We start from the raw sequence: 221,969 nt of genomic DNA, 5'->3' as shown, positions 1-221,969 counted from the left end.
TATTTTCTCCTTAAAACCTAATCAACCTTGTTAATTTTAACAAAGTTTACCGGTCAATTATCAGTTACCTTCTTTAAATTTACATGAGAGATTTTATTTTTCATAAAGTTTCAAAAAGATTCAAAGTTAGGATCTTTCTTTGAAAAAGATTAACTAAATTTACTGTTAATTCGAGCAAAGTTTACTGGTCAATTAGCATAACAATTATCTTCTCTAAATCCATAAGATATTTTACATGAATTCACTACACTCCATCTCTAATTGTAGCTGTCACACCTTCCTCGATCACAACAGCTTCACTGTGCTCTTTATCTCAGTAGCGAGACCGGAGAGATGAAACAGTGGATGGTCTCCTAATGTTTCACTTTAATGGTTATTTTTTTCTCTCTCTTCAGGAGTTGCAGTGGTGGAATGAGTGCCTTGATGTGAAGTACAGGCACCAGTTAAGACCTCGGCTGCAGCATCAAGAAGAAAGAACAGTAATGTGGTGAGGCAGGCATCCCATGCTGCAAAAGAATGTGGGTAGCAGCCATGATTACATGTGTGTATGAAGGCTCATGGATAAACAATATATGAACAATGTATCGATGATCTGGCTGTTCTTCACACATGATTTTTGTTAGTATACTTGCAAAGCAATGTGGTGGAATTCTTTTTCTTTAAAGCAATGTGTAGGTGCAACACATTGGACATAAAGAGATACCCCAAAAATGTAGCAAACTATCACAGTGGATGGCAGAGCAAATTGTTGCCCACACACAAACACTAAACATACAGCATTCAGTAAATACAGTGCCATTAATTACAGATACTAAAAAAGGATGTGCTTCGGAGCTTCATGGTGACAATGTTCCTGACATGCTGCCCAAATAACAAGGGTTTTTGAAATCTGACAGCTCTAAATACATGCTATAGATGCATATTCTGGAGAACTTGTGCCACAAAATGCTTGAGGTGATCTGATGGACCCATTCTTTAGGTTCTTCCAAAGTGATGCAAGTAGCCGAAGCATGCTGTACCATTCTTCATAAGATTCATTTCGCCCCGTCAAAGGCGATGCAAGTAGCCGAGGCATATTGTACCATTCTTCATTCTTCAGAATGTCTTCTTGTTCCTCCTTGGATTCTTGGTTCTTTTTGTTCACAAGTGACTGATGCAAGTAGCCGAAGCAAGTTGCATCAACGTTCAAAAGATTCTGGTCACCTCGTCAAAGTGATGCAAGTAGCTGATGTTGATTACTATTTCGTCTTCTTTATATAAATCAACCCAACTCTCTTTTGCCATGATTCTCTACCATGTGCCTGGTAAAACAGGAGAAACCACAAGATGAACTTCATGAAAAAGTATAGCTTGAATAGGAAGGATATTAAAACCTGACCTCACAATACGGGAGAAAGATGCTCTACTATCCCAAAGACCATCATCGACACCACCTGTTATACCCTGCAAGGAATTTAAAGGTTATGGGAAGCAGAATAATAATTCCAAGTGTTGTTAGTGAAATAAGAATAATAATAATGATGACAATAGCAATAGAAATCAAGTTACCAGTTAAAAGAAAACACTGAAATAGTACTTGTTGAGTGTTATCTTTAAAATAGTTGTTGAGGATGAACCTCATAAAGTTGTTCCTTTTTAACATGAGAAACTATGATTCAAATCATACCCTATATAATAAAAGTGACAATCAACTAAGAATTCTGATAATTCCTTGCTCTAATTTAAACCCATCTCCCACTATAAAAAAAGCACCCACTGCAGCATAGTTGCTCCAACCATCTCAAGAAACATGCTGCTTCATCCACAGTCTTTCTAATTCTCCTCCCTCTTAGTCTTCCCCTTCAACCTTCATCTCCACCTGTTTCCAAACACTCCATCGGCTACCACTCGCTAGTTCAACCGGATAATACTCCCATTTGACTATGGGCTCGCTTCTGTACGTCTCTTGTATCATCTCACTCCTGCTGCAGGCTGGCTTGGCTTCAAAGACCAGGCATTTCAAGTGGGACGTGGGTTACATGTATGCGTCGCCGGACTGCGAGGAGAAGATTCTACTTGGGATCAACGGCCAGTTCCCCGGACCGACCATCCGCGCCAAGGCCGGCGACACCATCCATGTCGAGCTGAAGAACGCCCTTCACACCGAGGGAGTTGTCATCCACTGGCATGGCATCAGACAGGTTGGTAAAACAGTGAAACCCTAGCTAGCTGCATGAAGGAGAAAGAAACATACCTTCATTTCATGCGTTCATGTCCTTGCTATTATGCTTACAAATGTGCATGTCACTGGCTGCAACCAGTATGGAACACCATGGGCTGATGGAACAGCTTCCATCTCACAGTGCGCCATCAATCCTGAAGAGACTTATGTTTACAGATTTCAGGTCGATAAGGTAACTCATCTCCTTATCATTCCTCAGATTAGTCTCTCACGTATCATGCAGCCGCATCTGTATTTACTCTATTTATTTGCCTTCACCAAAAAAGAAAAAAAAGGTTTTTTTTTTCTTTCAGAAACAAAAGTTACTTCATTTATTACCAAAAGCAACCATTATATTTTTTGACTTGATGACCTTGCAAATAGGCAGGAACATATTTCTATCACGGGCATTACGGGATGCAGAGGGCGGCAGGGCTGTATGGGTCTTTGATAGTGGAAGTGGCCGACGGGGAGGAGGAGCCCTTCCACTACGACGGAGAGTTCAACCTATTGTTGAGCGACTGGTATCACCAGAGCATATATGACCAAATGGTGGGACTCTCTTCCAAACCCTTTCGATGGATTGGAGAACCACAGGTAAGTGATGCATCATTTAGCCTTGAAAATGACTCATCTATTCATCTCCACTATGCTACTGTGATCTCCTATAAGAAACATAAAGCTAAACCTCAATTGTCGTTCTTTAATTGGCTAGATTAATGATACCATCCTGCCTTAGTGTTTCGTGCGTGGTTCTGGTCTGTCGACCTTTCAACAGGCACCTATCCACCCAAAACCCACCATCACAGGCACTGTCAGCTTTTTCGGTACTCGTTAGTCCAAGTTATCCTTTGACTACAACAACATTTAAAACTAGAACAATTGAGAACCACATAGCACGAGGAAAAAGCAGTTGCTCTAAAAAAATTGCATAAATTGACACTTAGCAAATATAATCGTCGATTTCAAGAACTGCCTCACCTTTTTAATTAGCACGCGGAGATGGGCATCTGAAGCTGTCCGGAGAAGTAGGCCACCATCTGTCGCAAACGATCATTCAGATTATAAGATCATCAGTGAAAGAACGAACAGAAATTTTGAGTGCCCACCTAATAATGTTCAGCAGTTTAAACACACCTGCCATTGAGTAGTTGGACTCCACTGGGGAGGACGAATGATTGATGGTTGACTTGGCCTGAGAACCGAGATAGATGGCTTAGCTGCAACGAGGCAATGTACACAGACAGACCAATGGTAAAAGCAATATGGGAGGAAGAGAATGGACCACATGTCATCCAAATTGCACCAACTTTTGAATTATTAAAGCAGCTAAGACAGTGACTCACTGATGGAGACACACTTAACATTCTTACCTTATAAGTGGTGTCCTGCCACGGATCAAAGAGAACTCTTTAGAACAAAACTGTGAAAGCTTCCAGCACGATAAGTTATGGAATCTTCTGTTGTGTTCCCGCTCATTTGGCTTGTTGTTGGATGCAGTCACTGTTGATCAATGGGAGGGGGCAGTACAACTGCTCGCTGGCCGCACATCTGATGGAGGGATCGAGCACATGCAAGTTAACAAGCAAAGATTGTGCACCAGTTGTGCTCCGTGTGCTTCCAGGCAAGACATATAGGCTGAGAGTTACAAGCACCACCTCGCTGTCATCTCTCAATCTGGCCATTGGTGTAAGTAAACCATCAATACTTTACAAGCTTAAATTTCATTTCTCGATTTGTTATGCTTTCCATCTAGGATACTAATCTCTAAGTAAGAACACCAAGGAACTCTGGTGACAACCTCCCTCTACACCAAGATATGAACTAGGTAGGTTCAACTCTAAGAGCCCACAATAGGCATCTAGAAATGCATTGGTAGAATACATAAGAGCCCTTTATTGAATTCTAAACTATGATAAATGCAAGCACCGATGTGAGAGAAAACCAAACATAAAAGACGACATACCAGACATCATGTAGTTCCAACTGGTTTAAGTTTAAGTTGATAGTGATCAGCATGAAAACAGACATATGAACACAATGTTAGAACTTTAATGAAGTGTTCACAAGCCATTTATTCAGTCAATTGTTGCAACTAAACAGCCCAAACATGGAAATTCTTATATTATTTGGATGGTTGACCATCATTTCTTTTAAGCAAGTCATGTCACTCCTGAAACGAACAAAAAAGAATAATGGATGGCTCCTAAAGTTGCAGAAGAGGATACGAAGATTAGATGCTTGGTAATGGTTCTTCATATGACCATGTGATACAGCCTAAAAACAAAAGAATAGTTTGATGGAAGAAAACTGAAATTCCCTATATATGATCAGCAGACTAAGCTATATATTTAGTAATAAGGTTAAAAGGAATAGTTAATGAAATGCTAACTATACCTTTGGGAAAAACTGATGCTGCACAGGATGCCCTGATAGCTTACGGTATATAGGTATAGCAACAGCTTAGCAGGAATAAAATCATTGCATGAAAAATGACAGTTTCCAGAACAAGAGCCTTATCCACAAACACTGTTCAGGTAAAAACCAAAGACTATTGCTGAAATAGTAAGCAAAAAATAGTCCATACTGTGGATCTCACATTATTCAGTACCCATACAGACATCAGGACACTGTATTTGTCTGTACTGCAATATGCTCCAGATAATTTTTTTCCACGTTATCCTAAAATTCTACTTCTTCTAACAGTATTTCTATTTATCTATTATCATAAGGAGATAATATATTGTGCGGCAAATAAAAACAATCATGTCCTATGTCATGGTTGCAATTGTCTTGTATGCAGAATCACAAGATGATGGTGGTGGAAGCAGATGGCAACTATGTTGAACCATTCATTGTCGATGATATGGACATATATTCAGGTGAAAGCTACTCAGTACTCATCAACACAGACCAGAATCCATCATCAAACTATTGGCTTTCTGTTGGTGTCAGGGGAAGGAAACCCAATACCCAACCTGCTTTAGCTATCATAAATTACCAACCTAATTCCCCATCTAAGTTACCTGAATCTAGTCCTCCAGTTACGCCCGAATGGAATGACTATAACCACAGCAAGTCATTCTCTAGAAAAATCCTAGCCCGACAAGGCACACCAAAGCCCCCATTATATGCTGAACAGAAGATTACCCTGCTCAACACACAAAACAAAATCAATGGTTATATCAAATGGTCTATCAACAACGTCTCATTAGCTCTTCCTCCCACTCCTTATTTAGGGTCCATGAGATATCATTTGAAGAATGCATTTGATCCTAGCAAGCCACCTGATAACTTCCCCTCAGATTATGATGTGATGAAACCTCCTAAAAATCCTAATTCGACACAAAGTAGTAATGCATATGTGATCCAGTTTAACAGCACAGTTGATGTAATTCTTCAAAATGCAAATGCCCTCGCTGACAATGTCAGCGAAATACATCCATGGCACTTGCATGGGCATGATTTCTGGGTGCTAGGATATGGGGATGAAAGGTTTGAAGAGAAGGATGCGTCGCAGTTTAATCTAAAGAATCCGCCACTCAGAAACACAGTAGTGATCTTTCCTTATGGTTGGACAGCAATAAGGTTTGTGGCAGACAATCCTGGAGTTTGGGCATTTCATTGCCATATAGAACCACATTTACACATGGGCATGGGTGTAATCTTTGCTGAAGGTGTTGACCATGTAAGAAGGATACCAAAAGATGCTATAACTTGTGGGATGACGGCAAAGAAGTTAATGAACAACGGCCTCCCATAGGAGGTCTCCCTGACGATTCATATGTTCCCATTATTTTGAGGTTGAGCAATCAGACTGTGCAATTTAAGAATGTAACTTTCAAGAACAGCAAACAATGTGGGCATTGTTGGGAATCAGATTAGTTGTTTATCTGATACAACTAAGGTGCATGTGGAATATGAAGTACTTCAGTTAATCCAAAGGAAATGAACAGGTCCATAAGGTAATGCACAATAAAGGAGTAGCTTCAAAGATATTGATTAACTAGAGATGATAAGATACCATGAAATGAGATTCAACAGACATAAGAAACAACACAGCAGTGCATAATATTCAGTCAATCTGGATTTGCAAATTTATGTCCTTAGCTAATGCATTAAAATAATGTGTAGCCGTTGATATCTAAATCTGACCATAAGCAGTAGTGCTAAATGTATTATAGTGCATAACATGGAGAGGGCTGAGTAGACATCTACCTGTAAATGGAACACACGCAAGCAATGCAATTGCTTGTCAAACAGAAGTCAATTAGAAAAATCAGAAGCTCGCATTATCTACAGATCAGAAATTTTGATAGATAAAAATTTTAAGTTCAATTTGGAATTGAAGTGCTTCCAACTCTTCATGTATTTTCTGAGAAATCCACCTCACATATCTGATCATTGCCTCACCAGTATACTGAATATCTGATTATTGACATAAGCAGCCTCTTCAAGAAAGGTTTTAGGAACCTCATCAAACGAACCATCAAATGCCCGGTATGTTTCATTTATACCTCCTTGTTGCTTCCACTTCAGCAGCCTATATTTTAAGATTCAACATCATGTCTCTTCTACTATGTCCATGAAACCCCTCTAGATGATGCAGCACTCCGAATCAAAGACAGACCAGCCTTAACAAACTCAAATCAGATAATCTTAACTGTTGAACAACATTATTGAGATGTTCTCAACAATGTCTAACAAATAGAACACTAAACAGACTCCAACCAGAGCCTCTTTGCTTGGTATGCATTTGGAACAAGACTCCTAGGTCCTCATAACCGTAACTATATTCTTTTGGTTTTTGTCTCTTCTAATGCATTATTTCACGAGTGGCAGCATTGGTGTCTTACACCAACTTCATTTAGGTAACTCGAAGACACAAAGAAAGCATAGCGGAACTCTTGCAAATAATAAATTAGGCTTCCAACTATCATCTTCATTTGGTGTTACTACAGCTTAAAAATTATTGGTTGTGCTTCTAGTGCATATTTTAACATGATCTCATTGGACTTCTCAACCCATGCAATATCCAAAATGTTGACATCTTTGGCAGCCATTTGAAGCTTCACAGCATTATTAACCTTGGTATCTTCGGTAGCTTACTGCAAGTAAGCCCATTGTTGAATTGCATGTCTGAGAGTGATATTTCTTCATTATTACTTTGCTTTATGTATCTTGATAAAAGAATTTAATAATTCTTCTACATTCCAAGACTGCAACTTAAAACTACTTCTCAGTCCCCGATGTAGTACATAGCAGTTTTATGCAGTTTCATAGCATTCACTATCTCGTCTCGATATACTACACACAGCTTTGACAAGTAATTTTAATAACTATTTGTGCTGAAGGTTAATGCATTTGCACTAGAATCAAGTTGAAAAATACATCAAAATCGCTCTGCAATAAAGCAGTTTGATTAAACAGCTTCATATCACACATCTCAAAGATTTGAGAGTGTGTTTCAGAATACAACATCAAGAAACGTTATAAAGAAAGAGTTATCTACAGAATAAACAAGATAATTAGAACTATATACTATCTTTGACAAGGTTATGAAAAACCCATTATGATTAAGATGGCCACTTCGTGAATATCATTATAATGACTTGGAACATTGTCTATAGGCTCACTTCAGACTACAGAAATATCAGTTATTAATTTAATTAAGGCTCTGTTTCGTTTATGTACTACATCTGCTGCTTGGTATGTATGCCTCCTTCATTGGGACCAAAACAAGTTGCAAAAGGGGTGTAACAACAACAAAAACAAGGCCATAATATCTCAATTATTTAGGATCGACTACATGGATTATTTGCCATCATTGAGCTAATCGGTTAAGACCCATATTCATAATATCTGACATAGTTTTATGTTGATTGTCAGTGGCCTAATGCAATCCTTCACCTTTTTCATTTGGGCTTGGGACCGATAACACCAATATCATCAACAATAGTATTTAAGGTTGAACTAGCCAAAAGCTGATACAGGTAACCAGTCTAAATTTTGAAGTTTAATCCCCGAACAAATATGAACTTTAGGTATTATATCCATTCCAGGTTGTTGGATGATTAAGAGAGAGATTGAAGAAATACTCCTCGGCCTACATAAGGAATGGAGCACACTGAAACATGCCTTGACAAGGTGAGGAGGCCCAATTGAGAGTCTATTGTCTCTTCAGCTGACAACAGAAAAGATATACAGTTTCCTTTTCTTTCCATTCTTATTCCAATTTTTGGCCAAGATCATAACATTCTCGAGAAGAAGAGAAGCTTAGCCATAACAAGGCAGAATATGATCAACAATTTATTCCACATTCACGATGTCTGAATACAACAAAAAACATCTAAGATATCTTAAATTTCTTCAGTTAACGTGTATTGGTTGGTTCGAGTGTTCCACACGTTCTATACCAAAGAGGGACCGTTTCACCCTTCAAGGAAATAATTTTTCAAAAAGCAAGCAGATCATGCTTCATGGCATTTCATAAGTTTGCAATCAGGTCTTACGCCACATCAAATCCGAAAGGGCCGATATTAAACTCTAACACAAGAGGAAGCGTAAATCTACAGACAGATGGAAAGGAAGACAAGAAAGGAAAAGGAGATGGGAGAGAATGGGACACCTCCGAGGATCTGAAACATGTGAGGAAAGCAACCGCGTTCCGAGCCCTACTCCTAGGTGCATCGTCGGAACTGAGGAAAGCCGAGGAAGAGGAGATGGCCGCAGCCGCTTCCCGTACTCCGCCGCAACCGTCACCGTCGTTGTCGGAGATCCAGATATGGGAGCCAAATTCCTCTAGTAGGCGGGAGATTTCGACCGGCGATGCAGCCATATCTAGGAATGGGATGGGCGGGAGAAGTGGAGAGAACGACGGACCGTGGTCTTTACGAGCCGTCCGCTGGAAAAGGATAAGGGGTGGATGGTTCCGAGGCTCAACAGACCGCTAGGAAAAGGATCTCGACGTTATTCCGGACGTCAAGCAGAAATCAGGGAAACCAAGTGTTGTTTCACTTGATAACCAACAGTGATGTTATAAGGTCTGACAATACCTCAAAACCATGATGTTTCACCTTTCCATGTTTGAACAAGTTCTTGGATTGTTGATGTTTTGCGATGAACAACATTACCAATAAACAAATAAGGGAAAACAATCAACAGTCTTAAGAGAAGTCCCAAGCAGACTTGGACGGGGAAGTGTTGCAGCTACCGTGACTTCATGGACGATATATTGAGATGCAATCTGAAGCAAATATGCAGAGATTAGTCATTAAAGATGACAAACGAACAAAAAAATGTCCTTATCGATACTGCACCATAGTAAATGACGATTAAATTCTAACCATTTCGATCCTGCTTAAAGGAGTACTCTGCATAATAACGTTTCCCAAAAAAGGAACGCAGAAGGAAATCAACATTACTTATGGCTCACTTCTTCGTGTGATGACTCTACAAGCTTAAGAAATACCAAGCACAATTTCCAAACAAAACCACAGCTAACGTAGCCAATTAAAAAGGTAAACCAACCTGAGCTGAGATCATAATTAGGATGAGGATAAGCATCCTGACTTCTCAAAAGAATATCCTTATTTAAAAGGCAAATTAACTTCAAAAGTGTTTCGACCTCAAAAGTGTTTCGACCTGTTTAATAGAGTTACATTCTGAAGGAGAATAAAGATACAAAGGAGAGTGTTCAGAAACATACAGGAATTGGAATACAAACGCCAAGTCCTACCTAGCTACAATTGCCTTAAAAGACTACTAAGCTCCAAGTATTGTAACCCAAGTGTTGAAAGGAAGCTCTTTATCTTAAACCCAACTTATCCCTCGAACAACATTCAGAACTTATCAATTGCAAAATGCTGTGCCTGATTAAAGCTCTTGTTTGACATGTCCTGATCAGTCTATTTTCACAGAGGAATATATCTTGTGGACAAACCAGAAACAGGCATAAAAGCCAATTGTGCCCGTCAACACGAAGAATGCATAAGATACAATCAACATGTACCCAAAGTAAAGGATTCCTGAGATCACTTTTGTTATCTCCAACTTCGTGAAGAAGTAAAATGCAGAGTATGCAAAGAGGTACAGTGCAGAAGAACCTGCGGTCAAATATGCTCTCCACCACCAGTGATAGTCTTCACTGCATAGCTGGAAGTAGCAAAGCACAATTGTTATTTCAGCACAAGTTATGATGAGAATGATGAAGACTATGAAGAGGAAGCCGAAGATGTAATAGAATTGATTGAGCCATATTGAGGTCAGGATAAAGAAGAGCTCAATGAAAACAGCACCAAATGGTAGTATTCCACCAATAAGTATGGAAAATGCAGGCTGCATGTACCAAGCCTGCTCAGGTATCTGCCTGGGGATCTTGTTTGTCTTTACTGGATCCTCAAGAGCTGGCCTTTTGTAGCCTATGTAACTGCCAACAAAAACCAGGGGCACGGATATGCCAAACCATAGTAACACCAAGGCAAACATGGTCCCAAAGGGCACTGCACCAGATGATTTCTCCCCCCAAATAAGAGCATTCAGAACAAAGAAAATGGCAAAGACAATACCGGGAAACATAAAAGCAGTTTTCAAGGTGATCCTCTTCCATTCAGAACCCTTGAACATTTTGTAGAGGCGAGCCGAAGAATATCCAGCAAATAGACCCATGAAGACCCACAGGAGAACCATAGCAGTCATCAGACCCCCACGGTTGGAAGGGGAGAGGAAACCTAGTAATGCAAATATCATAGTGACCAAGATCATCCCAAAGAACTGGACTCCAGTCCCCACATAAACACAAAGAAGCCCAGAGTTAACTGGCGGTCTAAATGCATCACCATGGACTAACTTCCATCCTGTTTCTTCCTGGGCTTCTTCCTGAGTCTCTAATTGGTTGTAGTTAGCTATATCTCTGTAGAGGGTCCTCAACATAATCATGGCCACCATGCCAGACAGAAATAGAACTATCATTAAGGAGTTGATGATAGAAAACCAATGAATTTGATCATCATTCATGAGAAGGTATGTGTCCCAACGAGATGCCCATTTGATTTCGCTGGGCTGCAATAGACAAATTCAGGTGTAGGAAACACACTTGAAAAGGAAGGTAATTTCAAGAAAGAGGATCCGCACCTGGAACGTGACATCGTATGAGAAGACAACATATGTATCAGCAACTACTTCTTGGGGTGTAGTGCTACCGGGGGCTATTTTAATGTCTGCACTGCATGTAGTAACTTTAGGGTTCTTATCATCCCAGTTACTGTACTCGTGCTTCACACTATTTGCAAAAGTGAGAAAGATGTAAATAGGTTATAATTCAAAATGCAGCATAAAATAAAGTCTGAGAAAACAAAAGTTCAGATAATCAGTTCTCAAAAACCAATGACAGTAAAATTCAATAAATTAAGAATGTTGAGATCATCATTCTATTTCAGGTTAAACATTCTAAAATTATTCACACAAGAGTTCGACAAACAGGTAGCTTTTAGAACACTATTTTCAATTGCTTGGGATTAGTCAGAACACGTATGGGTATGATAAAAGTGTGAGTAACATTTAGGTAGAACAGAAAATGTGCATGTAACACAGAAAGATCCTTCAATGGGCATTCTTGATAGAAGACAACCGATTCTGAAATAGGAATTAGCCAAGTATAAATGAATTATCCTTTCGACACTACAACTAAGCATGTTATTATTCTGTTATTCAAATATCCTTCCTTATCCCAGGCCATACAGAAAAATATCACTAGTAATGTCTAATGAATCATTAACATAGGACTACCATTAACTGGAAACAAGAAAAAACCTAGGACTACAAAGTATGAAAATGTGCATCTGTTGTTTTGTATGTTACTCAATTAAAGGATGCCAAACATGGATATCAGCTGCACTAAACCAATAAAAGATAAACAGCAACTTCAGCATGTGATATGCAACTTTTACAATTGCCTACAAAGTTTAGTCCCAGTCTGAGATATCATATTTTCCTGTTACATTGTGAACAGGGACCATCACCACATACCAAGCTAGTGAAACAGAATAATCTATTTGGCATACTGCAAGGAAAAAACTAAGACGATCTCATGGAGTAAATAATTAAATTTCTACACGCATAACTCTTCAGAAATTCATTAATCAAATCACTGTTTTTTTTATAATGAGATCTTCCCATTGTCCTTTATTGATGACCATATACATAATAAAGAAGCCTCAGCCTGTTATATTGTACTCAAACTCCTAATTTCTATTGCCTAGCATGAAGTTGAAGGAAATGAAGAAAATAAGTCTTTAATTAAAAGAGGCTTTTAGAAAGTAAAGCATAATGAGATAATAAACGTACACGCATAGACAAGCATTTAAATGGTTCACTTATGCAACTCTGGTAAGGGAAAACATTAGAAGTACTATAAATTTATTAATAGTTTGCTCATTGTAATACTCCAGCAAGCTGAAATCCTTGGCATCAATGAATGGAGGACCCCAAACATTTGTTATCATTCTAACTGGACCTTCCAGTATAAATCTCATAGAACACCTGCTTGTTAATTACTAGATTAGCTAAAAGGAAGTGGGAAGCAGTAGAAGCTGAATTAATTTGAGAGGCAGATACCACAAGGACTGCATCAACTATACAGTCCTAATAAGTGGTTAGTAGTCTGGGTTTGGTGGTCAAATTATAAACAATTATCATTCATACCACCATAGATGAAAATCAAGAATCTAAACATTCAAAATAGGGAATCTGTATTCACTTTTTCTAATATGCATTTTAGGTAGCTGCATTTGTAGCATTCGACAGATAAATTCTAGCTTTGAAATAAAATGCCAAAGAGAAGTTATTTTGAAATTATTATTATAATTATGAAAATCCTACTGAGTTAAAGCCAAATAATTATAATAGTCATTAGAAGATAAACAGATTCATATTTAAAGTTATTTAAAATGTCATATCAATATGAATAGAAACCTTTAATAGTCAGATCTAATTGACATGTCATATATAATTCAATTTCTACATGGTTCAACTTCATAACTTGCCTTCTGTGAAAAGCCATTAGTTATCCTCTATAGCATAACATTAAACTGCAGGTCAAACAAGCTCCAGATACCAACACTCTAAACCATGCAAGTGGGGTTGTTGGGATAAGCTCCAACAAAAGAATATGCTAAAACTAAACAAGACAGTAGTGTAAATTCCACTGCTCACAAGCTCAGGGATAACTTTCTAAATTCCTCTTTTTCATACACTGCCAGAATATGGCATGTTTGGGTGGTTCATTGATTTTATTTATATCTAACTTTATCACATCACAATTCTGCACAGCTTCTGCGGTAGTTGATACTCATTAGAAGTTAACAGAAGACAAGTAGTTAAACCATAATAAGCATTAATTGCCAGAGTACACTTAAACTACAAAGTAGGGTCATGTTCCACAAATACCAACTACCAAAGCCAGCTTGAGACTAGATATTCTTAAGAGAATAAAACTGATTCAAATATGAATCTGCATGAAACATCAGTACCTGCTTGGGATCACCTCGAAACCAACAATACGAGCATCCTCAGATTCTGGATCTTTATGATACATGACTTTGAAACTGAGGTGGTTGCTAATGTAATATTTATCATCTTTACTCTGATCACAAAAACTGCATATTAACTATGTAACAAACAAACTATGGATTTTTGTAGCTTAATGTAACAAGGAACTTACTTTGTACCCAACACGGAAACCATGTTCATAGCTTGGAGCTTGACTTCCACCTCTTCTTTGCCTAGGAACTGCAATGGGAAGATTATCCAGGATCCTGTAGTGTTCACAAGCATCAGGATAAATAAGTCATCAGAGCAGCAAATTTATGTATATTAAAAGCTATGAGAAAGAAGCCTATCAATTGCAACAAGACTATAGTTGCTACATGCAAAGTGACTAAAAGCCTGGAAGTAATGAAAACAAGATTGGCACCTCATATCTAGAGAAATCACGAACTAACAACTTACATGTTCACACGATATTCGTCATCAATCTTCTCCTTGAAGTTCTTGGCAGCTTCTGAGGTAAGTTTTGTTCGACAAACCACTTTGCAACTTTCATCCCTTCTCATTTTAAACTGAGGATTGAATAATGCATACCATATTTAAAAAAAAAAAGGAGCTTCACCGGATCAAAATTTTAGTTTCTTTCCAATTATAATTTTGGCATTGTCAGGTATCAATTTCTGAGAATACATGACATTCCAACTATGACTAGTTAAAAAGCATAATTGTTCATCCAAGCAGAAAAGAGCGAGTACTCACTGAATATACAGAATTTTCAATGCGATCACCGCGAAGGACCTCCCCCAAATTTTCAGCACTGTTCATTATATTGGAAGGCTTACAGTAATCCAAGAAATAGTAATCATATGGAAGTTGTGTTTTTGTGGAGGAAAGTTTGTTCACTTTGACTTGAAGTTCATCACCCTGTGCAACAAAAGAAAAGGAGAATCACCAATAGTAACATTTTATCAAGCCTGGTAGCCAGTAAACAGTAAGTTCTTAGCTCACTGTAATACCAAAGTTGAACACAAGAAAGTGACAAGATATTTACTGAATCATATATTTTGTGTACCTGTATTAACTAATATATGATCATTTTGATTAGTAAACCATCACATGTCCAACACTAATTGTTAAGAATCAACATATGACATGGAAACATTCAAATAAATAATTTAGATCAATTAGCATCCAAGTCATCTTCTTACAAAGGGCTTTTCTCATTAAGAGTTTACCACTGTGCAATTTTCCCCTTTCTCTCTTCTCTTAATTAAATAATAAAGGCAGCAAGTCCTTTGTATTTCCAACAATTGTTATGGTTGTCTCCCCCCTACTGAGAAGGTTTTTTATAGATTAGATTGAAACATACCGGAGTACTACATCAAACTGGAGTCTCAATATAGAAACCAGATTGAAAAACTGCACACTTCCACTGATGAGATGAAGAGGAGTAACCAGCCTCTTACTTAAGTCCAGTTAAAATGCAGTAAAAAAAATCACTTGCATATTCTCATCTAGATATCAATCATACGTTTGCCTAAAGTTTCCTCTTTGGTTCTTACTAGGCAATATAAGTCAACAATCCACTAACCCAAATAAGGAGATACTTGATTACTAATGATGCCTAAATTGACACCTAATTTGACTTCAGATGTGACCTAGCCTAATCTGTCTCGTTCTAAACTAAAATCAAGTATAAAAAAAAAGAGACTTACAATGTTGAATGCATGAAGTAGAAAATACAACGTACCTAAACAGTAATAAAAGCCCTTATGAAGGCCCAAGTTGACCCAAACTGCCCTAATTCCTCTAAGTCAGAAATGCTTCAATATGAAAAATTTTAGGGCATTTGATGAGACATGCTTCGATATGAAAAATTTTAGCAAGACCTAGTTATAGTTATGAGGCTAACACCTTTTATTTTAATTAGAAAAAGAAATAAATTATCTTAAACCAATGCAATATAAGATCTCCACATTCTGACAACCTTTTGACATAGTCAAACCATCAAATCACAAGCACTAAAGTTTCATGTTACACTCCAAAAATGCAAACTCACAAGAATATATGTCGAGCCCATCGTGGCTCAGGTACTAACAAGCATGAACAAGTTACCCTTCTAAGGCCACGTTTAGAAGGAGAACAGGAACAGAAGGAATATAACACGTTGTTCCTAATCGTCTTTGTTGGATGAAACCTCGGGGAAGACGGAGAATATCAAACACAAGCATACAACGAGATCCCGTGATAACCATTATCAAACTTTTAAGTTGAGAAATTCTAAGGACCAGATGACTCATCCGCAACGCCAACAGGCGATAAAGTTCCACTCCCTGGGTCAATTTCAAGCAGATCGAAGGAGCGAAGCCCAGATCCGAGAAAAATAATACAAGAAACACAATAAAGACACAGATCTCGTGAACACCCACCTAAGGATCTTAAACCCTAACCAGATCGGCAACTGGATCAAAGGTCAAAAGGGAATCACCTTCTGGAAATCGCGGGGAGCGACGCCGGGGAGGTAGAAGGCGCTGGCGGAGGGCAAGATGAGAAGGCATGAGAGGATAAGAGCCGTGGCGACCTCGCCGCCGTTCGCCTTCGCCATCGCCAGATAACGAAGAAAGGAATGCGAGAGATCGAGCTGCCCTTCACACGCGATGGAAAAAGAAGAAGAAGATGAAGCCGACGCTGCCCGAAATACCGACGAGATCGAAACGGGTAACGTTGTTTTATTTGCTTAAGTTATGAACTTTGACTTCGGACGACGCGAACGCTAGTAAAAGACTCAACGTTGCACCCTAGTACGTGATAGGCGGGATGGGGTAAGGACGCTAGCGGGACCCACTAGTTTCTCTCCGGTATACTGTGCCACTCTCTGCGGTCTATTGGTTACGTGTCAGAGGTGAAGGCGGTGCTCATTGGCTGGGATTACGTTGCATCTCCAGCAAACATTAGGTAGCTGGGCCACAGGTTATTGGCCAATTAGCTGGGCCCCACGAGTCACGCTTTGCAATTGCAAAGCCGCTTCAATATTATGGCTAATTACATATTAGCTCCGTACGTTTAGCATACTTATAATTTAAAAGATTATATTAATATTTTTATAATTATAAAAATAAAATATTTAGATTCATTTATCCTAACTATATCAATTTTATCAATAAAAATATGAAAACAAAAGATAAAAAGATAATTTTAATATTACAATTAGTGATGACGAACATTATTCGTGATGACATATGACGACATCGTCACGAATGATTGTTGTAGATGAGAAGACCCATAGCGAGAGGTAATAACCGCTCTACATTTGTATTAGTGTTGATGTAAATATCGAGTAACCCTTTTATCACTCTGTATTTACATAATTATTGAGTATCAAAAATATTTACATCCAACGCTGCAGATGTAGAGTAGCCCTTACTTTTTATCATTATTCTCATTATCCACAATAGTCATTTGTGGCTCCTAATAACGTCATTGTCCGTCACCATCAACTAAAATATTAAAATTTTTATTTTATTTTATTTTTTTTTATATTTATGTTAGTAAAATTAATAACGTTAAGATAAATAAATCCAGGTATTTAACTTTCGTAACTATATGAATGTTAATATAATTTTAAAAAATATAAAGACGGGATACTGAAGATAACTAAAAATAAAAATTGAATATTTTGTAATTAATTAATAAATCACACAACTCAAGAATATTTTTACCATAAAATGTATTTTAATTTAACAATAATTTTTATTGAGAGAATTCTTTTTGGGATTTTGTCAAGAGGTATTTTTTTAAAAAGGATAAGTAGTAAATAAGAGATTGGATTCCAAAAATTTACAATAAACTATCAAAATTTTTATTGGCTAAGCCAGCCAATACATTTGAAAATATATTATATGATGTTTTGAATTCTTAATCTTGACAAATGAATTTCGTATGTTATTATTTGATAGTGATCAGCATGAAAACAGTCATATGAACACAATGTTAGAACACGAAACTAATCTTTCGTAAGTAAATATATCGGATGAAATTTTAAATTCTTAATCTTTCGTAAGTAAATATAGTACACGAAACTAATGTTTTAGAAGTATATGTTATAAAATCTGAGGTTTGGAACTTTCAATCCTTAAATAATGAGATATATATATTTAAATATTTATTTTTTATATGAGTTTTTTTTACTGGGTGTTCAATCTATTATCTCAGTTATATTTATTTTAATAGACATATATTATTATTTAATAAAAGATACCATAATCGATCATTGATTTATCCTATAAAACGATCCATAGGATGTAAATTATCCGCTCCAATTGTCTGATAAAAGTATAGGGTTTCTTTGAGAAATATAAAAATAGATAATCATTTAAAAAAACTTAAAAATATGAATTTATCCAAATATTTTTTTTATTTTTTATTAATAACAACATGAATACATTTGTCACATTACATTTGTTTCTTAGGATTCCTTTTTTAGCTTTGCATAAAATGACCTTTCAGGAGCCAAAGAGCCAATACATTATTGGAGATCACAACGTGATGGATCTGACGACACGTGAACGGCGGACACTTAGGCACGTATCAATTAACCAGTAAAAGGACAACCTACACTCATACATGTTGGTATATGATTCTTACAATGATTTGGAAGCAACTATACTTCTATCTATATTCAAACAAACATTTCTTCTCTCAAAGACCTCATTGTTCCTAAACATTCTAATCATATATCACTTATCTATATTGTTGCACAATTCATATATAAGTATTATGTATGTTATTAATATAATATTTTTTTTTTAAAAAAAAAGATAATATGTTTTTAAAAGAATAATTCACAGATATAAATTATATATTGACTCTATAGACACCATGTTGACATGTAAAACTTTTATTCACCATGGTCTCCATACATCAATAGATTCCTTAAGATAATCCATTTCTCAGCTCTAAAACATCATTTACTACAGCATTCAAGATTCTCTGAGCCATATGATCTATCATATGATCATAATTGAAATAAAAAATATATGTATTCCTCCATTTGCACATAGCTTCATCCCCTAAATTTTAATGTGCCAAAATGTACATGTTATCAAGGCAAGTTCAGTCTTATCTTATTGAAAATTGAATAATAGGAATAAAATAATTACTTTTATATGTCAAAACTTAATTTTTGGAATGCACATCTATGAAAAAAATAATGATTATAAAATATTCGTGGAATATCATGTAAAAAATAGTAGAGTTGAATTGATCCTTTCCAAAATTGATAAATTAGTAATAATTTTTATCTCCACAAGCATGCTTTCCATAAATTCCTAAATAAACACTAACATATGTTAACATAGATTAGATGCCCGAGTGACAGCGTTCGCCAAATGGACGGTTTTGATCATCTGATCGCTGGTAAGTGCCCGATCTGACGGCTTACGGGCAGCGATCGGACGGGGCCCTAACTCGCATCGTAGAAACTATAAATTGCTCGTTTTCTTATCATCATTCTTCAATTATTTGCCTGCCCGCTGGCTCCCGTCGCTTCCTCGCTTCACCCCTCTCGGCGATCCGATCTGAGGTAGGCTTCTCTCCTGGTCGGTCCTCCTGCCGGGAGTCCCAGCTACCTCCGATTGGGCGGTAATATGCGGTTTTGGTCGATCGGGTTTGTTGATGGGTCTCTATCGATTCTTTGTCTGGGATCTGAGAACGGCTAATCTTATTTACCTGATTTTTGGGGACGTTGTATTTGGATCGAAGTTTCTCGTTTAAGATATCGTGAGAGGTGAGAGGAGCAAAGATTTGGGTTGATAAGTAAGAGATCCGGGTGGTTTTGGCCGGAACATGTAATCTCGATTGGTGGGCCATAGCATTTGAGTTCTGTTGGAAACTTTTTGATTGACTTCGAATTAGATCGCCGCTTTTTTTTGTTTTCTGCTACGGGCTTTTACGCAATACATGCTACTTGATATCCTTGAAATTGGTGAACTTTTACCGACAATTAAGCCCAGACTTTGGTTTGATCTGTTTAAAATGTTGTCTTTTTGTTTTTTTTTGTTGTTGTTTCGTTTCTGTCAACAATATATCAGCGACTGCTTTAGCCAAAGGTTCCTTTGTAATCGTCTCATTTCTTCACATAAAAGTAGAAACATACTGTGTGAAAATTTCATCCATGGTTGGATTCTGAATAGATGGATATGTTTTCTAAAAGAAGAGCTGTTGCTTCTTACAGTCTGTAGGTTTTTAGCATGGGTGAGGCAAAGAAGAACGTCGACATGGAGGAGGGATCACTGGAGATTGGCATGGGTACATAAAATCTATTCATCTGGCTGTTCTTGATCCGATGAAATATATATGTGATTTCTGTGTGCTTGTGGCATGTCTCTTACAATTTGTCTCAATGAACTTGAATCTTTTTGTTTTTGTTGATTGGAATGTGTTTTGAATGTCTGAGTAGAATATCCTGACGTCTTTGTCTAAGCTTGATTTTCCCTAAGAATTTTAAAGAACCTGAAACTGGGAAGAATGTTCATGATCATGCTTGGTCTAGGACATATGATTTAAGTGGTAAAATGCAGTAAGCAGGTTGGGGATCCAAACTTGGTGTGCTTCCAATTTTCATAAATATGTAGAATATGTATTAAAATAAGTACTGAATTGCATTGTGAAAAAAGAAGACAAAGCATTATACAAGTAAAACATCGAAGCACATGCTGCAGGTTTTGGATTAGATGGTTGAAGGTATAGTTGTGCCTTTCTGTAAAGTATGGTTTCCCATAGCCACCAACATGATGTGGCTTTCGATGCTAAGGGGTTAAGCCCAGCATGCTTTTGAAGATATAACAACAACAACAAAACCGTAATCTCAACTATGTTTTTGGAGATAGTGTCAATCATTTTATTCCCTATGTTTAACAATACTCATCATTTAGTAATTAGTACTGGAATTTGCAATGCATGCAGGTCTGGTACATCCGTACATGGAGATTGCCCATGCTATGCTAGTTAAACTTTGAAGTTGTAACCATTGTTTTTTAAAATGATTTTTCAACATCAAGGAATTGGGGGTTTTTCTTTTTAATTTTTAAGTCAGCAAAGTTGGACTTGTTTCTTTCATGTTGATGAACCCTTGAAGAATCTAAAAGTGAGGGTTCTTACACATGGAAACATCATTCTGGAATGAAAACCTTAAGAATGATGAAGTGTGTGTTCAGTTATCTTCTATTTGCCTCACAAATGTTAAAATTAGGAGTCATGTGGCATATCAATATCCTTTTTAGTAGTTCATAACTACTTATATGCAGAAGCAGCAAGATGATTATTGCTTTTTTCTTTAAAGAGATCTTTAATTTTACCAGTCAAGCATGGGGAAGAGAAGCAGAAAGTATGATCACTCTGTGGTTTTATGAGCATAAACATAATTTTGTTCCCGCTGTTCCATTAAAATGCCATGTCACTGCAAGTGGAATCATACGATTGGACAATCATTATGGCTGATATAGATGATATGATGGTCCAACTAAGCAAGTTCAGAAACCCAAACTTTATTTTTTGTTAAACCAGGGAAAAGCAAATAGGCAATTACCATAAACGGTTTTTTTTCATTTCTGTCTGAGAAATTATCTTATGTAAATGATGATGATTCTTCGAGCTTATATGCTTTTTTTTATAATAATCTTTCTATATGGTAGAAGGGCCTATAATGATCTCTTTTTGGTCACAGAGTACCGGACTGTTTCTGGAGTCGCAGGACCGCTTGTTATCTTGGAGAAAGTGAAAGTATCACTCTATCTTTTCTCCTGCTTGAAATTTGAATCTATCCCAATGTCTTATATTGTTGAAAAGCGTGCATCACTTTTTAGTTGTTTGAGTTTCAACTTTTTTTATCATTGTTACCTCCTTTCAGGGTCCCAAGTACCAAGAGATTGTTAATATACGATTAGGTGATGGCACCATCCGACGTGGTCAGGTGCTGGAAGTTGATGGTGAAAAAGCTGTTGTACAGGTGCTGATGCGTTACATTGACTTTTCTGGTTCTAGATGCTTTTTTCTTTAGAGTTTCTGTGCAGGTCACTTTGGATCATGGTGTGGCTTGTAGCCTGTAATCCCTTTTTGTAGCATTCAGCACTTTTGTTGCTTTTAAAATTTAAAGCTCTTGTATGCTAATATCTTCTGATTCTAGAAAATCAGGAATCAGTTTCTTATACGCAAGATATTACAACAACAACAAAACCGTAATTCCTAACTATTTAGGGCTGGCTACATCGATCTTTTGCCACCATTGGTTAAGATCCATATTCATGAGATCTTATATGCAAGACATTCTAGGCTTAATTTGTAGTTTGTTTGGTTTTGGGTTGCAACCATTTGAAGGCATTTCTCTGTCTCTCCAGTTCAGACTACCTGTCTTTTCTTCTATTTTTTTCATGTCTTTAGATACATTAATTAGCTGGATCATGTCATAAGCAGTCAAGAGGATGGACCACTTAGACAACTAGTGATGTAAACAGATAAAGCAAGGCAAAAAAGTGTCAGATCTTCAAAGATCAGCCATGAAGAAATTTGCTAAGAATCAGTCAAGAACAACATAATGTATTTGAATATAGATAAATTAGAAATACAGACTAAAACTATTTTCATTGTAGAACTTAAAGCAAATATGTAGCTGAGTTTACTAAAATCCGAGAAGTTGAACTCTTGACCTAGGGAACTTTGTACACATGCTAAAAGAATAACATTATTTTGGTACAAACCTACGACAGAAAAAGTTGAAGGAAACCTGAACCTTGTACATCATGCCAAAGGCCACGGTGAAGTCAAACAAATGAAGAGCATCAGGTTTCTTGCTGCAATTCATGAAATGATAGTGAAGAAGCTGATATGAAAAGTAATATTTTCTTCCTATTAGCAACTTTAATTTTAGTAAATTATGTAGAGGAAATTGTATGAATGGGTCCATGAGTTTCATTCCTAGCTCTTTTTAGTCAGTTTATACATGTTAGATTTTGCACTTGCATCCATGCAAGTGAAACTTTATTTAGGCAGGACAGGTTTAAGAAAAGAGAAATTATTTGCTACCAAACATCTTATTTGGTGATGAAATAGGACTGGACAACTTCATGACCACAAGAAGGCTCGAATAGATTTTCTGTGGTAACTCTTTTGCACTCATGTTGACCTGGAAACTTGGAAGAATATCGTAAAATATGAGGAAGCATAAAGATTATGCAACAGTTGGAAGCGAAATATATAAATAATTAGTTAGCATTGGAGGCAGTCTTTTGTAAGGTGTTTGCTATGATGTGGGTGGATGGTAAGGAAGCAGAGGATAAAAATGCAATAAACTTTGATTGCAGATGTTAAGAAACTTAATGCATTTGCTTTATCAAATGTAGATCTTTTTAAGGAATTATAGTGGGAAATGGCCCTCCATCTTGTAAGGCTATTTGTCATGGTATTTAATAAGTGATAATTTTCGTGCTTTGTTTTAACTTAAAGCTATTGTTTTACCCATATGACAAGATATTGTCACTTTTAATGTGTCCAAGTGACTCGTTCTATTTCGTTTGGTTCAGGATAATGTTACTCTACCAAAGATACCAGAGGATGTTTTGTTTCTGAAAGCTTTCTTATGCCTATCTCTACTTGACCTCCTTTCATGTTGATTAGGTTTTTGAAGGAACTTCAGGAATTGACAACAAATATACCACTGTGCAATTCACTGGCGAGGTGATATATCTTTTGATTTTTCTGTATAATTTACATATATGTGTATTTGTGTATACACACAAACCTTGATATGCTTTATGTTCGTTATGTCATTTTTGACATGTTGTATAAGACTTAGTTCTGAACTAGGTATAATATGGTAGATCGCAAATGGTATATTTAGTTAATTATTGTTATTTAACAATGTATCTTATTGTATGATCGAATATCTAAGCCAACATACAACTGTTTTCTACAAGCAAGCAAGGTTACTGTTGTGCAACCAGAGCATGATATTTCCATATCCCTTAATGAGGTGTCACATGGATCCCAAATATTCAGGCACTGACATTTTGTTTCTAATGCATCACACCTTATGTAGCTTTGATAATAAAACACAAGGCATTCTATGCAAGCCTTTTAATACAGTGATGAAGACTACATTTGAGCTAGACTAGTAGTTCATTCAGCTATGTGGTCTTTTAGATGTGAAATGCTATGACTGGTTCTGTCTACTTAACGAATGATATTTCCACGAGGATGGGTATGAAATGGTCAACACAATGTAGGATAAATATCATACAATCATTTTTAATATATAGGCATCACGGAGTGGCAACACTGAGCAAACTCCCTGGGGGTTTGTGGGAATACTAAACCTACATGCTTGTGTAGGTGAAACTCTCCTCCACATGATGTGCACTACAAATGACTTGTCCTGCTTGAATTGGTGCTGTCTTTACTTTGGTAGGGCCCACTGTTATGCTTATAACAGGTTACCAAAAAGTGACACATGGCATGTGCATTGAATTTGCCCATTTATGTTCAGCATTATTCAACTTACAATCATGTTTCGTAACTGACAGTTTGAAGAGATGGCATCTTTATTCTACCTGTTAGGAATTATATTCTGTCTTTTCTTGATTCAGGTTCTGAAAACCCCTGTATCTCTTGATATGCTTGGACGCATTTTCAATGGTTCTGGAAAGCCAATAGATAATGGCCCTCCTATATTGCCTGAGGCCTATTTGGATATATCCGGTGAGTTGGTAATGGGAAGTGGATTATCAATATAAATCTTGGTGGTGTCCTGGCTACTTTCCTACAAATAGGAATTAACTCTTTAACTTCTGGCAAATATGTTGCAGGAAGCTCTATCAACCCCAGTGAAAGAACCTATCCAGAAGAAATGATCCAAACTGGAATATCTACCATTGATGTTATGAATTCCATTGCTCGAGGTCAGAAGATTCCCCTCTTTTCTGCTGCTGGTCTCCCTCACAATGAAATAGCGGCTCAGATTTGTCGTCAGGCTGGTCTTGTAAAGCGTCTGGAAAAATCTGACAATCTTCTGGAGGTATTTCCAATCCATTAAACTCATATAGCTAATAATCAAGTAGCAAGTCGTGGTGAGTCAGTTAGCTGTGCAAGTCTTGAGATAACTTTCCTCAGAGCAAGGACAATTGTTTTTGTGGCATGGCCACACCCCAGTGCCTCTTTGACACCTTATGTGCTAATTGGTATGTCCCTTGTACCATCTAGTACCAACAAAAATTGGCCCAGCAATAATTCAATATGGTTCAGCATGTCCTGACGAGCTTGATGGTCCTTGATTCAGAGTATGATTATTACATTTCTGATAAGGTTAACAGAATCCAATATTTTTTTTCGGTATGGGATATTGAGCTCAAGTAACATTTGTCCACTTAAATTAGCAGAACCTGTACATTTAGTTACTTTGCTGCAATTGACAAAACTGCAAATGCAGAATCAAGCTCTGTTCATGGGCTTGAGGTAGTTGGGCAATGGCAATGAAACCACAGTAAGAGGTAATATGTGGATGGGGCTTTGCTTGTATCTTGCATTTAGGGTTCAGGATGCGGAGATTGGTTATTGTGGCACCTGTTTTGCACTTAAGTCCTGCCTATCAGTCTTTAAATGTATCACAAAAATGGATAGATATATCCAATTAGTTGTATTTATTGAATGTTATTGAATGCAAATGTCTTATGCTAGTTGCTTCAACTATATCCTTGGTGCTGGTGTTGGATCAGTAAAACCACGTATATGTTTAATCCTGAACTACCAGTTGTCTATCAATACTACCAGCTGTCTAATTGTATTTCAATTATACTGCTACCCAACTGAAGTGTCACCTTACTCTTATATTGTGGAATTTTCCTTTTAGATGCAAATATAGGTCACCCTCAAGTAATCTGATCAGCTGCAATGACCACGACAACCAACTCAATTGTAGCAATTGTAGAACTCTAATTTTTTTCCATTTCAGAAATTTGACTTGTTTATTTTTAATTATCAGAAGGATGAAGAGGACAACTTTGCTATTGTATTTGCTGCTATGGGAGTAAACATGGAAACTGCACAATTTTTCAAGCGTGATTTTGAAGAAAATGGTTCAATGGAGAGGGTGACTCTTTTCCTAAACTTGGTAAGCTTTTGTCTATTTCTGTAATTGGGAAACTTGTGCTATTCTTATATTTTCCTTTCCTGCAATGTTTAATTGGCGATAAAATGGTCAATAACATTCATTGCATACTAATTGTCTAGGCAAATGACCCTACAATTGAGCGTATTATTACTCCACGAATTGCGCTCACAACAGCAGAATATTTAGCTTATGAATGTGGGAAGCATGTCCTTGTCATCCTAACTGACATGAGCTCCTACGCAGATGCACTTCGTGAGGTACTGATCCTACTTATTTTTGTTAAAATCAACAGCATCCTGTCTTATTAAATGTATTTCTTTATGCCTATATGTCTAATATACACATGAATGACGATGTATATCTGATATTAAAATCAACAGCATCCTTATCCTACTTTTCTTTTTTTGTTAAAATCAACAGCATCTTGTCTTATTAAACCTATTTCTATATGCATATATGTCTAATACACACATGGATGAGGATGTACATGTAATATTAGCAATATTTTAAATTGTCTGGTGATTTCTTCATGTTACCGAAGCAATTCTGTTAAGTTTTGGTTTTACTTAATATTCATTTCTTGAAAATGTGCTATGGCCTTTAAACTATTAAAATACCTTATATTATTAAATTCTTCTTCTCCAACTATACATTAGCCTTTCAATTTTCATTCAACAAATTGCTGTGGATGTGTATTTTTATTTTGTGTCTTCATGGATTTTTTCTGCTTTTGCCACAAGCTATTTTATTCTATCTTCTGCTACTAAATTGATGGACTTAAAGGGTTTCTTTCTATTTCCAATTGTTACCTTTATGCTTTTAGGTTTCAGCAGCTCGGGAGGAGGTGCCAGGTCGACGTGGTTATCCAGGGTATATGTACACTGATTTGGCTACAATATATGAGCGTGCTGGACGTATAGAAGGAAGAAAAGGCTCCATCACACAGATACCAATTTTAACCATGCCAAATGATGGTATTCATTAGATAAACTGCTTTGGTGCTGTACTGATCTTTCTTTTCTTTCAATCACAGACTACAATAAGTTTTTCTAGGAACTTTCATGCAAATATTCTAGTACAATAGTTGAGAAATAGTTATATTATCTCTTGCACTTCCATGACGTTTTTTCATGTCTACCTGATGCATGAACCATATGCAGCATATTTAGTGAGAGAAGTTGTACTCTCCTTTTGGTTAACAGGTTCTGTTTCTGTACAGATATTACCCATCCCACTCCTGATCTTACTGGTTATATCACTGAAGGCCAAATTTATATCGATAGGCAACTCCATAATCGTCAGGTATTGTACATTATACGTATATTGCTAGTGCAGAGGACCCAGTTTATTCTGTCAGTGTATTTCCCTGGGATATTCACTGTTGTTCTGCATTTGCATTTAGGTAATGAAACTAATATTACTTATTTTATGGGTTTACTGACTAACGTCTTTGCAATGTTGTCAGATATATCCTCCTATCAACGTTCTCCCATCTTTGTCTCGGCTGATGAAAGTTAGTTTCTGTACTTGATGCTTCCTATATATATATATATATATATATATATCAATCGCCAAGGTCATCAGATAGCCTCCTCTTATATGTAAATTGATTTCCCTGCAGAGTGCTATTGGTGAAGGCATGACCCGCCGAGATCATGCTGATGTCTCTAACCAGGTATGTGATTAGTGTTGTAGGTATTTCTATTGATCTTTGTGTTTGTACTGGAATGTCCATTCATTTGATTGCTGTCATACTTTAGCTTTATGCCAATTATGCCATTGGAAAGGATGTTCAAGCAATGAAAGCAGTTGTGGGAGAAGAGGCACTCTCGTCTGAGGATTTGGTCTCTCTCTACTTTCTCTCTCTTCCACTCTCTTTGTCTGACATGCATCAACTTGTTGCTTATCATGTTGCAATCTTGCGCAGCTCTACCTCGAGTTCCTAGACAAGTTTGAAAGGAAATTTGTTGCCCAAGGGGCCTATGATACTCGTAACATCTTCCAATCGCTTGACCTTGCATGGACTCTCCTCCGCATCTTCCCTCGCGAGCTTCTCCACCGCATACCTGCAAAGACCTTAGATCAGTATTACAGCAGAGATACAACACACTGATTTTGTCTGTTCAACTTCAGGATTTCATCTTCTGAGGCACAAATAAGTTGCTGGGTGTACTAAAAGCTCAGAAACTCGGGCTGTTTTTGTCCGAGCGTTTAGACTCTTGTTTTTTTTCTTGGCTCCCAATCCTAGAGCATTCTTAATGCCTGCCTGAACAGCTTTTGTAAGTTCTTAAACACCGCCTTAATTATGGTTGTATATCTGTATTTGTCTTAAAACTAAAATTCATACTTTATTGTAACTCTATTCTTGCTGTTTCTCGTCCGGAATAAAGACTGTTATGTAGCGATTTTGTCCTACATCCCTGATATGAGCCAGTAGCATTTTCTGCCATTTTGTGTTGACTGTTTCCTGCTTTCTCCTTGACATGAACACCAAGCTGGAATTTGTGTGTGTGTGTAGCGAAAATTCAAGCTGCCAGTTCACCTTTTTTGTCGTTTGGTTTAGGCATTTAGCAGACTTCTTATTGATCTCTTGTGCTTCGCAAATACATTCCGAGTTCTATAATCTGTAGACAAGTACTTGTAAGATTTTATTGGTGGTCATTTCACTGTCCTCTGATCTTTATTTAAGCCTCTTTGAATATCCTGTTCCTGGAACTGAGTTCTCTTCCAATGCAGGACAAAACATTCCCGGGCGCAACCTTCGTGTCATCGTAAGTATCGACAGTCGGAGATTAGACATGCAGAAGTCTGTCATTGGGAACTCCGTAGCTCGTGACGATGAATACAAGAAAATTTCAGTGAGAAGTGCACTGCATTGCCAAAGAGTTGGGAGACCATAAAACGCCAACGAGCCGAGTTAACACTGAACTCTTTCTTCAGGGAGACGATGGCTTTCGCAGTTTGCTTCGGCACCAGCGGAGCACGCGACACGTTCGTCAAGATCATCTACCCCGGTGGCCATGTCGAATACCACAAGAGGTCGGTCTTGGCGTCGGAGATCATGTCGCATAACCCCGGATGTTGGGTTACCCATCCCGACGTCTTCCACCAGCCCTGGGCCGTCGTCGCACCTGATACCCAGCTCTTGCCAGGCCAGAAGTTCTACGTCGTCCCCATGAGCACTGTTCGCAAGCTTCGGCGGCATTTCTTGAGGAGCTCAACTCTCCCCCCTCCTCCTCCTCCTTCCACCATGGCATCATCGGTAGACCCATCTCTGATGGAAAGATCATGTCTGCACAGGCTCAGAAGTCCGTTTCATTGCCTTACGCATCGAGCCAAGAGTTCGAAGCAAGAACAGGCAGCGACTGAGCTCATGGTTTGCGGCGAAGGCGATTCAGGTAGATCGAGGGAGCTCGCCAAGGAAGCAGCCAAGGAGAGTCCAAGAAGACAGATGTCGCCTAAGAGGAGCCAGGGTAATGCTTCTCCAGGAACACCAACTGGTTACTGGCAACCCAGCCTTGGGAGCATAACCGAAGAGTGATCCTCTTTAGTGCATGGCTTGCAGTAATTGAATGTAGTATTATGCTCAGTGTAGGCTTACGACGACAATGTTTCGATAACACCGAACAATACTTGAAAGTTCCATTTACATGATTGTTCTCACAGAGATGTAATCAACACAATAAGCACAACAGCCAGGGTAATCGTCCACTCTAACCCAGCATAACTTGGTACATCAGTTCCTTCAGAGAGAGAGAGAGAGAGAGAGAGAGAGAGAGGGGTATACATAATAATGTCATGATGTATCTTGCATCTCTAATCATCTGATTCACTTTAAAGCGAGATGACTGAGGCCTTGCAGCATTCGTTTATGCATGTATGCAGATTGGATGGAGTTTGTGGGCAGTAAGCTGCGAGTTTTTATTAACGAACAGATATACCGTGGCTGATGAGTCAGCACGACTAGATTCACAGGTCGATATACAATCAAACTCTTGTGCAAGTTGGACTTTGCATTGCTACGAGCAGTACTTCCACGTAATATTTACAAGGACTACTTTCTGAATCTATACTATCATGAGATTCCATGACATTTTTGTATACACTACATGACAATACTAAATCAGTTTGAACTCAACCAGGTTACAACACTATATAAACTAGGCTTAATTTGGACTTACTAGTGTAAGACATGCTGGATATACCAACCAAATTAACTTACTAAAAATTGAGGGTTTGAAACTTTATTTCATATATTTTTACAATATGGTGTATCAAACTAATTTACAAGTATTTAGAGTTTGAAACCTCATTCGATATATATTTTTGAATATATCAATTAGTTTAGTTGATAATGATCTTAAAAATTTATCTAATATCTTAAGCTAATATCTCATCTTCCATACCTCACCCTCCTTGAACAAGTCATCAGCTGTTCTTCATTTATGCTGCTCAACTTGCAGTGGTCCTTCATTGGACCTTTTCTTTGGAAACAGAGAGTCATTTAAATATGCCATCATCATCATGACAGATATCGTGGATTTTCTCTCAAGCTTAGATGTTGATCGTCCTTGACAAGTCTTGGCAGAGTTGTTCGAGGACCTCAGACAAGTACACGATTGGAAAGATTCAAGCCAATGATCTAATTAAAGTGACCCATGATGCAGAATCAACGAAAGTATGGTCCACATTGTTGTAGGGCAAACATCAGATTGTCTAGAATCGACCTTTCAGAGATTGGCCTCAGCATTAATTGCCTGTGTTTCATTGTTTACTTAGTCCTACGTCAACGATGTAGTTTTGGAGTCTACTCTTTACTTATCGTCGTCACTGGAGACGCCAACAAAGAAGGTTGCTGTCTCTGAGCTCATGGGTTCACACATGCATCGGGAAGAACAATTCAATTCAGAGTATGGGGGGCCACAGAATCCATGTACTAACAAAGACTTCATCACGACTTCGTTTCACAGTCTCATCTCAACTAATGTTTGAGTGAGAGGCATCCCATGGGGACCTTCATATTGTGTGGATCATGTTCTTTAGTGTTCTATCACCAAAAACAAAAAAGCTGCTTCTGAGAGAATAATGGCAAGGCTGCGTGCTGGTATAATTTCTTCCACCGAGTCTCTGAGCTACGATTCCAAGAGGAGAAGATGAACTAGGAAGAAAGAAACATGATCATCTGCAAAAGAATCATGCAGGGTGGCATATCAGGAAGAAGGTCCATAAAATAAAATGTTCTTTTCGACGATTTTATGATGTGTGAAAAGAGGGGATGCTTATTATGTTTATTTCCTTCGGCATCTAAATAATTATTAATATATATAATATTTTTTTTAAAATAATTTTATGATGCATACAAAAAAAGATGCTCATTGAATTCTTTTTTTTTTTACACTCAAATAATTTTTAATATATATAATAATTTTTTGATGTGTAGAAAGGGGGATGCTCATTGTGTTTATTTGTTTCGGCACTCAAATAATTATCAATACATAAAATAATTTTATTTTTATTTTTATGATTTTATGATGTGTAGAAGGAGGGGATGCTCATTGTATTCATTTCTTTTGATACCCAAATAATTATCAATATATAAAATAATTATTATTTTTATATGTTTATTGATGTGTGAAAAGAGGATATGCTCACTGTGTTCATTTCTTCCAATACCTAAATAATTATTAATACATAAAATAATTCTTTTTTTTCATGATTTTATGATGTGTGAAAAGAGGGATGATCATTGTATACTTTTCTTCCGACAACCAAATAATTATCAATATATAAAATAATTATTTTTTACGTTTTTATGATGTGTGGAAAAAGGAGATGCTCGTTATAACACCCAAATAATTCTTTCCTTTTCATGATTTTATGATGTGTAGAAAGAGGGGATGGTCATTGTGCTTATTTCTTCCGACATGCAAGTGGTCACTGTCATCTCAGATCATTTCATTGCATACGTTTCTTCCAACACCCAAATAATTATCAATATATAAAATAATTATATTTTTATATTTTTACGATGTATAGAAAAAGAGGATACATTTATTTCTTTCAACACCTAAATAATTATTAATACATAAAATAATTCTTTCCTTTTTATGATTTTATGATGCGTAGAAAGGAAGGATAATTATTGCGCTAATTTCTTTCCACACATAAGTGGGTTATCTCTAGATGGGAAAGCAAAAAAAAAAAAAAAATGGTCATTGTCATCTCATAGGTCATTTCATTACATCTTTATTATTTCTTGTCATATATTCTTAGCATCATATATTCAATTTATAAGTTTATTTTAAGTTGTTAGTATCATTATTTAAGTTTCAGCAAATGAATTTTTTCTGGACATATATAATTTTTTGGATTTTTCATGATATAAGTAAGATAAATTTAAATTTAAAGGACTAAATATATTTCAGAAGGTTGGAAATATTTAGAGGAGCAAATAACAGTATTAGAAATTCAAATATGAGAAAAAATCTTAATGAATTAGAGTTTTATACTCATAAAAAAATAATTCCTTTTCATTTATTGATCATTGATATCTCCTTTTCATTTTGAGGCCTTAGGGTGTTAGAGGAGTAAATAATAGTATCGAAAAGTCTAATATAAAAGGATTTTTAATAAAATAGAGTTTTATATTCGTAAAAACAAATTCTTCGAAACTTATGTGACAGAATGTAATCAAAACTTTGTGTTTGGATTAGTTCTGAAAAGAACTATTCCTTATATTTGTAATTTTCATATCATAAAGAACTTTGTGTTGCGGAACCAAATAAATTATACATCACTGTTTAATTTATTTATTGGCTATTAATATCTAAGATTTATCTTCTTGATTTTGGATTTTGAGGTATTGGGTGTTAAGATGATGACTCGGGTAAATTTGGAAAAGGGAATTGCATCCACACGTGCAAGAAGATGGACCACATCTGTTCATCGTATCCTTCCAAGTAAATGGAAGATCGAGTCGTGGATGTTTCGAAGCATTAACTTTTGGCTTTTACTTTGACGAGGACAAGAATGGATCTCATGGCCACCAATCCGAATGGAAATTGTTACAATATTATAAAAGCAAAAAATAAAATTTTAAATGTGAACATGATGTATGACTCTAATTATAGTTTTACTTACTGATAAAGTCACACATGATTATTGAAAATGAATTAAGAATAGTTTTATCTCATTAAGGATTTAAATAGACTGTCCAATCTGTCAATTTTGACTAATTTAGCTTTACCTGTCCAATTAGAAAGTTTAACAAAATCAAACTATATATTAAATATAGGATGATTTTTTAGAAAAATATTTTTTTTTAGATCTTTTTGAAAGACCTCCACTTTCTCGCCTGTCGCCTCCAATGTCTTTGGCGCTTGTCCTCTCGTAAGATCTCGTTGTTATCATTGAAGAGAAAAGAGGAAAGAGATAACAGGTAAGAGCAAGAAATGAGAGAAGAGGAGTCGATGATAAGAATGGATGTGTGACAAAGGAGGAGAAGGGAAAAAAAAAAAAAAATGAATATGACAATAGGGAAGATGGGCTATGAGGAAGGAGAGGGAAGAGGTGATAACGAGAACGACTATAGTGACTGAGACGAAGGTTAAAAGCACCGAAAGGTTAGTGATAGTGGCGATGACGATGAAGGCGAGAGACGATGAGGAAGATATATTTAAAATTATACGAAGGAGGGGATGCTATTAGAAAAATATAAAAAAAGGAGGGAATACGAAATCAAAAAGAGAATTTTTTTTTTTGAAAAATCATCCTTAAATGTATTCATAATTTAATAATTAAATCTTAGATTGGATGATAATTTTGATCACTTTAATTTGGATTCATCTTTGAGATTTAGACTTTAGTTCGTGGAGTTGTTAAATTTTCAAAAACAAGTAATTTTTATGGATAAAAATTAAACAAGTAATTTAATTTCATCCAACCACGCAACTCTTATTAAACTCCCAAACATCCCAAACATTGCACGACTGCAGGACGCCATGAGCACATCATCTCTCTCTCTCTCTCTCTCTCTCTGCGCTGTCTCCATCTTCACAACCAAAGACTTTGAACGACAAATGACGAATTTTCTTCTCGAGGGATGGCAAAGCCGCGCGAGTTTTTCGACTATTCCTCTCTCTCTCTCTCTCTCTCTCTCTCTCTCTCTCTCTCAACTTATGTATATATACTCGCTCATATCAATACTATGATATTAGATAACAAGGGGAAAGCATTGGACTTGCGCAGTAGGACATGGAAGATGGCAGCCAAATCCCCTAGCTTGAAGCTGCAGGTATCCACGACTCTGCCCCACTCATGGACTCCATCTTCCTCCTCAGCCCCGACGCCCGCAGTCGCTTCCTCCGAACCGCCGGTCGCGTGCTGGGATGCTCGTACATCTGCCTCTGGTCTCATCTTTACCATCCGCCATCCAAGTATACATTCCTCTTCATCACCCTTAAATCTCTTCGCTCTGCATCCCTGATTCTCGCTCTCTTCCTTGGGATCTAATTTCCCGGCCTTCATCCAGCTACTTGACCGCCATGGTCGGATGGCACCGTGACGACGACAGCACCCACCCGAGCTCCTCCTCGGGCAGCCCCTCCAGGGGTCTCTTCGACGCCTACCGGAGATGTATCTGTGACATCCAGCACAGGTGTGTGTGCCCCCGCCACCACGTCCCTGCTCAGTAATCAACTTCATCTGATCCGGCTTCCTTCTCTGTGCTTCTGAAGTTGTGTTCCTGGGTTAGCCTACAAGAACGGCCTTCCCTACTTCGAGCTGGGAGATGCAGACCTGATGGACTTGGCCTCGATGCGAGTTCAACGGCAATTCTATCAGGTATAACCAAGCAAGATGGATCTCCTCAACTCGCTCGATCATGCCCATAGCGCTTAATCATGTACATGGTTTCTTTGTGCAGGAGGCTGGCATCAAGGTTGACATTGTTGGGTGTCGTTCTTGCTGGTTTCTTTGATCTTTCTGAATCATGTTCTTCACCATAACAACGCACTGCTCTCCCTGTGACAGACTGCGCTTTTCCTGGGATGCCCAAGCGGAGAGATAGAATTGGGGATGACATCGCCCAGCAATGTAATAAGAATCTATATATTATATATACATCATAGTAGCATATACACATTTATCTGTGATCGTAAAATTCGCAATTATATTTTTTGGCGATGACACCTATGATCACGGTTTCTAACCACAAGAAAAGATAACTTGTTGAAGTGTATATCACACCCTCATCTCGACGTCTTTGCTATATATATGACGTGGTTTTCTGCAGACAAACATGCAGATCAATGTCCAAAGAGTGTTCAGCGAGGACTTCATACGGCAGTCACAATTGGGATCAGAAGAGTTCATTCAACAGGCTCAGTTGGGACAGGTGCTCCCGATTCCTGACCAGAGCCGACCCTCCTCCTCCTCCTCCTCCTCCTCCTCGCTTCGGTCTCGATCGGTGGGGAGTGCCGAGCACTCATCAAGTGGTCGTTCGATCATGCCTGATTCGGCTCTGCCGCGCCACGTCACCATGCAAGCCTACGGTCGATACCGAAACGTCCTGCTTCCTTCAGCTGCCCGGGACGACGCTGAGATTACGAGAGCCATGATTGTTGTCATCTCCTCCACCTCTTCTTCTACCACTCTGATGTCGTTTCAGACATCGGAACCGGCGGCGGGCCGCTCAGTAGGGGCGTTCAAGCCTTACTGTCCAGCTTTGGCGCCTAAATCCAACACCAATCCAAGCTTGCACGGCCAGAAGATGATTAAGAAGGTCATCATGCTGCTGACGACAATGAACCTGACGAGGTTCGAGGCTCCGATGCAGGACGCCCGAACTTCGAGCAACCAGATGCATCATATGATATCAGAGCGCAAGCGCCGTGAGAAGCTCAATGAAAGCTTCGACGCTCTCAGGATGCTGCTTCCCCGAGGCTCTAAGGTACGCTTCTGAGAAGGAAACGAAACGATACCGATCGATCGTACATTGCTCATTTGTTTCCATGCTTTGGATTCAACAGAAGGACAAGGCATCAGTGCTGGACAACACAAGGAACTACCTCAACAGCTTGAGAACGCAGATCTCGGAGCTGGATGAGAGGAACAGGCTACTGGAGGTGCAGCTTCGACATCAGCGCGAGAACGAGGAAGATGGAGATCCGAATGAAACAGTGCAAATTCGCATAACCGGGTCATCAGAGCTGGAGGAGAGGAACAGGCTACCGGAAGTGCAGCTTCGGCATCAGGGCGAGGAGGAGGAAGACGGAGATCCGAATGAAATAGTGCAAGTTCGCATAACCTGGTCATCAGAATCGACATCAGAAACCCAACGGATCAACATCGGTGTTACGGTGAGGGTAGAATGTAACGCGATAGATATGATTCTTAATGTGCTCGAACGCCTAAAAAGGATGAGAGGTGCCACTTTGGTGTCGGTGGAGACGAGCACAAGATCGTCACAGACGAATGTTTGCATGAAAGCAAGCCTCACGCTACAGGTTAAGGTACGTACTGTTAGATTATTGTAGGCCAACGTTGACTGCCGGTCAAACATCCTGCAACACATAGATCAATAATAGAGTTAGATTATCAGCATAGGCTGATGGCCACCAGCTTTTTCTTTACTGCAATATATCCGGCATCATAGGAAGTTTCATGTTTGATCCGGAGAAAAGATTTCAGTGGGGTGATGGTGATGTTGATGTCACAGAGTGGTGATTGCGACGAGGAGGCATTCAAGGAAGCTGTGGTCGAAGCGGCGTATTCTGCGTTGGCAGCGTCATCGACCACCGCTCCATGATGCTGTGCTTCGCCGAAGGTTAGCTGGACCATCAAAGTTGACCAATCTTCTTCTGGAGGGGAGTCTGCGAGAGGAGATGGCGTCGCTTTCGTAAAGTTGGCAATGAATTCTATGCTGAGAGGCTTGGAGAACGATTCTTTGTGTCTGTATGCGTGCCACAAAGATGAAGAGAGAGAGAGAGAGAGACGGGGATGTCGACCACATACGTTGTGGTGGTTGTCTTTTTGATTGACTAAAGAGAACTTTTTGATTACTTTGGCTAGTTTTTTCTTACAGGCCAATCTGAGCATGACAAGCTTCTAAATATAATAAATCAGGACTGACCTTTTATACTAGAGAGGGAGGGCCTCTGAGTGATTGATATGAAATTACATATTCGAAGGAAGGAAGCATTTACTTATTTTGACCACTCAATGGTCTTCTTTCCCTCTAATATTTTAAACTCTCTCTCTGGATTAATAAGCTACGACGGATTATAATAAATTTACTCAATCATATAATATAGGAAGTGATTTTGAAGTGAGTATGTCATGAAAGCCTCAATGGATTGCAAAAATATGAAAATCTAAACACATTTATAGAGAGAGAGAGAGAGAGAGATAATCACTTCAATGGATTACTAGTGTTTTCAAATCCAACAAAGACGATAGTTTATTTTGTTAATTGGATCACGGGTGAGGTCAGATGTTCGTCGACGGTGACGTGAACCATGACATCATAAATAAATAAATTGGAAGTATAAATATATAAAAGGAAGTTTTGTGACATATTTCACAATGATTCAAGAATTTTCTATGATCACAAGAAGGATAACGAGCATTACTCAACAAACGAAGCAGTCGCTACTGTAAGATCACTAACGACCAATAATTGACTAATTTAAGACAACAAATTAAACAGTGAATCAATTTATTATAATTATAAAAAAATAGGACTAATTATAAATTATCTTATTCGGTTATGAAAGTGAAAGCGAAACATCTAATTTAATTTACCCTAATATCATTGATCTTACCGACGAAAGTACAAAAACGATAGATAAAAATATAATTTTAACATTATAGTTATATTTTTTGTAACGACGAATGATGATACCGAGAGTCGCAGGTGACTATTTTGGATGATGAAAAAAAAACGACGATGAAAGGTAAGATAATGGGAGAGAAGGAAAAGAATGATGTAGATGCCGATGCACTGCATTTGCGTCGACATGCTCGACAACTGCATTGTCGACAATGATGCGAGGAAAGGCGATGACACTTTACATCTGCATTGACACTAATAACAATGCGAGAACGAATGACGTTGCTTGGTATCTACATCAATGTCAACACATATGTAGAGCTCTGCCCCAATGATATCATCATTCATTATTACCGAAAATATAATTAAAATATTGAAAATATAAAACTGATGACGTTATGATAAATAAAACTATATGTTTAACTTTTATAACTATAAGGATTTTAATATAAATTTTTTAAATCTAGAAAATGAGATGATAAGTAATATGTAATTAACCATATATTCTTACATATAGGGTTGGGATAAAACAAGACTAGATGACTATATGTTCTTACATGTTTCCTTGATTCTCACCAGCCTGGGGATGACTAGATGTTCTTGGGATTGGGATGTTTCCTTGATTCTTTCCAAATGAAAACTTCCACGGTGCTTCACACTAATGGTCACTATCATCCTTCTCTGTGGCTGCCATCTTCACTGTTATTAGTCTCAATTCATTTGATGATTCAAAGGAATTGGAACTAAATGAGAACATTGCCAGTACTTGGTTTCAGACTCAACAGTGCAGATTTTTGAAAAATAGATCATGTCTCCTTTTCTGGGGCACAGCAGATTCTGAATCAAGATGTGTCCACTGCCAACTTTTCAGACACCTGCTAATATGTATGGATTGAAAAGAAGAAAGACTTTTAGATTACGTAGCAAGCCTGCAAATTGAGATAGGAGGACAATGAACCAATGGTGACAAGCAGATTAAGACTTGCAGGAGTTCTGATTTTCTCATATTCACTTTAGATGATGACTCTTTTGGAGTAGAGAGATGGAATGGTGCTCTACTGAGCATGGTCAGTCAATGGCAAGTCAAAAATATTACATACCTGATTGCTGTGGCAGCATCATAAACATGCATCTTCTGTGACAAATAGTCAATGGCAAATCAGTCTCTTTTGTCAGAAACTTCCAATCATATGAAAATCCTCTATGGTTGATGGTGATTCTGGAAAACCTGAAGTTGACAATGGACATAGAAGAAATGATTCAAGGGAACCACTATGTGAAGCCAAAGACAAAGAACTGAGTGCCAACCACCCATACTTTGGCAGCCATCTGTAGAGCTTTCCAAAGCAGATTGTCCATATATAGTCAACAGTTAGCCATGGATAGCATCAGCTAAAATTCAAGGTTCTGCCACTACAACTCTTCCAGGCAAGCCTGACCAGTGTGATCCTTCACCCACTGTGGAGTAAAAGAGTTTCTGAACCCATGCCCAAAGGGAATTTTAGTGACTGCAGCACACTTGCTGTTATTCTTTACCATGGGATCTGGAATTCATCTATGAGTGTCCTCAACTTGGTGGCTACAAGATGATAAGTAGACCAGTCATTGTTTAAATTCTAGTAGCTAAAACCATGCATTTGGACTATCTCCTCATTGTAGCCTGTCCATGGGCCTTCTTATAACACTAAAGATCTATAAGATCTCCAGCTATGTCAATCAGATAGTCTTCTATTACCAGAAACAAGTTTCTTGTACTATTATCATCATCATAGGACAACTGACCCTACTTCAACAAAATGTGATTACTTACAGGCTATCTAGCCAGTATTTTCCCCTACATAGTGTCCTGAGAAGGATTGTAAATGAGCATCTCCACACTTGCCTGATATCAGCCGATATATTACACAATCTGAAGAAGACTAAATATAAACAGCCCTATAACATGCGCTTTCCTGTGTTCTCAACAGTGGCATAAAATGTTCAGTATGTGAATCATCCAACATGGATTATAAGCTTTTTCACATGTAATCTAAAATAGGTTTAAAAAATCAATTCTACATGTAATGAAAATGATCTATTTCGGTCGTAACCGATAATACCATAAACCCCACTTTTCGTCAATTTCTAATGATGCCAGCAATCACAAGCACCAAAACCTAAATCAGTCTGACTGGCATCATTTGTAAGATATCTCTAGTCTTCTTGCAGTGGGAGAAGCAAGGAGGATTCAATTTCGATATCAAGAAGAAAGTCATATGATATCTCTAAACATATATAATTTGGGAAAGAGTGCACATCGATGGTCAATAAACCCTTTTCTTAAACAGAAATAGTGTTCCATTATCATAGGCCAATAGTCTGCCCTCCCACATCAACATTAAGTGTTTATTTAGGTCTCTATGTCATCAATTCAGTGAAACTCATAGTTAGTATTACAGCAATTTTCACATGTTATCTTTTCTATGACAAAAAGATTAAGAATAGAAATGGACTAATTTAAGAGACATAATCTATCAATCTATCCAGATAATGGAAATAACTAGGGGTGCATATAAGTACATTCAAAACAAACAGAATCCATGGACCAACTCGGTCCAGTTTTGCCTGATCCTTTTCACAATCCTACAAATAATATGAGTTTTACAACTCAGATCCCACCTAATCTTTGAACATTCTCATAGCCAATACTAGAAGTTTTAGAGGACCTTTTATTTTTACAATCTAGTGTAAACATGATTAAACAAATAAACTAAAATATTGCCCCATTTATTTTTTTAAGGAAATGACTAAATGGAACTTAATTTCCACACTTGTACTCCTATTTCTGCATATACATGTGGCTGTTGGTCATCAGAGATGAAATGATAAGCTCCATAACCCTCTTCTACAATATGGTTTAAGTTCCAATCATTCTAACTGATCAAAGATCTGTAATACAATATATTCATCCATAAAAATTTCATGTCGATCATTGACTGATGACAATTCACCTTTTCTCATCAAACTTTCACAGAATTAATGGCAGCACAAGATAAACTTTAACATATTATACATGCTTGGGGAACTTGTCACTGCAAAATCTATCACCTGAGATAGCAAAGCAGGTTATTCATGATCTGAAGCTTTCTCCTTTGATGACTTTATTAGGACCACGGTTAGGTACACGTAGTAGTTGTCTGCCACTTTCACATCATGACATAAAAGCATGATGGGCCATCGACCCTTATCTTCAATCTAGCATCATACAGTCCTTAAGATTGCCTTTTCCATTGACAGATTGCCTAAGATAAATCTATCAATCACCTCAAATCATTTCTAGGAACTCCCTGGTTCTAGTTTGGAGGACAGCACGAGCTCAAGCACATAAAACAAGAATATGCAAAAACACTTCTCACTACAACTTGTTTCTGATGTAATTAAGAAGAAATCAGTGGTTCAATTGTAAGTGAGACAGTGAAACAAACAATGAACTATATGCAAAAGTGGCAGGAGAGCATGAACCAATTACTATCGGTAAAGCAGATATTTAATTTTCCAGCCACCTCATTTGATCAAATCAGCAGCGGAGGAATAAAAATGAAAGATTTTGGATTGCGGAATAAGTTTGTCACACACAGGCAAAACAACAAACAAATGGTGTGCAAAACAATTACATAAAACTACTGCGAATCGATGTAGTCACACAACAATAGATAGGTAGAAGTAGGAGGTCAAGATATTAAGCACCCATGCCCAAACTGGTTCTGTCCGGTGTTACTACGAGACGGCCGCGTACCACTTCCCAGGCCCGGCCGCCTCCTCTTCCATCACCAGATCCTCGGTCTTGCGCAGCACGGCATGAATCAGCACCAGCAGCAGGCCGACTAGAAGGGAGATGAGCACGTTGGACGTGACCTTGGTTAACAGGAGCAGCACCAGGGTGACCACGGAGAGCACGATCAGGACCACCCGGTCTCCAATGGTGCGGCCAAAGAAGACGAGCGGCTCGTCGCGGAGGAAGTAGAGGAAGAGCCAGGCGGCGAGGCAGGCGAGAAAGACGATGAGGGAGATGGGGTGCCAGAGGAGACTGCAGAAGACGACGAGCAAGACGATGATGGCGTAGTTCATGGCAAAGTAGGCGGCGTTGGTGCGGATCCGGACGTAGGCCTCGCCGAGGCTGGGCGGGAGGCCCATGGCGTGCACGTTAGCCAGCTGCCGCCAAGGCCGCCGCGTGGCGAGCGCGGACCGGCCCCGCTCCTTGGCGCGGGAGATGTAATCGAGGGGAGTGGCGGAGGAGGAGGAGGAGGGGCCGGTGGAGGTGGGGATCGTCCCGTAGGTCGTCATCTCCGGCGATCTCCGGCGGAGGCAACCGAGATCGAAGTCCAAGGTAATACTAATCAAGAGATGTGGCCAATGGAAGGGTGTAGACCTGGCCCGTCGGTGAAGTAATTGATTAATAGCCCGTGTGGGGAGGGGAACCATAAACAAACAAAAGGGCCGGCAACAGATTTGCTGCCACGAATCAGCCAGGATCCAGACATTCACGGCGAAGGCACGTTCTCCGTTCTTTTGGAAGCCGGATCCTGAAGGGGATCCGACAGCTAATCGATTAGAAAAGAGTGGTAGACCATGAATGGTTTGTTTTATTTATTTAAATTTATTTCGTTTCATTTCTACGCTACTTGTCACCACGACTGATCTATCATCGCCCACGTGTTTCACGTGGACCATTCGTTTGCGTGGCCGCTCCTTATCCACCGTCTAAACCATGCAAAGAGGATTCTTATTGAACTATTTGTGCACGTATTTTAAATCTAGGAAGCAATTGCTCCCTGTAGAGATTGTGTATTACCCTATTTTTCCCATACAGTACCTTATTCTCACGAATTACTTAAATTATTCTCTAAGTATTTTTTACGTGTGTCCTCAAACTATTGATTTAAAATACTATAAAACCCTGATGACATTATTATTTCAAAAAAAAAAAACTGATATTGGAATATTCTCCACATGATATAAAAGACGCTTCCACGTTAAGCTAACACAATTCAAGATGTAGTGACAATGATGTGATGGAGAAACATGGAGGCCATTGCTATCTATCTTCTACCGACTAATTTTCTAAAGGAAAGAGTATGGAGTTCAAGCACAGCACAAGGTTGTACAGAGCTCACTCGAAGGATGACACATCACATGCTAATCCGTTGGTCAAGCCTGCCAGTTGTATATAACCAGAAGGTTATAAATTATGGGACTGAGAGATCAAAGTACTTGCCTGCATATGATAAAGATGTGCTTGCGTGGAGCTAATCATACTGATCCAAAGTCAACCCCATCTGATTGGATTAGAAATATCAAATCGGATAAGCAACATATTCAGAGATACGCACACAAAACCGAATAGATTTTTATTTACTCCAAGTTATCTACCATCAGTAAGAGTCAATCAGAACAGAACCAACATTAAGATGCCACTTTATGGTGCAGCTCAGGTAAAAAATATTAACCTGATGATGATGTTAGCTGAAAATAAACATACTGCATAATCATATTTTATGACTGGTGAAAACTGATGAGCATTGATGTGGAAAGAATCCAGAGACCAAACCTGATCAGTCTGACTTAATTTTGTGAACCAGATGATTGTCTCCTACGGCAGCGCAGGTGCTCATGGAGGCTTATTTGCTGAAAAGAAACAAGAATGGGGCAAAAAGCTTCATTTGTTGCTTTCATGTCATTTAAACATTAAAACTAGACCTGGGAAACGCTACCATTATTATCTGAACAAAGAAGTCGTCTTCAGAATCATATTAATAAAAGCAAGATAACAGTACATATACAATAATGCATCTTTGGTCATTGTAATAGTATACATCTTTTTAAGCATCAATAGTTACTTTCAACAAAGAGGAAGAGGCCTGTCCAAATCTATCAAGTTTCTATTGAAAAGATTTATAATTGAATCTGCTGTTGCTTTAGCGCTTGACTTCATAAAGCCACCTGAAACAACATTGAGTTAGCAATAAGCAAGTCGCTGAACAGCCCAAAGTACAAGAAACCGTATCAGATGCACCTGATGTAAGCATAACAAGTGGTATATTTCTTTCCCTGGCAAATCTGAAGACTTTCATCTCTAGTTGACACTCCATCAGGACAAACCTGCATTAGCACAAAACAAACTCTACTTCAGTAACTTCCTTTAAATGTTTTTGACTCCTTTCCTTCCCCCCCCTTTTCATTGTATATATTAATGCTTTCTGGTCCTCTTTTCTGGTTCCTTGAGTATTTCTATAATTCCTTCTTCTCCTCTATACTCGTGAACTTTAATCTCCCACAGAAATGGTGCAACTCATCAGCAGTTCTAAAGCATATCTTTCTACAATCTGGATCATTTTTTACATGCTTGGAGTAAAAAGGGAAACGAAAGGGAAACTGTAAATTCCTGATCAACAAGCAAAAATACAAACCATAAAGTACCTTCAGTCTGCCCAAAGGATCTCCTAGGACATCGGTGCCAGCATTATACACCACCAACTCAGGATCGAAATCATTTCTTGCAACCTAAGATGAATTTTATGTTTAATAAAACTCAAACAAAACATGAGGCTCCAGAATACGTTTCATTTTACAAAAAAGCTTCAAGGGGAAAAAAGGTATCTTTAACAATAATAACACTTGGATCATATGCAACCAGAGCAGTTTAGATAAGTAATTCTAGCAGTTTGAGATGGATAATATCCATATGGTTGCTTGAAAGGGAAGACTGCTTGAGTAGCATTTGTGGCATGCCACAAAAACAAGAAGTATTCTCCCATCGGTTGGAATCTCAATAAAGTAGCTTGAATGTTCCTTAAATTATGAGATCAATCAGTAAACTTCAATTCATGTCATTACACTGTCATGACCAGACCTCATAGCACTACTAACTCAATAACCTAATGTATGGAACCACGTAGCCAGCAATGTTTAGAATTATGTGGTAGTAGGCTCATCTAACCCTACTTACGATCATGACTATGCTCCCACTTCTAAAACTAATAGACATCACAGTCTCCTCTACTCAAGATTTGACATCCTTTCTCTAGACCAAAATCTCCATACCAACTTAATCATCCTTAGTCGCCAACATGATACGTCCAACCCTAGGTAACTTCACATCATGATGTACCTCCAAGCATGTGCAGTTCTTTCCTACTTGGACATTTCATAGTACCTTGTACTAAATCTACTCTAATAACAATTGTCACAAATCAGCCCAATAGAACTACTAAATAATTTGACAAAGTAGCCAATTTGTGCACCCAAAGATACTTAAAACTCAAATTAATATAATAATGATTTTCCCACTTTCAATATAAGACTATATCAGTGTGACAAACTGACATTTCCAACCTATTCAAATAATTGCACCTAGCCATTCTTCAATTGCAATAGAAAATATTTACATGTAGGATAAGTTAGCTTTGTGTTCATGATTATTTGACCTAAATGTGCATTATGTCAAATATTCTTGACCTAAATGTTCATGATTACTTGACCTAAACGTAGGATAAGTTAGTTGATTGCACTTATATGTCAACATTATGTCAAATATTCTTGATGACAGCTAGTGATAAGCCTAAAATAGGCTGAGTACATCGATGACACAAATTGAAGTTCTGGGATCAAAATGAAACTAGCTCAGTCATTACTCACAAGAATCTCTGTATCTCACAAGATATTATTGCACCCCCTGATAGCCATCTCGATAGCTACGTGCCAAGCATATGCTTGTGGACCAAGCATATATCAATATATAATTCATTTTGATCAGCAAAAGTAGGTAAACAGAGGATAGCTATACATTTTGAACCATGTCAAATCGGATGAAAACAGATAGAAGAGGTAGATGAAATAACAACCAAAATGTATTATTTCCTAGGAATGAAGTTCTCAAGGATCATATCTTATGCTGCTATCTACACCAGGCAAGAAGCACCAATTTGAATTAAAGAGGAGTAACTTGCTCAATGTGTTTCTTTAGTCTGACTTCATATCAACCATCATCAAAGCAGAAGATAATGTTCTTCGACATCACTACTGCTAAAATATTTGACATTGTAGAACCCCTTCAAAATTCAAATCCAGTTAACATAGACCCATCATCAGTCAAATGACAGTATCAACCTCTTCCATATTGTATGACATTGTATTGAACATTTAGAGAAGAAAATATTCATAAACAAGAGTCTGTATCATGAAAGTACAGTAATATTTATAACAAGTGTTTTCACTAAATGATTCTCTAAAATCCTTGCTAGTTGCATACACTCTCACTTTATGTTTGAATATTGTTCCCCTTAATTTCAGTCCACAGAGCACACTATCTTCACTTCTTTGAGTTTACTGAACCAAGAAAAAGGCACTCCAAGAGTGTTATTTTGTGGCAATCAAGTATTCATTTATTATAAAGTTTGTTTGATGATTTCACCATTTTGTTCCTCTAAATCATACTTCCTAAAAATTCAAAGGACGTTTAGTACTTGCTCCAAAATTCAAATCCTCCTCAACTTTATACTATCCAACTAACTTCCTGCTACCCTTTCCAACTTGAATATTCAGCTATATAAAGTATTAGACTTTATGCAAGCCTTTGCATTTGGCTGAAAGTTAGATTCATATTATTCCTCTGTATAATTACTATTTATCTTTATTCTTTGGTCATTTCATTAAACTATGAACCTGTAAGCAGTGTATTTTTATGTCCAAGGCTGAAATCCAAATGGAAGATTATTGGTAAAAGAAGGATGTTAGAGAATAGAAACTATCATGAGAAAAATAGTATGAAAACCAAAATGTTTTTCCTCGTGGAATACAAGTGAAGATATGAGTCTCTCAAGTAGCATGACTAACTAAATAGGTAGGACCAATATGTATTATGCTACAAGATAATAGGGATCAATATTAGATATGAAATATCTGAGGGGTCAATATACAAATACCACAATACTAGCAACAAATATAAAAAAAAAGTTATGAAACAGAAGACAAAAATGGTTTATCTACACTGATTTATAATCTTTACCTGATCCGTTATTGGGAAGATTAATTTCATATCCATAACATATAAAGGATATCAACTCATTCTAATGAGAATCCACAAGGTCTCTACTAGTACACATCCATTTGAAATTACCAATTAAACAGAAGCACCCTGTTTAGAATGAACACATTGAAAATGGGAAGATTACAGTGACATGAATTTATGCAATTGTCATTACATGCACTGCATGGTCGTGATTGACCATTAATCAATCATTAGTTGGTGAAGGACACTATGATCAACAATAGCAGAGAAAAAAATGTGTGAAGGTTTTACCTCAAGCGCTTCATCTAGCTTATCTAGATATTCCTTTGTTTTGGTCCCACTCTATGAACAATCAAAAGCACAAAAGAATTTCATGAATACTGAGAAGCAAGTTAACAGCTTTGTAATGACTAGGAAAAGCAGCCAAGAAATGACTCATGACTTACTACCAACTCAACTTTCAGATCAATGTATCTTTTAGCCTCAGAGTCTTGTCAATCAAATCAGACAGCTATAAAGAGAAGATACTGACAGAAGCATTAACATGCTTCTAGCTAAGCCATCACAATAGTCATAGCCATAACTGCTCGATCTCATGAGCCATACTGCAGGCCGTATTAATCATAAGGCTGTCTCATTACTTATGTTTCTGTGTGGTGAGGTCTGGAGGGGGCTTGTGCCACGATATGGCACTAACTGGTGATATTGAAGCAGAGAAAAGGATTACAGTGGAAGAAACGATAAGGAATTCCAAGGCAATATTCATTTCAGAAACTCCCGAGTCTTAGATTGTTGTGTATAATCCAAGACCAGCTTGGGTTAAGTTTGTGGTTCATGTTGTTCATACCTTGGCAAATGTTCAAACAGAAGAGCTGAAAATCCAAGCATATGAATCCAAACAAATCTATTAAATGATTAATCATAGACCTAAGAAAGTCCTAGGTCTCAATCATGCAACTACAGGATAAATGCTGGTGATCACACCGAGTAATACTTGATCAAGCAATTAAATTATGATAAAGAATGCCACTGTCGCATGTTAAAAACGAATTGAATTTCATGAATAGTAATACTCACAAAAGGATAAACTCCAGCATTGTACATGTCCAGAATACAAGAGGTAATATGTAAACTTTTTGAGAAACAAGCTTTTTACCTTGTAATATTCAAACGAACAAAATCAAACTGAATGCATAGTGAAGTGTCAGCATATGCACAAAATCCACCTCCTTTTTCTGCTGAACAATGATGAAAACCACCACCAACATTGATGGCCCATCCTCGCTCTATTGCAATTTTGGCTGCTAGTATGGAACCTCTCGCCTGAAAATTTGAAATTTAAAACCTCTTTCCTTGTATATGTCAATGCAGTGAGAAAAGACAAGTAAATCCTAACCTGCTTGCGATATGGGTAAAGCACTCTATTCTGAACAAGGTAGTTGGAAAGCAGTGCAACTTGGGGAACCTAGGATAAAGCAAAGTAATTATTTGAAATTTTGAATACAGACATTAACTCAATTCACACCTCTGCTAAACCTTCATTGTAAGCATGAGTTCAAGGAAAATTCTCAGCTGCAAAGGATACTGTTAAAGAAAGGAAGAAGATATCTAATGTAACGAAATATGGATTTTGGATGGTATTTGCTCATGTATCTGATGGGAAGCGTGAACAAGATAGGCGGTTACATGATCGAAAATGAAGGCTGAACAACAAGATGAAGAAGAATTTCTTAAATGAGAGTAACAAAATAATGGTACAAAACCAAGCTACTAAAAACAGCATGCTTGATTATATTTTCATTGGAAATTTGTACAAAATAGAAAGGCCACTGATGTATTCACAACAGTAATGCATAACTGAGAAACATATAAGATCTTATCACTTCTTGACCAAAAACTCGAGCTTAAGATATCCTTTTAATTTACTTTATCAATATCCGATTCCCTCTTATATAAGGCTTGTTATGGGAGTTAATTGTAATTTGTGTGAATCCTGTGTCTGAATGTGATGCGTGTACATAATTGGAACAAGAAATAGAGATCTATAGACTAAATTTAAAATTCATCCTAAATGATGAAACTTCTTAGACTTACTACTCAGAATTATATTATTATAGTTTTATGACTGACATTATCTTACATCACCAGATATCAGACTCCTGTGAGAAAGTAGCATAATTTCTGCTCATACATCATCCATAGTCAATACTATCTTGAAAAAAAATTCAAATTATTTATGCCTCAGAAAAGATATATGTATCCAAGACAGAGGAAAAGCATCACCTCAATAATAATGGAAATATTTAAACTACTTTTAATTCAAGAATGAGTCTGAATGCACCTGATTGAAAAACATGTTAACCCCATGTATTAAAAAGAGGCACTAGTAGATGTAGATCTATATATTAAGTAAGCACAGAAGCACTTCGTACCACTAGTAAGTCATCTTTTGAAGCTTTTAATGGTTCTACTGATTGTATCTTCTCCAAAAAAACCTTCTTTACTTAACCACTGGCAAACACAATCCCATTTAGAACAATCAAATGGATGCCTGGATGAAATAGGTTAAATGTATGACGATCAAAAAATGCTAAATAATATTTTCTTTTCAGTGGGTTGGGGCTGGGGAAGAGGGGAAGGAATAACCTCGTAGCAGAGTAAGTAGTTCTTTATGTATGTGAGATGCTCATTCTTCATGTGAGATGGAATTGACATATATAGTTTGAGACTTTGAGTAAGCCTTTATAATCTTATTTTGTCTCTCTTCTATTTTTGTTATTATCCAAGTCACCTCTCCCTTTAATTTCCTTTTCCTCAATCAAATTCCTTATTTTATTCCAAATTATTATCATAGCACTCCCTTGTCACGACTCACAACTACAACTTGGAAATTTTGAATATTTTTAAATAAACTAAAATCAAATCAAATCAGTATAAGAACTAATTTACAGCCAATTTGCAGAAAAAGAAAAGATTGCAAGCAGGTCCAAAGGGATTACGTTTGACTAAGTTCTAACATCAATTGAGTTGTATCACAATCACTTGTTATTATCTGTTAGTGATGACTTGGGTACAACTAGAGTTCTATTTAGCAGGGTTCCAAACCCATCTCAGAAATTTGTCAATACGGGAAGTATCAGTCTGTATCGATGCGCCAACACATGTTACACCGAGGCATGCTGACAAAGACTTAGGCGAGCTGCATCTTGGTAGCGAGTTAGGCCGGTATGTAACACGCATACCATACTGACTTGGGCGGTACAGAAAACCATGCTATTTAGACTTATTAACAACTTATGTCTTGATTGCTATTATCTGCACCCGTTTAGATATTACAATGGAAATATAGTTGGATAAGTTCAGTGATGTGTTTATCCAGCTGGTTTCTTGTTCTCTATAGAAGCATGATCATAAAGGGGAAAATTAGTGATCAGTTATAACTTTAAGCAACACAGGCTTGTCACTTCACCAATTTTGCTACAAATTTTGCTGTTTTAGCATAGTACCGATCATAGTCATGAACATATATAATATTTGTCATTCTTCATTCCAAACGTACATATTAAATGCACATACAGATTTAAGAAAAATTACAGATATTTACTCTCCTCAACTCACAATAATCAAAGTTGAGTATACATCCCTCATAAACCACCCACTTACAGCACAAATTGCAATCCTAGAAGCTATTTCCCATGAACGACCAGTGTGAATAATCATGAATGACATTACCACCTAAACCTTCGAGTCCACTGACCAAAAAGAGTACTGAAAACAAGCCGTTCAAGGAGTTACCGTATTCTGAACCCGACTGACATAAATTGGAATCTGACTTTGATAGAGTTTTTCAAACTTCCATTCTATCCGGACTAGACAAACACGATCTTCGTGATCTATAGATAAATTTGGTGTTCCACCCAGTCAAAATAGTAATTCAACATCGTTGAACCCATAATTTGGTGACACCCCTTGCTCCCCAAAAAAGTCGGAACCCTAATTACGAGGACGCAAAAGAAGCGATCGAAAGAAAATATGAATCGACAAGAAAGCATAAAATAACTAGTATAAACTAAATGATAATCTGCTTACATCTTCTCGATTCCAAGAAACGCGATGTCGTAGGAAGACGAGTAGATCACCAGCACCTGAGATCCGTTCAAGAATCGAATCACAGGAACCAACAATTGTAGAAAGAATTGCAGCGGAGAGGAGATCGAGCGAAACCTTGGACGGGGGACCGTCGAAGTAGAGCTTGCCGGGTAGGATCCGATCCCTGCGGATGGACTCGGCGGCGGAGGAGGAGGACGCTGCCATCGCTGGTCCGGAGAAGATAGAAGGGACGGATCGACGCGGCGAGAACACGAGGGAGACTTCACGAAGGAAAGGGAACGAAAGGCGAGGGTTTGAAGTGGCGAAGTAGGGAAGAGAGCACCTAACTGCCGAGAAAGATTGGATTTTCTATTGAAGCATGCTTTACATATTTATCCTTTCACAGTTTAGAAATAGCATTTTACTCCTCCAAATTTAAAGTTCCATAACCCTCTAAAAGTTTAGATTTTACATTTGTATATATAGATATTTATATCTTTCATATGCATATACTCATGTTAATATATGTCCAATCCACATATTTAACAGCCACTAATCATTGGTGTGAATTAATAAAATATATATCAAATTTTAAAAGAAAATTGCTATTATCTATTGGCAATCCATTATTTCATACAATCAATTAAAAAATAATAAGATATATTTTTACTAAATATAATCATTTAATTATCAATTATATCCTTATTTCTCATAACCTTTCTGTTAATCTAGAATATGTCATCTTGTAGATTGAATATTAAATCAATCTAACAAACATTAAAAAAATATTTTTTACTTCCTCTTCGATCTTTAGATCATCTCATTTGATTATTATTATTTATTATTTTACATCACCAATAATGAAAGAAAAAATAATTGTATGGAGTGAGAATATGTTATGTTTTATATATTAACCGAGAAGATGTTATGTTTTATATATTTATAAACTATCCAAATGAGGAAAAAAAAATAAAATAAAAAATAAAAAAGAAAGATTATGAATAATAAATTTTATTTTATTTATTTTTTCAAGGATTATGAATAAAAAAGGATCATAAATAATAAGAAGAAAGTTTTAAATACTAAACTCCAAATGAAGTTGTAAATAACAAAAGGGGTTATCAATAAAATATATATATATATATATATATTAACTATTTAAAATATTATTTATTTATTTATTTATATAAATTACATAAAACAGTCATTCATGATACATTTTTGCTAGTGGTGCTTCTCTTTTTAAAATTTACTCGAGGCACCATTAAGATTAAAAAAAATAAAAAAAAATATGTTAATTATCCATTAAAAATTGTTACATAGTTTTTATCTATTCGAATTCAAATTAAAATTATCTAAAATAGAAAAACTTATACAACTATTATTTTTATATTAAAAAACAACGACTCATATAACGAACCATTTTATACTTGATTACATAATCAACTTAAAAATATATCAAATTTGACTTTAAAAATTATAAAGTCATATAGATTTAAATGAAATCACTACGTATATTATATTTGTATGCTATATTGAAAGATCGAGGCGATTGGAAGAAATTTTATGATGTCACGCTTATAATAAACTTTATTTTATTTTTATTTTACATAAAATATGTAATTGTAATATAATTAATATAAACTAAATCTACCTACATCATCTCGATTAGAAGAAACATCATAAATTTATATGAATTTACGAGAAAAAAATCCACCTATGCGCCGATTCATATGGTGAATTAATTATTATCGTGCAAAGGATTGATTTATCCTCTAGGAATAAAATTTATTATATCAATTACAATATTTTATATATCCACTAAAATACATCAAAAAACAATATAATCAAGACAAGAAATTGGCTATAAGCTGAATGGTCAAAATTAAAGCCGTCAACCTTCAAGTGAAGTGGTATTCTCCACCATCCGTTGATTTAGTCGTGATGATGATCGAGGAACAACTCCCCATTTCATCACGATCGTCCAATCCTCACATGCACATCACTCTCCTCTATTCCGACCAGACAACTCCACCGAATCTGACGCTCGTGAACAGGTCAAACTCGAGTTCATGTTTGACTCGGGCTCGGTTGATTTGAGATCACATCGAGCCAACTTCAAACGAGAATTCTTCTCTTAACAATTCAAACGCAAATAAGATATTAATCGACTCGATACAAAGTTTAGCGTTAATTTCGATGAGTTAGTTATCATTTATATAATGACAGAATTCCATGCGTCAGATTTCCCCAGATTTTATATTGGTTGGGAAAGCCTGGGAACACATGATTGATTTGTGTGGGCCCGTTTCTGCCTCCAATCACAGGGCAAGTACGCGTTACAAGTGAGGCGTAATTTGAGAGATGCCCCGAAGTCCAAGTCTTTGTCATTATCCCCTCGAGAGTTGCATCCGATGGATGCATTCTCCCCTGTGTGAACAACTCCTTCCTTTTAGTGGGGGCCGTCAACTCATCTCCAGCGAATCTGCCCTGCCCGCGTCTGCTACTCTTTCACATCAGACAAACTTATACCTTTCTTGCTATTCGGGGATGAAACTGGGTCCTATTTGGTCCAGTCATGACTCCTCCAATAACGGGCTGGAATGCGCTGTGGGTAACAAAAGAGGCGGAAGGAATGATTTCTTTTGTTCCACTAGCGACCATGTGTCGTGCAGCGTAATCGCGTGCTTTCTTTTTTCGTACGTTCTCCCGACCCACTCGTCGTGTGGTTTGAGAAAGCTGTGGCCAGAGGTCAGTCTCGCATGGGCTCCACTTCTTTTTCCATTTAAAATCAGGTATATTCGAGGGGTATTATGACCGAGTTTGACGAGGGTTAATCGTAGATAAATCGCTATGGTGCGATTAGATCCAGATAAGAGTTCGCTATTTAATTAATTAATTATTAATTAATATAATCCAAAGGAATAAATATATAGAGAGAGTGGAAGAGAGTGGAAGAGAAGAGAGAGAGAGAGAGAGAGAGAGAGAGAGAGAGAGAAGAGGGGTTCGAGTCTCATGGTCAATGTCGAGGATGAAGCATCTCCTACGGAAGCTCCACATCGGAGGCGGCGGCGGAGGTGGTGGAGGAGGCAACGACCACCCCCACCATCATCATCAGCGGCTTGGTGGTGACCCGAGGAGGAACCCCTCTCGGCCGCCCGCCTCCTCCGCCCAGTCCTCGTTGGTCGCCTCTTCGTCGTCGAGTTCGAGAGGGAGGGCTCAAGACACGGTGGCGGCGGCGGCGGCGGCGGAGGAGCCCAGGGACGGGGGATCGCGGTGCGATGGGGCGGCTGTGGCGGGATCGGACTTCAGTTTGTTCGAGGAGGAATATCATGTGCAGCTGGCGCTGGCGATCAGTGCTTCGGATCCCGACGGGCTAGAGGATCCTGATTCCGTGCAAATCAAGGCAGCCAAGCGGATGAGCTTGGGGTGCTCGCCAGGGGTTGGAGCTGCCACATCTGCCACTATTGGTGTCAGTGATGCGGATGAGCGTTCAATGGAATTCCTCTCGCTCCGGTATTGGGTGAGTCGAGTCGTCATAGGGTTCTCCTTTTTAGGGTTCTTGGTCTGGCATTGATCTTTTGTTTTTAATGGTTTAAATCGCCCTTTTCCACTAGTTAACTAGTCAGATGTTACAGAGAGAACCACGAATTGATGATTGAAGACATTTTTTAGAAGGTTTAAAATGTAAATTCTTACTCCCGATATTATAAGATGTTCTGAAGCCAGTATAAAGGCAGTACAATCTAGGAATATGACTAATGCATAGTTCAAAAGTTATCTCTGAGATTTTTTTTGAGCAAGTTTGTTGACCGTAGTAAGTATTTTGAAGGAGGCCTCCACACAGCGCTAACCTTCAATTCAGAACATGTGCTTCTAAAGCTTTATCTATATGACTTCGAGGTGCTTAAAATTGATATTGGTTCTCTTAGTATGACATGGATTTATTCCTCAAATTTTTTTGAAAAATTAGGAAGCTGGTAAACCAAGTTTTGGAGCACCTATCTGAAAGCGTATGTTTCGCTATTTTAGGATATGAAGCTTAATATTGTTTTTATCGTTTCATGCATGTCATATTCCCTTTTTTTTTTTATTTGATGCCCTTTGTTGGTGATGCCCTGCTATATGTTCAAGAAGTTTTTTGGCTGTTCATTTTAACTTTAAGAGTTCTGGATCTTTTTCTCCTTTTTCTCATGTTATGTTTCATAATTTATTTAATGGATAATTCTTGATCATGTATGTTCTGTTGCAGAGTTACAATGTTGTGAACTATGATGAGAAATTGATGGATGGTTTTTATGATGTATATGGTATTATCTCAAATGCCGGTGTAGGAGAAAAAATACCGTCTCTGGTGGATCTCCAGGCAATATCGGTGTCTGATGAAATTGATTATGAAGTGATTCTAGTGAATCAGACAGTTGACCATGCACTTCAACAGCTCGAGAGGAGGGCCATCGCTATTGCTTTGGAAAGCAAAGTAGAAGAGCATGGCTTGCTTGCCAGCGGGTTGATCCAGAAGATTGCAGATCTTGTTGTTTGTAATATGGGTGGTCCTGTTGATGATGCTATTGATATGCTAAGAAGGTGGACTCTTAAGAGCTGTGAATTGCGGAATTCTTTGAACACTATTGTTCTTCCTCTTGGCTCACTAGGGATTGGATTATCTCGCCACAGGGCCTTACTTTTTAAGGTTGTTTTACACTTTTACTACACTTTTGGTTTAGACAGATCAACTAAATTTATTTTTAGAACATCAAGCGCATGAAGTACTTTGTGTTGTTTCATACTTCCATCTCACCTATATTAGCACAATATGGTAACTTTTAACTGTATCACTCATATTGCATTGTTCTTCACTTTGAATGACTGATTTACATGGATGTACAACTATTTCTTTTCATTGCAAGGTCTTTTAATGATCCATAAGCAGAGACTCCATTAGTTCATCATCATTCACACAGCCCAGACACCCACTCTGTCAGTTCATCATCCCACCCCACACACCCCCCCGGCCCCCCGATGACACCCCCCAACAACACTCACAAACAGCATGTTCTTGTGTTAGGTTGGTGGACATCTAGAAGCTTTCTTTGTGATGCTAGGCGTTTGATAATTCATATGAGATTTAGGTTATTTTGTCATATTTTTATGATAGTTTTCGTTATTCGTTCTATTATTGTCATGTAAAAGATGGAATAGTATTTTATCTTTTTTTAATAGTATTTTATCTTTGATGGGTATTAAATCAACAATTATCTTTTGAGTTTTGTCCCCAGGAATGCATGTAACTGTCATGGGGTTGACCCAGAATGGAAGGAGACATTTGTTACAATTATGGTGTATTGGTTAAATATCATGAAAACAAATCACAAAATTGACTAATTCTCCAATTTGTGAGATTACTTTTGAATTTGTTCATTGAGCTTTTGTTACTTACATTTTAACTTTTGGAATAGGATCATCGGTATAATCTTCAACAATAGAAATAACTTAGGTAGACTACTTCCTTGTTTCCTTGTTTGATTTCAATTACAGTTAAACAAATGGAGTTGAATATTTTATTTTTTTAATCTTTTTCAGGTTCTAGCTGATCGGATAAACCTGCCATGTAAACTTGTAAAAGGCAGTTACTATACTGGTACAGATGAAGGAGCTGTGAACTTTATTAAAGTTGATTATGATAGGTGGATTTCTTTATCTTGTTTTTCCTCAGTCTGCATTTATGCTTGCTATTTATCTCCGTTAAATGCATTTAATGAATCTTATCTTATGTTGGTGTTTTCGCTTGCTCATCAACTTATATTTGAATACGTATTCCTGAAACAAACTCTGATATTGAGATATGTGAACTCAATGCTAGTATTTAAGCACAAAATTTTTATTAATATAAAAGCTTTTTTTATCATGAAATGTTAATTTTTGATATTATTTCTATGAATATAACAATTGATGCTTATATAATTGTAAATATGGATATTATTGTTGTTTGCTTCCTACCAATAGCTAGACTCACTGAACTTGATATTTTTTGTTTTTGTTTTTGGATATTATTGTTGTTTGCTTCCTGCCATAGTCTAGTTTAGTCAGAAATTATGGCTTATATTGTACTCGTTGTTGCTGCTGCTTAGTGTTGTTTAACTTCACCATTTTGGTGTTCTAATGGAGCTAGGGTAGTCTAGTTTTCAATTAAATATTCTAACTAAATAATCTAGAAATTGCGTGGTTTTTTTACTTGGAATCTGTATTTCCATGTAAGAAAAAGATAACCAAGGTGAAACAACCATTGCTTCCATCTAGTAACAGTATTTAATTATTTTCTTCATCTTGTCTCTGGCACTGAACCTCCAAGCAACCATGACACAATAGCATTTTTTTAGTATTTAACATCTATGGTTTTGTTGAGTTAGATCCCTCATAAAAGTGATTCAGACTGTTAACCAGAAGATAATTATCAACTGACAGCTATGGAGATTGTCACATTATCATTGGAATGTTAACATGAGAAGGACATAGCTATGTTTTGTGAAGGCATTTGTATTTGGTTTTGGCATTGTGTATTGGAGAGAGAAAATTTTACATAAAATTAAAACCTTGTTTGGTGCTTGGTTTGGTAGCTAGAATAGCTATGTGAAAGAATCTTTCGAATGTAATTTGGAGGGAACCTGCTTGTACTGTCCTTAAATGAAGAATATTAGAAAAATAGACTCATTAGACAATTACAAGCTACTTTTTTCAGAGAGCATAGTGAATAGTCATGGATTTTTCATCATGAGTAGCTAGATAGAAAAAGGGATCCACCTTCATGTCAAATCTAGCAAAATTCTCTATTGACTACAAGCTACCTAACAGAATCATTCTTTCTTCTGGTTTTGGAACTTGGTTGTGAGTTGCAATATGCATCGACAAATATGCAAAAAGCAAAAGTTGTTATTATCTTGTATATATTATTGAATAAGGAAGACTGAAGAAGATATTGCTCACGTAAGACAATGCATGATGACTAAAGTGGATTGAAACTGAGAGTACAATACAAGCATCGTGTTCCCCTTTATATAGAAGAATGTTTTATCAGATGGTTGCAGAGCCTATGATGCTTTCTAATCCAGAACACTGGACAGTTTGAAATTAGCACATCTAAAATGTATTTTTGAGATGAGGATGTTGCTATGGATGTTCGGTAGCGTTGAGATGGATACGGGTGGCTACCCGAGAAAGAAAGTATGGAGAAAAGTTTTTGTTGAATAAATACTAGTACTTTAATTCAAGGTTTTATACCTGGTTTATCACTCAGTATGTCTAAGTATTTACCAGTATGACAAGGGATCTACATTTGCAGTGGTTGATTTTGTTCTGATCTGAATTGAAATAGATAATTTTTTAATTTTTAAATATTAGTGGCTGAAAACAACTGTTGATTGTTGAAAGCTTGCAACTTTCAGTAGTTCCCTCATCTCTCTTTCTTTTGCTTTTCAGCTTCTGCACCTGCTGCCACCAAGAGAGAAATAGATAGAAAGAAAGCAAGAAAGGAGTGAGATTAGAGAGGAGAATAAGAGATTAGAAGAGTAGAGAGAATGCAAGTTTTTTTCATTCAGATTTGAAGTGTTTGATCTATTGACAAGCCTCAATATTTATAGGGATTTAGAAGCCTTAGTACAATCAATATATGTAATGATTCCTAAGAGTAACCTTGTAGGGAACTTGTATGCCTTCCAGATTCCCAAAATGTGACTTCTAGGAGATCTTAACAACTTTAAGACAATTTATTACAGCTAAAAAGAAAAAAAGTACACTTAATACAGGAGTAGAGTCCCAAGGTTAGCACCTAGACAGAGCAAATGACTCTTCAATTTTTCACACAACTCCTAAAGTTACTAGGCCAACTAATCCATCACACCGCCTTGGCATTCTTCTATTTTTGGCCTCCTTGTCGCGACTGCTGTTGTTCCTTCTTTTGTTGTGTTGCTGTCTCCTATTTCTCTTTCTTCTTTTGGTTCCTCCTCGTCCTCCTACTTTGGTTCCTCTTTCTCTGCCTCTTTGTTGTCTCTTTCTCCTCCTACCCTTCCTCTTCCACCTCCTTCTATGTCTCCTCTCATTGGACCTGTACACATGTCATGTGTCGACACATAGTATAGCCCATTGTACTTGTACTGAACTGATTGCCCAAGGACAAATTTTATTACCTGGCCAAGATTTAGACTCTTGGTCTAAGTTAAGGGTGGTCAAGGAAAGACCCATTAATGGTGGCTTTGACACGTCTACATAGGACTTTATAAGAATATTGGTTAGGCAAGATAGTAAGTCGGATCTGCAACTTATTGTTGATAATGTAGATAAGAAAATAAGAATGTTTGCGTATTGCAGTTGTATTAAAAAAGAATATTAAGTCTTCACTATATCCAAAATAAAAATCAGCAGGTTCTTTAACAACTTCAAAGTCGACAGATATGCAGGAGGTAAGGAAGAATCTACATCTTCTTGTTGTCAAATAAAGTTGTGCTACATGAAAAAAATTAAACTAAAATTTAATTTGAGTTTTTTTTTTGTTCGATTTTTCAAATAATATATGATGTTATTAAAATAATTTCTGTTCTCCATCAAATCAAGTTATTAAGAGAACTTGTGTTCTCGATGGGGCATGAGATCAGTTTTCTGCTTCCATTTTTTTCTCCTTTACAACATCACTTTCCATAGTTGTATTTCTGTCTAAGATTCAAGTGACTATCACTTTTCATGGTTTTAACATGCAATTACGATGAATTAGTTTAGAAGCCTTCATTGCTCTGATGATTTTTTTGATCACTAATCCTATGACTGTTAGACTAAAACTATGATAATCACTTTTTGAGGAAAGCAAAACTTGGCAAAAATTCTAGTCTAATGACATTGGAGGATGAGTTAAAGAGTTTTTATTGTTGGATTTAAAATCATTATATCTCTGTAGTAGTTTGGATTTGGTTGTCCGACCAAGTGCTTTACCTGTTAATGTGGATCTTGGTTGTTTGAAATAAAATATTGTGGAGTTTAATTCCATAGGCGAATTCCATTGGTTTCGTCTATGTGACAAAATACTGTGGTGGTTAATCATTATGAGACTTTGGTTTCTGGATGTTACGCAAAAATTTAAGCTTGTGGAATGCTTTCTTTCATTAGTGTGGCTTCACTGTATGTACTTCTTATGCATGATTTGGCTTTTCCACTGATACTTGTTAGCACCTTCAATGGCACCTCGGATCTTATCACAGCAGACCCCATTTTGATGGGTGCAGTCTTGGATACTTCGATGATGATGATTTATTTTACCTTCATTAATCATGTTGTAACTCTTCCTGTAATAATTAGTCTGAAGATGTGAATTTCTAACATCTCCCTTTCCGTTTTGAGCTTGTGTTGTTTCTTGTATGACAGAATTGATTTTGTTCTCAGCAAGCTGCAAAGTTTTTGTAGTCGTTATTTTTGTAATCAACAATAATTGTTGAATCCGTACAACCAGATTGTGGACATTTAAAAAAAGAGTTACGAAAGTATATAATTTGAAATAAAATTAATACATCTTTTCATCTGTAACAGTGAATACATAGTGGATCTTATGGGAGCACCGGGCACATTAATTCCTACTGAGAATCCCAGCATTCATCTTGAAAGTTCTGGAAACTTTTTGCTGGGCTCGGAGACGATTGAACAGACTGTCAAGGATTTATGCATAGCTCTTGATAAAGCTAGTTGCCAGATTGAGAGGAAAACTGATTTATTAGAAGGAAGTTCTGATAACAGCTTATTGTCAGGACAACTTGGACTGCAGCTAGAAGAAAGTTCAAGCTTGGTTGCTGAAACAGAAGATATTGATGTAAATAATGCTGAGAACAATGAAATTGTAAGATGTGAAGATGAACATGGTAAGCTCTGCCCTCTGCCTATTAGGCCACAAGCGGACACAATAAAACCTAAAGAAGTTATTTCCTCTTCTCAACAGATGAAAGTTAATGATGTTTCCAAATATGTTGTCACTGCAGCAAAGAACCCTGAGTTTGCTCAGAAATTGCGTGCAGTTTTGTTAGAAAGTGGTGCATCACCTCCGCTAGATTTGTTTTTTGATTTAAGTCCACCAAATTCAATAGAACAGGGCCATAGCCAAAGCGATTGCAAGGAGGCAAAAGAAGGAAGAATTGAGCCAGAGTTACCTGGGATCTGTTTGACTTCAAAATTTGATCCTTCTGTTTCACCCTCAATGGAAGCAGAATGCCCAATGAATGCTGATAATGGAAAAAAGAATCAACATCTTGATGAAGATTCAATACAAAATATTGATGAAAGCATGTGTTCACCTATAGAAAAAACAAATGAGTGGTTAGTCTTACCTGATGCTCAGGTGGATGGAAGTATTGATGATTCTTTTGGTAAATTCATTGGTCCAGTTCTTGATAGTGCAGTCATGTCAAGATCTTCATGCATGAAACAATTGAATGCATATTCTATGCCATGTCAAGCTGAGTCCAGCCGTAAAGGTTGTGCAAGTATTCTTGGATCATCAGTTGCACATATTTCTCAGGAAAATTCAGGAAGAACCTTTAATTTTGATGGACATGGGGATATTCCTTCTGAAGATTTTCAAGAGAGTGCAATAGATTCTACTGGAAAACTCTATCAAACTAATCTGCATGGCTTATGTACTTCTGACAATGAACAAACAAGTAAAATACTAGATGCAGTTGCCGAATGGGAGATACCGTGGGAAGATCTTCGGATTGGAGAGAGAATTGGTCTAGGTAGGTATTTTAAATGAAGCAGGTTATTCAATTTGTTAATCTAATGAACTTTATCTGTTTTTGGATGATAAATCCACTGAAACTTCAAATTTTTAAGTTTCACAAACTTTTTTATGATGCTTTTTCTTTAAATCTTTCTTTTATTGTTCTTTCTGAAAGAAAATTTTGCATATTCAGCCTGCAAGCTTGTAGCTCAGAGTATCCACTTTGCCACTTCTTTAAGATGTCAGTTACAACATTAATCAGTTTGGTTTTCCAACTTGCCAAATGGTTGTCTAGTTCTTGTATGAGCTTAATTGACATTTTCAAAATTAACTTGAGAAGATGAATTTTTATTGCACAGTCACCTTTATGATTGACTTGCATGAACCATTATCAGTGATCATAGGAAGCTTTCCAAGATTTGCACAGTTCTGCTATTGTTTCAAAGAGTTTCGGTCTGCATTTTCCACAATAATGTTTTCAGGGGCTTAACTAGCATTTGGTTCATGCTTTTGGCTCTTATCAGCATTTTCTTTCTCCTCCTTTCTGCTTTTTAATCTATTGTTTTTCATTTGTGACTGTTACCTTTTTTTCCACTTTCTAGTTTTCTGCTGAGTTTTTAAAATATGAAACTCATGCCTTCATTTCTTTGAGGGACTATTACACGGGAAGTCTAATCTGGAAACAATATTTAAGCTCGGTTTCTCAATGCATAGTCCTAGAAGTCAAACATAAACTACATCCATCGGCCAGTAGTTATTTATTGACACTTCTTATTAGAAATTCTTATCATAGTAGAACTTCTTATGTTGCAGGTTCGTATGGGGAAGTCTATCGTGCAGACTGGAACGGCACTGTAAGCTATAATCTTGTAATTTATTTTCGTAATTCTATTGTTTTCTGAAAAAAATCTGCTATATCCTTATCTTGTTAAAGCAGATAGATAAATGCATTGAAGTGATGATGCTTACATTTTATCATAACAAAAAAATAATTTTTTTTCCTTGACTGGTACGAATGTTCATCATGAGTTATTAATTTTTTAGTGTGGTTATAGATGCATATAGTCCTTATATCGCTGTCTAAATATTTATTCTAGGGATTTTCAAGTTTCTAATCAGATTTTGCAATAATTAAGATTTTAACAAGAAATAAAAATGGTTAATGGTGAATTTACTCTGGTAGTGAGGAAGGATTTGCAAGTCCACCTGAGAGGGATTGGAGATGCAATTCCATTTTTGGACACCATAATTTATGGGAGGTCAAATACCCTTGTCTCGTTCCATTTAAACTGTAAACTTATTTTATGTGAAAGCTGTCTTTCATTAAATTAAAAGAACTTAATAGTCAATTCTAGTTAATTTTAAAAAGGAAATCTATTGAATTCTTTTAGGGAATTGACTGCAAATTATTTTGTTTTAGCATTTTGACGAACCTTTTTAAACCATTTTTATGATAATGGTAGTTAAATGTAATACTAGATTGTCAATTTTTTGTTCTTATTTTATCAATGAACCTGTAAACTTCTAGACTTCAATAAAATACAACTTGGAGTTTTTGAAGATCTTGGAGATTTAAGGATGGTGGTGGAATTAATTGATGGTTGCTTGATTTATTTGTCTAGTTGGATGATTGCTTGAGAATTGTCTATTTCAATTCTTGATCTTTTTTATGCAACATGGTCATCTTTCCAGGAAGTTGCCGTGAAGAAATTTTTGGATCAGGATCTCTCTGGTGATGCTCTGGAGCAATTTAGATATGAAGTAAGCTTTAGATGAATTCAACATGTTACATTCTTACATTTTTAATAATGAAACCTGGAGTTTGCTATTGTTTTTTAACTTCAAATTAATTTGTAATGAGTTTATGGGTGTAGGTCAAAATCATGTCAAGGCTACGACATCCCAATGTTGTTCTTTTCATGGGAGCAGTGACCCGTCCTCCAAATTTGTCAATACTAACAGAGTTTCTTCCAAGGTTTGTTCAACATACTTTTTCTACTTGTCCTATGTAATATATATATGTATGTATATATATCTATATATGTATGTATATATATATATATAAATATATATATATATATGTGTATATATGTATGTATATATATATGTATATATGTATGTATATATGTATGTATATATGTATGTATATATATATGTATATATGTATGTATATATATATGTATATATGTATGTATATATATATGTATATATGTATATATATATATATGTTTGTGTGTGTGTGTATACGTATATACATGTATACACACATGTATGTATACATAGTTGGTCATATCATGTGACTGAAAATGTTCAATTCTAACCTTTTTGTAGTAGTTTGATCTAGTACTATGTACCGGTCCAACATTTCTCATGTTAGTTGGGAGCTTAGCCCAGAATCCTCTTCAGAATTTTCACATTGGCCAACTAGAAGTATTCTATCTTGGTGTACCTGAGGTATATCACTTAGGCATGCTTTTGCTTTCTAGAAAGATCCAATATGACCGTTTTGGTATTATTATCAAATATCAACCAATTAATCCGATAGACAAAGAATGAAGTTGGATTGATATGAATTTGTGGTCTACAACAATTAACTCGGGTCAATCTTATTATTATATTTTTTTGACAAATTGTAAAGGCCATTTTTGCAAGGTGCTGGACAAATAGTCATCATGTTATTGGTCCAGTACTCCAGCATGCCATTCAGGTATTTCTGCCAAAACTCCCTGTTTTAGTCAATGGCTGACATGTTATGTCTCACGGCACGACATGAAACTTCAGAATGCTCGGAAACTAAAGGAAACAGAACAGAGAACTTATGTAAAATGGAAACCTGACATCCAACGGTTTTGATTGATGTTAGGATGTCTTCCCTGACCTCTTCTTTAGTGACCCCTGCCGGTATGGTACTACTAGCCCAATATAACCAAGAATGAATTGAGAGAATAAAAGAAATGTGACTTACCAGAATAGACTGCCATTTCGCTCAGACCAGTATAAAACTAGTGGTACCTGTCGGTCCGTGAATCGGAATGTGGACTGCACCCTTTTTGGGCGGTCTATTCTGACATTAAAATAAACCTATTTAACACTGCTGGTTTAGGGCTCATGATCATTCACCATACTTGCAAAGCCTACTGTTGCCATCCACCACCGGTTGTGCACTTCCAATTTAGGGTAAGCTTTCTCTTCTTCCTTCCTCTTCCTCCTTCCTCTTCTCTCTCCTCTTCCACCATCGCCTCCTCTTCTTTCATCCTCTTCATTTTTCCTTCTTCTTCCTCCTCTTCGTCCATTGCCTCCTTTTCTTCCTTTCTCTTCTTCATTTCTTTTCCTCCTTCCTCCTCTTTCTCCATCACCATTTCTTCCTTCTACTCCTTTATATTCTTCATATTCGAGTCTTCAGTACGTATTGCTGCGGATAAGAATCAATATGCCTGGTCAGTTTAAGATGACATACCTTGCTTACCAGCATGGAATTTCTTTTCACTTGGACCGATACATATCAGTCGTAAGTATCAGTCCAGGTGTGAATCAATATGTGCACCTGACCCATTTATGGCGGTCTGATCCGGCCATATAGAAAATAATTTCATGCCTTCCATCCCTAATCACAAGAGCCTCGATGCGCATAGTTAGCCGCCGCCTACCTCCCCATTGCCCACTGTCATCACTACTGTCATTAGTCTTGCACCTTTTCTTCTCTTCCTCCACCACCTCCTCTCCTTCCTATTCTTCCTTCATTACCTCATCTTCTTCCTTCTTCCTATTTTTCCTTCCTCCTCCTCCTTCCTCTTCCTCCACTGCCACCTCTTGTCCTTCTCAGCACACACCAGTGTCCCATGTTGTGTAATGGTCGTTACGTACCAGTCTGGCTAGGGACTAGTATAGTACACTGGTATGAGATTGCAATCCTTGCTTACCAGTGTGGTCCAACTGGTTTTCATATATTGGTCTTGGGATCATGACATATGTTGACTTCATAGCAATAAGGGTTGATCCTGCATTTATTTAGTGACCTACTACCAACAATTTATGCCAAGTTTTCGATCACTTGTAAAGCGCATTATAGTGTAATTTAAATGAGAAGCTAGTAGCATGTTGACATTTTTACTAAAGTAGCAACAATTCTGGCAGAAGTCCACATGATAAACACTTGATTGCTCAGTTTAGTTTGTTTGATCCTAATTTGAATTATCTGGCTTCACAAAGCAGAAGAAAGAAAAAAAAGGTTTTTTTGATACTATGTCCATTAGTCATGTAACCACATTGAATCTAACATCGTACTTTAAATTATTGCAAAATACTTTCTTCTTTTCACAGGGGAAGTTTATATAGATTGTTGCATCGCCCTAATGTTCAACTTGATGAAAAACGACGACTAAAGATGGCATTGGATGTGGTACTAGTTTATTTATTTGTGATCTTTATCTGGTTATGCATGATTTATCCACCTTCAGTTCAACCTGGATCGTATTGACAGGCCAAAGGGATGAACTACTTGCACGCTAGTCATCCAACTATTGTGCATCGGGATCTGAAGTCTCCAAATCTTCTTGTTGATAAGAGTTGGGTGGTCAAGGTACTCTCTCAGATTTAATTATTACAATACTTTTTGTGAAGTTTGACAGATTGCTAATATGGACATCTGGTGTTATTCCTCTACTGAATAGCCGAATGCTAATGAACATTGTTGCTTGTGGAATGTGTGATGATTGTTTTGTTGAGCTACACAATATGTTCCTAGTTGCATTTAAGGAGAAACACAAATTATTTTTTATAGTACAAAAGTTCATTTTCCAGATGGAGAGTTGACAGCAAATGTTTCTATTTCACTTTTCAGCACATGATGCGGACTCTTGTTACATACATGTCTCCAAGAATTGTCATTACCTGTTTTTCTAACTCTGAATTTTCAGATCTTTTGGTGGGGTTTGGTGAGAATCATGTGTCCAAGTTGCAATGGAGAATGGTGTCTGGGATCTCTTTTATTCTGAATGACCTAAGTATAATACTTTACTGTAAGCTCATCAATGATCTTCTTGGCTGATCATGCCGTCTGACTTATCTAATGTATAATATGCTACATATTCAATTTCTATAGGAAATTCTGCTTTGACTAGGTCAGTAGGTTTGATCCAGTTGTTATGCATCAAAATCATAGTTGCTTATGGTGGTAGGTTCATCATGATGACTAAGATGTCAAACTCTGACCATTTTGTTTAAGTGGTTACCTGTCTAACTCCAATCGCTATGGTGAGTTTTATAGAATTCTTGTTTAATTTGGCAGACTGTTATATTGCTTGAGGACCAGTTGCATAAGTTTGAATATCAAGTGGCATTTCTAAGATGTTCATGTGTAGATATATAATCCAAGAATCAGTAGAACTATTATCAGTGCTTGAAACAGGAATTTAGCATGTTAATCATTTAGTTGCTGTTATTAAAGAATGATTTGAGAAAATCTATTTTGGATGGTGTAATTCTGGTACTTCTATCGTGAAAGCAAACTAATATTTGTAATAAAATGATGCAGTTAATTCTCCACTTTGAAACGGTAGTTGTTTTCCAAACAAGTTAATAGTGTAAACCTCTGTTGACCTTTTTGGTTCTTACATTGTGATTCATACTATATATGCTAATTGTTGGTGTCTCTTTTTGCTATCAGAATATCTAAACAAGTATGCTCTTAGACTCTTAGCTACATACAGTTAAAAGCAAACAATGATGGATGTACTAGATGGTTGTGATTTCAATAATGCTGTTTTGTGTTTTATAAATGATGCAAATGATATGGTGTCCATTGATTTTGTTCTACACTTGTATCTGAAAAATATACTTTGCATTTGATTGTCTCAGGTCTGTGATTTTGGCTTGTCAAGGCTGAAGCATCACACCTTCTTGTCATCGAAGTCAACATCTGGAACAGTACATTTCTTATTCCATTGCATTAAGCATTTTTTTGGTCATATATTTTACCGATTTGTTAACTTCACCGAAAATAATTTACTTTCGCCAATTTACCCTTAGATCATGAATACTGAATTTAAGGCTTTTGTACAAGTTATGTACTTTTGATTTCAAGTAGGAATGTTAACGTGGACCGATAACCTAAAACCTGACCTAAATTGTTGCTTAGGTATCTTCAGATTCATTTACCTTTTTGGATCAGGTCAGGATTTAGGATTACGTCTGTTGATGTTTATAAATAACTCTCAAGTTATTGGGTATGGATTCCTTGTCTAAATCCATAAGAACATTGGATTGGTATTCTAGGTAGATATGATCTGAATCTGACACACTTGTTCTAATAAAGGACTACCGAAGGTAAAAGTCCAGAAGATATTTAGTTTACATAGTAAAAACTAAACATGTTCTATGGCATGATTCAAAAGTGATTCATCCAACATTTACTGGTTTTCAGCCCTTCCTCATGTTCATTTTTCTGTCTGTGACTGTAGAGGATGCTCATAAATTGCCAATGGTTTAGTGATATTATTGAGCAACTTGTCTTTGTTCTCACATCATTGTCCAGGCTTGATACTTGTAATCAAATTCTCAAATGTTATTTTCATGATCCTTTTACATCATTTCAGCCTCTGACATCAAGTACTCTCTGGTATTTATATTTTGCAATAATTTCATAAAAGTGTTGGTTCTTATTATCATTGTATATTAAAAAATTGCTATCTTTTTGTTGTTTAAATTTTAATTTTAATAAAAGATTCTGTGTGGAAAAACATCATGTTTTTCTTAGAATCAGTATGTTGTCAATTTTTTGTTATGATGTACCATCTGATTATTCACTCCTGCAGCCAGAGTGGATGGCACCGGAGGTCTTACGAAATGAACCATCAAACGAGAAGTAAGTTTGACATTTGGATAAATTTTTTTGACTCTGGAGAAGTTTCTATGTTTAAATTTTTTTGACTCTTGGTAATAAGAAGCTTCTATGTGTCTCAGATGTGATGTTTACAGCTTTGGTGTCATATTGTGGGAATTAGCTACTTTGCGCAAGCCATGGGGTGGGATGAACTCAATGCAAGTAGTTGGAGCTGTGGGGTTCCAGAACAGACGTCTTGACATACCTAAAGAGGTTGATCCAGTGGTTGCACAAATAATAACTGATTGTTGGGAAAGGTAAGCACTCTGGCTCGCATTAATAGCAGCATGGTAGCTTCTACTAACCTCTTGTACCACAGCCGTTTGCATTTGTGAATTAGCAAATTTACTTTTTCCAAATTGCAAAGTTGTTAGATCAGAGGAAAAAGGAATGTTAATTAGTAAAAATGATCTATTTTTGAAGAACTTTGGCCCTGGAATGTTACTCAGGCTGGTTAATGGTTATCACAGAACCAGAGGCCAGGTTTAGGGTTTTCGACCACAATCAGCTTCCTTAGGTCAGGTCAGTCATGGGTTGAGTTGAGTTGTTCGGGGCCTATGTAGCTAGAAAAAATGATGTTCAAATATACAATAGATCGGGTTGGACTTGGTTAAGTGATGAAGAAAAGGCTGGGGTTGCATTTTGGATCAGCCCTGACTCAACCCAACTTGAGTTAATGATCGGGTTGTGAATGAGGAGGTTAGAGTTGCATCTGATCCATTTGGCCGCCCTAAGTGGGTCTAGTGATACCAAATTATAATTTCCTGGTGTCTGCAACTTTGGATTATGTCTATATTTGAACTGACTTTTTAAGGTGATGCCACTTTAACTAGAGTGGCAATTGTATAGAAATTAACATTTTTAGATCATTCTTTGTGCCTATACTATTGGAAACAATAAATGTTGGTTTCAAAATTAATTCGCTGGTTGAAATTCATAGTTAATAAATATTACTCTAATGCTGTTGGTTGATCATGCAGTGAGCCGAATAAACGTCCGTCTTTTGCACAGCTTTTGTTACCTCTTAGGCAGCTGCAAAAGTTGGTGGTTGCAAATTGATGGCTTTACATGTTGCCCAATAACATGTGTAGCTACCGGCTGAAGACATCGCGAGCCATGTAAATTAAGAATGTGTTCGGGCTGGAACAGCGAAAGGCACAACTCCTTGTTGCAAAATATACCCTTATCGTAACAGATAAATGTGTTCTCTAGATCAGTTCAAATTATAGTTTCCCAAGAGATCTGTCGACAAAAAGGTTTTGGCTAGAGGCATGTGATCCAAGTCCTGAAGCTGTGCGAAGTGCAGCTTAAAGAGTTAAGATTGGTATTAGTTCAAACTCGTATATTGATGTGGTGCTTATATCACTGTAGCACATAATTCTGTCATTTTGTTTTGGATTCACAAGTCGAATCTGAAACTGATTGAAACTGTACACATCAGCTCAAAGTTGTAACTATTGTTGTTGTGGAAAAAAAAAAGGTACAGGAAAGAGAGGAAAAACAGAAAAAATTGAAGGGATGCACAAGTCGCAGACCCCCTGTTTACAGTCTCAATAAAATGTTAGTTTCTCGTGTTCATCCTTACCTTTGTGTATCGTTGTATCCCTTTTTTCCAATTCTTTAACTGTATAATGTTTCACGTCAGTTAATGTTTGAAAAAATATTAGCTTATGTGGGGATCCCAATTGGATTATATGGCCCTTTTCTCTTCCCTTTCCACGATCCTGTCACCGTAATATTTGAAAAATAGATAGTAGAAAGTTGAGAGGAAAAAGAAAAACGAATCCTATCTTAACCATGTCATGCAATCCTATCTAGCATCGAAATGATTGATTCTCCAATGTGATTTTGAATATGAACGATCCACCCACAATAATTGGTGAGGACGTGCGTACGTGTGCGCGCGTAAGAAAGAGAGTGAGAGATCTGAACCCTACTCGATCTGATTGAGAAGGGGGAGAGGTATGTACCAAAACAAGTTGTCAGCATTGTGATAGAACAGGTTGTCTCTTTGTACTCTCTCTCTTCACGTTGTTGCCGACATTCTGGTTCCTAGGTATGGTATCCACCATGTATGTGTATACATCAACCAACTAAATTCCCTTGTCCTCTCTCTCTCTCTCTCTCCATTTTCTGGGATACGAAAAACTAAATGAAGTATAATCCTCATCACCAAGAGCCATTAGAGAAGTCCAAGAATGATCATTCGCGCACTCAGAGGCCCTTCGGAAGCCAATCAACTGAATCCTTTGGAGAGTCTCATATAAAGAAAGGCCAAATCGTCTGGGGATTCTTTAGAGAGAGAACAGGTCCATGTAGCATGCTGTCTACAGTGTCTTGTAGCTTCAAACCATGACCACTGTAGATGCCCTCTCGAAAGCTACACTTTCTTGGTTGTGCTCTACGCCTTCCACGTCCTGCCAGTGAATTCTCTCTCTCTCTCTCTCTCTCTCTCTCTCTCTCTCTCTCTCTCTCTCTAAAGCAGGCAGGATATATACTTATCCGAACTCAGTCAAAAAAAATTACAATGATACCGTCTGTCCAACCAAAGCTGCATTATGATGAGGATAAGATGCTTAACGAACTTGAAGCATAGACATACTCATCAGTCGATTTGGGTATGAGCTTCGCATAGGCTTTTTACATCTCAACTTGATTCAGGAGATGCCTCCAGGTTGACAACTCAGACGGAACAGTGTACCTCTTGTCTGATTGTTTGGAGATATGGTGACTTCGAGGCCACAAGATGAGTCAAAAAAAAATGCCCATTCCAACAGTGAAGTTTCTAGTACCATAGCTTCATTTAGATCTTTCTTTTGGTTTATGCCAATTGGAAGCATATGATGTCAATGAAGAGATGTGTCCTTCAATGATTACCACTTCTCACAGGACCAAGAACAACAGTGGGAGTAAATGGACAAGATGAGATGTGGTCACTCTTTCTGCTCTGTGAACGTGAGAGGTGAATCCCAAAGTACTAACCCTTAGCCAACTCTCGCATTAATTACGTGCCCATCACCTCCTCTGTGTCTTCGATCAGTTGCTGGTGAGTGTTCATCTCATCTTATTGGTTCCACAAGTTGTGTTCATGGTGTCTTGGAGTACTCTAGTATTTGGTTGCAATGTATCCTTCATTTCTCTATCATATGTGTCTATATCGAGCATCATTCTCTCTCTATGTGGCATGGTCACGTGAATGCCAGTAAGCGACTCCCTCGGGAAAATTTACTGTTCCATCATTTGATTGATCAACATCTTCTTCATCGATAAAAGGCCTTCTGGCCCAGTGTCTTCTCCTTGGTACCCTACTCCTCCTCTCCTCTCCTCTCTTCTCTCTGTCTTCCCATGTCTCCATTCGACTTGAACCACGCTGCTGATATCCCTCTGTCGGAGGGAGATCAAGATCGAACCAGTCACCCTCTCTTCACAGTAGTAGCTGCAAACGAGACCTCTTCATTCTCATGTCCCATTTTCTTCAACGACCCTCATGATCATGGAGCGGATGGTGGACACGACTCCCTCCCAAAACAGTTACCGCAACAAGAGGTAACGCACTACTTGTGCATCGAATCGAGTTCATGTCATGGTGTAGCTTTCTTTGAGACACTGGTTACGGTGCAATAGCTTATGATCTTCGCATCTTCCGTCTGTGGTAGCCCAAGGATCACTCGTTGATGATCGGTGAGTTAAACTATCACTGGGTATGTACTACAGAAGAAGAGGATGAGATGGGGATCATGAAGAAGATGATGATGAGTTCTGAAGGTGGAAAACCAAGAGGAGACCAAATACAAGCTGAGCAAGTCAGAGTCTGCTCTAACTGTAGCACAACGAAGACTCCTCTGTGGAGAAGCGGCCCTCACGGCCCCAAGGTATACGACTGTTGATGATGTCTGATCCATGCATCGACGGTAGCCTTGCTTCATCCTCTACTTTGCTCTGCAGTCCCTCTGTAATGCTTGTGGAATACGACAGCGGAAGGCGAGACGGGCAATGGAAGCTGCTGCCATGAACAGTGGGGTGATCCCCTCCGATGCCACAAGCGGGACACACAGAGAGAAGAAGCAAGACATGCATGACAGTCGCGTCCCGTTTAAGAAGAGGAAGCTGCTCTTTCGTGGCACCAACTCAGCTGCACTCCACGAGGTGTTCCCACAGGATGAAAGAGACGCGGCTACATTGTTGATGGCTCTCTCTTGTGGCCTAATCCGGAGTTGAGCACTGCATTCTCTTGTGTTGTTCGAGTTCTCTTAGTTGGCCTAATCCGGAGTTGATTACTACTTAACACTGTCCATTAAGCATTTGCGCATTGTAAGATGTCTTTAATCCTTATGTTAGTGGTGAGTGGTGTTCTACATATAATCTAATGCTCGTTACGATGAGGGTATGGCCACTAAACTAAGTTAACCATGGAGCATGTATTATATTGCCTGTCGCAGGGAAACCCTAGAAGACAAACTATAATGTCCAAACCAAGTTGCAGTCCGTACTAAACAACATACTAACTTCACGGCCGATGTGCCTCACGCTTTGTTCCCGAGCGAGACGAAGAGCTGAGGATCCAAAACATTCTACTCACATGTCCGGAGCTGCAGCCGGTGCAAATGGATTAATCCATCAGAGATGAACATGTCGAAACAAATGGGCAAGTGTTTTGGGTGTTGGCAAACGAAAAAGATGATGCTTGATGGTGTTTGATGCAATGCATTGCCTACTCAGAAACGACGATCACAAAGAACAACACAAGCACGGAAGAGGAGAAATGGTTTTGGGTGGCCGATCTGGACATTGACAAGTTACTGAGTGGTGGGGTTTTCTTGGCTTTGGCTTCATCCATGTCTTCTCTGTGCTCTTAGCTGTTCATTTGATCATGTTTTTGTGGCAGATAGTGTCTGCAGGTAAAACTCTCATTTTTCTTGAGGAGAAGGCTGCCTAACTCTGATATCTGATCAAGTGGTAGCATATGATTCCTTCAGGAGTCTGTTTAGATTTGTCCTACTGCTGATACCAAAAATAGGGTAAGAAACAATAACAACAATAAAATCGTAAGTCACAACTATTACATACACTAAATTATATTTATATACAATATACTCATATAGCTGAGCATAAATCGATGGGGTCGATACCCGAAATAAAAATCACTAATTGAAACTCAATTTTGAATATTATTAGTCCAATTTCAATCATCAAATACTTTATTATAAGGCCTTTTTAGATTTGTCCTAAGACCAAAAATAGGGTCAGAAACCATAACAATAACAAAATCGTAAGTCACAACTATTACATACACTAAATTATATTTATATACAATATACTCATATAACTGAGCATAAACCAATGGGGTCCGATACCCGAAATCAAAACCACTAATTGAAACTCAATTTTGAATATTATTAGGCCAATTTCAATCTTCAAATAGTTTATTATTAGGCCTGTTTAGATTTGTCCATAGGATCAGAAACAATAACAATAACAAAATCGTAAGTCGCAACTATTACATACACTAAATTATATTTATATACAATATACTCATATAACTGAGCATAAATTGATGGGTTCCGATACCCGAAATCAAAACCACTAATTGAAACTCAATTTTGAATATTATTAGGCCGATTTCAATCATCAAATAGTTTATTATTAGGCAAAATATTAATGCATTGTAGAGAAAAAAACTCCAAACATAATTACCAGGTGGTGAGATCTCGGCAGGGGTACAAATTCGACAAGCAAACTTTGAAACAATATTACCAACATGGAAATAATTTGGACTATAATTCTCAGATACTCTGATAAATACCTTGATCTGGAACTCTGATACTCCACATGTGACAGCAACAATAAGTCATCCATATGATGCCAGTGTGGTGTCAAATTGAGATTATTAAAGACGGTTAAAAACTGTCCTAAAAAAATATTCAATAGAATATATAGTTCTTTAACTACTAGGTATAAAAATTATGGAGTCATTTTTTTTACTATTTACGACTGTTCTCATTTACTTCGAGTTATTAATTTGGATATTAGAGAGATCGATTCAGAAAATCTTCTTCGACCTCGATCTTCGTATATGTGACATCTCAAATAATCTTCTCGAGAGTTCAATATTTTCATCTGAAATGTACCTTAGATAATCATATGCACACGAGTCTGAACCACGTCGAGTTAACTTGAATGTCAAAAATATTTTTTCATAATATTAATATTAGAAAGAGTTAAATAAAAGAAAATATAATTGGAGAACAAAACTCTTTACGAAGACCATAAGGTAAAGAAAAGGAACTCCAAAGCAGCTTCATTTCCCAAGTGGAAACTGCATCATCACCGGTTACTACTACTATTATTATTATTATTATTATTATTATTATTATTGTGTTCCCACAAGGCATAACTCAAGTTACAAGGTTGCATCTGCAATGTAACTTAAATACATTACACAACCTCCACTAGTTGCAGCGAGCATAGAATAATGTATCCCACCTTGTCATGTCTATCCCACCATGCGAAGGAGTGGAATAGGCAGGGGTGCGTATCGGCTTATGTATTATCCCTTTCTACCACTTCTTGTAGCTTTCTTGGAAATGAGAGAAGCGCAATTCTATATTTTACGCCATGTCAGGCACATTCAACTCACTTAACAACATCAGTTACATTTAGAGGGACGGGGGATGCTGGTGTTGGTGTTGGCTACGATGGAGGAGGGTGGAGCGCATCATTTGTTGGTGTCTTCACATCGTGTCCTTAGAGTCGATGTAGTTTGGTCCGATCCCGATCATGCGATGGGTCCATGTGGATATTCAAGATACGGATGAAAGATAAGGTTGGGTCAGGGTTGACGTTTCCACGGTCGACTTGAGGTGGGACTTAGATTTTTACTTCGGCATTACCTTCCTGCATAGAAGGTCAACGTCGGGAGGGGAATTTTCGATTCGATCCCTCCGAAACTTAAGTCAGTATCAAGTGAGTCTAAGAGTATTTTGAATATCTAAGGTTCTATCCTCTGTGCTAGTCAGGGGGTTGATATTTATATATGTCACGTGACATCATTTTGTACGACCACACATCATCGCGGAGCCTTTTGCGTCCCTTTGAATTCATACCAAGCGAGTACACTATGCTGATCTCGAATTGTCACGTTGACTCAGAGATAACTACCGACTATCATCATGGGGATCTTAACGGAATCAATTTCAACTTCTATTACTCTCCTAAAGCTATTATCCATTTATTACTCTATTACTTTTGCATCTCGTTGAATTCGGTGTTAGCCAATACCACATTTATTTACTAGGATCCTAACAGTTGTACGTTGCTTACCAACATACTGTCATAGTAATTTTCTATTCACTTGGAATGTATTATGGTCGCTACAGATCCTTGAATATCCTTAGTTTTCTTTTTTTTTTACTATTTATACTTTTTTTTTGTTTGTTAATTTTGGCTTCTCTCTGATATGTTAACAGAGAATTTGATTATTTCACTAGCATGACACTCCAAAATCTCCTATTTGGAATTCATATATTTTAAGGGGATAAAACCTAGAAAATATTGAACATGACATATGGTCGAGGCACTACCACTAATCGTCTCGTGGCACATACATACATGATACAGTGCATTTGTGGAGTATTAGGAGAAAGTTCCAACTCCAACAGTAATTCAGAGAACAGGTATGAATCTATTATTTACTATCTCTCTATGAAAATTCATGTCATGTCATGATACGATTAAATTATCGAAACATTTTAGAGTGAAATCACCCACAACACAACTCACAATGCAAATAATCACAGACGTCAATTGGGCAAAGGAATACCTTAAGGATCTACCGTCGAAGGAGGAAGATAAAAAAATGGAGGACTTTTCGTGCTCGTCATAGATGGCACGAAGGCGAGAGAGAGAGAGAGAGAGAGAGAGAGAGAGAGAGAGAGAGATGACAGGTTGCTCAAAGGAGGAGGAGGCGAGAGTGAAAAGGTCACTGGTAATAGGACCACATGAAGGAGGACATGGCGACAACGACCACGCAAAGGGCAGACTTTTTGACTTGGAGAACATCGATCGCTCGTTGTCTGAGAGGAGCACATGCGTAAGGCCGCGAAGGTGTCCGACAGTAAGGCACTCACCATGGTTTCCTTCTTCGTCATCCTAAACATTAACACTCATGATGAGGAAATAGTTTAATCGATCTCTATCCAATAGTCCTCCTCCCAGACTTCAAAGCCTTGTTTGCTTAAGCCACGCGCCCCCATACAAATCACCTCGCAGTGCCTCCATTCTACTACACGTCTCTCTCTCTCTCTCTCTCTCTCTGCGAGCTGTCGCTACCTCGCCTCTTGATTAATCAGATGTCAAAAAGACTTGCCGTTGATTGAACTTTGAGAAATTTGGGTATACTAAACAATCCTTGAACTGCGAAAGGCAATCAACTTTTTTCAGAAAAAATAAGTGATTTCGAATGAAAATTAATGATGTTTCTATATATTTCAAAATAAACTATGATAAATCTTCAATTTTTACCTTAAGACTTTTCAAAATATATCAATTTAAATTTACGTTCGTTCATTATTAAAAAAACAAAAGATGACAAACGACTGGGAAACTAACGGAATAACTGCCCCATGAAGCCTTATAGGCGTGCCAAAAACGTCATATTTATTCTCATGATCTACGATGGATACAAGGTAGAAAGAAAAAAAGAAACATGAGGCGCACAGAGACAAAAGGATGCCTACTACTTCCATCAGTGCTGCTCTACCAAAGCATAATTTTCCTCAGCATAATTAACGACATAAATACATATCTGTCCAGTAGACAACTAAATAGAAGAAATAATCTAGACATAATGCAACAAAAGAAAAAACTTGTAAAGCACAAAACTTGATTCCCCCATAACGAATCCCAAAGGGTTTTTCCAGATAAAACTGACAGCAAGGTATAAGAACAGATCATTCCGAAAAACTCAATGCAAGACCAGGCCCCCCATGACTACACTCTGGAACATACCAAGGGTTTCCAAGATAAAAACTGACAGCAGCATATGAAAACCAGATCATTCCAAAACCTCCATGCAGAAATGCCACAACTACATCCAACAAAAATAATTCGTCCAATATTGAATGTGTTACTGTTGTTTGCACTCGGCTGGCCGGTCAGCTTGCTCCCCTCCGCTCTTCTGCATTTTCACAAATAATCATTTAGCTTTAGCGAAGAAGTGACCAGAGAAACTCAAATGAAGGCTACGATTGATATAAAAGAGGGGACAAATACCGCACCTTGTGCCCTGTAGCCGACTGTTTGCAGCAAAACAGAAAAAACAAAAAACAGAAATCAGCATCAGGTACTCCCACAGTACAAGGTTTCAAACAGTAAACAAATTCTAAAACATATTGGGCAGTCACCTTTTTCTTTGTCTTTGTTTGTTCTTCTTCATCCTCATCCTCGTCCTCATCATCGTCATCATCCTCGTCCTCTTCCTCTTCTTCATCATCATCCTCTTCTTCATCATCCTCCTCCTCTATTTCCAGTTCATCATCATCTTGAACAGCCTCCCCCGTGAACCACGAAACTGCATGAGGAATTATCTTGTCTTTGATTGTGGACCTGCAGATCAACAATTTTACTGGCTCAATATGCCACCAACCAGGAACTTGACAAGAGAATGTAGAATGACAATTTATAATAACTGGTCCAGGCCAAGCAACACAACAACTGCCTACTGCTCAAGATGTTCTTGAATAACACTGGTAACTTCTGCCTTCAAGAATTATGGACACACTCATCGAAGAGATTTATCTATTTTATTCACAGCGTGAAGAACCACTAAACAGCTAAACTAAACAGATAAGCCTTACCCAATATCGTAATCGACTTCCATCTGACTCTGTAATTGCTCAGCCTGTCAAAAGAATGACAATGAGGTTAGATGTGCTTTTACTTAATTAAAATTTTCTCCAACAATTTTTTTAAGGGATATAATCTTACAGTCTCTTCATCGATATCTGCATCATCATCAGGTACTTCTGGTGGATTAAAAAAGTTAAAAAAACTCTCACAATCTTCAGTTTTTGTTATAGGCTTAGCATTTTTTGAACCCTTCTTTGGCTTCTTTTTAAGTATCTTTTGAGTCAAGCACTTCCCTGGAAACCACTCGATCTCCGTCCTACAAAGAAAAGCCAACAATCTGAGAAAATCCAGTACTAAGTCAATGCTAATTAAAAGAAATTTTACCCGATAGCTTTCTCTAAGATTGGTTCATCTTCATCGATCATGTGATATGTTTTTGTCAGAACAGTGTTCTTAAAATAAGGGTTAGGATCGAAGAAAAATTCAAGTTTAAAACCCTTGGGATCATCAATTCTGCACCACTTTATATCCTTTAGATACTTCAGAGCTTCCTCATCACGCTCTTGAATCTGTACAAAACAAAAACTAATGTACCTGACAATGCTAAAAATAAGAGAAAAGAAAAAAGGGAACTATTTTAGACTCTGTTACCTCCTCAGCTAACACTTCATTTGTTTTCATAGCAGTGAGCCAAAATCCAGGCACACCTTTTTCTGAGGCGAGAAGAAACATAATAAGCATTCAAAAATAGTACACACTTACTGGAGGAAAAAAAAACATTAAAGCATCGAAGGTGTCTAAAAATACCTTCACTAGCTTTATCCTCAGAAGGGGTTTCTTCTGTGGGTTTGTCTTTAACACCTTCAACTTCGACTACACCATTTACAATCTCATACCTCTGTTCACTCCAAGTGGAAAGGATGTTATAAGAATAGTCATAATTTGAAACCTCAGTAAAAGAAGTAAAAGGCCAGACAAGAGTGAAAAAAACATAAGCATTAAGCTTCCCCATGGAAGCTTATATCCAGAGTTCACTGAAAAATCATCAGTTACTAATCATATACCTTCACATACAATGGCTCATAAAGCTTCTGGTATTTAGCTTCAAGTGCAGCCCTCTCCTCAAAAAATTTTGCCTCAAGTTCGTCATGTTGGCTCTAGAAAATAAAAAACATAGATGTTAATACAATTTCATATTTGTGAAAGTCTAAAAACAATCTATAAATGACAAGAAAAATCAGCATTCATGCATGTATGTATATCCATAATTTTGATGTTTGAAGGGAGCAACACTATATTAAGATAATTTTATATTGACACAAGAAGTACCATGATATGGTACTAATACTCCTAATTGGCAAGAAATCTGGAGAAGGTAGAATATATAGTCTGATCAGACATGTACAGAGGTGATGATCTTTACACCTATGGAAAATGAGGAATGGAGTCAACATGACTGCGATGGAAATAAGAAGCATACACGCGAAAAGGATTTCTGATATGATACATCATGCCCATTTCGATGTCACCTAAGACAGATAAGATTATGATTTGTAGGACTTATGGTCAGAAATATAATAGGTTTGTAGTCAGAAATCGATGAAATTAGTGAAAATAGACCAGATTTATCTGAAATTGCTGATTTTGATCAACCCTAGCTGATTTAACAAACCAAAAAAGAAGAATGAAAAGATGGGATGAGCCAGAGGGTAAGAAGAAGGGGGACACTGAGATGGAGTGAAGACAAAAAAAAGAATGACATAGTGTATGTGGTTGTACAATTATTGTACTCAATATCTGTTACAACCAAGGAATTGCTTGTCCCTCCTTATTCATGTAATGTATGCAAAGCAAAAAAAGAACAGAAATATACCCTTAACCTCTTGAAGGAAAAAGATGATTTCTCAAAGAAGAAATGTGTCTCAATATACAACTCCGTGAAGAAATCTTTTTGTTTGTGCATTATCTCACACTTCATAACAAATAGATATAGAAGGCCGATCAAGATAAATTACTAAATAACACAGTTATATTTATGAAAATCGTTCCTCTATGGAGAGATAAATGCTGACTAACTTCTCACAACTGACAACAATTTGTAGAACAGGTTAGCAGATTGAACAACTTGAAATAACAAATAGAAAAATCATCCACAAGTAAACATGGTGGTTAAAAACTTAAAATCCATTAAAAATTTATATACTACAAAATTAGACTATAGGGCCTTAAATAGAATGAGAATCTTCCCTCTCAATGACTAGCATTGGCGTACTAAAATGATCCGAACCAGCAAACACAGAGCAGAGCAGATCAGATTCGCACGATCGATCGTGTCCGCCTTCTTAAACATGTTATAGTTTAATTGAGTGAATTCAAATCTTCAACATACAACTGACAGTCAAATATCTACTCGAAATTAGAATACCGAAGATACAGGGAATCGTAACTCAACAAGCGCCAACCAAGTGCCCAAATAAGATTCCGCCAACAGAATAACGTAAAACACAAGAAAGTATCATAGCACACCAAGATCCACAAAGCGACTATGAGAACTCGAGTGTCGAATAACAAGACAAACCTGGATCTCCCTCAACACGTCAACGCGCTTCCTGACCGCCGGTCTGAGCGTTTCCAAGACATCCGTATGCTTCCCCGCAAGACTCTGGAGCTTGTTCTGCGGCCCAAGAGAGCACCCATGAGAACACGTCAAACAAAAATCTTATCTACTATAAGGAAGGCCCATGATCGCACCTTCAGAGCATTGACGAGACCGGCTCTATCCTCCTCGCTAAGAGCTACACATCGATCAGGATCCGGCGTAAGAATCATACAGAAATACGAGACAACGCAGAGAGAGAGAGAGAGAGAGAGAGAGAGAGAGAGAGAGAGAGATCGAACAGAAGAAAGAGGGTTTCAGGGGAGGGGACGACCGGCACCGAGATCGGCAAGATTGACGCTATCCTGTTGCTTGTCCTTGCTCATCCTCGCTCTCCTCTGCCGCCGCCGCTTCTCCTTCTTCCTCTTCTTTCCCAAGATGAGAAGGCAAGGGAAAACCCTAGTTTGGGGGTTATGGGGGTAAATAGAATTAGAGGGATGAGTCGAAGCGATGCGGCAGATATTTATAGGCTTAATGATAAAATTTAATCAATTGAGCGAATACGTCACCGAAGAATCAAATTTACCCGACCCACCTTCAAGTTCCATTTGATTAGATCTCGTCGGGGTCCAAGAGAATTCCAATCACGAACGGGTGCATTTGTAGGTGACAATCGATAAGTACCGAGAAAATTCATTGATTAAAATAAATAAGCCAGCGATTCGTCGACGCGCTGCTTTCGATACCCACTGTCTCGTCAACGTGTTATTATTGGATTGCCAACGGAGAGGGGCCCAGTTGTTCGCCCTGAGATCCAATCACTAAATAGGTAGGTTGATGAGTAACGTAATTTTTGGGTTTGACGGTCTCGCGCCTGATGAAGGGAAGCTTGTCTGAAATGAGCGGCGCGGTCGGTCGGAATCCGCCCTCTTATTTTCCTCGAATTATTATTTTTGATAGTTTTAATTGGTGGATGCAGCCTGGCTTTAAGCAAGGCTGGCAGGCTTCCTTTTCCAGCCCACCTTTAATCCTTTTCTTTTTTTTTGTCATTAATTAATGAATATTTAAAAATAAATAATTTTAATTCAGACACTTCTTATCGAAACTCAAAATTAAAATTTTAAATTTAATTCAGTCGTTTCCTATCCAAACAAATAAATTTTTTGATTTTTTTATAAAAATAAAAAGGTTTATTTGGTTTCAAGGTTTTATTTTTAGATATAGTAATTGAATTAGTATAGGGTATGTTAGACAAAAAAAAAAATTTAAATAAGAGATACTAAAATCAAATTTTACTATAAATTCACTTAATGTGTGATTTTCACAAAACAATCGGATAACCGGATGAAGAAGGATCTAATGAATTGATAAGTGGGGTTGATGTTTGAATGTAAATGAGAATTATAATATGAGTTGGCTCGTACATTTGGAGGACTCGATCAATAAAGTTATTATAAGTTAATCTAGATAAAAGAGAGACAAGTAATTTATAAAAAAATAAATTTTATAAAATTAATGAGAAATAAAAATTCTTTTGATTGATGATCAAAATATTTAAAAGCACTTTAATTAGTAGAATATCTAAAAAAAGACATATAGTTTTGATCGAGCTTCTAGTTTATTATGGATATAAAGTTTTAACTATAAATAACTTAGACACTTAAAAATACATAATTTACTATTGTTAGAAATGAATCTAAATAATTTTGAAATGGTAAAACCATGTCAAAATAAGTTTATATGATATATATATATATATATATATATATATATATATATATATATATATGAGACCATAATCAAAGAAGTAATAATGCTTGAGTAAAGAGTATAAGATCAATTTGGACGATGTGCTGATAACGAAGGTCGTATTATGTTTAACGGTCCTATTATGTTTATGAATATATGGAGTAAGAAAATGAGAGATTTCATTGGACAATGGCTGTGAAATTCTTCATCACTATCTAAATAAAATGAAATAATAGATCATTGAAAAAAACTTTTCAATAATAAGCTTGAACTTTAAAAAAATCATAAGTATTTTATATATTTTCTTCATGAGAAATAACAATATATACTTTGTGAAATGATAAAAAATAAGATGATAGTTAAATCTATTATAAAATTATATTAGTGAAGGACTTCAAATATCAGAATATATAAATTTAAGAGGTGAATTACTTGTGAGTGAGGATGTAGAAAATTAAAACTTATGCATTTTATTATATTTACATAAATTATATCAACAAGGATGACAAGATAATAATGATGAAGGTAAATTATAAAAATAAATAATATAATTTAGAACCTTAAAAAGATAGATGTCCCGAATCATTATGTCAAAATGGAGCTGGGAGGCTAAAGCAAACATGAATTTGGTTTGAGATGCAATAGTTGACAACTTATAAATTCAATCTCTATTTAGATGTATCCTTGTGATGAAATTTTTTATAATAAACAAAGAGTGTAAGAATTTAATAAAATATTTTAAAATAATATAATTTAAAAATAAAGCTTAGGTTTTTCTAGCACTAAGAACATCATAAAATAAAGATTTTGAGAAAGAGAGAAGATTTATAGAACCAATATGAGTTACTTTAACACATTTATAATTTCTAATTATGATATCATCTAAACCATCATAATCCAAATAAATAGATAAATTATTTAAGTCATACATGACATGATAAGAAGCATCAAAATCAATAAGTCAATTTGATAAATATTGAAAGGATTAAGCAACAAAGAGAGCACGTGATGATAGTAATGAAAATCATGTGGTATAGCAAGATATATAGAATAAGGTGTGTATGGAGGTTAAAACATTATGGAATAACAATTTATAAGTGATGATATTTCTTAACAACATGATCTTGCATGTCACATATTTGATAAATGACTTTGTTGTTAAATTATTGTCTAGATTTATTGACACTTTTATCATGGTATTGTTGCATGTTGCCTTCGGAATGATTCTTTGCACGATTATCTTACTAATTGTGTATCTTTCGTTTATTGTTAAAATTAGTATTATTAGCAAAATTGGTGGTTAATAGAAGCAACTTCAAAATATAGTAACTCTCGAATAAGATATGTTTCATAGTCTGAAAATTTATCATAAAATTATAAGACAATCGCAAGCATGAATCGTAATCGAGATCTACTTGTAATCCGAACAATGATCATTTAATACATGAAAAATAATCTCTTTATAATCAAAAAAGTGCATTAGCCACAATGAATGCATCTACTTAAGTTTTGTTGGCCTACGTATAGTTAGAAATAGAGTGTGTACCATTAGAAAGCTTGAAGAGAGTTTCTCAAAGTTATATAAAATAACCAAGAGATTGTTTAGCATATATTGTTACAAGATCGGATCTACCTAATGAGAGTATTTTATGGAGGCTATGTAGAGAATGATATAAGGAGAGAGAGAGAGAGAGAATGATAGTATTCTAAGTGGATGATCTTGACGGACCTAAAAGGCGTGCTTAGGATTCACCTTCAACATTATAATCTCTAATCATTTGTGAAGGGTAAGTGATGGTGTCATCTATATAATCCATAAGATTATAACAAATTAAAATGTAATAAAAATTAAGTATTCCACCATTCATCAGTCATATCTACTGGATGTTGAGGATCAATATCATCAACATCATCTCCTCTAATATATCCCGCATATCTCTCAGAATGATGTGATACTTTGTCAGACCAATATAAAGTCAGAACTTGTGTGTTATGTACTTGAACAGACTCGGGTTGTAGAGTGATGCTTGAGCTAGGTTCTCCGACCATGGTCAACTCTATCGTGCTCCTACTGTCTTCGCCAAGAATGTGTTCATTCTCAATGAACACTGCTCTCTTGGCTACAAAGACCTTTTGATCATCGGGATGATAGAAATAATACTCACAAGTTTCCTTGGGGTATCTCACGAACTTGCACCGCTCCATCCTCGATTCCAACTTATCGGGGTTGTGTTTTTTAATGTGGGCAAGACAGCCTCAAATCTTAACAATATTAAAATTGAACTTCTTCCATTTTCATATCTCATATGGTGTAAACATTACTGACTTAGTTTGCGGACATGTAGGAGAAGAATATAACATCTATGACTAGCAAGCTCAACCGCTCCTTTCGTTTGCTCTCCGACTTTGTGATGTCATGCTTTGCGAGAGAGGTGTTTTACAAGGAATAGTGATACTCATCGGGATCGGAGTGAGTGTCATTCGCGGTAGAGGGCAGTGTTGTGGTGGGTGACATTATGGCATGCACCATAAAGCTAGTGAGCTAGATCTACTGGATGTCACTCGCTAGCTCTAGGGCACATGCCACTATATCACCCACCACGATGTTGCTCGACACCGTGAAGGGCACCCACTTCAATTATGATGAGTACAACCATACCTTGTAAGCTACTTCTCTCACGAAGAGGTAGAGGTAGGAGAGGCCGAAGGTTGAGGTAAGGGGGAGCTAAGCCACCACGTCATAGGTGCGACGTGTGAGTGCGCAAGAGAGGACGAAGTGGAAAGCGATAGGGACAAAAATGCCTAAGAGGAGGAAGAGGGACCAGGAGACCACTACATGCCTAGCATCGGACTAGTTGATGCACATCTACTTGAGGCAAGATCGAAAGCTTCTAAGCTCATTGTCAGAATGGGAGAGGTTGTGTGCATGTAATGCCGTGCTAGGTAGCAACGACTTGGTGTTGCTATTGGGGTTGCCCCTTATTACTGTCCACACACCCCAAATAGGGGTTGTAGTATGAGGAGGAGAGGGAGAGAGGAGGAGGTAGTAAAAAAGAACCTCTAGTATATGGGTCTTTGTTTCCATCCTATTCATAAAGACTCACTATTAACTTAACCCTAATAGATCCTGTCATATTAGGTACTGGATCTTTATCCAACTATCCAAGCCTCTTAAATTAGTGAGTCTCTACCCAACAATATCTTATTAGCTTTTATTAAATCTCATATATAAGATCCAATAATTCGTGGGCTTATTATATATCTAATAAGATAAGGGCTCCAACGGATATATTATATCCGAACATTTACTCATCGCAATACCTACCATATGTATATAACCCTCTAGGCCCAATATCGAGCTAGTCGTGAGTCATACATATCAAAACTCCTTATGGTTCAGCGAATTATTATCTCCATAATAATTTACTCGCCTCATCGATTGCAGATGTACTAGGTCACTATACCATAGTCCCTAGACAATACAAGGGAATCCAATCCTTTGGATATATATGTCCTCAGGTACCGTGTATTTCTAGTCCTTCATCTATATAATACCCCAAATGTCATATATCGGGCATGGTACTATCACTCATATACATTTTGTTCTCGAGTCTCGTTCTAATCGGATTCTCTTAGAGAACTCTTTCTCTCTCAAACCGAATGACCCTAGCTAGGGATTTTCCTGAGTAAGAACACCTGAGATATTCTTCTCATAACACCGAGAGTGAATTATCTTCTATCAATACTCAATAGCCCTCGTAAGGTTGGCTACCACTCCCAATGATCGGTTGTGCTAGATATGAAACATCTAGACCTATAAGTCCAGTATCAAAGAGTGGAGTACTCATACAGGACATTCTTGGTGTCTCAAGCCCAAGAACCATGTATACCATTGAGACGACAAAATCGTTATCTAACAATAAGGCACCATCAACCATCCAATATCCCGTAAGCGGATCAATCGGTGAACTTATTCTCCAATGAGCACCTGCACTATACCCCTAGTGTCCCCACATGAGCAGCTATGAGACCAACTGCATCCGTCATATAGATGGATATACGACACACCAATCTGTCCGGTTATCTCGATGTCCCTTTCGAGTAATCTATACCCGAGATTATTTAGGATATATGTTTAAAGGTGAATCTGTCTCATTATTGTGATCTCATCATGATCCGATTCATATTGCACAAATCCATGAACATCACAATATAAAGTGATAAAATATCAAATAATAATAATAAGCAAAAAGACTGTGTGTTAAGTCACATGTGTCATCACTCATGTGATTGACTTGTATAGAACCTATGACTAGTAATACACCTAAGAGGATGAAGAGGGACTAGGAGATCACTATGTGCCTAGCATCGGACTAGTCGATGCACATCCACCTGAGGTATGACCAGAAGCTTCTGAGCTCATCGTCAACGTGGGAGAGGTTACATTCATACAATGACTTGTTAAGCAGTAGGGTGCTGCTACTAGTGGTCACTTCTACAATGATACCTCCTCCCACCATTAATGGAGGTCTCAGTTTTTTAAAAAACTTAAATTACATGTCTCATTATATTAATGGTTTATTATGAGTCAACTTGTTATGTAAGCAAACTCTAATGTCCGTTAACTCATACTTGATTAGAGAGGTTTATTTATTATATTTTTAAATATATATATGTTATTTTAGATACGAGTAAACTATAGAGGCTTAAGAGGTTAATTGCCAAAACCACAAGAGTTAAAATGAACCTTAACTCTTTTTTAAACTTAAATTATATATTATTATATTAATAATTTATTGTGAGTCAGCATACCACGTAAGCAGACTCTTATATATATGTTAACTCAGACTTAACAGGAGGGCTTATATTTTTAAAAATATACAAGTTATTTTAAATATAAGTAAATTATAAGGACTTAACATGTGCATAACCAAAACCGCTAAAAAACCCTTAACTATATCACAAGTTTCGAAAAAAGAAAATTATTATAAGGGATAAAGAATACGAACACACTTCTCATAAATACTAACATATATATATATAAGTCCTATGTCATATGTTATATATCATACAAACTATCATACAAAGAATACGAATGTCAACTATATTAGGAATCTCGATACAGTATCACTAACCGGTGGTGCATGTACAAGAAAGTTTTAGTTAACATGGAAGTATCCGATACTTAAGCCAACTTATGGAACATGTCAAGGAAGCCAAAAATAATACTTGAAGAATTAAGGTCTTTAATATTGATTATTATTATTATTGTCCTCATCATCATCTTAATTAGTATTTATTATTGTTATAGAAGAATTTAGCTGGTTTAATCTTAATTATGTAGGAACCATAAAACCTCGATCCTTTCTCTGCAATCTCTATCACTTAATTGGATGGAAGTTATTTCCGGTTTATGTCCACAGCTAATACATGTCAACTAAAAGTATCAAAGCTAAATAGTATGTGAAACCATGCATAGTAAAAATTGACCATGATTTGCACATTAAGAAGGAGAACAATATGAGATAATAGACAATAGCACCTATTACTGTCACGACAGAAGGAGAAAATCCACTGACGTATTAGCAAATCTTGTCGCTGTTTCTCCAAGATCTTCATGAATCTTTTGTTGAAAAGAAACCGTGATGTACTCAATTTTACGTGTGATATCATTAATCCATGCATCAAAAAAACCATCCAATTATTGAAGTAGATCTCGTGTTGGATTCACTATGTTGACCATTGTTTCACTCCATCGACGCCAACCAATACTTCGTTTTACTCGACCAACTGCAATATTATAAGCTGTGTTTCATTGTTCACTGACACGATGATTCTTCTTATATATAGCTAGTTTTCTTATCATACATACGAGATAGCTGTTTACATGATGAAACCTGTGCTACGTAGCTTGCCACCGCATGCATGCACGCGAGCAGTGAGTTACTGCACGACACAATCTACAACGGGGTGGTAAATATACGTTGACCTGGCGACAGCAGTGCTTTTGGGTCATATTGCCTCTTCAATTGAACGAACACATGCCACTTACGGTCGAAGTGCTTCCTCCAATCCGTCTCTGTGACGTACTGAGGCAAATACTGCTTGAACTCGATCCCTTCCTGATGGCAGAAGCTTAGTATTTCATGGTGTTGCTTGTCAAGGTACTCCCAGTTTTCCCTCGTCGCAGATGGCAGCAGGCCTATCGTGTAGAAAACCTCTTCTTCGTCCGGGATCGCCGCCGACATCTTATCGTCCCACCTGCAGCACAGTCATGCACGCATGAAAGATGTCATCCTTCGTCTTTTTGGCCAAGGTAGAAGAGAGTTCCACGTACTTGTTCTTGTTAAAAGGATAGATCAACACTAGTCCCACGGGATTGTTATTCTTAAGGATTCCCTTGAAGACCGCACTTTCGAAGTCTCGTATTCTGGATTTGGGAAGGAACAAGTTGAACCATGGATGGAGAACGTCCTCATGCTCCGTGGAGCTTTGTTTTGTGTCCTCTTCGTGAACTCTGTCGAGGAAGCCGATGTAGGAAACGTCCTTCGTGAAGGCGAAGCCAGGCACAAAGCTCAGCTGTTTGAGCAGCGATTCAACCTCCTGACAGCAAATCGACACTGTGTTGATACTAGAAACAAGACAAGCACAAGCATGAGACTGCTTGCGTGCGTGCATGCATCAAGGAATCATTCAGTCTTTATCACTCTGTATGAGAGAAGAATTATGGCGATCTTAGTATCTGAACAGTGACTCCTGGAAGGACATACGACGGCAACAAAGCCAACAAGATATCCTTCCAAAAGTTATGTACTAAAATTTCGTGTAATAATCAGTTTATAACATCTGACAGAGATTAGATTCCATGATATATGTATATGCTTCTAGGTGTTTACCTGATAAACCATGGATGCAGTGGCTTGCTCATAGTAAACAGCTCCTTCCAAGAGGTAAATGGCACCGAACTCATCCGCGAGCAATTTAATCTTCTCCGAGTCTTCTTCTGAGATGAAAGAAGAACTGCTAACATCCTTCCCCTTCAGTAGTCGTCCCTCGACATAGTCGAATCCCTTCTCCAACTTTGAGATCAACATCTCTTGGTCCATCGTGAACATGTCGAAGTTGGTGTAGACGAGGTGCAGCCATCGGACCCGCTGTGGTGCGGGCTCTAAGGAGATCCGAGCTCTGGTGATGATGCCGAACTGGCCGAGTCCTCCTAAGACCCCATAGAATAGGTCCGAGTTCTCTTCATGAGAGCACGTTATCATGTCACCTTTCCCTGTTAGAGAACCATACGCTCAGTAGAACTGTTACAGTAATTAAGCTTGTATATGCTTAGGATGTTCCGGAAAGATGGACGTGGTACCGGTGATGACATTCAATTCGTAGACGTTGGAGATCTGCGGGCCGTGGCGGAAGGCCTGGCCACTTATGCCGGCGTTCGAGAGCGTGCCGCCGACCGTGAGGTGAAGGTAATCAGTCCACGAGCGGGGAGTAAGACCGTGCTTGAGGGTTTCATGCAGGACGTCGATCCAGAGTTGCTCGCCCCCGGCGTCGACGTACCAGCGCGCGGGCGCGTCATCCGATGACACATTAATCCGGTCGGCGCGGCCACGGCCTAAGGATGCCATGTCGACCACCACGCCGCCGGGGGCGAAGGCCTGGCCTCGTACGGAGTGGCCGCGGCCTCGGGCGGCGATGGTGAAGTACCGGGGGGAGGTGTAGGCGAACCGGACGAGAGCCGCGATGTCATCGGGGGACGAAGGACAGTATACGGCAGCCGGGGCCGCTTGACTGAGCTGGCCATAGTCGATGGAGAATTGTGTGGTGGTGTTGGGATCTAAATGGATCTTATTGACGATATCAAGGTCGAGGAGGCCAAGTGGAAGGGTGTCCGGCAAATCCACAGAAACAAGGCTTATGGCACGATAGATAGTTAAGAGGAAGACTGTAGTAATGTGACTAAATCTTCGCAAAGCCATTTGCTCAGCGACTTGAGTGGTGGAGGTGAAGTGATTAGGCCTGCGATACCCCAGGCTTATTTATAACAAGAGAAGAAGGGAAGGAAGGGGGAGAGCGGTGTATGTGGACAAGTAATATCTCAGATCCTGCACGAAAATTCTTGATTTCACGTGCCGATTTGGTCAACAAAATCTAAGATAAAGATCGTCATCCCAGTGAAATGGCCCAGCCGAAAGATTTGCTTGTCTTCATGCATGGGGAATGCGTACGTATGGGATTTCCACATGAGAGGATAATTTGCATACATCAGTCTCAAATTGAATAGCTGGGTAGATTCATCGGAATGAACTCTTTACAGTTTGTCTGGGCTTGTCCTGCAATCTCCAACGAGACCATGAAAAGCATGCCACCTTTCCTCCCTGCTCTTGTTCTATCTCATAACAATGAACATGGCGTGTCCGTGTTGACTACGTGCCCCTGGACCATCACAAACAACAAAAAACTAGACTGAGCTGTTAGTACAGCATCTGTACAGGTAAAAATAAACGTATACGTATGGAGACATGGCAAGTGGACGTACCGATAGCATAGTTTTGATTTGCATGCATGATGGTGAGGGCGAAACGTACGTGGAATCGCTGACACCAATCTGGAATGGGAAATGACGCAAGCTGTCTTCTTGTGGAACATCATAGGAGCAATATGAATGAGACAACTGGGGGACAACTTAGATATACCAAAGATCCTTTGAGAAGGGGATTGGAGCCCACACCAACCCTCCCATACCACCATGCACATCACGACGCAGCCGGAAACATAACAGGACTCTTCACCTATGATGTAATTTGATCTCGTTCGCGCATGTATTCCAATCTCGATCCATTCTGCCGTTAAAAGCTGGCCAAATCTGACTTCACATTATCAGATCGAGCAGATGCACGGTGGGCCCGGTTTGAAATTATCGTCCGCCTCGTGTTACGCACGGCATCACGTCATATACCAAGGACACGAAACAGTTTACTATCTATGCGACGTGTCGACCGATGTTTGGAGGAGTAATATGTGGGGCCTGCCGCCCAGCGGGATTAATCTCAACCATCAGATTGACTAATTTTTGTAGACAGATGGCAAGCTGCGTCCCGTCCGAGACGTGCTTCACATGACGTGGAACCCGAGATGGTGGGGGCGGCTAGCTGACTAGTGATCCTCGTGTCTCTAAGTCGTGCTTTGCGTCACAGCGGACCGCCGTAACTTTCACGCAGGACGTGGAGGGCCCCAACGCCACTGGCTTCGCCAACGGGGAACACACCGGTGGTCCCCTGGTGGGTCGCTTATCACGTCAGCGGAGTCCTGTCTGGACTTCATCATACCAAATCCAATATAGATAATGAGATTCTTTAATCCTTAAAATTAATTTCTAATCCATCTCTATCTCATCATATATGAATCTTTTTCCAACATATACTCTCAACTTTGATGATAATTTTTATCACTAAAAGTTAAATTTTGTGTCAGAAGTGACTTTGTCAATGAAAGCTATATTGTCGTGCACGCTTCCACAAACCCATAATTCCATTCACATTATACATATGTATATCATCTGACAATTTTTCATATATATTAACTAGACATAAGGGTTTATGCGATTATTTCTAACGTTTAAAGTATTGATCAGTCGTTAAAATCATCTAATTATTATTATTATTTATATGTTTAGCTAATAAAAACTTGATTACGTTGGCTACATTGAACTCCTAACACCACTTAATCACTCACGTCGTTGGAACCCCGCAGAAAGCATCTGATGCAGTCAACCCTCCCCCTCCCCGAAACAGTAGTTTCTTCAACTCTCCGGGAACAGGAGAATCCCCACATATCACTTCATGTCCTCCATGGCTCCCTAATCTTTTGTGGGTCAGCACGAAGATACGAGTCCTTTCATGACGTATATCATGCACCATTCCTCGAGTTTCGGTAGCACATTGCAGCCGTGGAATCTTAACAGCTGCTCCAAATTTCGTTGACATGATTTGGAATTTAGATGGATATCTTTAGATTGACTTGTACCCATATGTATGATCCCATCTCGCCAATAGCTGTTCGGCAAATCCATATCCCAGATCATCGTGATGAAGAGAGGCGAAATGCCGCAAAGATTTCGAAAGAGAAATGTGATCGGGTTATGCAATTTTGAGTGCAAATTTATATCAGTGTTTATCCATTGTACCGGTGCGCGTAGAGATTGGCATGGTAATCGTCTAAATCTACGACAATATGTTGGGTCGACAGACAGTTACATCTTGGTTAGATTCCCTGAGATTTTGGATGGATTTGGTGCTGACCAAATCTTGATGGGATTGTGGCTGCTGAGGCCAAGTCTCAAGAGAACAGGAGGGAGGCAACGTTGTCGAGCTGGAGTCGGGCTTTGAAGATGACGTGGAGCGATGGATTGATGTGAAAGCTTGGATACTCGATCTTGAACTTGGAGGAATTTGGATTCTGGCATTATCTTCGAGTGTTTGTAACAAGCACATTTGGCACGTTAATTGGGACTCACTGGACCCAATCTTTGTACCTTGATTTGGTTGGCCACCTAATCGATCTAACCTAACAATTGCGTGTTCCTTCCTCATATTTTTCTGGTCTTATCGAAATATCACATCTGGGCGTACTAACTAAGTAAATTACTCCCTTCCTCCCCCTTCAATTGCGCATCAAAATGTTATATAAATCCACATAAATTAAAAAAATAAAAAATGATTAATTGTTCAATGCCTTTATAAATATAATCATCAATTTATATATCAAATAAAAACAATCAACAAGGATTCATTTCGGAATACATACATCGATTTTCATGTACTATAATTATTGTGTTCTCGAGTCAGCATGAATACAAAATCGATGAATGTATTGTGATTTAAGTCATGACAGATGATTCAAGAATTGACATGTCAAAATGAGACACGTTAGTCTCGCATCCATGCTGTATGAAAAAGGTCGTCGTTACACCGACCACTAATAAGTGATGAGAATCTCTCATAGATCTTGTGGTTGTTAGGCCCTCCTGACATGCAGGGGTAGCTTATAATTTGGAACAAAGCTTCTGTGATCAGATCCGCTTTAATTAGATCATGTTTGACTGCTTTTGATTAATTAGATTGTTATTAACTCGGAATTAGCTTATAATGTTATGTACAAAGTCTTGTTGGCTTTTACAACATCATGAGGACGAGAGTCACTTTACGCTCAAGTCGATAAAAAGATATATTTTTATCAAGGTGAATAATACATATATTAATTGTGGATGAAACTCAATATATATATATATTTTTTATTTTTTTATTTTTTTTATTTTAATCTCCCTTATACATAAATATTTTCTAATTATATAGAATAATAATATGTATCTCTCATCATTGGACTCTCGAACCAAAGTTATATTATATGGTATGCGAATTTTATTGGAAGTAGTGCAGTCTTAGGATTCCAAAACTATACAAAATTTCCATTGGATCACTTTAAATCAATAACTTTCGATATGGATAGGTATTCCGTCCTCACACCATGTGAGAAGCACAAGTAAAGGACAGTGCTCTTGGGTTAAGGCTCAATGTGTTTTGATGAGTCAAGTAATGTTTCTCGATGATAAGAAAATGAAAATGATTTGAGGAGGAGAATGTGTTTTGATGAGTCAAGCACGCAAGTGGCAATCGGCTACAGCTCAATTAGCAAAAAGGAGAATTAATGGAAACCCTGTTTTGACTGTCACTATAATTCGTTCTTCTCTTGGAAGCATAGTTTGAAGATCAATTTGGCATTAATAAAGGGGTGGGAGAAATACTTTATGTTGTCCCCATTCGAACTGAGAACCGTACGTTCATCAGTTTTGGCATGTCTGAACCCGGGAGAATCCATTGATGCGTTCGCAAATCTCTGGTCTCTTCGCCCAAGATCTGCTTGGATCTTTGGCACAATCTATGGTGATGCCAACAGTAGTGGTCCAACCCGCACAGGAAGGACATCATAACAGTCTGTGTGAAACGAGGTCCTTCCATTTCTTCAGAGCAGACCCAATGCTGTTCGAAACCCACCAATCCTATCACTTTCCTGCTTTATGATCAAGACCAAGGCATGCTAACAACGAAGGGCGGCCATGGCAGTCAAGTACTGTCATGAAGCTTTGATTACAATGTAAACACAAGACATGGTTACTCCTAGACGTGATCTGTGAGGGAGGACGTAAATATACGTTGTCCTGGTGATAACAGCGCCTTGGGGTCGTATCTCCTCTTCATCTCTACAAACGTATCCCATTTGCGGCCAAAGTGGTTCTTCCAATCTCGCTGTGATGCGTAATGAGGCATGTATTGCTTGAACTGGATTCCTTCTCGATGGCAGAACCCCAATATATCATCGTTCTGGTTGTCCAAATCTTGCCAATCATCGGTAATGGCCGATCGCAGCAGGCCGATGGAGTAGAAGACTTCTTCATCGGGGGTCACAGCCGACATCTCATCGTGCCACCTGCACAACATACATGCATCTTCCCCGTTAGTACACACAATAAATAACCACCCGTTGAGTAAGGGAAGAAGAAGACATGAACTCCGCATACTTGTTCTTGATCATGGGGTATATCAGCACTGGTCCCGTGGAATTATTGGGCATGAGGATGCCCTTAAAGACCCCAACCTCGAAGTCTTGTATTCTGGACTTGGGCACGAATATGTTGAGCCATGGGTGAGGAACCTCCCAAAGCCCCATGGAGCGTAGCTTCACCTCCCCATCGTGAACTCGGTCCAGGAAGCCGACGTAGGAGACGTCGTTGGTGAAGGCGAAACCGGGGACAAAGCTCAGCCGTTGGAGCAGCAGATGGAGCTTCTGTCAAGGAGCGAGCAGTGTCAGTGATAGAGATGACAAACTACCCCTGTGCCAAGGTCAAAAGCTATGCCCACAGGCGTGGAAACATGTCACGACCTTGTGGCAGTTTGGTTAACTACCGCAATAATAATGGGTCAGTGAGGGCTGCAAATGTGCAACACAAGAGAGAGAGAGAGAGAGAGAGCTGAGCGAGGGGTGCATGCAGCAACATCCAACAGGGACACCCATGTTTGAGAACACAAGCATGAGGGCTGAGATGGGTTACAGCTCTGAATGGGTCATAGTCCTTGGTACTGTGGGAGAGAGGAACAAGGTCGGGGGATCTCAGTAGGGAGAGCCACGTGGGTCCTAGGAAGATATCACGATGGGTACAAGCCAACAGGTTGCATGGGATAGATAGGAAAGCAGCAGCGGTACTTTTACCTGATCCACCCGAGACGCCATGGCTAACTCGTGGTAGTATACAGCTCCTTCCAAGCAGTAGATGGCGCCGAACTCGGCCGCCAGCCCTCTTATCTTCTCCGAGTCCGTCTTGGAGAAGAAGGAAGACCTCCAGTTGGTGATTAGGGTGTGGTCCATCAGCAGCGATCCCTCGACGTAGTCGAAGCCTTGGTCCATCATGGAGATCAGAAGCTCCTGGTCCCTGGAGAAGGAGACGAAGTGAGTGTAGATGAGCCGCACCCACCGGACCCGCTGCGGCGCTGGCTCTAAGGCGATTCGAGCTCGGGTAATGATGCCGAATTGGCTGAGTCCTCCTAAGACCCCATAGAATAGGTCCGACTTGTTCTCATGTGAGCAGGTTATCATCTCACCTTTCCCTGTTCAAGAAGCAAACATCAAGTACGATTAATTGTAACAGTGATCCAAGACCGCTGGTTGCTGGTATTCTCCTCCTAATAAAGATGAGAATCGTCTTACTTACCGGTGATGACATCCAACTCGTAGACGTTGGAAATCTGCGGACCGTGACGGAAGGCCTGGCCGCTCACGCCGGCGTTCGACAGAGTGCCACCTACCGTCAGATAGAGGTAATCAGTCCACGAGCGGGGGGCGAGGCCATGCTTGAGCGTCTCATGCAAGACGTCGATCCAGAGCTGCTCGCCTCCGGCGTCGACGTACCAGACCAGCGGCGCATTATCGAACGACACGCTGATCCGGTCAGCGCGGCCGTGGCCCAAGGACGCCATGTCGACGACCACGCCGCCGGGTGCAAGGGCCTGGCCCCTGATGGAGTGGCCGTGGCCCCGGGCGGCGATGGCGAAAGGCTGAGGGGAGGAGTAGGAGAACCGGACGAGGGCGGCGATGTCGTCGGGTGCCGAGGGGCGGAGAACGGCGGCAGGGGCGGCCCGAGCGAGGCAGCCGAAGTCGGTGGAGAATCCGGCGGTGGCGTCGGGGTCGAGAAGGACCTCACCAGCGATGTCGAGGGTGAGGAGGCCCTGAGGAAGGGTGGGCGGCCATGGCCTGAGCTGGCCGACTATGGAGATGAGGCTGGTCACGAGGGAGACAGCCACGATGAAGGATGGTGGCAGGTGGCTGATGTTTGGCAGAGCCATTGATTAGAGTGTCGAGAGGAGAAGAGAGGGAGGTGGGGAGTATTTATAACGAGGGAGGGGAGGAGAAAGGAGAGGGATGGGTGTGCGAAAGCAGCAGCCTGAGAAGGGTGCAGAGGAGATCTTGGCGATAGGTTTGGGGACGCATGTTGGTCATTGTCAAAGATACGGAGGACGAAACCCAGAGATCGGATGATGCCGCCTCCTTTGTGGTGTGAGCACAAGAACAGAGAGAGGGGGCTGTAAAAAGAAGTAACCAAAAAGAGAAGAGGTAGGAAGCACATGGGCAAATGGGAAGTTGACTTGGTCTTTGTTGACTTCCCCCGCCCTCTCTGTTCCTTAAATCATTGGTCAACAAGTCAATGTTCGGTTCAAAAGAATAATTAAGATGATCAATAATAAATAAATATATAATCAAGAATAATGGACTACTAACATAAATCCTCTATCGAATTACTCCAAATCGGAACATGAGATTTTTTTTTAATTTCGTTGGATTTATTGGAAAATTAAAATTCTAAGCGCTCCTAGAGTTTTTTTTTTAATTTAATATATGCATCAAACCTTAAAAAAAGTATTTATAGAATATTATAATGATTAATTTTCAAGAAATTTTTTTTTCATCAAGTTTCTCTACAAGGTCGTGTTTATATCCAATAAATTAACAATCAAATAATGCAGATTCTATATGTTGTACATTGGATCTAAGATCAAAAAAAGAAAAAAAAATTCAATTAAGATTTGTTAGGATAAAAAGGATATTATTATGTACAACCCTCTCTTTACTATTTATAATTTTATTTTTTTATTTTTTTTTATTTTTTTAAATTATTTTTATAAAATTTTTTTTTTTTCCTCCTCGTACTCGTCATCTTCTTCCTCCTTTGAGAACTATGTTGAAGGGGCAATGGGTGGGGTCGAGTGATAGTGAGTGATATCGAAGCACGAGTTGAGAGGTAATGATCGATGATAAAAAACAAGAGTTAAGTGGCAGTGATTTTCGATAAGGAGTATGGGCTGGGAGACCAACAATGACAACAGGTGCACAAGCAACGATTGTGGGGAAGGAAAAAAAAATTAAAATTAGTGAGGCTATAAATAATAAAATATTATTTATTTATTTATAAAAAAGGTTATTAATAATAAGGTAATTGTCAATAGTAAAAAGGTTCTAAATAGTAAGCTTTTAAAAAAATAAAATACTCACATAATAATAATAATAAATAAATAAATAAATAAATAAATTCAATGTTAATCAAACTACTATAAAAAATATCATCATGCACGTAGCATATTCTGCTGGATATCCATAGTCTTTTATATGAATTTACATGATAGTATATTTTTTTACCTAATCTAAGTTTAGAAATATATTACAGTTATATTCAAGTCAGCATTATGAACTAAATCCAAACTCGCATCGAATTTTCGGAGTGATTGGAATCTAACACCCATTTCGAATCCATATATCATATGATTCGAGTTAGGGTTGGATTGGGTCGGGCAATTGCATTTAATTTTCTTAAATTCAAACTCGTAACTTTGCATCTTTCTAATTTATTCTTTTAATGTGCGATCTCATTCCCTTTTTCTCAATTTGCTAAAGCAAACATCTCTCTTTTCTTTATCAAATCAAGTGTTCTAGTCTAGTTTTGATCATCATAATAAAAATTATTAATTTTATTAGAAATAATAAGTTACGTACATTTAATTTTATCTTCGATCTTATTATCAATAATTAAGATCTTTATCAACTAAGTTATTTGATATCGTATTAATCATGATTAATCTTGCCCGTCAAATCACTTTTTACACATAGGATGTCTTTCCATATTGGAACCAATTCATCTTGATGCATTCATCCACGTTGGATTCATTCATTCAACATATTTATTAGTGTTCTACTGCCAAAAACAAAAACAAAAACAAAAAGAAACTCATCTGTGGTTGACATATATGGTGTCTCATCAACTGGATTGGCAGAGCCAGAAGTCAACTTCTAATGTCTTCAAACAAGATTTTTTGCTAGATTCTCTGCAGGAGAACCACTCTAAAGCTTTGCCTGTTCTCTCAAAGGATACTCACATGCTGGGAATCCAGTACAGCATCCATGTCACTCCTGAGGCTTGTGTGAGCTATCAGATCTGCGATGAGTAGGCATCGAATGCTGAGGTGACTGGTGACCAAATCTCTCATCATATTTTCCTGTTTTCCTGATGAGAGAATCATCACCACACATCATGTGACCTAGCTGTGGGTCCAGTATCCCAGCTAGCTAGGGTTTTCCTCATGTGGTACATCTTGTTGAAGACATATATTTAGATCGAATGAATCGACCTACAAAAGTTGTCGATATTTGCGAGTCATATCGGATCAGACTGTGAGAGATCACATCACCTCAGGAATTCCTCAATCAACAATTTCCTTTTAATAACAACAAAAAGGGACTACTTGAGAGTTATTTTTCTTCAATTATCTTAAAAAAAGAAAGCATTTTGTTTGCTTTTGGTTTTATATTTCTAAAAGGAAAAAAAATACTGTATTTACGCTAATGTTTATGAAGATACCATCTTAACATAAGTCATTACAACATCGATAGTTAGGATACCATCTTCTTACAACTTAAACATGTAGGAATAAGTCATTACAAACTTAACATAAGTTTAAGGTTAATTTTGAGTTCGACCTTCTTAGCTGACAATTATCACTTTGGCAACATGCTGCACTCAGATTAGGTTTTAGAAGAAGGTTAGTAATAGATAATAGAATGGTCCCTCTTTGTCTCCCAATAGTCCCTCGAGTGCAAATCTTCACCGGCTATATTCCTGAGAAGCTTCCTTCAGCATAGGAAGATTTGGCCTAGATATGCTACATGCCAAGGAAAGCTACACCGGTTTGTGGTATAGAGATTTAGGCAAGTTCTTTTCTCCAAGGAGCACCAAACGTAAGGCTGAACCGATAAGAGCAATGGTCATACTTGCGGTGTGACATTAACATATCCGATGGTGAAAGATGCCGAGTATCAAGTTCTCTTGGATTGCTGAGCAAAAAGATCGATGAGAACCCAGTGAGGTAATCAGTGACAAAGCAGTCTCTTCATGGCTTCTGTCTGATGCAGTTGGCTTGCTTGCTTGCTTGAAACATGGACAGGGATCAACATGCAAAAGAGGAGGGAGCAGAGATATCCATCATGGTTTGAATCAATCCTCATTGCTCATACTTTCTTGTTCTTTCAGAATCCATGTCAAGCAGTTTTATAGCCCTCAGGCCACCACTTCATTTACAGGAGCAATTGTCCTTATTGTTTGTAAGATCAATGCCCTACACACACTTATGTGGAGCCATAATGATAATATTGAGTTGGAGGAGCAACTGGCTACGGTTTCGGTTAGGACAATTAAAGCGAGAAGAAATAACATTAAAACTTCTAATAATCAGAGTTGATATAACCTATAAAGAACCATTTCATTTGCACATAACATGCAAAGTGACTGATGATCCATTCAAACTACCATTATTCGTAGGGTTTTCTACATATTAGTCCCTCATATCCTTTTATTCTTTTAGAGTTTTAAGTATATTCGTCCTCACACCTCTAATGATGTTAATTCCATGATTTACTAATCAAGTGACCATAATGTGATGGCTGGGTTTTATAATGTTCTATGATCACTCCCACTTCCACTGTGCTGCTATTATGAATACCATACATGCAACATCACAAAGTAGAATCAGAATTCAAGATCATATAATTGACTTTCTAGATGCACTTTTCATGCAAGTGGGGGAGAGCAATGACCAAGCACAATCACAATCTACTGGTTACAAGGAACAATCTACTTTCTTTTGCCTTTGATTAGGATGTGGCATCGCTCAGCATCTCATCATGGCAGTGCTAGTTAAAGGGCAACTAAGTTGCGACATTGATGGCCTTGAATAGAGCATAGAGGACACCTTGGAGTGAGCAAAGTGTTGTTGGCCACAGGAGAAGTTGCAGCAATAGCCCTGGGCATCAACTCCTTAAACATATGAGCACTGAGAGACCAACTCTTAAGATACAGGCATGCTTGTAACCTTGTCGGATGCCGACTTGTGACCTGTGATTTGATAGATTGATAGGTAAAAGCTTGTTTGATTTGTTTCTCCCTATTCAAGTCTATGCGTAGCTTGCGAGGTGACATCTAATCAGTACCTAATGCCTGGAAACGTAGTCACAAGTTGGTCGTTCGGGAATAATCGATCAAGTTGCCAAAGATTAGAAAAAAATATTTGCAACAAGTGAATATTTGTTAGATTCTCCGATACAAAATTAACCATGCACAGAAAAATAAACTTGATGTCTATGATAGTTTGAACTAGTTATACAGGTCTATTGATCCAATTCAATATATATATCAAAGTTCATAATTTAATATGGATCAAGACTTGAACCAATATCAATATGGGCACATATCGATCTACAAAACATCATCATATTAGTACGTATCGAGTTTTAGAAAAATCATAAAAACAGATTGAAAAAATATATAGTACCATCTTATACCAGAATGATACAGGACATTTACCAAGCTACCGAGAACTGTAGTATCGATAAATATCACATGTATAATATATATGTTGTGTGATCTAAGTGTGCATGAATATAAGAATTGAGAAGCAAGAGTGGGAATCCTATTCATTTCTTTCTTTAGTTAGGGATGTCTCTTGGGAAGGAGACATGGAGGAAATCATCAATGAAGTGTGTCCTTGCCAATTTCCTTCCTATGTGCAAACCATGCACAATTCATGCTTTGAAGCTACTGTTGCACCACTTTGTCATGCTTCACCGGTGATCCACAAAGAGGCAAACCTTGGACACCTACCACTGTTCATCAACTTCCTACCATAAGATTGCACCAAATGGATAAAAGCACATTTAACACATCCTTTGTGTACTTGGAGGCGCAATTATTGGTGCTACTTAGCTATCCATGTCTATAAAGTGTGCTACATAACTTAAATATCAGCCAGTACCACTGATCCTATGGAATTGCCTTGTTCATTTTCAACCTCCTCCTAGGCAAATGAGCTCATGGTGGTGGTGTTGATACATACATGGATATGACCATTTTGTAAGATTTTTGCATGATCTAGAGTCATGATATATACCTATAAGAAGATGAAAGCTCAACAAAGCCTTAGCATGTTGTTTTGTAAGATCCACTTTATCTATAATGTGTTTGGATACATATTAGGGAACGTAACACTTATATTTAAGAGAAAGCGTCTAGTAGATTCATCGAAACCTAAACTCAAACTCGAACTCGAACTCAAACCTGATTGAATAACTAATTAGATTAGGAAAGAAACCCAACTCAATCGAAAGATATTGTAATATGATTGAAGTGGTCAGATATTAAACCCAAATATACAAAAAAATATTCTTATTCGCTACCATTATCAATTAACAACATATAAGATATCTATTAACTTTGTCATATATGAATCTGATACTTGAAACCTATTTTTCTATCAAATCCATCTTAAACTACATTAGACATAATAGAACCTATTTAACACAACAGATGAATAGAACCCATCGGTGGTTGTAGGATGTAACATTTTCTACATATTGACATTTGTGTACTAATGCACCACAATCTTCCATGCAAAATCGAGTTATTTGATCCATTGTAAAAAGAACCTTTTTGCATGAACCGAGAAAGAAACTAATAGCATTATTTATATCATCACTCTTGATTTGCATGGTTGATGTGAGGGCTTGACGTGCGTCGGACTGAAAGTGACGTCAAGATCTCTCTCTCTCTCTCTCTCCATATATGTATATATATATATATATGTATATATATATGTATATGTATATATGTATATATATATGTATGTATGTATGTATGTATGTATGTATGTATGTATGTATGTATGTATGTATGTATGTATGTATGTATGTATGTATATATATATATATATATATATATATATATATATATATATATATATATATATATATATATATATATATATATATAGTGTTATGTGTAGGATGAAAATTTTAGATAAAAAGTCAGATAAAAAAAGAGAATGACAGAGATGCATGAGAGTCTCTTTTTTAAATTTTGAAATGTGAGATATGATCTGCACCTCCTCACTCATGCATATTTCATATTTAGGGAGTGATGATAAGCTATATTTTTTAGCTCTGTCTTAATGAAATGTGACAAAAGAAGTTGTTGCACATTGATTGCTACTTGTTTGAAGGACAATATGATTTCACTAAGGGCCACCAACAAAATAATAGAATAAATAGTGCTATGTCCAACAGCATTTGAACTCTAATTATCCAAACACACTAAGGCTTTTACATCATTGTTTGGAGAGAATGCATTGCATCTTCACTTTCTCTGCACACCTTGTTAGTTTCAGTAACTAAAGCAACTCCCAACTCCCAACCAAACAGCATGGCCACTAAAACACCACCATCTTCTTCTTGTGTCTGTAAAGTCAGCAACACTCCATGTGGGGTTGTGTGTAAGAATATATAAGCTTATCATGCAAGTAACCATGGTTTTGTGGATTAGGATTCAGCAATCTTGTTCCTGTGTGCTAGCGACGGCCACATGCCTGCCCCATTCTTGTCCTCGTAGGTCTGCTTGTCCTCAGCAGTCAGCATTGTGTGCTAGGTTACCTGTTCAGAAGAAATCTTCCTTGGGGACCGAACAAGAAATCCTTTACATTCTACTTTGCAGCAGTTTGGGGGAGAAGCATCTGTTTTATCCCAGCTGCATGTTTCCTGCTCAAAACATGGGGTCTCCTTTGCCTGTTTACATCCAATGTAGTGCTCTCATGGTGTGACATGTTTCTTTATGTGTGTCAAGTCTTTGTCTACCTTGGTAGAGGTGGAATCTTCTCATGATATGATGATGTCCTTGAGCTTTCTTCTTCTTCTTCTTATATGGGTAGAAGAATCCACTCATGACGTAGAGCTCTAGTAGAACACCACTTTGGCTTGTACCAAAAAGAAACACTTTTTCTTTGGGTGCACAAAGATAATGACATATCCTGTTGCATCTATTAGCTTTAGCCTTAATTCGGCTGATCTGCATGCTAACAAAGACGAGAAACTTGGCTGTAACAAACATTCTTATGATCGAGTTATTGCATGAAATTTCACAAAGATATGAAGAGAATCATGATAGGTTCAAGCTGTCATTAATTGACAGTAAGGGTGGGACACATGCCACCTGTGGAAATCTACAAGGTTGGATGGCATTTATCAGTGGGAGTAGTAGTAGTGGGTTCAATTGTCTAAACTGGCCAGTCAATACTTCAAATCCTTTTTAGATTCTGTGAGATTTTGATGGATTTGTTTGTGACCAAGTCATTGTTGAATTGCTTGGGAGACTATGGCTGCTAAGACTATATGTATGAAAAGAACCAGATGCAATCGACATTGTTGAGCTAGATTCATAGCTAGGGTGCTCAAGACACCATCTCAGGTTGACAGTGGAATGAAGAATACTGGTAGCTTGATGGAAAAGGGTTGAACACTGAGATCCTCAGCATGATAAACGAGGGCTACATCTGCTAGTTTCTGTAGGTGATTTAGTGCTCAGATGAATACATATATAACAAGAATGTTTGGTGCATTGCTGATCATTACCCATCTTTTTGACTGATGGTTGAAGTTGATGATGAATCAGCAGATGGATTTGCACTAGTTTGCTTGCATCCTAATTAATCTTGGATTTCTTTTATTACTCAGTTCGATTCGATCGATCGAGTGCAACGTCTACAAGATAAGTGCAGTCATGGATCGTTGAGGTTACACAAGTGCTCCAAGACTCTTTTTTCAAGGGTTACGTGCGAGCGTTAGTCACCATGGATAAGTTGCTCGGGTGATGTGGACTCTGGTGGGACCCGCGCTTTGCGGTGGTAGATTTGTAGATCTGGAATGCTCTCGTCATCGGTGCATTAATTGACATCGTTTGATCGACCATGTTACGTAGCATGGCTTCGGTAGCCAATTGTAGGATCGTCTCGAATCAGGCCTTTATTTGGGGTTCTTAAAATTCCAAGGAAGCGGGCCTTCATTTGATCCGGTCCAGATGTTACTGGACCGGGCTCGCTTCGATTAGTATAGCCTCCGTCGCATGACTGCAGCGGATTCTTGACTCTCCCGGAGTCGGAGTGAGATCGTTAAAAGAGGCCTCTTGGGATCGGAGGAAATTAGGGTTTCGATCTGTCCGACCGTGGTTGAGATCGGGGAGCCGGGTGTATGGAGAACGGCGAAAGGCGGCCGACTGCGGAGGAGGTGATCGCGAGGCTGAAGGATGACGGTGACTTCGACTCCCTCCGTCTCAAGATCATCCGCAAAGTTAAAGAAAATGTGAGTTTGCCGAAGATTCTTCCTTTTGTGCGCCTTTTCTTCATTATTGGATGAGAATTGTATGAGTTTGGCATTGTTTGGTTTTTCATCAAATTGCTACCTCTGATCCCTTCGTTGATGTGAAGCGGAACTTTCTCCAATTCGCATCTGCTTTATTCATTGCCAAACATGGAACTATTCCGGAAAATTGTTTCATGAGGTTTTGTGATGCTTAGGAAGCTCTTGAATGTGACATGGAGTTGATCTTGGAAGAAGCTTTGGTGGCGCCAACTGCCAACAAGGGCGTGTAGTAAGCTTTTTCATTGCTAGGACACTTTGTCCTAGCACCGCGGTTGTGCTTGGCGGGATCCTCCTCCATGCTTAAGTTAGTATGAGTCACAGATTGGGGAAAAAAATGCTCTAAGAAGAGCTTTGGAAGAAAGATAAAACAAATGGAGAGTAGGAGAACAAAGGATGGCAGTGAAGATATTTTTAGGGCATAGAAACATCAGACCTTGGAAATGAGGAGGTCCCTTATGCATAATGCCCTAGCTGTTTCAAGCAATTACCCATATTAAAATAGCTATTCAATTAGGTAGGTTTTGATTTAACTGTATTGTATCAGAAAATAGTTGGGACTGATATAATTGCCCTGGGGTAGTTTGTTTATGAGTGCCAGAAGTCGATGGTAACTCTTATAATCATGTGGAAGATATTCATGTATTATATTTATATTGTTGATAACCTAACATCATCTGGACATTGGAACGACAGGCAACTAGCAGTCTTGAAAGAATTTTAGATCAAATTTGGCATGCAACTCTAAGTTGTTGTTATTGGTTTCATTCTTTTGTTGTTTTAAACTAGTTAAATTCATAGAGTAAGCTGTTAGAATCGGATATGTTTAATAAAGCATTTTTCTGTTGCTGATTAATTTATTTTTTTCTTGAAAAAGTTGTTGCAAGTTCTTTGCTTCCAGATCCTAACGTTCGTTGTTTATTGTATTATATAATATTAAAATGCTAATAAACTCTAGTAATAAAAAATTATGTTTTTAAAATGTTGTGGATGCCCGTTGATATGTGCTGATTGATAATTTTTGGGCTTGGACAATGGTGAGATGTTAAAGAATAGATGAGAACATGAAACTGAAGAGAATACTAGAAGCAGCCATGTTAACATGGTCGACTAAGATGTTTAGCTAACCTGAGTTCTTTTAGAATTAAGTTAATTTGTTTGTTCATTTAGCTTAACAGTACCTTTTATCAAGTTATATATTATTCTTGACTTGTCATGACTAACAAGAGGTTACTGATTTTGCATCATATGAAACTGCATTGAGATCCAAGTTGGACACACATGATCTACTAGGAACAATGTCACCATAGCCACTTGATTGCTCCCTTAAATGTACTTCTAGTTTGTTTTTACACCCACTTCATTGCTCTCTCTAAGATCAGAACTTCTGAGTCCTAGGATGGTAGAGCAACAACTAATTATTTGTTTTTCATCTTATATCAAGGCAATCTTAATTGTGTCTCTTTTTTCTTGTGTCTGCAGAATTTAACCTCTTTATATGAGGGTAAAGTTTCATACTGCTAATTTTTCCTAGATTCCATAGTGGTAGAAGCCATCACTATAATAATGCCCTTTAGTGGTGTCAAAATTTATCATTTGCATACAACTAATACTTTTGCATGACAATCCAATTATGGAGGTTGGGCCTGATCCATGTATCTATTACCATTGTTGGAATTATTAGATGTTTGCAACTGACATTGTGAACTCGTAGTACTAGTTTCTATGATTTCTTGTTTGTTATATAATTTTTATTAATTAATATATTTATGTAGCTGTAGCTGAATGTGGTATTTTTTACAGGAGGAACTGCGTAGCAGCATTGTATCCGAGGTGAGACAATCAATGGTACTTAATGAAGATGGTTCTGAGAAATTGAAGCTAAGACAACTTTCTGATGCTATTTATCAAGAGCTTGGGTAAGCATCAAACAACTATAAGTTGATCATCACTAGTTTATATTGTATTATGACACTATGTAATTCTTGAAGTGAGAGTTCTGAGCTCTGAGGCTGCCATCTGCAACTGATATGACAAAGTACTATTTCTGCAGAAGCAAAATCATGGGACAAATTTCAGATGAGGTGTGGAAGGTTATCAAATCATGTGAAAATGATATTAGAGGTACTGTGGAGTCTGTATATGATAGAATTGTTAAACCAGAAGTGAATAAACAAGACAGCGTTTCTCCTCAAAAAAGACTACCTGTTGGTGACGAAAAGGATCAAGCTTCTCTCGTAGCACCTTCTACATGTGAGACGAATGTGTCTGATGGAAATGAACAAATGGAAGTACCGCCAGGGTTTTGTTCAACTGATCAGCCAAGCAGCAAAGTTGAACACACCATGATGCTTCATGATGAGCAACCACACTCATCAAATGAAGCGCTCAATGACCCAGAACAGATTGATGCTGTGCCACCCGGTTTTGGTCCACCGGTTAATTCTTCCATCATTCCAGTTGGTGTCAGCGATGAGGACCCTGATGTGCCTCCAGGTTTTGGGTAAAGTTACCTTAGTTTAATGTTGATTTTGATGGTTGCTTAGGAGAAAATAGGTGGCTTACCTTGTTTTGCTCAGTGTTCATTTTTTTAACAAACTCTGTTTTTGAATGCCAGTCTCACACAACAACTTATTTTATGTACATAAATTTCCAGTGCTTGGATGAATTAGTGTCCAGGTGAGAATCTGCAGTGTTGCTCTTTGATTTGTTATAATGTATTGAAAAATTGAGTGCTCATCTAGTAATTCCAAATTGAACATTTATGACCAACTCTCCTGGCTTTTCTTATTTGTCAATGCCCTTTTCATCAAGTTCTTCTGCGGGTTGTTAAATTAAGTCAAGCTTAACTCTCTATGCTTAAGAAAATTAGAACGAAAGATCTTTTGCGGCATACTATAAACTTCAAACTTATATTTCATCTCAGAAAGAATATGCAGATGAGTCACTAACGTAGATCCCAAGATCATCTGCCATAGCAATCATCTTGTTTTCTCCTTTCCTTTCTGCAGGCAAATTCCATTGTTCTCAAGTATGTTTGTTCATTGTGTTCATTATTTGCCTTCAGTTATTATATATATGAGCTAGGATATAAATTAGAGTCTGTTCTCTGGGAATGTGTTTGTGATGCAATAAGTCATTCCATTTTTGAACAATTATTGGAACTTTTTGCTGATGGAGATGACTTTTGCAGGTATTAGCACATAAAAATTGTTTCTAAATCAAACCATTTGTTTTGGTGGCACATCCGCAGAATACATTAGCTGAAACAAAAGCTTCTTAGGCATGCTTTATAAATATATAATTAATATAATTTTGTATGAAAACTTTCACAGCTGGTCCCATGGTCTAGTGGTTAGGACATTGGACTCTGAATCCAGTAACCCGAGTTCAAATCTCGGTGGGACCTTAATGTTTTGTGAAATGTTTTTTTTCTTCTCTCTGTGATCTTTAATCCCTCATTTCTTCCTTTTATTTTACAAAATAAATTTGTTGATTTTTGAGAAAAATGATTTTATTTTCTCTTCTAAAGTCAATTCTAAAGGCAATTCCTCATTAAATTTGATGTTGTTTGAAGTATTTTAATATTCTCTCTGGTCAATGGGAGAGAAACATGATTTTCTAGCATTTATGTTAATACTTTTTATATATTTTTTCCTAATATGACTTTGGGATGCTTTTTGAACACATAATAACAAAACAAGTAAACCTTTTTCTTTCTCTTCCACCTTTTCCTATGTAGAAAAGTTAAAATCTAAATCAAGTTGAAGACCTTATACTAAATGACTATATATTTATATTCATAATTTCTAAATCAAATTCAAGATCTTGATGATCAGGATTTGTTTCATGAAAACAATCTCTCCCCTCACCAGTGATGAGATCATCCTTGGATTAGTTAGACTGAAGGAAAGAGTGGATAAGACTTTGCCACCATCAAAGTCTATAGAGATCAATGACTTGGTCGAAGATGGTACTGTGGCCAAGAAGTACATGAAAGTCTTGCAAGATTTATCAGCTGAAAGCATTCAGTATCATCTTCAAAAATGACTTGAGATTGACAAATAATTGAGTACCTGCATTTCTTAACCCAAATTACTCCTGTCTGCTTCATGTCAAGCTATCTGGTCAAAATCTTGTAGATTTTGAGAAAGATTTCTTTGTATGCCGTTCTCCAGGAAAGAATTCGAGTCTTTTGAGGTAGAAAAAGCTGTTGCAGGATGACCAATGTCGGGTGTGGATAGATCAAGCAGTCGATACTGACCTCAAAATAAGTCATAGTCTTTTGTGGTGTCGTAGCAGACCTGCATCCTCGATGTCGACTCCAAGCTTTATCCACTGGCAAACCAGCCAGTTGTGTTCTTCATTCTCATATATTTGTTGTTTCTCTCAACACACACCTCAAGCATCTCAATGGTCTTCTGTATCTGAATATGCTGTTTAAGCTTAATGTTTCAGCTGAATGATCACTGAGATACAACTTGATATCAGCTCAAATCAACCTACTAAAGATGTCATGCAGAATTAGTGGGCTGAGGTTGACAGCTCCATGACCCGTCATCAACAAGCCAGCTGCAAGTGTGGCGGACTTCTGTACCCAAGGGATAAGGAGAGAGAGGTGGCCTACTCTTGCATGTCTCTGGTTTCAATTGCTTCTTCCGATAGAACTCTTGCATTTATCTCTTTTTCTTATTCTTATTTTTTTTTCCTTTTCTCCTTAAAGAATATGCGCAGGAATTGTTTCCCTTCAAACAAGCCTTATCCCTTTGGAGGTTGCAGAATGAATGTAATGCAGCAGTCGGCTAATGAAAGCTCCAACCATATGTGGCATGGGACCATCAATGTATACTTCCTTGAGTTATGACTTGGTTGATTCTGTTTAAAGACATGGAGATGAAGTCAGTTTGCTAACTTGTTTGGATTGTGTTGATCAGATTCCGAGCAAGTGAACCTAAAGTTTGTCAACAGTTTGCTAACTTAAGACTTGGAGATGAGATCAGATCCAAACACTCACCCGAAAAAGGAACCGAAAGTGGCTAAGAACAAAAGCAGTTGCGGGAGTTGAGTGTCTAGATTCTAAACAGTGAGATTCCCTGCATCCAAATCTTGTGAGTTGAGTTGTTTCTTGCAAGAAATAGATAAGTATGAGTGTGGTGATGACTAGGAGTGGAAGATAAGCAGAGATGTGCATGGATAGGTTTGCCTCTGGAACATTTTGTGAGATGAGCATATCATGATTTGACAAAATGCAGTGGTGGCCACTCATGTTTCTTTTCCTTCCTTTCCCTTTCTGTCTTTATTTTCTTTTGGACACATAACAAGAAGAACAGAGACGTAAGCTTCTCGAGAAAGAAGGATAGGATGGCCTTGTGGGCCAAGATTTGTGGAAGTGAGAGTAGCTTCATACATGAATACATGAGTGATACAAAGGTTCGTGTTAGGAATGACAAGAACAATGGCCAACAAGCAATTGTTTATCTTTAGATCTACGTTGCAATTGCTGCTCACTTTTGACAACACCAGGTTGCTCTCATCCAAAATGGATAGAGGAGAAGCTCGCTTGAAGTGGTGAGAGAGTCCACTTTCTTGGACTCTGTTTATGCTGATAAGAAGAGATTGCACAACTCGTTGAATAATTTATTGAGATTCTTAATCAAGTGGAAGAATAAATGAAGCAAAAGAACAAAAAGAAATCCATTGTTCTCTTTTGCTAAAAACACAGCTAATGGCTTATTTTGTTGTTTTAGACCTCAAAATCTCTTTTTGACATTGTGCTCTTTCTTTGAAAATTCAGTTCAAACCATTTCCTTTGATTACCTTTCAATGAGATAATGTGGTTTGATTTGGACTAATTGGCCCATCAAACACAGGCCAGCCATGAAGTGCTCAGTTATGAACTCGTCGTCTTCAAGCTGAAAGATGAGTATAAGGAGTCAAATCTTCTATGGAAATACCCCAACAATTAAAGGATAATGACACCAATGAAATCCATCCCTACCTTTTCTACGGCCTTCTTCTCTTTCTCTTCTCCTCTTACCCTACGCAATGGGTTTCCATCAATCAGTTTCTCTTGTTTCTTTGACGGGGTCTTCATCACTCCATGCAGTAGCGTGAAGAAGTTCTTCATCTATCTATGCAACCTCGGCTGCTAAATATCATGGTCACATCAGAAGATGATTCCCCTTTAATTGAAACCAAGACGAACCTAAACAAAGACAGTTAATTATGTGCCAAATCGCTTCAGCTCAGTTCCACAATGATGTTCTCTTCTTCAGATTGGAGTCAGAGAAAGAAGATGAACTGTAATGGCAGTTGAGACTGCTGCCTCTCGACTAAGGTGACTACATGATGACAGATAAGATGGCACTCGGATCCTAAAAATCAGGTAGGGAGACCAAATTGCTTGTGTGTGTTTGGTAGATAAATAGTATGTGGATAGAGTTGTTAATGCACCCCCAAGTTGAGGGAGGTGATTTAGGGGCATGTCTCTTGCAAGGTCAGTATTTATAATGAGATTCCCTCACCCAAACCAAATGGAACCAACAAGAACATGGAATGTGAGGAAAATAATAGGTTATTAACAATATGAAAGATTAATCTAATGAAGGTCTGATCCCTCCATCCTTCATTACATTTATCTTCCAGATCAATCTAATTGGCTAAGAAACAACAAAACACATGTACACCTATGATGTTATCTAACCCATTCAAAAAGTCTGATGACACAATGAATTCATCCAGCAATCTCTTTCCAGAGTTTGATGCGGATGCCACATACTCTGAAACAATGAGTCACGCAAGAGAACTGGTAGGAGGAATACTACTACAACTACTACAGCTTTTGTGGTGGCTGTTGTTAGTCCATATGGGTAGGCTCAGTTGGTGCAATGTCTTCTTCAAGACTTTGATGCAGGTGCCCATGCATGCAAGGTCTAAAGCTGTACCTAAAAGTGCTGTAATCCTATGGAAGAAACTGATGACCAAAGCTTGAAACAATGAGCATGATAAAGAACAAAAAGATGCATCCTTAACTGACCAAACTAAACCTCTCACAAAGAGATTAAACTGAACTCTCGCATGTTACTTTCACTGACAAAGTTAAACCTTTTCTACCCTTCTTTTTCATGCAGGAGGAAGCAGAGCGCGGGTTGGAGTACACTCCTGCTGCGGCTCGATGGTGTGTTGCTTCCTCATTCAATGGGAGTTGCTGAAGCATTTGAGGTGTGTGTGGTTGGTCAGTACGTGCGTGCAGTTCCCTTCTTTTCTGGGTGGGATTTAACAGCCTACGTATGGGTTGCAGGGGTGGCAGCTCCTTTGGGGTTCAAAATGTGTTTGAATTCGCGGGAGGACTGCTGCTGCTGCTCACGGCCACAAGAAACAGAGGAAAAGAACAAGCTCTCGTACCTTTGCATGCTCGACGGTTCCTTGTGGCGTCTGGTTCGAAGTCTCAGTGTTGCAGTGGAACGGAAGAGCCATGAGAGTTGTTGAAAGGATAATTAAATTATTAGTTTTGTTTAGCTTAAACCACTATTTAGCCTCAGGATTAGAGTAGTGTGCTCATCAGAGAGAGTCCAAACTTGATGGCACGCAGATCCCTAACTCCCAATATGTATTGACCTCATCTGAGGTAATCACATGTAAAATTCTACCCATCTTTTTCCATGTGATTTTTCTTTTTTAGGTGCAAGAAAATTCCTGATAAGCTGTTCACGGGGAACGGAGGAAAACGTGAGTCAAGCATCCACGTTAGTGGGTGGGGCTGTGGGGCCCCCATGTTCCGGCGCCAATCGTGTTCTCGCCTTCGATCCTCGGGTATTAAACCGCAAGGGCACCACCCCCTGCTCCCGCTCCACAGCCCCCCATCACTCCCTCTTCCCTCCCTCCACTTTGATCTCCCTCTTTCTTCCTCGGTGTGTGCTTGTTACAGTGCCGCTACTGTTCAATAGTTCCACCAAATCTTCTCTAGCAGAGGAGAAGACGGACTAACAGAGCGCACCGATCTATCATACATAGATTATACGGCCAGGACACTAAAGGAGACTCCTTGAAGCTAAGACCGACCGGCTACCATGGGCCTCGAGCCTATGACGCTTGGGTGCGGCCGCAGACTGTCGACGCTGCTGCTACTGGCGGTGACGTTGGTGGTGGTGTCGCCGCCGTGGCTTTCCTCTCCGGTCGATGCCTCCGTTTCCTACGACCACAAGGCTATCATCATCAATGGGCAGAGGAGGATTCTAATCTCCGGTTCCATTCACTACCCCAGGAGCACCCCGGAGGTAAGATTTCTAACTCTGTGGAAAATGTGGCCTTTCTGGTGAGCTGTTCGTACACTGTGATTCTACTGTGCCAAAATCTGAACTTTGTCGATTGGTTCGTTTCCAGATGTGGCCGGATCTCATCCAGAAGGCTAAAGATGGCGGCTTGGATGTTATCCAGACCTATGTGTTCTGGAACGGCCACGAGCCGTCCCCTGGTCAGGTTCGGAGATCACCCAAACTTTCCCAGCCCTCTCGTCGAAGGATACTGCCCCTTCCCACAGTGTGCCTCAATTTGTTGCTTTTCTTGATCTTTGGCAGTATTATTTTGGTGGTAATTACGACCTGGTTCGCTTCATCAAGCTGGTGAAGCAGGCCGGCCTCTATGTTCATCTCCGGATTGGTCCTTATGTTTGTGCCGAATGGAACTTTGGGTACGAGGTCTTCGATTGATTCTTCTATGTCGAATCAAAAGCCTAATCATGCAATCTGATGATGTTGTTCTGTTGTTCATCTTGTCTTTGTAAAACAGGGGATTTCCTGTCTGGCTAAAATATGTTCCTGGCATCAATTTCAGGACCGACAATGGACCTTTCAAGGTAAGAATCCACAGGAACTTCTCTTTATATGTTTATACTCGATCTCCTCTAACCGAGCAATTGCTAATTGGTCTGTTCATGTAAAAGGCGGCCATGGCGAAGTTCACAGAGAAGATTGTCGCCATGATGAAGTCTGAAGGATTATTTGAATCACAGGGTGGTCCCATTATCCTCTCTCAGGTATCATTGAATCCTTTCCTTCTTTGTTTTCATCAATTCGTTAGCTTTTATGTGTCATTTAGTTGATCAGCTCCCAAAGATCCCATCTAATTCGCTTTCTGCTCTTCCATGCTCTGTCTAACTTGAGCAGATTGAAAACGAATATGGTCCGGTGGAGTACTATGGCGGAGCTGCAGCCAAGAACTACCTAAGCTGGGCTGCTCAAATGGCAGTGGGTCTCAACACCGGTGTGCCGTGGGTCATGTGCAAGCAAGATGATGCACCTGATCCAGTGGTAGGTTCAAGATTTCGGTTTTATTGTTCTGTCATATCAGGAACAACACCAAATTCATGTTCCTCCTTTACCCTGTCCTGTTCAACAACACTTTCTTCTACTTACGTTACAGCTGCACCGATTAGAGTAATTGAATTCCCTGTTACACCAGCTAAGTTGACTTATTGTGATATTATTTTTGGATCTTGTCTTTACAGATCAATGCCTGCAATGGGTTCTACTGTGATTATTTCTCACCAAACAAGCCTTATAAACCTACTATGTGGACTGAAGCATGGACTGGCTGGTAACCTCTACTTCACATTTGAATTCATATAAATTTTCACAAGAAATCAATCGATCTAGTGAATTTATTTTATATATTCTATCTCAATAGGTTCACTGCTTTCGGGGGTCCAGTTCCTCACAGACCTGTTGAGGACTTGGCTTTTGCCGTTGCAAGGTTTATACAGAAGGGTGGATCCTTCGTTAACTACTATATGGTAAGAATTTGTATCTTCTACTTGAGTTGTTTCAGTAATTACTGAACGCTGTACATCATGTTGAAGTAAAAGAATTTGCATGTTTCCGTCAACTGCAGTACCATGGAGGAACAAACTTTGGTAGGACGGCTGGTGGTCCTTTTATTTCGACGAGCTATGACTATGATGCCCCAATTGATGAATACGGTATGCAGTTTTTCTTCAATGATTGTGTCATATGTAACAATTTTCATTTTGTAATGATTTGGTTTTAAATTAACTCATGACTTCTCATTGATCTGCCCCTTTTGGAGCTTTTGATGTGGGGAAAAAGGCATGGTTGACTTCATCATCTGCACACATAGCATGCTTGTGATACTTCCAGAAAGATGTGATTTTGGATCATCTCATCCAGCTTTTAGAAAGAAATGCATGATCTTTTTACTTGCGTGGGTATGAAGTTGTGATTGCTCACCTAGAGAATTATTTAGGTCAAATACTTGGGTTCTTTTCAAGATTAAGAGAAGATTAGTAGTAATACAATTCCCACTCAGGTTGCTTCTCCTTTTCCTATTTTTTCTTTTTGGTGCCAAAATCTTGTTCCTCTTCTACAAGGAAGACATTATGCAATCTCATTGGTCAAGCATCTGATGATGCAATGCAAATATATTTGATGCCAAGTATTACCATTCCCTCTATTTGGTGTTAAACGTATCATAATCTTTCTCAGGTCTGTTGAGGCAGCCGAAATGGGGACATCTGAGAGACCTGCATAAAGCAATCAAAATGTGTGAACCAGCTCTTGTGTCTGGGGATCCCACAGTGACAAAACTCGGAGATTATCAGGAGGTTCAATTCTTATATCTTGCTGTAAAATTTGCAAGAATCTTTTCAATGATTTGCATTTTGGAACTTTTCTACATTCGACTTCTTGCAGGCACATGTATACAGATCAAAGTCAGGCTCATGTGCTGCATTCCTTTCTAATTTCAACCCACATTCTTATGCAAGTGTTACTTTCAATGGAATGAAGTATAATATTCCATCTTGGTCCATCAGCATTCTTCCTGACTGCAAAACCTCAGTGTTCAACACTGCAAACGTGAGAAATATTTTATGATTAACGGTCATGGTTGCTTCTACTACTGTATTCATAAAACTCACCTCTCTATTGAGTTATTTGTTTCTTGGCTCAAGAAAATGTATAACTCACTATGTATTCCAAATTTTCTCGGATGAAAAAGGATTTCCATGGTTGAATTTTCATGACAGTGTCTTTAACACAAAGTTACTAATGATATACACAGGTAGGAGCTCCAACATCGCAGATTAAAATGACTTGGGTTGGTGGATTTTCTTGGGAGTCCTTCAGTGAGGATACCAACTCACTGGGGGATAACTCATTCACAAAAGATGGATTGGTGGAGCAGATAAGCATGACATGGGATCGGACAGACTACCTGTGGTACACTTCATAGTGAGTAGACGTTCCTTTGCAGCTTGTCTATTTGAGACAGAATCAATGACATCTGTCACTCAATGACTCACAATCTCCACTCTTCAGTGTTAACATAGACTCAAATGAACAATTCTTGAAGAATGGCCGATACCCTTTCCTGACTGTGATGTCGGCAGGCCATTCTATGCATGTTTTCATCAATGGAGAACGGGCTGGTGAGTGGCTTTGCCTTGAGGAGAATTGATTCTTGATGATATGCTCAACATTTGGTGAGGTTCCGATTTGGCTTTTGCTTTCTTTTCTTCTGGCAGGGACTGTCTCTGGTAGTTTGGACAATCCAAAGCTGACTTTCAGAGAAAATGTGAAGTTGTGGGCAGGAAGCAACAAAATCTCGATTCTAAGTGTCGCTGTTGGTCTTCCTGTGAGTACATAATTTGTTGTGAAATATTTCCTGGCCATTGATCGAAAAGTTGAAATATCATACAAATAACCCTGTACAATTATACACACAAGATGGATGTTGAGACATCAGATTTCTGTTCTCTGATCTGTTTCAGAATGTTGGCAACCACTTTGAGACATGGAATGCTGGTGTTCTTGGTCCAGTGACTCTGGAAGGTCTCAATGAAGGAAAGAGAGACCTTTCATCACAGAAATGGATTTACCAGGTTCCAATCAACTCTTCCTACCTACATTAGTCTCTGACTAAAACTTGCTTACTGGTTACTGAGTTCCATGTTTGTGTGTGTAGATCGGCCTGAGAGGTGAATCCCTGAGCATCCATACACTTAGTGGCAGTTCTTCAGTTGAGTGGGGAGGTGCATCAACAAAGCAGCCCTTGACTTGGTACAAGGTCAGTACTGCTTGCAACACAGAAACATGTTATCCTAAAGGTCATCTTCCTTCCTCTCATGTTTGAGACTATTGTGTCACTTAATCTTTATCATCTTCCAGGCTTTCTTTAATGCTCCAGCTGGGAATGAGCCATTGGCATTAGACATGAGTAGCATGGGCAAAGGTCAGATATGGATCAATGGACAAAGCATTGGCAGATACTGGCCTGCCTATAAGGCATATGGTTCTTGTGATTGGTGCGATTACAGAGGGACATACAACGAGAAGAAATGCCAGACTAATTGTGGGGAGCCTTCTCAAAAATGGTAATGAAACACCTGCCTTTTTGTCCACTTCAGTCAAAGCATGCAAAAGAATCGAATAAATGACTGATTACTGACCACAAATCTCAGGTATCATGTTCCTCGCGCTTGGCTGAACCCAACTGGAAACTTGTTGGTTGTGTTTGAAGAGTGGGGTGGTGATCCAACTGGGATTTCTATGGTGAAAAGAGTAGCACTATGAAGAAGCTTGCTGTCAAAACCATCTGCAGATGATAACCACAGATGGTAGACCAAGTAAAGAAAATGAACTAAAGTCAATTTATACAAACCAAAGTCGTGGAGTAGTGATTGGTGGAGATGCAGGAACTGCACACCCACTTACTTTAAGGTATTGCCTGGTTACGTGAGTAAATGTGCATAGAAAATATTGGATGCACTCAACATATTACTTACTGCACGTGGGATTCTGCATATATTGAGTCCATGTGTGGACATAATATTAGCAATTGGGATAGCATGTTTACACAGAATGGTTGGTCTTGTAATTGCAAGAGCTAAGCTTTTGCTTCTGTACTACATTAAGCTTATAAGCATTTTGATCCATATTAAGTTATCATCCTTTGCCTTTTCCATTGCTTCTGCAAAGCTTATAAGCATTTTGATTCCTGATGCAATTGTGTGGCTGTGCTTCTGAGCTCTGAACTATGTGGCAACCACTTGAGATGTCTAACAAGATGCATGATGATCATGTGCAACAGTGCAAGAAACAAGAAATTAGTGGTAAAGAGACAATCTGGTGCCAGGAAAAAGGCATTGTTATAGATATTTTTAATTATTCAGGAATAATTGAAACTTCTATGAGTTTTTCTCTGATCTATGATATCTCTGGTAAGGCACTGACACATTTAAAGATCACAGAGCTTTTTTTTCCCAGCTTCTTTTATTTTTATTTTTAGAAAGAGATGACAATGATTTATCAACTATAAAGAAGAAATTGTTAATGTCACTTAGAATTTCATCATGAGTTACAAACACAGAGGTCAACATTTCAGTAGCTTGGCTTGACCACTTATCAAGGATCAGACTGGGTCAGGCACTGTCTTGGCCAGTTTAATCTAAAATAGAAATCTATTTAGACCAGTTTAGGATGATTACAAACTATTTCTGTAAGGATTAAGTTTTAGTTCAATTGAGGATTGGTTATGATATGGCTCATCATGTTCCATATTCAGCTAAATTTATCCTTTCATTCATACTATAAATATCTTTCTGGTATTGAAAGAAAATATTATATGTGGCATGTTTTAATCAGTGACTATAAATATTGGCATCGACATTAAAAATATAATGCAGCAATTATATTTGCTTAAAATGGATATCATTACAACTCAAGAAACTTTATTTGCTTTTCAAAAATATAGTATTCATATTATTTTAATTTTGACAATATTCCATTGCTTAAAAAGCTTTATTTATTTAAAAACATACCTTTCTCTCCTGTCTGGCTTAGCCTTATCTGCCACATATATAATCTTCCTCTGAGAGAGATACTTCTTATGTGATTTGAGTTAATTTGACTATAATTTGAGTTAATTCCCTTTAAACTCACGATAAGAATAGTACAATTATCATACTCTTATCTAAATCTTTATCCATTTCTTATGTGAAACTAAATTAACGTATAAAAAAATTGTTATTCACATAATAAAATAATAATATGATATATCTCATCAAACCCTTTAGGTATATCATGTATATGTAATTTTATAAAAAAAAAATTTATATCATGGATATGGATATGTTATCTAACTCACTTACTATCATAATGTATATCGATATATTAGACAACTAAAAAATATCATCAACATAAAACTTTCTTACAAAACTAAACTAATATTATTAGTTTCTAATATTATTCCACATAACCTATCTGTCCTAATTTTCTCAAATAATAATTTTAACAAAATATTTTGACTCTGTCGATCCTTGCCAACTATCAAAGCTTTATCTTAATTGGTCCACTTTCTTACAAGCAGTTGGCCCCACGCTTCGGTCCATTTGATTTTTTCCTGTTCAGGGGGAATGGAAGAAAACGTTGACGTGGCTGGCGCTTTGGGACCCGCGTATTCCAGCGCCAATCCTGTGCTCGCTTGCGCCCGTAGGGTATTTATACCGCAAGAGGCACATTCCTCCGCCCCTCCCCCCCCCCCCCACCCCACCCCGCGCTCCCACTCCACGTCCGCCCTCTTCCCTCCCTCCTATTTGATCTCCCTCTCTCTTCCTCGGTGTGTGCTTGTTGCAGTAACGCTACTGCTCAATAGTTCCATCGGAACTTCTCTAGCGGAGGAGAAGACGGAAGAACAGCGCGCACGAATCTCCATCATTCACATATTATAGAACCAGAACACTAAAGGAGACTCCTCTGAAGGTAAGACCGACCGGCCACCATGAGCCTCGAGCTTATGACGCTTGGGTGCGGCCGCGGACTGTCGACGCTGCTGCTACTGGCGGTGGCGTTGGTAGTGGTGTCGTCTCCGTGGCATTCCTCTCCGGTCGATGCCTCCGTTTCCTACGACCACAAGGCTATCATCGTCAATGGGCAGAGGAGGATTCTAATCTCCGGTTCCATTCACTATCCCAGGAGCACCCCGGAGGTAAGGTCTCCAACTCTGTGGGAAATGTGGCCTTTTTGGTGAGCTGTTCGTGCACTGTTATTCTACCGCGCCAAAACCTGAACTTTGTCGATTGGATCGTCTCCAGATGTGGCCGGATCTCATCCGGAAGGCTAAAGATGGCGGCTTGGATGTTATCCAGACCTATGTGTTCTGGAACGGCCACGAGCCGTCCCCTGGCCAGGTTCGGAGATCACCCAACCTTTCCCAGCCCTCTCGTCTAAGGCTACTGCTCCTTTCCATAGTGTGCCTCACTTTGTTGCTTTTCTTGATCTTTGGCAGTATTATTTTGGTGGTAATTACGACCTGGTTCGCTTCATCAAGCTGGTGAAGCAGGCCGGCCTCTATGTTCATCTCCGGATTGGTCCTTATGTTTGTGCCGAATGGAACTTTGGGTACGAGGTCGAGGTCTTCAATTAATTCTTCTATGTGGAATCAAAAGCCTAATCATGCAATCTGATGATGCTGTTCTGTTGTTCATCTTGTCTTTGTAAAACAGGGGATTTCCTGTCTGGCTAAAATATGTTCCTGGCATCACTTTCAGGAGCGACAATGGACCTTTCAAGGTAAGAATCCACAGGAACTTCTCTTTACATGTTTATACTCGATCTCCTCTAACCGAGCAATTGCTAATTGGTCTATTCATGCAAAAGGCGGCCATGGCGAAGTTCACAGAGAAGATTGTCGCCATGATGAAGTCTGAAGGATTATTTGAATCACAGGGTGGTCCCATTATCCTCTCTCAGGTATCATCGAATCCTTTCCTTCTTTGCTTTCATCAATTCGTTAGCTTTTATGTGTCATCGAGTTGATCAGCTCCCAAACATCTCATCTAATTCGCTTTCTGTTCTTCCATGCTCTTTGTCTAACTTGAGCAGATTGAAAATGAATATAGTATACAGGAGTACTATGACGGCGCTGCAGCCAAGAACTACCTAAGCTGGGCTGCTCAAATGGCAGTGGGTCTCAACACCGGTGTGCCGTGGGTCATGTGCAAGCAAGATGATGCACCTGATCCAGTGGTAGGTTCAAGCTTTCGGTTTTCTTGTTCTATCACATCAGGAAGAACCCCAAGTTCATGTTCCTTCTCTACCTTGTCAAGGCCAACATGACTTTTATCTACTTCAATTACAGCTGCTCTAATTAGAGGGTTTGTAGTTGCATGTTAGACCAGCTTGGTTGACTCATTGTGATCTCTTTTTTTGGGTTTTTGTCTTTAAAGATCAATGCCTGCAATGGGTTCTACTGCGATTACTTCTCACCAAACAAGCCTTATAAACCGACCATATGGACTGAAGCTTGGACTGGCTGGTAACCTCTACTTCTTCACATTTGAATTCATATAAATTTTCACAAGAAACTAATCTATCCAGTGAATTTATTCCATGTATTCTATGTTAATAGGTTCACTGGTTTCGGGGGTCCAATTCCTCACCGGCCTGTTCAGGACATGGCTTTTGCTGTCGCAAGGTTTATAGCGAAAGGTGGTTCCTTCGTTAACTACTATATGGTAAGAAATTGTATGTTCTACCTCAGTTGTTTCAGTAATTACTGATTGCTGTCCATCATGTTGAAGTAAACGAATTTGCATGTTTACGTCAACTGCAGTACCATGGAGGAACAAACTTCGGTAGGACGGCTGGTGGTCCTTTTATTGCGACGAGCTATGACTATGATGCCCCAATCGATGAATACGGTATGCCATTTTTCTTTCACGATTCTAACATTTGTAATAATTTTCACGTTGTAATGATATGGTTTTGGTTTAACTTGTAACTTTTCATGAATTCTCCCGATTGGAGCTCATGCTTTTGACGACGGATTTTAGTTACGGATTTAGTTGATTTTGTTTAAGTCGTGCGGTACTCTTGCATATCCGTTCGTAAAAGTCAGTCTCTCAAAAACCTCTCAAGGTCTCTTAGGACCTACAAAAGATAAAACGGGTTAGAGAAAATACCTCACTTGGAATCTATAAGCAAACATTCCAAAAAACACCTCATAGCCAATGCAAATTATCAACAGACTTTACAAGTTTTGAACGGTTGCACAACAAATGATCAAAATGATCCAATACAGACCGAATATCTCTCGCAAGTATCCACATAATATAATTTTTATTTATAAGCCAAAAGCGACCACCAAACCTAATTAAAATGGGGTTATTAAGCATTTGATCGTCCCTCTATATGTTATGCAAGGTATGAACATATCAAAGGACACAAACATATATAAAATTATATCAAACATCGAAGTTTGTCCGTGAGTGGGGGGAAGGGCATGAATGGTTGGCTTGATCATCTACCACACACAGCATGCTTGTGATAATTCCAAAAAGATGTGATTTTGGATCGTCTGGATGACAAAGGTGTGATTGCCCACCTAGAGAATTATTTAGGTCAAATACTTGGGTTCTTTCAAGATTAAGAGAAGATTAGTGGTAATTCAGTTCCCACTCAGTTTGCTTATGCTTTTCCTATGTCTTCTTTTTGGTGCTAAAATCTTGTTCCTCTTCTACGAAGAAGACACTGTGCAGTCTCATTGGTCAAGCATCTGATGATGCAATACAAATCTATTTGATGCCGACTATTACCATTCCCTCTATCTGGTGATAAACATATTGTAATCTTTCTCAGGTCTGTTAAGGCAACCGAAATGGGGACATCTGACAGACCTGCATAAAGCAATCAAATTGTGCGAACCAGCTCTTGTGTCTGGGGATCCCACAGTGACAAATCTCGGAAAGTATCAGGAGGTTCAATTCTTATATCTTGCTGTAAAATTTGCAAGAATATTTTCGATGATTTGGCATTTTGGAACTTTTCTACGTTCGACTTCTTGCAGGCGCATGTATACAGATCGAAGTCAGGCGCTTGTGCTGCATTCCTTTCTAATTTCAACCCCCGTTCTTATGCACCTGTTACTTTCAACGGAATGAAGTATCATATTCCAGCTTGGTCCGTCAGCATTCTTCCAGACTGCAAAACCGCAGTGTTCAACACTGCAAAGGTGAGCAATCTTTTATGATTAATGGTCACGGTTGCATTCTATTACTATACTCATAAAACTCACCTCTCCGTTGAGTTATTTGTTTCTTGGCTCAGGAATATGTATCTCTCGCTATGTATTCCAAATTTTCTCGGATGGAATTGGACTTCCATGGTTGAATTTTCATGACTGTCTTAAACACAAAGATGCTAATGATAAACACAGGTAGGAGCTCCGACGTCGCAGATTAATATGACTTGGGTTGGCGGATTTTCCTGGGAGTCCTTCAGTGAGGATACCCACTCACTGAGGGATAAATCATTCTCAAAAGATGGATTGGTGGAGCAGATAAGCATGACATGGGATCGGACAGACTACCTGTGGTACACTACATAGTGAGTAGACGTTCCTTTGCAGCTTCTCTATTTGAGACAGAATCAATGACCTCTATCACTCATTGACTCACAATCTCCACTCTTCAGTGTTAACATAGACTCAAATGAGCAATTCTTGAAGAATGGTCGATACCCTTTCCTAACTGTGATGTCGGCAGGTCATTCTATGCATGTTTTCATCAATGGAGAACTGGCCGGTGAGTGGCTTTGCCTTGTGAAGTATTGTTTCTTGATGATATGCTCAACGTTTGGTGAGGTTCCGATTTGTTTTTTGCTTATCTTTTCTTCTGGCAGGGACTGTCTATGGTAGTTTGGACAATCCAACGCTGACTTTCACAGGAAATGTGAAGTTGTGGGCAGGAAGCAACAAAATCTCGATTCTAAGTGTCGCTGTTGGTCTTCCTGTGAGTACATTCTTTGTTGCGAAATATTATTTCCTGGCCATTGATCCAAAAGTTGAAATATCATACCAATAACCCTATACAATTATACACACACAAGATGGATGTTTAGACTCCGTATTCCTGTTCTTTATCTGTTTCAGAATATTGGCAACCACTTCGAGACATGGAATGCTGGTGTTCTTGGTCCAGTGACCCTGGACGGTCTCAATGAAGGAAAGAGAGACCTTTCATCACAGAAATGGATTTACCAGGTTCCAATCAACTCTTCGTACCTGCATACTCTCTGACTAAAACTTGCTTACTGGTTACTGAGTTTCATGTTTGTGTGTGTAGATCGGCCTGAGTGGTGAATCCCTGAGCATCTATACACTTAGTGGCAGTTCTTCAGTTAAGTCGGGGGGTGCATCTACAAGGCAGCCCTTGACTTGGTACAAGGTCAGAACCGCTTGCAACACAGAAACATGCTATCCTAAAGTTCATCTTCTTTCCTCTCATGCTTGAGACTATTTTCTCACTCAATCTTTGTCATCTTCCAGGCTTTCTTTAATGCTCCAGCTGGGAACGAGCCATTGGCATTAGACATGAGTAGCATGGGCAAAGGTCAGATATGGATCAATGGACAAAGCATTGGCAGATACTGGCCAGCCTATAAGGCATATGGTTCTTGTGATTGGTGTGATTACAGAGGGACATACAACGAGAAGAAATGCCGGACTAATTGTGGGGAACCTTCTCAAAAATGGTAATGAAACACCTGCCTTTTTGTCCACCCCATTATGCTTGCGAAAAAATCGAATAAATGACTGATTAATGACCACAAATCTCAGGTATCATGTTCCTCGCGCTTGGCTGAACCCAACTGGAAACTTGTTGGTTGTGTTTGAAGAATGGGGTGGTGATCCAACTGGGATTTCTATGGTGAAAAGAGTAACACTATGAAGAAGCTTGCTGTCAAAACCATCTACAGATGATAACCATGATAACCATTATGGAAATAAAATAAAAAAAAAGATTGTATCGAGATTGAAACAATACATAATATTCCCTATATATATATATTAGAAGGGAGAATTTTTTTTGATAGATTTATGATATTTCTTTATGTAGTTGGGGAGATCTTGTTGTTGAGGTTATTATCACGAAAGATGACTGTTATCAAACGATTGATTGTAGACCAAGTAAAGAAAATGAACTGAAGTCAATTAAGTTATCATCCTTTGCCTTTTGAATTGCTTATGCAAAGCATGGAGGACTTGATTCTTGTTGCAATTGTGTGCATGCGCTTTTGAGCTCTGAACTATGTGGCAACCACTTGAGAGTTTTGGCAACAGTGCAAGAAACAAGAACCCATGATTATGATCCTAGTTCCGTCAGTAACAGATACAACCTCTGCTTAAGAGTCATCTTACCTATTGAGACTTTTGTTTTACACAGGATCAATTAATTTAAGCCCAAAACTTCTATAATTTAATATTATTCAGAATATAATTCCTATGTCTACGGTGAAAAGAATATTATTCAGAATATAATACTCTCGATTTAAATCTTTATTCAAACTAAAAATAAGATACTGAGACCGAGCTCGTAACCCATATAAAAAGATTATATCCAGAGTAATTCTTAATTTTATAAAAAAAATATATTATATATATATTAATAAACCCGCTTACTACCCTAATATCAACCAGGAAAAGAAATTGATCCTGAGCTAAGTTAAGTCTGTATATTGATATACTAGATAACAAAAAAAATAATTATTAAAATAAGCTTTCTTACAAAATTAGCAATGTTAGTTTCTAATAATGTTCAACATAACCTGCCTATCCTAATTTTCTTTAAATAGTAATTTTTAACAATAGATTTTACTCTTCCAACCATTGCCAACCGTCGAAGTTTCTCTTAACTGCCCAAAGGAATTGGAATCATAATTGATCATCATTCTATTTCCCAAAATTATCAATTGCACAAATCGTATGAGCCATTAATAATCAGATTATGACAGAACACTCACAAAGGAATGATCAAACGAACAACGTTTTCTTTTTCTATTTTTTTGGCTGCTGCTGTTCACGGGGAACGGAAGAAAACGTTGACTGGCTGGCGCTGTGGGACCCGCGTACTCCGGCGCCGATCCTGTGCTCGTCTTCGCCCCTGCGGTATTTAAACCGCAGAGGCACCCCCGGCTCCCGCCCCGCATCCGTCCTCTTCCATCCCGCCTCTTTGATCTCCCTCTCTCTCTTCCTCGGTGTGTGCTTGTTACGGTAACGCTACTGCTCAATGGTTCCATCAGAACTTCTCTAGCGGAGGAAAAGACGGAAGAACAGCGCGCACGAATCTCCATCATTCACATATTATACAGCCAGAACACTAAAGGAGACTCCTCTGAAGCGAAGACCGACCGGCCACCATGAGCCTCGAGCTTATGACGCTTGGGTGCGGCCTCGGACTGTCGACGCTGCTGCTACTGGCGGTGGCGTTGGTGGTGGTGTCGTCTCTGTGGCTTTCCACTCCGGTCGATGCAACCGTTTCCTACGACCACAAGGCTATCATCGTCAATGGGCAGAGGAGGATTCTCATCTCCGGTTCCATTCACTATCCCAGGAGCACCCCGGAGGTAAGATTTCCAACTCTGGAAAATGTGGCCTTTCTGGTGAGCTATTCGTGCACTGTTACTCTACCGCGCCAAAATCTGAACTTTGTCAGTTGGATCGTCTTCAGATGTGGCCGGATCTTATCCAGAAGGCTAAAGATGGCGGCTTGGATGTTATCCAGACCTACGTGTTCTGGAACGGCCACGAGCCGTCCCCTGGCCAGGTTCGGAGATCACCCAAACATTCCCAGCCCTCTCGTCTAAGGCTACTGCTCCATCCCACAGTGTGCCTCAATTTGTTGCTTTTCTTGATCTTTGGCAGTATTATTTTGGTGGTAATTACGACCTGGTTCGCTTCATCAAGCTGGTGAAGCATGCCGGCCTCTATGTTCATCTCCGGATTGGTCCTTATGTTTGTGCCGAATGGAACTTTGGGTACGAGGTCTTCGATTAATTCTTCTATGTGGAATCAAAAGCCTAATCATGCAATCTGATGATGTTGTTCTGTTGTTCATCTTGTCTTCGTAAAACAGGGGATTTCCTGTCTGGCTAAAATATGTTCCTGGCATCAATTTCAGGACCGACAATGAACCTTTCAAGGTAAGAATCCACAAGAAATTCTCTTTACATGTGTATACTCGAACTCCTCTATCCAAGCAATTGCTAACTGGTCTGTTCATGTAAAAGGCGGCCATGGCGAAGTTCACAGAGAAGATTGTCGCCATGATGAAGTCTGAACGATTATTCGAATCACAGGGTGGTCCCATTATCCTCTCTCAGGTATCATCGAATCCTTTCCTTCTTTGCTTTCATCAATTCGTTAGCTTTTATGTGTCCTCGAGTTGATCAGCTCCCAAAGATCTCATCTAATTCGCTTTCTGCTCTTCCATGCTCTTTGTCTAACTTGAGCAGATTGAAAATGAATATGGTCCATTGGAGAAATTTGGCGGAGCTGCAGCCAAGAACTACGTAACCTGGGCTGCTCAAATGGCAGTGGGCCTCAACACCGGTGTGCCGTGGGTCATGTGCAAGCAAGATGATGCACCTGATCCAGTGGTAAGTCCAAGCTTTCGGTTTTCTTGTTCTGGAACATCAGGAAGAACCCCAAGTTCATGTTCCTTCTCCACCTTGTCCCGTTCAACATCACTTTCTTCTACTTAGATTACAGCTGCACTAATTAGAGGATTTGTAATTGCATGTTGCACCAGCTAGGTTGATTATTGTGACCTCATTTTTGGATTTTGTCTTTACAGATCAATGCCTGCAATGGGTTCTACTGTGATTACTTCTCACCAAACAAGCCTTATAAACCGACTATGTGGACTGAAGCTTGGACTGGCTGGTAACCTCTACTTCTTCACATTTGAATTCATATAAATTTTCACAAGAAATCAATCGATCTAGTGAATTTATTCCATGTATTCTATGTTAATAGGTTCACTGGTTTCGGGGGTCCAGTTCCTCACAGGCCTGTTCAGGACTTGGCTTTTGCTGTCGCAAGGTTTATACAGAAGGGTGGATCCTTCGTTAACTACTATATGGTAAGAAATTGTATGTTCTACCTCAGTTGTTTCATTAATTACTGATTGCTGTACATCATGTTGAAGTAAACCAATTTGCTTGTTTACGTCAACTGCAGTACCATGGAGGAACAAACTTCGGTAGGACGGCTGGTGGTCCTTTTATTTCGACGAGCTATGACTACGATGCCCCAATTGATGAATACGGTATGATTGTGCCTTACGTAACAATTTTCATGTTGTAATGATATGGTTTTAGTCTAACTTATGACTTCTCATGGATCTTCCCCTGTTGGAGCTCATGCTTTTGATGGGGGAAAAAAAAGCTTGAATGGTTGACTTGATCATCGACCGCACATAGCATGCTTGTGATAATTCCAAAAAGACGTGATTTTTGATCGTCTCGTCCAGCGTTTCTCGTACGTGGGGGTGGGAGGATGACAGAGGTGTGATTGCCCACCAAGAGAATTACTTAGGTCAAATACTTGGGATCTTTTCAAGATTAAGAAAAGATTTGTAGTAATACAATTCCGACTCATGTTGCTTCTCCTTTTCCTATGTCTTCTTTTTGGTGCCAAAATCTTGTTCCTCTTCGACAAGGAAGACATTGTGCAATCTCATTGGTCAAGCATCTGATGACGCAATACAAATCTATTTGATATCAAGTATTACCATTCCCTCAATCTGGTGTTAAACATGTTGTAATCTTTCTCAGGTCTGTTAAGGCAGCCGAAATGGGGACATCTGAGAGACCTGCATAAAGCAATCAAATGGTGTGAACCAGCTCTTGTCTCTGCGGATCCCACAGTGACAAAACTCGGAAACTATCAGGAGGTTCAATTCTCATATCTTGCTGTAAAATTTGCAAGAATCTTTTCAATGATTTGCGTTTTGGAACTTTTCTACGTTCGACTTCTTGCAGGCGCATGTATTCAGATCGAAGTCAGGTGCTTGTGCCGCATTCCTTTCTAATTTCAACCCACATTCTTATGCGCCTGTTACTTTCAATGGAATGAAATATTACATTCCAGCTTGGTCAGTCAGCATTCTTCCAGACTGCAAAACTGCAGTGTTCAACACTGCAAAGGTGAGAAATCTTTTATGATTAATGTTTATGGTTGCATTGTATTCATGAAACTTATCTTTGTTGATGTTGAAAGGAAGAGGAGATAGAGATATAATGGAGCTTCATTCTTATATATTTCTCTCAAGAAATTTTTTTAGAAATTCAGAAATTTTATTTTTTTTTATGACCGGATTTATATAGTCTCCAAAGATACATTATATTAATTATGTTCAAGATGAATCATTCTCTTTCAAGAAACCCTTTCAAAAATCAATAACCAATTTGACTTATCGTTCTATAGAGACTTTTAATCCTTTTTTTTTTTCTTGATGTAATGAATCTCCCTTTTGATGCAATGAACCTATCTTTGATGAAATAAATCTCTTTATGACACTTGAACAAGTTTAATTCCAACATTCTCCCCCCTTAAACTTGTTCCATCTAGTATGTTAAGTTTCTTTCGAAGTTGTTGAAATATATACTTCTTCTTCAAAAACTTGTCTCCAATCGAGCAAATGGTGCAAATACTTTTTTATACTCAATCTCATATTATTATTTATATCCCTTTACAACCAATCTGGCCTTGTATTTCTCCATCTTTCTTTTTGCATTTCTTTTTGTTTTGAAGATCTACTTAACACCGATAGCTTGGTGGTCTTTTGGAAATGTAGTAAGCTCCCATGTATTATTTTTGTTAATGGCATGAATCTCTTCATTCATAGCTTGTCGTCATTTTTCATCTCTATAAGCTTCTTCGAAGGTTAATGGATCATATTCTGCAAAAAATTAAAATAAAGAAAGTTCATCATTGTTAGTATCAATTCTTCGAGTCATATCATATAGGTCTTGAATCGGTCTTGTCCTTCTTATAATTGGACTTCTTGAATCATGTGACCTAGTTGATCCAAGTGATGATTCCAACAAAGCCACTTTGGTGCTTGCTTGTATTATATCATCTTCTTCTGAAGCTACAGCTTTCTTATGCTGCTCATCACTTTTCTAGTTCCAAATCTGTTATTTGTGATAGAATTGTAGAGTTTGTAACCACTGGAATTCTCTGGATAACCTAGCAAAATGCATTTCTGACTTTTATCCTCTAATTTTGTTCTCTTTTCTTCTAGCATCTTGGTAAATGTAATATTTTCAAAAATCCTCAAATGATCAACTCTTGGTTTTTGTAAGCTCTATGCTTCTTCTAGTGTAACATTACCAATTCACTTTGTCGAAAACCTGTTAAGCAAATAAACTACACAAGCAATAGCATCACTCTAAAATTCTTTCGGAATTTTTCTTTCCTTTAACATACATCGAACCATATTAAGGATAGTCCTATTTTTTCTTTCTGAAACACCATTTTGTTGAGGTGTGTATGGCATGTTGAATTGATGTAGAATTCCATAATTTCTACAAAAACTTTTAAATTTATTTGATATATATTCGTCACCCCTTTTCTTAAACATTTAATCTTACAATAACTTTGTCTTTTAACCAAATCCTTAAATTCTTTGAATTTACTTAAAACTTTTTTCTTTTCGTTTAACATGTAAACCCAAGTTTTGCCACTATGATCAAGGTAAGAAAATACTTGTTACCTCCAAGTGATACTGGATTGATAGGGCCACAAACATCTGAGTGCATCAGATCAAATCGATTCCATGCTCTTTTTGTTCTTCTCACTTTGAAAGACTTTCTTTCTTGTTTACCCATGACACATACTTCATATAATTTTGTTTGATGATCAATTTTCCGCATTCCTGTTATCATATTATACTTCTCTAGAAGTTTCAAAGCCTTAACATTTAAGTGAGCATATCTAAGATGTCAAAGTGTAGAAATATCCTCAATATCAGCTTTAAAATAATTTGATTGATAAAAAATACTTAAATACAGAGGAAACATATGATATTAATATTTTATTCTTGTCACGAATTGAGAGAGTAATATCTTTCATCTCAATTTCGTAACTTTTTTAAATAATTGTCCCAAGCTTAAAATATTATTTTTCATATCAGGAACATAATAAACATCTAAAATGCATAATTCCTTGCTATTATTAAGTTCAAGGAGAATTTTACCTTTGCCTCTTAGTCTGAGACAAATCACCAAATATAATATTTTCGGAATAACTTTTATTTATTTCTGAAAATAACTCCTATATCTAGATATCATATCATAGATTGATCCTCTTTCAAATTATCATAACTCATTAGCAAAACTTGATTTTCATTCTTTTCTTCCTCAACAAAATTTATCTTATTACCTTGATTGTTAGGATTATAATAACATTTATAAGAGTAATGTCCATACCTTTTGCAAACATAGCATTGTATTTCAGACCTTTTAGAGTTTCTGTCATGTCCACAGCCTCGGCCACGTCCTCGACTATAACCTCGACATCTTTGGCTAGAATTTTCTCAAGCATCTTCATTATTTGGAGATTCTTGATTGGTCTGATTTCTGCCTCCTCTTCCTCTTTGTTCTCGTCCTCTTCCTCTTTGAGAATTTGCTTCTCCTTTATTTTCAAGAGCAAACTTAGTTTGTAATGCTTGCTTCATAGTTTTGTCTTCTTCTCTTTTTGTAATCCTTTGTTCATGAACTTGAAGGGAATCCATAAGTTCTTCTAAAGATATTTTTTCTAAATCTTTAGATTCTTCAATCGCAATAGCAATAAAATCAAATTTCGGATCTAGAGATCTCAATATTTTTTCTATTACTCTCTGATCATTTACTTGTTCACCATTTCATCTCATTTGATGAACAATAGAAATGATTTTTGAGAAGTAATCAGAAATAGTTTCAGAAGTACCTTGTTGTAATTTTTTAAACTCAGCTCGTAAAACTTGTAGACGAAGTTTCTTTACCTTATCAATACCACCGAATGCTTTATGAAGCATTTCCCAAGCCTCCTTTGAAGTATTTGCCGGAGCGATGATCTCAAACATTGTATCATCAAGCCTTTGGTAGATCATGAACAAAGCCTTTTTCTCCTTCTTTCTTCTTTCTTTGAGTTATTTTCTTCCTTCTGCATTCATTGCTCATTCTTCTGTCGGACTTGGTTTAGCAAATCCATCTTCTACAAACTCTCATACATCTTGGGAGTCTAGAAGAATCTTTATTTGAATGCACCATATGTCATAATTTTCTTTTGTCAATCTGGGGATCTAGAGTTGGATAACACTTGAGGAAGAGGTCATAGCTTAACCTATGCTCTAATACCAAATGTTTGTTGAAAGGAAGAGGGGATAGAGATATCAAACAGAGAAAGAATAGGACAAGCTTCAATCTTCTATATTTCTCTCAAGAAAATTCTTTACAAATTCAGAAACTCTAATTTTTTCCATGACCCAACATATGGGGTTTATATACTCCTCAAAGATACATTATATTAATTGTATTCAAGATGAATCATTCTCTTTCAAGAAACTCTTTCAAGAACCAATAATCAATTTGACTTATCCTTCTATAGATTTTTAATCCATTTTTTCTTCTTGATGTAATGAATCTCCCTCTTGATACAATGAATCTATCTTTGATGAAATAAATAATACTTGAACAAGTTTAATTCCAACAACCTCTCCGTTGAGTTATTTGTTTCTTGGCTCAACAAAATGTATCTCTCACTATGTTTTCCAAATTTTCTTGGATGGAAAAAGACTTTCATGGTTGAATTTTCATGACTGTCTTAAACAGAAAGTTGCTAATGATAAACACAGGTAGGAGCTCCGACGTCGCAGATTATTATGACTTGGGTTGGGGGATTTTCTTGGGAGTCCTTCAGTGAGGTTACCCACTCACTGAGGGATAAATCATTCTCAAAAGATGGATTGGTGGAGCAGATAAGCATGACGCGGGATCGGACAGACTACCTGTGGTACACTACATAGTGAGTAGACGTTCCTTTGCAGCTTCTCTATTTGAGACAGAATCAATGACCTCTATCACTCGATGACTCACGATCTCCGCTCTTCAGTGTTAACATAGACTCAAACGAACAATTCTTGAAGAATGGCCGAGACCCTCTCCTGACCGTGATGTCGGCAGGTCATTCTATGCATGTTTTCGTCAATGGAGAACGGGCCGGTGAGTGGCTTTGCCTTGTGAAGAATTGTGTCTTGACGATATGCTCAACATTTGGTGAGGTTCCGATTTGTTTGTTGCTTTTCTTTTCTTCTGACAGGGACTGTCTACGGTAGTTATGGCAGTCCAAAGGTAAGATTCACAGGAAATGTGAAGTTGTGGGCAGGAAGCAACAAAATCTCGATTCTAAGTGTCGCTGTTGGTCTTCCTGTGAGTACATTCTTTGTTGTGAAATATTATTTCCTGGCCATTGATCCAAAAGTTGAAATATCATACCGATAACCCTATACAATTATACACACACAAGATGGATGTTTAGACTCCATATTCCTGTTCTTTATCTGTTTCAGAATATTGGCCCCCACTTTGATACACGGAATGCTGGTGTTCTTGGTCCAGTGACCCTGGAAGGTCTCAATGAAGGAAAGAGAAACCTTTCATCACAGAAATGGATTTACCAGGTTCCAATCAACTCTTCCTACCTGCTTACTCTCTGACTAAAACTTGCTTACTGGTTACTGAGTTCCATGTTTGTGTGTGTAGATCGGCCTGAGAGGTGAATCCCTGAGCATCTATACACTTAGTGGCAGTTCTTCAGTTAAGTGGTGGGGTGCATCTACAAGGCAGCCCTTGACTTGGTACAAGGTCAGTGGTACTGCTTGCAACACAGAAACATGTTATCCTAAAGTTCCATCTTCTTTCCTCTCATGCTTGAGACTATTTTCTCACTCAATCTTTGTCATCTTCCAGGCTTTCTTTAATGCTCCAGCTGGGAACGAGCCATTGGCATTAGACATGAGTAGCATGGGCAAAGGTCAGATATGGATCAATGGACAAAGCATTGGCAGATACTGGCCTGCCTATAAGGCATATGGTTCTTGTGATTGGTGTGATTACAGAGGGACATACAACCAGAAGAAATGCCAGACTAATTGTGGGGAGCCTTCTCAAAAATGGTAATGAAACACCTGCCTTTTTGTCCACTTCAGTCAAAGCATGCAAAAGAATCGAATAAATGACTGATTAATGACCACAAATCTCAGGTATCATGTTCCTCGCGCTTGGCTGAACCCAACTGGAAACTTGTTGGTTGCGTTTGAAGAGTGGGGTGGTGATCCAACTGGGATTTCTATGGTGAAAAGAGTAGCGCTATGAAGAAGCTTGTTGTCAAAACCATCTGCAGATGATAACCATAGATGGTAGACCAAGTAAAGATAATGTACTAATATCAATTTATACAAACCAAAGTTGAGTGATTGGTGGAGATGCAGGAACGGCACACCCACTTACTTTTAAGGTATTGCCCGGTTAAGTGAGTAAATGTGTATAAGAAATATTGGACGCACTAAGCTTTTGCTTCTGTACTATTTAAGCTTATAAGCATTTTCATCCATATGAAGTTATGATCCTTTGCCTTTTCAATTGTTTCTGCAAAGCATGGAGGACTTGATTCCTGATGCAATTGTGGCTGTGTTTGTGAGCTCTGAACTATGTGGCAACAACCACTTGTCAAGGATCAGACTGGGTCAGGCACTGTCTAGGCCAGTTTAACCTAAAATAGAATATATTAAATCTATTTAGACCAGTTTAAGATGATCACAAACTATTTCTGTAAGGATTAAGTTTTAGTTCAATTGAAGATTGGTTATGATATAGCTCATCATGTTACATATTCAGTTAAATTTATCCTTTCGTTCATACTATAAATATCTTTCTGGTATTGAAAAAAAAAATTATATGTGGCATGTTTTAATCAGTGAATATAAATATTGGTATTGAAATTAAAAATATAATGTAGCAATTATATTTGCTTAAAATGGATATCATTACAACTCAAGAAACTTTATTTGCTTTTCAAAAATATAGTATTCATATTATTTTAATTTTGATAATATTCTATTGCTTAAAAAGTTTTATTTATTTAAAAACAAACCTTTCTCTCTTATGTGGCTTAGCCACATGTGCCACATATATAATCTTCATATGAGAGAAGATATAATTTTCTTTTAACTTAGGAATGTGTCAAACTTTTGTTATTGTTCTTATAATCCAATCATACATTTTAATTTTAATTGATCTTATTTCGATGATCTTGCAGATCGAGTTGTTCCCCTTAAGTACTTCTCCTACATTCAGAACAAACCCTGATATAGTATCATACGAAATGAACGTCGGAAGCCTAAAAAACACTCATCCTATGACCTGGTATATAGGAGACCATAAATATCTTCAATTTAACTTTTTTTAATATATGTATAAGACTTCAATAAATTTTTTATAACCTATTCTAACTATTTTTTTTTCCAGAACTCGATAGTCTGATATACAGTATTTGTTGAATTTTGATGATGAAATCAATTGATAATATTATGATCTAATCTACGTTTTGAGTGACGCAAGACTAGCTTCGATCAAGAGAGACAAATTGATCGAATGTTGGGCTGCAGTTGAACATGTTAGAAGATTGAACGTCGAGCCGGAGGATTGATCAACGCGTTAGTAGAAGGCTTCATGCCGTGAGTTCAGGTATTGAGCCAAGAAAATCAGACATTGCACCTGTTAGGATCGAGAGCACTAAGAAAGGGGGGGGGGGGTGAATTAGTGCAGCGGAAATTTTTCAGCGATTAAAATGAAAGCTGCGTTCGTTCGATAAAAAACGATTTACGTCTAAGTGCAGATTTAGAAAGTTCTGAAATTAGAAACTTGTTCGTAAGATCGCAGAAGGCAGTAAGCAGTTATGATTGAAATCAAAACGTAAACGTAAACTGAAATATGATGATCGTACGAGAAAAGTCGATTTACGTCTAAACGCAGATTCGGAAAATTTTGAACTTAGAAACTTATACGTAAGATCGCAGAAGGCAGTAAACAGTTATGATTGAAATCAAAACGTAAACGTAATCTGAAATATGATGATTGTACGAGGAAAGCCGATTTACGTCTAAACGCAGTTTTACGTCTAAATGCAAATTTACGTCTAAACGCAGATTTACGTCTAAACGTTGAAACTCATTCGTAAAATCGCAGAGGGCAGTAAGCTATTGAGAAGTTTGCAGTGAAGGTAAAATACTCAAAGGAAATGCAAACCGAGATTTAGAGTGGTTCGGTCAATCTTGACCTACTCCACTTTTGGCTTCCTCCACCGACGAGGTCACCAACGTCAACTAGAGGCCTTCCTTCAATAGGCGAAGGCCAACCACCCTCTTACAGATTCACTCCTTTTGACGGGCTTAGGAGACAACCCTTACAGAAGTTTTCTCTCCTCTCTTTACAACTCAAACTTGAAGAATAGAAAGAGGAGAACTAGCAGTTTTGAGCTCTAAGAAATACAGAAAGATAGCAAGATTTCGAGTGTGTGTTCTGTACTTTCAATGCTGAATGGGTGGGGTATTTATAGGCCCCAACCCAGTTCAAATTTGGAGCTCAAATCTGTCAATTCCCGAAATTCCGGGATCAGGCGGTTGCACCTCCTGACTGGGGCAGTTGCACCGCTTAGCAGAGCTCGAAGACTGAGCCTCTGGGCGGTGCCACCTCTATCAGGGGCGGTTGCACCTCTCTGCCAGAGCTTGAAGACCGAGCTCAGGCGGTTGCACCGCCTAACTGGAGAGGTTGCACCGCCTGGCAGAGCTCAAAACTTGAGCTCTGGCGGTGCTACCTCTTGACAGAAGAGGTTGCACCGCCCAGTCTCGTTCGGAGACTGAGCCCGGGGCGGTGCCACCTCTTGGCTGGGGCGGTTGCACCGCCCAGTCTCGCTGGGAGACATAGCCTGGGCGGTGCTACCTCCCTGCCTGGGCGGTTGCACCTCCCACAGCAACCTGGGTTCGAATGGGTTGATCCATTCGACCCAATTTGAGTTCTTTAGGGGCCCAATTGCCTCAAGATTAAGCTAATGGGATCACCTCCCATTTCTAACTTAATCAATGTGCTAACTACAATTATTTCCTAAGACATATTCTGCAGTTTGCTCTGGTGCGTCAATCGCTTCTTCCGGCGAGTTTTCGGCGAACTTCCATCGATCATTCGACGAACCCTCGGTGATCCTCCTGCGGACTTCCGGCAAACTCCTGGACTTGCGACGATCCACTTGGCAAGTTCCGACGAGCTCCTTTGGCAAGCTTCTAGACTTCTCGGATTTGTTCCCGTAGAACCTCCGACGACTGTCCGAACTTCCGTCGAGCTCTTGAACTCCCAACGTGATCATTGTCATGACTCCGGCGCAACTCCTGCTGCATGTCTTTCTTCCATCGTAGTTAATCCTACACACTCAAAATAAAAACTTCGATCGAGACAATTAATCCTAAGCAATTAACCAAGTTGTCCGGCATATCATTGGTCCCTCGACGCTTCGTCCGATTCTTCGGCGCATCGTCCTTTCCTGCAGCCTATTGCCCAATCGGCCAGTTGACTACGCAACTCCGATATCCTTGGCACAATACCCGCTCTTCTTGGCCCAATGCCCGAGTCCACGGCCCGAAGCCTTCTGTCGATACGTCGACCGATCCACCGGCCCGACGTCCAATCTTCTGACATGTTCCTCCGGCACAACATGATGTTCCTGCTTTAATTGTCTCATCCTAATCGAAGCACCCTGCGTCACTCAAAATACAGATTAAATCATAAACATATATCAAGTAGTTTCATCATCAAAATACGAGATTCAACAATCTCCCTCTTTTTTATGATGACAACTACTTGATGACGAAGCTAATCTTAACTCCCGGAGTTTAAACAAACTCCCCCTATCAATATACCATATTGATAGAAACTCTTAGATTCAAAAATCTAAGCAACATGTCATCATAAACGGAGTTAACCTTAACTCCCAGAGTTTAAACAAACTCCCCCTATCAATATGCCATATTGATAGAAACTCTTGGATTCAAAAATCCAAGCAACATGTCATCATAAACTTATGCATAACATGTGATGTCATCAACATACTTCTCCCCCTTTGTCATCAACAAAAAGGAGAAGTACCACAATCAAGTGTTTGTGATGTAAGTTTTAACTCATTGCATGAAAAACATAATATCTATTGTTACCATCATGCAAGTTTGCTATCATCAAATGGTAAGATATCAACATGTAAAATTGCGATTCAATTTCTTGATATCTTAACATGATATGACATTCATAGCACCTATTCATATGAATGCTGCTTTTGATATCTCATCATAATATGACATTCATAACATCTATTCATATTCATCAAATATGACACTCATAGTATCAATTTATATATTTCTCCCCCTTTGTCATCAACAACAAGGAAACCGATATAAGCAAATTTTAAATATAAGTGCGATGCCATAAGTTGGTTCATGTCATTTTTCAACAGTGAGTGATAGGATACCAATTATGCAAACATATTGAGGAAAACATGATATGGAGATAGCTTTTATTGCTTCTTCCTTTTTATTTGTTATCTTTTTACATGAAGGAGGAAAGTCATATATGAAGTTCAAATTGATAAGATATTAAAGCACACTTCATTTTTGCAAGGATTAAGATATGTAAGTGAGTCAAATCCTTGTATGTAAAAATATCTTCCTTTTATAAGAGGGAATCATCAAATATGTTTCTCGAAAAATATTTTTCACATGATAAGTGCATTTGCTAGATGATTCCATATGTCAAAAATCAATGATGTGAATTAAACTTGATATGACATATATTTGTTAAATTTGGAAGAGGATAATGTATCAAGAAAATCCAATTGTTAGGATCAAGAAAATCCGAAAATGAAATTTGACACTTTCATACATTCGGACAGGGTTTTACTAGAGATATTCAATTACAATCATGAAGGTAAAACATGCTTATTATCATGGAAATTTTTGTATTCAAGCACATAATTTCCAACATGTAATCATGGCAAGTAATTGTGTAAAATCATTATGGCAATCAAGTGATTTGATCATTCAATAAAAAAAGTCCGAAAAATAATTTTAACATGTTTAATCATTTGGACAGATTTTTGCCATAGTCTTTCAAATATAATCATGAAGATAAGGTATGCTCATCATCATGGTAGTATGATAGCAAGTTTACCATATTCAAGCTAGCAAAAAATTTCTACATTTTAAGGCCCGCAAGCTAGCAATTTTGAGATGTTCAAGAAAGCAACTCTTGCTTCTTGAAATATAAGTTTTGCTAGATGTGCAAGTTAACTTTTTGCTTCTTGAGATAGGTAAGATAGCATTTCTTGGTAATGTTCAATATAGCTAAGTTCTACATCATACAAGCTAGTGAATTTTATAACATTTTAGAACATACATAATCACCAAAGCATCATAAATTTTAATGATGTGCAAAATTACAAATTTTACATGATTGCATTTGTGTGTCTTGAGATTTGCAAGATAACACTTCTTGGTGATGTTCAATATAGCAATTTCTTCTCTTTTGAGAAGTGCAATTTTTGCTTTCTTCTTGAATTGTGCAAGCTAGTTATCTCCCCTTTTGTCATTGTCAAAAAGAATGGAAAAACCCTTTACATCAATTTTTAAATCATGACAAAGGTTAGTATCAATCTCATTTGTGCATCATTATATTTTTAAATTAAAACATGCACATTTTCAAAACATATAAACTCATTATTATATGCATGATTCCAAATCATTATTCATATTATTTCAATCATTGTTTCAATCACCACTTATAGCTTATCATGCACAATATATAAAATCATCTAACATGATACAATCATTTATTTTCAAAATATTTATCACTATTTTAATGTATGATAATGAAGTATTCATGATACCGAACATTAAATCAATATTTTTTAAGTATTTATCACTTCATTTTAATCATGATTCCAAACATTTATCATTTAAAGCATTCATGATACACATAAAAAAAAAAGCATATGCATCATTTCAAATCATAAATATTTTAAATCATCATGGTATTAATTTGTCACATTGCATTCTACCATGCATGATCGAAGCTTCTCATTTGCATACATCAAAATAAATTTATGAATATCTCATGCATTCATATCATCACTTGAGGAATATTGAAAAAGAAATAATTTGGTGATGAGATAAATATTTCATAAATACAAAGAATTACATAAAAATCATATCAAGGAATACAAGTCACAATCATTCAAGAGAAAAATCAAGATCATGATTTTAATAAAACTCATTTCAAATTTGAATCATCAAAATCATTTTTATGGCTCACAAAATTTATAACATAAATAGATTCATGATTTCATTGATAATATATTTTTCTCTTTTTAAGTGTTTCATTTTAAGTGGTCGATTTCATGTTAGCATGCCTTTTCATTTATGAAAACATGCATCAATTTTTTTAAAGCCACTGTTATTATCATGAAAATCGATAATCAAGAATCATCATACATAATTTCAAAAATATATACTCATTAATCATAACTTCAAATTAAACATGATTTCATATACTCAAAATCGAGAAATAACAATGGAAATCAACATGATACACATTATTACTTCTCAACCACATATAGCATGATTTCATAAGGTATTTTTAATCAAAATCATTTTGTTTATCATAAACATGCAATTTTCATGATTATTTTTAAAATTACTAGAATGATAAGCATGATTCCTAATTGTTTGTATTTTCATTATAAAATTATTAAACATGCAATTTTCAAGAAAATTAAAAAAGGAGAAATGCTTTATGAAAAGCATCATGTAATTTCAAAGTAAATTAAAGGCATTTTGATTACCTCAACGTCGAAAGGCGTAAAGACGTAGTTTGCCACCTCGCCTTTATTGATTTTCTCCTCGTCTTCGGAGGAGCTCGATTCATCCCAGTTTTTGTTCTTCTTCTTGCGTTCAAAGCAAGTAGTTCCGTTCTTTTTACTTTTTAATTTTTGTTTCATTTGTAGTTTAAGTTCACCATCACTTGAGTTTATGATCGAGTGGTCTTCAAATGTTCTATGTCCCAAATCCTTCCTGTTCTTTGGAAGGTGGTTCTCAAGTTCTTCACGTGCATTGCACGTCATTTCATATGTGATCAATGAACCAATTAGTTCTTCAAGTGGAAATTGGTTCAAGTTTTTCGATTCTTGAATAGCAGTTACTTTTGAATCCTAAGTTTTAGAAAGTGAGCGCAAAACTTTGTTAACGAGTTCAAAATCCGAAAAGCTTTTACCAAGTGATTTTAAACCATTGACGACATCCGTAAAATGGGTGTACATGTCAACAACGGTTTCGCTTGGTTTCATATGAAAAAGCTCGAAATCATGGAGTAAAATATTAACTTTCGAGTCTTTGACTCTACTAGTTCCCTCGTGCGTGATTTCAAGAGTGCGCCAAATATCGAAAGCCGTTTCACACAAAGAAACCCGATTGAACTCATTTTTGTCCAAAGCGCAAAATAAGGCATTCATAGCCTTTGCGTTTAAAGAAAAATACTTCTTCTCTAAATCCGACCATTCGTTCATCGGTTTAGAGGGAAGTTGAAAACCGTTTTCAACGATATTCCATAAATCCAGATTTAGAGAAATCAAGAAAACTCTCATTCGAGTTTTCCAATAAGTGTAGTCCAATCCGTTAAAGAACGGTGGACGAAAAACCGAAAAGCCCTCTTGAAGAGCCATTTCTCTCGGGTGTAAATCCGAAATGAGAAATACCCCGCTCTGATACCATTTGTTAGGATCGAGAGCACTAAGAGGGGGGGGGGGTGAATTAGTGCAGCGAAAATTTTTCAGCGATTAAAACGAAAGCTGCGTTCGTTCGATAAAAAATGATTTACGTCTAAGTGCAGATTTAGAAAGTTCTGAACTTAGAAACTTGTTCGTAAGATCGCAGAAGGCAGTAAGCAGTTATGATTGAAATCAAAACGTAAACGTAAACTGAAATATGATGATCGTACGAGAAAAGCCGATTTACGTCTAAACGCAGATTCGAAAAATTCTGAACTTAGAAACTTATACGTAAGATCGCAGAAGGCAGTAAATAGTTATGATTGAAATCAAAACGTAAACGTAATCTGAAATATGATGATTGTACAAGGAAAGCCGATTTACGTCTAAACGCAGTTTTACGTCTAAATGCAAATTTACGTCTAAACGTAGATTTACGTCTAAACGTTGAAACTCATTCGTAAAATCGCAGAGGGCAGTAAGCTATTGAGAAGTTTGCAGTGAAGGTAAAATACTCAAAGGAAATGCAAACCGAGATTTAGAGTGGTTCGGTCAATCTTGACCTACTCCACTTTTGGCTTCCTCCACCGACAAGGTCACCGACGTCAACTAGAGGCCTTCCTTCAATAGGTGAAGGCCAACCACCCTCTTACAGATTCACTCCTTTTGACGGGCTTATGAGACAACCCTTACAGAAGTTTTCTCTCCTCTCTTTACAACTCAAACTTGAAGAATAGAAAGAGGAGAACTAGCAGTTTTGAGCTCTAAGAAACACAGAAAGACAGCAAGATTTCGAGTGTGTGTTCTGTACTTTCAGTGCTGAATGGGTGGGGTATTTATAGGCCCCAACCCAGTTCAAATTTGGAGCTCAAATCTGTCAATTCCCGGAATTCCGGGATCAGGCGGTTGCACCTCCTGACTGGGGCGGTTGCACCGCCTGGTAGAGCTCGAAGACTGAGCCTCTGGGCGGTGCCACCTTTGTCAGGGGCGGTTGCACCTCTCTGCCAGAGCTCGAAGACCGAGCTCAGGCGGTTGCACCGCCTGACTGGAGAGGTTGCACCGCCTGGCAGAGCTCGAAACTTGAGCTCTGGCGGTGCTACCTCTTGACAGAAGAGGTTGCACCGCCCAGTCTCGCTCGGAGATTGAGCCCGGGGCGGTGCCACCTCTTGGCTGGGGTGGTTGCACCGCCCAGTCTCGCTGGGAGACATAGCCTGGGCGGTGCTACCTCCCTGCCTGGGCGGTTGCACCTCCCACAGCAACCTGGGTCCGAATGGGTTGATCCATTCGGCCCAATTTGAGTTCTTCAGGGGCCCAATTGCCCCAAGATTAAGCTAATGGGATCACCTCCCATTTCTAACTTAATCAATGTGCTAACTACGATTATTTCCTAAGACATATTCTGCAGCTTGCTCCGGTGCGTCAATCGCTTCTTCCGACGAGTTTCCGGCGAACTTCCGTCGATCATCCGACGAACCCTCGGTGATCCTCCTGCGGACTTCCGGCAAACTCCTGGACTTGCGACCATCCACTTGACAAGTTCTGATGAGCTCCTTTGGCAAGCTTCTGGACTTCTCGGATTTGTTCCCGTAGAACCTCTAACGACTGTCCGAACTTCCGTCGAGCTCTTGAACTCCCAATGTGATCATTGTCATGACTCCGGCGTAACTCCTGCTGCATGTCTTTCTTCCATCGTAGTTAATCCTGCACACTCAAAACAAAAACTTCGATCGAGACAATTAATCCTAAGCAATTAACCAAGTTGTCCGGCATGTCATTGGTCCCTCGACGCTTCGTCCGATTCTTCGGCGCATCGTCCTTTCCTGCAGCCTATTGCCCAATCGGCCAGTTGACTCCGCAACTCCGATATCCTTGGCACAATACCCGCTCTTCTTGGCCCAATGCCCGAGTCCACGGCCCGAAGCCTTCTGTCGATACGTCGACCGATCCACCGGCCCGACGTCCAATCTTCTGACATGTTCCTCCGGCACAACATGATGTTCCTGCTTTAATTGTCTCATCCTAATCGAAGAACCCTGCGTCACTCAAAACGCAGATTAGATCATAAACATATATCAAGTAGTTTCATCATCAAAATACGAGATTCAACAGCACCAAGGAGATCAGATATTGCAAGAATGCAATATGTTGATTGGGCAATACACCGAAGAAAAGGACGAAACGTCGGATGAACCAATGACATACCGGACAACTTTATATTCTTGCTTGTAATAATTTATCTAGATCGAAGTAGTTTTAGTTGTAATTGGATTGGTTTAGAACATAATTAGGCCAACTTAATTAAGGGCCAACTGGGCCCGAATTGAGACTATTTTGGGCCAAGAGAAAGGCTCATTTAGTGACCCAAAAGTTGGGTCAAGCAGTGACACCACCAATGGATCAATCTTCGAGACAATCTCCAAAATTATATCAGATGGTAGTACCGTCAGACTGGCGATGGTATCGCCCAAACACAATCTCCCAAATTATGTCAGGCGATGGTACCACCTAGTGTCAGTAGGCGATAATACTGCCTAGCACAGGTGGTGATACCACCAGTACTCCGAAAACCTAGGATGGGACATTTTTAGGTTTTAAGTTTGAATCCATTTGGAGCCTATAAATACCCCTCTCATCCCTGCTCAGATAACACAAGAACTAAAAAAAAAAACAAGTGAAAATTCTGTTGTAATCTTATGAGAGTTCTCCTCCTCTAGTCTACGTATTAATTTCTGTTTAACAAAGGAGTAAGTGAGGAGAATAGAGTTGTAAGGGTAGTTGGTCTTTGCCATTTGAAGGAAGACCATTAGTGGATGTCAGTGGCCTCGATGGAAGAGAAATCGGGAGTGGATATAAGTCACAACGATCAAACCACTATAAAATGATTTATTTACTTTAAGCTCTTTACTTTCATTAGAAACATATTTACTATGTTTTCATGCACTTTCAAGTTAAAGTTTTTAACGAAATCACTAATTCACCCCCCTTTAGTGCGGACTCAATCATAATAGTAATAGCATTAAATATTCTTTGATCTTAATTTATTTCTATCTCTTTTTATAGACTTATTTCCCCCTTTCAGGTTCAAAGTATCGTAGTAACTTTTGAAGGTTTAGGTTGTTAGTCACGAGTACATAACTTCTTTCCGCACTAAGGTTAAACTAATAATGTTTAGAGAAATAATACTATTTTCATATAAGATTATTCTGTAAAATTTTTTATATAAAATGGGAAGATAACATAATAATAATAATAATAATAATAATAATAATAATAATAATAATAATAATAATAATAATGTTTTTTTCAATAGTGATGCTCATATTCTTCGAATCCATGATTATGATTCGGAAAACATCAATGTGCTAGTTCATTGAGATTCATTTTGTTATTTATAATAGGTACAACCTCTACTTAAAGGTAATCTTACCGACAAGGCTTTTGTCTTGAAGTACCACTATCAATGGTCTAAACTTTTGCTATTATTTGTTCTATAATAACCTCCCAAAGTACATTATTGAATATACTCATGAATATGGTTATTGTGACACTCTGATTAGTTTGTGCTTTCTCATGTCTGTTATTTTTTCTTTTTCGAATATAATGTTTTAAAGTTACTTTTTTGTTAAGATAAGCGGTCCATAAATAAATTTTTTTTTATCGTGTACCTCGTACTATTGATTATTATTTATAGAATTAAAAGATATAGATAAAATCGATGAAAAAATCGAACGACAATGACACAAAACAATAATAAATAATTTAACAGAATTACTATATATATCATTCCTACTTCCTCGAGAGAAAAAAAAATCTCAATAAAACATTTTGACCAAAAGTTGATGATCAATGTTGATCGTAGTCAACTGCAGTCAACTTACTCTTCTTCCTCTGTTCTCTGCGGCTGCTGCAACGAGCACAATGGCCGGTCAGCGGTGGAGAATGGCGACCGGAAGGCACGTCGGAGAAGAAACTTTGATGTCGAAGACGAGGATGGAAGTTTTGGTCGGATTTGGGCCGGAGAAGTGAGTGATCTCTCTTGTATTCATCACTGCCTTCCTCTACTCTTCCTCGAAGCTCCAATTACAGGAGCGAGGGAAGGCAACGAGTCACGCCCGCGAGCGAAGAGGAAGATGGTTGTGTGGCTCCTCACCTCCCTCGACTGTTCCTCATCGCCGTGCGTTACGCCCGCGACAAGGGAAGTGCTGCGACACCCAATCAACCGCAGTGAGAAACGGTCGAGGGAGGCGACGAGGATGCTGGCAGTTGGGCACGGGTGATCAACGCAGGCTGCGGTGAGGATCGCGGGTGACATAGGCGAGGGTGCGGGTGACAGCGCGCGCCGCGATGAGGAGCACGGTGAGGATCGCGGGCGGCGACGCTGACGCGGACGCGGGCATTGGCGGGGGCATTCACTTGATTCCGTTCAGTGAGGATTCAAGTCAGCTCTGGTTGACTTGACTCGAGCCCAAGTTTGACTGTAATTTGAGTTAATTCCCACACCCATTAACTTGGGTCGAACTATTGTTTAAACGCATGATAAGAATAGTACAAATATCATATGATATATCTCATCAAACCCTTTAGATATATCTCATAATAAAATAATAATATGATATATCTCATCAAACCCTTTAGATATATCATGTATCCGTAACTTTATAAAAAAAATTATATATTATGGATAAGTTATCAAACCCGCTTAGTATATCGATATATTAGACAACTAAAAAATATCATCAACATAAAACTTTCTTACAAAACTAAACTAGTATTGTTAGTTTCTAATATTATTTCACATAACTTATTTATCCTAATTTTCTTAAATAATAATTTTTAACAAACGATTTTGACTTTTTCAACCCTTACCAATTATCAAAGATTCTCTTAATTGACCCAAGGAATTGAAATTATATTAGAATTTAAATATTATAAAAGGGTCACAAATTTGATGATAAACTCTAAAAGGATATATGATTCTATTAGCTATCCTATGCACCATTAACAATCGAACATAATACTTTCGAAAGGAATAATAATAAAAAAAGGTTCTCAACCTAAGAGAGCATAAAAAAATTAGTTATCCAATAAAATAAAAATATTATCACCACTTCAATATAGAGATATCAATAAACAAGATAATATGGATAGTATTTTTCTATTTTATCCCCAACCCATTCTCTATTGACATGGGATGGGTGGCGGGGAGATGAATCCCCATCGGAGATAAGGAACCCTCAAGTTTACTATATTATTCTAATTAATTAATTAATTAATTATATTTAGAAATTAAAATTATTGTTGAAACTAATAAAAAATTTAAATTTTATAAATAATATTAAATACAAATATATCCAAATATAAACATAATCAAATATATCCAAATATATCTAAAAATTAATATTTTTTATTAATCTTGTTTATATTTATATATATATATATATATATATATATATAGAAAAACAAGATTAATAAAAAATATTAATTTTTAGATATATTTGGATATATTTGATTATGTATATCACTTAGTTGAATCAAATTATTGGTAATCCGCCATCTCTTTGGTATATTTTGACCACGTTTGAATTCTGAGGTAAGCAGATTCAATCCTGTGCTCGCTTGCGCCCGCAGGGTATTTAAACCGCAGAGGCACGCCCCGCTCCCTCTCCACGTCCGCCCTCTTCCCTCCCTCCTCTTTGATCTCCCTCTCTCTTCCTCGGTGTGTGCTTGTTGCAGTAACGCTACTGCTCAATAGTTCCATCAGAACTTCTCTAGCGGAGGAGAAGAAGGAAGAACAGCGCGCACGAATCTCCATCATTCACATATTATACAGCCAGAACACTAAAGGAGACTACTCTGAAGCTAAGACAGACCGGCCACCATGAGCCTCGAGCTTATGACGCTTGGGTGCGGCCGCGGACTGTCGACGCTGCTGCTACTGGCGGTGGCGTTCGTGGTGGTGTCGTCTCCGTGGCTTTCCTCTCCGGTCGATGCCTCCGTTTCCTACGACCACAAGGCTATCATTGTCAATGGGCAGAGGAGAATTCTAATCTCCGGGTCCATTCACTATCCCAGGAGCACCCCGGAGGTAAGGTCTCCAACTCAGTGGGAAACGTGGCCTTTTAGGCGAGCTGTCAGTGCACTGTTACTCTACCGCGCCAAAATCTGAACTTTGTCGATTGGATCGTCTCCAGATGTGGCCGGATCTCATCCAGAAGGCTAAAGATGGCGGCTTGGATGTTATCCAGACCTACGTGTTCTGGAACGGCCACGAGCCGTCCCCTGGCCAGGTTCGGAGATCACCCAACCTTTCCCAGCCCTCTCGTCTGAGGCAACTGCTCCTTCCCCCACTGTGCCTCAATTTGTTGCTTTTCTTGATCTTTGGCAGTATTATTTTGGTGGTAATTACGACCTGGTTCGCTTCATCAAGCTGGTGAAGCAGGCCGGCCTCTATGTTCATCTCCGGATTGGTCCTTATGTTTGTGCCGAATGGAACTTTGGGTACGAGGTCTTCGATTAATTCTTCTATGTGGAATCAAAAGCCTAATCATGCAATCTGATGACGTTGTTCTGTTGTTCGTCTTGTCTTTGTAAAACAGGGGATTTCCTGTCTGGCTAAAATATGTTCCTGGCATCAATTTCAGGACCGACAATGAACCTTTCAAGGTAAGAATCCACAAGAAATTCTCTTTACATGTTTATACTCGAACTCCTCTAACTGAGCAATTGCTAATTGGTCTGTTCATGTAAAAGGCGGCCATGGCGAAGTTCACAGAGAAGATTGTCGCCATGATGAAATCTGAAGGATTATTCGAATCACAGGGTGGTCCCATTATCCTCTCTCAGGTATCATCGAATCCATTCCTTCTTTGCTTTCATCAATTCATTAGCTTTTATGTGTCATCAAGTTGATCAGCTCCCAAAGATCTCATCTAATTCGCTTTCTGCTCTTCCATGCTCTTTGTCTAACTTGAGCAGATTGAAAATGAATATGGTCCAATGGAGAACTTTGGCGGAGCTGGAGCCAAGAACTACGTAAACTGGGCTGCTCAAATGGCAGTGGGCCTCAACACCAGTGTGCCGTGGGTCATGTGCAAGCAAGATGATGCACCTGATCCAGTGGTAAGTCCAAGCTTTCGGTTTTCATGTTCTGTAACATCAGGAAGAACCCCAAGTTCATGTTCCTTCTCGACCTTGTCCCGTTCAACATCACTTTCTTCTACTAAGATTACAGCTGCACTAATTAGAGGATTTGTAATTGCATGTTACACCAGCTAGGTTGACATATTGTGACCTCATTTTTGGATTTTGTCTTTACAGATCAATGCCTGCAACGGGTTCTACTGTGATTACTTCTCACCAAACAAGCCGTATAAACCGACAATGTGGACTGAAGCTTGGAGTGGCTGGTAACCTCTACTTCTTCACATTTGAATTCATATAAATTTTCACAAGAAATCAATCGATCTAGTGAATTTATTTTATGTATTCTATCTCAATAGGTTCAGTGCTTTCGGGGCTCCAGTTCCTCACAGACCTGTTGAGGACTTGGCTTTTGCTGTCGCAAGGTTTATACAGAAGGGTGGATCCTTCGTTAACTACTATATGGTAAGAAATTGTATGTTCTACCTCAGTTGTTTCATTAATTACTGATTGCTGTACATCATGTTGAAGTAAACCAATTTGCTTGTTTACGTCAACTGCAGTACCATGGAGGAACAAACTTCGGTAGGACGGCTGGTGGTCCCTTTATTGCGACGACCTATGACTATGATGCCCCAATCGATGAATACGGTATGCCATTTTTCTTCTAAGATTCTAACATATGTAACAATTTTCATGTTGCAATGGTATGGTTTTAGGTTAACTTATGACTTCTCATGGATTCGCCCCTGTTGGAGCTCATGCTTTTCACGGGGGGAGAAAAGTGCAAGAATGGTTGGCTTGATCATCTACCACACACAGCATTGCTTGTGATAATTCCAAAAAGATGTGATTTTGGATCGTCTCATCCAGCTTTTAGAAAGAAATGCTTGATCTTTTCTCCTGCATGGGGGTCAACGTGTGATTTCCCACCTAGAGAATTATTTAGGTCAAATACTTGGGTTCTTTCAAGATTAAGAGAAGATTAGTGGTAATACAGTTCCCAATCAGTTTGCTTATCCTTTTCCTATGTCTTCTTTTTGGTGCTAAAATCTTGTTCCTCTTCTACGAAGAAGACACTGTGCAGTCTCATTGGTCAAGCATCTGATGATGCAATACAAATCTATTTGATGCCGACTATTACCATTCCCTCTATTTGGTGTTAAACGTATCGTAATCTTTCTCAGGTCTGTTAAGGCAACCGAAATGGGGACATCTGAGAGACCTGCATAAAGCAATCAAATCGTGTGAACCAGCTCTCGTCTCTGGGGATCCTACAGTGACAAACGTCGGAAAATATCAGACGGTTAAATTCTTATATCTTGCTGTAAAATTTGCAAGAATCTTTTCGATGATTTGCATTTTGGAACTTTTCTACATTCGACTTGTTGCAGGCGCATGTATACAGATCCAAGTCAGGAGCTTGTGCTGCATTCCTTTCTAATTTCAACCGTGGTTCTTCTGCAAATGTTACTTTCAACGGAATGGAGTATCAAATTCCAGCTTGGTCCACCAGCATTCTTCCAGACTGCAAAACCGCAGTGTTCAACACTGCAAAGGTGAGAAATCTTTTATGATTAATGGTCACGGTTGCATTCTATTACTGTACTCATAAAACTCACCTCTCCGTTGAGTTATTTGTTTCTTGGCTCAAGAAAATGTATCTCTCACTATGTATTCCAAATTTTATTGGATGGAAAAGGACTTCCATGGTTGAATTTTCATGAATGTCTTAAACAGAAAGATGCTAATGATAAACACAGGTAGGAGCTCCGACGTCGCAGATTAATATGATTCGGGTTGGCGGATTTTCTTGGGAATCCTTCGGTGAGGATACCCACTCACTACTGAGGGATAAATCATTCTCAAAAGATGGATTGGTGGAGCAGATAAGCATGACGCGGGATCGGACAGACTACCTGTGGTACACTACAGAGTGAGTAGACGTTCCTTTGCAGCTTGTGTATTTGAGACAGAATCAATGACCTCTATCACTCGATGACTCACGATCTCCACTCTTCAGTGTTAACATAGACTCAAACGAACAATTCTTGAAGAATGGCCGAGACCCTCTCCTGACCGTGACGTCGGCAGGTCATTCTATGCATGTTTTCATCAATGGAGAACTGGCCGGTGAGTGGCTTTGCCTTGTGAAGAATTGTGTCTTGATGATATGCTCAACTTTTGGTGAGGTTCCGATTTGTTTTTTGCTTTTCTTTTCTTCCGGCAGGGACTTTCTACGGTAGATTTGGCAGTCCAAAGGTAAGATTCACAGGAAATGTGAAGTTGCGGGCAGGAAGCAACAAAATCTCGATTCTGAGTGTCGCTGTTGGTCTTCCTGTGAGTACATTCTTTATTGTGAAATAATTCCTGGCTATTGATCCAAATGTTGAAATATCATACCAATAACCCTATACAATTATACACACAAAAGATGGATGTTTAGACTCCATATTCCTGTTCTTTATCTGTTTCAGAATATTGGCCCCCACTTTGACACATGGAATGCTGGTGTTCTTGGTCCAGTGACCCTGGAAGGTCTCAATGAAGGAAAGAGAAACCTTTCATCACAGAAATGGATTTACCAGGTTCCAATCAACTCTTCCTACCTGCTTACTCTCTGACTAAAACTTGCTTACTGGTTCCTGAGTTCCATGTTTGTGTGTGTAGATCGGCCTGAGAGGTGAATCCCTGAGCATCTATACACTTAGTGGCAGTTCTTCAGTTAAGTGGGGGGGTGCATCTACAAGACAGCCCTTGACTTGGTACAAGGTCAGTAGTACTGGTTGCAACACAGAAACATGTTATCCTAAAGTTCATCTTCTTTCCTCTCATGCATGAGACTATTTTCTCACTCATTCTTTGTCATCTTCCAGGCTTTCTTTGATGCTCCCGCTGGGAATGCGCCATTGGCATTAGACATGAGTAGCATGGGCAAAGGTCAGATATGGATCAATGGACAAAGCATTGGCAGACACTGGCCTGCCTATAAGGCAAATGGGGTTTGTGATTTGTGTGATTACAAAGGGACATACAGAAAGATGAAATGTCAGACTGACTGTGGGGAGCCTTCTCAAAAATGGTAATGAAACACCTACCTACCTTTTTGTCCACTTCAGTCAAAGCTTGCTAAAGAATCGAATAAATGACTGATTACTGAACACAAATCTCAGGTATCATGTTCCTCGCGACTGGCTGAACCCTACAGGAAACTTGTTGGTTGTGTTTGAAGAGTGGGGTGGTGATCCAACTGGGATTTCTTTGGTGAAAAGAGTAGCGCTATGAAGAAGCTTGCTGTCAAAACCATCTGCAGATGATAACCATAGATGGTAGACCAAGTAAAGAAAATGTACTAATATCAATTTATAGAAACCAAAGTTGAGTGATTGGTGGAGATGCAGGAACGGCACACCCACATACTTTAAGGATTTGCCTGGTTACGTGAGTAAATGTACATAGAAAATATTGGATGCACTCTGCATATTACTTACTGCACGTGAGACTCTCATAACATATTGTAATTGCAAGAGCTAAGCTTTTTTTGCTTTTGTATTATTTAAGCTTATAAGCATTTTGATCCATATTTAAGTGATCATTCTTTTCCTTTTTGAATTGCTTATGCAAAGCATGGAGGACTTGAATTGATTATGAGGAGGGCTCACTTCCTTCTATTAGAGGGGAGGGAGTCAAGTCTAGTATCTCATTCTATTAGAAGGGAGGGATTCTTTTCTTTCGTTTCTCACTGAGTCAAGTACGGGAAAAAAACAAGATAGGTTTCCCTATCTTTTCTAAAAATAAATATTTTCTTCTATTCCTTTATATGTTTTAAAAAAAATATATATATATATGGATTAAAACATATTATAATTTTTCATGCTATGTATAATATTATAAAAAAAATTATCTTACAGGCATGATGCTATGTTGGTAGTTGTAATACTTGATTTCTATTAACAATAGTTGATTATAAATTATTTCCTCTCTTATACAGTTTTATCTTTTTAATCTACTACTATTTATTTTATTATGTTATAATGACTTAATATTAATGATTAGATATCTTGATTATAATAATTTCATTATGTTATAATTTAGTATTAATGGGTTTGGTTAGTACTTGGGCTGAAATCAGCCAATAGATGGACCTAAAGATAATGGATGGTTAGATTTCAACATATACAGCAAAATCCACATTTTTTATCCAAATTATTCAACTTAAGATTCCTATTTCAAGTTACTAAGATGAATCTCCTGATAAAAATACATCAGCTATAGTTGATACCAACCAATTGGTACCCAAACATCAGTAGGAGTAGGAACAAAAAGAAGAATCTTATCTGCTTAACTAAAATCTAGCTTTCAGTATTCTCAACTCTCTTACAAACAAAATTATCATTACTCAATTAAACTCATCTTCCATTATCCTCTAACAGAACAGCTTTAGCTGGAAACAACAGAATCCGATCGGGTTTCAGAAACTCATCTGCAATCCTTCTTGCTTTTTGCATGCTTGCTCTTCCAGAAACAGTAGATATCATTGCATCCAAGTCACTGCAAAGCAGTTCATCGACACAAAGTACACGTGGGAAACAGAGCACTATATTAATTGACCTTTTAATGAACATCTCACAACTCCACCAGTCATAGATTTGTTTCTCAGCAGAACATCTTATTTTTCCTCGACACAAGCTACTGAAACAGAAGACACACACACACATGGACTGCTGCATCTCTCACCCTCCCTTTCCTCACAGAATAAGGTTGATGCCCTGAGAAATGAGGGAATCGGCAAGCACTTGGTTTGCCGATTCCGATGGATGGACGCTGTCCCAAAACACATAGCCAGTGGCATTGGCGCATGTCCCGACCGAATGCGGATTGCACAGAAACGATGTCGTCTCCACTGTTCCCGTCCCGCAGCAGCCTCTCCTGGCCTCGAAGAATCCTGAGAGTACATGAATGAGACCTTCGGAATCGATGTGGAAATGTAAACGCTGACCTACCGAAGTCGGAAGGCAAGGTGGCAAGATCATGTAGAGGCTTATAGATGTCGAAGATGGCAATCTTAAGGTTAGGCAGCTGCTTCGCCAACGAGTCTGCTGCGGTATTGAGCTTCCTGTTGAAGTTCTGTGCGTCGGAGTTGAGTCGCCTCACGCATTCGTTGCTGCCATGTCCGAAGAGCGTGATGGACGCAGGAAGGCAACCCAGTGGAGGCAAGGAAGTCACTCCAATCTTTCGAGCACCTAGGCCATAGAGATCCTGCGTCGGGAAAGGACAACAGTAACTGAGACAGTCAGAACGAAGCACATCTCGAGTTGGCATGTCACTAACCTTAACGAAGTTGCAGAAGATGTGCACAAGGAACGAGGAGAACTGATCCGGTGATCGGGTCTCGTAAAGATGAGGGTTGATGTAGTAGTTCTGCACGAAGTCGCTGGCTCCAGTGCTCACTATGTAGAGAGCGCCGGAGATGATGGACGATGCCTTACTGGTTCCAGCCACTCGAGAAAGCTTGTGTTGGTACTCCTTGTAGAACTCCAACTGCTGAGACAAGGGAATGGCATGCTGCATGCAAAGTAGCAAAAAGATGGACATCATAGCATTGTTGCAGAGAATGATCCGAAACCATTTCAGTGAGCCAATTCCCACTAACTTACGTATAAGTAAGCAGTGTCATCATAATAACCAGACGCAGCAGAAGCAAAATTGGCTCCGATAAGAAGGTTCTTCCCTGATGCTTCTGGGCTAAGATAAGCAGATGGGTAGCTGGAAAATCCCAGGGTGTCAGCTGCAACAAAAAGCTTGTGAGGGTCGCAAGAGCACATTAGAAAGAAGATCAAAGATGGAATGCACGAGTACCGGTGATGTCTGTAGCCAACTTCCCATTGCAGAACCTCCCGGTGGGCTTATGGTTCTTAAAGTCCCTCCCATAGGGAGGGAAGTCCGCCTTGAAGATGGTCTTGAGGTAGTCATTGTTGCCCACATCGACAGTGGAGTCGCCGAAGGTTATAATGGCCGGCACGAGCGCGGAGGACGCCTGCGCATTCCCGCCGATGGGTCGCAAGAGGAAGAGGGCCAAAGCCAGCAAGGCCCCCACAGTACTGTTGCCACTCTTTGCCATATTTGCTCTTTCCACGGGACCAAATTGGCAGACTTAATTACGAGAAGTACAAGTTCTCTGTCACGATAAATACACGAGTGCTTGAAGGCTGAGGAGACATTAAAGTTTGAGGAGATCTTTAAGAAGCATTCAATGCATGCATGTGGGCGAGCTGGTGATAGCGCCGAGAACGAGACTTACCAGTCTCGCACTTGCCCTCCATTAATCTCTGCAACTACTATGGCGACGCTTAATTTTGATGAACTGTGACGCACTGCGGTTGTTGGAGAGTTGGGCGGTCATAATGAGGAATACGGGGGGCTGCCTCGATGGTCTCTGATGAGAAGAACAGCTTCTTTAACTGTGCCAAGTGCGTTCAGTGTTTGCAGGGAGTCCAACTACTGCATAGCTAGTGATATAATGGGCTTTGGTTTAAATGCACTTTCCAGTAATGAATTCTTTGGAACTTCATTGACAAAAGTTGGATCTTCGAAGCAGTACGTGTGAGGGGTTGCCTCCATATTCTCTGATACGAAGATAAGCTTACAGTCGCTGAGTGCTAGCGAGGGTATTAAAAGCGAGCTGCTTTCGGGTAATAGAGGCCTTGTAATAGTGCGACTTGTTGGCAAGAGCCGTGCAAGAATCTACCTGCTCGTGAACAGATCAACATAGCTAGATTAGTAACAGGAGGGGCCTTGTAATAGAAACCAGAAAAGTGAAAGCACTATATATTCAGCGGCAGAAACTAGCTTAGTTGGGGAAAACGAGGAAAAATAATTCAGAAAGTCACAGGTTCAGCCTTCATTCGATCGAGGAAAACGAGGAGATATCTTGAATAATTCAGAAAATAATGATCAGCGATTTACTTGATTCTGCTCCGTTTTGAGATGGATTGGATGTGCTGTGCACATTTAGTGATGAGAAAAATGGAAAGAAACGCATAATTGACATGCAACCATAGCTCTCTTAGCTGCAATAACCTGAACCTGCCCCGGTGATAGTGTTGGTGAAACTATTTAGCTGGGCAATTAGGCTAACCACGAGACCGACCGCAAATTGCAAACCTGTAGTTGTGCTCACAGGTCCTCACTGAGGCCGGCACAGGGAGAAGTGAGCTGAGAGGCACATCAGAGCCCCATCGAATGTCCAACTCCCAGCCCACTCACTTGGTCACTGACAGCTTCTGAAAGCGCATCAACCGAAACATCATAGGCCAACTCCTACACAAAAACAGGAGGAAAGAAATTGCTGCACATTTAGGACTTTAAAATAGAGAGAGGAGTTTCATCATAAAGATTTCCCAGAAACAGAGTATAGGATGGAATCGAGATTGCAATCTACATATCATTAAGTAATTTATCACTGTGCTGGCTGCTATATAACTGATAACAATCCACATAACAGGGCCTAATGACATCGAGATAATGATGCTCTGGTGCTCTGAAAGACGAACAGCAGGGAAGCATGTTTTACATCTATAGAAGTGCTCTGCCTGCCAGAGCTCATCCCAAGCTCAAGGGTGGAATATCACCTTCAGCTGCTAATGATCACATTGGCACACCAGTGCAATGCATGATATTTGCTACGCTTGGACCAGATGACATAACAATGACCATTACAGATATCAAACTTCCTGCTCGTTAGAAGAGGGTCAATTTATAGGTCGATACAAGTTGATTGTCTACAAAGAATGGCGTACATAATTATATTTACAAAGTGAAAACTGTGGCTGCACAATATCTGTGAGGGATGCTTAGCCTGCATCAAGAATGCTAAATAGGGCTTGATGCAGAGGAAAAAAAAAAAAAAGAAGAAAAAACTTGTTTTCTTCCTCTTACCCTCACATCGTAACTCCAAAAAATCGAGTTCTTTGATTTTGGTAATGCTAACCACTCAAAATGTCATGATTGCCAGAAAAGGGTTGGGTCATTGCTATACAGTGAACGGTCTTGAATCTCTAAATTTGCAACATGCCAATCAACAAGTCTTGCTTGGATACATTTACACAGAACCAGGCCAACTGGAAACAACCACCATCCACTCTCATCCCTGCTTAAAATATAGGAAACAACCACAAATAAGTTGAAATATAGTACATAAAGATATTTTATGTAAATGCAATGAAAACTAATCTTTTAGGCAATGCCGGAAAAACTACTCACGTGCCCAAATTCCATGGTTGTAGGTTTTGATGTTTTTGACTTGAAGACTTGTAATGTACAAAGCCACATATGAAGGCCACAATCTGCAAGGTAAAGATATAAGCATCTTTTTCCCAAAATTTAAAAAAAAACACCAAAGGATAAAAGATATTTGAAGTGCCATGAATTAAGTGAAGCTAAAGATTTTAGATAACACATTCTTCTAAGATGCATGCAATAATTATTGCTAATAACTTGTTGACCTATTATTTATTAATTGAATAATCTGTAATGGCATAAGGAAATCTCACGTCAGAAAGCCATACAATCTATAAGCCAATGATCAGTCCTAAGCTCATTAATAAGTTACAGATTGAAATATATCAAACTGCCTTAAGCTGAATAACTCAACCCTAATAAAAGGCTTAACAACTGACCTATGTTTCTCTTATTCTCAGAGAATACAGCACATAAGCTGAGAACAAAAGTGCTATATATAATATAGGAGCCACATTTTGTATTCCACATGTAAATAAATAAGAGTTGGTCTCCACATGAACTAGGTCTTATCAAGGCAAAACTTAGAACAAAGACCATTCACATGTCAAGTAAAAGCATGTCATGGATAGAACAAAATTTAACTCACACGAGTTCAGATATGATGTGGATACATAGATCTGGAACTGGAAGATTATTGGTTTCCTCTTTGTTCTCTAGGCCTCTAGGGGAAGCTTGAAATTATTTAATTAAAAAATGAAGTGATGATTGTTTCTGGAAAAATAAAGTGCTGATTGTTGACACTGATTAACTTGTTTACAAAGATGAACAATCAATACATCATTTGTTAAATAGATCCAATTTCCTCTTTTATGCAATGTCAGTATTATTGATATTCTAATCCAGCTCAGCCCTACCAGATCTGTCGAGCAGGCATTAATTTTAATAACCAGAGATTACAGATGAGATGCAGTTGCTTAGGCAAACAAGGATCAGTAATGATAGTTTCTTCGAAGAAGAGAGAGGATAATGGGGACTGTAAGAATTGCACATGTTCTGTCAATTGATGGAGTCTATGGCACCCAGATAAAGCAAATGCAGATTATTTACTAATAGCCAGAAAAATAAAACCCTCCAAAAGATGCTTCTCTTGTCAGCATTAAAGCATTCAAGAGTTGTATCAAGCTACAGTTTGACCAAATTATTTGGTTCAAGATCATGTAGCTCATTGCAATGTTCAGAAATTGCATGGTGGTAGAGATGAAATTAATATACCTGGTTACGCATAAGAAAACTTCTGGATACTTGCTGTCCAGTATCAGCTATATGTTAAATACAAATTATTATCGGGTACCTTCTTTGACACATCAGATGATGCTTCCTTGACCTCCAGCTATTCAAAACCAATATAAAAAGAATAAATGCCTTCCAGATACTTGGAGATCATTAGAGAAACTATTCGGGATGTCTTTGTTTCTATTTATGTTTTAAAGATAAGTAAGATGATATATGATGTCACATATGCCATTTAATTATTCAAAAATATTTGTATCACGAGTTCTTATTGTCTCATCACTTATTAGAGCATTATTACTGGAAGTAGTTTATGTTGTAATCAATAGATTAGGGATATTTTAAAGTTATAGTTACTCATCATACATCATTAATATACAATTTTAACAAACTAAAGAAATGACAAAGTTTGTTGTATCAAAATTGTCTTCAAACATTTCTCTGTTACTGCAATATACAATATCCTATTCTATATTTCCAACTTTTGACATCTTACAACTCCTTGTACCAGTATCATGTAACTATACCCATGCATCGCACGACAGAACCAGAAGAGACAACCTTCCAAACTACAGTAAATGCTACCTTCCAATACCTACATGCAATGATGATCAAAGTAGAACTTACAAATGTTTTAGGATAGGAATGCATTTGTTTATATTCATCATGATACCAGCAATTTCATATCTAGAATTCATCTAGGAGTTGCCATAATTTATTACTACAAAAACACATTTGATGCTATCCCAAAACCCACAGATGTTTCACTATTCTTGATCTATCTATGTGGACTTCCATTTTCCAATTCCCATAGCTGCTTGAACCTCTGGTAAACTACCAGCACTTTGCAGTGTAACCTCTCTTGAAAGAATAATTTGTATACTTTAAAATGCATGTTAACTATGAAACGTGGAATTTGCAGGAGTTAATAAAGATAAAAGTAAAAAGAAACTTTCCTATATACTTCAACTAAACTTCAGAACAAGAAAAACAAAACAAAGAAATGATGTGACAAATTATAGCGTGAGAAGAACCAAGAGAAGAAAACTTACGACATTAATCAAAGATGTAATGTTCCATAAAGCATATACACGTGCAAGGCCTGCTGAACGTCGAGGTCCGTGACTAAAAAGAGCATTGATTCCAGCAGGGAATGGTGAAAGTATACCAAGAGGAAGAACAAACAAAACTAAGAAGACATCTGCCATGGAAAACGAATATAACTGGAGCAGTGTAAGCAGCACTAAGCTGAAATCTGCCAAGAGTAATATTGATATGACCAGACCAACAAGATCCTGCAAAAAAATAAAAATAAACAAGATATTAAGAACATTGTCAACAAGTTATTCATTCACCTATTGGCATAAGAGACCTGAAATCTAAAATTAGTCGGCACCTGATGCCCAACAGGTCTAGTATTATGCACAATGAGAGAGAAAGGGTAAAATAAGTCCTTTTTCTCTGCAAGCATTCTTAGGCTGTAACTGTCTAAAACCCCTCCACTTATCCTTTTACGTGTAACAGCTTCTTTATTCCTCAGACTACCAGCTTTTGTGTTCCTGTGAGGGCTATGAACTCTGCAGAGAACATTTATAACGACAATTAAACAAATAAGAAGGAAATTCAATTTCAACTATGACTTGTTGGACAACAATGTAAATAACAATAGCAAAAGGAAACACTTTCATTAAATAATAAATAGAAATACAGAACAACTTACCGCAAAATCTGATTGACCTTCAAAGTTCTACAACCACCATCAATTGCATTAGTCTCTGTCTCTCCTTGCACAGCATAAACAACAAGACCAAGTTGACAGTAGCCCAATGTAGTAGCTTGAAACCAGGCCAGATCAATGCAAATACCACGCTGTCTCAGAGAAGGATTTGCATGAGTTTCAAGCCAGCTGAGGACAGGCATGAATGTCACTTTAAGGTGCCCATGACGAACTAGGCGCAACTGTGCATTCAATCCAGCTACCAGCCTGTACCATATTGTTGGTGGCACAGCCTGCAATATAAAAAAAAATACATTAACATGTATTCATCAATGATGTGTTTTATATTTACAGAAATAGGTTTGAGGTTTTAAACAATAAGAACTAGACCTGGCTCATAAGACTAGTCAGGACATTGTCACTGTGGAGGGAAAAAGGAGCCATGTAACTTCCATCACCTCCAAAGACTAGACACATGGGAAATCTTTGATGGAGACGAGGTGGAAGGTCTGGCCTCTTTTCATCACCACCAAGAAAAAAGTCCAAATACCCAAGCATCAGATCTGGAGTTGCAGCCACCTACAATGATAAATATTGATACATAAAAAACTTGAAATTTTGAGGTTGAATGAGAAACAAGTGGAATACTGCAAACCGCCACAAAACCTGGAGCTCATTGCAGCATATTTCTAGATATGCATTACCTACCTTCAAACTTATTGATGGCCTCCTTTCAACATGTGGCCCATTATAGAGTAGAAGGCCTTTTCCACAGAATAATTAAGCAACATTCTTATGGCAAGATCCACCTGACTCAATATTTCAAGAGGACTGGCTCCTGCCTCTCAGGGCACCTTAAATTTGCAATAACACCCCTCAAAACATCCTAAAAATCTTCTTCAGACAATTCTAAACTACCTAAATGGTTTTCATTGTACTGACGTCATAAGATGATAACCCAAATTACAACACCTTTTTAGTCCTTGCCAGTGACATCACCTACTGGCCTTAACATTGCTACCACAAAAAGCACCAATGCCATATGAGGAGAAATCTTCTCTAGTTTCAAAAATCTACCAGACCAATATGATAACAGTGTACTAGGCAATACACTGAATTGTACCGCCCACAACCAGCCAGAAAAACAATAAAAAGTAGTTCGATATTGAGTTATGAAAAAAGTTGATTTATAGATTCATCAAGAAGATGCACTTAGAAAAGCTGGGCCTCAAAGAGTCCCCCAGTCAAGTCTTCCAAAATTGCATGAAACGAATAAGAACTAGAATATTAGTTGGTTAGAGCGTGAATGTCTTTGCCAATAAAAAGACAGCATTATTGGTGGTGCCTTTTCTATGGCTAATACATCATAATGAAATCATGTTGAATTCTTTGACCATTTGACTCAAGATCTACAAGGAGGGAAGGCATAGGTTGTAATGTTTTATCAGTCAGAAGTCTTCTCTAACATTAAGAAGGCAACAAGTTAGGAATTTTGATGACATCTTTCTAACTTACTATCCACAAACAATATCACGTAGATGAAAAGCTTGCTAACTGCCTTGCACTCCAATTATCAATTCCATGAAAGATGGAAGTAAAAAAGCTTGCCAACTGCATTATAGAATGTAATCTCCATTTATAATTGAGCAAAAGGTGGAGGGCAATCAAAGATTTAACCATGGAAGAACAACTTACAAATAAGACAATATCCAAAAGACTGTTCAAACCAGGATGCAACTGACTTACAGAAGGCATTGAGTGACAACCAGCTAAAAATTCTTGAGGCCAATTATGAAAGAAATATATATTATTGGAGAATGACTTCATTTCAACCTTTTGTTCACTGTATTTCCTATTTCTTTTTTAAATTATGTATCACTGTGGCTATGAATATAAGCATGTACTTTTCTTATCTATTACATCAGGTTTCCCAATAAGAGAATGTACATGCTACACTGGGGACTACGGAGTGAAACAAGGTATGGACATAGAGGCCATGCCCTTGCAGCGAATCAGTATGAATGTTCTATTTAACTTTCAGCCAGTAAAATGGGACTGTGGATAACCATCCAGGACACAAAGACCTGGCAGGTCATTGTACATGCCGAGGATCAATGTGGCATGCGGTTCTCCAAATACTATTATGAAATAGCACAATTTCGATTGGCAGAAGCCAAAAGAATTGGCCAAACTATATGACGGCACCTTCAGCAGGGGCTGGCATGATGCATGTCAATAAACTTCTGGCACAGTACATCCAGCACATGCGGACACATTCCATAGGAAGGACAGCTCTTGCCATGTGCTAATGTGCTGCACACCATTAAGCGCCATGCAAAGCTATAATAGTAGTGTGCCTAGGCATGTTCCAGTATTTATACATGTGAACATCCATGTACATGCTAGTATGTTTTCCATGTGTTCCATCCTTGAGCTTCATATGACTGTTCTTCACATAAGCCAATGAAACAACAAATAATTCAAAGGTATAAACTATACTATACAAACCTTAAGCCCTTCATAAAGTGCACGTGAGCGGCAAGAACGAAGGCATGCATGATCATACTCTGATCGAACAAATTCACGCAGTCTTTGTAACTTTTTTCTACGCCGCCACTGCTGCCATGACCAGGCAAGTGGATAGGCAAGTATACATAGAATGCTGTAGATTGCACCTTCCCACCACTGATAAGCAGCAAGGGCATTTATCTCATCAACAAATCTATTGTATGCATCCTCATATCTGTGAAAGAATACGAAAAAAAAATATTCAAAATCAGTTTAGCTCAAGTATACTGTTTTATTTTAAATAACTGACAGGATGAAAAAACAAACATTCATCACCAAAAGAGAATCACAAAAAAGAAAGGGTAATGTTTAACCAAGGTAAGAGATTCATAAAACATCCTACTCACACTATCTCTGTAATTTGTTCAGGGGGAGAGTGTGGAAGATGCCAAGGTTCACTAAAGGTGTTCGGGCCCATGAAGTACATTCTATGAACATGGCTTTGTGACTCCTCGACCCTGTTTGTTTCCAAAACCTATAAACAAGAAAAGATGTCATAACCACAAATGACATAATACTTGTCTTAAAAATGTAGAATAGAGAAATAACTAAGAACCTCGTTTAATGACTCCAGAAAGGGAAATGAATGATCAATTTGAGACCCATGTTGAGTTGGAGCAGGGCCAGGTAACTCATCCGTACCAACAAATTTCATCCGTGCAACACTTAGAACTAGGGCTAACAAGACAAGAAGGCTAGAAAGAAGAAGACCAAACAACCATGGTCCACCAAAAGTGTTTATCAACTCCTCAAGAGCTGTGTAACAGTGTGGCATATGATATCTTTCAGAAATACATTTGTATGGACAAGGGGTTTCAGCAACACCTCCTGTTAGAATTATTAGCAACTTCAAAAATAATATCACAGAAAATCCAATAAAAATTCATCAATTAAGCTAGTATACATTAAATGTAATACTAATATTACACCAATACCTCCAAACAAATGGATCAAAAGACTAACACATAATTTACCAAATACTCAAGAATGCAAATTCAGCTATTATAAAAATATGAAAAATAAATGTTAGGCATACCTCGAACACTTGTGTATACAGCACGATGAGGAAGTTCATTAGAAGGGCATTGGAAACATAGAGTTTCATCTGATCCAGTAACATTCTTGAATGTACCCAGAGGGCATTCCTGTAGTATATAAAAAAAATTTACAGTTCATTACAAAGTGAAATATCAAGGTTATTAACAATATTGTAATATGAAAACCAAAACAAAGATACCAAAGAACAAGTAAATATAGCAGAAAATAAGGACACTAATCACACAATATTGTTGACTTTCAAATGCCACCATTTGTCAACGATATTCACAACCATCTATAGTTTAAGTAACGAAAGCTACACTGGTCATTTATCAGCTTGCAGATTGCACTTGCTATCAAACAAGGATAAAAGTGCTATAGTAGCAACGTATCAATATACACATTATTGCCACATACTGTACCAATGAGAATACAACAGCACACATTAGCATGCATCAAATCTACCTTTTATGGACCTCTGCACATAGTAGGACAAGCACGGCACTGTGCAGCACTGCCTCTACATTTTGTACCAACATGTGATAACCACAGGTCTGTCACACAATATCATAGCGCTCCACCACTTCTCTCATATTCACTAATTAATACTGAATCTAAAGACGAGACTAAAATGATAATAATTAAGTAATTCGGATTCTCGGAAATCTCAAATTAGGCTCCATGGCTTTAGAATTATGAACCTTTACATTAAAATTTTAGGAGTGCAAACAATAGTTTGATACATGGGCAATTAAAAAAAACTTAAACACAGCACCATATATTGGTATTTAAAAGTTAAAACCATGGATGCACCCACCAAGCAATTTAACTTTGCAACATTTCCTTTGCTGTTATTTGCCGAAACATTTTGTCAGTTGTTTCTCTTTGTTATTTATCTTCTTTTCTCCATTTCACGTATTTTCTTCTTACATTTTCCTTATTGTCATCCCTATTTATTTGTCCACCTCTTCTATGTTATTCGTTTCCTTTTTCCCCTGTTCTATTGTTTCCAGCAATCCTATCTCATGGTAGTTGTTTCCACTAGTAAATAATAAGGTCAATTAGTTAAGATCAATTGATCTAAACATGTAAGTTATCAACATGTAAAAACAAGATGAGCCCCTTTACACACACGCACAAGCAAGATCCTTTACTATATCTATTCAAACTGATAAACAAGAAAACTATATCAGGAATGTGCATGGTTAGCTTTCTTAAATTCATTCTAAAACTAAATGGAAAAAGGATAATTCCTGTTCAAATTCTTGGAACAGTTTGTTACAATACATCAAGGCTTTACGAACTAGGATATAGTCATTCATCAATTCCCTTTCTGTTTTACTAGTGCTGCCACTCTCACTGAGTGAACTCTTGCGTAATACTGATATGACTGACCTAAGGTCATCATTTCATAGACTCACTAATGTCACATAAAAGGCCACCTTAGAAGAACAAATAGAACTAAAATATGTGAAGCACTATAATATTGTACAGTAACTAAACTAAATAAAAATGAGAAGAATCATATAAAATGCCTTCATGGATAGAGCACAAACTAATGAGTTACCTCGCAAAAAATTCCATACAGGCCTTTGGGGCATGCTTTTCCAGTAAGTGTTCCATTTTCCCCTGCCAAACCATGGCCTTTGCTGATGCCACCCCTGTCAGAAGAAGTGGATGATTAAGATGCAAAGCAATAAAAGTTAACCGTATTTATGTAAGATTTTCATTATTCATCAATTATTTTATATAACAAAAATATTGCAATTGTATTTTGTAAAACTTCATTAGATAGAATTCTCTTTGTTAGCTTTACTAAACAAAAAAAGAACATGTATCAATGCATTAGGCAAATTCACGAGGACAAAAGCTTCTCATCAGTGACAGGTTTAAAACACAAGTATTAATCGACTATAATGAACTAACACAAAGATGTTTCTAAAACTGAATATTAAGCATAAATAAACTATTCCAAAAGTTTAAGAAAGACAACCTCAAATAAAAGAACATCACACACAATAACAAAAGGTACATGACCAACCAGGGCCAGGATTTTGGATTTTGTTCCCAAAGGAACGGATTTGGAGGCAGGGATTAGACATAATATGTTAATCTATTGACAAATTTCAACCATTATGAACAAAAATAATATGCAACTGACTAGTTGCAGAAACAACAAAAACAACATGTGAATACTTTATCATTTAACTAATGTATCCTCTTGCAAACTTACAATTCATGAAGTAGATCTTTATAGTTTTATTGTTCAATCAACATTAGGTCTTAGTGAACAAAATTCATGTGGTTGACCTGAAAAAGAATGCACAGTATCAGGTTGAGATTTAATAACCCAATTATACGTGGGTCAAGTTAGGACTGAGTAGATTGTTGTCAACCCAATAAAACCCTGACCCAAACCCAATCTAGCTGACCTTAACTAATTCCACAAGACTAAAGGTTATTCTTCTTTTTGTTTTAACTAACAAGATACTCAAGCGTTACATACTTCATCTCCATCCACATCAATCAAAATCATGCTCAACTCGGCTCCTCCACTGTTTCACTCAGGTATTGTCTTGAGAAGACATCAAAAGAATCACAAATGATATAATATTCCCAACTATGCAGGAAAACCATAATTTGCATAAAGCAAGATCACATTAATTATTAATTACTACAAAAATATTTTAAGAGAAAGAGATTGGACTTTCTCTATTCCAATAGAAGACAAGAACACATTCGTGAATACTTATCCAACCTAAGGACTTGAAAATATATTTGAACTGTGACACTGTGACAGTCTTTGCCAGAGTTCTAACAGTACAACTCCATATACCATAGACGAGTATTTAGGTGCCACACTGCCAGCCAAATCTCAAAAGGTACCATGTAATTAAAATATTGGCATGCCTAGTCATGCAAAGATATATGAATACCAAGACTTCAAATTGCAGGTTTAAAATCTAAATCCAGTGTCAATACCGGTTGGTGGTCAAACTGGTCACTGATTGAAAAAGGCGCTCGGGCGCTCGCCTAGGCGCTCGGGCGAGGCGAGGCGAGGCCCGAGCGCCTTGCTAATGTCCCAGGCGGCGCGCTTCAAACAGGCGCCGCCTGGGCGCTCGCCCGAGCCCAGGCGCTGGGCGCTTCGGGCGAGCGCCTGGGTAAACCAAGTGACCGAACCAGGATTTTAGGTCCGGTTCGGTCCTGGTTCGATTGTTAGTTGATTCAATCGAACCAACTCAACCAATATAACCCTGACCCAACCCTAACTCGCTGCCGTTGCCACTCCCGATCCCGATCCCGATCTCGATCTCGCTGCTCGTGCCTCCCGCGAGCCCTACCGCTGCTCGCGACTCCCGCGAGCCTTCCCGCTGCTCGCGACTCCCGCGAGCCCTCCCGCTGCTCACGCCTCCCGCGAGCCTTCTCGCTACTCGTGCCTCGCTCCCTTTCCCTTTCCCGCTGCCGCTGCCGCCGCTCGCCGCTGCTTCCTCGTTTCTCTGTCAGGCTCAATATACAGTATACTCTTAATATTAAGTTTATTTGAATTTTGAAATGATTAATTTTCAATACTATTAATAGATTAATAATATATTATTTTGATTTTAATGTTGTTAATTTTTATTTATATTTTAGTGCCTCGCTTCGCTCGGGCGAGCGCCTGGGCGAGCGCTTAGCGCCTCGGGCGTTTTTGAGCCTTGGCGCCTTTTGACGCCTAGCGCTTTTTAAATCACTGAAACTGGTGTGGTTCCATTACGGATCAACGTACCAATACATTGTACAGATTGGTACTGCCTGTACCTCGGAGAAAGAGGGAAAGAAGCGGGAATGAGGAGAAGAGAAGGAAAAGGATAATTATTCAGAGGAGAAAGAAGAGGAATTGTATAGGTGGGGGGGGGGGCGGAGGTGATATTCACTGTCCAGTGTGTCCAGATATTCAATGACCGAACTAGATGAAAATGAAATCACCCACTTTGCATCCTGATTAGTTGTCAACACCTGATAAATACCAGCTCATGCTAATCAATATGAGAGATATTTTAAACCTTACGGAATACAACCAGGCACGAGCATGCACATGCATAGTAATAAATACATAATAAAAGCTATGACAACAGCCCTTGATTGCTGCTAACAGAAGCAAGAATTCCACATACAATCCACACAATACAATACAAATTATGCTAACTTGGTACACACATTTGAGCAGAAACATAAAAAGCTATGCATTCATGCTTGTAGGCAATGAAGTATGGAATGTGAATGTTAGCCACATAATGCTTAAACTAAGAGTCAGTTCAGTTGTCCATGAGCAAGCTGATTTCACTTAACAGAGATCAAAGTTAACCTGCATAAGAAATGTGACCTGTTGGGCCAAATAGGATCTAGTTGGAAAAGATTGGTAAGCGAAGCTTGAATCTGTATTGCTCTGTGGTTTGAGCCACAGTCTTAAGCAATATATACTCAATTTAAACCTAAACCTGCATACTGCCTAACTCTTACGGAACTAGCTGTGTTCATAGATTGACTTATATGTGCTGCAACAAGGTCATGTTGAATTGCAAGCAATTCTTGTTAAAATTACCATCAATACCAGTAACCAAGCGATTGGTCCACTTTACGATTTCGCACTACCCACAACCCAATATGATCAAAGGAAATTTCAGTTTTAGAAGCATTTAATATACTAGAGGGAAATGACTTCAATGATAACCATATCAAATTTATTGCAATATACTACTATATCAAAATGGCTTTCAAGAGAAACAAGTAGAAATTATTGAAATATACTATATCAAAATAGACCTAAATAAATCGTAAATCTTGTATGGGGATAGATCTGAGTGAGATCGTACCGCATCAAGCAGGCCCAGCATATGTGATTCGTTGACTGTACTGGACCTAATATTGGAAAGAAGATTCAACTAGCTTGTGGGAGCTCCTTTCAACAAAATGCTTATCAAAGTGTATACAAAGATGTCTCTCACAATCATTCTGATATGACACAAGATATTATCTAACTAATACTATAATGAAGTCCTACAGCCTATAAATTCTTAAGGAGAGCTCACCAATCACAGCATTGTAAGGGCACAACATTCACTAATATAAACTTTCAAACTTACATAGTTTGAATGGCAACCTTATTCCATTAAGTTTAATTATTATCAGACATATAAGAATAAGACAGACATATAAGAATAAGAGAATGCAGACACAAGAACCAATCAAACCTCGTGTTTATGGTTCCCTTCACAGTTGCAACTGGAAGATATTCATCCCCTGTAGAAATGTCGGACCAATGGAAGTGAATCCTTCCACCACCACCTCCTCCACCACCACTTTGACTGCCATGCCCACCAACACTTGAAAGGATAGAAGAATCACTGAGGGTCAAAGAATGCAAAAATAGAAGAATAGTACCACCAGAACCACCACCAGGCCCTCCATCAGATGAGCCAATAGTGACACCAGCTTCCATGAAGTCTTCACCATCTGCTTCAACTGAGCCATAAACAGACAAACTAACCAATGGATGCTCCATCGACCCTATCACTGTAAAGGTAATCATGATAGCATGATAATTCCAAGCCGAAAGCATCAACATGATGTAAAAAAGTATATAACATATTTCCAGATATCAGAATTCATATTGTACATGAACTTTTACAACTACATACTAGCAAAATATGTCAAAAAACGTAATTGATGGTAGATAAGATATACCTACGATACCACCACCACCAGTCGAGGATGGTACAGTGTCATTACCACTACCACTACCAAGCTCACATGGCAATTCAGCATTTCCATAAGCAATGCCACCCTTGACAATGCTTCCACCATAACGGCCATCTCCACCCCTCCCACCGTGTCCACCACCACCACCTAGACCATTGCCTAATATATTTCCCCGCCCAACACCACCTTTGCAGCCTGCATATGAGTAAAACAAGAAAAATTCAAGTTAAATTTATCAATTAGTCACTTAAACATCATAGTTGATAAAGAATAAAATAGGAAAAAACTGAACAAGAGAGAAGAAAAAAATCTTAAACCTTATCAAATTTCATAGGAAAAAACTTATGTTCAAAAAACCTCTTAACGTACTTAAAATGAAAAATTAAAGAGACAAGTCAGCCAGCTGGCAAGCATAAACTGACCAGACATGTTGGCCAATTGAAGTATTGAAGTATTGAACAACCTACAATGATGATGAAAAGAAACAAATAGTGTATATGAGTTTTGTTCAAAGATTTTTTTCATTTAAAAAATAGCTTAAAATAAATAAAGTACACTTTTCATTTGACCACTTTCATGATAAACATGACAGTAAAGCCTATAGTTGCTAAATGGGTAACTATCAAAAAGTGACAATACACACATTTATGGAATATGGATAGCCAAACACACCCGAAACATATATTAGGAAGTGATTAACTCCAACAAATCATAGTTTCATCCCTCAATCAAACCAAACATGGCAGGAGAATCAGGGAACCACCAAAGGAATCTTAGTAATTCTAAAATCGATAGAGAACAAGACTTGTAATTGATTTTGATGTTATTAGTGTATTGTGATGGATTGAACCATAAAAACACAAACAAACACTTTCAATTTTGTCAAAAGAAATATGCTAACTAGAACCAGCCTGCATAAGTTGACCAAATTTGGTCCAAACACTCAAAAGCAACTAAATCCTTTAATGAATCAATGGAATCAAAACATCTATGTTGCCAGGTAGCCAGTACTTTTAGGCTGGCAGAATATAACCCACTACACTGTTTATTTCAGTGATTTAAAAAGCGCTAGGCGCCAAAAGGCGCCAAGGTCCAAAAACGCCCAAGGCGCTAGGCGTTCGCCCAGGCGCTCGCCCGAGCGAAACGAGGCGCTAAAATATAAAAATATATAATATAATTAATAAATATAATTATTTAAAATTTTAAATAAAAATATGCTATTAAATTAAGAAAATCTAAGAGCGGTGGGAAGCAGTGGCGAGCGGCGGCAGTGGCGGGAAAGGGAAAGGGAGCGGGAGGCGCGAGCAGCGGGAGGGCTCGCGGGAGTCACGAGTAGAGGGAGGGCTCGCGGGAGGCGCGAGCAGCTGGGAGGGCTCGCAGGAGGCGCGAGCAGCGGGAGTCGCGAGTAGAGGGAAGGCTCACGGGAGGGCTCACGGGAGGCGCGAGCAGCGGGAGGGCTCGCGAGAGTCGCGAGCAGTTGGAGTCGCGAGCAGAGGGAAGGCTCGCGGGAGGGCTCACGGGAGGCGCGAGCAGCGGGAGGGCTCGCGGGAGTCGCGAGCAACGGGAGGGCTCACGACTGGGCTCGCGGGAGGCGCGAGCAGCTGGAGGGCTCGCGGGAGGCGCGAGCAGCGGCAGCGGGAGCAGGAGCGACGAGCAGCGAGATCGGGAGCGGCAGCGGCAGCGGGTTAGGGTTGGGTAAGGGTTATATCGGTTTAGTTGGTTCGATTGAACCAACTAACAACCGAACCAGACCTAAAATCCTGGTTCAGTCACTTGGTTTACCCAGGCGCTCACCCGAAGCGCCCAGCGCCTGGGCTCGGGAGAGCGCCCAGGCGGCGCCTGTTTGAAGCACGCCGCCTGGGACATTAGCGAGGCGTTCGAGCCTCGCCTCGCCTCGCCCGAGCGCATAGGCGAGCGCCCGAGCGCCTCTTTCAATCACTGGTTTATTTCATTAATAACTGAGAAAGACTACGCACTTAAAATCAGTGAGGGAACAGAACATAAATGGTGTATGTAATATATGTAAGACATCATCATTATCTTTAAACCAGTTTGAAGTAAATAGATCATACCCAAACCAGTTGCACTAATTCTTCCAGTAGGAGACACAACTACACTTCGTGCCCTATGGAAATGAACAACAGTTCCTTGAACAAGTCCAGCAACATCAATATCTTCAACACGACAAATCTGAAAAGAAACAGACACCCACAAGTAAAATTCTAAGGCAAATCGAAATCCTAGAAGAAACAGAGTTGAAATAAATAAACAAATAAACAAATGCAAAATGAACTACCTGAAGGGTGAAAGATAATGAAGAATTAACATTGCAATCTTCTGGTGGATGAATCAATTCCAAAGGACAATCTTTTTCCTCACAATTCAGCCTAGGGGCCCTAAGACCACATATGATCAATGAATTCAACTATATAACCAGACATCATAACACAATAATACACAAGCAATGCACACAGATACTTCTCAAAAGAAACAAAGACAAAAACTAACAAAACCTACATGTCATCACCGGACGCATTTATTAGTGGACCCCTCAAAACAGAACCAAGTCCAACCTACAGAAAAACCAAATAGTAACTATACATTATAAATAAAAATATAAGAAACAAAAGTTCTTGAGATGGTGGATCTAAAGGGTGGAAATATGGGATGATGAGTTTGTTCATGAAGAGAAGTTTTAAAAGCAATTATTAGCAACCATATGATGCAAGTTAATGCAATGAATCCAGTCTGTACAAAGTAAAAGACAAGCATCTGTAGGAATAATATTCATCAGTTATTAACATCATTTTTCATCTTGACTAAAAACAGAAAAACATTCTTGGGTACACAGCCAGATATAAATTTCCAAAAGCTTGAACATAATATACATTGAGCGATTCCAAAAGGTTGCCGGCGGTGATCAAACTCATGTTAAGCTATGCATACATGTTTGCGAAAAAAGGTGGCTGCACGCATGAGGCTCTTTCCAAGGTATAATAAACAGCCTTACCCTGCAAGCAGAGACTGTCTCCAAGATTCAAACCCATAATAGTCTCATTGGTTGAAAATTTAACCTATAAGAATCCCTTTGAACTACATACCAAAATACTCTTCTTTAACAATCACCTGGAATCTGCATGTGCCAATAGGGAAGGCTAAATCACTAGAATTACTTCCTAGAGAAGATATGCATGTGAATCATCTAATATGATCCTCAAAGAAAAACAAAAGGTGCGCCTCATATCTACACCTTGCAAAAATACTATTTTGATTTAATAGCCTTTTAGCCCCAGTCCCAGGAGTCCACAAACTTCTAGATAAAAAAAGGTTTCAGAATGCCAGACGTTCATTCAGCAAATGATCTTCTAAGTATTCTACATTGTATAAAAAAAGGAAGAAATTTCCATTATATCAAACGGCATACATGACACACACATAAACACGTAGACTCGAACCTCAGACCTATCACTTATGTAACAATACACTAACTAACTCGGATGTCTCAGCAGAGACAAATATTTTACAACATCAACCAATAAAAAAGACTCTGTATTAGTTAACCCTAAGTCAACCATTAAAGCATCAAAAAGAAAGTTCCCTTGAGCGGTACACAACCATGTAACTATTTAACTCTGAAGCTACTGTCTAGGACCTTTATTAAGATTCCAAGAACAAGATGAACAAAGGAAAGACTATAAATCATTCCTCAGCCAGTATAAAATCTTATAATATACAGTATAATATAATTAACAAACAGACAAAAAAACATTGTCTGCTAAGTTCTACCAGTGTTCATGACTATATTATGAGGTAAACAAAAATATATAGATGACCAAGGATGTATCTGTAGCGATGAAAAATATATTCAACTATGTACTCTTCAAAATAAGTGAAATTCATGTGTGGCCCTCTAAATTACCTAAAATCGCAAGCTTATAGAAATTATATAGTTTATTCCAAGGTTCGCAATACCGTACCGTACCGGTATTTCGACCTGGGCTCGGTACTGGTATGGTCCGGTATACCGAGCGGTACACCCAAATGTATCGAGCGGTACACCCAAGTGTGCCGAGTACTGTAGCAGTGCTACAGTGCACTCAAAGGTGCGGGCGGTACGGTTCGGCAGACCCTGATTTATTCACACTCATGAAATTGCTCACAAGGAACACATTTTTGCATAAGTTACAAAAAAAGTAGCAATCCACCAGTCAATCTCAAGTACAAAGGATTAGAAGTGTCATACATCATGGTTTTGCATTAAAAATAACTTGTACACATAAATGCATAACCAGCGTTACATGTAGATACACAAGATAAGCAATTTAGCATTAAGTTATAAATACATGATAACAAAAGGTGGAAAGAGAAAAAAAAAAAAGACAATATTTTGATCAGAAACAAGAACAGGTACATCATTGAGATAATATTGTGCAGATTGCCAAAAATAACTATAAAACAATTTAATGTTCAAATTAACAAATATGCCAATTGCCAAGATTAAAGGATAAAAGAATCTTCATGACTCAAGGATAAAAGAATCTTCATGACATATTCGACTGCAACAGATCTTGTGACCAAAACTATTATGCAATTACATATACTAAAGCATATACACATTGCATAAACACTATATCTTACATGGATGCTGTAAAAGAGTGACAATATCAGACGTTGTGCCTCAATTAGATCTCCAGGTCCAGATAAATTAAGCAGGCCTTGACCATGAACTCCAAGATTGGCATTAGAATGTATCATGGAAGATTCCTGACATAGAAACAAAGCTAGAAAATAGAGCTTCTGCCATCTTTTGCGCACTACTTATCTTTTTTTGGTAAAAAAAAAAAGGACTAATCACCAAACAAAATTCATTACAAACTTAGAATCATTAGACTACCTTCAGAACAATCAAATTACTCGCCTCAAGTAATGAGGTTGCAACTAATGCATCCCCACCACCATTAATGAACATTTTCGAATTCCACATCAAAAGCATCTTCACAGACATTCGTAAAGCCCCAAACACCTAAATTCCAAAAACAAAATGAAAAATGCTGATATCAGATTAATGACATACAAGAGAGCAAGATATATATTGAAAGAAAGAAGTGAGCAGTATACTATGAAAAAAAAGAGTGAAAGACAGTGGTGAAAAAGATATTTAACTCATTAAATTCATTAAACAACCAAAACGCATCTATGAAGATAACAGCAGGCAAAGATGATGGATTCTACTTGATAATGTGTTGGTACATAACTACATACAAGAATTGACAATTTATATGAGAAAATTTTCAGGATATTTTATCATGAAACATGATCAACCAACAGTTAGTTTACTAAAATTGTCATCAGGATGAATTCAAATTTATATTTGCACTTTCTTAAGCAATTGCAAATAGTACAACTAATTCAGAACAATTTCACCAATTAACAGGACTTCAAAGTTCCATAATGACTATTCATTACAGTCAAAAGGAACAAAGTCCAAGCATGTAAATGCTAGGTACAAGCAAATCTCAACCTCATGGAATGCCAAAGCATAGTTTTATCCTATAGTTCATTTTCCAAGTTTGCTTCAATTTTTGTAAACAGCCAGTTATGGTGCTAAACAGGTCAGTCAGCAAGCTGTTGATGCAACTATATCAAATTAAACACAAAAACACACAGAGAAAAGAACATATAAAGAAGCAAAAGTGCAGATTACCATTCACTATATGTGGCAGCAGAAGCAAATGCCTAGTGACAATTTGCTTGAGTAGACATAGAAAAGACAAGAAACAAATACTTAGAGTGGGTGTGTGGGGGCACCTTAATTATTGAGTCACTCATCAAAAGTTCTTCAGCCAATAGCTCAAACTCGGAGTAAGGGTAACGAGTCAGACCAAATGCCAACATACCACCAGAAAGAAGGCTAAGTTGTCCTTGAACCTGAAAAGAATATAGTAAAAGGCAAATTCAGAAGCATGTGAATGACTTATCACAATATGAATTTAATTATTGGACATTAGAAACAAAAGAACTTTGTTTTGTTACCATAAACGACAAAAGAAGTACACAGTTACCCACATCAAAGACATTCAAACATATACCCACATCTAAGTCATCTAAATCAACCGTTTTGTGCAACATTTAAAACAAGCAATACCATGCATAGAAACATTTAGAGCAAATACATAATCATGTTCGAACCTGTAAAGAATATAGTAAAAGGCAAATTCAGAAGCATGTGAATGACTTATCACGATATGAATTTAATTATTGGCATTAGAAACAAAAGAACTATGTTTTGTTACCATAAACGACAAAAGAAGTACACAGTTACCCACATCAAAGACATTCAAACATATACCCACATCTAAGTCATCTATATCAACCATTTTGTGCAACATTTAAAACAAGCAATACCATGCATAGAAACATTTAGAGCAAATACATAATCATGTTCTAATGTGACCCAGAAGAACAATTCACGAAAAAGCAGGTTTCAATGGACCATTAAATACAAAACTAGATGCCTTTCAAATCACAATGATTATGGCAGACAACCACAATCAACTATTATATGACCCACATTCAAATTTTTAGTATATCTTAATTATCCATGACAGATGGAGCAAAACTGAAGCATTTTTTCATAATAAAACATGAATCTTACTAGTCAAAGGAGTACTTGAACCCAGATAAATGATAAATAACAGGGTCCAAAGTAAGCAAAGTTAGGTTAACTATTTTGTCAGCGTTTTCTAAATTTACCTAATTTTAAAGTTACAGCCGTTAGAATCCATTGAGAATGGTAAAATAAACAATTACATACAACAATATAAGACAATTTATGTACAAAATATCATTTACATACCTATATCACTTGTTTTCAAGATCAATAGAGAAATATAATCATATAGCAATTCTAAAAGACAAAGGAATACATGACACCAATTGCAAAATATATGGATCAAGATGACATTACATGCATAAGTTAAATTTCACTTGTCTTTTGTAACTTCCCCAAAAAATAACTTTTTAATGAGCATAAATGTAAAGCTATAAATTTATGATTTGGTCTTAGCATACACTTGACCATTAACAATACAGAATTGATTGTATATTCTTTAATCACACAGATATAATGTTATTTTGGATATTTAAATTAAACTACATAAGCAATTGCATATGCCTTAGCATTCCACATATGCACCATGTGATAACTTGACCACCCACATACTGCAAATCCCTTTTCTAATATATTGATTTCATATTATGATTAAAAGAATTTTTGACTGGTCTCCGCCAGCATAAGGGATTTGCACAAACTAGTGTGCCAAGTTATATCATGCAGACAACATATCAAAAACCCATAAACCCAATATAAAAACCTTGTAAATGAGAACAATTATCTCTTTAAAACATGTCCTAACCAAGCAAAAGCACAACATGCACCACTAATATTCAAAAACATATTATAGACATTTTGAGTAACACAACAGATTAGGCATGTTGTGACATGTAGTCATAGCAGATGTTTTGGTATATAACTATTGATCAATGACCAAAATAATATAAAAGAACAAGAAACTGACCTGTACGCGACTCCAAAGTAAAGGAACAGCAACTTTGGCACAATTTGTAATGAAAACATTAGTCCAAAGTGGCTGATAAGGGAACTCTAGTAAAAGTGTATCAGTCTGTGTTGACAAGTTATGGTTGCTAACTATAAGGCTCTTGGGAACTGCATCATAAAGAGTCCCTGCAGCTCCAGCATTTTCAGGGCAACCAAAACTCCTTCCACCTGCACAGACAATATCACTATACAGCATCCAAGAAATTCAAAATCCAGCGACATTAACAAGAAAAGTGCTAACAGTTATCATTAAGTCCAAGAATGGAGAATCTGAAAAACAAAGAATGCACTTAACATATGAAAACCATGGTTTTGAAGTGCTTAAGCATAAGATTTTTGGCTTACCCTGGTAAGATAAATTGGGTACATTACAACTCAGTTCCAAATAAAAGATTATAAGAACATTAAAAGGTATATAAAGAAAAGCAATCAAACAGTGACTAAGGGACTATCCAAAGTATTGGTGTTCCTTACAAGTTCTCTCATTCAGCTGGGGGAACATAAAAGGAGGTGTTGGTTCTAGAAAGTCAAGATACAAAGCAAACTGTAAATGGTTCAAGCAAGATGGAGATGAAGTGTGCTTCCCTAAGTAACAACCATTAGCTTAGTCTAGCAGGAATTTGTATCCAAGCAAGTTTAAATTAGCTAAGAAAAGAATAACCACGCAAGAATAAAACAAAAAATAGCAAAAATAGATCAGCATGCAAAATAAGAATCCTGCAGTGTGCATGCATATGGTTAAATGCACAAATAACAGGCACATGAAAATTAACGTATGCAAAAGTAAAATAAACAAATAAGTACAAATATCAATCAATACTCGAAGATGGACAACCATAACTTACCGTGAACAAAAACACGTGGATCATCATGCCAGCTAAAAACTGCAATAGAAACACGTCCTCCTCCGCCACCAGCCAAACCACTACCACCAGAAGCACTTATTTTTCCAGTGCCCTTCCTGCTCTTCAAGGAGGAATTAAATAAACCCCACACACAGTTCATGATAATTTAATATGAGCATCAAACATCATTTCGTCATTAAACGAATTATACAAGTTTCCATGGAAAAATAAGGGCAATAATTGACATGCACTTATACAATGTCAATAAGAAGCTAAAAGATGCATGATATCTTTCCTGCTTAGTCTTGAATCTTGACATTGGCCTAGGTAACTGGACTATTTCATCAACCTTCATATAGGCTTATAAGACTAAAGAAGCTGTCAAGTCGCTAGGACTGCACAAGCTTGATATGTTTTCCCATAGATATATGTGAAATGTCTAACACAAGTGTATGTAAAGTGATTGTTCAAAGTTATTGCCAAGAAGCTTGGAATTATCATACATACATATGTATAATCATGTAGGTTCATTGTGCCAAAACTAAATAGGTTGCCCACATAATAAATAGTTGTATGTTATTACAGCTTATATGGTAAGAATCATCCTAGCATCATAAGGGCGTCATAAGGCATCTACAAAATTACATTTATTCTATAAACTATAAGATATCCTAAAGTTGCTCTAGAACAATTTTTCTCCCCATATGAATGCAAGTTTTCTATTTTTCAAAAATAATATAATATTTTCCAGACAGAAACAAAGCCAAAAAGTGAGCTGACTTATAATCAGGTTCATCAATATGGTAAACCTAGGCAACTAGGCTACCATCAGGGAGTCAGGCTAGGTCTAATTCCCAGGATGACTCACGTTATTTGAAAATACGTAGTCCTAGAATAAAAACAGTAACACCAGCCATATGCAAAATAATGGAAAATTTAAAACCAAAATAATTGGGAGAAGGATAATCTGGATCTCAGAAAGTAATCTCACTCGATCAGTTCCTAGCGAATATCATAACAGAAAAGAAACTAAAAAAACAACAGCAATTCTTATATCATCAACAGGGCACGGCCGAATGGGCAACACTTTACACATGCCACCTAGGATTAGATCACAGAGCTAGAGGATCCACGCATATCGATGCAGCCGAGCCTCTACCATGTCAACACTAGTATGAGCTCATTGTACTCGATCTTATGGTTTAGATGTACGATCATAATTGTGGTCTTGATGTATGATGATAATTGTTCTTTTTTTTCCCAAGTCTTATTGCTTTTATGATATAGAGCAATAGATCAATAACAATAGCCAAAGTTCTAGTACACTGCAACGATGCAACCTCCGCAACCTTACATGTCTCAATCATACTTGCCTTAGGAGGCTGCTCTGTCATGACCCAAGCCTGATGGGCAAACTGGTTTATCAACTTTGTTTGACCCATATCACTGGTCAAAATGCTTAAACTGAAGTTGACAATAATACACTCATCAAACCTCTATAAGTCAATATTAATCTTGCTCACTTTCGATATGGGACTAATCAGGGTTTTACAATCTCCCGACCCAGCATAACCTAGATAAAACCCTAGCATGGTGCATGTGAGGAGTAGCCCAATGGTGGCTCCACGCCATGACAAGTCCTCTGACTTCATCCACGAGTAGCCCTTTCCTACTCGAACTCTCTCACCAAACCCAAATACTACATCGGCTCTAATACCAAATGTCACGACCCAGGCCTGATGGGCTTATCAACTTCATTTGTCCCAGACCACCGGCCAAAATGCTTAGGCTGAATTTGATAGTAGTATACTCATCAGACTCTTATAAGTCAATCTTAATCTTACCCACTTTTGATGTGAGACTAATCAGGGGTGTTACAATTGTAACACCCTAATTAGTCCCACATCGGAAGTGGACACGACTAAGATTAGCTTATAAGAGTCTGATGAGTATACTATTATAAATTTCAACCAGTGATTGCAAAAGGCGCTCGGGCGAGGCGAGGCGAGGCCCGAGCGCCTCGCTAATGTCCCAGGCGGCGCGCTTCAAACAGGCGCCGCCTGGGCGCTCGCCCGAGCCCAGGCGCTGGGCGCTTCGGGCGAGCGCCTGGGTAAACCAAGGCGACCGAACCAGAATTTTAGGTCTGGTTCGGTTGTTAGTTGGTTCAATCGAACCAACTAAATCGATATAACCCCAACCCTAACCCAACACTAACCTGCTGCCGCTGCCGCTCTCGATCCTGATCCCGATCGCGATCTCGTCGCTCGCTGCCACTGCTCCCGCTGCCGCTGTCGCTGCTCGCGCCTCCCGCGAGCCTTCCCGCTGCTCGCGCCTCCTGCGAGCCCTCCCGCGAGCCCTCCCGCTGCTCGCGCCTCCCGCGAGCCCTCTCGCCTCCTGCGAGCCCTCCCGCTGCTCACGCCTCCCGCTGCTCGCGCCTCCCGCGAGCCCTCTCGCCTCCTGCGAGCCCTCCCGCGAGCCTTCCCGCTGCTCGCGCCTCCCTCGAGGCCTCCCGCTGCTCGCGCCTTCCGCTCCCTTTCCCTTTCCCACTGCCGCTGCCGCCGCTCGCTGCCGCCGCCGCCGCTGCTTCCTCGTTTCTCCATCAGGCTCAGTATACTCTTAATATTAAGTTTATTTGAATTTTGAAATGATTAATTTTCTGTAAATAGATTAATAATTTATTATTTTGATTTTAATGTTGTTAATTTTTATTTATTTGAAATTATTGTTATAATTATATTATATATTTTTATAATTTAGATACTTTTAAATAATTATATTATATATTTTTATAATTATATTATATATTTTTATAATTTAGCGCCTCGCTTCGCTCGGGCGAGCGCCTAGCGCCTCGAGCGTTTGTGGACCTTGGCGCCTTTTGGCGCCTAATGCTTTTTAAATCACTGATTTCAACATAAGTATTTTGGCCAGTGGTTTGGAGAAAACGAAGTTGATAGACCAATTATCCTATCAGTCCTGGGTCATGACATTTGATACCAAAGTCGACATAGTATTTGAGTATGATGAGGGAGCTCGAGTAGAAAAAGGTTGCTCGTAGATAGAGTCAAAAGACTCGTCACGGCATGGAGCCACCACTATGCTACACCTCACATGCACCATGCTAGGGTTTGGTCTGGGCTATGTTGGACCTTGATGAGAACATCAAGCCCCTGAGTGGGAAAAATTATAGCACCTCGATTGATCGTACATCGAAAGTGAGCAAGATTAAGATTGGCTTATAAAGGTATGATGAGTGTATTACTATCAACTTCAGCTTAAGCATTTTGGCCAATGGTTTGGGCCAAACAAAATTGATATGCTAATTAGTCCATCAGGCCCGGGTCATGACATGCTCAGATTGCTCATTAAAATAAAGGTCTAGACGATAATGTTTTTGAATAGGTTTGGTTTCTTATACTCTTAAGGCCAAACCAAAACCATGCCCTGACAAACATGTATGCCACTAGTTAACAATTTATTTGTTACGAAGCCACCCTTTTTCTTTGTTATTTATTCTCTTCCTACTTTTCACAACACAATCTCACCTTGAGAGTGAATAAAGTATAAGCAGTGAAAGAACCTTATTAAGTCATTCTGCAATGAATTTATTTGGTGTCAATTGGATGCTCACAATTTATGGTTTCTAATGCTTTATAAACGGGCCAAATCATACCATGCAGCCCAGTAAATTATATTGCAAACAAATGATTGCAAAAATCTAGAGGGTTTATCTCCAAGAGACAGGAACCATGTCATCAGACCCAGTCACCCAGCAACTTAGGTTTAGGACCAATTCAACCAAGAAATTTCTATAAAAGAAGATACAAATTTTAAAAGCATATACAAGACTCTCTAAGCAATTCAATCCTACGAAATTGGTAATTCAAAGGTCACACTGATCGATGATGGGAATAATAAAATAGAAAATCACTTTAGAATCCCCATTCATCAATTACTTCATCAATTACTCGGCACTTCTTCTCTTACTAAGTTGGATTTCTATCAGTAACATGGCCCTCTCACAGCAGCTTGTTCATCAGGAACTGGCTCATCCTACTACAGTTACCACAGCCTCTCGGACTAGGTGAAATACAGCATTGTGCTCCCACTTTTTGAGCATCTTTCACATAGGCTTCCAACAAGGGTCAGATGAACTCAATCTCTCACAAACAATCAATATTGCAGTATGCTGGCCCATGTTTTCATTTCTTTCAACAAGATTTGCAAGATATGCATGAAGATCAACCAAATCTAAACCAAAAGCCTCCAAACTTTTGTGAAATTCACAAATTGCCTCACGTCTAATTGAAATCAGTGTGTCCAATCTCAGAATCATACAATTCAAAGAAACCAATTCTAACTCAATTGATTGGTGTTCCAACCAATTACCAGTTGATTGATTCCAGTTTTAGACAACCCTCCAATTACTGATCAAGCTTAACAAATTAGACATCCAACCAGCCAACTTTCCAACTAATCCCAGTCCAAAAAATTTACATAATCCATTATGCTTAATACAGGCCAGATCACAACCAAAATCATATAACTAATAACAAACCTAAACCTAGGAATCTTAATATTTCTACTATGCACCAACAAAACTAGTTAAATCAATCCCAAACGTCGTTTCAAGCAACCAGTATTTCTTATTTCCCTTTACCCTCAAACACACATATGTCTCCTATAATATTCTCCTCTACGGGTTACAAGAGTGGTTTCATTTGTTAACTCATGCTTGGACATGCAACCTAAACGTAGACCAATAAAGCAGATGCTGATATGGAGCACCATGTGACTTGGATTTAAATGTCAAATAGAAAAACATATTTCTTTTACTCTAAGTTTAAGTTACTAAAAAAATACTGGTCTGTAACTACCACAATAATTTAAACTGGCAAAATCATATGTGAAAGTATATATTGTAATGGTCAACACTGTAGTTTCTACTGCCCCAAGCTGAATCTGAGGAAGTAGTGCTTATTCATGGAGAACAGTTTTAGCATTAGCTACTTCAGGAAATCATAATTTTTTAGCCTTTTGTTTTAGATCAAAATTTTATATTTCTGTGCTGAAATAGCATCCTGATTTTATTGTGTTACCTAAAGTTGAACAAAGCATCCAGGTTTATGATGTTTATGATAAGTACTACCAGCAATCAGCTAGTATAATTTCCACCAAACAATGCTGTGTGTGCAATATAATTACCAACTATAGGCCAAGTATGCTAATTTGAGATCACAGTCCGCTTACATTTTAGCCGCACTGATGAAGATGCTCCCACCTGACCCTCCACCACCTAGAGAGCCACCCTCACCACCATCCGCTGTAATACTACCGTTAACCTCAATCACATCATTGACCACCAAGTAAACCCGTCCACCCCCTCCCCCTCCATAATCCTTCTCCGTGCTTGTCGAGCTGCCCTTGCTGCCGTAGTTGTCAGGTTTCATCAGCGTGGACCAGGAATATGCATCCCCTCCCCAGGAGTCCTCCTGTGTCTGCCCCTCTTTCACCACGCAGCTAGCGCCTCTCCCACCATGCCCACCGCCATCCCCATTAGTCCCCGTAGGAACCCCACTGGTCTGGGGAGGCGGATCCCCCGCCAGCGCTACCGTATCAATCGCCGCACCCTCGGCGAGGCTCATGTTGCCCGCCTGCATGCGGACAGTCCCAGCCGCAATCTTGGCATTCCGCCCGATCCGGATCTCCCCCGTAAGATTGACGACGATGGAGCACCCGGCGACGGAACAACTGAGCACCACGTCGGGGTAGAGAACGAAGCTGCCGTGCGCCTTGGCAAAGAAGTCGCTGGACAGCTGCACACTGGTGTGGAGCTCGCAGAGGGTATTGAAGTCGCCGGTGCCGCCAAGGTCGCCCTCGCAGGAAGACGAAGGCGGGTCAGGGGGCGATGGCGGCGGGGCGGGCGGGGAGTAGTCGTGCCACAAGGATTCATAGCTCAGGATCGAGAACCGCTCACTGCGATACGGCCCGTCGTCGTCCGCCACCGTCGCATCAAGAGCGGACGCCAGCCGAGGGTTGTCGATATCAGGGAAGATGAGGAGGAGGAGGAAGACACGGACGACGACGACAGACGCGGCGGCCATGGGCGGGGGAAGGGGAAACTCATGAGAACTGGGGAAACCCTAGGGCGTCGATCGGGCAGGAATTTGGGGAAGAAACGATCCCCAAACCCAGCGTTGGGTTGGATTGGATTGGGGGCTTCTCCACTCTTCTTGCTTTGCTTTGCCAAATTTGACGAGAGGACCGAAGAGAAGGCGATACGGGGATCGCTCGCATCAAGCAGATGCTGCTATTTACGGTCGCCCGAAAGGGATGCGAACAGAGAAGAGGGAAAAACATGGGCGAGACACGAGTCGGCAGGCGAGAAAAGGAGAAGAGAAGGGCGGTGAGCGCACCGGTCAGTTGTGCGGACAGACCGAACCCGCCTCGTGATTCGCAACCCGTTGATGAGATAATGTTGTTACGTGGCGAAACGTTGATGATGGAGCTCGCGTTCCCTGTTCGAAGACGGACAGCGTAAACCGAGTTTTGCGGGGTCTTTTTATAGAATTTCGGGTTGTTAATATCACTTAATTTGCTAAAAATAAAAGGATGAACTTTTGAAGGAAAAAAAAACCCTTAATTATATAATTACTTTTAATGATCAAAATATATCTAAAAAAAGTGCATTTTTTTAGTCCTATATTATGAATTAATTTATCATGTTGATTCTAAATAATTAAGATTTATGGTTTTATTATTATTATTATTATTATTATTATAAATTATGAGTTAATCTGATTCGATTGACAAGTTAATTGACTAAGTAATAATTATATTATTATCAAAAACAATTTACCTCATCAAGACTTGCTAAATAATATTCAATTTTGATAATCTCATTGATCGACTCTATGTATCTTTTTCCATCATAAATTTATAATAATTTATGTATCATATTTATATATTTCTTAAGTAGTATTTAGATTTTTATAATAAACATAAAATTGAGAGATTTATTTATATTTTTTTAATGATAAATGATGAATTTGTCAAGAGTTTATTCATGGATTTGAACAAACTAAATTATAAATCACAAGTAATTCTGCTTTGAAAACTGTGTATTAACCATTTCTTACTATTATTTTTTGACATTTCCTTCACCGCTGCACAGTGCGGAAAATAATCGGTTTGGGTTGGGTGGTCGGTGTTTGCTCTTCCTTTGTCGCCAAGGAAGGATTCAACGTTGGGCGTGCATTTGCACAGATTTGCTGCGATTAAGCATTGATTGGATCTTTCGGCAAAGTAGCTTTTGGGAGAAACAGACCATTTTGGATCTCATCCTCCGTCGTCACGAGGACTTCAACGTCGTCTGCATGCCTTTAACGTACCGTAGAGAGAGAGAGAGAGAGAGAGAGAGAGAGAGAGGAAAGGAGAGATGGGGATTAAAAGAAGGCATAGAGGACAAACGAAGAGCGAATCAGAAGTGTGGAACACAAGTTGATGAGATAAAATTAGCGTGTGGTGAATTGACATCTTCGGCTTTACGAAGCTATTGGATTGGCTTTTCTCGAGAGAACAAAAAAGGTGACATGGAAAGTGCATTGCTTGTGTTGTTGCGAACTAACATGTTCTCGGCGTTTCAAAACACTTGCACAGAAAAGGGTGTTTGTCTGTCTGTGGTTTCTTTGTAAGACAAGTATTGATTAGACTATTGATTAGCATTGGTTTTGTTGTTGTTATTATACTTTTGGGACGTTGTTCTAAACCATGTCGTCACAATCCTTCGGTGACTAATTCTTGCGCATCAGAGTTCTCTTCGGTATTGTTCATCCATCACATCAACTACGGCACTCGACGTGCGATACACAGCACTATGCCAAGGATGATAATATATAAAGGGGACGGAACCGATGATCATCTTATTAAGTAGAGAAATCTAATTTGCACGAAGAAAATATACGAATGAGGATGGATCTCTTTGCTTTAATCATGTAATTTGGTTAATGATTAAGCTTTACCACTGTTGTGAAATTGTACCATCAATCATTGGTCAAGCCGATTCGATCAGGACCTGAAAGTACAGGGACGTTGAAGAGAAACCATGGTGGCTTTGTACGACGTAATTCATCGGGCTCCGAGATCAGTGAAGTGACACCTACTTGGTCTTTCGGATGGAGTCCAAGCATCCGAGATAGGCTCGATATTGGGCCAAGATGGATTCCGTCACATTGGTGAATTCTTGTACAAAGGCTAGTGCGAATTAGTTTTGGAGAGATTTGGGAGCAAAAAGGTTAGTTTTCGAAAGATCCGACTGTTGGATTAATACCGGGGTCAACTTTAATACTCATGTGGAGAGAGAATCATCTAAAATAATCGTAAAACATCTCCTATTGCATTGTCACTAAGATCGATCGACTAATAATGATTATAACGTTTCACCTCTAACAATTCGTCTTAGGAGATAAGCAGCCCATAACGACCATAACATTCTTCCTTTGACGTTTTGATTACGAGGGTTGATCAAAGGGGTAGACCCAATCGATTACCCGTAGATCACTATCTACATAGGTTGATCGAGTCGACCCAAATAACCTCTTATGGATGGTTGCCCATGGGCCAATAGGCCTCGGCAACCTTCATCTTTCACATCGATGCACCAGTGAGATAAGAACGTAAAAGTCATGAGATCGTGCAAAATAATGTTCATAATTTTTTGGATGGTGGTCAATGCAATAAAAGTATTGTTATTTTGCATTAAATTGATGCAACCTTAATTTTATTGGTTTTTTTCTTGATCTTTTCTTAAATCATATTTGTGAAATCTCCACCGGGGTTTTCCTTCCTAATTAATGATTCTGAAAAAACATAAGAATATGTTAACACAAAAAAAGAACATATAAAATAATTTATTTGTTGTTGAATGTATATTACTTGTATCACAGTAATGCAACAAGTTTAGCATATCAATAATGAATAGTCTCATTGCTAGCATAAAGAAAACCTAGCACATTCACTGATCAAAGATACAACTATAAAGCTTATATATTAAGCTTTTGACATCAACAAAAACAAATCATCGACAAGACATTAAAACCGACTTCAAGCATCGCTAAACTATTATCCTTGTAGTTCCATGTCGAAAAGAACAGCACAAAAGTATTAGAACAGGTCTACATGGATTGGATCATCTTTAGATAATACCGGCACTTGTGGAGAGAGCGAAGGCGAATCTTAATCACTTGATATTTATAGGATTAGATACAAAATATTGTAAGATTATATAATATTATTAAGATATATTATGAATATAATTAAAATTTAATTATGATTATTGATCAATAAAAATAAAAATTAATTAGGATTATTTATGAGATGATTTGATGGAAGGGACTCTCTTAATTATTTCTCCTAAATCATTTACTCTCATCTATAAATAAACAAAACTTGGATTATATACACAATATGCAGGAGATGATTGAGAGATTATAATATTATAAATATTCTTTTATCTCTTCTTTATTTCTAAATGTATGGATTATCGTAGTCCAAGAAAAAAAAAAAGGAGACAAGTCTAATTCTCGCATTAATATAGATATTAAATACGACGATGGTACACTTATAGATCAAATAAAAATTTTTTGAGCAACATCAAAATATAAACATCATAAATTCAGATATATTATTATTTGATTTTAGATTTAAATATTAAAATCTTTCGTATAATAATAATATATTATAGTTTTTATGCTAACAAATATAATTTAAAAGCTTCATGTGATCGTTCAATTCTTTGCGTGCTTTGTTATTATGGAATATTCTTAATACTCTCTAAATATTTCATCTCACCAACAAATGTTTTCTTAACATGTTCCCTCAAAAATATATTATTTAGCTCACTTGCTTTGTTTTCAGGAAATTTATTCATTGGTTCCATCTTAATATTTTATCGACCTTAGTTTTAATACCATGTTGAGAATTAAATTACATGAGTACGTGTTTTTTTTTATCTTCACGGGAGTTATTAAAATGTATTCTTAATATTTTATTATTCTTGAGTTTAGTAATTGAATTAGACGAGTCCAAATCGAAATGATGAAGATTAACATATCTAGAAAACATGAGCTTTTTTTATCCAAATTAATATATATAATTCAACCCTATCAATCATTAGTACTAATATGGACTATTCTTGTTTATCTAATATCTTTTATTTAATTTTCTAGCATCATTTTATATTCATAGAAAAAATTTGATAATATCCCTCTTATCCATAAGTTTATTTGTCTTCACTCAGGTCAAATTATAATTAACTTGGGTCATGGACCAAGACTAATATAAATGATATTATATATTAATGTAATTGAAAAACTTATATCACCTATCTTTAGAAACATAAAATTATTCTTAATCCTCTCTAGAATTTTTTATCTTATATATAATAATTATTATTATTATAAGATTTGTGTTAATGAAGAAGATGGTAGAATCGGAATGGTTTAGATCGAGGGGGATGATTGTTATGGTAGAGACATTAATCCAATGCTAAAGGTTAGTGATGGCAACGTTATACCGATGATAACCAATGCGATAAAATTTGTAATTAATAATACTGACGATAATAATAGTGATGATTGTGATAATAAGATGATCATACTGTTTATTGTCATATTGCTAATCACCGATGATGATACTAACAATAGTTTTCGATTAAGAGAAAACATAAATAATAATAATGATAACAATGACGTTAACGATGAGTCAATTGTTAACAACGAATGTTAGCGATGACAATGATGATATATATTGATGATATCGATGCTAAATAATCATAATAATAACAACAATAATCTCATTATGAAATGAGAACAACATGGTAAACTTCGAAAGGTATAGATATGAATATTAAGATTAAAATTTTAAATATTTATTATTTATTTATAATAATTCAGGATCAAATTAGATATTTTTAATAGTACTGCATCACCAACTTGACATGTGGTTTGTATGTATTATGTGAAACATGGGGACGTGGGCACACACGATCCATTCATTTTTGGTAACTAACAAAGTTTACTATGAAGACATGTACACTTCGCCCTACGTATCATTTGGAAGCATCAGTGGCCGCACGCCATGGGCCCACATCACTTGTACCATCATCAAGTGTGGTAGACAAGTGGGATACGTGTATGCGGGTAGAAAGCATATGACTCGTTTCCTGACAACTTCTACAAAAAAAAAAAAAAAAAAAAAAAAATCAAATTTATGAATAAATATAATAGAAGGTACTCTTAAATCAACTGTATCCTTAAATAATTAGCACATCATAAATCACACAAGTTATTTCGTCAAAATTATTATTATTATTCAAATAAAATGAAGAAAACAAATAAATAATTATAGTGTCAATTATGACGACATAATAACGTATAAATTATAGAATAAGTCATCATGAATTTTGTTGAAAATATTTTTAATCTTTTTTATTACATCATATAATTTGGTAAGGTGAGCGGCAACTGTTCAGTTAGGATAATAATGGCTCGTGTACGCAGCGTTGCGGGAGTCTTGCGTCAAGGTCTCGGCGTTGGTAGGTGACGGATAAGGTGGTGAGCCCAGCGCGCGAGAGTAGGAACATGGAGGCGATCATTAGGGTGCCATACGAGGCGGCGGTCCGGGCGGCGCTGGCGGCCCTGGAGCGGAACCTCCTGCCGGACGCGGTGGTCCGGAGGCTGACGCGACTGCTCCTCGCCGGCCGCCTCCGTCTCTGCTATCTCCCCTCGGCCGACCTCCAGCTCGCCCAACTCCTCCGGTTCAAGCAATGTAAGGCTTGGCCGGCCCCCATAAACTCTCTCTTTTACTACAAAAGAAAAAACCTCGACTGTCCTCTCACGAGCGGTCATGTTTTCCCTTCAAAAATCTTCCATTTTGTTATAAATTCGCAATAAAGGGCCGTCCGCCGTGGCCAAAAATCCCATATGACATTTCTGTGGAATAAGACAGTGAATCCGTGTTAGAGCTTTATCGCGTAATCGTTGAGAGCTTGCGAATTCTCTGTTTGTAATTTATATCGTGAAATGTCAGCTTATATAATTCCGAGTTAAACGTTTTCTCTAACTTATCTTCTCTTTTGTAGATCCACATAACTTAAATAAATCCAACTTAGTCCAGTATAAATCCATTAATAATGAGTGAGTCAAACTAGTTAGGATTTACAAACACCAATTCAATCCAAAAACTTAAGCTGATAGATTATGGGTTGGGAATTCGTTAGAGGAATGTTTCCAATAAAAATGGTTTGTTCTTGCATATCTCTATCGATTTTCCAAATTAATCCCACGGGTTGATATAATTCAGAAGAATATGTGAGTGATTCATACACAACATATCTTTAGGTACATATAGTTCAGAAGAATATGTGAGTGATTCATACACAACATCTCTATCGCTTATCAAGGGTTCTACCAATTGATATCTTTCAACAAATAATTTAAATTTAATTTCTTGATATGTATCTTCAATCTTTGGAAACTTGTGAAATTCTTTCATCAAGACCTCGTTAATAAACCTATTCTCTTAGTCATCTTTTTTCAATCTATCATCAGACACTAATATCTTCTAACATTCTCTCCCTATTCTGTGAATGATAAATTTGTGTCCTTAATTGGATGGTTGAATGGAGAATTCTGAAGAATTACCTGTTTCAACATCAAATATGATGTTTTTGAAGTACTTCATTGCCATTTAACTAGCATAAATTAGATGCTTCTTTTTGAATGCCAAATCCAAATTTCAGGGAGTTCAAACATAGACTCACTCTGCTTATTACATTCATGAATTTACAGAAGGTTGCATGACAAACTGGACTATTCATTGATTAGGTCAAAGTGATGGTTTTGGTCCTTTCTGTTAGCATACGATGTTATTAGGTTTACTTATGCCAAAGTGTCCTGAAACTAAATAAGGATTTATACTGGATAGTGTAGACTCATAAAACAGGACTGTCTTCGGCTAGATTAGGTAAAATCTTTTAATAGCATGTATAAGTCAAATGTGAAGAGCAAGAACTTCAATAAAAAGTAGAAGAAAATCACATTTTTAGGTACTGTTGCAGTATTGGTGTTCCATCTGAGTCCCAGTGTTTCTCTACGTAGGCTGTAAGCACATTGTTTTAATCCAGTTTCCTTATATGTTCATCTAGCTATAGTTTTACTGAATCAACTGTTCTCAATAACCTCTGTGATATATATGCTACCTCTCTTTTGCTATAACTGTTTCACTACCTTATAACCTTTAATCACCACATAAAATGGAGTCGCACAATTTTCCTGCTGGTAAATCCATCTTTCTATTCAGTTTTCTCCTAGTCTATCCCCCATAGATCATCTGATGTTCCTGCAATTTTAAATGGTCTTTCAACTTGAAGGTAAACCTTTATATTTCTTCTACATCCTGAATTTTAGGCTGTCTTTTCTTTTAAGTACATTCAAATTAGTCCTTGGTTATAGTTCCTAATTAGCTTCTCCAAGCCATTACCTTACACCTGAGGCAAGTCCTATACTGATACTTATTCTCCTAGCATAGTTGGAGTGTATTTATCATATATCCAGATCTCTTTGTGCAATATTTCTGTTTCCTTCAAGACATCATATTCCTTTGAAGTTGTACCTTTTACTATATTAATTTTACATTCGTGAATTTTCATTATATTTGACCAAAAATTTGATGGCCCATTGCACAAGACTCTCGCAAATGAAGGCTTTAGGAAGGGACAGCTTATATGACATTACACCTGCAAGACAAGACATTATTTTTGCAACTCAAATCCAGGTCTACCAAGTTGCGAAAAAGCAATCTTACCATTGTGGCAAAGATTGCTCTACAATTTTTGAATATTATTTGTTTTCTATAATTGATTTGTTGCTTCTAAATTTTACCTGAACTACCCATGTTTTCGTTGATCACCTTTTTTTTTTATAGCTTGAGAGATTTATAGCCCGGTTGTGATGCTCTGATTTGCTATTGCTTTAACAGCACTTGAAGATATGCCTATAGCTGTGGAAACTGATAAAGCAAAATCTCAGCATTATGAGTTACCTACCTCATTTTTCAAGTTGGTGCTTGGAGAGAACCTAAAGTACAGGTTAATGGTGTCTCCAATTTATAGCTTTTGTATTTACATTTGGTTGTTCATTTTTCTTTATGGCACTGTCTGGTCTTTTTATTTTGGTGAATTTTCGAATCCCTTCAGCTGTTGTTACTTCAAGAACATAACAAGCACGCTGGAAGATGCTGAGAATGCAATGTTAGAGTTGTATAGTGAAAGAGCTCAGCTGAAAGATGGCCAAAAAATTCTGGATGTAGGATGTGGCTGGGGGTCCTTTGTTATATACATCGCAAAAAAATACAAAAATTGTAGCATTACAGGAATATGCAACTCATCAACCCAAAAAACTCACATAGAGGAGCAGTGCAGGTACATTGTTTTTTTGTCCTTTTGGTTTGTGCTCATGCAACCTGAAAGAATTGTGCTTTCAGAGTTTCAGTTTGCTAGCTTCTTAATGCTTTAATCAAACATGAAAAACATCATGTTGATTGATTTTATATGTGCACATCAAAATTTAAGTAGGATTTTTTTTATTGTGATTAAGCTTTTAACTAATCATCATTGATATAAGTATTTGCATTTTTATTGTTGTTCAAAAGATGCAATTTCACTGGGAGTCATAATTCTTATTCTGGATTTATCATTTGAGAATGTGATAAACTTATTAGTAATTCTTGCATGAATTTCTTTTATACTCAATATAGTCTAATAGCATATATCTTAGTAATTTGATGTAGGCTCTATTGATATTTTACTGCAACCCTTTTTTTCGTTTCTTTGCTGTACTAATTCCATTCCATGTTATACATGGTCACGCTCATGCCACTTTCGTGGGTTTCCCATCCTGCCTTTTGGTGCTTGTTTACCGGTAACTTCGATTGGCTAGATGTTGTCATGGCGTTCTAATCTCTGTATGACCATCATTATATCTGGATATCTATTTCTTTGCATTTGTACATATTGTGTCACTGTCCTTAGTGTTGTCTTCTTGAAAATTTTTTGGTGCGGTGCAGAACACAGAATTCGTTAGGACACACCAAACTCTACTTGATCTTCTCTCTTCAACCGATTCTGAAATGGTAAATAGGACAAAGGATGTAAGGATGAAAAATATCAAGCTATTGATTGTTCCTCGTATGATTGCTGTTAAGATTATTAATATTCTAACTTAAGACAAATTTCAAACAAGTTATTATAACTCATTGAATCTTGGTTCTTCATGACAAAACTTTGCTCTTCAGACAAGCTAATGGCATCTTGACTGTATACAATAATGAAACTGCATTGTCTTGATTACCCTGTTTAATTGGTAATTGTGACTCGAGAATGTCCAACTACTTATAGGCACCTTCAGTTATCCAATGTAGAGATAATTGTTGCAGATATCACCAAATTTGAGATGGAGGCTTCTTTTGATCGAGTTGTATCTATAGAGATGTTTGAGGTAATTTAAGATATTGTATCCCACTTTTCGAAGCTGATAAACTTTTGGATTAAAAATTATTCTCTTTCCACAGCACATGAAGAACTACAAGATGCTCCTTAAGAAGATATCGATGTGGATGAAGCAAGATAGTTTGCTATTCATTCATCACTTCTGTCATAAAACATTTGCTTACCACTTTGAGGTATTCTTTGCTCTTGCTTGTACAGTGTTGGATGTGCTACTTGGTGACTTATTGGTGTTTTGAACATATTAATCACACACTGTGTTCATCTGTGAGGATTTACCAAATAGTGTACTCTACTTACATATCAATTTCATGGACATATTTAATCCGTGTATTCTAATGTTTGTAACTTCCTTTCTTTTTATTGGACCAAATAATTACCTACTTTTTTTGTTTATAGTAAATACTATTCCGCATCTTAGTGGTTGCTAACATTAATGATTTAAGAGTTCTGTAACAGCCTTGTGTCGATCGAACTTTATGACGTTGTTCTTCTTTGTGGAAACACATACTGACTGTTCCTCTCATTCAGGACAAAAATGAAGATGATTGGATTACAAGATACTTCTTCACCGGAGGGACTATGCCTTCTGCTAACCTGCTTCTCTATTTTCAGGTTAATTACTTTTCTTGCTAGAGGTTAATCTGGATATTCTTATCCAATATGCTCTGTTCTTAAAGATTAAGAAAAGTGTATCTGATATAACTTCTTTTATTGTATAATTAAGCAAAATAATATTATACTATAATTTAATTAATCACTTCCTACTGGGAGACGAGTACGTATTACAACCCCCACAAGTCCACTTTAAATATAATGTGCAGTTTTTTGGTCGATGTACCAGGTCAATAAAACATCCAACAGGTACTCTATGGTTATTAACTATATGGACGGAATTGATGATTAGCTGGTTGGTATTAGCTATGTCAGAGTTAAAGGACATTACTAAATTCCAATTTCTAATCTTATTTTGTAGGATGATGTTGCTGTCCTAAATCATTGGCTCCTCAATGGAACACATTACTCAAGAACAAGGTATATTAAAGCTTAAATCTTTGACAAACTTTTGAAACCAAGTCTTTTCATGATTTATGCATTGGCATCCATCAAAACATGTGATTTGGAAGAAGATCCTTATCAAGTAAAAGTATTGTGAGATCATAATCCTATGAGCAAAGGTATTAGATTATAATTGACTGTAATTATGATGGTGTAACTTGGATTTATGGTCCAGTTTGACTTGCCTTTCTTATTGAATTTTGTGTACTTGATTATTATTGTCATGTGTGCTTAGTGAGAGTCTGAGTTACTCTTCTTTTAATTTTCTATGGTCAGGTTCATGCCCTTCAACATTTCTATATTTGCTATATCTGATTCATGCATCTAGTTTCCTAATCCTCGCCAACAGCGTCTCTTAGAAAAATCATAATTTGATTAATGTTATATCATATAAAGGTAATTTGTAGTATCAATATATATAGAATACAAGTTGCATTAGTTTTCTTACTTGGTTGATGAAAATTGTGATGAGTGCAATGCTCTCCTTGTATTCATCGCCTTGTCATGTGTTTTGATAAGACCTGTTCCATAGCCTTGGAGACTTGTAGGATCCTATAAGGCATTAGATGGCAAGTGAAGCTTTTCCAGTTAATATTTTAATGATTTCCAAAGGTTTTAAGATAATTAAGGCATTAAGTTGTAACATGTTTGCAGTGAAGAGTGGCTCAAAAGAATGGATAGCAACTTGACTTCCATAAGACCAACTTTTGAGGCTACTTACGGCAAGGATTCAGCTACCAAGTGGATTGCATATTGGAGAACATTCTTCATCTCAGTTGCTGAGCTCTTTGGATACAACAATGGAGATGAGTGGATGGTTGCACTTTTCCTATTTAAGAAGAAATGAGTGGTATGTGCATTTTGGATATGATCATCTGTGAGAATGCATAGATGAAACATTTTATAAGCTAGTGTTACTCGTAATAGTTTGTACTTTATAGTAAGGTTTTATATCTCGGTTCGATCTTTTATTGAATTGACAAATAAGGGTCAACCGGTATTGGAAATCATGTTGTACAAGTATTTAAACCCTATTCATTTAGTGGATTTGTTTGTTTCGAAATCTCATATTAGTAAATAACTCAAATGGATACAATTTCATCTAAATAGTTCATGAAGTTGAATCATTCAGATCTCCTCCTGCTTGTGTTTGTATTTTAGGCATAAATATACTTCCTAACGCAGCGATGGGGCCCTTCATGATGGATTTTCTCAGGCATGGACTCAAATATAACCACATACTTGTATTGAGTTTTTATGCTGATATTTACGTTATACTGACACGTTACAATCTTTTGATCCTATTGGCTGTTACCAATCAATCTGTATCAGGATTGCTATCGACATCACCCTCGGCGAGTCGGGAGCCGGCTTTTGTGAAACACGTGGAACGAGACACAAAAGAGAGCGTCGTTTAAGTCGCGACTTGAGCTCCGTCAACCGCCATCGACTGCAACTCTTCTAAGGAGGCGCTGCTCAGTTACGCGACATAATTCGCGCCGGGTAACGTGGCGCGCGCACACCGGGGTTTTCTCCCCGTGTTCGGGCGACTCGCGCAGTAGGCCGTGTTCTCTGAGTCACGATACCGAGTCCAGTACTTGCGTTGGGCTGGTCGAGGGAGCCAATCTATCTTGGGATTGGATGACGACGGTAGCCCCACCTCGGACCCACCAGTGGGACCGGGGTTGCCTTCTCTGATCAGAGATGGGGAAGCCGAGAATGGATTGTCGACGCTTGATCCGCGAAAAATCGCACGGGGCGAGTTCTACATCGCTGGCCCACACGTAGGACGATTCCTATTGGTGGGGAAAGTATGGCCTGGTCCTCGAGCAGGGCTCCACCCTTATTCCCACATGATCAATCCTAGCCCGTTAATCTCGTGATTAACGATCAGGATCAGACCAGCCAAACTTTTCGCCCGTCTTTTCCTTCCCTAAAATGTCCGGAAAGGAATTAAAATACCCCATGTTGGGTCCCACGTTGCCTGTCCAACCAGCACATGGGTAGGGCGATTGCTTAGACTCAAGCGGCAGCGGTAAAAGAAAGGTACTGTGGGCCCTACAATCAATTTGGGATTTCTTTTATCCTGGCTTATTTGTTTGTTTTTGAGACCATTGTTTTTTTCTTGATTTGTTCTATATAAAAATTATAAATAAATATATGTATATGCACATATATTGTAAATATATGCCTACAAAATTATATATATATATATATATATATATATATATATATATATATATATATATATGACAATTTGTCACAAATTTAATGTAAAGTGTAATTCAATAATAATTTGCCATCACTCACCAATGACATTTAGATAGTTGATCCTTCTAGGATAAAAAATAATTAACCCAATCTTTCTGCTATATTACGGCATACACTCTTCTCCTTATAGGATTGGACCTGTTGTCCGCTTCATCACAGATCAAGAGGCGATCAAGAAGAGCATAAACATCATTAAGGCAGAATATAAATCATAAAATGATAAAAGAATATTATGTGCAAAAAAATTTATTTCGTTATAAATACTATATTTAAGTTGCTGCAATAAGAAAACTCTGCTAAATAGGCACTTCAGTAATCTCAAATAACGAAGTCGTAAAGACATCCAACTCATACTACCGACGAGATTGTTATTAATAATAATAATTATTATTCGAAGTCGCTAATTAAAAACAGCTGGATTCGATGCCCACCTTCTTCCTTTCCACCCAATAATAATCAATATACAACTATATCAAACCCCTAATTATGCGAAAAGAAAAGCATCGGACTAACACAGCAAACAGCCACTCGGCAACTAATCATTCGCCGACGTTGCTGATTCGGAGGCGAATCGGTAAACGCTGTGTGGTTCCAGGGCAGCACATCGGGAGTGGTCCAGGCAAGGCGGTCCGGGAGCCGTCGGATCCCAATCGTCGGGTTGGTGCCTCCTGATCGCCCCATGGACGTGAGCTGGAGACACGATGCTCCGCCCACCTAAACCAGGGTGGGGGAATCGTGGCCGTCGGATCGTAGATCCACGGCGAGGAGGCGGCGCCGAAGCGGGTCCGCGCTGGTGTGATCTGACCTCGTCGTGGACACATCTAATGTGAAGGATTCCCCATATTAAAAGAGAAGACGAGGCGACAACTTTGTAGGTTCGTCCGCACTCTCGTCATAGTGAGACACAGTTTTGATCGTTTGATGCTTGGTCGGGGTTTTTTGTTGCTTCTAGATTTGGGGTGATCGGAATCTGACGGTGGATAGCTCGTCCGCATCGTGCTGCGGGAAGATCGAAAGCGGTGCTGGTTTTTTTTTTCCCCGAAGAATTATATATTTATACAATAAATAAGAAGGAGAAGGCAGAGAGAGAGAGAGAGAGAGAGAGAGCTCAGAAGAGGGGGAGAGAGAGAGAGGGTCGGAAGGGAGAGAGAGATGGAGATGGAGAAAGAGGGGAGGGAGAACGTAGGGGAGGCGGCGACGGCGGCGGGGGGGCTGGCGGCGGTGGCGGAGGAGGTGGAGGAGGAAGAAGAGGCGGTGGGGTCGAGCTTGACGATGGAGCGGGTGGCCGCCGCGAAGAAGTTCATCGAGAACCACTATAGAAACCAGATGAAGAACATCCAGGAGCGGAAAGAACGGTTAGTCCTCGCCCTCCTTTCGCCCGATTGTCTTCTAGGAAATTTCCCCCTCGATCTCGAACAGCTTGATCTTAGCTTTCTCGGGTCTGTGTTTCGCTGGATTTCTTACTACTCATTCTGTTACTGCTTTGCGGGATCGTTTATTCATTAATTCGTGAAGAGACGGACAAATTTAGTTCCTGGCCTGTATTTTCCGAGATGTGTTTAGTTATCGTCCAGTTCGTGAAACACAGCATAATGTGCTAAGCACGGATTGGAGAATTCGTTGCTTGGGCCACCCCCTAATTTGAGTGCCGCAGTTGGAAACGTTCAGCCGGTGCCATATTCAATGCCAGAGCTAGTCTTCGGCTAAGTCGACGTCTTTAGAGTTTTAATTAATAGATTTGCCGGATTTTGGTATGCCATTACAGTAATTTGAGTGGTAAACCGTGGTAATTGTTTGATTAGAAGTAACGTGATATAGTTACTAGTGCCGTGACTTCAGCCTGCATAGCATTGTTGTGTACTGCTGATGCAGTTCACAGTTTCCAATTTGGTGCACCCATGAATTCTTCAACATTAATGTAGCACTTGTGGTGTTCCAGATAATTTACAATTAAACAATTGCCACAAAGGTTTGGTTCCCACTTTTCAGCCATGTTGCAAATAGTCTGTAAATTTCTTATTATATTCCCTTATCCTTGTCAACATAAAAATATCATAAAAGAAGTGAGTTTGCTTTAGGAATACTTACTTGCATGTGTTTGTTTTAGTAGTTCTGTAAATCGGCTACTTTTTACCAAATATATGTAAGTTTTGCATCATCAAATTCTATGACAATCCAGATTTCCAACAGATCATGAGTCCGGGTTGTGCAAGCAGATCCACTTAATTTGTAAAGTTGAAACTTCCCATGGTGTTTAAAAGGGGAAACCAACCTTTTCTTTTGTTTTTTTTTCCAAAAAATGGGATGAGTACATAACCTAAATGAGTTTAAGAGGCAGCGAGCTGATCAATATTGCTCTTTTTATGTTTGCTAATGAGAAGTGTCATTCATGTTACTTACTTGTTTGTATAGGTTAATAAAACTGTTAATACGTTCAGTCTAGCCTTTTCATAACCTGCATTGCAGGATACATTCGATATGGTTGCATTCTAAAAGTTCAGTGAATATAGGTATTGGCAAGAGGACACTTTCTATTTTTTTTACCGATGGACAAAGTTCTAATCCCCAAGGACTAGCCTTTCTCTTCTTTTTGATTGCTTCTTCATCGGAGTTCTTTTTGTTTTTGAATGTAGATCATATAAAATTGACCCACCAGCTTTTTAAAATTTCCCTTCTCAAACAAATAAACTTTGGTCTGTCGCTTTATTTTATCTCCTTTGATAGAAAGTTCAAGTGGTCTATCATTAGCTTCCACGAGAAAGTTTGTGCCTTAACTGTTTAGGTAGGATTTGTAATTCAGGGGTAGAGACTTTTTCTTTTCTTTTTTCTTTTCTATTGAGTGTTAATTGACACATGAATTTGTTTTGCATCCAATTCTTTTACTGTTTGTCTACACTCATAATTTGGCAAAAATGGTAGAAGTTCATATATTTTGATGGCTGATGATATTTAAGTTGAAATGCAGACGTTGGTTCTTGGAGAGACAATTGGCTTCTTCACAAGTTTCCAAGGAGGAGCAACTCTGTTTATTAAAGGATCTTGAGAGGAAGGAGACAGAGTATATGAGACTTAAAAGGCACAAGATCTGTGTTGATGATTTTGAGCTGCTGACCATAATCGGGAGAGGAGCTTTTGGGGAGGTCTGAGCTTGCATGTTTTTTCATTAGAAGAATAAAACTCTTTCTTTTACTTTTATTTTTGGCCAAAACAAGCAAATTTGCAGCCTTTTGATGTGGACATTAGATCTCTCCAAATGCATATAATTAAAGTAACTGTAGAGACACTAATAACTAACTGCTAGTCTTGGCTTTCTTTTGGTTTTCTTTTAGATATTTGTTAAAGTGTCATTCTGAAAATATAAAGGAAGCTTCTGGTAAACGGATGTAAAATACTGATAAAACTTTGTGAATGCTTTTAGATATTTGTGCTAATTTCATGGACATACTGTACAATCTCCCAGTCTTATCAGTTAGATTATTGTAATGCAACAGATATAATGTGCCTGAACTTATTGTTTCATATCGGTAATTATGAAAGACCTTACTTACAAAGACATAACACCATACCCACATATTGACTTAATTCTGTAGCCACGGATCCATTGACTGGTTTAACCTTCTTTTTGCTGCTCAAGGTCTCGTGCTTCGTATTCTTAGTTTCAATTCTTGATTAGGTTTACCAGGTATATCTCATATGGCTGACTACAATATGTCTCAGTCTTTAGGATGAATTCATGAGTTCTGTACATAATTTTATGGTTTTTTTTGTGTTTATATGATCTTTCATTAATCTGACAACTGGCTGTGACAAACATTTCATAAATTTCCCATCACATTACTTAGTTAGATCAAATTTGGAATTTAATAGATGGATCCCATAGTGTTTGGCCATAGTATGTCAAGTTCTGGTATCTGAGTTTTCTCGGGTCATCACTATGGAGGACCTTTTGTTCTTTGAGGCATTTATCATTTAGCCTTCAAATATTACTCAATCATTTGGGCTAGCTTGTTGCTATTTTATTTCTTTGTGTTCCATGATTAATTATAGATGTCAACTGACATGCTTCAAGTTTGACATTCCCTCTGTCATCTATTTTTATAATCATTGCTCTAGCACCACGAAAGACAGCACCTATTTGAGGAAATGCATTAGAAATTATGATGTTTGATTTATGCAAATTAGGTCAAAGAGCTTAGCACAAATTGCAGAATCACATACAACCTGCCAAATGAACATGCTACTTTATATTGCTTACATTTGGATTCTTATCAATTTACTAACTACAGGTCAGACTTTGTCGGGAGAAGTCCTCTGGGAATATTTATGCCATGAAAAAACTGAAGAAATCTGAAATGGTTAGCAGGGGTCAGGTAATTAATGCATGTCAGTTATTTGTAGTATGTGTAACAAATTTTTTGATGTGTTTCCTCTTTAAATGTCATAGGATCCTAGAGTTTATGGAAGTTTAATGATTTCAACCTTTTCATCTATGTTGTACTTAGGTCTTAGTGTTCTACTTTACGTCCATGGGAATTTGTCTTAGCCTTCCAAATGCCTGTAATAAATTTGACAACCTTTTATGATTGCTTGTTCTAACCTTCTGAATGCCTTGAATAATTTTTGATTCATCACAGTTTATTAAGTTTCATAGTATATATCTCTTTTTTTGTACTTGTAACCTTCTGAAAGTCTTTGTAACTAGTTTCGATATCCTTACAGTGTGAAACTTGTAATATTTTCCATCTAAGATATGCGTGGCCAAGGTTACCTGAAGTTTTGGCAAAACATATTCAGATGAAACATTGTGTCTATAGATTTGTAAGTGCTTGGAGTCAAGGGACATTTTGAGTATAGAAATAGTTTTTCATGTAAAGAATCTGTTATGAGTTTGTATTTGTAAACTTTTGATCATGAAGTAAAAGTAAATGTCTAAAGGTTGTTTGGGTGCTGTCCATAATCGCTGTCAAACTTTTTCTACTATGTGTTCTATATTTATCTTCGTAGTTGTCTCTTTTTTGTTAAACTCTACCATTCATTTCTTTATGCGCATTGCTCCACTGTTTAAGATTATTATAGCATCAGATTACTTTTCTTGTGATGTAACTTTTTCTTTGTATACAAACAGTAACTAGAGGTTTATGTAATAGTAACTGGCACTGTTTGTTGTCATGCTATAACATTTTGCCTCCCATTTGGATAGATTCATTTATTGTACTTATGATTCATCATATTTTCTTTTAGGTGGAGCATGTAAGAGCTGAAAGAAACTTGCTTGCTGAAGTTGCTAGCCACTGCATTGTGAAACTCTACTACTCATTTCAAGATGCTGAATACCTTTACCTAATTATGGAATATCTTCCTGGAGGGGACATGATGACCCTGCTTATCAGAGAGGATACCTTAACTGAAAGCGTGGCTAGATTTTACATTGCTCAGAGTGTGTTGGCCATAGAATCCATTCATAAACACAATTATATTCACAGGTCACACATCATAGATTTCATCTGATCAGATGATTGTTGTGGTCATCATCTTGCTGTATATTATTGATATGATGTATACATATATATTGTTTGCAGGGACATAAAACCTGACAATCTTCTTTTGGACAAAAACGGTCACATGAAGTTGTCAGACTTTGGCTTGTGTAAGCCAATTGATTGTTCAAAGCTTTCAACATTGAACGAAGATGAACCCATGAGTGATGAAAATCTTAGGGAGTCGATGGATATTGATGGAATTCCGGATACAAAAAATGCTAGAAGGTGGAAAAGCCCCCATGAACAACTGCAGCACTGGCAGATGAATCGTAGGACGCTGGTACATCTTCTAAAATGCTTGATCTCTATCCTGAAAGAATGTTTGTGCCGTGACTGTTCTGTCCATTTTAGTTTACTGCTTGTAGTATTTATATCCAAGGCATATAACTATGATAAGATCGACCTCTCTTTTTAGGCATTTTCCACAGTTGGAACACCAGATTATATTGCTCCAGAAGTGTTACTGAAGAAAGGATATGGCATGGAGTGTGATTGGTATGATAATGCTAAAATTAAAACCCACCTAAACCATGTTCTGATGGTTCTGTTTAGGAATGTTGATTTATATCTTTCAACTGTAAATGAAATTAGAATCTTTTGTTGCAAACGTTTATCAACTAATCTAAACTATTAAGATCTGTGTCAACTTTCTATTTCTGCATTCTTATGTTGATGAAATACATTACATGGTGGTGAAAAAGGTTCATTGGCATTTACTTGTGGAAATATTGCAGGTGGTCTTTGGGTGCAATAATGTATGAGATGCTTGTTGGTTATCCACCATTCTATTCCGATGATCCAATAACTACATGTCGTAAGGTTAATCTGCTAAATCTCAGAGCTTTATAGACCAGTCATTTATAAAGACTTTCCTTTTTTATGAAACTTCTCGGTGTGCTTGCAGTTTCTTAGGATGTTATAAGTTTGCAAAGGCTACCACAAAGACTTGAATAGCATGTCACTATTGATCCTTTTTGATACTCAGACTATGTCTAGGTGTCATTCATAACTTGTGAAATATCGTTCTATCAAATTTTCAACAATTGCATTCTTACATATTCCATCTGCTGGCTGATGTTGGTCATTCTCTATTCTATGTTCATGCTTTTACACAGAACAACCCCTTTCTACATTCTCATAACTATTTTTTTTTCTCCTTTTTATCTCAAGCTCCACTTTTATATCATTTAGTGGTGCGGATTCTTCTTTGAGCACTTTCATGAGCTAAAAGAGAAAAACACATACTTGTTATATAACATCTGATACATACTGACTTTATTTATTTCACTCACTGTGCATTTTACACTTATTTTGCTTTGTCATAGTGCATAATAAATCACATTGTTCATATCTAAGAGTGTCATTTTACTGAAGATATTTCCTAGGTTGTTTCTGTTAACTCCATATTCTCATATCTTCAAGTTTTCAGATATTAAAATATGCACCTATTTTCATTTGATTAACTGTACTACCAACAAATCATATTACAGTTACAGTATCCTTTATCTTGAAAAGACATGGACAAGTATCCATTCATGACAAATTATAAAGAAAATCATATTCAGTCTCTCTAAGCTGACTTGGAGACCTACTACAACAAAGTATTTACTATTCAAACAACAAGTTAAATAACCATATTCTTTTGTTATGAGAGATAATGGGAGAAGGCAGGAGGTTGCAAGATAGGGTACCATAAGAGAGGTTTAAGGTTAAATCTGATCAAATTTGTGGCTGATCTAATATAAGACACTAAAGCTTGATGGCCAGCTAAGAGAATAATACCAGTTTATTTCTTTTCTGGAAGATGACCTCGGACAATTTAGCTGCAAATGGGAAGGAAGTTAAAAAGAATGGGGAATGTTCTTTGAGAAGAAAGATCAACGAGAAAAGAGTGAAATACCTGGCCATCATCAACCAAAACAAGTTACTCATCCATAAATCAGATCCGTGACAATCAGTTGTATGACCCTTAAAGGAATTAAACCCTATTCTTGATTAAACTAGGCTTCTAATGTCAATTATCTCTTGGACAACCTTTCTAAGAAGTTGAATCCAACAAAATTTCAGATAGACAGACCTCCAGAAATCTGTGAACTCAAATTCCTGAAGTAGGAATCCTTAGCGCCACAACTTCTCAAAAAAAGTCTAAAAATTGAAGAGCAACATTGAATAATGAGTGAAAAATAATGATAGCCCACCTGGAAATTATAGAGAATTAGAAAAAACAGCCTATGTTTGATATTATTCGAGTCTCAAATTAGCTTGAAGTCCTGAGCTAGACCTAATCTGAACCACTCTTGCACCAGTTAGACTTACTGCACAGAAATTATTTAGTTGTAAGTATATTGTGTTGCAATTCGACTATCAAGAAAATAGAACATTAAAAAATTGTATTCAGGTACTTACTTTGACTTAATGTGGACCATTATATCTCATTTAGGAGGAAAAAGCATTTTTTTAAAGAATAAATTTGGCAAGAGGAAACATTACATGGTTATGGTGGGATGAAGAATGGAGAATGTGGATAACTAAGAACTGAGTCCATACTTGGTAGGTTCAGGAAACATTTTGAATTGTTAACATTTTCAAATTACTCTCCGAGAATTGGGGAGGAATGCTTATGAATCAACACATTAACACGTGTCGAACATGGTGGAAGCCTTCCATGCTTATTATAAAGATTTAGCCCCATGAGGGTGAAGGCTGTTGAAGGCATAGAACCTGGTAAGTAATTAATTATATAAATGTGGTTTAGTATACTAAACCATAATATATTAAGTTTTAACTGTAACACCCCTGATTAGTCCCACATCGAAAGTGGGCAAGATTAAGATTGGTTTATAAGGGTCTGATGAGTGTACTATTATCAACTTCAGCTTAAGCATTTTGGTCAGTGGTTTAGACCAAACGAAGTTGATAGGCTAGTTAGCCCATCAGGCTCGGGTCGTGACATTTGGTATCATAGTCGACCTAGCATTTGGGCATGGTGAGGGGGCTCGAGTAGGGACTCGTCACGGCGTGGAGCCACCACTAGGCTACGTCTCACATGCACTATGCTAGGGCTTGATTTGGGTTGTGTTGAGCCTTGACGAGGACGTCAAGCCTTTGAGTGGGGGTGATTGTAACACCCCTGATTAGTCTCACATCGAAAGTGGGCAAGATTAAGATTGGCTTATAAGGGTCTGATGAGTGTACTATTATCAATTTCAGCTTAAACATTTTGGTCAGTGGTTTAGACCAAACGAAGTTGATAGGTTAGTTAGCCCATCAGGCTCGGGTGGTGACATTAACACAACAGAAACCCAGCTTACTAAACAGTGTGGTATCTAGTCCTTGGTATCCTTGCCAATTTCGAAAAATAAACTCTAATAAGATTGGGTTTTGTTTCTGGTATTTAAAGCCTTCATGAGTAGAAAGTGATCCTATGTAGTGAACTGGCATCAGCAAATTTGGGTTAGATGGGATAGGTCCGAAATTGTCATTGGATGACATATACACATTGACATAGATTTGCATTTCGAAATAAAAACTGTTATTACCAACAAATATTGTCAACGTGTATGAGATGAGAGGCGGTAGAAACAGGGGTGATCAAGCATCTGTAAAATAAAATTATCTTTAAACTGCCTACTAGCTGAGCTGAATTCTCTTGTTCATGTTTAAATAATGCACATTGCTGCTTCTACTTGTTTAACCAGAGCTCAAACGTTTACCTATTTAGAACATCTCAAACTAGTGAATTAATGCTTAAATCAAGCTTGAGCATAGCTTGACCTTATACTTCTGACATAAGCATGTTGCATTGGTGTTTTGTGATTAAAATTGCTCAAATTAATAAATAAATAAATTGACTGGAATAGACTGTGTAGGTACCATAGGAATGTTTTCAAGTCATGCTGCATCTAAGCAACTAAATGGTTACTAGTTGATTCTAAATATATGTTTCCACATTGTGTCTCTATTCTAGCATGTTTTACAAGATTATGGTTGTTCTCTTATAAGTTCTTTTTGCAAATATGTTATATATGCTGCTGCTATAATGATGTGTTATCTTGTAAGTTCTGTTTGCTGGGATGTCATATGTGATGCAAAAACCAGCTTTATATCATATGATGGCAACATCTCCTAAGTTGTGAATTAGAGCAACTTCTGGATATTGCATTTTCATGGTTGCTTTAAGCCTTTAACTACAAAAGACATCCTCTGTCCTGTTTCTCAAAGTTGTTTACCATTATTTTAGATTGTGCATTGGCGAAACCATTTGAGATTTCCAGAAGATACAAGGTTGTCTCCTGAGGCAAAGGATCTTATTTGTAGATTATTATGTGACGTTGAGCACAGACTTGGCAGTGGAGGGGTAGATCAAATAAAGGTAATTTTAAAGTAGATAAATTCATGAAATTATAATCTTTATTTGATTTCTATAAATTGTTGACAATTGTACTTTTTCAGGCTCATCCTTGGTTCAAAGGTGTTGTGTGGGATAAACTTTATGAAATGGATGCAGCATTTAAACCTGAAGTTAATGGCGAATTAGATACTCAGAACTTCTTGAAGTTTGATGACGTATGTCTTAACCTGAAGTTATTATTTTTTTATTGCTTGTGAATCATAGTTTAGTTCTTTTCACTTACTTTCTCAATGCTTATAGTCATTACAAAACTGAAGCTGATTAATTAGCATCTAGCAAACAATGCCACTTTGATTTCACATTTCTTCTCCCAGCTCCTGTGTTCCGTTCCAAAACCTTAAAATTATATGATATGCTCACTATTTAATGTACTCAGATTTTCTGTTATACATCCTGCAAGCATTTTCTAGTTCAGACTCCATTTTGGACTTGATCTTATATGTCCCAATTCTTTGCTCACAGCCGTTGCTTTCTATTATTAGTTAATTTTTTCTATTTATTTTCCAAAATTATATGTTTTAAATGGTTTATTAGCAATGAAATATTGAATTCTTGAATTTTCTTATTCTGAACTTCACCTTTTGTTATATTTTTGGTATGTGATCCAGTTGGATCCTCCTCCAGCAAGAAGCGGATCTGGGCCTACAAGGAAGGTGTGCAACTTACAAGAGTATTTTCTTAGTATTCATTGGTCATAAAAATAACGTATATGCTGATACATTTAGTTTCTGATTTACTGTGGTATAGATTCGTTTGGAAAACTTAATTAAATTGGCATTCATTAATTGGGAATTTGGTGGTAAGTATCAAAGAATTGAGCAAATGAACAGATGGATAGTTGACTGTAAATTGTAATTATGCCTTTCTTCTATAGTTCTACAAAAATGCAGTCTTAAACCAGTAAATTTTAGTGGGTAAAAGTAGCTTACTACATCCATTTGTCAATCTTGATAATAGATAAGATTAAATCCTATTTTTTCTGATGAAGTGGTCATAAGAGGAGGCCATTTTTTGTGTGCATTCACCACCACAACGTATTTGTACCTCTTCAAATTTGAAAACATTTTCATCATAGAAATTGTCACTAAATCTACCTATCATAATTGTTTAGCTTTATCAGTGTCAATAAGATGGATTGCCTAAAGTTTTCTTATCAGAATTATTTAGTTTTGTCAGTCTCAATAAGACGGATCACCTAAAGTTTTCTTGTCAGAATTATTTAGTTTTATCAGTGTCTATAAAATGGATCACCTAGAGATTCTTTACTGCTGGAGGATTAATTTGGCCATCATCCAGTGTATCAACTATTCATATAATAATTGCATTAAGTGTGACATTAGAGTTATTCAACATAATTGTTGTCTGTGCTTCTGATACATTATGTTGAACCACTAGCTACCTTGCTTGGTTACCAGAATTACCTGACATTTTGTGATATATGATATGCTTCTTTTACCTGACAAAATTACAAGTTCTTTTACTAGAATGTCACAATGTGATCTATCTATTCACCTATAGGACAGTTAGTAAGGACAAGAATAGTAATCACCCTCTCAGCAATTTGTTAAGAGTGGGCATGATTTTTCTCTCCATCCGTCAGCACTGGTCAAGAAACAATGATATCAACTGAGATTTCCTAGTCATTGGAGTGCAGTTACATGGATCCTTTTCTGCTATTGAGTTGGTTTTTTGGGCAATATCACCAGTTAGAGCTTATCATCTCTTTTCTTGTACAAATCCTATTTGGTTGTTAGCTAGCTCCTTTAGCACTACAAATCTGTATTAGCTTATCTCATTTTACTAGTGTATTTATATAACTTCTTTGAATATGTCATATCACCTTAAGTTAGTTTCCTTCATCTTCTCCTTTAATCGGTGTCATCCCTAAATTTCTGCACTTGCAAACAGCTGGTCTCCTATCTTTTGTGGTGACATCACATGTTTATTTGACATCTTCCTTTTTATGACTGTATCTTCTTGGATCACTTTTGTTATATCTCTTGTCAAATTGTCTTTTAATCTAAGGTTAGTTGATGATTTGTCAACACTCCACTTGCACTTATTCTACCATTTGTATCATTTGCAATATCTGAAAATTGTCTTTAATATAAAGGGCACTTGATGTGAGAGTTCTGTTGATCCTTATGTTTATAATTTGCACTTATTTATCATTTTTTCATTTTTTTTCATCATATTAATTTTTAATGTGCTTCTTGTGAAACTTGCTGACTCATTGTTGGAACATATTTTAACAGAAATTGCTAAATCCACAAGATTTGAGCTTTGTTGGATATACTTACAAGAACTTTGATGCTGTGAAAGGGTTAAAATCTCTTGGTATTAAAACTATCCTTTCCACAGGATATTGGAGGTTTAATTCATTTTATTGCAGTTATGATCTTGTTGTCACCAAATATTTGATCAGTTCTTTTATTTGATATATATCTGCATATGTTCATTCTGTTTTCATAATCAGGTATGCTGTATTTTGAAAGGTGGAAAAAAAAAGCAATAATGGGTTCTAAAACTACAAAATATAGAAGCTAATTTAAAGAGGCAAAAATGGCGATGAAAGATGGAACAAAATTCATTGCCCGTGATAGATGGAATGTTTTTTCTTGAACTGCAATTTCTGATGCCAGAAGATGGTGGCCATTGTTCAACACATGAAAAGATTAGTTAAAAAGCATCTCTAGTTTTGCTTTGTGCGGTTTTCATCTTTCCCTCCCTTTGAAGGAGAGAACAGGAGGGATAAGCTTAAGGAGAGACAGTAAGATTGCATGCTTTTATCAAAATAGTACCTTAATGATAGTCATTAGTCGTTTGGTAATCCAGTTCACAACATAGTTAACAAAATTGGATGGTGAACATTTTCTTCTTCAATTAGACTGGGCAACCTGGCTTGTCAGAAGAATCTTGATTCACATTTCCAGCAGAAATTTTGGGTAGACATTATCTTGTGGAGGCTTTGGCATACATCAAGCGGATAGAAGATGATATATAAGCTTCTTAAAAGAAAAGATTAAGAGAATTGTTGCTGTTTTGCAGAGACTAATTCAGCCATGATATTATTTACCAGCTCATAGGTTATGTGCATCTTTTGAACAAGAGATGAATATATCTCACTTAAGTAGTGGATGAGCTGTCTAGATCAGCTGATCCACTCAGTAGAGTTTAAATGAAATGATGATGAAGTTATTATCATGTAATCTAATTCTTGATGCACTCACATCTGATCTAATCCATAAACCGTTCTCGCTAGAAGTTTAAGTCTTGTATTATCCGACACCTTGACTCTGAAAGTCTTCACTGATTCATCTTCTGGTCCATGCAACCTCTACCTTCACTTCTGATGCAATCCATAAATTGTTCTAGCTAGAAGTTGAGGTCTTGTATTATCCAATTACTTAAAGACTCTGAAAGTGTTTGCTGATTCATCTTTTGGTCTTGGCATTATCTACATGTGAATGTTGGTTGTCTATTTTGTTTAGATTGAATAGCCTATGGAGATTACTTCACGTTTTATTTATGCTCAATCTCTAAAAGGACCCTTGCATCTTCACTTTTATTGTTTTGGTATTTCTTGGTCTTCTTTTCCTTTCCCCTCATGTTTTTATCATACGTGAAGGAAATCCTACATTATTAAGTTATTTAGATTGTTGACTTCATGCAAAAGTCATTGATTAGTCGAACTGCATATTCATCAGCCAAAATATTTAGATTATCCGTTTCATAATAGTCGACGTTTCATTTGCTCCAAACTTCACTCTTGCTTTTCCAGATTAATCTTTCCATTTGAACATAAAAATAGCATCTGCAGACATTTAAACTATGTGAAATATGGTAGCTTACCTGCACTGTATGTTGGTTTCTGTCCAGTATCCAGCACTGATGATACCATTGGTTATATATATCGTTGTTGCATTATGGCATGTGGTTGATTGCTGAGGTTATGGATGTACCATTGGATGTAACAGTAAGATGAGATTAGAACGATATTTTTTCAGTTATCGAGGTTATGTTGTTTTGGTTTCTTTATGTCTTTGCAGTTTTAGCTTTTGTTTGTCTAAACCAGCACATCACTAAACCATGTATTTACCAATTATAATATGCAGATTCAAAAAGAAGTTTGTCACCGAAGCGACCATCAATTGATTCTATATTTGGTAATTTGTGGGGGACATTTTCTACTTATTCTACTCTTTTATGTCATGCATGATTCAACTTCACGTTGCTCTCTTTATTTTTAATACTGGATTTTTTTCTTTGCTTTGCCAGGTGACTCAGTCACGGACAATGCAAGGAAATCAACAGGAGGGAATACTGATGTGGACATGGTTTCATCAGGGGATGCAATGTCCCCATAATTCACATATCCATTGAGGGGTTTATCCGGACACATGCCCAACCAAATGTGGCTATTGGACTTACCTGCTTATTTTTAGTCAGGTCTGCCCAATTCCGAGGTCCTGATAGGCTATCTACTTGACATTTTGTAGAACCAAACCAAATTTTAATTTGTACAGTAGTGTATTAATGGATGTCTAGAAGAAAAGCCAAAATGCTGCAGTATTTACGGTGGCTGAGACAAGAGATGGCTGTGCGCACTTATTTGTCCCGGCTGCCCAGGTTGGCAGACAAAACATGCCTTCTCTTGTGGCAGTTTCTATCTGGATTTACTTCGATGACAACATGATAATACTTTGTGCACGCTGCGGATATGTTGGTGTTGTTCGATGTGTATTCTAGGAATTTTAGTTTCGTTAGTGTCTTGTTGAACCGCACATTATTTGTGATATCATTTTTGCCTTAGTACAAGTATATGTTCACTGTGATTGCCATGAGCTTGCTCCAGCAATTTAATTTATTTCTTAGAAGGTATGTGATAAGTCTTTCCTGCATGATGTTTCATATTCTGACAGACTAGAGAGCAAGTATTAATGTCAAAAGAAATTTTGACTTTTCTTAAGATTGTGATGATACTGGCAACTCATGTTTCTGTTATTTGAATGTTGCTTCCTAACCAAAACAACCTTCATTGACTATACTTTTCAACTGAAGATGTTAATATGAAGTTGGTGGATTTTTGTGGAAATTATTGCCTAAACACTTATTTGTCACTTTTATATCAAACAGGATCCAATCCAAGTGTTTGGGTTACGCAGGCTTCTCATTGTCCAACTTTGAAGAATTAAGGTAGGCTAAGCATTATTAATATTTAGCTTCACATTGGGGTGGCCTCTAACTTTTTGCAAGCAGCTTTAATTGTTCTTAGCTTTTTCTTCTCTTGAAGCTATATGACATAGAGTCTTGAAAGCTCAATGCAAAAAATACATCTGTCATCAGGTCAACGTATACATATATATATATATATATATATATATATATATATATATATATATATATACATACATACATACATACATATATATATATATACATACATACATACATATATATATATATGTATGTATATATATATATGTATGTATATATATATATGTACATATATATATGTATATGTACATATGTATATATATATATGTATATATATACATAGCATTGTTGATGTGCCATGCAAAGATAGCATGGTTGGGCGTGGTAGACATCTAGCCGTTTACCGGGTCTTGAATCGCTGATCGTAGTGGACGAAATCTGACCGTCCGTAGGTCCAGGTCATGATCTCAAAGCGGCGATCCGGTCTCCGCACGACTCAATAAAGTGAGGTATCCCCTGGATCAAAGTGTGGATCTTAAAGCAGATCAACGGGATTCTCCGAGCCAATCATAAAGCGTGATGGACACGAATCCACGGATTCCGCACCCTCTTTTTCTTCCCTGCCTCCGGTCTCCTGTAGTTGCAGCCCCGCCGTCCCCTGTGATTTTTTCTTGCGGCGATCGCCGATCCTTACTGGAGGCACCCTTCGATGGAAAGAGGTGACCCTTCTCCCTCTCTCTCTCTCTCTCTCTCTCTCTCAACCGTGCCTTCTGTGTGTGTGTATGTGTAGCTAAGTGCGACGAGGAGCGCCATTTTAGGGTAATGCCGAAGAAGGGGATAAGAATTGATTTTTTTTTATTTTAAATACTTTGTTTTTTTTAGATTTTTGGCTGTTCGATCAGCCGAGAGCTTGATTTCTTGGCGTTCCTTTATTTGGTTTGAGTGGTGGAAGAGCAATGGATTGACCCTAGAGCATTATATTGTTCTGATGGGGTGCGGTAACTCTGAAATGAAAGGTAACAACTTGGAGTTAGATCAGGTCTTCTATTGCCAGAGTATTTTATTTCTCTTCGTGCGTCATGTGATGTACTCTTTCTTCTGAGCGGGAGGGAAAGAGTGAAATAATTTAGGGTTGTAACCAATTTGAACACTGGAAGAGACTGTTTTAACTTTTTGATTTTTTAAAAATCGCTTTCACTTATTAGAAGTTACACAACTTTTCTCAAAAAGTAAAAAATTAATAAATAAACGTTTTAAGATGGTGCGTTTTTAGATAGTAGAAGTATGGAGGTTCTGATGGATGGTGGAATTGACATGCTTGAGGTGCCCATGGAGGTTCTTCTGAGGCAGTGTTTAGGTTACATAGCCTACCTGATCGAGATCAGATTGTCAATCTTCTATGCTTGACATGCTTGTGGAATTGACATGCTTTCACTTATTAGAACTTTACATTGTTGTTGTCCTCATGCTTTAGGTGAGAGGAAATATGTTTGTCAAGTTTTGACTACTCTGTTCAAGAATGATTTCTTGCACTTCTTGCATCTTCAAGTTATTTTAACAAAGGTTGAAGCAACAAATATGTAATTGATGTAATCCTATAAAATCACTGTAGGACACTCAGTTTGGTATTTGCATGAACTTAACCTCATAATGATGAAGATGGAATTATGATACTTTCTCTTCACCCTCCTGCCTTTCCAGTGATGAGTTCATTTTGCATCAGAAGGTTGACATCCTTGTGAATATAGGACATGCTCGCCTGAGAATGTAGCCACTCCTATAAAAGACAGATAGTAGTTGTAGGATATGCTTCTCTCATTTGGACAAGATGTGTTTAAGAGAATCAAATAAATTTGGATAAAGGAGAGGACTCGTTTGAGGCTTAAAATATGTCTTTAAAAAGGAATAAAAGAAATCAACATAGAATAAAAAAGCTGGTGCGTTTTGTATCATGCAACGTAGGTATTGGAAAGTGGTTAGGGTCAATCATAATTTAAGCTACTTGAGAAACAAGACACCTATTGCAGCTGCAATTGGCTCCTCTACCTTTCAAGTGCATATTTTTGTTCACTTTAGTGTGCTAAATGCAGCTATTGTTGTGTTTGATAAACTTATGGTTTTAGCTTCTGTCCATTGATTATCTGCTCTTGTTATGATAGATCCACGAGCTGCTGTGCCTGGCTATATTCCATCTGATGCTCCTTCCACAGCATCCCATCAGACGTGGGACGTGAGTGGCTCACAGGGAACACCAGATTTGCCACGGATCAATGTAGGAATTCACAGAGCATTGACAAATGCATACTTGGTGATATTTTTGGTAACTGATCCCCATCATGTCTGGACCTTCTTCAGATGTTACCACTGCGTTCTGGTAGTTATGGGTTGGATGATCATGCTGGAGTGAGCAGTCATGTTATGACCAGGCTTGGTGGGTTGGCTGCTGGAGATAGCATTAGAGCATTGGAAGGCCCAGTTTTAGCAAGAAGAGATGTTCCATTAAATATCAACCATAACATCGTGGCCAATGGTCTATCGCCTGAGGAGTCCAACATTCTTTTTGTTGATGGTCTCCCTACTGATTGCACAAGGAGAGAAGTAGGTCGTATCCTTGCTGCTTTAACTTGTCTTCATGGCCTTGGTTCATGATTCTGGTTTTGTTTCTTCCTTGTTAATCCTTAAGTATGTCTTATAAGACTTGTTTCGCCCATTTATTGGGTTCAAGGAAATTCGAGTTGTGCACAAGGAGCCTCGTCGGGTATGTTTCCTGATCTTTACCTCTACTTTTATTAAAAGCTTCAGAAAGGTGCACAAGAAATTAAAAGTTTGAGGATGTCATTGGTTACTGTTGATTGATTGTCCTGGAGAAGAACTTTTCCTACTTGCTGATGTAGTCAATTTGCAACAATTGACGGAAAATTCCTTTAAAATCAATTTATGGTACTATCAGATAATATTTTTGTCTGCAAACAGGTTGCAGTTTCAGTTTAAAGTTTTCTTTCACTTTTTCCTCCTTCCTGATTCATTCAGTAATCTAAAAACCCTTTCTTGCTGGAGCTATTTATATATGTGGAACTTTGTGTTATATATCCATAAGTGGTCTTATGGAACAAGCAAACCTAACAGTGATTAGTTTCAAAACCTCAGGCAAGTGGCATTAGATTGTGCAAATCTTAGTATTCTGATAGTTTCCAGTGGATTGATGCTTCAAACAATAAAGTGTATCAATGTATTATTTTATGTGTAACATCCTGGTTATGATTTTGAGAGATTTATGTACTGTAAAAACCAAAACTTTGACATAAAATTCTACTCCTGTATCTATCTGCATCTTCCTTTCTAAATGAAAGACACAATAACACCTTTCACAATCTGAAGTTTGGTATTTTTAATTCAACTTGAGATTTTTGGAGAAAGACACGATAACACCTTTCACAATATGAGGTTCGGTATTTTAAGCCATGCTAGATTCTTCATTGCCTCTATCTTGATCCACTGTTAAGACAACCTTTTACCAACTTTTGTTTAACAACATAATGACATATATCCTTTTTTTAGGTCATTTGGTATAAAGATCTTCATCTATTAAGTATAGTATGTTTTATTGTTAAGAATGATAAGGCAGGATAGCTAGTTGAGGATTTTTTCATTCTCAATTTTCCCTTCTCTCTTCAGTATTTGCTTTCCTCCATTCTTCCCAGATGTGCCGACATATTGTTTCTTTCCTATTTTCACACATTTGTGTATCAATTGGGTTTCTCATTCCAACAGAAGAATCAAAAGCTAACAGTATTTTTGTAATTGAATATTAAAGGCCACAGGGAATAGTAGACTCCTTTCTGTTGGTGTCCCAGCAGCCACAAAAAAAGCCAAAAAAAAAGAGAAAAGAAAGGCAAAATCCAAATTTGTTGAGAAGAGGGCTGATGTTGTAAGGCAAACAATGCCACCTACCACTCCTTGATGCCATCCACTTTTACTATTTTATTTTGTTTTCTTTCCTTTACCATTTTGGGTTGGGGTGATCCTTCAACCGGTAGAGTGTTTTGGAAGAACTTGCCATGTGCCAATCTTCAAGTGATGGTACTTGCACATATGAGAAGAGAAGGTAGCTGAACACTGTGAGGGGAAGAAGCAAATGGTACACTAATTACTAGAAGGGATTCTGTGGAGGGCGAGGGGATGGCAAGAAATTGACACAAGGCACTATTGCAGAATGCATATGCCAATCCTGCCTTTATTCTGTTGATAGAAGATTGGGTTTCCTCGAAGTCCAGCCAACCAGGGAAAACCCACCCCAATCAGGCTGATCAGGTTACCATGGGTCTGGATATGTTTGTCGGCCCATTTTCATGCGATGAAGAACATAGAATTTTAGTTCCTCTAATTTCATATCAAACTAGATTATGTCCTTGTTCTGATTGATGATCTGGTGGTTTTACTCTCAGATTCAAAGTAATGAAGTTGATTAGAGGGTGTGCAGTCATGAAAACTTGCATACCATACTTGAGTGTTTCCTTCTGCAGCCAATCAACATTTGCTAAGTTTTCTTTCCATCCTTTGCTTGGTTTTGAACTTGATGCTGACAGGATCTACAATATGTACCGCTCTTAAATGTTTATTCTTGACTTCTTGTATATAAGCCCATCGTGAAATGCATTAGATAACTTTTGGAAGACATATTGCTAATGCTCCTTTACCCCCCTCTTTTCTTCTTTTGAAAGTTTTGGTTGACCACCACACTTTTTTTTTTTTTGAAGTTGATCCCATTCACAAAAAAAAAAAGAGAAAAAAGAAAAATCATCCTTATTGTGGGTTATTAACAGAGATGTAACATTTATCCTGTATTTGAAGTTAATGTTATCATATTCTTCTCTGGTGCCTTAGGATTATGGAACATTATCACTATAAACTATCAAACAGATACCTTACTCTAGCCGCTTATGACCATTCATGCTAAGCAGATGAAGTACTTGCTATTGATGACACAATTTAGAAGTAATTACATTGGATTCACAAATGGAAATTCATAATGTAGAACTTTTTTACCAAAATATTTATAGTTGTTCAAGTGCCTTATTAGTCAAATCTACTAGGCCATGTGAATTTTTCTTTCTTATTATGTTTATCAACAATAACAACAATAACAACAAAGTTGTAAGTCTCAATTATTTCTTATTGCATTTATCAATTACCAATTTTAAAATTGAAAAGTCCTGTTACTTTTGGCATGTCATTGGTATACAAATATTGTTTTTCACTTCATGTGATTGATGATAGTTTTTTTTCCAATGACTGATGATAATTTATCTAACAGAAATGTGTCATTTTAAATGACTATCTAAAATTTCATACCTTGTATCTGTTTCAATTTCTCACCTGTGAATCTATGAAATTAAGTTTAATATAAGCTTACAACAACCTTTTTTCTTTCAAAATGTAGTTGCAAGTTTTCAAAAGAAAGATATGATTAAGTATTCTGATTTATATTTTCAACAATTTAACTTGGTTTCTGAAAACTGCTAGCAGACCGGGGACAAGGCTAGAGTTCTGTGTTTTGTGGAGTTTGACAATGCCAAATGTGCTTTGACTGCACTAGAAGCTCTCCAAGGTAAACTTTTCATGGTACTTTCATACTCTGTTTGTGATTGTCTAGAAGTTCCTGATATTTTATGCACTTGGTACCCTCGAAACTAGTCCGGATACAGGTGTCAGTTTGCATTATTAATAGTTTATACGATTGGCATGTTTCTATTGAATTGAGATAAAATTGAGCTCTTTTAAGTATTTTTCTGCTACATGTAGCTAGTTGATCTTATGCAAGATTACCTTGTTGTGTATAAAATGAATGGAAAATAGATGGTACGAATTTGGTCGTAATTGCACAGTTCCTAATTTATCATGCAGGATACAAGTTCGATGATAAGAAACCAGATGCACCGGTCTTGAGAATCCAACTAGTAAAGTTCCCCTTCCGCCCAGCTTCCGTTCATGATGCCTAGAGATAGGGGAAGTCATATTGGATCCACTCTTACAGTTCAAAGATGTACATCTTTCAAGATGGTTATCTGTTTCTGATTGGAATGACCTCTGTGTCGTGTCATGTCATGATATCCAGGTAGCTTCTGCACCAAATTAGTCATGCAACCAAATGATCCTACTGATGATATGAATGAATGTACCAACAACACTTGATTACAAAATGATTCGCTAATCTCTGTCTCACATATACATCAGGAGCTGGCTGACACACTGCTCTCACCCAGCCTCCTTTTCTTGCTTGGCAGTTGTTGTTCTGGTTGCTTTGTTTCCTCTTGTTGCCCTTTTCAGTTATGGAGGCCAATTATATATATATATATATATATATCATCCTAATAATAGTTATGCTCTTAATAATATTAATAAACTAGGGATTAATGCTTCATGTTTGGCTCACAAGTGTCGAATCACATTACACAAGGATCACGTAATTGTCATGGAAACCCATGGTTTTGTATAAGGCATCGACGAGGGAAGAATTCGATGCACCGATGAGACGTCAATACATTAGTCATATTCCATGGAGGTGTTCGATGTGCCAGCATCATCTACATCGGCATTCATGTCACAGCATATCCTACGCCAGCATTATGACATCAACACTATTGACCTTAGCTCAGCATCACTCATGCGATCGGATGGACGCTTCCTATGACATGGCTGGGATGCGCCATGGCACATCGTTAAGGCCGAGTCACCATCTTTTTTTTTTCTCTTTAACATACATAGTTCAAGAAGCTCGACTTTCCATAATAAGAGTGCTCCCTAACTTAACAGAGGAAAGTCAACTTTTGCGAGTTCCCTCGAAAGGAGGCTAATAAGTTGCTTGTCAGACACACAAACCATATTACATCTTAAGTTTATCTATCAATATATAGATATAATTTTTACATAATAATTTTCTTCATAAGAATCATATCTCGCTCGATAAATGAATCTGCTGTAGTAGGTGAGAGAATCATGCTGAAATCCGGAAGAGCTTCATCAATATATAGACATGGTTCTCGGATATAACTTACTCAAGAAGAATCATTTGTCGATAAATGAAGTATTGCAATTAGTGAGAGACGATGGTGGAAATTCTAGGAGAGCTCTGTTAATATATATAGACATAGTTCTTGAATATAACTTGCTTCATAAGAATCATTTATCGATAAATGAAGTGTTGCAACTGGTGAAAGACGATCGTGGTGATTCAGGTTGAGCTCTGTCAATATGTAGATACGATTATGTTTCTTAGATATAATTTATCCCATAAAAATCATTTATCGATAAATAAATTGTTGCAACGTGGTGAATTTTGGTTGAGCTCTATCAATACATAGATATAGTTTTTGAATATAACTTACTCTATAAATAATATATAGATATTATTTTGAATATGGTGAATTTTGAGAGTGCTATATCAATAATATATAGATATGATTTTTTGGATATAATTTGCTCCATAAAAATCATTTGAAACTTTGCATGCAAGTTATTCATGTTCACATGATCGATCTCAGATCTCAGATAATATATTTGTAAAGTTCCATCAGTTTATATTACTTCAGATAAAGATAAAATCATCATTTCTCAACTCCATATGTGAGCATAAATAATATAATTAATTATGCTAAATCAATCATGTCAATCACCACCTTAATAGAAAATTCAATTCATATTCGAAAAATATTTTCGAGTTTTAGTTATCAATAATATATATACATACATATATTTTCTCTCTCCTATATTTCCTCTTTGTATCTCATGTATGAAAGGATCCATGACTTCAGTTCTTATTAAATATTTTATTTAATAATAATGTAATCATTCTCGTTAAGATTCATAATTTATTATCATGAATTTTTTTCATTTATTATGGTTTAAGTGATTTTAGTTTTTTATTCATTATAAATGAAATCGTTATTATTAAATTAAATATTTAAATATCATTAAAAATTTTCATTATGATCCAAACGTTACTAATTTGAATTAATCCTTGAACGTTATGAGTTGATGATAATAAATGTTGGAGAACATATATATAAACGAGGATTTTGGTCTTTGGGCTCAATATCTCTTTGAAGTTAAAAGGATTTCCTACACCATATAAAGTAAGAGTTATGAGTCGAGAAGTGTCAAAATTCAAAAAAAAATTACTGTATAAATTCTTGATAACAATAGCCGAAAGTATGTTATTTCTTTTTCATATTAGTTTTATTATGTTTATATTATAATGATTTAGAAACATAAGTTGGTATTAAACAATTCTTACAGCATCACCGCACTCTTTTATCTTAATGTATCGAGAAAGAGTTGTATCTCTCAATTTAATTTCAGTTTGATTCGATTAACTTATTTTTATACTTCAAACTTAAATTAGATTAATTTATTATATTTAAAAAAATAAAGATATTAACAATCAAAATCATATCTATTAATCCACATACGATTTAACTATTTCACTACAAGATCAGTTACAATGACTTTGAGTTATCCTAAAGGTCATCCTCGACACTCTAACAAACCAAAAAATATCCTTCACTGATAAGATGGTGGAGCAAAGGCGGCGGAGCTCGAGCTTAGGTCGGTGAGGAAGAAGAGGAGAAAATAGGAAGGAGGAGAAGAAGAGCGTCATCGTTCCCTCTCATCGTCCTGCTCCTTGTACAGGAAGAGTCCATAGAATCCCCCCACCAAGACAGACCCCGCCATGAGCCAAACTAAAGCCGCCAAAGCCCGTGGCATCACCGAGGACGTTCTGCAGCCGAAAGCCAGTACGAGCGCGGCCGACAGCAGCCAAACAGCCATCTTCAACCTTGCCTTCTCGGCCGGGGGGCTTCCCGGAGCGAGCCGCTCGAACCTCCTGAGACAAAGGAAGAGGAACAGCAGGTCCAAACAGGAGAACAGTACGAAGACGAGCATTGATGGATCGCCACGAAACCTGTAGACGGATATGATGACGCTGATGACAAGGTATAGAATAACGGCCATTGGATCGAAGAGCCAGTTGCAGCGAGCGTTCCGGTCTTGAGCTACCGGTGGTGGAGGTGGCGATGGTCGCCTGTCGTCCATGGCAAGGGGGGGATTGGTTCCGGAGGAGGATGGTGATAATATATAGTGTCTGTTGTGGCGTACGGGGCTATCGTTATGACGAGGATGATGACCTTTCTATTACATTCTCGAACACCATGGATTCGACACGACAAATCCAGCGGCGTCTTCTTCTAGTTTGCTTTCGACATCGGATTAATATAGAATTGGATCGGTCTCGAAGTCGGTTCACACTTTTTGTCCGGTCAAATTGATCGTCAGCTTAATATATAGAAGCCACAAAAAACACCTGTTTGTACGAGCTGCAGGTTTTTGATCGTACTGATGGCTGAGCCTCATCCATGGAATGCAAGTTCATGAATCTTCCAGAGTTATGAAGACGTCAGATCGGTCACTCTCATACGACGCCGTCCGACCTCCGCTCA

The 221,969-nt window shown here is 37.9% G+C and overlaps 20 protein-coding genes, 4 long non-coding RNA genes, 1 other non-coding gene and 1 pseudogene across 37 annotated transcripts; 15 read left to right on the top strand and 11 right to left on the bottom strand.

The window, feature by feature from the left end:
• Positions 1 to 766: 766 nt before the first annotated feature.
• LOC135616902 (uncharacterized) lies at positions 767 to 2,699 on the bottom strand. The gene is made up of 4 exons (XR_010488534.1): positions 2,574 to 2,699; positions 2,234 to 2,473; positions 1,379 to 2,161; positions 767 to 1,301 (listed from the first exon to the last, which is right to left on the bottom strand). It is a non-coding gene; the product is annotated as an uncharacterized LOC135616902 (long non-coding RNA).
• LOC135616901 (L-ascorbate oxidase-like) lies at positions 1,923 to 5,976 on the top strand. The gene is made up of 5 exons (XM_065116636.1): positions 1,923 to 2,180; positions 2,301 to 2,393; positions 2,585 to 2,797; positions 3,701 to 3,889; positions 5,004 to 5,976. The coding sequence occupies exons 1-5, from the start codon at positions 1,923 to 1,925 to the stop codon at positions 5,961 to 5,963; spliced, it is 1,713 nt and encodes a 570-aa protein (XP_064972708.1). The 3' UTR covers positions 5,964 to 5,976.
• LOC135616903 (uncharacterized) lies at positions 3,116 to 3,691 on the bottom strand. The gene is made up of 3 exons (XR_010488535.1): positions 3,574 to 3,691; positions 3,338 to 3,395; positions 3,116 to 3,240 (listed from the first exon to the last, which is right to left on the bottom strand). It is a non-coding gene; the product is annotated as an uncharacterized LOC135616903 (long non-coding RNA).
• Positions 5,977 to 9,772: 3,796 nt separating the features above from the next.
• On the bottom strand, positions 9,773 to 16,456 carry LOC103991218 (transmembrane 9 superfamily member 7). Its single transcript, XM_009410582.3, has 7 exons — positions 16,233 to 16,456; positions 14,504 to 14,668; positions 14,207 to 14,316; positions 13,920 to 14,013; positions 13,729 to 13,841; positions 11,333 to 11,480; positions 9,773 to 11,260 (listed from the first exon to the last, which is right to left on the bottom strand). The coding sequence occupies exons 1-7, from the start codon at positions 16,347 to 16,349 to the stop codon at positions 10,103 to 10,105; spliced, it is 1,905 nt and encodes a 634-aa protein (XP_009408857.2). The 5' UTR covers positions 16,350 to 16,456; the 3' UTR covers positions 9,773 to 10,102.
• Positions 16,457 to 19,258: 2,802 nt separating this feature from the next.
• LOC135616900 (V-type proton ATPase subunit B2) lies at positions 19,259 to 28,316 on the top strand. The gene is made up of 15 exons (XM_065116635.1): positions 19,259 to 19,325; positions 19,977 to 20,050; positions 21,468 to 21,523; positions 21,651 to 21,749; positions 23,414 to 23,473; positions 24,382 to 24,493; positions 24,601 to 24,809; positions 25,773 to 25,901; positions 26,021 to 26,158; positions 26,725 to 26,875; positions 27,121 to 27,203; positions 27,367 to 27,414; positions 27,523 to 27,576; positions 27,662 to 27,745; positions 27,829 to 28,316. The coding sequence occupies exons 2-15, from the start codon at positions 19,993 to 19,995 to the stop codon at positions 28,012 to 28,014; spliced, it is 1,467 nt and encodes a 488-aa protein (XP_064972707.1). The 5' UTR covers positions 19,259 to 19,325; positions 19,977 to 19,992; the 3' UTR covers positions 28,015 to 28,316.
• Positions 28,317 to 34,085: 5,769 nt separating this feature from the next.
• On the top strand, positions 34,086 to 36,961 carry LOC135616899 (putative transcription factor bHLH041). Its single transcript, XM_065116634.1, has 8 exons — positions 34,086 to 34,336; positions 34,432 to 34,557; positions 34,637 to 34,742; positions 34,825 to 34,839; positions 34,932 to 34,994; positions 35,194 to 35,850; positions 35,930 to 36,412; positions 36,619 to 36,961. Exons 1-8 carry the CDS (start codon positions 34,218 to 34,220, stop codon positions 36,706 to 36,708), a joined length of 1,659 nt encoding a protein of 552 aa, XP_064972706.1. The 5' UTR covers positions 34,086 to 34,217; the 3' UTR covers positions 36,709 to 36,961.
• A 4,341-nt stretch (positions 36,962 to 41,302) lies between these two features.
• On the bottom strand, positions 41,303 to 42,155 carry LOC135616898 (PRA1 family protein F3-like). The gene has a single exon (XM_065116632.1). The coding sequence runs from the start codon at positions 42,052 to 42,054 to the stop codon at positions 41,488 to 41,490; it is 567 nt and encodes a 188-aa protein (XP_064972704.1). The 5' UTR covers positions 42,055 to 42,155; the 3' UTR covers positions 41,303 to 41,487.
• Positions 42,156 to 43,508: 1,353 nt separating this feature from the next.
• Positions 43,509 to 47,881, bottom strand: LOC135618040 (histone deacetylase 2-like; annotated as a pseudogene).
• Positions 47,882 to 48,248: 367 nt separating this feature from the next.
• LOC135616897 (uncharacterized) lies at positions 48,249 to 51,208 on the bottom strand. Of its 2 annotated transcripts, none has more exons than XR_010488533.1 (3): positions 51,002 to 51,208; positions 50,867 to 50,922; positions 48,249 to 49,288 (listed from the first exon to the last, which is right to left on the bottom strand). It is a non-coding gene; the product is annotated as an uncharacterized LOC135616897 (long non-coding RNA). The 2 variants fall into 2 exon arrangements; XR_010488532.1 differs by lacking the exon at positions 48,249 to 49,288 and adding an exon at positions 50,290 to 50,770.
• Positions 51,209 to 53,821: 2,613 nt separating this feature from the next.
• On the top strand, positions 53,822 to 70,080 carry LOC103991214 (probable serine/threonine-protein kinase SIS8). 3 transcript variants are annotated; one of them, XM_009410577.3, is made up of 13 exons: positions 53,825 to 54,389; positions 55,119 to 55,559; positions 56,450 to 56,553; positions 60,437 to 61,632; positions 62,430 to 62,470; positions 63,309 to 63,377; positions 63,491 to 63,591; positions 65,937 to 66,015; positions 66,097 to 66,195; positions 67,473 to 67,541; positions 68,429 to 68,478; positions 68,577 to 68,753; positions 69,477 to 70,080. In XM_009410577.3, exons 1-13 carry the CDS (start codon positions 53,889 to 53,891, stop codon positions 69,553 to 69,555), a joined length of 3,006 nt encoding a protein of 1,001 aa, XP_009408852.2. In that variant the 5' UTR covers positions 53,825 to 53,888; the 3' UTR covers positions 69,556 to 70,080. The 3 variants fall into 3 exon arrangements, 1 of the variants encoding a protein (XP_009408852.2); XR_672191.2 differs by lacking the exons at positions 68,577 to 68,753; positions 69,477 to 70,080 and adding an exon at positions 66,533 to 66,619 and having other exon boundaries at positions 53,822 to 54,389; XR_010488531.1 differs by lacking the exons at positions 68,577 to 68,753; positions 69,477 to 70,080 and adding an exon at positions 66,533 to 66,634 and having other exon boundaries at positions 53,822 to 54,389.
• A 1,704-nt stretch (positions 70,081 to 71,784) lies between these two features.
• On the top strand, positions 71,785 to 73,069 carry LOC135582688 (putative GATA transcription factor 22). 2 transcript variants are annotated; one of them, XR_010488272.1, is made up of 4 exons: positions 71,785 to 72,042; positions 72,153 to 72,368; positions 72,442 to 72,836; positions 72,936 to 73,069. XR_010488272.1 is itself a non-coding variant. In XM_065115271.1 (3 exons), exons 1-3 carry the CDS (start codon positions 71,842 to 71,844, stop codon positions 72,712 to 72,714), a joined length of 690 nt encoding a protein of 229 aa, XP_064971343.1. In that variant the 5' UTR covers positions 71,785 to 71,841; the 3' UTR covers positions 72,715 to 72,878. The 2 variants fall into 2 exon arrangements, 1 of the variants encoding a protein (XP_064971343.1); XM_065115271.1 differs by lacking the exon at positions 72,936 to 73,069 and having other exon boundaries at positions 72,442 to 72,878.
• Positions 73,070 to 77,243: 4,174 nt separating this feature from the next.
• Positions 77,244 to 81,429, bottom strand: LOC135616896 (nucleosome assembly protein 1;2-like). Of its 3 annotated transcripts, none has more exons than XM_065116629.1 (12): positions 81,273 to 81,429; positions 81,094 to 81,137; positions 80,921 to 81,016; positions 79,407 to 79,499; positions 79,150 to 79,240; positions 78,994 to 79,055; positions 78,727 to 78,911; positions 78,481 to 78,658; positions 78,351 to 78,394; positions 77,898 to 78,099; positions 77,772 to 77,789; positions 77,244 to 77,671 (listed from the first exon to the last, which is right to left on the bottom strand). In XM_065116629.1, exons 1-12 carry the CDS (start codon positions 81,322 to 81,324, stop codon positions 77,621 to 77,623), a joined length of 1,116 nt encoding a protein of 371 aa, XP_064972701.1. In that variant the 5' UTR covers positions 81,325 to 81,429; the 3' UTR covers positions 77,244 to 77,620. The 3 variants fall into 3 exon arrangements, with proteins under 3 accessions (XP_064972701.1, XP_064972702.1, XP_064972703.1); XM_065116630.1 differs by having other exon boundaries at positions 81,279 to 81,413; XM_065116631.1 differs by lacking the exon at positions 77,772 to 77,789 and having other exon boundaries at positions 77,422 to 77,671.
• Positions 81,430 to 88,456: 7,027 nt separating this feature from the next.
• LOC103991774 (cytokinin dehydrogenase 7-like) lies at positions 88,457 to 90,695 on the bottom strand. Of its 2 annotated transcripts, none has more exons than XM_009411321.3 (4): positions 90,054 to 90,695; positions 89,584 to 89,966; positions 89,025 to 89,290; positions 88,457 to 88,948 (listed from the first exon to the last, which is right to left on the bottom strand). In XM_009411321.3, exons 1-4 carry the CDS (start codon positions 90,667 to 90,669, stop codon positions 88,648 to 88,650), a joined length of 1,566 nt encoding a protein of 521 aa, XP_009409596.2. In that variant the 5' UTR covers positions 90,670 to 90,695; the 3' UTR covers positions 88,457 to 88,647. The 2 variants fall into 2 exon arrangements, with proteins under 2 accessions (XP_009409596.2, XP_064972700.1); XM_065116628.1 differs by having other exon boundaries at positions 89,025 to 89,287.
• Positions 90,696 to 94,684: 3,989 nt separating this feature from the next.
• LOC135616894 (cytokinin dehydrogenase 6-like) lies at positions 94,685 to 97,279 on the bottom strand. Its single transcript, XM_065116627.1, has 4 exons — positions 96,456 to 97,279; positions 95,957 to 96,351; positions 95,268 to 95,533; positions 94,685 to 95,176 (listed from the first exon to the last, which is right to left on the bottom strand). Exons 1-4 carry the CDS (start codon positions 97,084 to 97,086, stop codon positions 94,867 to 94,869), a joined length of 1,602 nt encoding a protein of 533 aa, XP_064972699.1. The 5' UTR covers positions 97,087 to 97,279; the 3' UTR covers positions 94,685 to 94,866.
• Positions 97,280 to 105,252: 7,973 nt separating this feature from the next.
• On the top strand, positions 105,253 to 108,295 carry LOC103991211 (uncharacterized). The gene is made up of 3 exons (XM_009410572.3): positions 105,253 to 105,466; positions 107,327 to 107,442; positions 107,577 to 108,295. Exons 1-3 carry the CDS (start codon positions 105,356 to 105,358, stop codon positions 108,028 to 108,030), a joined length of 681 nt encoding a protein of 226 aa, XP_009408847.2. The 5' UTR covers positions 105,253 to 105,355; the 3' UTR covers positions 108,031 to 108,295.
• A 565-nt stretch (positions 108,296 to 108,860) lies between these two features.
• On the top strand, positions 108,861 to 108,932 carry TRNAQ-CUG (transfer RNA glutamine (anticodon CUG)). The gene has a single exon. It is a non-coding gene; the product is annotated as a tRNA-Gln (tRNA).
• Positions 108,933 to 113,357: 4,425 nt separating this feature from the next.
• LOC103991209 (beta-galactosidase) lies at positions 113,358 to 118,482 on the top strand. The gene is made up of 18 exons (XM_009410571.3): positions 113,358 to 113,799; positions 113,906 to 114,001; positions 114,100 to 114,212; positions 114,311 to 114,377; positions 114,465 to 114,557; positions 114,688 to 114,831; positions 115,029 to 115,117; positions 115,208 to 115,313; positions 115,412 to 115,499; positions 116,023 to 116,141; positions 116,230 to 116,394; positions 116,600 to 116,769; positions 116,857 to 116,966; positions 117,063 to 117,172; positions 117,309 to 117,419; positions 117,503 to 117,604; positions 117,706 to 117,911; positions 117,999 to 118,482. The coding sequence occupies exons 1-18, from the start codon at positions 113,593 to 113,595 to the stop codon at positions 118,108 to 118,110; spliced, it is 2,208 nt and encodes a 735-aa protein (XP_009408846.2). The 5' UTR covers positions 113,358 to 113,592; the 3' UTR covers positions 118,111 to 118,482.
• A 1,876-nt stretch (positions 118,483 to 120,358) lies between these two features.
• Positions 120,359 to 123,296, top strand: LOC103991773 (beta-galactosidase-like; the record flags this gene model as incomplete). Its single annotated transcript, XM_065118942.1, has 10 exons — positions 120,359 to 120,523; positions 120,630 to 120,725; positions 120,824 to 120,936; positions 121,041 to 121,107; positions 121,195 to 121,287; positions 121,420 to 121,563; positions 121,764 to 121,852; positions 121,946 to 122,051; positions 122,150 to 122,237; positions 123,175 to 123,296. Coding segments are annotated over exons 2-10 (918 nt in total), but the record flags the coding sequence as incomplete, so codon positions are not given.
• A 106-nt stretch (positions 123,297 to 123,402) lies between these two features.
• On the top strand, positions 123,403 to 124,119 carry LOC135616091 (uncharacterized). The gene is made up of 3 exons (XR_010488271.1): positions 123,403 to 123,547; positions 123,752 to 123,921; positions 124,009 to 124,119. It is a non-coding gene; the product is annotated as an uncharacterized LOC135616091 (long non-coding RNA).
• A 2,619-nt stretch (positions 124,120 to 126,738) lies between these two features.
• On the top strand, positions 126,739 to 134,971 carry LOC135616090 (beta-galactosidase-like). The gene is made up of 18 exons (XM_065115270.1): positions 126,739 to 126,939; positions 127,044 to 127,139; positions 127,238 to 127,350; positions 127,449 to 127,515; positions 127,603 to 127,695; positions 127,828 to 127,971; positions 128,169 to 128,257; positions 128,351 to 128,456; positions 128,555 to 128,642; positions 129,151 to 129,269; positions 129,358 to 129,522; positions 133,215 to 133,384; positions 133,472 to 133,581; positions 133,679 to 133,788; positions 133,929 to 134,039; positions 134,122 to 134,223; positions 134,329 to 134,534; positions 134,622 to 134,971. Exons 1-18 carry the CDS (start codon positions 126,748 to 126,750, stop codon positions 134,731 to 134,733), a joined length of 2,193 nt encoding a protein of 730 aa, XP_064971342.1. The 5' UTR covers positions 126,739 to 126,747; the 3' UTR covers positions 134,734 to 134,971.
• A 13,439-nt stretch (positions 134,972 to 148,410) lies between these two features.
• On the top strand, positions 148,411 to 152,566 carry LOC135616089 (beta-galactosidase-like). Its single transcript, XM_065115269.1, has 16 exons — positions 148,411 to 148,506; positions 148,605 to 148,717; positions 148,816 to 148,882; positions 148,970 to 149,062; positions 149,195 to 149,338; positions 149,537 to 149,625; positions 149,719 to 149,824; positions 149,923 to 150,010; positions 150,547 to 150,665; positions 150,754 to 150,918; positions 151,123 to 151,295; positions 151,383 to 151,492; positions 151,590 to 151,699; positions 151,837 to 151,947; positions 152,030 to 152,131; positions 152,236 to 152,566. Exons 1-16 carry the CDS (start codon positions 148,411 to 148,413, stop codon positions 152,443 to 152,445), a joined length of 1,896 nt encoding a protein of 631 aa, XP_064971341.1. The 3' UTR covers positions 152,446 to 152,566.
• A 1,309-nt stretch (positions 152,567 to 153,875) lies between these two features.
• Positions 153,876 to 155,790, bottom strand: LOC103991208 (GDSL esterase/lipase APG). 3 transcript variants are annotated; one of them, XM_065115268.1, is made up of 6 exons: positions 155,661 to 155,790; positions 155,219 to 155,537; positions 155,017 to 155,147; positions 154,691 to 154,924; positions 154,363 to 154,618; positions 153,876 to 154,304 (listed from the first exon to the last, which is right to left on the bottom strand). In XM_065115268.1, exons 2-6 carry the CDS (start codon positions 155,478 to 155,480, stop codon positions 154,108 to 154,110), a joined length of 1,080 nt encoding a protein of 359 aa, XP_064971340.1. In that variant the 5' UTR covers positions 155,481 to 155,537; positions 155,661 to 155,790; the 3' UTR covers positions 153,876 to 154,107. The 3 variants fall into 3 exon arrangements, with proteins under 3 accessions (XP_064971340.1, XP_064971338.1, XP_064971339.1); XM_065115266.1 differs by having other exon boundaries at positions 153,876 to 154,618; XM_065115267.1 differs by lacking the exon at positions 155,661 to 155,790 and having other exon boundaries at positions 153,876 to 154,618; positions 155,219 to 155,608.
• A 1,291-nt stretch (positions 155,791 to 157,081) lies between these two features.
• LOC135616893 (uncharacterized) lies at positions 157,082 to 184,772 on the bottom strand. Of its 2 annotated transcripts, XM_065116625.1 has the most exons (22): positions 183,666 to 184,771; positions 178,416 to 178,531; positions 177,530 to 177,738; positions 175,761 to 175,880; positions 174,847 to 174,975; positions 174,591 to 174,716; positions 172,470 to 172,525; positions 172,249 to 172,348; positions 172,025 to 172,142; positions 169,938 to 170,147; positions 169,445 to 169,766; positions 165,781 to 165,874; positions 164,212 to 164,320; positions 163,732 to 164,003; positions 163,523 to 163,650; positions 163,116 to 163,350; positions 160,998 to 161,186; positions 160,611 to 160,900; positions 160,287 to 160,467; positions 159,943 to 160,185; positions 157,622 to 157,704; positions 157,082 to 157,508 (listed from the first exon to the last, which is right to left on the bottom strand). In XM_065116625.1, exons 1-22 carry the CDS (start codon positions 184,517 to 184,519, stop codon positions 157,361 to 157,363), a joined length of 4,332 nt encoding a protein of 1,443 aa, XP_064972697.1. In that variant the 5' UTR covers positions 184,520 to 184,771; the 3' UTR covers positions 157,082 to 157,360. The 2 variants fall into 2 exon arrangements, with proteins under 2 accessions (XP_064972697.1, XP_064972698.1); XM_065116626.1 differs by lacking the exons at positions 157,082 to 157,508; positions 157,622 to 157,704 and adding an exon at positions 157,723 to 158,990 and having other exon boundaries at positions 183,666 to 184,772.
• Positions 184,773 to 189,955: 5,183 nt separating this feature from the next.
• LOC135616892 ((S)-coclaurine N-methyltransferase-like) lies at positions 189,956 to 196,104 on the top strand. Its single transcript, XM_065116624.1, has 8 exons — positions 189,956 to 190,241; positions 192,453 to 192,561; positions 192,670 to 192,894; positions 193,870 to 193,969; positions 194,043 to 194,153; positions 194,509 to 194,592; positions 194,954 to 195,012; positions 195,691 to 196,104. The coding sequence occupies exons 1-8, from the start codon at positions 190,055 to 190,057 to the stop codon at positions 195,881 to 195,883; spliced, it is 1,068 nt and encodes a 355-aa protein (XP_064972696.1). The 5' UTR covers positions 189,956 to 190,054; the 3' UTR covers positions 195,884 to 196,104.
• Positions 196,105 to 198,427: 2,323 nt separating this feature from the next.
• On the top strand, positions 198,428 to 212,099 carry LOC135585808 (uncharacterized). Of its 3 annotated transcripts, none has more exons than XM_065116623.1 (13): positions 198,428 to 198,662; positions 200,273 to 200,447; positions 201,594 to 201,677; positions 202,549 to 202,790; positions 202,887 to 203,127; positions 203,263 to 203,342; positions 203,582 to 203,666; positions 207,088 to 207,219; positions 207,300 to 207,413; positions 207,867 to 207,911; positions 209,514 to 209,629; positions 211,374 to 211,424; positions 211,537 to 212,099. In XM_065116623.1, the coding sequence occupies exons 1-12, from the start codon at positions 198,460 to 198,462 to the stop codon at positions 211,411 to 211,413; spliced, it is 1,557 nt and encodes a 518-aa protein (XP_064972695.1). In that variant the 5' UTR covers positions 198,428 to 198,459; the 3' UTR covers positions 211,414 to 211,424; positions 211,537 to 212,099. The 3 variants fall into 3 exon arrangements, with proteins under 3 accessions (XP_064972695.1, XP_064972693.1, XP_064972694.1); XM_065116621.1 differs by having other exon boundaries at positions 209,514 to 209,649; XM_065116622.1 differs by having other exon boundaries at positions 198,430 to 198,662; positions 209,514 to 209,595.
• A 935-nt stretch (positions 212,100 to 213,034) lies between these two features.
• LOC135616891 (nuclear speckle RNA-binding protein A-like) lies at positions 213,035 to 218,758 on the top strand. Its single transcript, XM_065116620.1, has 6 exons — positions 213,035 to 213,194; positions 214,635 to 214,747; positions 214,831 to 215,080; positions 215,172 to 215,233; positions 218,002 to 218,083; positions 218,380 to 218,758. Exons 1-6 carry the CDS (start codon positions 213,185 to 213,187, stop codon positions 218,472 to 218,474), a joined length of 612 nt encoding a protein of 203 aa, XP_064972692.1. The 5' UTR covers positions 213,035 to 213,184; the 3' UTR covers positions 218,475 to 218,758.
• The last annotated feature ends 3,211 nt before the right edge of the window (positions 218,759 to 221,969 follow it).

This window comes from Musa acuminata, chromosome BXJ2-7 (assembly GCF_036884655.1).
Source record: "Musa acuminata AAA Group cultivar baxijiao chromosome BXJ2-7, Cavendish_Baxijiao_AAA, whole genome shotgun sequence".
Taxonomy (NCBI): Eukaryota; Viridiplantae; Streptophyta; class Magnoliopsida; order Zingiberales; family Musaceae; genus Musa; species Musa acuminata.
Note: the sequence above shows the minus strand (reverse complement) of the source record. Positions and strands in the feature narration are given on the sequence as shown.

Coding starts and splice junctions, on each gene's coding strand:
- LOC135616901 (XM_065116636.1), top strand. CDS start 1,923: ATGGGCTCGCTTCTGTACGTCTCTTGTATCATCTCACTCCTGCTGCAG. Junction 2,181..2,300: donor ACTGGCATGGCATCAGACAG/GTTGGTAAAACA, acceptor GGCTGCAACCAG/TATGGAACACCATGGGCTGA. Junction 2,394..2,584: donor ACAGATTTCAGGTCGATAAG/GTAACTCATCTC, acceptor CCTTGCAAATAG/GCAGGAACATATTTCTATCA.
- LOC103991218 (XM_009410582.3), bottom strand. CDS start 16,349: ATGGCGAAGGCGAACGGCGGCGAGGTCGCCACGGCTCTTATCCTCTCA. Junction 13,842..13,919: donor GTTTCCGTGTTGGGTACAAA/GTAAGTTCCTTG, acceptor TTTTGTGATCAG/AGTAAAGATGATAAATATTA. Junction 11,261..11,332: donor CATACGATGTCACGTTCCAG/GTGCGGATCCTC, acceptor TGTCTATTGCAG/CCCAGCGAAATCAAATGGGC.
- LOC135616900 (XM_065116635.1), top strand. CDS start 19,993: ATGGGTGAGGCAAAGAAGAACGTCGACATGGAGGAGGGATCACTGGAG. Junction 23,474..24,381: donor CTGTGCAATTCACTGGCGAG/GTGATATATCTT, acceptor TTCTTGATTCAG/GTTCTGAAAACCCCTGTATC. Junction 27,204..27,366: donor GGCAACTCCATAATCGTCAG/GTATTGTACATT, acceptor CAATGTTGTCAG/ATATATCCTCCTATCAACGT.
- LOC135616899 (XM_065116634.1), top strand. CDS start 34,218: ATGGACTCCATCTTCCTCCTCAGCCCCGACGCCCGCAGTCGCTTCCTC. Junction 34,558..34,636: donor ATCTGTGACATCCAGCACAG/GTGTGTGTGCCC, acceptor GTGCTTCTGAAG/TTGTGTTCCTGGGTTAGCCT. Junction 35,851..35,929: donor TGCTTCCCCGAGGCTCTAAG/GTACGCTTCTGA, acceptor TGGATTCAACAG/AAGGACAAGGCATCAGTGCT.
- LOC135616898 (XM_065116632.1), bottom strand. CDS start 42,054: ATGACGACCTACGGGACGATCCCCACCTCCACCGGCCCCTCCTCCTCC.
- LOC103991214 (XM_009410577.3), top strand. CDS start 53,889: ATGTCGAGGATGAAGCATCTCCTACGGAAGCTCCACATCGGAGGCGGC. Junction 62,471..63,308: donor GTGCAGACTGGAACGGCACT/GTAAGCTATAAT, acceptor TCATCTTTCCAG/GAAGTTGCCGTGAAGAAATT. Junction 68,754..69,476: donor ATAACTGATTGTTGGGAAAG/GTAAGCACTCTG, acceptor TTGATCATGCAG/TGAGCCGAATAAACGTCCGT.
- LOC135582688 (XM_065115271.1), top strand. CDS start 71,842: ATGTCTCCATTCGACTTGAACCACGCTGCTGATATCCCTCTGTCGGAG. Junction 72,043..72,152: donor AACAGTTACCGCAACAAGAG/GTAACGCACTAC, acceptor CGTCTGTGGTAG/CCCAAGGATCACTCGTTGAT. Junction 72,369..72,441: donor GCGGCCCTCACGGCCCCAAG/GTATACGACTGT, acceptor TTTGCTCTGCAG/TCCCTCTGTAATGCTTGTGG.
- LOC135616896 (XM_065116629.1), bottom strand. CDS start 81,324: ATGAGCAAGGACAAGCAACAGGATAGCGTCAATCTTGCCGATCTCGGT. Junction 78,912..78,993: donor ATGAAGTGTTAGCTGAGGAG/GTAACAGAGTCT, acceptor TGTTTTGTACAG/ATTCAAGAGCGTGATGAGGA. Junction 78,659..78,726: donor ATCTTAGAGAAAGCTATCGG/GTAAAATTTCTT, acceptor TTTTCTTTGTAG/GACGGAGATCGAGTGGTTTC.
- LOC103991774 (XM_009411321.3), bottom strand. CDS start 90,669: ATGGCTTTGCGAAGATTTAGTCACATTACTACAGTCTTCCTCTTAACT. Junction 89,967..90,053: donor CGAATTGAATGTCATCACCG/GTACCACGTCCA, acceptor GTTCTCTAACAG/GGAAAGGTGACATGATAACG. Junction 88,949..89,024: donor TATCCTTTTAACAAGAACAA/GTACGTGGAACT, acceptor ACTGTGCTGCAG/GTGGGACGATAAGATGTCGG.
- LOC135616894 (XM_065116627.1), bottom strand. CDS start 97,086: ATGGCTCTGCCAAACATCAGCCACCTGCCACCATCCTTCATCGTGGCT. Junction 96,352..96,455: donor CGAGTTGGATGTCATCACCG/GTAAGTAAGACG, acceptor CTTCTTGAACAG/GGAAAGGTGAGATGATAACC. Junction 95,177..95,267: donor TACCCCATGATCAAGAACAA/GTATGCGGAGTT, acceptor TATGTTGTGCAG/GTGGCACGATGAGATGTCGG.
- LOC103991211 (XM_009410572.3), top strand. CDS start 105,356: ATGGAGAACGGCGAAAGGCGGCCGACTGCGGAGGAGGTGATCGCGAGG. Junction 105,467..107,326: donor TCCGCAAAGTTAAAGAAAAT/GTGAGTTTGCCG, acceptor TATTTTTTACAG/GAGGAACTGCGTAGCAGCAT. Junction 107,443..107,576: donor GCTATTTATCAAGAGCTTGG/GTAAGCATCAAA, acceptor CTATTTCTGCAG/AAGCAAAATCATGGGACAAA.
- LOC103991209 (XM_009410571.3), top strand. CDS start 113,593: ATGGGCCTCGAGCCTATGACGCTTGGGTGCGGCCGCAGACTGTCGACG. Junction 115,118..115,207: donor ACTGAAGCATGGACTGGCTG/GTAACCTCTACT, acceptor CTATCTCAATAG/GTTCACTGCTTTCGGGGGTC. Junction 115,500..116,022: donor TGCCCCAATTGATGAATACG/GTATGCAGTTTT, acceptor AATCTTTCTCAG/GTCTGTTGAGGCAGCCGAAA.
- LOC135616090 (XM_065115270.1), top strand. CDS start 126,748: ATGACGCTTGGGTGCGGCCTCGGACTGTCGACGCTGCTGCTACTGGCG. Junction 128,643..129,150: donor TGCCCCAATTGATGAATACG/GTATGATTGTGC, acceptor AATCTTTCTCAG/GTCTGTTAAGGCAGCCGAAA. Junction 134,535..134,621: donor GGGGAGCCTTCTCAAAAATG/GTAATGAAACAC, acceptor CACAAATCTCAG/GTATCATGTTCCTCGCGCTT.
- LOC135616089 (XM_065115269.1), top strand. CDS start 148,411: ATGTGGCCGGATCTCATCCAGAAGGCTAAAGATGGCGGCTTGGATGTT. Junction 148,718..148,815: donor TGTGCCGAATGGAACTTTGG/GTACGAGGTCTT, acceptor TTTGTAAAACAG/GGGATTTCCTGTCTGGCTAA. Junction 151,700..151,836: donor GTGTCGCTGTTGGTCTTCCT/GTGAGTACATTC, acceptor TATCTGTTTCAG/AATATTGGCCCCCACTTTGA.
- LOC103991208 (XM_065115266.1), bottom strand. CDS start 155,480: ATGGCAAAGAGTGGCAACAGTACTGTGGGGGCCTTGCTGGCTTTGGCC. Junction 154,925..155,016: donor ATGACACTGCTTACTTATAC/GTAAGTTAGTGG, acceptor CTTTGCATGCAG/CATGCCATTCCCTTGTCTCA. Junction 154,619..154,690: donor TCTTCTGCAACTTCGTTAAG/GTTAGTGACATG, acceptor TTCCCGACGCAG/GATCTCTATGGCCTAGGTGC.
- LOC135616893 (XM_065116625.1), bottom strand. CDS start 184,519: ATGGCCGCCGCGTCTGTCGTCGTCGTCCGTGTCTTCCTCCTCCTCCTC. Junction 172,349..172,469: donor AATGCGTCCGGTGATGACAT/GTAGGTTTTGTT, acceptor ATGTGGTCTTAG/GGCCCCTAGGCTGAATTGTG. Junction 165,875..169,444: donor AAGGGAACCATAAACACGAG/GTTTGATTGGTT, acceptor TTCTTCTGACAG/GGGTGGCATCAGCAAAGGCC.
- LOC135616892 (XM_065116624.1), top strand. CDS start 190,055: ATGGAGGCGATCATTAGGGTGCCATACGAGGCGGCGGTCCGGGCGGCG. Junction 192,895..193,869: donor CACATAGAGGAGCAGTGCAG/GTACATTGTTTT, acceptor AACTACTTATAG/GCACCTTCAGTTATCCAATG. Junction 193,970..194,042: donor TATCTATAGAGATGTTTGAG/GTAATTTAAGAT, acceptor CTCTTTCCACAG/CACATGAAGAACTACAAGAT.
- LOC135585808 (XM_065116621.1), top strand. CDS start 198,460: ATGGAGATGGAGAAAGAGGGGAGGGAGAACGTAGGGGAGGCGGCGACG. Junction 203,128..203,262: donor AGATGAATCGTAGGACGCTG/GTACATCTTCTA, acceptor CTCTCTTTTTAG/GCATTTTCCACAGTTGGAAC. Junction 209,650..211,373: donor GTTTAATTCATTTTATTGCA/GTTATGATCTTG, acceptor TATAATATGCAG/ATTCAAAAAGAAGTTTGTCA.
- LOC135616891 (XM_065116620.1), top strand. Junction 215,081..215,171: donor CACAAGGAGAGAAGTAGGTC/GTATCCTTGCTG, acceptor ATGTCTTATAAG/ACTTGTTTCGCCCATTTATT. Junction 215,234..218,001: donor TGCACAAGGAGCCTCGTCGG/GTATGTTTCCTG, acceptor AACTGCTAGCAG/ACCGGGGACAAGGCTAGAGT.